We start from the raw sequence: 288358 nt of genomic DNA, 5'->3' as shown, positions 1-288358 counted from the left end.
GTATTTCATTTTCTTTTATCATCCTTAGTATGTTTAAATATTTTGAGTATTTAAATATTTCATTTTAAATTCCAATAGCTATTACCATTAAGCTGTTCAAAAGCATTACTCATTTTCAAAAAAGGTGAGGGCAGTTTAAGCTCAGTGTTGTCCACAGATAACCTGTGTGGGTTGCCCTTGGTTCTGTGCTTTATCCGCCAGTGATGGTTGGTTCCTGTTCTTCGTTCTATGGTTGAAAGGTGAATTGATGTTCAGAGCTTTCAATCGAGCTTCCAGTATTTCAGGCTTTACCAATATATCGTTGCCCTACTGAGAAGGCATTCTTTTCATCTGGTTTTATAATACTCTGAAGCACTAGAGTTTCATACTGGAGTGTGAAAAAGTCACAACTCCAAGAACGCTTCCATGGTTCTTGTCATCATCACCCAGCTATCCCTATTTCTGGAGACTTCCATCCCCCAGAATATCATAGACCATTGCCTGTCTTCTTAATGTTTTTGCTTTCAGATGTCCTAGTTTCTAACAATCAGTGGAGGAAGAAACATCGGTTGCAAACACAACTTCAGCAGCTCATAGGTCAACTACCCTATGGGAAGAGGAAGGGGCAGTTGTGGTGAGTTTACATATCTGCGGAGCTCAGAAGCCGGATGGCCCTTCCGAGTTGTCCAGAGTAGACGATGGGTCAAATGGCATTGGATGTGGGACTGCCCTGGGAAGGGCGCAGGATGCTGGGTGAGGCAGCTCTCTTTAGTTAAGGAACTCCATAAAAGGGTTTTCAGCTGAGGACTATGTTCTGGCAGAGTTCTCAGAGGTTGGAGAATGAGTTCTCCTGTCTTAAAGGAGGATCTGGATAACACACTACAGCATCTAGCTCATCATCCTCTCCTTATTCATGTAAGTTTTGTACATTTTCTGTCTCTTCCCTAGACTGTGAGCTTCACGAAAGCAGAAACTGTGTCTGTCTTGTTCAGTGTACATCCCTTGTTCCCAGCACAATTTCTAAGAGGCTTGTAGTATATACTAGCTGGATGGTTGATAAATGAATATATGACACATCTTTAGGTACGGGGGAAGGGCCCAGGATGAAAGGAGAGAAAGAATTATAAAGAGGAGAGAGGAATCCCCCATCTCATAGAAGAAAGGTGTTGTGAGATGTAGGAAAACTATTAAATGACCTTAAAATTCACAAAAAAAGGACAAATTAGTGACCATAGAGTAATTCCCCACATCCACTTGAGAACACAGCTGGAAATTGTGGGAAGAGAATTTATGACCTTCAAATTCAAAGAGGGACATTAAATAATTCTCTGGTGCAATGACTTCCCCCCTCCTGGGACCCCAGCTCACTATCGTGATTTCCTGACAGAGTCTGCATCCACATGTACCCTACTCACATTGTGTGCATGGCTGTTTGTTATAGTCAATTAAAATGTATTTGTGGTAGATAGATGGGTAGGTATATTCAATAGATGATAGATAGATAGATAGATAGATAGATAGATAGATAGATAGACAGATAGATTGATAGATCTCAGCATATCTCAATAATTTGTGCTATTGAAATATTTTGCAATGCCTTGGAGCATCTAGAAAATCAGACTCTGAGAGACTGTCCTAGAATTTTAACCAGACAAGTCCATGAAGGGACCCTGTCTGGCTTCACTGTCTTTTATTCCCTGTCTCTGGTATGTTCAGTTAGCGTTGGAACCTGGCTCCAGACACATTTCCTTCTTACTTGTTCTGCTCTCTGGCCTAGACCCTTCTCCCTGAAGACTAACTTGATGCACAAACCAGAAGGAGGCCATAAAACTGGTAAGGCAGCAAAAACTCAGGGAGATTCCCACCTCTCAAAGGGTGCCCTGGGCAGATTGTATATGCCTCACCAGCCGGGAGGCCTGAGCTGGGAAGTGCAGCCTCCCTCTCTGTCTGAGGCTCCTGAGGGTGGGAGAATTGCACTGTGTCCTCCCCACAGAGGGAAATGAATAAAATGGCTTTTCTTAACTAGAAACAGCCTCATCACAAGACTCTTTCTCAGGCACCTGTCTTCCCGGCTCCCTGTGAAAGTGCAGAGTCCCTGGGCATCCATCCCAAAGAGACCATCCTTGCTTGCGCTGCCCTGAGTCCACTGTATATTGAGATCACCCCTGGAAAGACACCATTGTATACCAAGTCTCTGGTTTAATATTTAATCTTCACATGGTCGGTATGTTTACCTCCGTTTTATGCACGAGGATGCTAAAATAAAGAGAGAATGCAATTTATCCAAAGCTATCAGCCAATAAGTGGCTGAGCTGGGATCTATTACTATTATTATTTGGTCATTTATTCAGCAACTCATTTTTGGACACCCACTTGCACCCAGCCAAGGTGCTCTGACATTCCTACAGTCTCTCTGCAGAACGTGCCATCAGCTAGGACATCACCACCTGCCTCCATCTGTTGGTATTGGCAGCAGGGACCCTTCAGCCTAAACCCTTTAACAGTGATCCATAGAAGCCCCTGAAACTTCTGGGGGGAGGGGAAGGTTGAAGGATGAGAAAGGTTGGCATTCTCAGAAGTCTCTGCAGCGCTGCAACTGAGTGTGGGCTGTCCTGCAGGCCCCAGGAAGACCCGGCACTGGCAGATCCCACAGTGTGTACCTGTGAGTGTGCGTGTGGAAGCACGGCTGAATCTGTGTGCACATGTGTGTGTGTGTGTACCTGTGTGTGTGTTGTGTTTGCCTACGATGCCACAGGGGCTCCCTAACATGGAAACGGAGCATCTTAATGGTCAAATTTATTTATTTAATTTATTTATTTTTAAAGATTTCATCTATTTATTTAAAGAGAGAGACAGAGAATGAGCAGTGGGGATAGGGGCAGAGGGAGAGGGAGAGGGAGAAGCAGATTCCCCCCCAAGCAGGAAGCCCGATGCGGGGCTCGATCCCAGGACCCGGAGACCATGACCTGAGCCGAAGGCAGACGTTTAACTGACTAAGCCACCCAGGTGCCCCATTAATGGTCAAATTTAAAAGCCTTCTGGGGGTGCCTGTGTGGCTCAGTTGGTTAAGCGTCCGTGACTCTCAGTTTTGGCCCAGGTCATGATCTCAGGGTCATGAGATCGAGCCCCAGGTTGGGCTTCATGCTCAGCGGGGAGTCTGCTTGAGATTCTCTCTCCCTCTGGCCCCTCCCCCCACCACATGCACACACACGCTCTTTCCTCTCTCTCTCTGTCTCAAATAAATAAATACATCTTAAAAAAAATAAAGTCTTCTGAGCAAGAAAAGCTTCTCAGGGCCCTACCACACCCTGACTCTAAGCCTTTAGAAATAAGAATCATAATAATACCCAACACACACTGACCACTTAGTCTTCCAAGTACTGCTCTAGGTAACTTTATGAATTGAGAACTTAACGCTTAATTCTTAGGTCAACACAATGAGGCTTGCACTTCTACTACTCCCTCTTTAGAGATGAGGACAGCCTGCCAGAGCCCGTGCTCAGGGGCCCTGTGTGTGTGGAAGCTAGGAAGCTGGGCTGGAATTCAGACCCTCCAGCCCCAGAGCTTGTTTTCCTAAGCTCGGCAGCAGCCTGCCCTCCCTGCCCTGCATGCGCCACAGAGCCACTGAAGATGTCTTCGTTCATATGTCACAACTCCAAGATGCAAGGTGATTGTGAGGGCTATAAGGGTGTTTCCCAGGCTTCATCTGCACAAGGTCAAAGGGGTCAGAGTAACTGTGGAAGGTTATTCTGGATGAGGGGTCCAATTAAAATTGCTAGGACTTCCTCTACCTGCTCTTTGGCTATCACCTGGGAAGACAGGTGATGTCAGCCCCAGTGGTGGGGCTGAAGCATCTACAGGACCTGGAGCGAGGAAACCAAGAGGCGAGATCAGAAGTGGGCAAGAACAGAATAATGGGAAGGCCAGGGGAGCCGAAGGCAAATGGAGACCTGATCCTCCACTGAGGCAAACCAAGTCAGGTGTCAGGGGCAGGATGGTAGTCAAGACAGGTTTCCATAGAACCAGGGCTTCTGAAGCCACCGCCTCTCCTCATGGTCCCACCTTCCTTCCCCTTATAGTAGATGGTTGCTTCTGGAAGCTTCTTTTTGTCAGTTTGTGGGGAAAATCAAGGATCAAGACAGGGCTTAGGATGTTAAGGGAATAAAAAGAGGAAAACGGAATGAAAATAACTATACTTTTATTTTAGAGAAAATCATACTGAGATTTAAAAGCTTTCTCGATTTTTTTTTTAATAAACATTTTACCAGCAGCTCTGCTTTATCCCCCTCACACCAGTAAACGGTGAACTGCAGAAAAAGCACCCCCAGCATTGCACAAGATCAGACCTGATCAGACGCAGGGACTCCAGAGCTAGCGGGTGGGGCTTGTCTTTCAGTCCCGCCCCCCCCCAAAGTGCCCTTGTACAAGGCACAGCCTGCGCAACCATCCACAGCGGCCCCTCACCGGGCGCTCGCTCTCCTGCCATCTGCACAGCAAGGGAAAACACACGTCCTGTGCGTGTGGATTTATTCATCTTCCCTCTATCAGTAAGAAGATGGAGCTATAGCACATTAAATATTTACAATTATCAGAGACAAGACAGCACACAGCACTGAACCAAGATAAGAATGCAGTTTTAAAATATTTACAATGAACACATCTTGCTCCTTCTGGTTCTTTTCTTTGGCCTGGCATTTTAGGTCTCTGATCTCCTTATTGTATTTTCTTTCCAGGCCCTCTGTAGTTTGAAATGTCTGACAGAGCCTCATAACTAAATCTTAAGAGGACTCTCATATATATGAGAGATATTGGGGAATTTTATTCATGTGCCTCCAAGCAAGGAGACCTTTCTCACCATCTTTTCAGCTGATGTGCGTGCCTCTTGCATATGCTACGTATGCCTGAGTCAGGTTTCTGGTAGTTCTGTCACATTCGAATGGTCCTACCTAGAACAGGGCTGGTAGAAGGAGCAGGCATGGCATCCCTGAGAACCCAAGTGCACTGGGTTGCCTGAAATTTTAAAGTGACTTTAGACACCAGAGTTAACAGTGTGTGGGGAATGGACTGATTTAAGATTCCTTTCATTAGTTCAATCCTAATATGTTACACACTATTATATTCAGAAGCACAACACCATCATGTTTGATTTAAACCTTGACTCTTTGAAAGATTTCACTCTTTCCTTTTAGATCTTCAGAAAACTGATGATCAGAAACAATAGAATTTTGGTGCGAAAGGGCTATATTAACAACCCCAGGGAGAAAAAAAACTTGTCAGAAAAACAAAGACAGGAAAGATAATTAGGCCCTTAGTTTAACTGTGAAGAATGTGAAAGAAGCTTCAACTGTGAAATATTTGGCTATCCAGAGAGATGAAAGATCTCCAGCATTGCGGATGGGGTGCCAGAGAATTATCAGGGATCACAGGCGTTTTATTGGATGGGTGCCATATTTGACCTTGAAGTGGTGAGGCTGACACTCCATCGTGTCCTGGGGATCTCCTGACGTCCTTGCGCCCTGGCGGTATCTGCCCCCAGGCTCCGAAGGCCTCGACTCTGCGTATGAGCCTGTGCACGTTTCTGGTGTGTATTTATATCGAGGTGGCTGTGTTGCCAAGGAGCTCTGAGAGAAAGCAGAGCGTAGATAACTTCTAATCCACCTTTCTGTGATAATGTGGCGCAAAGTGAAGAGACCCAGGGCTCCATCCCCCTGGTCTGGCATTGCCCTGGGAGGGGCAGGCCCGAGGGGTGTTTTTAGCAAACCCAGCAGACACTGGGGTGAGCTTTTGCATTGGAAATGCTCATGACCACACCAGAGTGTAAGTGAACTCTGTGCGGCAAATAGAAGAGACTAGGAAGGAAGAGAAGAAGAAAGCAACATTTAATTTGTAGGCAGCATGAAATGGATTGGACTGACCATTCCAGAGATTTGGACAGCCAGAGAATTAGAATCTGGGGACGTTAGAACTGGCGAGGAGCCCAGAGGGCACTGAGAATAGAGAGAGGAAGTCCTTTGCCCAAGATCACCAAGGGAGCTGGCGACAGACAGCGGGGCTGTGGAGCTCAGCTCAGGGCTCTGTGCACCACATCCCGCGTCCTCCTTGGCTCTGAGATCACAATGAGGTGCTTTCCCTGTCAACACAAAGCTGGCATAAGGGAGCTGTCTCCTAAGGATTCCCTCCCGGAGAGCCTATGGCTACCTCATCAGAGGATGGGTAGAAGAGTCTGGAGCCCCCCATAGGAATAAAATCAAAGAAGATGTGCAGGAGGACAGTCCATCGTATGCACATAGGTTGTATATTAAGATGGAATGAGGGAGGGTGGGCCCAACATAGCTGGCAACAGCCAGACTCGGCCTCGCATCCTCAGCTCCTGTAGCATGAGCTGGTGTGACCCAGCGAGGTTCATGGTGCCTCCATTTCCTTATCTTTAAAATGGGGATCAGCACACCCTCTTCACAGACCCATAAGGCTCACATAAGGAAAGGCATGAAAACCTTCTGTGATTAAAAAAAAAAAAATGTGATTTACAACAGAGAGTTTGGGCTCCTGAGGGCTTGGCCTTTAGGAACTCTTTTTCATTAATAAGCATCAGGTCTGGATAGCTGGCCATTCTTTATTCTTGCCATCCTTGTCTTTTTCTACTTCCTCCAGATGATTTCTCCATCTTGATCATAGCCTGAGCTGGGGAAAAGGGCATAGGCTGGAGGTTCATCAAAATGCCACAGGTGCTGGTTCATGAGCCATGCAGTGCTCCCAGACAGCACCTTCTAGAACAAGCCTTTCTTATTAGGGCCTAAGCAGGCTGCCCTCCATGGTGGAGTGGAGAAGAGCTAGAGAGGTCCCGGCCCTTTGCCTTAAATTTCTGATGCCTATATCACTTCATGGCACAAAACCCCTCTGGGACGGAATGGTCTTTTCACAAAGAATTTTAATAAAAAATAAGTGGAATAGGAAAAACAATACAGAAATGACTCACAGCATAAAAGGAACCACATTAACAAAGCATCCATGACTAACTGTAGAACTGAGCTCTTCGGGGTTCATGACCCCAGCATCTAAAGTTGTCTTTTTTACCAGCGTTAGGTTTATGAGGTGGTGGGTTGGGTTAATCACCCCGGTTAGCCCAGCCCAACAATCCAACATAATTCTTCACAGGCCCTGAAGGGGCTGTGTTTTGTTTTTCATGGAAGATATTCTCAGAGGTTCTGGCTACAACACACCCCTGGGTTCTAGAATTTGTAGGATTCCTCTGGATCATCTGGCTGATGGTCAGGGTCAGACTGTGGTACCAGTGGCAATGCTGTCCTGGTCTGTGGACATCAGCAGCGCCTTCCTGTGAGTGGACAAACTGAGGAGCCCATGATTGGGGTTCCCAAGTGCCCAGAGGCCCTGAAGAGTTGGCTGTGCACCTAGTGGGAAATAGGGGTCAAAACTTGGCCACGAGGAGGGCATCACGGGAGAGAAACTGTCATTCTCTGAACACAAACAACATGATCCTGGCTCTGAGCTTTCCTGTTTATGGAGAAGGCCTTCCCGTTTGTAGCCACTTGTCTAACTGCTCCCATGCTCAAGCCCAATCAACTTTCACCTTCCCTGTGAGCCCAATTCAGCTGATAAATATTTAATGAGTGTCTACTGTGTGCCTATAAGGCATTTTAACTCATGTTGACCTGTTTTGAAGCTGAGTAAAGGCCTGGGTCTGGGTTGGTTTCCATATTCAAGGGGAACACAGAAAGGGCCATAATGGTCCCTGGTCATTGGTCTACCAGGAACAGGACTTCATGCAGTGGCTGAGGGACAAGAGACACGGCATGTGATTCCCGACTCCTGGCCATCTGGAGAAGAACTGGTGAGGCCAAGCAACTCAGGGTGTCAGGGCCACAGCCAGGGTCTAGTGCAGGATTGCTGCATCAAAGGAGGGTTCGAGTGCAGGACAGGAAGCTGGGCAGGAGCTCTGCTATATGTATGGAGCATCTCTGAGGAACTCGAAGAAGGTGTGGTCAACAAATCAGTGTTCAGAGCATGAGATCCAGGCCTGAGGTGGCAGGACTGTTGCAGTTCCCACCGGGAGTGAGCTGGGAACAGGGCATAGCTGGGTGTGCTAGTAGAAGCATGGAGACCTTCATCCACAAGGGTCAACTTCGTCTCCACTCACAGCCTTGTTGGTTCCTATCCTCCTTCATGCCACAGCTCAAGACTACCTCCGCAAAACGAAGTTTCCTTGTTCTCTCCCAACCACTGGGACCTCTTCCTCTTCATATTTCCTAAAGAACTTTCCCTCTCTCTCTCTCACTTTGACCCAGAAGAATGTCCTGCCCTATTTCTTCTACGCTGGCCTCAGCTGAAGCTACTCAGAGGCAGTAAAACACTCATTAGACACATCTTGTACATCACACTTCACCCCGAGGTGACTTGTGTCAGATAAAGTACTTCCGAGCTCCTCACCACCAGCCACAACACAGTGTGGGCATCTGAGGTCCTAGCTGGCTCCAGACACTAGCTCAGTGGTTGCTCTGTGGCCGGGAGGCTCGTGGGTCCTCTCAGCCAGCCCAAGAGCAATGCTGGGCTGAGCTCTTCCTTGCAGTGGACTGGTGGGGGCTTTCCTTCTTTATCTGAGATGATACCTCTCAGTTGACTTATTTTTTAAAAAATGCCATTTGCTTAATGATTTTAGAAAGTCAGAAAAGGTGAGAAAGAGTTCAGAAGCAGGGGGGAAAAAGAGAGATTCTACTTGGGAATATTGCTTACAGTTGACATTTGCCTTTCCTCCAGACTGATTCTTGACTTTGCATCCTGTCCGCAGAGTGACACTCTGCCAACCAGACATTGTCACCTGCTGGGCGACTCACTCAGGGCTCCTTGGCTCTGTCTGGAAAATCTCTCCCTCTCTCTCCCATCTTTGTCTCCCATCCCCCTTCTCCCAGCTCGGAGCCTTTGTTGACGTTGACAGCTCATCCCTGGGCCATCATTCATCCTGCCCATGGCAAACTTTGGAGAAAATAAAAAACCCTGCTCCCCTAATCTCATTAGAAGGGCTGCAAATTGAATTTAGCCCCTCTCAGTGTCCCCTCAGCTGGCTGTCATTAGGAGCAGAGGCTGGGCCTTGGCTGAGACCCAAAGACCAGCTAACTGAATTTGAGATGCTGTGGTCTTGACAGGCCAAGGGAGGTAATTGAAGAGCCGTGGGGCTCCTGGTAACATTTCAGGCTGGAATTACACTGGGGATCCGAAGCCCCCATCTGCATTGGTGTCGGGGGCACTAAAGAGTCACCCGCTGGGCTTCCAGGGGTCGAATTATTGATAAAGAGATCATTCCCAGTGGAAGGTGGGGGGACAATGGGGAGGCTGCATTTGGTTATGATGCAAAGTGGGTGTTATAGGTGGGGGGAAAGGGATACCCTAGTCAGTAAGGGTGGGCAAATCACCCAAAGTTAGAAATAATTTGCAGAGAGTGTTGTCTAATGAAAAAAGAAAAAGGCAGTTTGGAGAGAATGACAGATAAACCTAGAGAATATGAGGAAAAGAAATAGTCTGAAATTGTGGGCATTATTTATGTGTTTGTCTGAATCTTAATATTTTTTTCTTCCTGAATCATTTTAGATTTATTTATTTATTTATTTATTTATTTATTTATTTATTTATTTTACCTCAACAGTAAGCCTAAAGCATAGGGGGACTTTTCTATAATTGAAAAATCGTATTTTTATAAAAAAGAAAGGTATAAAATCCCCGCATGCTCATAATTAGGCACCTAACAGAGGTTCAGGTGGATGTGACAGACACTATCTCTGACTCCTAGGGCCTCCTTAGTTCCCAGATCTATCACAGTGATTTCAATGTAGTTGAAAGTTCGCTGGAATCCTGTTTTAAAGAAAAGGAGACTGACGATCATTAGCCAGCTACTATGTGCCAGGCATGGTCTTCACAGCAACAGAACAAGACGGGCATGACTATGATTCATATCCCCACTTATTGATGAGGAGACTGAGTCTTGAAAAGATGAGTCAATCTCTTGCCCAGGGTCGGGGAGGTGATAAGTGCTGGGACAGATTTAAACCCAGACTGCCCGGCTCCCCGACTCCGGAGGCCTTCCTGGCTTAGCACAGTGCTAGTTTTTCTACCCTGTGTCACTTTCATGGAAGAAACCACAGTGGTGAGGGCTGTTACTCAGAGGCGAGGTTGGGAGCGCAGGCTAGGGGCCAGACAGGCTCATTCCACCATGTGCTAGTCATGTGACCTCGGGCATTTCCAAATCTCTCTGTGCCCTCTGGGAAAATGGGGACTTGCCTCTTTGGCTTATTATGAGGATTAAATGAGCTGCCCAGTGCCTGGCACATTGTATGTGCTCACACTGTGATAGTAAACTGTAATTGAAATTATGATTATTGTTGTAGTGGCACCATGAAGAATGTCTGTTCACTTGCATATCTATTGGCCATCACCCAAATATTAGGCCACAACATCATCAGACCCCTGTTTTCCCTGCCAGACATTCCCTGATTTAGGGTCAGGACACCTCACATTTACATTCATGGAACTTACCCAGAAGTGCAATTTTTGGTGAAGAGTAAAGAATGAACCCAAGGTTTTTCCTATGTTGATTATATCCATGGTTTTTTTTCTCCAGCCTGCACTCTTTAATGTTGGGTGAGGTAAGACTTCTAGCTGCTGGCTCTCCCATACCTGTTATTGTCAAGTCCTCGCTCCGCATGAAGCATTTTATACATTTTACCTCATTTGATACCCACTTTCATTCCTCTTACGGTATGTTTCATTTCCATTTTTCAGATGAGGGAAGTGCATTTACTTTATGTTTTCCATATTCCATCATGCCTACAGCATTAACTATAGCCTTTCGGCTGATCTAAAATGGCACAGACTACTAAAATATGGGTTTTACTACCTTTGACAAGACTTGTTTCAGTAACTAAAGCCCCCCCCCATCTGTCACTGTACATCCCAATGGCATTCAGGCTTCCGATTCAATGAACACTTGCAGTGTGCCTGGCTCTGGGTTGACAGGCTTTTCCATATTGTCTCATTTAAGTCACCATTAATTCTATGAAGAAAGGCCTATGACTCCTATTTAGGAGATAGAAAGGTGGTTTCAAAACACTTAGGAGGGTTTTCAAGGATCACGCAATTACTAAGTGGAGTATCAGGGAAGGAGGTCCGGGTAGCCTCTAGCTGTATCACTTCCAGCCCTTTGAGTCATCCTAACTGAGGCCGAGGCATTATGGAGCAGAGATAAGCCATCACCTCTGTGCCTTGCACAAATTCCTGACCCAGGGAATCATGAGCTATAATAACGATAAAGTGCATTTTCAGCCGCTAAGGTAGTTACACAGCGAGAGATCACCAGAACAGTGCCTCTCAGAGGGTTCTTGTGAGAAGTGTGAGTTGATACACCTAAAATGCTCAGAGTAGTGCCTGGCACAGTCGGCATTCAACAAAAGTGAGTTATTACTCGTTGCACAGACATGTATTAATCACCAAGCTGTTCTGTAGTCTGTTCTGGCTGGGAGGGACACAGAGTGACTGTGACCCAAGCAGTCGGGACCTCATGGAAATTACTAAGGATCAGCTAGAACCTGGTCACACACTGGTGGGATATATGAGGAATATACTTCCCTCCACTCTGGTCCCCCATGTCATTTCTGTCCCTGGGAGAAGTACAAGTCTCCAGCGTCTCACTGCCATGGGATGCCTGCCCGTGTCTGCACAGGCCTGGAGGGGTTAAGCCTGTGGGTGTTGTCCGTCGCTGGGGATGAAAATCTAGCTGCTCTTGATTCCTGGGAAGCACTGATGCCCTTCCCAGGTCGGAGGAGAAACCCAAACTGCGGTTGAGTAAATACAGTATTCTGTTCACTGCATCAATTAGGCTGACCCTAGGGGCTCTGGGAGCCCCCATGTCCCCCATTTGCAATGACAGCTGCCATGCTGATGAATCCACATTGACATGGTAATTAAACAATTACCCAGAGTGGGGCTTTCCTAGTGCGGCAGCTTTAGCAGGGGGAGCCAGGAGCCACGGGCTGGACGAGGCCTGGGGCTTGTTCCAGGGCCATGAGGTGACCTGCAGTGCCTGGGTCATTCCCAGACGTGCCCTCAGGGGCCACCGGCAGGGGCACTGCAGCTGCTACCCCTGGCACTGGTGGCAGGGGTGGGTTGGGGGGGGCCACAGGAAGGATTCTGCCCAAGTGTGCTCATGTGCGCTTGCTCTCTATCGCTCACTTTCCTTGGGAAATCCTCAATTGGGTGAAGCCTGAAAGGAATCCCCTGTCCCTTTATGGGGGGGATGGGGTACCTTGTCAACTCCAGACTGGCCTAGCCCTTCCTCTCTGGAAGACTCAGCAACATCCAAGGCAGTGTTGCGCAAATGGGGACAGCAAAGACCAGGGAGCCATGCCTTCCTGGCCTCAGAGGGAAGAGCAGAGAGATCATCCTCCTCAGCAGTCCTGGGGGAAAATGCTCTTTCTCTGAGCAGATCATCACAAATGAGAAAGCCCTGGCCTCTTGGTGCAACCACACAGTTTACCATGACTTGAATCAACCCTAACCGGCCACAGCCCCCTTTGCAAGAGTGTACACTTGTGGGTCAGGTGGGCTGGGCTCATGGTCTACTCTGCAACTTAACTGTGTAATCTTTGTAAGCCTGGGCAAATCAAAAGGTCCTTCTGAGCCTTCATTTCCTCCACTATAAAATGGGCTCATAATCACTGCCTTGCCCAACTGTACTTGAGATTAAATAAGATAGTCTATGTCGAAGGACTAAGAGCATTTCACATAACTAATAAATGAGAGAAGCTTACTAATGGTAAGATTCCCCATCAAGATGAGTTCCATCCACAAAAATGATCAAGTTGATTGAATGGCGTCTAGAAGACAGACGAAGACACACCTAGAAGTGCCTTGAGATGAAGAGAGTGCTACTCTTGGGGACCTCTTGCAAGTGAGGCTGTGTGTAGAGTGTGCTTGGCAGAAACAAAGGAAGAGAGAAGAATAGCAAATGACCTATTGGGGCATAGAAAGAGGCATAAGAGGAGTGTCCTGGCTCAGGACGATCAGGCATCACCCCATGAGAGGTAACAAATAAAACATTTATCCACTCATCCATCCATCCATCCTTCATACAAAGATAAACACATATATTATGGGGTTATGATACAGAGGTGAACATAGGCCAAACCAGTGCCTGGTCTTATAAATACCCGGTCAATAAATGAATGAATGAACGAGACAAAATCCCTGTCCTCATGACACTCTGCACAGTGGAGGGTGCTGCCTCTCTTACCTTATGCCTAAGGCAGTTCAGGCTGAACCATGATTTATAGGAGGTACAGAGACATCAGGTGTGCAGTTTTATAAGAAAACTACAAATCAGGTGTAACCTGGTAAGTACTTGCTCAGAGGGACATATTCAGGAGCATAAGAGCTCTCCAGTGGGCAGGTGAAGAAATTCCAGTGTTGGAGTCAAACCTTAGGATTCCAAAATCACAGCTAGATTTAGCAGGGAAAGTGCCATGATTGATTAGTAATGTCTGCCCTAGGCACAGGAATGGAGAGAGAGAACTCACTGTTCATGCTAGCTATTTGTCATCTCAGGTTTAGGCAAGGTCTAAGATATCTTGTAGTAATCGAATTTTGTGATTTTTTAAATAGGGTATTCACTGCATACTGTGAGCAACTAGTGTTACAGTTTGTTCCTGGAACCATGGTTTCGGTTCCATTCCTTTCCCTGCCAGTTACCTTAAGTAAAACCACTCAAGCTCACAAAACCTGAGCTGTCATGCAAAAGAAATGTGACTGCCTTAAGAAAATCCAATTTGACTAGCCCAAGTAGTTAAAGAAAAAAAGTCAAACTTTGTTAATTAATTCAACAAACTTTTACCAAACACCTACTAAGTTAAAAGCCTTGGGAATAAAGAATCCAGCTTCCTCGGGTGGTCAATGTCTACAGTGTGAGTTTGTTGGGGGTGCAGGAGGGTAGAAAGAGGCAGAAATGCCTACAGACACACTCTTAAGTTACTGATTTAGAAGAGACAGTAGTTAGTGAAGTTAAATTCCATAGGACTTCAGCATTCTTTGAGGGAAGCCCAAAAAGTGTTTTTATGGCTGCCGTCATCTATGCTGTGGGAGCTGACATGGTTCTGGGATCGTGCTAGAGGTTTGAAATTGAGCTCTTGGTATTACTAATCCCCCTTCAGCCTCTGCTGTCTGAAGGAGACTGCGCTGTGCCTGGGAGTGTCCAGGCAGAGGCCATAAGATGATCAGAGCAGGCAGGGATCAAAGCATCCCTTTGGACACACTACCCAAAGTGTGGTTCCTGGACCACCAGCAGCAGCAGCAGCAGCAGCAGCAGCAGCAGCACCTGGGAGCTTGTTGGAAGTACAGCATCTCAGGTCCAGCTGCAGACCTGCCAAAGCAGAATCTGACTTTTGACAAGATCCTTGGATAACTCCTGTGCACACTGCAGGTTGAGAACGCTGGTTGATGCAACAGGAATGCTGCTCATGGCCTCTGCCTCCTGGCTGGTCAGAGTAGGCTCTCTGACACCTCTTCTCTCGTTCGCTCTCTTTAAACATTCTTCAGTATTCTAATTAGGCCCTACACTTTGTTTCTAGGTTCGCATCCCTAGCTTTGCCCTCTTCCTGCTACTCTGTTTCTTTGGCATCAGGGAGGGCCCTCTGTTGCCACGATCAAGTCTGCAATGGCTCAGCAATAGGAGGGCACTGCATTTACCTGGCTGTGTTATCCACACCTAGTGGACGTCATCCCCTTCAACTCTCTCTGCAAGTTTTCTAGGAGAAAAGAGACAAATGCATTCTATCATGGGAAAGCGAGAGATGGGAGAGAGAGAGAGGAAGGGGCTGGGAAGGCCATGGTGGGAGGGGTGGGACAAGGTGAGGAAGCCAGGAAAGCCAGGAGAGAAGGGGTTGTGGGTCAGCTGGCTCTTAAAGAATAAGTCACAGGGGCGCCTGGGTGGCTCAGTCGTTAAGTGTCTGCCTTCAGCTCAGGTCATGATCCCAGGGTTCTGGGATCAAGCCCCGCATTGGGCTCCCTGCTCCGTGGGAAGCCTGCCTCTCCCTCTCCCACTCCCCCTTCTTGCGTTCCCTCTCTTGCTGTGTCTCTCTCCGTCAAATAAATAAAATCTTAAAAAAGAACCAAAAAAAAAAACAAAAAACAAAAACAAAAACAAACAAAAAAAGAGTAAGTCACAGTTACAAACAATGGGGGTCTCAGGTTGCCTGGCTGGCTCAGCTGGAAGAACATGTGATTCTTGATCTCTGGGTTGTGAATGTGAGCCCCACACTGGGAGTAGAGATTACTTAAAAATAAAATCTTAAAAAAGAAAGAAAGAAAAAAACAACGGCATTCTGGTTTTTCCCTCCCATTGTTTTTCTATTTTTTATCATTCATTCTTTGAGTCACTCATTCAGCAGATATTCACGGAGGTACCAGCTTTGTGGCAGGTTCTGTTTCCCGTGCTGAGGACACAGAGGTAGGTGAACCAAGCCTGAAGCATAAGCTGAGTGGAGAAGACCTTCCCTGATGAGCAGGCTACAGAGGCCCAAACCTCGCACTAGCCTGGTAGGGAGGCTTGCCGTATGCCATCACTGGACTGGGGCCTCCCTCCCCTCACTGCTGTGCTATCTGAATTCTAAGGCGACCTGAAGTATGAAAACACTCTCTATAAAGTAGATAAAGTGATGGAAGGGTCTTCTGCTTTACCAGATATTTTCCTTAGGATTAGTTTAATGAGGTGCATGCATTCCTGGAGGCTCTGCACACTATCTCATTTAACCATCACAGTCCTGTGAAATTGGTAGCAGGATGAGAAGAAAACTGGGCCTTGGAGAGCTGACAGCACGAAAACTGTGGAGTCAGCCCCCGAACCGAAATCTTTGCTGGCCAAGGCTGCATTCCTGACCACTTAGTGAGAAGACCCAAGGGCAGCCGGCAGCTAGAGGTACAGCGATTGGACACTTCTGCTTTGAGTTAAAATTTTGGAACTGGACTGAATTCATTTGAAGTGAAAATATTTCGCTGGCTTCTAAAGAGGAAGATCACCTGGACCCCTTCCTTCCTAGCAGTCACTCAACAAACATTGGCTGAAATGGATGGTGAGCCTGGAGATAGCCAGGATGGTAAAGGGATTCTCTAGGCCTGGGGGGCCCAGGAAGAGCAAAGTCCACCCTTGAGGCTGTCGGGAACACTCGGCCGGGGACTCGGCTTTATTGGTTCCTTCCCCTCTGTGCAATCCTGGGGACTGTCAAATAAATGACAAGACTCATTTTACAAGTCGACCAGAAGTCTGCAGTGGCGAGCCCGAGCTGACTGCCTATCTTATCTCGAGTCATCAGTCTCTCATTCAGGCTTCCACAAACAACTCTGTCCTGCACTTTGGGAGCAAGGGGCTGAGGGAGTGGGCATTTCCTAGGGCCCTGGTCGATCGTGAGTCCCCAAGAAGGGAACTTGGCCAAGCTGAGACTGTAGCCAAAGCGACAGGAAGGCTCAAGAGTTGAGATTCTGAGGGTGGGCTTCTTGGTTCTGAGAAATGATGGTGACATGACCACTATGACAATGGTGATGATAGGCGAGACACAACTTGGGCTTATCCTATGCTAAGTTCCACCTCTTGGGGGGCATAAAGAAACTGAGGTCTGGAGAGGCTAAGTAAATTTCCTGAGCTCACACATGGCTGTGTGGAAGAGATGAGACTTGAACCTCAGTGTGTTGGATTCTAGAGTTTCTTACCCTCTTGTTTGGGACAGGAAATCACCTTTCTTACAAAACCAAATCACAAAGGCTTCAAGGATTAACTCCAGAAGCCTTCCCTGCACCAGCGGAGGGGAACCCGGACCCACCCTCTGCCTCGGGCTCACCTTCCCCTTGAGATCCTCTCACCTGTTTCTTCCTGCCACCCCCACGCTGCTCACAGCAAAGACACTGGCTGGAACTTAAAACAAATGGAGGATAGCAGAACAGTATATAAGAAACAATGAATCAGCCAAGTCTCTATAGAACTGTACGATTTTTCTATCTTAGCAGAACTAGTTCCTCACTCCTAGGGAGCAAAGGGGTGTTAAGAGACAGGGCTCCAGGACCCAACTCCACTTAAATGAGACAGGTTTTACAGTACAGCAAAGATCCTAGGTTCTGGGGCCAGGAATTCCTGGGCTACAAACCTGACTCCATGACTTCCTGGCTCTCAGATGGTGAACAAAGAACCTCAACCTTCCATGGTGTTTTGCATATGAGAATATGTAAAACAGGAACTGGGGTAGTCCTCGCTTTGTGAATTTTTGGAGGATTAAATGAGACAATGTGCATGAAATGCTTTGTGGGGTGTCTGGCATAAATGTGTGCCTGATAAATGGATTCTGCGATCTGTTTGTGCAAAAAATACTAGCATCTATTTTATACATCGGGCCTCAGCTGAGATTCATTTTAACTATCTTTTCTTTTTAAAGGATTTATTTATTTATTTGAGATGGAGAGAGAGAGAGAGAAAGAGAGCTGGGGGAGGGAAGCACAGAGGGAGAGGGAGAGAACATCCCAAGCAGACCCCATGCTGAGCAAAGAGTTCAATGGGGGCTTGAACTCACGACCCTGAGATCACAACCTGAGCCAAAACCAAGCCTTGATGCTTAAGTGTGCCACCCAGGTACCCCCTAACCATCTTCTCTTAAGCTCCTGAGTAGTGTTCTGGTGTTCTTAGAAATCTTACACATTTCTTAGAAAGTTTGTTACTAGCTTCAGAAGTTTTGAGTTATTTTAAATTGGAGCTTTTCCATTATAACTCTTTTAAAGCTTTCTCAATTATGAAATATTTCAAATATACTGAAAAAACTTTCAAAAACAAGCATCTTAACTCAAACTAAATTGGTTCACTCCAGCCCTTTCTCCATGCAGGGACATCTGCTAGGCAAAAGGACCCCTCTGTCACCCCAAGGAAGTCATTCTCCCTTTGCGTTTGATTGAGGGGTAGCCCATCCACTTCCTTGTCTGGGAGATATGGCTACTCCCTACACGGTGCTGAGCAAAGTTGTTTTTCTCACCCTGAAGTTCTTCATCCTCAGTGAAGACCCGATCCTATACACACACAAACAGAGGCACCTACCTTAGGCATACAAGCTGGTAATGTACTGATTTCTGCCTTATATGCTTCTTTTTTAAAAATAGGAAAAAAATGTATTGGTAGCAATAAAGATCAATATTGAATAGTTTTCCATTCTAGGATGCACCAATATTTATTTAGATAAAAGTATACTAACACTTTTAAATTGTTTCTGATTTGTTTGCATTAATAACTAATCTTTGTAATTTCTCATTCCCGTTGCCCTAGATAAATATAATATCTTTTCATTATATTTATGGTGTATTTCTCCATACAAAAATGTTTTAATTTAATGCAGTGAAATTTATTAGACTCTAAAATATGGTTTCTGCTTTATTTTTATTTAAGAAATTCTTTCCTATAACTATGTCAAAATTTTTTCTTTGTTTTTTTTTCTAAATGGTTTACTTTTGGGGTGCCTGGGGGCTCATTTGGTTAAGCGTCCAACTCTTGGTTTCAGCTCAGGTCATGATCTCAGGGTCCTGAGATCCAGTCCTGTGTCAGGCTCCCCGCTCAGCAAGGAGTCTGCTTCCTCTCTCTCTCCCTCTGCTCCTCTCTCTGCTTGTGCACTCTCTCTCTCAAATATATAAATACATCTTTAAATGGTTTACTTTTTGCATTTGGTTCTTCAATTCACCTAGAATTTATTTTTGTGTATTATTTAAGTAAGGATCCAATTTCTTTTTATATGATAACCAATTGGCCCAGCAATATTCATTGAATAGAATATCTTTACTCCAGTGATTTATAAATGTCCCATCTTTAATAGACAATGTTCTAGGAATTTGTGGTGGTCTGTTTATGGCTTTCTAATATAATCCATACAAATTCCACATTGTCCTAATTGTGATGGCTTTATAATAAACCTTGATATCTCTTTAAGGAAAATTCCCAAACTTTCTTCTATTTCAAAAAAGCTTGGATATTCTAGGCCTGTGTTTTTTTATCACTTTTAGGCTCAGCTGGCATGTTATGGGGGGAAATATATGTATATGTGTGTGTGTGTGGTTTACTTGGAATTTCATTGCATTCATTGGTTAAACTGAGGGAGAATTTACATTTCTGTGATAACGATTCTTCTTGTCCATAAAAATGACATACCTCTCCGTTTACTGGAGTTATCTTTCATGCCATTCAATAATGTTTTATATTTCTTTATAGAAGACTTTTGTAACTTTTATTACACTTAATTCTAGCCAACTTGTAGGTTTTTTTGATACATTTTTCTAGTATATTTTCTAATTTGTTTCAGGTACATAAGGATATCGTTGATTGTTGTATATTGATCCTGCATCAAGTAATTTTGTTAAAAGTTTAGTTCTAATAGTTTATTTGTAATCCTCTTCTGTATTTTATTTAATCTACAAATAATGGTAATTTGTCTCTTTTATTTCCTAGATCTTTAATTTTTTTCCCTTGTCCTGTTTGCATTGGGTGCAACATTCAGTACATGGGGACTAGGAAAGGTAATAACAGGCCTCTTTGTTTGTGCCCAACTTTACAATGACTATGTCTAATGTTTCACCATAAAATATAATATTTGTCCTTGATTTTTGACAGGTTAAGGAAGTTCTCTTTAATTCATGGTTTGCTAAAGGTTTCATACTATGGCTGTTCAATTTTATCACGTGCTTTTCCTGTCTTAATAGAAGAATTATATGGTTTGCCCCCATTGATCAGAAGATTATCAATTTATATTAAAAAAAAAGAGTTATTTGTTCCTTGTAAGTTTTTGTAAAACTTTCTAGTAACACCATCTAATGCCCTTCTGGCCAAGGAGATTTTTGTCCATTCATTTAGTTTCTTTAAGAGTTCAGGTTACATTCAGATTTGCTATTTCTTTGTCAATTTTCTTAATTTGTATTTTCTAAAAAGTTGAAGACTTCATTTAACTTTCTCTTAAGATTTTCAAAGATTCTGAAAGTCTCTACTCTTTCTGTAGTTATGGCCCCCTTTTCCCTCCTACATTTATTTAGTTGTCCATTTACTGTTTAAACCTGTTGGAATTGGGTTTTATACAACTTGAAACTAAAGGTATCTAACTGACAGAAGGAAAGAAATGGGAAAATATAGTGTACATTGATACTGCTGCAGTTGACTCAGAACTTTTTTCCATGCCACCATGACTTCTTTCATGCTCCCCTTTGCTCTTTATCTATTGTCCTTCAAGATGCGACTAAGCAGTTAAATCCTCCAGGAAGGCTTCCTTGACGGTTGCCACCCCTGGTGAGCCTGGATGTTTTTCTTATGCTTTCCTCTGTAAAAGTATTAATCAATCTGAATAGAAATGATCACTTCTTTCATTAAAGTGAATGCTCATCCAGGGCAAGGAGATCATATTCATCACCATATCCTCAGAGGAAGGCAAGTGCGTGGCACGTAAGAAGCACTCAACAAATACTTTCTGATCAAAGTTATAAACAGAGCAGTATGGCATCCATCAGGAAGAGTAAACTGAGACCAGAGGTGCTCCAGAGAGAGCACTTTGCACCTCTAAGAAGAGATCTCTCTTAGAGATGAAAGTGTATGCTTTGCATGTGCTCTCAAAGAGAGAACTGTCATTCTCAAACTATAAAACTACAGCAGCCCCTCACCCGCTTAGCGAGGCAGGTTTCCCTTTGCCAGTCTCTTGCCTCCTCCTCTGTGACTCTCTGGCTGATGCTGGGAAGTGGCAGACTGCCTCATGGCAACAAGCCCTTGGCTGGCACAGCTGGGATGGCCTCTTCTTACTCCAGGTATTATCCCAACACACTCCCCTCCCCTTTCTCTTTCCTACTCCCATCTCTGCCAAGAGGCAAAGAAATAAGGGAAACAGTGGAAAGGGCTTTGGCTTTGGAGCCAAATAGCCTTCAGTTGAAGTCTTGCTTTTATCCCTTCTAGGCCATGCAATCTGGGGCAATTTGCTTCTCCTCTCTGCACCTTGGTTTCTTCCTTTGTAATAATAAGAGTCAGCTCCCAGATTTGTGAAATTCCTGCCTCATGGTAAATGCTCCACAACTTTACTATGCAACATCTCAAGGCCCTCTGATGTTCTAAACTAAAAGTATTTCCCCCTCTGTTCCCCATCTCCAGTCCCAAGATTTGGACATTTGAGTGCCTAGGAAGTTATGTGCACCCACTCCTGAGTCCCCTACAGTTGGCAACTGTATTCAGCAGTGGCATACTGATCTCTGTCACTTGGGGCCAATTGTTCATTCTGTTCTTCGAGCCACAATCTTATCTGCTGTTCTCTCCCTCTGTGTGTGTGTGTGTGTGTGTGTGTGTGTGTGTGTGTGTGTTTCATTTTCTCTCTCCTTTTCTCCCTTTCTCTTTTTCTTTTTACTTGGTGGAGGAGGTCCCTGGGTAGGAACGTCCCACACCAATTTCATGGTACACTTAATCCTTTCGTTGTTCTCTAGCCCTTACAGGGCAGAAAGCCAGGTGCTCCCCTTGCTCTTCATGGGTAACTTGATTATAAGAATTAAAAGGCTTTGATTACATTATTAATTTTGAAGCTGTGTGCCTCTCATCCAGTAAGGATCCAGGAGAGCCTCAGATGCAGATGGTCTGCAGACACCCTACCTCCGGGACAAGTCACATATCAGATAATCCGTAGAACTCCTCGCCTATCTGCCTGGCAGAGTGCGGGACCCTCATAGAACTCTCACGTTGACTTTTGCAACAATCCTGTGAAGCGAGAGGAGCAGGTTCCTTTTATGTTTCAGGTGCTTCCCAGGGCACTGGGATCTCAGGGGCTCAGTTACATAAGTGACTTGCCTGAGGCCACGGCCAGGTAGTTTAGTGGTTACAGCAGAAACTAGAACACAGCCCTGCAGACATTTAGGCTGTGTTCTTTTTTACTACACTATGCAGCATGAATAGCAGCCCATGTAAGGTGATTCTTGGTACACACCAGAGTGTTTTTATTTCTGCAATGAGCACAGACAGGTTGGTACTACACTCCATGGACATGCTTTCCAAAGATGGCTGCAACAATATTCCATCCCATATGCTCTTCTCTAATGTGACTTTGCTACTCCCCCACATCAAGCGGTTGACAACCCTCCCTTTGAGTCTGGGCTACACTTAGTGGCTTGCTTATAGTCAATAGAAGGTGGAAGAGTAATGCTTCATGACACTCGAGACTAGTCGGAATAGGTCATGTAACTTCCTTTGGGTTCTCTTCATTCAGTTGTTCTCCATATGCTCCCTCTTGGAATGTTCCTCTCCCTATCCAGCTGCCATGATGTGAGAATCCCAACCCACATGGAGTGTGGTACCAGTTGACAATCCCATGTGAACACAGCTTTCAAGTCTGCCTAGCCACCAGACATGCTAATGAAGAAGCCTCCAGATAATTCCAGTCCCCAGCTATGTGAGTCTTCTCAGCTAAGGCTCAAAACATTTTGGAATAGAAAAAAGCCACTGCCATATTGGGAGACTACGGGTCTCTTGCATTTCTGCATGTCTTGTAAGCAGAAACACAGACTGTCTTTGGTCCAGATTGTCTTTTATAAGATGCTTATATAGCAAAACAAAACACCCCAAATGAAACAAAAAACAAAAACAAAAACAAAAAAACAAAACACACACACACACACACACACACACACACACACAGAAAAATGAGATTGTGCCACTCTCGGAAGCAAAGGGCAGGTTTGCTTACAGCTTTGAAAAACAGAAAGTATCCTATATAATAGAGATAATGTCTTATGGCAGGCATGCTTACTTCCCATTTTAAAAGATTCAGGTTCCCTACACTTGGGGTTCCTCTCCTATAACGCAACCTATTGTGTGTGCTGGTGTCATCTCCCTCTTCCTCTCATGCTGTGGGAATTGTGCCTCAGGGAACTGACCAGAAGAATAATGATAATCAAACTACTGCTATAGCGGTGAATAATAAAGTTTTTTGTCTCTGCCCCAGGAGTCTCGTATTTTCTACCTGCACCCACGAAATGTGCCAAGCTGGCTTTCAGCTTGCAAGGAGAATAAAAACTCTTGAGCCTTCAGAGTTCCTGATGCCCTACTGTGCCTTATATGAATTCATGATCTCCAGAATCCATGAGCATAATAAAGTGATTTTGGGTTTACACTGCTAAGCTTGAGGTGGCTTGTCATGCACCAGTAGATAGACAGATGCAAGTGCAATCAAGACTTATGTTTTTTTTGGGGGGAAGGCTTCCCCGTCTACGAGGAAGAAGTGGACATATATATATAGAAACTATACACAGGACCACCACACACACGGCACTCAGACATTCTATCCAAGTATCCATTCATGTCCACTAATTCTTCATAGCAGCCAAGGAGATTTTAGAGAAAAAGATTATTGTGGTTTGACACATATAAACATGTCTGATGGGGTGCCTGGGTGGCTCAGTCAGTAAGCATCTGCCTTCAGCTCAGGTCATGATCCCAGGTTCCTGGGATCAAGCCCTGCATCGGGCTCCCTGCTCGGTGGGAAGCCTGCTTCTCCCTCTCCCACTCCCCCTGCTTGTGTTCCCTCTCTCGCTGTGTCTCTCTCTGTCAAATAAATGCATAAAATCTTAAAAAAAAAAACCATGTCTGATGAGTGGGGATGGCCCCAAAGGAGGCTGAAGACATGGGGACTTAGAACACGGCATGGAAGATGTGACCCAGCCAGCTTTACATCTGGAGGAAGGAGCTGTGTGTGTGTGTATCCAGAAAGCTTCATCTCTAAATGCTGGGATCCCTTGGTGTCCAAGAACCTTGGCTGGCTGGCCACACTTAACAGAAGGAAATGCAGGGACAGGGAGTATTGGTCTTGCTGATTGAGGTGAATCAGTACCGAAAGACAGTGGCACCAGGGGCTCAGGATCCCAGGGCTCAGTAAGAGCATGAACTGCGGAGTTGCCAGGACTGTGGCTGTAAATGATACCAGAGACATTGGTGGATTTCCAGCCCCACTGGTGGTGAAGAGGCAATTACAACGACCAATGCAGGGGACTTGCAGCATGGAGAAGCAGCTTGCTGGACAATCAGTCCCTGCAGGTTTAGCCTTGTGGCCAGTGTAAGAGCTTTGTCTCTCCATCAATCAGAATAGGCCGGTCTGTGTTTTGATCTCAAGGGACTGCAAAGTCATAGTGGCTTGAAACAACACGAATGCTCTTGTGGGTCAGTAGAGAGATGGGATGTTGGGGAAGGCTTTGCTGTATACAGTGGTCACTCAGGGACCCAGGCAGATGGAGGCTCTATCATCCTATCACATGCTGTCTCCACACGAGGTCCTAGGATTCACTGTAGCAGGGGAAGAGAGAGCACGCCCCAGCTCTTAAATGCTTCCACCGGGAGGTGGCACACATCATTTCTTCTCACATTTCACTGGGCAAAGCAAGTCAATAGCCATGGCTTATGTCGAAGTGTGAGGGGTGGAGTATCATCACCATCCCATGAGTCTGAAAGGAGAGGTGGGCTGGATATATGGTCATTAAATGCTACCATAGTATTACGTGGATGTTTTGGAGCTTGCGCCACCTTGCTGGGGTGGTCCCTCTTGAGTGGATAAAGATGGTGCCATCATCATCTCCCTTTACAAGATTAACATACAGATCACCTGAGCAGGGGTCAGCCCCTCTGCTCTGGGACTCTTTAAGCTTCTGAAGTCCAGCATTGCATCATGCTGTTTCATTTCAGCTTTGTGGTGTAGAAGAAAGAGCCGAAAAGTAGGCAACATGCGTTTCCTGACATGCAATGGTGAGTAAGGCATTTCCTGTTCTGTTCTCTTTCGATACTTCTGATTTTAAGCAGGAGGAAAATTATGAACTGAGGCAAAAAGGTCTCTAACATTTCTGGAACATTTGTTAACCTCTCTTTTTAACAAGGAGGAAACAGATCTGTGCCTCAGACTCACGTATTTTTTCCTCATGATATTTATTTTTATCATTACCTTGTATTTAAGATAACAAATATTGGTTTTCAACCTACCTTTTGACATGTTTCCTTTTTAGATATGCTTATTTGAATTTTCAAAAAGAGAGGTGGTTCACAAAAAGCTCTAAGAAAATAATATAGTGTTCGTTGAAAGAGAACTGGCCCGAAATTGCAAAAGTATTAAGAAAATGACTGAGGTTTGGCAAAAGGAGATCTAATAACACCTCCTCATCTTCCTAGGAGGAAAACCATAGCAGGGCAGGGCTTGAATTCAGGCAGCCTGGGTCCAGAATTTGTCTGCTAGGTGCTTAACACTTGCTGGCTGTGCAAACTTAAGCACAAATCATGTGAAGTTTCTGGGCCTTGGTTTTATTATTTATCAAGTGGGAATAATAATGGTGCTCATCTCCATCAGGCTTATGTGAAGATAAAATGCGTTAAAACCTACACCGGAGCTTGACCAGTAACATAGCACCCGTGATTGGCTATTGGTTATGAACGTTACCACTTTTGCTGTTCCCCCCCATGTGCACCTGGTCTGCTTCTCCCCAGCTGTCTTCCTTTTGCAGATAGGGCCAGCTACCCGACTTCACTGAAAGGAGGCATTTAAGTCTCGTGGTTTATCCTGTTTTTTATCGGAGACAAATGTTTTCCTTGAAAATTAACTAATTGAGTTAATGATCACCAAACTAGGCCAAACTGGGTCTGGCCTTCCCTCCAATCAATTATTCCGACAGCAGTTGGTGCTTATAAACAGGCAACTTGGCTGGTGGGCCCCCTTCCCTGCCCCCCAATTCTCTCTATTCATTTCTTTGTTCAATAATCTATTTTACTTGGTTCAGGTGGGAGTGGCAGGCTGCAACAGCTCCTCTCTGTTAACCTGGGGGGTGGGAAGGGTAAAGCACAAGATCTAAATGGCTGGGTCAAATGTGTGAGGTCCCAGGCCCCAGAGCAGTCCCCCTAGGAGCAGAGACAGATACAGGAAGCTGGTGCTGAGCATGTCAATCACAAGGGGATTGACAACCTGGAACAACAGGTCCCAGATGCTCCTGGCCCGTGGACCCTCTCCTCAGGATTGCAGCCCGAGATCAGACAGTCCCCCAGAGGCCAGGCCTCCCACTGTGTTTTCTGTGCAAAACCATGTACGAATTAAAAGAGCCTGGTTTCTGAGTCATCAACTGTGGTTTTGCGTTCCTGCTCATTCGCTGCGTGACCTTTAGCAAATGATCTGAGCCTCAATTTCTTCATCTGTAAAATGGGAATACTAATACCTATCTCACAGGTGTGTTATAGAAATTAAATGAGATCACTTACAGAATACAGACTAGGCCCTGATCCCATTTCATGATGCTTCACATTGAATGAAAGAATATGAAGTAGAAAATTGCAGTAATTTGGGGTGCCTGGGTGGCTCAGTCGTTAAGCGTCTGCCTTCGGCTCAGGTCATGATCCCAGGCTCCTGGGCTCGAGCCCCGCATCGGGCTCCCTGCTCCTCAGGAAGCCTGCTCCCTCTCCCTGTGCTTGTGTTCCCTCTCTGTCAAATAAATAAATAAAATCTTTAAAAAATTGCAGTAATTTAATGAGACAGTTTTCTATGCTTCCATCCATTCTCCTCTTGGTCAAACATACCTGCCCACATCAAATTGCCACTGATTGCTTGTTTTCCTTTACCTGAGTGCTTTCTTTTTTCTATTTTCCAATATTAATGCCCTGACAATAGCAGTGCTCTCTTTCACCTGAGGCTATTGATAAATAATTGTTTACCAGATCAATCTCTGTGTGTCTCTTTAAGCTGTTTTTAATACACAGAAGCATTTCTGGCTTTATCTAGCCTTATTCTGTGGCAGGATGTCTCAAACTGTTCCGCTCAACAGTAAATCCATGGGATATTAATAATTCTCACTCATACAAAAACATAAAAATTTGGGAAACACTGTTAAGCAGTTAAGTAGGTTTCTTTACTTTAGGACTTTCCCAAGCCTTTCATATGTTAATACATAAAGAGAATAGGATAGGATTCAGTGTTTCCCAAACATATTTGCCTGTAGAATCTTTTTGCCATAGTGGAGCATTTGAAAGGACTAGGGACTTATAGAACAGTGCTTCTCAAACTTCAGTGAGCGCATGAATCCGCTGGGGGGCTTGTGAAAATGCATATTCTGACTCAGGAGGTCTGGGGTGGGGCCTGGGTTTCTGTACTTGTGACAAGCTCCTAGTGGATGCTGATGTTACTGACTTTTTTTTTTTTTAAAGATTTTATTTATTTATTTGGCAGAGAGATACAGAGAGAGAACAAGTAGGCAGAGAGGCAGGCAGAAAGAGAGGGAGAAGCAGGCTCCCCGCCGAGCAGGGAGCCCAATGCGGGGCTCGATCCCAGGACCCTGGGATCATGACCTGAGCCGAAGGCAGCCGCTTAACCGACTGAGCCACCCAGGCGCCCCAATGTTACTGACTTTAGACCAGACTTGGAGAATCAAGACTTTCAGGGGCTGTCACATTCATGTTGGAGAATATTCTCTTTACTAGGGAACTCAGCAGACGAATGTGGTCTCAAATCAAACTATACTTTGGAGCAACAGAAAACATACCGACCCTCAGAGTATCCAGTTCTAGGTGAAACAGGAGAACTGGTCTCAGATGGTTGAACTTGGAGGTGGCATTTCATATTTTTCAGGTCTCTGATCTCTTACCTATAAAATGCACCCAACTTCCACTAGTCCCACAGGTTGCTGGGAGAACGAAATTCACTGTGCCAGAGCACTGTGTAAAATCGCCATCACAGACCATCACTGTCAGAAGGTTAAGGCACCTTCACATCTAAGCCAGGCCTTTGTGTTAGAGTCACACTTGTGGTCACCATGACCCCTTCCGTTCTCCATAAATGTATGGATAGGCTACACTGAGCCTGGACTCCCCTGCTTTCCCCCACCAGCCATTCCCTCCCTCAGGGTGACCAGCATGGCTCATCATGTATACTAACAGATCAACGGAGGCTGCCCCGAGGCCTCTGCTGAGAAGGACTCTCTCTGGGCTCTGCAGAAAATAGCTCCTTGGTCAATGAACGATTTCTGCTATGCGTGTTGGAGGAATAGCCATGTAACCCACTCTTGGCCCCAGGACTAGCTCTCCACTTTGCTTATAATCACACAGCCTTTATAAATTGATGGCGCCTTCCCTTCTCATGCCCAGCCATGGCTAGCAGCTCTTTTTTCACCAAAGCACAAAGCCAGCAGGTAGCTATGTGAGAAGCCAGAGTGGCCATAGACCCTGCCTTGCCCTCCCCACATTTGAGTCTGGTCTGGGGGCTCAGGCCTAGGTTCTGGGACCAAAGGGTCACTTTATTCTAGGAGTGCCCTAGAAGGTCCCCTAAGCCTCAGGATTTTCTTCACCTCACAGGTGCCTGATGGCCCCCAAACTGACCTCGTCTCTCTTCAGTTCACCTCAAACATGGGTGAAGTCATAGATAACATGCACAATGCTATCAATCCTCAGCTGTTTCTCTTCCAGCCCATGTTATTCTATATTCAAAATGTTCACATTTCAGTCCGTTGTAGGAGCCCTAACCTCTCATCTAAGGAAATGCTGCTACATGCTCTCGGTCACTCAGGCCAGGAGCCTCATTATCATCACTGATGATCCTTCTCCCTTGCGAACTCACCCCTGGCCAGGCCGCATTCCGTGGCACCAAGTTCTGAGAGGATGGATGCCCATTAGGCGAATGCACCTCACAGTTCCCCTTCCCAGAACCACAGAAGGGAACCTGGGGTACATGGGCTTCCAACCCTTCCCTCCTCCATAACTGATTGGCTCAGCCAGGCCAAACAGAGTCCCTTCCATGGGGATTTAGAAGGAGAAAAAGAGAGGGTCATCTAAATGCAGAAGACTTCCGTGGTCTTGTTTTCCTCCCTGGGACGTGGGAATGCAGAGGAAGCCAGTCTCTAGATATAAAAGGAGGATGAAGAACATGAGGGGGAGGAAAGAGGAGAGACAAAGAGTATTGGCTCTAAGCTCCCCTGCCTTGGATTCTGTCGGACATCACTGTACTCTGATACCAAAGCCCCCGTTTTGCTTAAATCAATACCTTGGAATTTCTCAGATAATTAAAAGAATTCTAAGAATTAAAAGAATTCTAACCACAGGGTCCTACCAATTCCAATCAAGTAACATGTCTCAAATCTGAGGGTTTATTTCCATCTTAATCAGCTACCCATTCGGGCTATCACCTCTCCACACTTAGGTGTTTGCCATAATCGCCAAGCTGGGATTCATCTAGATCGTCACTTTTATAAGATTATTGTTTTTGTAAAATAAATATAAAGACAACAAACATAAGACATTAAGGTCATTCTCCTACTCAAAGAGAGTCCTGATTCCTCATCGTTAAACTGAACTCTTTAGTCCAATATTCAAGGCTCTCGAAGGTTTCCAAAAAATGATCAACATTCACTACTTGATGCATAAGTTTCAAGTACCAGGAAACCCAACATAAACTGGCTTAAAAGTAACAAATAATACAGTAGAGGCTGCAAACTGGCTCACTCCATCCTTCTGATCCTCTTCTTGGATCTTCCGATATCAAAGAGGCTGGAAAGTCAAAGACCCCACTTCCCAGCCCTCCAAGCGCTGGGAAGGAAATGCCCGGCCATTCTGGAAGCACCTCAGTCCGTCCGTCTGGACCTCATGCCTCACATCTGTGGCCCAGCCTCCCCCCGCAAACATATCTACCTCGGGCATCATTTCTAAGGCCGCATGGCCAAGGCCATAAATCTGTGCCCTTGTTTAGTGTGGCATGTCCTCTCCCTCTAATCCAATCTCCCCTCCGTGTGTTCTCGGTGCTCGCTCATTCGGCTTGACAGCTATTTAATAAACCTATTTGCTTTCCTTTGACATGAGGCAGAAGTGGTGGGTGTTGAAGAGCTGTGAGGCCCTCGTGGACAATGAAACCCTTTCCCACTCAACACTCTTCCAGCTCAGCACAGATAAATTGTGGAGAACTTGAAATTAACCCAAGCTATCTTCTTTTCTTAAGGAAAAAAAACATCACCGGAGACCCAAGAAGCAGAGCAAGTGCAGTGAGTGAAAGGGATGGCAGGAGAAATCACATTTCCTGGCTCCAGGGGCAAGGGTGAGCCCGGATCAGGGGCCTGTGAGCCTTCCCTCAATCTAGCTTTTATCACTTCAAAGCAGGAGGTCTTAAAGGAATGCCCTTTATGACTGATTCTGTCTTCAAAAGCATGAAAGAAAAAGCATATTTTCTTAAGCCTCCTCGCCGGAAGCCAAGCGATTTATCCAAGGGGCTTGAACCACGAACCTCTGCAACCGGGATACAATTTGGTGTGACGGCCGTGGCGCTGGGGCCACAATCAGCCGGCCAGACCGGGATTCTCACTCCACTGCCTGGGAGATTTAGGACTTTGGGCCATTTATCTTTGCTCTCTGAGCCTCAGTTTCCTTCTCTGTAAAGTGAGCATGCAGTTCACCTCACAGGGTCGTCATTAGGATCAAATAAGAGAGCAAATGTGAATATTCTTGGTACGTGGTAGTTGCTAAATGAATTGCAAGCCAGTATTATTTACTTACTGGTTGTAATAATAAGCAAATCTGCTGTCCATCCCATCTCCAAATACCTGTGTATCCCCGCTTTTTATTGGTGTATTGTCTAGAATGTGTTTATTTGGTTTTCCCTTGCATTGGTGGGGCCCAGGAACCGTTTCCTCTATGTTGTCGGCCTTGATCTCAGGGTGCAATATCACTTCTTACATTCCACTATCTCTTTAAGCAAAGCTAGAAGATGTCCAGACCAGGCCTGGGTTTTCTCTGCATAGGGAGGTTGGACTATTGGGCTGCAAAGTGCGCAGTCTCCCCTGGGGCAGGTGAGTCCAGCTGGATGGGCCAGAGTCAAGGTTAGGCTCTCAGGTCCACAGCAGTTACTCAAAACAGCTAAGACTGGGAAGAGCTATGGGTTTGAGTCCAAGCTGGTCTTTATGGAGCAACAAAGATCCAAGCTTGGAAGTTGAAGTTTGGATGGCAACACCCAAGAATAGGGGTTATGCCAACTACCAACAATGATGACTCCAACTCTACATTCAGAGACTAGAGAAATAATACTGGCTGGTACCATGGGCCAGCGAGCCCACTGTTAGCTGGACTAGGTTCAGGGTTCCAGTTATCATCTGGACCCCATATGTTCCAATTCTAACAGGCAGGTTATAGTTGCTTTTGGGTTCTTGGGCATCAATGTCAATTCCCTAGGTCAAAACCCTAGGATGCCCAACAATTTCTGAAAAGTTTATGCCTATTCCTCTTTGCTCAATGCATGGTTATCTGAATAAATAGCCATAGGGAAGGACTGGAGAAATTACTACTGAGTATACAATGCTGTAGACTTGCAAAACTGTTCCTCCTGGGGGCTTGACCTATACTTCAGTCAATGGGTTCCAGGTCTGAGAACAGCCAGGAATCTTGAATTTTTCTGGGGCTGTTGTCCAAAGGCTCTGATCACTCATCCTGGATTTCGATTGTACAAATTAACAATGCTTCTGTTGGGTGCCCAGCTATCTCTGCCTGAGGAACAATGTATTCTATCAACCATCTCCATCTCTCTGTTGGTCCATCCTGCTTGGTCAAGTCTCTGCTCTGACCTTGCTGCTTGTTGTAATAATTGTGCCACCTGGCTTCTATTATTTGGGGATCCTATTACCTCCATTGTTTCAGAATCCCAGTTCTGTAGTGACATCTTTTGATGGAAGCCCTGGTCTATGAAGACAGCCACCACTGTGCTACTTAACAATTCTCGTGCACACTTACCAACCAGCACATTCTCTAGGCCCTTCTGCAAAACTTGTCAGTTGATGGATTTTCCGACCTTATGAAATATCTGCTCTAGCATGCCCATTGCTCAGAGTCTTTTGATGCTTTCCTCCTTGTCTGTCATGGCAGTTCTCCCATTTCTACTTCACTTAGTGGTGGCCATCATTTTTCTCATGTGTCCAATAGCTATTCTGGGAACATATTAGCCCCATCTCCAGGATCCTTGCCATGGTGTGAATTCTGGATCGCTGGAGAGTTCCTCATATTAACACACTCTCCTTGATCCAACTTTTTGTTCCTCTCTCTTGATCCTGTATGCTCAGGGCCCAGATGTTCCAAGATCTTCTAGTACTTATTAGCTAGATCCTGCAGCTCCTTGATGTGGTAGATACTTGGCAAATAGCTCCTCTCAGACTTTAGCAGGCTTAGCACCCCTGTGGGCAAACTGTTCTGGGCTTTGACCCTTGTTATTGGTCTTGTTGACAGTAAGGAGGATGGCAAGGGGAGGGAAAAGATCCTGGGTGGGGACAAACATTGTCTTGTAAGATACTTATTTCACTTGTGATTTCTCTATAAACTTCAAGCAAGTTGAGAGAGTGCTATTATTTAATAAGCAGGAGTGGGCTCCTTACAGCCCAGTGGGTTGAGGGCTATTTAGGAGTTCAGGATTCTCAGTAGTGTCTATTCAAGTCTCCCAGGCTCAATTCTCGGGGTTCCCTTCCTTCTAAACCAGACTTCTGGACTCTGTGAAGTCAGCCTTTGAATCTCCACTATTCTTGATTAAGCTCTGTATCTCATCCTTCACACTGCCCTCTCTCCTTTGGCTACAGGTTAAAGCTTCCTTCAGTGCTGCCCAGAAGGTCCTAGAACCTTCATATCTTGCCTTGAATTGGTGGTTAATCACCAGAAGCCAGTCATCACCTTTCTTTAATGAACCCATGCATCCGCAGACAGCCACTCAATTACACAATCTTTGTGGTAACTACTCCCCTCATTCCACTCAAGCTTACCGCCTAACGCACCCTCTTCCACTGATATCCCAACCATGCCCACCGCCAGTACAACTTTTAACAGTCACACCCTACAGCGTGCTCTTTGTGACCCACCTACCACTAGTAGGTTCTCCTTGCCGTCAATCTCTATCCCCTCACCTTGCTCCCACCTCCACCAAGAGAAAAGCATTGCTGTTTTTCTCACCACAAATTATTTTTGCGAGTTTATTTTGTGAGTCTTTATCACAAAGAAGATAGTCTGCAGTGTCTGGAGTCCATAATGGTTTTTAGATTCAATCACATTTTTGTATACCTCAGAAATTTTGTTATTGTTAAGTAGTATTCCATTATATGACCGCAAAGGGTACTGGGAACTTTCTGGGGGTGACGGAAATGTTTTCTATCTTAAGTGGGATGTTAGTTACATGATGTAGTAGAGACTATGGTGTGTCTGCCCAGATACCCTGTTTGGGACTCACATGCCCCAGCTGCTGCTGGGATAACCCACATCTGCATTTCTTACTGGGCACTGCCCTCAGGGAGCTGCCTTGCCCAGTTATCTCCCTTGCAGGAGGTTGCCCTAACTCATGTTTATACATTACCTATTGATAGACTTTTTTTTTTTTTTTCAGTTTCTTGCTGCTAAGAATAAAACTGTTATGAACATTCTTGAACAAGTCTGTGTGTGGACGTATGCTTTCATTTCTTTCAGATAAATACTTAGAAAGGAAATGATGGGTCGTGGGTAGGTGTATTAACAGTTAAAGAATAAGCACTAAACAATTGCCCAAAGTGGCTATAACATTGTGATCTTCTACCAGCAATATATGAGAGTCCCATTGTTCCTTCTCCAGCTGATATACTTTTGGTATTGTCAGTCTTTTAAATTATAGCCATTCAGGGGCACCTGGGTGGCTCAGTCATTAAGCGTCTACCTTCAGCTCAGGTCATGATCCCAGGGTCCTGGGATTGAGCCCTGCATCGGGCTCCCTGCTCAGCAGGAAGCCTGCTTCTCCCTCTCCCGCTCCCCCTGCTTGTGTTCCCTCTCTCACTGTGTCTCTCTCTGTGTCAAATAAATAAAATCTTTAAAAAATAAATAAATAAATTATAGCCATTCAAGCAAGTGGCTGTGAAGCGTTAATACCTTCTAGTTTCTAATTTGCGTTTTCCTGATGAGTAGTGATATTGAGCACTCTGCATATGTTTATAGACCATTTTTATATTTGGAAAGTGCCCAAGGCTTTAGCCTGTTTCTATTAGGTTATATTTTCATTACTGATTTGTAGGTGTGCTTTATTTATTCTAGATGTAAGTTGGATATACACATTGTGAATATTTCTCTTGGTCGTTGGCTTTTTATTTTCTTGATGGTGTCTTTTGATGAGCAGAAATTTTTAATTTTGATGAAGTCCAATTTATTTATGTTTTTATGGTTAGTGCTTCTTATATCTTGTGTCTAAGAAATCTTTTACCTATCCCCAAATGTGAAGGTATAAAGATATTCTTTATTTTCTTCCAAGAGCTTTCTTGCATTATTTTAAAAGTAAAGTCATTTTTGATGCCACCTTGTGCCATTAAAGCATAAGAAATCATTAGTGAATGTGAATAGTACAGGAAATGGGAAGGAGGTGGCAATGGAGTGGGAGCTGGGGCCAGCAGAAGCAAAGTGGATGCCCAAGCCAGACAAAGTCTCCAGAGTGCTGGGGGCCCCTCCGCCTCTCTAGCTGTAAGCTTCGAGCTGGTCTCCTCCATTAGAGCTAGGGAGGCCAGTTCCGCCTTTTAAAAAGGGGACCTGCAAATGGAATTCACACAGTACCATGACCCTTGGTGTGTAGTGTGGCGGGCTGCAGCCTGATTCGCATCCAAGTGCACGCAACACATTCACAGCTGAGAGCTTGCTTCTCCTGCCCTGTCACACCCACCTCTTCGCCACAATTCCGCAGCCTGCTCTCCCTGACGATGTTTTGCTAGGTCGGGCTGTGTCTACGAAGGCACAAGCTAACTTTTGGTTCCTGACCATGCTTTTCTGGTGTTTTCAAGGAGATCCGTTTCAATTCTCTGTGACTTTGGCTTCACCCCTTCTTACCTTTGAGGATTGGAAACAGGAGGAGGCTGGTACTTACTGTACATCTATGACCCCCCAGCCCCTTGAATCTTCACCCTGGCCTTTTATCTAAAGCCCTTTCAAAGTAAGATGAGGGAAGCGTATGTCCTGGAAACTGGGTCATTACAAGTCCTGCCCAAACCCTCTTCACAGCAAATCTGCCCAACCCTTAGCCCTTTACTGCCTGGGCCATGGTTTGTGTCCCTAATACTTGAGCTGCAACTGATTGGATCAAGTCAAGTCATATGACCCAGGGTCACATGACCCAGGAGCACCAAGGCTGGCCAGCAATCTTGCGGTGAGTGACCCCATGAAGAGATAAGATTCTCCTATGATCAGATTCTTTCTCTTGAGAATTTGAACTGGGACACATGGCAAGAATTTGCAAATATGCAGTCAGAGGTGAAGCACCACAGAGCAAGAAAAAGGTCAAGGGGTTTGAAGAGAGCCGTGTGTAAGACTGAGTGACAGAGGAGCCAAAACCCTGAACCGAGGAAGCTGCTGGGAGAGAACAGAGCACGAAGCAGTTGTTTAGACAGAACCAGAGGCACCAGGAAGGGACATCAGCCCTAGACACGCCTCTGTTCCGGATTCCACAAACAGATGCCTGCTCAGGAACCCTTTAGCCTACTCTCAACCCCATAGCTACAAGGGATCTTGTGAGGGTCTCTATTTTCATCACTAAACAAGTGAAAGGAAGAGGGGAGAGGTGAGTAAGTTAAAAAAATGAATCCAAGTAAGGAAAGTGGTCACAGTTCACCCTACAGTAGGAATATTTCCCACATTATGTTGTTTGGGGACATGTTAATGTTACCTCACTCCATTTCTGGTGACACCTTCCCATTCCACTGGCCTGTGAAATGCAGTGAGGGGATATGGGCTAGACCTGTGAGGAAGGTAAATGCATTTTTGATGAGCTGGAGAATCTGTGCCATTGAACAGCAGCTTCCACATTACCAGCTGGGTGCGTGTGTTTTAAGCCAAATCTTTAAAGTGCTTCTTAGTAGAAGTGTGGTAGGGCTGTGGGAGCTCAGAGGAGCTGAAAAGTGATGCTTGAAAATGGCCATCCTGCTGGGATTATGGACAGTCCTATAGCATCTTTGCAAAATTCTGCAGTGTCAATCCTGGCAGTAAAGTGCTTTTTATAAATACCACTTATTAAGGGAGTAACATTCTGATAAAGGCAGTGGTTATTTCTGTCCTCAGAGCAACAACTGCAGAGGATGGGTATTTTCCAGATTGTGCTAAGGGAGCACATGCATGCTCTGGATAGTCAGACTTCACACTCAGTTTTATATATAAGATGAGCACAAGGATTTGGTCAGTAAGGTTTACACACACACGTACACACACACACACACACACACACACACCTAAAATGGAGGAGATATCAGAGAGGCTCACTATCAATTGATTCATGGGAATTAGATCTTCAGAAGAAAGCTCACAACTCACTGGGGGGAGGGCAAATACCTCAACTGTTCAGTGGAAAAACCACAACAGCATATGCAAAGGAGTATTTTATCACTTTCCTTTATGTTGCAGAGAATCAGGCCATTTTTCTGCCCTTGGTTTAGGGCAAAACAAGGAGAAAGGCCTCAAGCTGAAGGCAAAAGTAAATACTAAGACTCCAGAGAGTCTTATGCCTGTGTGTGGGGAAAGCATCCCATACTCAAAGAAAGTTCAAGCTGGAGGAAATTTGAGCAACCCTAGCCTAAGTCCCTCGTTTAACAGGTGATGAAGATACAGCACAGATATCTTTATGCAAAACAGATTATTGGTTCTAAATTGTGGGGGCAAAGATCATGGATAATGGCATTCTAGCTGCAGCATCAAACAGATTAGGTCAAACCCTGTGATAAAAATCACAAATGTAGGTGAAGATCATGAGGAGTCCCTGATAAAGACTGAATGCTGGCCAGTGGCTCCCAGCAGAACACAATTAACATGTTTGTTTACTCTGCTTCTGCTGGAAAGTCTCTATCCCAAACTAGTTTTTGTGGGTTCAAAGTCTAGTACACCACCAACAACATTTATACCATAGGAAGTGTCTTAGAAATGCAGAATCTTGGACCCCAGCCTGGCAACCCACTCGCAGACCGACCTGCAACAGGGCCCCGGGATGGCGCATGCATACAGGATGGGGCAAGACCATGGGTCCTACATGTTGCCAGAGCGGCTCCTTTTCAAGAAAAGGAAGCATGAGTTCCACCAGCTAAGTTCAGCAGCAAAGGCCACTGCCATGCTGGTTTGTAGCGTTGGCATGTATTAGTTTTGTACGGCTGCTGTAACAAATGACCATAAATTTAATGGCTTAAACCAACAGGAATTTCTCCTCCTGTAGTTCTGGAGACCAAAAACCCAGAATCAAGAGCCAGAAGGCCTACGCTCCCTGTAAAGACTCAGGGAGAGAGCATCCTTCCTTGCCTTTCTTAGATCCTGGTGGTTTGGCAGTTCCTTGTGTCTGCGTCCCTCCAATCTCTGTCTCTGCCTTCACAAGGCCTACTCGGTGTCCCAACTCTCCCTCTGCCTTTCTCTAATTCAGACGCTTGTCATTGGATTTAGGACCCACCTGGATAATACAGGATGATCTTGTCTCAAGATCCTTAATTACATCTGCAAAGACCTTTTTTCCAGATAAAGTGGCATTCACAGGTTCTGGGTGGGCAAACATTTTGAAGGGCTACCATTCAACACACTACTGCATTTTGGGGAGTCAGTTAGGGGGATGATCTCTAGGACTTGAGGGCCTATTACAGGGTGAGAGGGAGGGCTGGATACCGCATTGTTGGAGATGACCTTCCACTGTCAGGGTCCCAATTTGGGTTAAATCATGCAGCAAGGATCCTCGTGGGCTTTGATTATGAGAGAGAAGCAGAAAGAGAGGGGAGAGAAAGACATTCTTTCATAGCTTCCCTGGGTCCTCACTGGAGAAAGAGCACGGAGGACACTAAATTAATTCAGGTTATCCTGAGAGCACTGCACTTTGGGAATGAGATTTAAACATTACTTGCATTAGAAGTCTGTCTAAAATGGATCTCTCTTCTGTCAGCAAAACTTTCCCCTCTTGCCCTATCTAGGGCCTCCCTCTTCCTTCCAGGCCCCGCCTCCAGCTGCTGGGTACCCAACCACTCCCCTGGACCCGCAGACAGCCGTCCTCTGGCTCCCTCCCCGTCTGGGCCTGTCAGGCCCTAGGGAGTCGGGAGGCTGTGCTAATTAGGAGCATTATCACTTTGCCAAGAAAGAACACGAATCCAGGAAAAAGCCTCAGTTAAATGTGCCGGACATCAGGGATCCTGACTGCAGGCAGCTGAACTCTGGTATCTGTTTAACAGAACTCAGAGCTAGGGAGCTGCCCCCCCCCCCCCCCCCCCCCCCCCGCTGTGGAGAGAGAACGAGAGTCTCGTCTTGGTCTCCCTTCTCTGTTCTGAATCCCCCGAACCACGGTCATGGAGGGCATGCACCCATATGACAAAGTTAGGGTTTTTTCCCTAATTGCTTTTAATTTTCAAAAATTTTTTAAAATTTAAAAACATTGAGCATATGCAAAATGTAAAAGATATTGTAACCATTTTCTTAAGCGTCCATTTCGGCAGCGAGAGTACATTCATGCTGCTGCGCAGCGTTTGCCACCATCCACCTCTTGTGAAACTAAAGCTCTGTGTCCTCTAACAACTCCCCGCACCCCCTCCATCCAGGCCGGACCACTCCCTACTTTCTGTCTTTATGGATCTAACCACTCTAGGAACCTCAGGTTAAGGGAAGTCATGCAGTATTTGTCTTTTTCTGTCCAGCTTATTTCCCTGAGCGTAATGTCCTCAAGATCCATTCATGTTGGAGCATGTGTCAGAATCTCCTTCTTTAAAAGCCCACTATTATTCCGTTGTGTGTAAATACCATCTTTTATTTATCCATTCACCTATTGATGGACATTTGGGTTGCTCAGGACACAGATTTTTTTTAAGTAAATATTTACTTTGATTCTGAAACAACTTCAGCAAGAAGAAGGAAAAACCTGAATAGCCTAAAACTGAGTACTGAACAAAATTAAGGCCATCTTTGATACCCACTGAAAGCAACTCAGCAAATTTGGTAAATGAAAGAAGAAATCGCCTTTCTTTTTTAATACATGCAAAAAGCCCCCAACTTTTCCGGAATGAGAGAAAGTAGGAGAGCTCCACGAACCTACTAGTAATGTTAACAACTGGCTGAGCTATGCCATTTGCACCAAAGAGCTAACTAATTCTCAGAGTCTAAGGGCACTAAAACTACAGTTGCCATTCCAATGAGAGTGAATGATTTAGAAGGAACTTTGAGAATTAGGAATCATGCCTCAAGGTTTTGGTACAGGTCTGCATATGTGAGAGGGGCAGGCTTTTTTCAGAATTTCGGAGTTCCTGAGATTTCAGGGAAGTGGAGTCCTTCCTGCAGGAGTCTCTGATACCTGATTGTCTCTGGGCACATACTTTTAACACTGATTTGTGTATTAAGTAGAAGGCATACTGGTCCTACTATTGCATTCTCTGAAAATTCCTTTAAAAAATATCCTAATGGAGGTGTGTTTATTATTTGTCTTACTTTTATTAAGACAACCAATATTTTGTGAATTTCCAGTTGATTAGATGATGGGTAAAAGGATGAATAAGAGAGATATCTTTCATTTCAAGAAAAATAAAATTACATGTTGTATTTATTTTTCCTGGATAATTTCTATTTTTTAATTTTACCAGTAAAAAATATGTGAAAAGGAAGACTCATAAATGCTGGGACATGCAGTAACTCAAGTAATGAGGATTCCCCAGGGGGCAATTTGCTACATTCCATCTTGGTGAGAGAAAGACCTCTGGGGTAATGTTGCACCATAAGCAAGGGAGGTGTGACATACACGTGGCCAGTGTTAGTGGTCAAGAGAGGGTATTGAGTCACAGACTGTTGGGCCCTGGGAATACTAAAACCAGCTCCTTAGTGTCCCCATGAGGCATACTACTCAGACTAGTGCACAAAGCTGGGAAATATGGCCCCTCCTGCTAGTCTATCATGCTGCGTTAAATGCACAACCAGACAAACCCCGGCAGTGTGCTCTCCAGAAATAAGCATCTTCCAAGATTTAGATTCCCAGAGCTCAATGTAAGCTTCTTTCTTCTACTTCCTTACCTATAAAATAGCCTACCACCCACCCTGTCCTGGCCTTGTTATTATTCTAAATAAACCCAGGCTTGCCAAAGTCTTGGCACCGTCCACAAACACCAAAGTTCCTAATAATAATTCTCCCAGCACTGTATTGAAAAAAAAATCATTTATCCTATGAAATGATTCTTCAGGCACTTTTAGTGGCCGAGTCTGTCCCCAGAATTCAAAGGGTAGAGAGTCACATGGGGTCTCTATGCAACACTGTAACCATTGGGCTGGATCCAAACTGTCCCTTTAGAAGAGAGCTGCCAGGGACCAGGCAGTATCCAGTGGGCAACAGCGCCAAAACCATGAGCCATGGCTGTTACCCACTTTGCTTCTTTGAGGTAAACCCAAGTTCCCATGTGGAATTTTACCTAGAGGGTGAGTAGTTGGTGGTCTTCGCTGGTGGTTGCCTTGAGTTATCAAATTCCAAAATAAAGAAAGCTGGGCAGGAAGGTCAATGTTAGGCTTGGGAGTCTCCTCTACAGACCATTAATTCGATCCTTCTTCCAAGGGGAACTAGGAAGGCATTTCCATCTATGTCTGTCTCCCCAGGGCTCAAGTTTCTTAGGACAAATAAAAACCAGAAAGAAGAGTGTGCAAGCTTTAGCCATGGAGGAATGGGACAGCGGCCCTGCCACCATAATAATTACAAAGTGGTCCCACAGGCTATGAACACCTTCTTTCTGTGACTGGTTGGGAGCCTGAAATGAAGTCCCATCATTTGTACTTTGTGTACGCATCTCTCTGCAGCAACGGACCCAGTCTGGTCTTGCTGTCACTGGAAACAATGACAGTTCTGGCTACCACTTGTTGTCCATTTCTGCAAGCCCATCCCTGTACCGTGGACAGTACAGACATCATCTCACCCAAGAACATGGGCTAGACCCAAATCGCCTGCCTGCTCTGCACCATAGTATCTGAGACGTGATGGCAAGATTATGATGTGAGTCAACAGTGGGACAAAAACATAACAGTGTGTTTAAAAGCACTACTAATAGTCTGGTTGTTATCACGTGGAAAACTTGAATCCAGAAAGGGAGCAATCTTTTGGATGGCATACTGTAAAATAGCTCTACTCCAGATCAGCCAACCTTACATTACTGCCACCCTCCGCTAGCCCCCCCTTCTCCGCCAACACACATACTATTGTATTCTTACCAAACCTCACGCTTTACTCCTAAATTGACCCTATGTGGGTACATTCTGTCTGGGTCTGCTCTTTGGGGGAATGACCAAAACAGAACTAACAGTTAAAAAAACTAAAGTAGCATGAAATGGAGGAAAGAGATAACTCACTCAAAGCACACTCTGCCCCTATGAGCTGTGTGACACTGGGAATCGGCTTCACTCCCTGCCTCTCAGCTCTGCATTGGAAAGGGATGATAAGAACAATTATATAAGACAATGCAATGGATAGGCATTTTACAAATAACTCAAAACACTACATTTTTTTTAAACTTATTTATTTATTTATTTATTCATGAGAGACAGAGAGAGAGAAAGAGAGAGGCAGAGGGAGAAGCAGGCTCCCAAGGAGCAGGGAGCCCAATGCGGGACTCACCTGGGACCATGACCTGAGCCGAAGGCAGACGCTTAACCATCTGAGCCACCCAGGTGCCCTCAAAACACTACATTTTAAAAATTGATTGTACTTCAGTTCTCTCTAAAGTCTAGAACACTTATTTAGTTGTCCAAACAGGAAACCAAGGTAATGTATTTTCTAAACACCACTTGAAACCCTCATTTAACTTTTTATGAATGCCGTAAATCATTCATGCACTCTATCACCCATCTCTCGCTCTTAAAAAGTGTCCAAAGAGAAGGTAGGTTTTCTGGGTCCCAGGAACACGAACCTCTCTTTTGCTTCCCAGCCAAGCATCGGCCAGTCCCTTTGTGCTTTCTTCTGGCCTTGTCCGAACACTTGGCAAGGAGGCGCTGTCAAGGGGTTGGTCTGTGGGCGATTCTAGAAACATATTTCCTGTAACCTGACTAGTCTGAGACACCGGGCTTCACACTGGGCTTTTCTGGGGCCGCCCCGCCACCCCTATCACCACAGCCTTCCTGCCTGGCAGCTGCAGACAGAACATTCCCCATAGTTAAGGCCCAGTAAAACTCACCTCGTTCACCAGGAGGCTCTGGGCCTACCCTGTCTGATTGCTTTGGAGCCGGCCACAGAGGGTTTGCGTGGCTGGCTGGGGAGGGATTTTTACAATTGAAAAGAAAAAGACTCAGTTGTCAAAGACAAAGCCTGTAGAGTCCTGAGGGATTCCCAAGGGTAGTTAATTGGAAAAACCATTTGCCCCCTTTAACGTCCCTCCACCCACTGCGGCCCCCAGCCTTATCCGAGAGCAGTCACCCTATCTGTAAATGGCGACCATGGAAAATGTACCCTGGTGACTTGGTGTGAAAGATAGGCAAGGCTCCTAAAAAATCTTCTCGGAGGCTTATCACCTTCTTCTGGCTCCACAGCGGGCTCGGGCTCTGGGGCTGGAGGAAACTGCCTGTCTGTGAGCCTAGACAGGGTCTCATCAACAACTGATAAGGGCCCTCTGTGAACAAGCAGGCGCTGGGGGGCTTTACTCGCCTTTCAAATGCCAGAGACAGTTGTAGGAGAAAATACAGGGTCCAGTGACCTCCGTGAAGGAGGCCGGGCAGGCCCGCAGGATCAGCCATGCATGAAGCAGGGTGGCCCTCCCCCGACCTGGGAAAGGAGAAAACCTAGGGGTCACTTCACAGGTACTGGGACAAGTATCTGATGGTCAGCAGGGACATCCAGGCACTGGCAATGCTGCTATGCTAGATGAATTAAGCCCAAATACCTCCCGTCTATTCAGATTCTAAATAACCTAAAAGCTCCTGTAATCCTAAATTCTGTAACCCCCCTATCAAGGCAATGAATATTAAAATGAGGGCCCCCTCATGTTGCAAGATCTTGAGGTTCCCTCCAAATTGAACCATTTAGTGCAACAAAAGATACAGCCTTAGGAAGGAAGAAATCAGATTTTATATTCCAACTCTGCCATCTGTCCATGTAACATTAGATAAATCAGTTTTTCCCAGGAAGATGCAAATATTGCTCAGACTAGCTCTCATCATGTGAAAGGGATTTATAAAGAAATGGTAGAGTGCTATATAAGTAAAGTAGTATTATTTAAAAATGCAATACTTGAACTATCTCCAGTGGTGAGAGTACTTATACCCTTTAATCCTTTGAAAATTGCTAACTCCTATTTAGCATGCTGAATGCAGTAGAGCAAATGCATACTGAGCTCCTTGCACAGAGGAAGCTAACAAGAAGACACAGCTCATTTAAAGAATTAATGGCAGGCATGTGCTGTAGTAAAGAAGCAAACTTTCGGTGATGGGGAAATCTGGCAGAAAGATTATGAAGAAGTCTGGGGGAGAAAGTATCATCTGAGCCTGGAGGCAGACAGTGAAGGAGAAAGCAACAGTGTGAGCTTAAACCACAAGAGGACGGACCAGGGCAGGAAGTAGTCTGGAGGGGCTGCACTGAAAGGGTGATGAAGATCATGGGGAGCATGGGGACCAGATGAAGGGACCTTGAACCCAGGCTGAGGCACTCAGACTGTATCATGTAGGCGTGGAGAGCGGCTGAAGATGGGTGCGGAGGAGAGCCGTGCTGCGGCAGCCACCTGCAGCAAAAGGCACAGAAGAGCCGGGAGGCTGGAAGAACCACAGGGAGCTGGATATGGACAAAGGCAGTGCGGGTGGAAAGGAAGTGGCTGCGTAAAGGAGGAGTTTGCTGTGTGTCGAGTCTCTGATAATTCAAATATGCACCATTGTCCTTCCTTTCTGATAAATGGCGGGGGTGGGGGGGGGTCACTATACTCAGCAGACATTTTTTGCCTGTGTACTTCCCTAGCCACAGTGTTAGGTCACTCCGCTGTTCCAGGGGCAACTGATTTCCCGTCCTCTGATTCTCCACCAAAGCTTCACACTGGACAGAGGGGGAAAGGGGTCAAAGACCGTAAAAGGAAAAGAAGAATAAAACAGAATGAAGAAACAACTTGTTATCAAACAAAAGGAAACAATTTACTCACTGAGCAAAATTTAGAAAACAAAACTAAGCCAAGTACAAAAATGAAAATCACAGGTATCTACCAAAGTAGATATCCTTCCAGTATTTTCTATGTGTGTATATGCACACGTATGTTGTATATGTTTCTTTATTTTTTACAAAGATTTTATTTATCTGAGAGAGAGAATGAGAGAGAGAGAGAGAGCATGAGAGGGAAGAGGGTCAGAGGGAGAAGCAGACTCCCCGCCGAGCAGGGAGCCCGATGCGGGACTCGATCCCAGGACCCCAGGATCATGACCTGAGCCGAAGGCAGTCGCTTAACCAACTGAGCCACCCAGGCGCCCGGTGGTATATGTTTCTATGTATATATTATTTCTGTGTGTATATTAAAGTAGGACAGGCACTGTTAAAGTACTATTTAGGTCCTATTTAGTTCCATTACTAATACTAATATGATTATACTGTCTAGTGCATGGCACATACAAGACTTAATAAATATTTATTAAAGTAATAAATGACCATAAATGACTGATGACATTGTTTCATAAACCGATTTTTCATTTATTACATTCTACATTGTAGACAACTTCCCATGTATTAAAACAATCTTTTAAATGATTACATGATATTATCAATATATGAATCATGCTTCACCAAACCTCATGTGATTGGCCCTTATTTTATTATTAAAGATTTTATTTTATTTATTTGAGAGAGAGCACAGGAGGGGGTAGGGTCAGAGGGAGAAGCAGACTCCCTGCTCTGAACAGGGAGCCCGATGTGGGACTCGATCCCGGGACTCTGGGATCATGACCTGAGCCAAAGGCAGTTGCTTAACCAACTGAGTCACCCAGGCAGAGCTCTGATAGGGGCGCCTGGGTGGCTCAGTCATTAAGCGTCTGCCTTCGGCTCATGTCATGATCCCAGGGTCCTGGAATCAAGCCCCGCCTCGGGCTCCCTGCTCTGCGGGAAGCCTGCTTCTCCCTCCCCCACTCCCCCTGCTTGTGTTCCCTCTCTCGCTGTGTCTCTCTCTGTCAAATAAATAAATAAAATCTTTAAAAATAAATAAATAGAGCTCTGATAAATATTCTTGTAGTTAAAGAGGTACATTCATGATAATATCCTTAGAAAAGAAATACCAGAAGGAGGTGTCCTGGATCAGAGGGGTGCACATTTTTAAGACTTTTGATATCTACCCCTGGCTTTTGATATCCCTATTGACATACCCTCCCAACACCTTTCAGTTCATGTCCCTGTCTGCAGTAGACGCTGACTCATTTTCCGAATAGGACAGTCTGACCGTGGATGTTATATTTCCCTTTATCTTTGCCTATTTGATGGGGGAAAAGTTATACTATTATAATTTTCATTTCCTTGATTTCTTAATGACTATGAATTTATCTTTTTTTTTTTTGCTTTTAGTTATACTTTGTGGGGGTGGATTTCTTGACATACCTTTTAATTGTTTTTCTATATTCTTATTTGTTAAAAATGATATATATTAGGAATATTAACCATTTGTCAAAAATATTACAAATGCAATTTGCAGTTTGTCACTTTGTGGGGTTTTTTTTTTTTTTTTGCTTATGTGGTTTAAAATTTTTATACAATGAATCCAGTGATCTTTCCTTTATGATTTTTGCCTATGGCATCATGCTTTAAAAGGCCTTCACTACCCCAAGATTAAATATTTATCTATGTTTTTCTGGTGTTTTACATCTCAAAGTCATCTGAAAATTACTTCGCTTAGAGGTTTTTTTGAGCTCCAATTTAATTTTTTCCAACTGGTTAGCCCTTTGCTCCCATGTTATTTACTGAATATTCTCTATCTAGTGATTTGAAATGCCATCTTTATCAAATCTCAGGAATTCCTTCTGGTGATTGGCATGTCTGTCTCTTTTGGGGCCAGTATTATGTTGCTGTGCTTATTGTAACTTTACAATGTGTCTTAACATCTGGCAAGGCAAGTCCTCCTTCATTATGCTTCCTTTTCTAAATTTTCTTTGTTATTCTCCCCTGTTTTTATTCCTCCAAATGAATTTTAAATAATTTTACGTGTTCTAAAAAATAATGCCAATGGAATTTTTATTGGAATTATATCACATTTATAAATTAAATAATCAATAGCTCTGCAATGCTGAGTTTCCATGAAAGAACATGGCTTATGGAAATATTTCCATTTCACCAAGTTTCCTTTTATGTTCCTGAGTAATGTGATGAAGTTTATTACACATAAGTACCACCTTGTTCTCACTGATGTTATTTCTGAGTGTTTTAGATTTTAGGGTTGCCAAGTGGGATTTTTCCTACTATATTTTCTAACTAATTATCACTGTTATATCAGAAAGTTATTATCTTGTTTCCCTGTTACCTACTAAATTATGTTATTAATTCAAATAACTTTGCAATAGATTCCTCCAGATTTCCTGAGTGTGGTGGTTTATACTGTGTCAAGTTGATGAAGTGGGAACTATGTTTTCCAGAATCCTCTTCCCTGTATTGTTCTGAGTGAGAGTTAACCAAAAGAGACATGCAGACAGTATTTGGAATCAGAAGTGAAGCAGCAACCATTATTCTCTGAAGATTTTCATGGTGAGGTGTGGTGCCAGGCAGACGCAGGGTCACCACGAGCCCCCAAATCCCACAGACACTTAGCAGGAGATGCGGAGAAGCGGTAGCTAATGTGGAGACACAGCTTCCCGCGAGCCTCCCTGTATTCAGGTGGCTGGAAGTGCTCAGCCTCTGAGACTGACAGGCTGGTTGGCGACTCTCTCTTTGATCCTTCAAAGTCCCTCTTGAATTTTCATTTCCCCAATTCTTTCCACAATTGTGTAAGGTCTAACGACTGTAATAAATCTCTTCTATAACTCCATGGATCTGCTTTCTCGGTTGAGCCCTGACTGATTCACTGCAAAAATCATCTTGGAATGTTAGTGCTAACAAGGATCTACTATAGGGTTCCCAGCCCGACTATGGGACTACCAGCGACGTGTGAATTTCAGAAAGAAGCCTGTTTCTCTCTGCCCCGCTCGGTGTTCAAGCCATGCTCTGTGGGCTCTTCATACAACAAAATGGCCCATCAACGCATTTCACAAAACAAAGACAGATTTTCCCCTGACAAATTCTTCTCCCAATTCTGAAATTCACCTTTCTTTCCAATCACACACATGCACCTGTATGTTTTCTGATACTTAATTCGATGAGGCAGTGGGTGGTACTGTAAGCACAACAGCACTGTGGGTTTAGCTTGGAAATAAACTTTCAAGAAACTCGTTTAGGCCAACTTTGTACTTTCGCCACTGAGCAGAGTAAGGGCAGTGCTGGTGGTAAGAACTAGAGAGTCTTAATTTTCACATCAACACCTCTTTTTAAAGGAGGCAGACAGAGGGGACTTGAACAAGCCTCAACTCCACTTCTGCTCTGGGGAAGCCAGGGGAGGAGCTGAGTGAATAACTTTTTTGTTTTTCTGAACTAGTCTTGTCACCTAAGAAAAAGTTGACAATCCCCTATTAGGGCCCCTTTATGTCATCACCAAATCACTCCTGCCTCCGTAAGAAAAACTTAAGCAGGACTCCAATCTGCTATACAGACATGACCTCACAGGGTCTCAGATAGAGGGCCTCATTTCATGTTACATGAATTTTTTTTCCCTTTTTTGTCTTGCCACATGAGAAATCTGCTTTTAGAATGCATGGAGAGGCCTGTCTGCTACTTCTTATTAGTGTAACTTCTGAGAGACCTGAGAAAACATGATTACAGCCATTGTTCAAACAAAGACAAACATCAGATCTAAAAACAGTAAATGCAATGGTTGAGACTATGTTCGCTGCTTTAAAAAATGTCAAAAGAGGGGGACGAGACTTGACTGCTAAGATGGCTGCTAAAGTATTTTAAATGAAAAATGAATCAGTACATACAGCCTATGGCTGCCTAGTTTTCTAATTCAGCATTTCCCTGCCTTTAGTTCTATAGCTGATGGAGTTTCCCTAGCTATGTCTTCTCAGTTCTGAAGGGATGGTGGAGGTCACTTGTGTAAATCAGGATTATTGTAGATGGTAAATCAGAAGTCGATGTGTTTTTCTGACATTCTGCAGTAATCTTTCTTGGGAGGAAAATACACATTTTTCTACAACTTGTTTATCAGTTTTTATTTTGAAAATAAATTCTTTGACATTAAAGAATTGCAAAAAAAAAATTCCTGTGGGACGAACCACAGGCTGGAAATAGCTTGTGCTGGACTTGGAACTAAGTAACACACTGTGAAAGATAGTGTAATAGGATACATAAGGGTTTGCTAATTGGACTGGAAATTCATGAGGGAGAGGAGCTGATAACTCTGAAGTGATTTGGGAGAGAGAAACATGTCAGCATTAGAATAAAATGAAAATATGAGTCAGCGTAAAATGATTTTGGAGATCATCCATTGTGAATATACTTGGATAGGATGCTACTTTTGGCAAGAGAGCCATTATTTTACTTTAATCAATATTTATAAATTGTTTTAAAAATCTTTTGTCAACTGTCTGGAGTGAGAGTACATTGTGGGTATTTAGTTTGGGCATATTTATGTATAAGAATGTGTAGAAGGAGGTGTATACGATAAGAAAAAATAGCAATGTGTCTTCATTCAAAATAAATGCCCTAGATTTTGGCTGGGTTTTAATATAAATTCTAATACCTTAAAATATACTACAAATGGAGTCCTAGCTCAAAAGGGTGTTAGCTAGTAGCTCTGTGCTTAATATCATCTAACTTCTCAATAAATTAAACAGGAATTTCATTTATATTAAAATTTAAATTAAATTTGTATTTAAACTGTTTTAATTTAAATTTAAAAAGATATGAACTATAGAACAAGACGGTGTTTTATACCACCAGTGTTTCCGAGACTCTGTACCACCCAGAAAATGGGGCATCAGTCTTTCCTTCAATGACTGAACAGAGCTGGACTACTGTTTCCATCTGCCTACAAACCACTCTGCTCTGTCCGACATCTTCCTACAGTCAAAGAACAAATGCCAGATGACAGTTGGGTAGAAAGTGTAGGTAAGAAACTTTCATTTCATTGTCCATGAGATAGGTAACCACCACAGGAAATCATTATAGATATGCACAGACATAGGAAGGAAGTTGACAGCTGGTTCGTGCATTTCATCAGTTGAGTACCAGACAGGTGGAATCAGACACAGGGACAGATATCAACTTAACTGAAGAGAGACACATCAGTTGAAAGCCTGGGAATTAGATTGGAAACTGTGTACACCAATTAGCCTGCAACTGTAGATCTGAAATTAGACGATTTCTTAAGCAGGGTAAAAGCAGAGCCAAGGGCGATTCACACACCCAATGTCTAGAAGGATTTCACTGTACTTACGATTTGTTTATGAAACAAATGTCCGTTGAAGCTCTATTGTATGCAAGGCCCTGTTTTAGGCAATGACTGAGTAAAGGGAAGAAAACCAACATTTTTTTTAAGTACTGCAATGCAAAGTAAAAAGAACAATGTAATGAAGACTCAGAAGAAAAGCATAAACCTATGAAATATCTACTATAAGACTCACAATAAAATTTCAGAAAACTAATTGATATATTCAGAGGAGTGCAAGGGGAAATAACCACAATAAATAGGAGCAAAAAAACCCTAGAATCAAGAGAATAAGAGATAAAAAAGTAACAAAATAAGATGGTATTATAGACTGCAGGAGAAAAAAGAAAAAACAATGAAAACCACTGAAAGTCAGAGATATATAGAATAGGGAATAGCAAATCACCATTTGGATAATAGTATTTAGAAGAAAGATGCTTGAATTATTAGATAACTAGAAATATTACATAAAGCAATAATCAAATATATTATCTAATTCAACTTTTATGAGATGAAGAAGGACCTGAAGAGTAAATGCACCCACTAAGTTCCAGCGAAAAATTATTGAAAATTTGCCTACACTTCTTGGCCAAAAAACTAATGATGTAATGTGTGGTAATTAACATAATAAAATAAAACTTAAAAAAATAAATTACAAAATTTCTATTAGCACGCAGGAAAATCAGTTTCCTATGATAGAACACAAATCAGGGTAGTTTCAAACCTGTCTCTATATAAATTCTAGATAACAATGAAACCACATCTATAGATTTTTGAAAGAAAATATGTTATAACCTCAGAATTTTATACCTAGCTTAGATGGCTTTCACATATGACCAACAGAAAGAAATTTTCAGGGAGGCAAATGTTCAAAAAATTATATGACACATGTATTATTTTTCTTGAAAATAATTGTTTGAAGACATATTACACCATTTAAGAATTGCAACAAAATTAACTGATTAAGTTTGAGATGTGATGGCATAACAATTAAAATAGAGATGCCAACTAGAGGAAAGGAAACAATAAAGACAAGAGCAGAATAAATGAAATTGAAAAGAGAAAAATAAAACATCAATAAAACCAAAAACTGATCTTCTGAAACACTTATTATATTGGCAAACCTACAGACAGGTTGACAAGGAAAAAAATAGAGAAGACACTAGTTACCAACATTAGAAATAAAAGAGGGGATATCAATATAGACACCATAGACATCAAAAAGACAATATGGTAATAGTCTAACAAGCCTGTGAATAAAAATTCAACAACTTAGATGAAATGGACCAACCCCTTAAAAGCCACAAACTACCAAAACTCATCCACAAGGAAATAATCTAACTAGTCCTATATCTCTTAAATTAAAAATTTAGTTTAAGCCCTCCCCAAGAAGGAAGCTTCAGGCCCACATCATTTCATTGGTAAAATCTAACCAACTGTTAAATAAGTAAAAGCAGAAATTTTACAGTATATTTTCCAGAAGATAGAAAGGGAGAAAATACTTCCTAAGTCCCTTCCCAAGCATTAACCTGGTACCAAACCAGACAAAGACAGTACAAGAAAACAAACAAACAAAAAACAGTTAAGAACATCCCTTAGGGAATACAGATGTAAAAATTCTTAAGAAAAGAGTATCAAGTCAATTCCAGCCATCTATAAAAGGACTTATGCATCACAAGAAGTGGGTTCTATTGCAGAAACACAATGTTGTTTCAACACTCAAAAATCAATCAATGTAATCTATCACATTAACTGACTAAAGAATAAAAACTACGTGATTATATATTAACCGCTACAGAAAAGTATTTGACAAAATTCAACAGAACAAAGATCCTAAGACTAAAACATGAGCTTAGTAAGATCACAGGATATAAGGTCAACATACAAAAATCAATTGCATTTCTATATATTAGCAGTCAACAATTGGAAACTGAAAAAAAATTTTTTTAAGATTTTATTTATTTATTCATGAGAGACAGAGAGAGAGAGAGAGAGACAGAGAGAGGCAAAGGGAGAAGCAGGCTCCCAAGGAGCAGGGAGCCCGATGTGGGACTTGATCCCGGGACTCCAGGATCATGACCTGAGCCGAAGGCAGATGCTTAACCATCTGAGCCACCCAGGCGCCCAACTGAAAAATTTTTTAAAATACCATTTAAATAGTTCAAAAAAAAAAAAAGCGAAATACTTAGGTATAAAACTAACAAAACATGTATATGATCCACACCTTGAGAACAAAATCCTGATGAAATATCAAGGAAGACCTAAATGAATGAAGATACCTACTGTGTTCATGAATTGGAATGCTCAACAGAGTTAAGGTGTAAGTCCTCCCCAAAATGATCTATAGGTTTAACTCAACTAGACTCAAAATCTTAGCAGAATTTTTGTAAATTTAGCAGGTTCAGGTTGACTCTAAAATTTACATGGAAAGGTCAATGAACAAGAATAGCCAAAACAATTTTGAAAAGAAAGAATAAAGTTAGAGGACTCAGAAATAGATCCACACATATATAGTCAATTTATTTTTGATAACTAAGTCTTTCCAACAAATGTTGTTGGAACAATTGAACATCTATATGCAAAAAATGAACCTCAAATTTACCTCACACCTTACACAAACATTAACTCATCAATCATAGATCTAATTGCAAAATATAAAACCATAAAACTTTTAGAAGAAAAGACAGGAAACAACTTTTGTGACCTGAGTTAATCAAAGAGTCTTTGGATATAACACCAACATGATAAAGACTTTTTTAAAAAAGATTTTATTTATTTGTCAGAGAGAGAGAGAGTGGGAGAGCACAAGCAGGGGGAGTGGCAGGCAGAGGGAAAGGCAGGCTCCTCACTGAGCAAGGAGCCAGATGTGGGACTTGATCCCTGAGCCGAAGGCAGACGCTTAACCGACTGAGCCACCCAGATGTCCAGATATAGACATTTTTAAAACTGACTAATTGCACTTCATTAAAATTAAAAGCTTCTCCTCTGAATAAAACACTGTTAATAGTATTAAAATATTTCCACATTGTATTTCTGACAAGGGAATGTAACCAGAATATATAAAGAACTCCAAAACTACACAATAAGAAAACAATTGAATTTTTTTAAATGAATCAAAGATTTGAAGACATTTCACCAAAGAAGGCACACAAATAGCAAATAAACACATGTTAAAATGCTTAATTAACATCATTATCCATTAGTAAAATGAAAATTAAAGCCACAATGAGATACTTATACACACTTATCAGAATGGCTAAATTAAAAACAAACAAACAAAACCAGACAATAACAAATGCTGACAGGGAGGTGAAATAACTGAAACTCAGTGGCAATGAAAAATGGTACAGCTCTTTGGAAGACAGATTAGCAGCTTTTTAAATAGAGTTAAACATACAGTAACTATATGAGTCAGCAATTGCATTCTTATTTACTCAAGAGAAACGAAAACTCTGTTCACACAAAAACCCAATTATAAACATTGATAACAGCTTTATGCATAATAGATAAAAACTGGAAACAATCCAAATGTCCTCAAAGAATAAATGAATAAACAAACTGGTACACCCATAAATTTGAACCCTACTCAGCAATGAAAAAGAATGAGATATGGATGCATGCAACAACTTGGAAAAATCTCAAAGGAATAACGCCGAGTTCAAGAAACCAGTCTTATCATACGATCTCACTGATACGAGGAATTTGAGAAACAAGACAGAGGATCATAGGCAAAGGGAGGGGAAGATGAAACAAGATGAAACTAGAGAGGGAGACAAACCATAAAAGACTCTTAATCTCAGGGAAACAAACTGAGGGTTGCTGGAGTGGGGGGGGGGGGGGGGGAGGGGGTGGCTGGGTGATGGACATTGGGGAGGGTATGTGCTATGGTGAGCGCTGTGAATTGTGCAAGACTGTTGAATCAGAGATCTGTACCTCTGAAACAAATAATACATTATATGTTAATAATATTAAAAAAAAACTAATGATGTACTGTATGGTGACTAACATAATAAAAAAAAAAAACATTAAAGAAAAAAAGAAAAGAAACCAGTTTCAAAGAAACCAGTCTCCAAAGGTTATATACTGAATGATTCTATTTATATGACAGCTGGAAAAGACAATACTATAGGAATGGAGAAAAGTCAGTGGATGCCAGGGAATAAGGGTATGGGGATAGGGTTGGACTACAAAGGGGAACATGAGGAAAGTTTTTTTTAGGTGATATAAGTATCCTGTATCCTGATAGTGATGATGGTTACATAAATCTGTATGTTAAAATTTAGAGGACTGTACTCCAAAAAAATAATTAATTTTATAGTATTATTGTTTTGTAAATGTTAAAAATGAAAAGACCAGCAAATACTATGCAAATAAACAAATAAAATTTACATATTATTACTCACGTTTAGTCTAGAATGCAAGAATGTTTCAGTGTTAAAACATCTCTAAATGGAGTCCATTATATTAGTACAAAAAGGTGGAAAATGCTCAAAATATATGATAAAATTTAAAACTTATTCCTAATAAAATTCATAATAAATATAATGCTTAAAACTAGGAACAGACTTCCTTAAAGCGATAAAGAATTACTGAAATCTATACCAAACATTTTATATAATAAACAAGAGACATTTCTCCCAGAGCTAGAAATCAGACAGTAGTGCTCATTATTGCCAATATTACTCATGTTGTATGCAAAATTATAACCCGTCAAAGGTCAAGTCCTCTTGAAGCAGATGCTGAGGCAGCACAGGTACAAGATATATCCAGGGGCCAATACCCATGAAGGTAGGGGGAGGAAGCGGGAATGTGCAGGGGAAGAAGTACAAGGCCATGCAGTTCAACAGTCAGACTGGCCTGGAGGTAGCTCCCAAGCAAATAGTGCCCATTGACTGTTCCTCGTGGGCTGAAATGGACCTTTATACCCCATCACGCTTGGTTGCCTATTATGAACTGTCCCAGAAGGGTTTTTCTCCTGATAAGCAGGTTCCCTGAAGCCAAGACCGGCCTTGGAGGAGCTGCCGGCTGGAGGCTCTTTACTGCCCACTCTGTGTGGCTGGGCAGGTTGTCCTTTCTTCCTTTGGGGTCTGAAAGGTGCATTTCAAAGTCTACAGAAGGTGTCATCAAACTTTTTCAGTAGAGGGCCAAATAGTAAACATTTTAGGCTTTGCTGGCCAGAAGGAACATGAAGGATATTATGTAGGTATTTATATAAAAACCATTTTGAAATGTAAAAATCATTCCGAACTTGTGGTCATCGGCGGTAGCCAGATTAGGACTGCGAGCCATAGTTTGTGAAACCCTATTCTACAACACAGCCAGTGCAATAAGAGAAAACAGAAGGAAAGAATAATCATGAAAACTAAAAGGAAGAAGAAAATTTATCATTATTTCTAATGTTATGATTGTCTTTCAGGAAAACCGAAGGAGCAAACTTTTAGAATTCAGGAATATGGATAATTTTAAAAGAACCACAAATTATAAAATACCACAAAACATGGACTAGATCCATTTAAATCCTGTGGTTCTCAAATTTTAACATACCTCTTCAGGGAGGATTTTTAAATGCAGATTCTGGGGTCCCCGGCCCAGATTTTTTAATTCAGGAGTTCTGGGTTGTGATCCAAGGATCTATATCAAAAACAAGCCCCCCCGTTGATCTTAACATAAGTGGTCTGCAGACCATAATTTTAAAAAATTCTGTTTTAATCTTTCATATTAATCTCCTCTAACATGATGTTTCTTTATCTTTGGGGGTGTTTTAAATACCTGTAAGAATTATGTGAAGTTATGAGCACTCCCCCGTCCAATCCCACCTGCCTATCAGGGGAGTGGAAGAAAAGCATCTCACTGCAATGGAATCTTTAAAAAATGGGTTTAGTGGGGCTTCACTAGAATAGGAGACTTGAGCTAAAATACTGGGTTACATTCGTTCCAATTTGGAAAGACAATTAGGAGAAATTCTGAAGGGCAGTGAAGTGTAAACAGAAGCTAGCCCACAGTGGTAGAAGTGAAGTCTTTTGTGTAGACGCATTTGGGTCCTCAGGAGGCAGCCTTTTCCACCTTTTCCCCCCAACAACCCTTCCCTCTGCCCCACCATTCACAGTTGCAACAATATCTCTGTCCCATCTGGAACCTTGCAATTATTTTTCCAAGCTTTCTGTTCCCAGAGGCACATTTATCATGTGAGCAGAAAGCCCAGGAGTAGAAGGAAGTGACAAATACAAAGGGAATCTTAGTTGGGGGACAGAAAGGGGAGAAACTTTGAACTTGATCCTAATAATAATGGGCAACATTTAAACGATGGGAGAGATTGGGAAGAGTAAAGGAGTTTTTATGTCAATATAATGTCTTTTTAAATGAGTGAAGGAACATTTGCATGTTTTTATGATTATTACTTGGGACTTCCTTCACATAATCTCACAGTTGACTGAACACTCCCCTCTGACCTCTCCCTCCTCGGGGACCAACTCAGGTTTAATTTAAGCTTTTGTTTCTATCTCTGCCTTTGACAGCAGAGAGATTAGCAGGGACTTGGCTAATTAGTATTTAACTGTTCGCTAATGTTCCAGTGGTTTTGTCGATCACAATCTAGTTTAAAATGGATTCAAAGTTTTCGAAATCTTGAAAAAGGATGATGTGTCAGAACTGATTCAATTTAAGGATTAAAGGATTAAAGCAAGAATCAGATCTACCTTTATCATCTTTTTAGTCACATTTCCCTCACAAAATGATATTTTGAGTTGGAAATATGCCCCAGTCCTCCTTAGACGCAGGGGCTATGGAATGGGAGTGAAGAGTGAATTGAAGGATCTCCATGGAGACATGCCTTTAACTGGTCTCTGTTTAAAGTAACGTTCCTGTGACAGGCTCCCATAGGCTTCCCAGGTAGCTTCGGAGACACACCAGGAGATAAGCTGCATTATGTGATGTTTAGCCCCTGAAGTTTACTAAGAGATACCATTCAACTTGATTGCCTTTTATTCATTCAGGGGCAGTCATTCAATAAATACCTTCTTTTCTTGTGCCAGGCAGTGAACTAGTGCTGAGAATACAGAATTAGAAGGATTTGGCCCCTAAAGAAGCTGACATTCTATAGGGGAGTCAGGCACGTAACCAATTACCATGCTAAACACCATACACAAAAATAAACTCAAAATGGATTAAAGACCTAAATGTGAGATCTGAAACAATAAAAATCCTAGAAGAGAACACAGGTGGTAATTTCTCTGACATTGGCCATAGCAACATTTTTCTAGATATGTCTGCTCAGGCAAGGGAAACAAAAGCAAAAATAAACTATCGGGACTTCATCAAAATGAAAAGCTTTTTTTTTTCATAGCAAGGGAAATCATCAACAAAACAAAACAACCAATTGAATAGGAGAAGATATGTGCAAATGATATATTGGATAAGGGATTAAATCCAAAATTGATAAAGAACTGATACAACTCCACACCCAAAAAAAAAATCCAATTAAAGAAGGGGTGGAGAACCCGAATAGACATTTTTCCACAGAAAACATACAGACGACCAACAGATACATGAAAAGATGCTCGACATCACTGATCTTCAGGGAAATGCAAATCAAAACCACAATGAGATATCATCTTACACCTGTCAGAATGGCTAAAATCAAAAAGACAAAAAATAAGTGTTGGCGGGGTATAGAAAAGGACACTTGTGCATGTTGGTGGGAATATAAAATGGGTGCAGCCACTATGGAAAACAGTATGGAGGTTCCTCAAAAAATTAAAAATAGAACTGCCATATGATCCAGTGATTCCTCCCCTGGGTATTTACCTGAAAGAAATAAAAACACTAACTCAAAAAAATATATGCACCCCTATGTTTATTGCAGCATTATTTATAATAGCCAAGATATGGAAGCAACCTAAGTGTCCATTGATAGACGAATAAGAAAAGATGTGGAGCACACACACACACAAACACAAATATTATGCAGTCATTAAAAAGGATGAGATAGTGCCATTTGCGACAACATGGATAAACCTAGAGCATATTATGCTAAATGAAATAAGTCAGACTGAGAAAGACAAATAGCATATATTCCATAAATACCATATGTGGAATCTATAAAAACCAAAAACAAATGAACAAACAAACAAAAAGCAGCATCAAGCCTATAAATACAAAGAACAAACCGAGGGTTGCCAGAAGGGAGTGGGGGTTGGGGGTGGGCAAAACAGACTTCCAGTCATGGGAATAAAAGTCACAGCAAAGGGAATATAGTATGGTGACAGGTGCTGGCTACACTTGTGGTGAGCAGAGAGCCTGAGTATAGAAAAGTTAAAACACTATGTTGTACATCTGAAACTAATGTAACATTGTGTGTCAACTATACTCAAAAAAGTTTTTTTAAACCAATTATTATGCTACATGTGACACAGTGTCTTAATAAGGCACAGCCTGGAGAGGTAGGAGCAGGGAAGGAAGACCTATTTCATGAGACAGCTGTTTAGGAAAACTTCAGAGGAGAAAGTACTTCCACTGGGTCTCAACGGATAAGTGGGAATTTCCCAGAGGAAAAGTACGGGCCGAGAATTCCAGGCAGAGGGAATAAATGGTTTCAAAAGCATAAAACAAAATATAAGACTCAAGAGATAAACAATAGATCGATCATGGGTGTTTTGTATGTCATGCTAAGGAATTTGGATTTTTATTCTGATAGAGCAATATGCTCTAAAGTCAAGACGTGCCACTGAAGTAGCTATGTGATCTTAAGTTAATTACCTAAACTTTCTGAAACTTAAGGCCTCATCTGAAATAGGAGCAACCAAATATCCGAGTGCCAGCATAATGTCTCATATGAGAGATGTTTCACATGGGACATATGGGAGATGCTTGAATCCTATTACATATAAAAGCTCAAACAAAATAGATGTAAACATAAAAGTCCAGAGGCCAGCATTTCAGAACTGATACTGCAGCCTTCGGGGACCCAGGCTCCACCACCCTAGGATATGGATTCTGTCTTCAGGACCTCCTTATGTTCAAGGTGGTTATCAGAGCTCACTTGTGTCGAGCAGCAAGAAGAAGAAGAGTAAAAAGAAGAACCTCCCAGTGAGGTCAACTTTAAGCAGTCTTTCTAGAAGCCCCATATGAGCCTTCCACCTTCATCATACAGCTTTCACGCAGCCATACCTCAATTCAGGAAGTCTACAATATGGAGACTTTGCAGGGGGCGGCGGGGAGACACATTTTCAACCCAAATAAAACCCAGGGTTTGCTACTTAGAAAGAAAGGGAGAATGGATGTTGGGTAGCCCCTAAAGGTCAATGCCATGGTGCTCGACAGGTCTTGGTTTGATTCCATCTTTGGCAAAAGTTTAGCACAGTTTAAAAGGAAAAAGTAAGTTTTGAAGTCAAACACACTTGGGTTCATACCCTAGATCTGCCACTCATTCACTGTATAAACTTGGGAAGTCACTTTCAACACTCTGGGCTTCATGTTTATCACCTATAAAATGAGGGCAGTAATGCTGACCTCCCAGGTTATAGAATACTGGACACATGCTGGGTACTCAGCAGATCAAGATTCTTTCCCTCCATTCCTCTCTTACAAACCTGACAGAAGTGTGGGGGTCACGCCAAAGTATAGCATTTCAGTCAGCTGTGCGCTTTCATCCTTGGGAGAGGGACACTGGAGCCAGGATCTTATGAGTGAGCCAAAACCAAAGTCAGATGGAGAGTCCAGGTTCAGGATCTGAAGGGGAAGGCAGAGAAGGAGGCTCAAGGTGAAAGTCAAAAGAATGCAAGCCAGAGAAACAAGAGCATAGTGAAAATGTATGGGAGACAGAATCTAGAGACATTCCTGCCAATGGAGAAGCAGGATGTGATATTCCATGGGGTGAGGAAACTCTAATTTTGAAATATTAAGGGACACTATTAAGTAATAGATTATATTACCTAAAGCCTGGACCCCTGCGTGAAATGGACCTGATAACAAATGTAATTCTTAGGCTCAGGATCTGTCCCTGGTAAGCTTCCAGGAGACGGCTGGGTGGCCCAAACACAAAAGCATGTAATAGGGGTATCTAGGGCCCAGTGACCCTGAAGAAGTCTGTAAACAGCATGGAAAATAAGCAATTAACTTCACGAATCTCTTAATTCCTGTTATTTGGTTGCAAGAAACAGAAGCCCACACAAAGTAATTCCAATAAAAGGAAAGTTTATGGAAAGAATACAACTGTCAATTTCATGGCCATCTAAAATCAGACTGGACTCGGATGGTCTCTTTGGGAACCCACGAGGCCTGGGCCTTATCAGCTAGGAAGGAGGCTACTGCTCTGTCTCTCATTTCCTGCCTCTCTCAGCACATTGCTCTTTCTGCTTACTTAGAATGTGTGAACTCTTTTTTAACCTTAACTGTGTACAGCATTGCCCTGCCATGGTGATTACTCAGGCTCTGACTCCACAAGTCTTTTCAGGTCAGCTGTCCACATCTCACAGCTACAATGTCCAAGTCTATTAAATTCTAGAGGTTGCAAGTCTTCTTAGTTCAATGGAGCCTAAGGATTGTTCCCCTGAGGCTGATGTCCACTTTGAGTCTGATCAACTGTGACTACAGGCTAGGTAGGGCAGGGTTGCGTAGCTCTGTGGACAACCAAGCCTTCTCCTGCCTCCTAAGTTCATGATATGTGTGAACGAGAGTAAGCTCACGACTTAAAGTTGTAGTTGCATGGGTTAGATGGGCCCCCCACTAGCACACCTGGTCACAGCCCCAGGATTGCCATCCCACCACCGCTCTTCCTCCCACCACCAGGACTCCCTTCAACACTACAACCACCCACCATGATCAGCACCACCCTTGCCACCACAGTCTCCACCACAATCATTGCCACAATTACCATCAGAACCACCACTACAACCCCCTACTATCATTTCCTCCATCATTAAAACCATCTGTAGCTTCACCACCCTCATCACACAACTGCTACCACCACCACTATTCCATTATCACCATGACTACTACCACTACCACCACCTCTATCACAACCACCAGTATCACCACCACAACCACCTCCACCACACTTATTACTATCACCATGACTACTACCACTACCACCACCTTCAACATCACCATCGCCACCACCACCATCATTATGATTCCTGCCACTACCTCCACCACTACCACCATCACCACCACTATCTCCATCATTATCACCACACTACCACCACTGCTGCCAACATCTGTAAAAACCTAGGCTGGAAAACAAGGATTCTACTGTGAGCAACCTACTCTTGGTGGAGAGAGGGGGTAAAAGTGTGATAGGTGCCTATGAATTTTCCAATTACATCAATGCCAATAATTCTCCATAATTAGCTAGTCCTGAAAACTTACTGATCTCCCATATCAAATGACCCCAAACTTATCTGATCCTCCATATTCAATCAGCCACTAAATACTATAGGTTCTTATTCCTAATCTGCCTATATCTCTTCCTACGTTTCCATTCCTGCGGCCATCATCCCTCATTTCACAAATGAGTAATTACTGCTATTTCTTAACTGGCCCTTTGCCTCCAATATATTTCCCTCCAAAGCACATTTCATGTCCTGCCAAATGAATCTTTCTAAAATATTGATTTCATTGTTTTTCTACTCTTTCAAAAGAGCCAAACTTTTCCATATAAAACTAAAAGCTCTCAATCCAGATTATTTTTCACATCTTCTATCCTGTGACTCTTCCCCTGAAACTCTGGGATCATTAGGCTGAGTTATTCATTATTCTTTAAACCTAACATAGTCATACCCATCTCCACTCTGCCACTCAAATGTGTCCTCTACATGGTCTGTCACAATCCTCTGTTTCTATACAAATCCTATTTACTTTTCAAAAGTGGGCTTAAATCAAATATCTTCCATGGAATTTAAGAGAGTCCTCTAACATTAAGGGATTTGGCTTCAAGATGACAGAGTAAATCCCCATGTTAAACTCTCCATCTTCTGAACCCTCAGAAGAATGACAGTAAAGCAACAAAAAGGCATAAACCTATCACAGCAAGTGACTAGAAGGTTACTCATCCACAGAAAAGAGATCATAACAAATTTCAAGAGGATAGAAAGTAGATGCAGAAGCATCATTGTCTTGAAGCAAAACAGGAAATAGCAGCCTTGAGGAAGCTATGGGATCCAAAAGCAGCAGAGCCATAGAACCTCTGGGCTCAGAGTGAACACATACTGGAGTGGAAATAAGATGCAGAGCTGACTGGGGCACCTGGGCGTGACCTCAGGTCATGATCTCTGGGTCCTGGGATGGAGCCCCATGTCAGGCTCCCTGCTCAACCCGGAGTCTGCTTCTCTCTCTTTCTCCCTTTGCCTCTCCCCCTGCTCATGCTCTCTCTGTCTCAGAGGTAGAAGCAGACTCCCCGCTAAGCCAGGAGTCAAATGTGGGACTCGATCCCAGGACCATGGGATCATGACCTGAGCCGAAGGCAGATGCTTAACCATCTGAGCCACCCAGGTGCCCCAAATCTTTTTTTTTTTTTTAAAGAAGCAGGTAGGAGAAGGAAGGGAAAAATGAAGGGGGGGGATCAGAGGGGGAGATGAACCATGAGAGACTATGGATTCCAAGAAACAAACTGAGGGTTTTAGAGGGAAGTGGGTAGGGGGATGGGTTAACCCGGTGATGGGTATTAAGGAGGGCATGTATTGCATGGAGCACTGGGTGTTATACACAAACAATGAATTATAGAACACTACATCAAAAACTAATGATGTACTGTATGGTGACTAACATAACATAATAAAAAAATTAAAAAAGAAGCAGGGTGGAAAACCAGGGAAAAAGTGAAAAGACTATAAACAAAATAGTAAATATCTCCATTCTTATACAAAGCTCCAGCAGGCAGGCATTTACCTCCAGCCAAAAAACAAGGACATTTTTCTGAAAGAGAAAGAAAGAGAGAGAAAGTGAGGGAAACGAAGAAGGGAGGAAGGGAGGGAAGAAAAAGAAAAGAAAGAAGTTACAATATACCTGAAGTGAAGTAAGGCAACTAACTACTGAAGGTGTTAGTTCCTAAAAGTAAAGCAACCTTCATACTGGCTTTTGGAGGGCCTTCAGAATAATAGCTCTCCACCTGTTCATGTTAAAGACATGCCTGCCAATAACAAGCCCACACCCATGTACAGAGAATTCCTGATTCATCTTCCTAGTCCACATTTTTAAAAATCAACAAACACTTGAAGTTATCAGCCATTTTAGGAAAAACAGCAGTTTGAAAGAGAAAGTCCAAGAGAAATCGAACATGAACATAATTCAAGTTCAGTGATTTTTTAAAAAATTCTAATCAATAGGCTCAATGAGATCTGAGGAACTGTTTAATCCACAAATCAGAAACAGGAAACTATGCAAATGAATGATCAGGGTACAAGAGAGTAGTTTGGGAAATTAAAAATATGATTGGTGAAATAAAAATTCAATGGAAGCATTGAAGGAGAAGTCTAGAAAACCTGTCAGAATATAAAAGAGTGGCAAAGGGATGAAAAATATGAGCAATAAAGATAAGAGACATAGAGGATCAAGCCAGGAGGTCCAATATCCACCTAAGAGAAGTGCAAAATAAAAGACAACAAATAAATGCAAAGGAAACAATTCTCAATGAAAAAAAAAACCCAAAAAACAAAAAATGAAACTTTCCAGAGCTAAAGATAGATGAGAATTTCAATTTGAAAAGGTCTACAAAATACAAAATGGAATGAATGAAAAAAAAACCCACCCCTAACATATCATTGTCAAAAATACATATTTTTATTTATAAAGCCAGATAGGAATATGTAAATTTTAAAATATATATAATATGTATAAATTTAGTATTTATAGTCATATATATCTTTAATTAAAATATAAAATATATTGATGGGAAAAGGAGTGGAGGTTTAATATAATATAATACTAATACTAATCATGCCTACAAATAACTCCATAGTGGTTATTTTGATATCTACTAAAGTCCTGTTTTGTTCTTCAAGACAGTTTTGGCTATCTTTAGCTCTTTGCATTTCTTTGTAAACCTTAGAATTAGCTTACAATTTCCACAAAGAGAAAATAAAAATTCTGGGATTTGCTTGGGATTTCACTGAATTTATAGATCATTTGGGTGGAGAAAGAACTCATATCTTCTAACAATAGTTTTCCAATCCATGAACATGGTACAACTTCATTTATTTAGGTCTTCTCTAATTTCTTTCCATAGTATTTTACAGTTTTCTGGATAATAGTTCTGTATATCTTATGTTAGACATAATTCTAGGTATCTGATGTTATTTTTATTCTATTGTAAATGATATATTTCTAAAATCTATACAAAGGATTTTTGTAATATTGTGTAATACTGACATTGTAAGTTGTATATCAACTTACTGATTAATCCATATCTATAGATTCTTTGGCATTTTCTATATACTGTAATACAACATCTGATAATAATGACAGGTTTTTTTTCTTCTTCAACATTTTTACTTAAATTCTAGTTAGTTAACATACAGTGTAATATTGGCTTCACGAGTAGAATTTAGTGATTCATCACTTACATATAACACACAGTGCCTCCTTAATACCCGTCATCCATTTAGCCCATCCCCCCCAAATCCCTCCATCAACCCTCAGTTTGTTCTCTATCATTAAAAATCTTTTACGGCTTGCTGCCCTCTTTTTTTCCCCCTCCCATATGTTCATCTGTTTTGTTTCCTAAATTTCACCTATGAGTGAAATCATATGGTATTTGTCTTCCTCTGACTGATGTATTTCGCTTAATATAATACACTCTAGCTGCATTCATGTCATTGCAAATGGCGAGATTTCATTCTTCATGATGGCTGAGTAATGTTTCATTGTATATATATATATATATATATATATACCACATCTTAATCCATTCATCGGTCGATGAACAGTTGAGATCTTTCCATAGTTTGGTATTGTTGATAATGCTGCTATAAATATCAGGGTACATCTACCCCTGTATTTTTGTATCCTTTGGATAAATATCTAGTAGTGTAATTGCTGGGTCATAGGGTAGTTCTATTTTTAACTTTTTGAGGAACCTCCATACTGTTTTCCAGGGTGGCTGCACCAGTTTGCATTCCCATTGACAGTGTAAGAGGGTTCCCCTTTCTCTGCATCCTCACCAACATCTGTTGTTTCCTGTGTTGTTAATTTTCACCATTCAGGTGTGAGGGGATATCTTATCATGGTTTGTTTTTTTTAAAGATTTATTTATTTATTTTGTGGGGGGAGGGGCAGAGGGGCAGAATCCTCAAACAGATGCTCCACTGAGTGTGGAGCCCAATGCAGGGCTCGATCTCACGACTCATGAAATCACAACCTGAGGTGAAACTAAGAGTTGAATGCTTAACTGACAGAGCCACCCAGGTGCCCCTCATTATGGTTTTTTTTTTTATTGTTATGTTAATCATCATACATTACATCATTAGTTTTTAATGTAGTGTTCCATGATTCATTGTTTGTGCATAATACCCAGTGCTCCATGCAGAACGTGCCCTCTTTCTTTTTTTTTTTTTTAAAGATTTTATTTATTTATTTGAGAGAGAGAGAATGAGAGATAGAGAGCACGAGAGGGAAGAGGGTCAGAGGGAGAAGCAGACTCCCCGCCAAGCAGGGAGCCCGACGCGGGACTCGATCCCGGGACTCCAGGATCATGACCTGAGCCGAAGGCAGTCGCTTAACCAACTGAGCCACCCAGGCTCCCAGAACGTGCCCTCTTTCATTCCCATCACCAGGCTAACCCATCCCCCCACCCCCTCATTATGTTTTTTTTTAATTTTTTATTTAAATTCAATTTAGTTAACATATAGTGTATTATTAGTGTCAGGGGTAGAATTTAGTGATTTATCAGTTGCATAGAACACCCAGTGCTCATTATTACATCAAGTGCCCTCCTTAATGCCCATTACCCAATTACCCCATCCCCCCACCCACCTCCCCACCAGCAACCCTGAGTTTGTTTGACTTGTATTTCCCTGATGGTGGGTGATGTTGAGCATCTTTTCATGTGTCCATTAGCCATCTGGATGTCTTCTTTGGAAAAATGTCTATTCATGTCTTCTGCCCATTTCTTAACTGGGTTATTTGTTTTTTGGATGTTGAGTTTGATAAGTTCTTTGTAGATTTTGGATATTAACCCTTTATTAGGGTTATTTTTATTAGATATGTCCTTTACAAATATCTTCTTCCATTCCATTTTAGTTTTGTTGATTGTTACATTTTGTTGTGTAGAAGCTTTTTATCTGGATGAAGTCCCAAGAGTTCGTTTTTGCTTTTGTTTCCCTTGCCTCCGGCAACAGGTTTAGTAAGAAGTTGCTGTGGCCAAGGTCAAAAAGTTTGCTGACTGTGTTCTCCTCTAGGATTTTGATGGATTCCTGTGTCACATTTAGGTCTTTCATCTTTCATTTTGAATTTGTTTTTGTGTATAGTGTAAGAAAGTGGTCCGGTTTCATTCTTCTGCATGTTGCTGCCTGGTTTTCCCAACACCATTTGTTGAAGAGACTTTTTTCCACTGGATATTCTTTCCTGCTTTGTCAAAGATTAGTTGACCATAGAGTTGTGGGTCTATTTCTGGGTTTTCTATTCTGTTCCGTTGATCTATGTATCTGCTTTTGTGCCACTCTCATACTGTCTTCATGGCTACACCTTTGTAGCATAGCTTGAGGTCCAGAATCGTGATGCCTCCAGCTTTGCTTTTATTTTTCAGGATTGCTTTGGCTATTTGGGGTCTTTTGTGGTTCCATACAAATTTTAAGATTGTTTGTTCCAGCTCTGTGAAAAATGCTGGTGGTATTTTGATAGGGATTGTATTAAACATGTAGATTTCTTTGGGTAGCATAGACATTTTTTTATTATTATGTTAATCACCATACCTTACATCATTAGTTTTTGATGTAGTGTTCCATGATTCATTGTTTGCATACAACACCCAATGCTCCATGCAGAATGTGCCCTCTTTAATACCCATCACCAGGCTAACCCATCCCCCCACACCCTCCCCTCTAGAACCCTCAGTTTGTTTCTCAGAGTCCATAGTCTCTCATGGTTCATCTCCCCCTCCGATTTCTCCCCCTTCATTTTTCCCCTCCTGCTATCTTCTTCTTCTTCTTCTTTTTTTTTTTAACATATAATGTATTATTTGTTTCAGAGGTACAGGTCTGTGATTCAACAGTCTTACACAATTCACAGCGCTCAGCATAGCACATACCCTCCCCAGTGTCTATCACCCAGGCACCCCATCCCTCCCACTCCCCACCACTCTAGCAACCCTCAGTTTGTTTCCTGAGATTAAGAATTCCTCATATCAGTGAGGTCATATTTAACACGTCTTTCTCTGATTGACTTATTTCGCTCAGCATAATACCCTCCAGTTCCATCCATGTCATTGCAAATGGCAAGATTTCATTCCTTTTGATGGCTGCATAATATTCCATTGTATATATATATCACATCTTCTTTATTCATTCATCTGTCGATGGACGTCTTGGCTCTTTCCACAGTTTGGCTATTGTGGACATTGCTGCTATAAATATCAGGGTGCACATATCCCTTTGGATTCCTATAGACATTTTAACAATGTTTGTTCTTCCAATCCATGAGCATGGAATTTTTCCCCATTTCTTTGTGTAATCTTCAATTTCTTTCATAAATATTCTATAGTTTTCAGAGTACAGATCTTTTACCTCTTTGGTTAGGTTTATTCCTCGGTATTTTATTGTTTTTGGTGCAGTTGCAAATGGGATTGATTTCTTTTTCTGCTGCTTCATTATTGGTATATGGAAATGCAACAGATTTCTGTACATTGATTTTATATCTTGCAACTTTGCTGAATTCATGTATTAGTTCCAGCAAATTTTTGATGGAGTCTTTTGGGTTTTCTACAAAGAGTATTGTGTCAGCTGTAAATAGTGAAAGTATGACTTCTTCCTTGCCAATTTGGATGCCTTTTATTTCTTTTTGTTTTCTGATTGCTGAGGCTAAGACTGCCAGTACTATGTTAAATAGGAATGGTGAGAGTGGACATCTTTGTCTTGTTCCTGAACATAGAGGAGAAGTTCTCAGTTTTTCCCCATTAAGGGAAAAAGCTGCAGGTCTTTTGTATATGGCTTTTATGATGTTGACTTATGTTCCATATATCCCTACTTTGTTGAGGGTTTTTGTGAAGAATAGATGCTATATTTTTTCAAATGCTTTTTCTGCATCTGTTGAGAATCGTACGGCTCTTATCCTTTCTTTTGTTAATGTGGTATATCACACTGAGTGATTTGTAAACATTGAACCACCCCTGAAGCCCAGGTGTAAATCCCACTTGATTGTGGTGAATAATTCTTTTAATATACTGTTGGAATCAATTTGTTAGTATCTTGTTGAGAATTTTTACATCCATGTTTATCAGAGATATTGGTCTGTAATCCTCCCTTTTTTGGGATTTTGTCTGGTTTTGGAATCAAGGTAATGCTGGCCTCATAGAATGATTTTGGAAGTTTTCCTTCCACTTCAATTTTTAGAAAAGTTTGAGAGGTATAGCTATTAATTCTTCTTTAAATATCTGGTAGAGTTCCCCTGGGAAGTCATCTGGCCCTGGACTTTTGTTTGTTGGGAGATTTTGGGGGGGTGGGGTGGATTTTTGATTACTGTTTCAATTTCTTTGCTGGTTATGGGTCTATTCAAAATTTCTATTTCTTCCTGTTTCAGTTTCGGTAGTTTGTATGTTTCTAGGAATTTGCCCATTTCTTCCAGATTGCCCAATTTTTTGGCATATAATTTTTCATGATATTCTCTTACAATTGTTTGTCTTTCTGTGGTGTTGGTTGTGATCTCTCCTCTTTCATTCATGATTTTATTTATTTGCATCCTTTCTCTTTTGGTAAGTCTGGTTAGGGGTTTATCAATTTTGTTAACTCTTTCAAAGAACCGGCTCTTAGTTCTGTTGATCTGTTCTACTGTTTTTGTTTGTTTGTTTGTTTGTTTGTTTCTATATCATTTATTTCTCCTCTAATCTTTATTTCCCTTCTTCTGCTGCTGGCTTTAGGCTTTATTTGCTGTTCCTTTTCTACGTCTTTAAGATAAAAGGTTAGGTTGTGTATTGAGGCTTTTCTTGCTTCTTCAGGTAGGCCTGTACTGTAATATACTTCCCTCTTTAGGACAGGCCTTTGCTACATCCCAAAGGTTTTGGACTGTCATGTTTTCATTTTCATTTGCTTCTTTGTACTTCTTTTATTTCTTCTTTAATTTCCTGGTTAACCCATTCGTTCTTTAGTAGGATGTTCTTTAACCTCCATGTATTTGTGGTCTTTCCAAATTTTTTCTTGTGGTTGACTTCAAGTTTCCTAGTGTTGTGGTCTGAAAATATGCATGGTAGGATCTCAGTCTTTTAATCTTTGTTTGTCTGGGAAACTCTTTATCTCTCCATTCTGAATGACAGCCTTGCTGGATAAAGTATTCTTGGCTGCATATTTTTTCCATTCAGCATGTTGAATATATCATGCCACTCTCTTCTGGCTTGTCAAGTTTCTGTAGATAGAGCTACTGCAAACCTGATCTGTCTTCCCTTGTAGGTTAAGGACCTTTTTTCCCTTACTGCTGTCAGGATTCTTTCCTTGTCTGTGTATTTTGTGAATTTAACTATGATATGTCTTGGTGATAGCCAGCTTTTGTTGAATTTAATGAGAGTTCTCTGGGCTTCTTGGATTTCAGTGTCTGTTTCTTTCCCCAGATTAGGGAAGTTTTCAGCTATAATCTGCTCAGATAAGCCTTCTGCTTCTTTTACTTTTTCTTCTTGTTCTGGGACTCCTATGATGTGAATGTTATTATACTTTAAGGAGTCACTGAGTTCCTTTAGTCTACATTCATGATCCAATACCTTTCTTTTCCTCTTTTTTTCAGCTTCATTATTTTCCATAATTTTATCTTCTATATCACTGATTCATTCCTCTGCTTTGTCCATCCTCTTTGTCACTGCATCCATTCAGTATTGCATCTCAGTTATAGCATTTTTTTTATTTTGGCCCGACTAGTTTTTAGTTCTTTTATCTCTGCAATAAGGGATTCTCTGGTGTCTTCTATGCTATTCTCAAGCCCAGTTAGTATCCTTATGGTTATTGTTTTACATTCTGGTTCAGACATCTTACTTGTATCTGGATTGATTAAATCCCTGGCCATGACTTCTTCCTGTTCTTTCTTTCGGGATGAATTCTTCCATCTTGTCATTTTGTCTGGGTCACTAGTTTTTGTGTGTGTGATTGTTAAGAAAGCCTGTTGTATTCCTGCTCCTAAGAGTAATGGCTATATTAAGAAGAGGTTCGCCACCACCATCACCACCAAAAAAGGAAGCTAGATCCTAGGTGTGCTTTGGTCTGCTTATTAAAAGAAGATAGATCAAGCAACAACACCACAAACACCAACAGCAACACCTAGATCCTATTACCCCTAGAGCTGAAGCTTTACTGCTCTCTAGGATCAGTAGACTTGGTGAGGGAGGAGTTTGTGCTCGTCTTCTGGGGGCTGGGCCTGCTGCCCTGCTTCTCAGGAAGACTTGCCCTGCAGGGTGCAGGGGGGTGGGGCTTGGTGTAAGTGGCTCCAGCCTCCCCTGGGTGGTGCTGTTTTGATCAGTCAAGTCAGTCAGTGCTGATGCGTGGGAGGAAATGGTGCCCTGCAGCTCTCTGGACCAGGAGAAGGGAGTTTGTGACCAACACTCTTCAGGAAGCCCTCACAGAAGAGGAAACAATCACCTTTCTTGTGTCCTCAGCTGCTGCCAAGATCCCTGCCTTTACCCTGCCTGTGTCTGAGCTGTCCACCTGCCAGGTGGCACAGTACTCCTGTGTTTTATCTCAGGCATGGGGCTGGGTTTCAAACTCCACGTTTTAGAGATCCCCGTGGCATGGACCTGCATTGATCCCCTAGGGGAAGGTCTCGCTGTGCTGTGGGCGGTGCTGGTTTGTCCTAGAATTTGGTTGCGTGACCACACCATGGTTTGGAGTTTATGGTAAGGTGCAGCAGACAGCTAGCCCAAGGTTTGCAGGCTTCAGGCGGTGTCTCTGTTCCTATGCCAGTGAATAGGGCAGCATGTTGGTGCCACCAGTTCTCTTGTCCCCAGAGAGGTCATGACACCATTCCCTAAGGCTCTCCAAGCAGAGGAACTGCTTCTCCCTATGAGACCTAGGGGATCCTCAGACCGCGTTGCCCGATTCCAGGTCTCTGCCCTCCTTCCCCACCACAGCACTGCCAAACCTGCCAGGCTCAATGCTGGCAATGGCTCAGATCTCCAAAGCTTCAGCCTATGCTCTGCTGCTTATAAAAACTTGTGGTAGTCAGTCTTTCTCCTTTTCCCAGTCAGTGGTTTTAGGGAAGAGTTTTTCTTGTACAATCCACTGTGAGTGATTTCACTCTCTCTCTTTTCTTTTTCACTCCTCTCTCCATAATCAGGGCTCCCTCCCCTCCCCAGCACCTGCAGCTCTTCTCTCCCTCAAATCAACTCTCCAAAGCTTCTACTTTCCATGAGGTGGTCATCTTTCTACCTGTAGATGTGTAGTTTTGTTATCTCAGTCCTCAAACAGATTTCTTGGGTGTTCAAAATGATTTGATATTTACCTAGATGTGTTTGAAGGACGACACAAGCTTAGGGTCCCCCTACTCCTCCACCATCTTATCTCCTCCTCAGTAATGGCAGTTTTAAATAATTTCACCTTTTATTTCCCTTTCTTGCTATTACACCAGCTTGAACCTCTAGACCAATGTTGTATAGAGGTGAGAATAGCAGCATTTTTTGTCTCCTTTCCAATCTCAAAGGAGAAAATTTTAACACCTTCCCATTAAGTATGATTTTGCTGCAATTTTTAGATACCATTTATCAGACTAAGGAAGATTCCCTCTATTCTTAGGTTGCTAAGAGGATTTACATGTGTGTTTTGTTGTTGTTTGTCATGAAAGGGTAGTGAACTTGTAAAATGCTTTTTTCCCTGTACTTGTTGAAATAATCATAAGGCTTTCCTCTTTTATTCTATTAATTGATTTTGGAATGATAAAATTATTTTGGCATTCCTGGAACAAATCCAATTTCATTGGAATGTATTATCCTTTATACTGGGTTCAGTTTGCTAATATTTAGTTAGCAGCTATTTTTAAATTTTACATCCATTTTCTAGAGTGAGATTGACCTATAATTTTCTTTTTTGTACTGTTTTGTCCGATTTGGTGTTGAGGTAATACTGGCCTCATAAAATGACTTGGAAAATGTTGCCTCTTTTTCTATTCACTGGAAATGTCTGCGTTGATTGGTCTTATTTTAAATATGTGATAAAATTCTTCAATTTTATTTTTGGAATATTTTAAATTATGGGTTCAATTTCCTTAGTGGTTATCAGATCTCTCAGTACTATTTCAGTTATCTTCAAAATGTTTAATCTTGTCTTTGACTTCCTTGAACATATTAGCTTATGTGTCTTAGACATAAATTCTATATCTGATAATTTTATTATCTGCATATCATGTGGCTTTGTTTCTATTATTATTTTTCTTAGTTTTCATTTGTAGTGTTCAGATATGCCCGGTTGTTTCTTATTGTATGATATGGACATTGTAAATGAAAAACTGTAAAGGCAATTTAGTCTAAAATGATGCTATCTTCCTCCAGAAAGCATATTTTGTTTGCTTCTGGTACTTGGCTGTGCCCTCCCCCCCAGCAATCATTTTCAGCCAATCAAGGATTGAGGTTGTTTGAACCTGGTCTGCTCTCTGTCATGCTCCTATGTATACTCCCTCCAGCTCTCATCTTAAAACTTTTTTGGTAGGTGCTAAACTCCAATTTTGTCCCCTTAGCCCTAAAACTCTGTCAAAAGTTTTAAGTTTGACAACTTTTAGCTACCTCTCTGGATCTGCAAAATACTTCTAGGGACCAGTCACCTCTCTGAGTTTCCTTCCTCCAGCATCTGGCTCTGTAATTCTCCACTGAAGCCTTCAAACTATTTTTTTTAACATTTGCCCAGTTTTTTTTCTAGCTGTCCTCAGTGATAGGGTCATTCTAAATCTAGACTGGTATTATTGCAAGCAGAACACCTCCATATTACTCAATTTTTAAACTGTATACTTCCATTATTTTTATTTAAATCAACCACAAACAAAATGAGGAATAGATTTACAGAATCAGAATCGCTGTGGACAAAAGCCTAGAAATTTACCTTTTTAAAACAAACATCCTAAGTGACCTTTGTATATAATAAAACTTGAGAAGCACTTTCCTAAACCATCATCATCCACCAGTAGCTAAACACTGTGTTTGTTTCTCAGATAAATGAGTTGGAAGTAGAACTCCAAAAATGGTTGGGGTCACAAGAGAGAGTTAGTTTGGGGGTGTGGTCAGGGACCTGGACTCTTGTCAGGAAAAATGAAGATGGGGTGGGGGTGAAGGGTTATGTTGAAAAGCCCTAGTCAGGAGGAAAGACCTGAGTGTCTAGCAAGTGTACTGATGTGTGTACTTGTGTGTAGAGAGATAGAAAGGGCTGTGCTTGTGGGGAGATGCCCCGAAAGACCCAAGTCATGGAATGAGGTCCTGTCCCTAGGGAAATGAAATCTGCTCCCTGCTGCACTTAATACAAAAATCTGTAAGGTGGTAGTTGGCACAGAAATCTACACTGAAAGGACAGATTAGTTCTCTCCAGTTAGCCATAACTCCTTCTGGATATATTTATTCAGTGGCTCCAATAAAATGTCCATGAGAAGTTAATACAAACGAGGCCCCAGTTAATGACAATAACTCATACTTCACAGATGGGACACTATAACAATGAGGTTTGGCAGGGAGTGGGAATTACCCCAAAACAAGACAAAAATAAGCCTACACCCATAATAAGTGTTGGATGCCTTAACGAACAGAACAGAGGGCATTTTTGTTCATAGCCCCCAAAACAAAGCTCAGGGCTACTGAGATAGAAATGGCTACTCATTCATGGCTTCCTGGGCCATGTGCCATATTTGCAGCTAGCCCATCAGACCCGTCCTTTCCTTGAAGAAATCAACACCATAAACAAAGAGTCCGGCTCTCTCTGCATGTTTGTTTTTGCTATGACTCTCTTGGAAACTGGCTGAGAAAAGCAGGACATTGTTGGATTATCACTCAGAAGCACACCATTTCTCTGACTTGGCTTATTCCTACCACCTGGGATGGGGGAGAAGAGGGACAAACCAGTTTTGGTGTTGCATATAACAGGAATTAGGCGCACTCACACTTGGCTTTGTTTTTTCTTTTCTTTTCCTTTTTTTTCACCAGGATTACATATAGGGAAGAGGTACCATCGTAAAAATGCTATTGAAATTTTTAACTTGTATTTTTCATCCATAGGCAAATGCATTCTCATGCTCAGAGTCTGAGAGAGAAGGAACTTGCTCTGTGTGCCACACAGTCACTGGCCTTCTCCAGCAGCTTACCTGCAGACTTATAGAGGCCTCGTGGGATAAAGAAGGTAATGGACACAAGACCCTACCTGATTTCACTAATATTCATGGTGCAAAATTCTGGGCTAAGGGTTGGAAATCTGAACTTTAATTAGTTAATTTACCTATTTTGCATACCTACAGAGAACTGTGGAAATAAACAGGATTACTATACTAAAGCAGTGTCTTAACCTCTATCAAAAGGCTGACTGAAAGAAACAGTATTTATGGACTACTGCATAAAGAATATGCACTGTGTTTATTCTTTTGGATATTTTTTAAGTTATCCTTGAATTAAGTCATCTCACTAAAGAAAGCATTTGAGCATTACTATATAGCTCCCTTGCCCCCACCTAACCCTATAGAACCACTCTTGTTGAAGCATCCTTTGTTGTGTGCAATGTCCCTGGCTCAGCCTATGAGGGGAGAGTAGCCAAAATGGTATCAGGTGTGGTGTGGTCTCTCCTTCAAGGATGATGTTCATTAAACAACACTGCATTCTCTTTCTGAAGAAGTTTTTTTCTGGTTTTAGTATCAGGAATACCTGATACTAAAATGTTTTATTGTTCTGTTACTAACATTGAATTAACTGATCTGGTTTCCATTTTCATGTTGATTATCAGAAAGCTTAGGTCTAAATTTGAGGTCCCACAGCATGGAGAATTTGTTTAAAAAGTGAGATTTTCTTCTAGTGTGCTCAGTGTTAGTCCTCGACTTTGGAAATTCCAAGGATCCAAAAGATTCAGAACTTTCCTTTCCTCACCAAAGAGATACATATAATGCAAGAACACTTTCAAGGGGCTAGAAACTCAAAGGTGATGTTATCAATTGCTATTTATGTTACAGTTTATGTAACTTTCATGTGACCGCTAATTTCTAATAACAGTAGATTAGCATTTTCCCAGGTTACTATAAGGACTTTGAAAAAAAAATTGGTATTAATGATATAATACTTCAGCAGGTGAATGTATTATATTTCCCTTAGTCATTGCCATGTTGTTAGTCATTGAAGCTTATTCAATGTTTTGCTGTCATCAATAATGCTGCAGCAGACATCTCTGTGCACAAAGCTCTTCCATAATCTAGATACTTTTCCACAGACCAGATTGCCTGAAGTAGAATTACTAGGATAAAACATGAATGCTTTCAAGCTCTTGATTCATTGTCAAGTTGTGCAAAGATCACTTGAAAAATATTTTTGGAAACATAAAGTGGTTTGGTGAAAGGGAAAGATGTGTTTTCATGTTTTTAAGGGGAAAACATTCCTATAGAGGTAGATTTACAGTGAAGATAATGAAGTGTGTCCTGCAGAGCTCCTCACTTGCACAGGCTTTCTCCCAGGCCTTGAACGATCACCAGTAACGTGCTCATATGGTCATATGTTGCTTGATTGCTTTGTAAGTGGCTAAAGTAAGACATTTTAACACATTTTGCAAGACTGTTGTCTCTCTCCACTCCATCTTCTACTTTATCACACCTCTCATCAGGTTGGTGGTTTTGAAATATCATGGTCATGTTGGGGATATGCCTGAGGGGAAGCTGAATACCTAATTTTGTTTTTATAATATTATATAATTTTTCTTAAAGAGGGCCCTTAAAAATTGTACCAGCTTTCAAGCCTCACAAAACCTGCATCTGACCCTGGATTTCTACTTAAGATAGGCAAGTTGAAAAGTGACAGTATCCATATACTAAACCCTATGGAATTCATATCAAGCAGAGTCGGTTTTGAGAAAAGCCAAGAGCTGTGCTCTGGGCCAACTCTTGGATGCAAGAGCAGGATAAAAGCTCTGAAAACTGTATTTGTTGAAAGCTGGCTTTCCTGGACAGATGGAAAAGAAGTCTGCCAGTGGCTGGGCCTTTGAGAGGAAGAAAAGTCTCCATCAGGATTCTTGCTCTGGATTCCAGGAACAGGATCTGAATTCCTTTCATCTGGGTAGTTGTGCTCACAGTCCTTGGCACTATTCCAAAGATGGGACAGAAGGCAGGGCTCACCAGGGCTCCATGCCGGGGCTAGGGCTTAGTGGCATCAAGAGTGCCAAAGGGAAATCAGGAACTGCCCTAGAAGTGGCTGGGATGGTTAAGACCCAAGATATGGTTGACTGGTACCCACCAACTCCATCCTTTAGGCCTTGATTAGGGAAAGGGAGTGAAGAAAACTTATATTCACACACATAACTCTATTCCCTATGCAGTCATTTGTTTTCCCTTTGCTTTTGTAGGACAATAGGTATAGGAATAAAGATAGATTGAGGAAGAAAAATGATGATGGGAGGGACATCTAAGGTCTCTTAGAACTGGAAGGCAGGGAAGACGTAGCTAAAGCTAGCCAAAGGGCTAGCATATGCCTTTGATTTGGGGGAACAGTCTCAATTCTTAATGTTCCTTCCTCTTGTCTTGATTTGGGGTTTGGAACTGATGGAACAGGTCTCTCTCTGCTTCTCAGAGCCCCATCTTTGCTACTGAAAGAAGGGTCAAAAAAAGAGAGAAGATAGGATCTGAGTTTGAGAAGAAAGGGTAGTAAGGGGACTAAGGAGGTTGAGAGCCTGGAAAAGGGATCACAGTCTCCACAGAGTGCAGTGACAAAGCCCCACATTCTGGTTTTTGAATTTTGATTCATACATTAAAGCAAAAAGAGACTTCAAGTCTTTTAAGTCAGAACTTTGCATATACAATAATAATCAATAAATAAATTAAAGCTTTCCAGGGACTGATTTCAAAACTCCATTGGAGACCAATCTCCCTTGTCTCCTGCAGCCTGCTCTGCCCATGCCCCCAGAAGCTGGACTACAACACTCCACCACCACATGTGAGGAAGAATCCAATCCAGACTTGAAGGATGCTAAATCTCTCCTAGTCCATGGAATGTAATTATCATTAAGGTTGAAAAACGAGGGCGATGAACAGTAGTGGCAGGTTTTTTCAAGTTTACATAAACACTGGCTGCAGGGAGATGGCTGGAACATTGGAATCAAAGCATCCTTGTCACATCAGTGCTTTAAATCTCCAAGCAACTCCTTGAAGATCATCTGGCCTCTGTGAACATAGCAGCTGATAAAAGGCCCCTCTAAGCTCACTTCTTATCTGCTCCCACAAGCACAGACTGCCCTAAAGTAGCATCCTGGGGAACCCAGCCACCCAATGGTGCATGGGAAATGCCTGCAAGCCACAAGACAGGGACAGGCTTCTGGGGCAGTTCCTGAAGGTGTACTGGGCTCAGGAAGGCTTCTGGACTGTAAAGTTGTCCCACAGTAAATCACGCTTCAATCCCCTCCGAGGCCACATTTATTACATTTCTTCAAATGAATTCCTAGGCTACCAACGAGAAGCAAGAGAGCTATGGCGTACTTGAGGAGAGTGAGGAGAAAGAGGAGGAATGTGTCTGTGTCCTTTGTCTTAAAGATCAGGAAATCTGTGACTTGAACAAAAGCAAAAACTAGGACTAAGATGTCTGCCCCAGGTCTTGTCCACCAGGGAATTCTCTGAACTCCTTTCATTTTTGAGCAGAATATTGATGTGAGCCCGCATCCTCTGTGGGCCTTGTTTGGTGGCTAAGCTCTCTGACACTGCTCTTGAATATGGTGTTAAATCATGAAGATAAACATGAAAGGGGAGGAGGGGCTTCTTAGCCTCAAATCAGCAAGCAACCAATGATCAGTAGCCATGTAGATAGTTCAACTGAGTGATTTCAGCCAGTGAATCCAATTTTCCCTCAATTAAAGGCCATTTCAGAAAAAAAAAAAAACAACCACCACTATAAATTGCCTAGTATAGTGCCAAGCATGTCATAGTCCATCAATAAATGTTGGCTCCCATTTAACACCTGCCCTGCATTTCTTCACTATGGATGGTTCGTGAATCATCTATGCTCAAAGGAAGGTCTGGCATATAGAAAAGCTGTGCCAAGATGCAAGGTTTTACTCCACTATTAAGATCAGTATCATTAGATCAGTTACGAAAATTCACCATGGGAAAATTTCTAAAAATGAGAGGAAGTAAAAACCAGAAGTAATTTCTTCACAATGGTATGCTGCCTATTATTTCTAATAAAAGAATGTGAAAATTTTCTGATGACACTAGCAAAGCAGAATAGAGATGGCACTAGATTTGTCCATGAATCTGAGATTACAACTTGACGGATTCTATTTTTGCACTGTGATATGAATCCTTGACTTTGAGATACTAAATCTGGGATCATGTAAGGAGCTTCACTTGGGCCATCTTCTTACCTTCTTTAAGAACTACATCAAAGCCATACCAATTGTGTGGGTTGCAAACTAGTTCAACCCACTAAGCTAATAAAAAAGCAATGATCATAAAAACAATTCTGAACTGATTTGTCTAGTCAAACAGGCAAACCTTGATTTATTGGTTCATCTACTGTTTTATTAATTTAATATGTTCTAGGAACTATTTTAGCTTTTGGACACAGAGATAAATAAGGCACAGTCTCTAACCTACTGTCTCCCACAACCACACACAAACACACACACATACATCTATAGGATTTGATAGTCAAAAGGGGAGACAATTCCTATAAAGAATGAATCACAATACCAATCTGTTAAAGAGCTTAGCAGAGATCACCCCAAAGTGCTCTAAGATCGCGGGAGAAAGGATTGTCAACCCATCCTTTCCAATCCTTCCCAATAAAGGAAGACTTTACCAAAGAGGTGAACTTTCTGCTGGTCCTTAAAGCAATCAGTCTAGTTTGCATGTCTAAACACCTACTCAGTTAGTCAACCAAACTAACCAAGACCTGATGTCCAGAGGGAAGCTTAATTCTTAATGTCATGCGAATATGATGACAAAAGGAGAGAAAGAAAAGGAGAGGAAGGGAAATCAGAGAAAATGTATTGTCATTTTAAAAGTACCTTCTAAGTTACACTGCTGACTGTACCTTCTTTGGAGACACATCAGGAAGAAAAGAAAACTTTATTGACGAATAGAGAATGGATAGATATGAGATAAAGCAAATAGGGTTAAATAAAATTGTCAAAACTAAGTGAGTACATGGTATTTGTTGTACAATTCTTTCAACTTCTCTCTGTGTTAAAATTTGTCATATTATAATGCTAGGGAAGTCACCTTGTGTAAATTTTCCTGAATGATCTGTGCAGTTTTAGATTTTGCTTATCTTTCATTGTTCGTCCACTGCTATTTTTTTTTAAAGATTTTATTTATTTATTTGAGAGAGAGAGAGAATGAGAGATACAAAGCACGAGTGGGAAGAGGGTCAGAGGGAGAAGCAGACTCCCTGCTGAGCAGGAAGCCCGATGTGGGACTCGATCCCGGGACTGTAGGATCATGACCTGAGCCGAAGGCAGTTGCTTAACCAACTGAGCCACCCAGGCACCCCTCGTCCACTGCTATTTTAAGTACTCCATGAAAAAATTTTTAAAGGGCTTTATTCTAGTTCTTTTTCCTGGAATCTCCTAGAGAGTGGATTAGAGATTTCATTTAGAAACTGAAAGATTATTTAAACTAGAGCCTACATACTGGCGGCAGCTTCCATTTGATTAGCCTGGAAAAATCTTAACTGTGAATCAAAAATAGGTAAAGACTTTTATTTTAATATGGCAAGCTAAGCACACACGTGTCTCCGTTCTCTGCCAAAATCTATTTTTAAATGACATGAAGTATGTAATATAAAAATAAATTTATAACAATCTGGGAAACTGGAAAGGACACCACCAGTAGACCATATATTTTGGAAAATTTCTAGAAATTAAAGAACTAATAAGATCGGAATGATAGAGAAACGAGAGTAGAATAAACTACAACACAAAACAGGGGAAAAGCCTGCTGCAGAGAAGAAAGCAGTTTTTCCCCAAAATGGCTCTTCAATCTTCAAACTCAGAGAATGTAAATACAGAACTAGAGGAGACCCCAGCCCCGGGGCAATTCTCAGGACAATTAAGTAAGGGACCGCCTGCTGAGCCCCTGGGTCTGTAGTCCCCATCCACCCCTCTCTATGAACTAGGAGGCTGGTCATAGTGTTTGCCTCCAGGACAAAGCCTTGAGAACACTTCCCCTGGTTGCAAGTCTTCCTTTTGGGGCTGGGAGGACAGGGTGTCCTAACATTTTTGCGTTTGGGAAAAAGAGAAAAGTAGAACAGAGCTCCAAGAAATTCCAGTCCTACATAACAGCCATGCAGGGAAAAGTGGGTAGGGAAAAAAGGCAGCTCTCCCAGAAATGAAAACACTAAAGTATTCTAGTACTAGAGTAAAGTCTTCCTCACCTTGGCAAGCTTATGGGACCCCACTGTGCCTCTGTCCTCCACTCTAAAGAGAAACATGCCCATCAGCAGGCCCAGTCTACAGTTAACCCTTTAGTTGGGGAGAAACCTATTATGGAAACGGATATACACAACAAAGGAAATCTATACCAACTTCAAACACACATCATCCAATATTTCATTTGTAAATATAAATGAGCAACTAAAGATCATCAAACATTTGAGAAAACCAAGAGTGATAAAGAGCAAAGACAAAAAGGCAGAATGACCAATTTTAAAGAAAATGGAATATGTGAAAAATGGAAGAGAAGTTTTAAAATTTGAATTAGCATCCTCTAAAACTTTCAGGAGGATTTGTGAAACAAGAACTAGAACTAGGTGTTATTTCTAAAGTAGAAGTCAAAAAATAAGAAGCAATTGCTCAAAAGAAATGCTAAAAATTGAAGCAATTAAAATTTGGCCATCCAAAGGCCAAACGAGAGATCTGGAAAATAAAGCAATGTCCCATAAAACAGAACAATAAACAAAGAAATGAAAAATGTGACACAAAAGACTTAGGGTATATATTTAGAAGATCCAGCAACTACTTAGTAGAAAAGAAAGAAAAACAGACTGGAGAAATGAGAAACAATAAAAGAAATAATCAAGGATAATTTTATTGAGATGAACAAAGATTTGGGACTTCACTATTGACCACTAAGCAAAAATAATTAATGAAGATGCTTATCTAGACATCCTAGAAAATCTGTTAAGTCATTATAAAATGAAAGTAAGGAATTACTTACAAAGAAACTGGCATTTGAGCAATATCCAACTTTATTTTTACAATACAGAATTCTAGAAGACAGTGACATTATCACTAATGTGTAAGGTAAAAAAAAAAAGCAAATATATCTTCAATTTTCAAAAAATTTATACAAGAAAATTCTTCAGCAAGACAAAAAGTAAAATGAGCAAAAAGGAAGGCTTGAAATCAAAAGCTTCGTGATAAGTAAAAATAATTTAAAATACAAGGCTAAAGGATTTTATTATGGTTATGATCTTGATACAATTGTTATAAAATATTGAGGCAAAATATTAAACAAAATTGAGCAGTCTTGAACTAAAATTAGATATAATTTCAACTAAACGGAAATTTGTGGTGACAGGGAAAGTAAAATAATGGTATTTGTATAGAAAACCCTGTGTGTATTCATTCGTCAATATATCTGAAAGTATAATATTTGTTAACAACTTTTCCGGGGTATGAATGGACTTTCACTTTTACTGTTTACAATTCATGCTAATGGAATTTTTATAGCAACTTTGTGTTGCTTTTATAATTTAAGAAAGTAATAAATACATTTCTAAAGATGGTCGCTAAAAATTTAAGAACAGTCACTGGAGTAATGAAATAATGCTCACCAAAGAAGATATGGAGATGACAAATAAGCATATGAAAAGATGTTCCATGTCATATACCATTAGGTAAATGCAAACTAAAACAATAATGAGATACCACCACACACCTATTTAAATGGCCAAAATCCAAAACACTGAAGTAACCAAATGCTGGCAAGGATGTAGAACATCAGGAACCCTCATTCACTGCTGATGGGAATGCAAAATAGTACAGTCACTTTGGAAAACAGTTTGGCAGTCTCTTACAAAACTAAATATACTAAATATACTCCCACTATATGATCATGCTCCCTGGCATATACCCAAAAGAGATGAAAACTGTTCACCCAAAAACTCACACATGGATGTTTATAGCAGCTTTATTCATAATTGCCAACACTTAGAAGCAACCAATATGTCTTCCAGTAGGTGAATGGGTAACTAAACTGTGGTACATCCAGACAATGGAATATTATTCAGTGCTAAAAAGAAATGAACTACTAAATCATGAAGACATTGAGGAAGCTTAAATGCATATTACTAAATAAAAGAAGCCAATCTGAAAATGCTTCATACTGTATGATTCCAACTACATAACATTCTGGAAAACGTAAAATTATGAAGACAGAAAAAAAGATCAGTGTTTGCCAGGAAAGAAGAAGGAAGAAGAAAACAAAATTGAAATTATAAGCTAGCAATAAGGGGTAATGAAAACACTACAGTTTGATATCTTTAAAATTTGACCAAAGAGTACTCAGAGAAAAATTAACAGCTTTAAAATAAATAAACCAAGCATTCAATGAATGAAGCTAAACAAACTAAGGAAGAGATTAATTAAAAATAAGAACATAAATTAATAAAATATAAATTATACAAGCCACCAGAGAGGAGTAGGTAATTATAAAATCAAAGGCTGTTATTTTAAAGGTCAATTAGAAAGTTAAAGTTCTCAGAGAAAGACAAATACTAAATGATTTCACTTATATATGGAACCTAAGAAACCCCAACTAAAGATACTGAGACAATTTAAAAAGTTAAAATTCTGATATATTTAGTCAGTAAGGAGAGAGAAAGAGAGAGAAAATATGTAAAATTTAGGAATGCATAGGAAGGTGGTTAAATTTATTAGTAAATACTATATGTGAATTTATAAAAATATAAATTACTAAAATTGATGCAGGTTTGATAGATAAGGCACAGATACAAGAACAACTAAAAAGTGTATTGATTTGGGACAGGGGAGAGACCAAAGTGGTTTTTTAAGCAGAAGTTATCATTGTCTACCTAGAATATACAAGAAACCAATTAAAAAATTATTAGAATTAAAAAAATTTTAAGTAGGTGGCTGGATATTAGAACAAAGTGGAAAAATTAATAGCTTTTCTATATACCAACTCAAAAATGTAATATTAAAAATGTTATTTCAATACTAGAATCACACAAAGACATGATGACCAACAACTCCCATGAACATGATGCAAAAATTTTCAAGAAAATATTAACAAATCAAATCTAGTAATACATAAACAGGATATACAGCATGACCAAGTGGGGTTCTTCCCAGGAATAGCAAGTCTTGGAAAACCAACTTTGGAAAACATTCAGTGTGATTCATTATATTAACAGATTAAATAAGAAAAACCATACGATCATATCGATAGAGGCCAAAAAAAGCATTGGACAAAATTCAACATTCATTTATAATAAAAACTCTCAGCAAACTAGAAACAGAAGATCCCAGATAAACAAAACCTGAGAGAGTCCCCTGCTATCACCAGCCCTACAAGAAATATTAGGGGGATGAAAAGAAGGGACACATGCACCCCAATGTTCATAGCAGCAATGTCCACAATAGCCAAACAGTGGAAGGAGCTGAGATGTCCTTCAACAGATGAAAGGATAAAGAAGATGTGGTTCATACATACAATGGAATATTACTCAGCCATCAGGAAGGATGAATACCTACCATTTGCATGGACATGGATGGAACTGGAGGGGATTATGCTAAGTGAAATAAGTCAAGCAGAGAAAGACAATTATCATGTGGCTTCATTCATATGTGGAACATAAGGAATAGCTCAGAGGACCACAGGGGAAGGGAGGGAAAACTGAATGGGAAGAAATCAGACAGGGAGACAAACCAAGAGAGACTCTGGACTCCAGGAACCAAACTGAGGGTTATGAAAGGGAGGGGGCGTGGGAAGACAGGGCAACCGGGTGATGGGTATTATGGAGGGCACGTGTTGTGATGAGCACTGCCTGTTATATGCAACTAATGAATTGTTGAACACTACATCAGAAACTGATGATGTACTATATGTTGGCTAACTGAACATAATAAAAAATAAATAAAAGATATTAGCAATTAAAAAGAAGGAAATATTAGGGGGAGTCCTTCAAGCTAAAAGGAAAACACAACAGAGTAACTCAATTCTCCATGGAGAAATAGTTACAAAAGTAAATATACAAGCAAGTATAAATGTATAAGTGCACAAAATGTATATGGAATAAATGTATATAAAAAAACTAGAAACAGAAGAGAATTTCCTCAACTTGATAGTCTACAAAAATCATACAACTAACAGTACAATGATGAAAACCTGAATGTTTTTTCCCAAAAATATGAAACAAAGCAGAATATCAGCTTTCACCATTCTTATTCAACATAATACTGGAAAGCTTAGCCAGCTTAATAAGGCAAGAAAAGGAAATAAAAGGCATAGAGTTTGGAAAGGAAGAAATAAAACTTTCCCTTATGTCATAACATGATTGCTTATGTAGAAAATCCCAAGGATTCTCTGGAAACAAACAAACAAAAATACTAGAACTAATTGATTTTTAACAAGGTTACACAGAATACAAGATCAAAAAAACAAAAACCAATCATATTTCTATAGCAGGTGAATGTATGAAAACTGAAATTAAAAGCACAATGTCATATACAATCACTCCAAAAATGAAATACTTAATATAAATCTTTAAAAAATGTAAGATACATATGCTGAAAATTACAGAGTTGATGAAAGAAGTAAAAAATCTAAATAAATAGATATACCATTTTCATGTATTGGAATACTTAATACAGTAAAGATGTCATTTCTCCCCAAACTGATTCATAGGTTTAATGCAATTCCTGCCAAAAATCCCAGCAAGATTTCTGTAGGTATATGCAAGCTTATTCTAAAATTTATATGAAAATATAAAGCAACTAAAACTATCTTGAAAAATTCCTCTTTATAGACTTACTACATAGCTACAGTAATCAATAGTATCTCCCTATTAAGGCTATTTTGAGGATTATAAAAGATAATATATATTAAGACATTAGGTAAGTATCTTGCACATAGTAAGTACCTAACAAAGTGAGCTATTACTCAAACATTTTACATCTGAGGAAGTGACATTTAAGTAAAGTAAAATGCCCACAGTCATACAGATAGTAAGTGTTGGAACAAGAATTTGAGCGAAGTCCCACTGACTCCAAGTCCCAGGTGACTTACCACCATATTATAAACATCACCAAAAAGAAATTACCTTACCATAGGCCACTCAAAACTTCCCACTCAAATCTTATTTGTCTACGGATGATAACACTCTTGAGATCTCTTCAGAGTATCCCAATTTACAAATATTAGAATCTTTTGTGGCCCCAACTGGTCTGCCTATTCAAGTCATTTTTTTTATATTAGTTTTTTTCCTTGCTAAGAAGTGAATCCCATGGTTATCCTTGACTCCTTCAGTAATGGGACTCTGATAGATATTTAAGGACCCAAAAGTCCCATTCTGTAAAACATAAAATCCCTTGTCCCCTTCCTATAAATGATTCATCACAAGTATTATCCCAACAAGCCTATGATCGATAGGAACATCTTCATTTCTGTGTAAATGACACCCGTCTTCTTGGGCCAGTGCTTTCTCTCACTCCTACACCTGCAGACACTAAAAGAGATTAAGTGGGTCTTCTCAATACATCCCATGAAATATTGATTAAAGGTCTAGTTAAATAAGTGTATTAATGTAGACTTAAAGCACTCAAGTGAGTAAGAACACCCCAGGGGGAAACATTTCTACAGAGCAAGTGAGACAAAAATTGGATACTTTGGAAATGGTGAGAATGTTCCTGGGCACACAGATCCTTTTTGCAATGTCACACAACAAAGTAGGACTTTTATCAAATGATCCCAGTGATAAAAGCCTGGCCCTTGGAGAAGAGCTAAGATGGGAGAGGGGAGGGGAAGTTAAAAATGAAACAAAGAGCAAGCAATGACATTATAAATTATTTCTCAGCAAATTCATTTAAAATCATGAAACTTTTTACTCTCTCTTTTTATTTAATCTCCTTCCCATTCCCCTCCCAACCCTGCAAAATAGAAATGAGCCATAATGCCCGCAATTCACTGCCTATGTTTCGTTTCTTTGGGGAAAATCATCTCAGACTTAGCTTTTTCCTATGATTTGGGGGTACACTTAGTCTCTTTTTTAGAATCCAGGGAGACCATTCACATTTCTTTTACTTAGTTTGGGTGGATATAAGAGCTGCAAGAGGTCTTATAGAACTTTTAATCCTTTACATTTTCAAACAAGGAAACTAAGATCTATAAAGGTAAGACTTATCTAGAGACTCACAGTTTGGTAGCACTGGAATCATGCCATCAGATTTTCCAATCTGGGATAGAGGGGGAAAAATGCTGTCATTCTTCAGAAGGAAAATCTCTTTAGATAAATACCAAAAGTAGAAATATTCCTCTCCCACATCACAGCTCCAACTGTGTACAGAAGGTTGAGAATCTGCACATGGCCACTTTGCTCCCAGTCACCAGGGATCAGAGAAGGAACGGAACACCCCTCAGGGCATCCTGGATATCAGGGCAATCAGCCCTGGCATTTGCTGTGTGTAAGGAACCAGGGTGGATGGGACTGAGCTGGCTGGCCAGGCACGTTGGCCCTGCCTCCCACCCCATGTGCTCCCTCAGATAACAGGACTCTGAGAAACAAAAAGGAATGCCTCAGAGGACCGTTTCTTATGACTTGTTTGGGTACCATCCAGAGACACAGAAAAGAGTTTCCCAGCCAGTGGCTACAAACAAGTCTTACTGTCTACAACCCCAAAGCCAAGCTGCTAAATTGGGTCTAAAAAATTTTTTTAAACAGATTTAGCCCTATTACACTATTATAATACCTCTCACTACATAAATGGATGAAGTACTCCAATTAATAGACAAAGATTTGGGTTTAAGAAGAAAAAAAACCCAGACTGAGTTTAAGAAAACAACAACAACTACAACAACAATATATGGCTTGTAAGATGAACACCTAAGATATAAGGAACAAAAAAGGTAGAAAGTAAAAAATAATTTTACATAGAACATAAATATTATTTTTATATAGTCTATGCAAACAACCACATGAAAGCTGGTGCGGCCATATTAATGTTAAACTAGGTAGACTTCAGGTCAAAAAAGTCACTACATATTAAAAATACACTATATAATGATAAAGGTTTGGTTCACCAACATGTATACAACTAAAAATAGGCCCTCAAAAAATCTAAAGAGAAATTTTGACAGAGCTAAAAGGAGAAATAGACAAATCTACAAGAATCTTCTGTATTCTTAGTGTCAGACAAGGAAGAACGTGGAAGAGAAGACATGAACAACACGATTATATATGCTAACCCACTGACATGTGTAGACAGGGCCAAATGCACATCTTTTATCTTTCAAACACAAGTCAAATGTAAAAAGAAGGGGGGGAGGCAACATATACTAGGTCATAAAGAAAGTCCCAACAAATTTCAAGTGATTGAAATCATGTGGAGAATGACCTCTGATCACAATGAAATAAACTTAAAAATTAGAAAATACCCATATGTTTGGAAATTAGAAAATACACTCCTCAATAATCTGTGGGTCAAAGAAGAAATCACACTGGAATGAGACATTAAGTTTGAATATAAAGCTAACAAAAAAAATCTACATTTTAAAAAAGTGTAGGCTGCAGCCAAAAGAGTTTTTAAGGAGGAAATTATAGCCTTAAAATGACTATATTAGAAAATAAGAGGGACCTCTCTTGTTTTTCTTGATCAATTCTGCCAACTGATTTTTTTTTTAAGTTTATTTATTTAAGTAATTTCTACACCCAACCCAGGGCTTGAAGTCATGAACCCGAGATCAAGAGTCGCATGCTCTACCAACTGAGCCAGCCAGGCGCCCCTGATTTCTTGATCAATTTTAATAGTCTTCAAAAAAACCAAACTTTTGGTTTTGTTGATCTGCTCTATTGAATCTGTGTTTTTTAATTAATTTCTGTTCTCAACTTTATTTCTTTTCTTCCACTTTATTTCAGTTTATTTTGCTGTTCTTTTTCTAACTTCTTCAAATAGATGTTTAGGTCAAATTGTTTCCTAGTTCCCCCTGAAAATTATACTGTAGCCTCCAAAGGAAGCCAATCTGAGAACCAGACAACATGTCAATTGGTCAACTCAAGTTGAAAGTGTTCATCAAGAATGTTATTCTTTCTAAAAATTTCTATTTTTCTAAGAAAGTTAAAAATAAGTGATATGAAAAGACTAAAAGTAAAGTACCTTCATCATAGTCTGAAAAATTTTTAAGTCCATCAGAAAGAAATAATAGGGACCAAAAAACCCCACAGAAATATCACTAAAAGGCTGAATATTCCAGGGGCACCTGGGTGGTTCAGTCAGTTAAGCATCTGACTCTCTTGGTTTCAGCTTAGGTCATGATCTCAGGGTCCTGGTATAAAGCCCTGAGTTGGGCTCCACGCTCCGCAGAGAGTCTGCTTCAGACTCTCTCTCTTCCTCTCCCTCCGCTCCCCCTACTCATGCTCACTCCCTCTCAGTCTCTCTCTCTCTCTCTCAAAGTGAATAAATAAATCTTCAAACGAGAAAAAATAATTGTAATATTCCCAAATAGGAAATATGAAACAGAATTTACCCTTTCTGGCACAGTGGGGTATATCCATGAGTCTACCACAGTGGCTAGAAGTAGCTACCACATTCACTCCACCTCCCAATAAGCATGAAAATAAGATGATTCTGGGGCTCATTTGTGAATTTGTGGAGACAGGCCATCCACAGCTTAATATGACTTCAACTTTCAATCAACTGGCCAGAGAATCAAGTGGAAAATTCCCCACCTATGGCCTTCTTAGTCATTTTCTAAGCTAATGATAAGAATAAGAGGAATCACTAAAAACAGATGAGACCATTTTCCCCAAGCAGATTGAGTCATATCCCTTGACTCCTGAGAAATTTCCAGAGGTGCCTAAACATTGCTAAGTTCCTCCACATCTTCTAAGCAACAAAAACACAGCTTATTGAACTTTGAACAATTGCTCAACCATCCCTCAACCGTATCTAAAAGAATAAAAATATACGCTACTGTGAGAGAAACTGAGAACTCTTAAGTGGGGCCACATCCACACCTGTCAGTTCAGCTTTGCAAAAGTTAAACTTCTTTTCTCTTATTCAACAATAAAAACATTCCTTGTGGTCTGGAGACAATTTCTGCCTAAAGGAGGATATGTAACTGAGAGCACAAACAGGGTACTAGAAATCCTGTGTTCAGCTTTGTCACCACCAAATTACACTGACAGTGTATTAGTCAGGATAACTTCACTAGCTTCTGTAACAAATAACTCCCAAGATAGTAGTAGTTTAATGCTGTAGTTTCACCCATGTCATGGTCCAATCAGGTGTCCAGTCTTCGATGTAATAGTTTAGGGATGCCAGTTCTTTTCATCTTGTTGTGTTTCCATTTTCTAGGATTTCCTGAGTCTCCCATAGTATCCTCTGCATTCACCTAGTGAGTGAGAGAAGAGGATTGTGCCCGGCTCAAAATAGCACATACCACTTATGCCCATATCTCATGGGTAGTAACATAACTCTAATCTAACCACAGGTTTAGTAAATGCAGTGAAAGTAATGAGATGGGTGAGCACCTGGGCAATCTGCCCTGGTGAGAAAGCACATCATTCAAGTACTCTGGCACTCACTTTAGAATGATACATAAAATGAGGTAGTGGAAAAATAGAATCTCTAAGTTCACACCCAGTTCTCGCATTCTGTGATTCTCAAATAGGAGAATATCCCTAGCTTGGGTTCACAGACATGGTCTGCACATAAGAGAAGGTGTTTTACCACTCTGCTATTATCTGAGACTTTCCTTCCACTTCTTGACACAACATTTGTCTTTAGCACTTCTAGTAATGTCCAAAAAAGTAAGGGAATGCATGTGATAAAGCTGACTGAGCCATCAACAGCAAATCAGGGGCCCTGCTAGCCCTAACGTTCCATAATCCATTGTGTCATGCTCCTCATTTAGCAAAAAAGTTGTCCAAGAATCTCTGGGACTGGAACAACCATATGGCTTCAGTAGCAGTTCTCTTATACAGGCTGAGCTTCATGGTTTATTGCTACGGTCATAAGAGAGATTAAGAGGCTAATGATGTTAGTTTTGGTTAGTTTGATGTTAGGGTTTTTCTGAAGATCTCCAAAGTCCGATTTTCTCCATGGTTGGGAAACATTGCTGACATGAGCATAAATGAACAATCTGTCATTGATATGTATCTGACTATTGCTATCAAGATTTGAATAAGCATTTAAATCAATAATAAATTTGAAACAAACTGGTTAACTACCAAATCAGCCCGATGTCATTTCCTTTGGTGTCTTATTTTCTTTGTTTTGTTTTACATTATGAGATGTAAAATGAGAGATAGAGAATATCAAGATGAGAGAGAGAATATCAGTCCTGATGATGTTTTCCACTTTATCATAACAAGTAGTCCAGCTTTGTTGTTTAAATATTCTAAAAGTCGGGGCACCTGGGTGGCTCAACTGGTTAAGTGACTGCCTTTGGCTCAGGTCAAAATCCCAAGGTCCTGGGATTGAGCCCTGCATCGGGCTCCCTGCTCAACAAGGGGCCTGCTTCTCCCTCTCCCTCTGCCACTCCCACTGCTTGTGCTCTCCTGCTCTCTCTCTGCCAAATAAATAAAATCTTAAAAAAAATTTTTTTAATTTAAAAAAATATTCTAAAAGTCGATTTGAAGAAAGGCTTAGATAAAATACCATATTTTTCAGTTAGGATCTTGTGATTAAAAAACAGGTAAGTGTATTTGTTAATAGAGATCAGATGTGGTGTTTTCACAGCTAGAACTGTAACTGAGTATCAGAAAAAGAATTTTATATATCAATATTTTATCAAGTGGGGTTATTAAAGGAGATCTTGCAAAAATAATTGCCAATTATCTTTTTTAAAATACTATTTTCATTGTCTTATTTTATAATTTGACCTTAAATAAACAACTCTTTCTATAATATTTGTTTTTGCTACAACAAATATATATAAAGTGAGATTTACACAATAGAATTTTCTTTAGAAGACCCTCTCTGTAGACTGGCCATGTTTCATCAAATTCTTTGCATGCATTACTGAGTATTCTTATAGGTTAACAGTTGCCTGATACCACCTTGGACCAGAGTTGGGCAATTTCATTATGTAAGGGAACTAAAGCACCCTGGTATAATTTGGTGAAATTTTCAATAGCACAAATCTATTTTGTTTTAAGTGTTTTTGTAATATATGCATCTAATTATAGTTGGCCAAAAGTCAGTAATTTAATTCAGCTGAAATTCTCAAATCAATCAATGTATCATGCTATATCATGACCAAGTTACCATTATCCTAAGAATGTAGGGGCAAATTTACCAATGAATAGCATTTATTAATAATCAAAGACTAAAAGATCATATGATTATCCTCATAGAAGTCAAAGAGGATCTTAAGAGTCAATAGCACTTTCTATTAATCTTTAAAAACTATAAATAAAAAGAAGATATTTCCTTAACATAGTAAGGATCAAATTAATAATGAAACACTACAATGTTTGCATTTAAGTCAAAAGCAAGCCAAGGATTCCCACTATCACTACTATTATTCAACACTGTACAGTGACTTTTTGCTAAAGAGATAGGACAAGAAAAAAAAAAAGAACTAAGTTTAAATATTAGAAATGAAGAGAAAATATCAAGCAGGAGCACATCAACCCAGTTAATGCCATCTCCTTTCCATTTATCCCTGGTGTTCCCTGGATCAGTGGTTTGTTTAAATCATAGGTCTAACCCCTCGTCCCTGAAGATTTTATACTTGGGGTTTTAACATTTTGGTTTTTTAAGTCACTAAGTATTGGAGTTGGGAAATAAACAGATGAGGTACTTGGGCCTGAGTTATCCAATGTGGATCTTTGGAGTACTAGGATTAATGAGTGTGATGTGGAAATGGAGTTTTGTGGCTAAATAAGGTAAGCGAATTCTAAATAAAACAGAACTTTTTCCCCTATGGGACTCCTCACAACTACCATGTGCAGCTTTGTGTTTTGAATATCCAGGAAGGCATATAGCATATAGTGTTCCCCAAAGTACCTGACCATGGAGACCCTCCTTGCTCTTTTCCTGAGAAGTGTCTCAGGGGACCAGGGTTCCATGGAACACATTTTGAGAAACAGTCTTCTAGGATTATCCCCTCATTTCACAGATAAGAAACCTAATGCCCAGAAGAAGAAGTGACTTGTTGAAGGTCATTCAAGGACTCCATAGCCAGGCAGGAATTAAAAGACTAAAAGCCATGTTTCCTCCCCTCACTCTCCCAACTCCTGCCTCTCTGGGATGCTCCTGTAACTGCTTTCTCGCCACACCCCACCCAGTATGATTAAGTGCTATACTAGTTTGGGGTTACTATAACAAAATACCACAGGCTGGGTGGCTTAAACAACAGAGATTTGTTTTCTCACAGTTCTGAAGCTAGAAGTCTGAGATCAAGGTGTCAGCAGGTTTGGTCTCTTCTGAGGCCTCTCTCCTTGTTTCTACTTCCACCCAGTTCACAAACCTAAGCCACTTGACATATGTGCATATGTCTGTGGAAAATCTCCTCTTCCTATAAGACACCAGTCATGTTGGATTAGGACCCTACTCTATGACCTCCTTTCACCTTAACTACCTCTTTAAAGGCCCTATCTCCAAATGCAGTCACATCTGAGTACTAAGTTAGGACTTCAACATATGACCTTGGGGAGGACACAATTCACCCATCACAGGTGCCATTTCTCAGGGTCTTGTAGTGTCCAGTGCTTCTCAGTCATAGTTGCATCTCGCTGAGTATAGACAAATATGGTATGTGTCTGGTATGGTATCTGTGGACAATTTGAGATAGGAACTGTGTTTGTATTACTGTCAAATGTTACAGCTCCCGGAATACTCTAGATCCTTAGTGAATGTTTGTTGTTGAGTATATGAATTACAGAGTCAGAGGACCTGACTCCAAGCCTGTGCTCTACCACTTACCAGCAGGACAACTGCTGAGACAAATGGTGATAATGAGAGCCTCCCATCGTTTTGGTGAGAATTCAATAAAATATGTACCTGGCAAAGTGCCCAGCATATGGAAGGAGCCCCACAAATGTTAATTGAATCTGAGGTTGTATCTTCTTCCCAGATCTCTATAAAAAACTAATTAATAACAGTGATTGCTAATGCTTAGTAATTAAATTGCTTTATAAAAACAATAATAATGAGGTGTGCCAATCTGGGCCACATAGACACATAAAGGATTTGACAACAATATTCCATAAATTTTGTCTCACAGGTCGAAGCCAATTTCACATCTAGGTAATTAAAGTCTTTTAGCCAAGGGCTATGTCTCCTCCCTGCAGGGTAGACACCATGTGACACCTTCTTGGGCAAAGTAATGAACAAAAAAGTGCCCTCTGGGGGTGGAATGTCAGGTCTGTTGCAGGACATTCTAGGTCTCGGTGATACCGTTGGCCAAGAACATTTTAAAACTTTGATGTTGTTCAAGAAAAAGATTCTCCTCTAGTTTGAGTCAAAGAGACACTTTTAGGGTAAAGACTGGTCAAGCTCAGGCCATAACAAAAATCTCCAGAGGCATGGAAACCTGTTTGCCCCATGTATGAGTAAGCTATTGTCCCAGTTCCACTGCATAACAAACTGGCCGATTCTGCTCAGACCTCCTGCTGTGGGGGAGGATAACCAAGTAAGAGCCCCAGCTGCTGCCCTTCTGGATCCACCTGGAAGGCAGTGAGGCCACACTTCCAGTGAGAAGCACATTAGGGGCACCAATGCAGACCCACTCCTTTCATAGTGGACTCAAGGACTCCCCATCAGACTGGCCAGAACTTCCTTAGCCCTGTGCTGCAACCTGGGACTCTACCTACTCACTCCTTCCTTCCCTCTTTCTTATACAGAGGCCAGACTTGTGTCTAAATCTGAAGGATCTCCCTACCTTCTCTGTCTCTCTCCTCTTTATCCTTCAACAGCATTTCATCCAATAAATCTCCTGGACATCTATTTCCAACTTGGCATCTGCTTCTCCGAGGATGTGGACTGACATATACCCCAAAGTTTAATCCCTTAAAACAATAAAGTTTTCTTTTTGCTCATAAGTTCACAGGTTGGTTGGGTGGTATTTCTGGCCCAGGTCATACGCGGTTGACCTCAGCTGGGCTTGCTCATGCTTCACAGTCAGGCGGTGAGTCAGCAAGGCATGGAATGATCTAGGATGTCCTCAACTGGGATGCTTTAGCCTTGTTTCACATGATCTCTCGTCTTTGCACTTGTGCACATGGCATTTTCTCAAGAGAAGACTGTAAGTGCTCAGGCCTCTTAAGATCCGGCGTTGGAACTAACATCAACTTACTTCCACTGCATTCAATTTGTCAACACAAGTCAAAAGGCCAGGCTAGATTGAAGGGTGGAGCAACAGACCCCACCTCTTGATAGGAGGAACATTCTAAAGGGCATGGCCATAGGGTGGGGTAAAGAATTGCAGCCATTCTTGCAATCAATCTCTCACACCCCATTTACCAGCATTATCCCCAAACACACTGCCATGTCTTTGCCAATAACTGCCTTGGCCTTTGGAGAACTGTCCGAGTAGACCTGGCCAATAAGTATCCCTGGTCTCCTCACTTGGGCTTAGCTGCCCATCACAGAGGCTGGCACTGTCCTGGGCAGAATTCCCAGCTAGAGGGAGCCATGTGAATTGATAAACACAGCTTCAGGAAGCTGCTCCTAGTGGTCCAGTCTTCCTAGTGGGGAACTTGAAAAGGTTAACTCTGAGTACAACAAGGAGTCTTTCCTGTCTGTTCCCTGTCACCCCGCATCAGTTTCAGGTCAGGAATGCTAAAAGAAAACAGGGCACATAAGCATTTGAACTCAACCTTACTTTCCTGAGGAGCAAACTGACAATTAGGACCAGGACCTGCATCAAAAAAGAGCAACCCAGCATGAAGTCCGTCTAATTAGTCATATGAACAGAGAGCTTCCCCTCCACTTCCTCTAGAACATACGCTTGTCAGATCTTATCAGGAAGGCTTTGCTCCCTGACATGCTATTGAAAGGGGATTGGGTACAGGTAGCTTCACATTAAAACCATGAGTGCCCCTCTCCAGGTCACAAAACATTCTTCTGAAAATTACTTTTAGATTTATTTTTGGCCTTGTGAGCTGCAAATTAATTTGTGAAGTGAGGCTTTTAATTATGCCTCGAAGATAGACCTATAAAGAAAACCAAGCACATGGTCTCTGGTTCAAAACCCCGACCTTTTTAATACCTTGTCTCGTGTTAATGGGAAACTGAGCAAGATGAAGAATTCAAGGTGAAGGCTGGACATGGTCTGCTAATCCTGGGAACTGGATTGTTTAGACTTCTGTACTTTATACTTTTTTTCTCCTTAAAAAGTTTTTGTGTGCCACTGAAGGTCACCAGGCCTGTCATCAGAAAAGATTAGAGAAGACGTACACATTGCACCTTGATCCAGGCATTGCAGAAATGACTTTCCTACTTTTGAGGGTTTGGCCAGACCCAGACCTCCAGGAAGACAAGGCCTGCCGGGGTATGAGATCTTGCTACTTCCTGCATTCGCACAGTGGGTTGGCCTGGCTTTCTGCCGTGTGTCTGTATTTTATTCAAGTGTTAGCTTTTTGGGCAAGTCACATCTCTTCTCTGCATGCAGCTCCTGGCCCAAGCACATTGTGACCACATGACTATTAATGTGATTTGAGTCATTTATTTTCTGTTTGGAGTTCATGCCCATATGTATAAAACTATTCTCTCTACTGGAGCCATGTGCATAGAAGCACGCTTTTATTTTCTCGTTAGACCATTGAATAGAGACGCATATGGCATGTCTAATGTATGGAGAATGAGAAGTGGAATATCAGCTCTGCTACCTTCACATTCCCAGCTCTCTTTCCCATCTGAGAAAAAAAAATCCTTTTATCAATTCTAGGGGGCTTTGTTATTTAGCTGGGTTGTAAACTCCTAGCTGCCCTTTCCAAGATCTTCTCTAGGAAGCCTTCCCGGGCAACGCTCCCACAACACTTGCCCCATGCCCCTGGTACTGATGACCTTGCTGGGACCATTCCCTTTCATGCCTGACTCACTTATGTCCTGGAAGACAGAGCCTCTGCTGAGCCTGCTGTTCAGCCCAGACACCTGGAGGCTCACTATACCTTTGCCCAAGGAAGGGAGAGAGGGAAACCACTACACATAAATGAGACTTAGTTATTGCTGCAGCAGAACGGAAGTCCTATATCCTGAAGCTTTTCCATAGCACTGCCCAATATTTGGTAAAAGGAGAGCTGCATGGACATGCCCAAAGAAGGTAAGTTACCCATGTCTGAAAGGCTTCTCCTAAGAAAGTAGCCTGGCTGCTGAGACCCCTCAAAATAGCATTAAAATGGAGGTCCCAGGCACTGGCACGGCTTTCTATGTTCTAATCGTGATGCTTCAGCAGTCCCAGAAGAATGATCCGTCTTGGGGAGGGAACTTCTCAAAGAGGTGGTTCACACCTGTTGATCCCATTTGCTGGCCACCCAGTCTCACACTCACCCTGCTCTGGCCTCAGCCCCAGCAACTTGCACAAATGATTCTCCCACAGGTCACCAATCACCAACCTGATCACCAAATCCAATAACTCTTTTCTTTGATGCATTGGCTGCTACAAGACCCTCTTTACTGCCTTGAAATGCTCTCATCTCATGAGTGTGTCCTTCTGATATCCCCCTCCCTCAGAGGGAGTGGCTCTGTGGTTTCAGCTTTTCTCTCTTTGGGACTGTCTCCTGTGCAGTCACTTTCTTTAAAATACTTCTGGGGGCGCCTGGGTGGCTCAGTCGTTAAGCGTCTGCCTTCGGCTCAGGTCATGATCCCAGGATCCTGGGATCGAGCCCCGCATCGGGCTCCCTGCTCCGCGGGAAGCCTGCTTCTCCCTCTCCCACTCCCCCTGCTTGTGCTCTCTCTTTCACTGTGTCTCTCTCTGTCAAATAAATAAATACAATCTTTAAAATAAAATAAAATACTTCTGTGTATGATGTGCATGTATGTGTGAGTTAAGCTCAGTCTACACCCTAGGCACTGGTTAGCTAGCAGGGGAAGAATCTACACCTTCCCCACCCCCACCCCGTGTGCCTGTGTAACAAGCAACTCTAACGTTGTTATTTACATCTTCATTAGAGGGAGTGTTATTTTGTGCAAGGGCTGTTAACAATCATTTTAAATCAGTGAAAAGGTGGCATACATGATACGTGGTTGGCTAGAGAGATTTTATGAACTCTGCCCTTATGGAAAGAGGTAGCGTAAGCTCTCTGGCTGACCCTCAGTTTACTACTGGGTTCACCCTGTGCCCATTCCCCCACCGCACACACACACACTTAATGGGTGACTCTGTTGCCTGATATGACCAAAAGATTGTTTGCTCCTGGCATCAGAATATCCTTGCATCCATTACATGAAGAATCTTTCAGGCGGGGTGCTTGTCAGAAGGCCTAAGACAGACCAGGGTTTCTCCAAGCTTGCAGGAACAGGTTGCTTCGCTGTTTGATATAAATGTTCATGAGTCTGTCTGAGGCCTCACTTGCATATAGAAGGTTGTGGGGAGGGGAGAAGGGAGAAATTTACCTACCACTAATGTCTAGAGGTTACTCCAAAACACTAACAACTGTTATCACAACTCCTATTTACATCACTTTGCTCCATTCCAACTCTGGCTGTGGGTCATCTGCACACGGTGTTCTGATAATCACAAACTCACAAACTCTGGAGCCAAACTCACCATCTATTCCCTGACTGTCATGTCTCTCTACATAGTAAAGTCATTCTTCCATCCAAGAAGATCTAAACACTGAGAATTTTCTGAGACTTCTACCTTTCCACCTTCCCTCTTCCTTCCAAATCTCACCCACTCTCCACAAAGACATCTTTGTAACCAATGGTTATCAAGGTCTGTTGGCCCTTCTTTAGAAACTTCTCTCTCCTCTGTCCCTTGTGTGGACCCGGGACCTTGCATCTAGACCACCAACCGCTACTGTGTGTCCCATCCACTATGTCTGCTCTGTCTCTCCCTCCCTTCACCACCATTGGGTTGTCATAAAGCCTGCAAGATTCCCAACTCTCCTTTCCTACAGAATACATCTCTATATGAAAGACCCTCCCTCCTCAATTTATCCTCAACCTGACTCTTTATCCTTGTAGTACTTATGTGATTCTTCTCTGGAATTTCTTTTCACCCATATAAATCCTATTCATCCATCATTTCCAACTGGATCCCACTTAGGACCTCCCAACCTCCTCCTCTGAACACCTGCAATTTAATCACATTCTAATCTGATACTGCTGGGTGTTCAATCATACATCCCCCAAGGGCAGGAGCCAAGTGCTACCCTTCTTTGCATCCTCAGGTGCCCAGCACATTCATAATTTATCGATTATTTACCCAGAAAACATGCTGGTACTTGAGATTTGGTTTTATATAATTCATGTAATTCCAGATTCATATAATTCATATTCATATTAATGTAATTCTTCAAAAATTGGCACTGTCCAATTCTGAATTATCTGGAGGGCATGTCTTAAAGAGTAACAATTTCCATACACTAAGGCTACTATCATTTTCCTCTCTTATTAATAAGTCACTGCTGTTCATCTGACAGAAAGAGATGGATGGAGCCATCTCACTGTGATGGGTGTCTTGTGGCCAGCCTGTCACCACGAACTCAAGAGACAAGCATTTGCAAGAGAACTTCCTTAGCACTAGTGAGCAGCATTTGTGGCACTGCACTGACTGTTCTAAATGAGCATTATCCTAGGGAATGTTAAATAAAGGGAAGGGAAAAATTGTGATGTCAGAAATTCATTCTGAAGCACAGCTAGCTGGCTTCAGAATAGATACTACTGATAGTATCTATAAAACCAAGATGGACAGTAACAAACTATTTTAGATAGTGGGAAAATATTATACATGAAATAAACAGCATAATCCAAAATTATCTTATGGATGATATTATAATATTTCTTATTATTAATGGTTACCGTGTATTGGGCATCTATTGGATGTATATATAACACATACTTTACATGTACTATATAATTTTACTCATCACCACAACTCTATGAGATGTGTTTTATTATCCTCATTATATAGGGGAGACAACTAAAGTTCAGAGAGGTTAAGTAACTTAGTCACAAAGGTTCCACGACTAGCAAGAAATGGAACCAGTTTCAAACTCCATTGTATCTGACATCATATTCTTTTGAATGTGTTGTTTATCATTGCTAATGATTGCATTTTTTCAATATAGTATGAAAGCACATTGAATGTGAAAGTGGTCTAGCTGGAGCATTTATTGCCCTATTGATTAATAAGGTTGATTCATACAGCAAATGACATTAGCACTCAACACAAATTTGTTTTACAAAATAACTTTCTTGACCACAAGAGTTGATTTATTTATTTACCATGACCATGAGTATGTTACTTATCACGACTATGATATTAAACAAAACATATCAGTTTGTCTTAGGTCATACAAAAATAATAGTTTATAAGTCATAAAAAATAATTATTTAAATAATTATATCTTTTTCAATTTATTCATACTTATTGTTGGTTATAGAGAGAGGTCTGGAACTAAGATGGTAGACTCTATTAGCAAGACTGGTCTTTGAATGATATTTTTAATGCTTTTTTGGAAATATACATATAGAGCATAAATCATATAGATATAGCTCAATTAACTCTACATGATTATATCCCCAAGTAATTGTTACCCAAATCAATACACAGAACATTTCTAGTACTTCAGAAGCATTTCTTGTCAATACACCCCCTCTCCCACCCAAGCACTCCTAGGCAGACTACTATTGCCACAAGAACAAGAGGAGACTTTTGCTTAACTTTTCATCAAAAACTACAGATACCAGAAGACAAGGAAATGACATCTTGAAAGAGATAAATGAAAAAACTAGTGAAAATAACATTAAAACAAACAAACAAACCCAAATGACCACTGTCAGAGCCACATTGAGACAGGTGAACTATGACTACGTGGAATGTGGGATCCCGGATGGGGTCCTAAACAGAAAAAGGACATTAGGTAAAAACTAAGGAGATCTGGATAAGATTTCAGTTCATAATAACGTATCAATAATCATGGTGATGATGCAACAATGTTCGTGAATTATTTGTAACAAATGTACCATACTAATATAAGATGTTGACAATATGGGCAACTTCGTGGGGTGTATTTGGGAACTCTATCCTATCCGTGTAGTATTTCTGTAAGTCTAAAAACTGTTCTGAACTAAAGTTAGGAAAATTAAATAAAGATGAAATAAAGACATTTCACACAACTAAAAGCTAAGAAAATTTTTTGTCAGCAGACCTGAGCTACAAAAAAATGCCAAAGCAAGGTCTTTAGACTAAAGGAAAGTAATCTCAGATGAAAGCATAGAACTTTAGGGAAGAATGAAAAGCACTGAAAAATGTAAACGTATGGGTAAACTTTTAAAATATTAATTGTTTAAAACAATAGCAATAACGATGTCTTGAGTCTATGAAATATGTAAAGTAAAATATAATAATGGCATAAAAGGTTGGAAAGGGGCAAATGGAATGAGATAGTTATGAAGTTTTTGCATTGTTCAGGAAGATCCCATAGCCACTAATGGAGTACTGATTACATGTGGCATGTGATGACATTCAGATTACTTTAGTTATTATGTGGGGTTGCCTAGCATGACTGCTGGTTGAAGGCAAGTCTTTAAGAGATCAAATGGCCACTGCATTGAGCCATCATAGTATAAATAAAATATAACAAAGACTGGAATGGGCTAGATATTTCTAATAGCCCTGGAGAAGTAACAGAAATAAAATTATAATTATGGTGATTTAACTCCCAACTCAAGACATGTTCAGAGAATCAGAGAGATTCTACAGCAACCTTAAAAAATATAATTTCTTATAATCACAGGGCAGACATAGCTAATGATCAGATTTGAACCTGCGCTGGGTTACTGAAAGTTGAATAATTGTTAGACCTTATATCATATAGGCTAATTTATCAAGGAGGATATACTTACCCAACTTTCTGAATTTAGTGTGCTAGCTTACCTGGCTGCAAATGGATCTAATATTTTGCTTGTTTAGATAGATGAAACTATAAGCGGACGATCTACATCCAATGAGATCAAGATGCCAGAACTTCTCTGGTATAACGTGGAAGAAGGAATCAAAAAGCTTAGGGAGATGTAAATATTGCAGTGAATTTATTATAGGCAACCTCCCTGTGTATCCTGGGAGGTGTCAGGACATAGTCCATCATGGAATTTAAAAATGCGCTGGGGAGGGAAGAACAAGCATCCTTGAAAAGCTCTGTGGTGGCTGTCCTCTATAGGCTGAAGATATTGCCACTAAAATAGGTGTGCTGTTTCAGTGGAAATGATGGGATTTCAGAGAAATAGTAGCCAAGTAGCAGCACAATGGGTGCAATTGCCATTAATGGGCAGCAGGGTTGGTTCAGCAGCAATTAGAGTGTTTAGACACATAGGGCTCTACGATGGTGGTTAACTGATCGTGGTGCCTCTAGGACTGAAATAGGCTGCCTAACAAAATATTACTTGATTTATAGTATCAGAAAAATTGTAGGTTTAGGAGCATAATTCTGACTTTGTGTTGCCACAAGAAGAGATAAAGACCATTCACCCAGTTCACAAACCTAAGCCACTTGACAGACCCAGAGCCTTTGATTTGAGGGAAAAGCAGGTCCCATTGCCATAAGTATGTACTGTAAATCTTTCTCCACACTTTCCCCAAAGGGACATATGACCATTTAATTAAGTGACAATATACCAGGAAGAGAAAAAAAAAAAACAGTAATACCAACTTTTCAGAAGTTATTACACTGACTTTGAGTTTACATTTCACTGTGATCTACTGGTCATAATAGGAGGTTTATGTATGCCTAATGTGGCAAATAGAGCTTGGGTTCTAGTCAGTCTCAGAATAGGCCTAGAGAGCCTGCTCCCCCATCCATGTGGTTATTTCCCAGGTGTTGCATTGTTGGAAAAAAACATTAATAGTAGAGAACTGGGAGAATATCTTCACTGGCTCCCTGACTTAATGTAAGGGTTTCTATGGGAGGAAGGGCCATGCTGAAAATCCCGGAACCATCACTTTTTACCAAAATAGTAAACCAAAAGTAATGTCACATATCTGGTTGAATTGCAAAGATTAATGCTAGCATCTAAGACTTGAAAGATGCAGGGGTGGTGATTCCTATTCTTCTCCATTTTAACCTACCTTTTTTTGGTCAGATAGAGAATGACTCCATTTACAGAATGACAGGAATTATTAAGTTAATGAAGTGGTATATTAATTGCAATTGATGTTTTAGATGTGGATATATTTACTGGAACAATGTAATAGAGTCCCTAGCACTTATTATGCAGCTAATGATTTCACAAATGCTTTTTCTTCTTTATCAATTAGCAAATTCAGTCAGAAGCAGTAGCTGATAAGAACAACAATACACCTTTAGCATCTTGCCTCAGGGTTATGTTACCCCTCTTGCTCTTTGTCAAGTATTATCCACCATGTCCCTGATCATTTGGACATTCCAGAGAACATCATCGTGGCCCACCACATTGATAACATCATCTTGACTGGACTTGGTGAGTAGTAAGAGTAGGTATCTTAGATGCCTTAGTAAGACATGTGCATTTTAGCAGGTAGAAGGTAAATCCCATAAAAATTCATGAGCCTGCTGCTTGGTTAAAGACAAGTGGAACCGTTTGGTGAAAATGAAAGATAATGTAGTTCTATTTTTGTATCCTTTGGGACTAGATATTCACCCAAAGGATACAAAAATAGAGATTTGAAGAGGTACATGCTCCCTGATGTTTACAGCAGCATTATCAACAATAGCCAAACTATAAAAATAGCTCAAATGTCCATCAACTGATGAATGGATAAAGAAGATGTGGTATACATATAATATATGTGTATATATACACATATATATTATATATATATAATGGAATATTACTCAGCCATCAAAAAGAATGAAATCTTGCCATTTGCAATGACATGGATGGAGCTAAAGTATATTATGCTAAGCAACATAAGTCAGTCAGAGAAAGACAAATACCATATGATTTCACTCATATGTGGAATTTAGTAAACAAAACAGATGAACATATGGGAAAGGGAAGAAGAAGAGAGAGGGAAACAAACAATAAAAGACTCTTAACAAGAGAGAACAAACTGAGGGTTGATGGAGGGAGCTGGGTGGAGGATGGGCTGGATGGGTGATAGGGATTAAGGAGGGTACTTGTGATGATGAGCACTGGGTATTGTATGTAAGTGATGAGTCACTGAATTCTACTCCTGAAACCAATATTGGACTACATGTTAACCAATTAAAATTTAAATAAAAAAGAAAGAAAATGAAAGATAAATTGATTCATGTTGCTTAGTGGGCCTCTTTACATTTTGAAAGCAATAGGCTCCTCATTGGAATTTGCTACTTCAAGTCTTTTATGGAGTTACCTGGAAGATTGCTAGTTTTTAGAGACCCTTTAATTTCTCCAAGCTGTGATACAAGCTGCTCTGTAACTCTCAGATCTTCTGACTTGGCAGATACGAAAGTGCTTGAAGTGTCTGTTGCAAATCGGGTTGCTATACGGGCCCAGTGGCAAGCCACAATAGAAAGATTCTACACAGACTCCTAAATTTTGGAACATACCATATCTCATTCTGCTGATATTTTTTTTTTCCTTTTGAGAACAACCTCTGGCTAACTACTAGGCCCTGAACTCTTAACTGCAGGACACCAAGTGACTATGCTACAGAATCACCCATATTAAACTTGGGTGTTCATTTGAGCCATCAAGCCATAAATTAGAGTGGTCACAAAAATGACCCATCATCCAATAGGAATGATATGTGTAAATTTGCAGGTCTGGAAAGCTCAAGAAAAATGCTTGAATATGTAGTTGACTTAGACTATCTGGGACCGTCTTCAGTGCATCACTACCTCGCCCTCGATCCATTCTATGGTCATATGAGGAGTTACCTATGACCAGTTGTTGAAGAAAGGAAATACTTGGGCTTTTTTACATATAAATCTACATGATAAGTCGGTTCCAACTGGAAATTTCAGCCAATAAAGTTCCATTCTAGGGTGGCTTTAAATACAAGAGAGAAGGGAAGCCTTCAAAAGGAAGTGAGAAAATCTTTAAGGGGTACATCAGGTTGTCCACTTGGCCTGGAAGGAGAGATGTCCTAACATACGAATCTATTTTTATTCATAGGCAGTGTCTAAGTCTCCCAGTTGATCGAAGGCTTGGAAAAAACGAGGCTGACTGCAAGAAAGTACATGAAATAGGTGGCTGACTTACCCAGAATGGATGCAGAGTGTGAAGATATTTGAGTCCCATGGGAATGCTCTGTAAAGGGACTTGACTACAGAGAAGACTCAATACTCAGTGGACAAGGTGGCCTGGTCCATGAATGAACGTTGTCCTCTTCCCTCCGTTACCCCAGTGCTTGCTTGCTCAGTGACCCATACGCAAAACTGCCATGGGTTCATGTACAAAAGAGCCAGGTGGCATAGGAAGAGACGATTCATGGCACTTACCTTCATCCAATGTGATAGGGATACTCCACGGATTCACCTTCTCTGCCCACAGTGCTTCTGCCAACACCACCACCTGTGGAATTACAAAATACTTAATTCACTATTACACTTCTAACCAAGGAACTCACTTCATAGTGAGAAAAATCTAGTAATGGAACCACCCTCATAGAACTTACTGATCTTACAATCTAACCAGCACTCAGAAGCATCTGGCCTGATAAAATGGTAGGATGGCTTACTACAGATTCAGCTACAACACTAACTGGGAGATAAACATCTTGTAAGACTAAAGTACTGTATTAGTTTTTTGTTGCTGCTGTAAAAAATCACCACAAACGTAATGGCTTCAACAATACAAACATGTCATCTCAAAGTTCTAGAAGTCAGAAGTCTGACACAGGTTTCACTGGTGTTATGTCTTGGGTCATCCTTTCCTCCCCCTCTAGGCTCTGGGTAGTATCAGTTCCCTTGCCTTTTTCCAGGTTTTAGAGGCTGTTTACATTTCTTGGCTCATGGTTCCTTTCCTTCTTATTCAAAGTTATTAAAAGAGTCCTTCTCACATATCATTACTCTGACCTTGCCTTTATCATCACATCTGTTCCTCTGATTCTCTTCCACACTCTCTTCTCCTTTTAAGGATTCTTTGGGTTACAGTGGGCCCACCTGAGTAATTCAGGATACTCTCCGTAATTTAAAATCAGCTTATTAGTAACTGTAATTCCATCTGTAATGTTAATTCTTCTTTGCTATGTAGGCTAACATATTATAGATTCCAGGGATTAAGACATGGGCATCTTTGGGAGGAGGGGTGGCATTATTCTACCTACCGCAGATGTTATCCGGCAGGATGTAATACATACTCCGAACCACAACCAATATATAGCGCTGTTTCTCCATAATACAGAGGTCCAGATATAAAGAAATGGAAACAGAAGGGGCCCCTTTACACTTATTGGCCCCCTTGAAGAATATTCACTTCCCAATCCCAAGATCTTGGGCTATGATTATTTGGAGGCCTTGGGTTCCCAGGGGATGAAGCTTCCACTAGGAGACACAATATTTCTACTGAATCTGCTTCTGAATCTGTGCTCCTCATGACAACGAACCAACAGGAAAAGGAGGTATGACGCTGGTTGAAGAGTCAGGTCCTAATTACCAAGAAGCTGAGTTGCTGCTACATAATCGGGTCATGGAGAACTCTTTAGAACTGAAATTCACTGGGACACCTCTTACTTATTCTATATATGTGTAATGGAAGACTACAGAAATTTAATAAAGGCAATAGCACTGAGACTTCAGGAACTTTAAGAGTGAAACTTTGGATCTTTCCACCAAATAAAAATCCCAGACTAGCTGAAATGCAAGCTGAGGACTAAAAGAACATGAAATAGTGGTAGAAGAAGAAAGTGAGAAATATTAACATGGCTTCCAGTTACAGAAATGAGGACTGTAGTTATAACGCACATTTTGTTACTCTATATATTCACAACATTATAATTAATATATCATAATAAATATAGTTGTACACACACACATACACACAATGATTTCTTTTCCTCCTCCTCCATTCCTCTATTATTTGAGCAGGGAATTTGGGGGCTCTTTATTTATCAATTACCAGACCATGAGGAGCCATACCTGATCCTAAAGGGGACAGTTGTATCACCTGGCGATTCCAGACCTTGAAATGGCAGATATGGACTTTGATATGACTGATGCAACTTTGTGTCTCCTCGTCATAGGAGGGTGAGAGTCTTCATCTGTAGGCATAATAGACATGTAAAGTTGATATTGCTTGGGAAATAAATATGGGTAGGAATGTGAGAACAGATACTGAGCAGCAAAAAAGGTGGACTGGGCCAGCTGTTTGACTGCTCTCAGATCCATTCCCCACCCTTCCGCTGCTCTGATTCACAAGGGGATGACTCTAGCAAATCGTATTTTCAAGATCTGTTTCTAAAAGGATTCTGGTTAGGCTAGCCCATGCTGGGACTGGCGGACAATGAAGGCCAGTGGAGGGGACAGAGCCACAGCATTTCTCTCAGTTTCTCTCCACTGAGGGTAGCAATTCCAGAAATGCCTGCTTCTTCTCCAGCCACGCTGCTTTCATTGTTGTTCTAGTCCCGGGCACATGACCCTGGTTTCTCCAGTCAGAGGGGCAATAGCAGCTTCTCAATATTGCTAATCTGAGTTGCCTGTGCCCCCCCCCCCATTTCCTGTTTGGCTTTTTAGCTCACTCAATCTCTGTGACTGGACCCACATCTTAAATTCCCTCTACTGAGCTATCCAGCATGGGCTGTTTTCCTGAGGAGAGCCTGACTAAACCCTCTTGCTTCTCAGAGGTTCCTCTTCTCTTCACACTGCCCAGTTGCCTCAACTGTGTGCTATGATTTGTCAAGGGCAACATCAAGACCAAAACACCCTTCATTAGATTAAATTACTATATATGGACATTTTGCCACATCCTTATCAAAGCTGAACTGAGAGGTAAGGAAATGTGTGCCCAATAGGCTTTCTTGGTCAAGTTCTCTGAAGTTAAAAGAATTCCGCATCAGCGCTCTGCTTCTTTACCTCCCTGTTAAAACCTGTATAAGTTATCTATTGCTGCCCTAATATAGCATCTTAAAATAATTAACATTTATTATTCCACACTGTGCCCATAGGTAGAGAAAGTGAGAGCAGCTTGCCTGGGTGGTTCTAACTCAGGATCTTTCACTGGGTTGCAATCAAGCTGTTGGGGGAAAAAATAAAATCATCTAGAAGCCGGACTTGGGGTGGAGAACCTGCTTCCAAGTTTAGTTGTTGGTGGGAGACTTTAAGTCCTAGCTCCATGGGCTTCTGTATGGGGCTACTCATAACATGTCAGCTTACTTATCCCAAAGAGAGAGAGAATAAGAGAGGAAAGCTTCACTATTTTATTACCTAATCTCAGAAGAGATATATAGTATTGGTCACAGAGGCCAACCCTGGTATAAGATATCACAAGGATGTGATATCAGGAGGTGGGTTCATTGAGGGCCATCTTGGAGGCTGGCTACCACAGACCCTATGATCAGTCATTAAGGAAGATCAGTATCCTTCTCTTCTGGATATTTTATATTTAATTTTTACTTCAAGAAAGCTGAGGCTAGCAGGGGGAGAAAAGAAAATGGAATGTTACAGTGTCAATAAACCTATCTCAACCTTCTGAAATATCTTTTATTAGGATTTATAATTTTCAAAGGGGAATTTTATAGCCTTTATTTCATTTGTGCCTCACAAAAGTGCCATGAACTTTACCACAATTAACTAAAAGAAAGAAAAATACTGTGAAGAATGTGGGGTTGACATTTTTCTCTACCTTTCATAGATGAAAAAGTCTGAGCCTCATGGGCCTGCTGAGGTTACTGGGAAGGAATCAGGAGAATTCAGTTTTCTGACTTCTAGTCTGGCAGGCTCTTTACTACACGTTGCTGCTTTATCTTTGAAATATAAACAGATTCCAAATTCATTTGGTTTTTGTTCTAAAACAACACCTTGTGAAGGACCCAGGTTGGTTATTTTTACTGATGTAAAATCACTAATGTAAAATTAGACTCATAATCGGGCCTCATAGATTCTCTTTCCAAAGCAATAGTTAAAGTGGTTATCTCCCTTTTAAGAGGGCCAGCCTGTGTACTTAGCAAATCCATATAATTTATTCTAAGAGGTCTGAGGGGATTTTCATTTTTTGGTTTCTTTTACTCTATAGCCTTTTAAGCTAGAAGACTAATCATTCTGCATTACAGTAAAAATCAAGTCAAGAATGGAAGGCTCTCTGTATCCACAGGCCCCAACATTGACAAGTTAATTGTGCGGGTTTGAGGGTTATTATTATTATTATTTTCCGGTAGGAGAATATTGCTTTTCTCTCTCACCTTGGCTTAGTTAAATAAGAGTTTAACTATTTAAGAACATTCAAGATAGCCCTTCCAAAAATCATCATTGTTAACTTTCATCTACTTGATTTTTTTTCCTATGAAATTCTGCTAATTTAAATAAAAATAAAAACACCCATCAGGATCCAATGTGAAACAACCAACACTTAAATTAGTAATAGATTAGTAATCTTTGCTTATTTATTTGACAGACAGAGAGACAGCGAGAGAGGGAACACAAGCAGGGGGATGGGCAGAGGAAAGGGAGAAGCAGGCTCCCTGCTGAGCGAGGAGCCCGAAGCAGGGCCTGATCCCAGGGGAGGATCCCAGGGGACACAGGGCTCCAGCCCAGGACCCTGGGATCATGACCTGAGCCGAAGGCAGACGCTTGACAACTGAGCCACCCAGGCGCCTCTTTTCTGCAGCCTTTAAAAAGCCAGGTTTGCTTCCACCCACCTCCTCATTTCCCATTGTCCTACCCCTCCCCAGGAAGAAGCAGGCAGTACTGACGGGCCTGGCTTGTATGGCCACATGCACAGATTGAATTATAAAACTGGCTTTGAGTCATTAGCAAGTATAAAACAGAAGAAAACAAGTAGTGCTTTTCCATTCACGTGACCCACAGTGTCATAAACGCTGTTTGAACAGTGCGTTTGACACATCACATATCACAACGCGGATCCCCCGCTCCGTTCGGGGCCAGAGTGTTCTATTTCCACAGCTGCTCAGTCTCCGTCCTTCAGAGCCCCCGGGGCCGGCTGCTCCTTGCTGTCTAGGACCAGAGATTGATTCACGTCCTGTAAACCCCAAATCCCATGGCTAGTAAAGTTCTCCATTCCTCTTTTCTTTCCCCATTCTAATATCATAGCTGCAGGGTTTGGGAAATTTAATCCTTCAGAAGTTAGTAAACTTGGAAATAAAACTAAAAATTCATGATGGACGGACGCTGAGGAAAGGGAAGAAGGAGGGAAGAAGGAAAGAGGTCAGTAAAGAAGGGGCTTAACGGGGTTTTACAGAAAACTGGCCTCACTACTTCCTACATGAAGAATAGAGGGAAACCCAATCCTTGCTCTTTAAACCTATCTGAACATTAACAGATCTGGCAGGTCATAAGTGCATACCTGAGATGGGAAAAATGGAAGGGGTCTGCTAACAATCAATATGCCTAAATCGCTGCTTTCGTGTGAAATCAAGATAGGCTAAGCAGTGTTTGCTCTCTGGAAATTAACCAACAAATAATCCTTATGCCAAAGTAATTAGATAATTAATGACATGTTTAAAATATAGTATTAATCCTCTGTTGAACAAAAAGCCACCAAAATCCCACCTGAGCTCTGAGGCCAGTTGTTTGGCTCATACCCAACCCTCAATGAATTTGTCATAGGATCTCTGTTAAAGCACCTGCACCAATGGTTCTCAAAAAGAATCACAGATTATGTGATCTGCTTATTTAATATGTAGATTCCCATCCCCCTGCAAAGAAACTTCGCATTCAACAAGTGGGGGAAGGTGAGAGAGGAGCTCCTCTCAGGTTTCTGATAAAGGATATCCTTAGAAGAATGACTGAAAAATCCTTCAAATGTGGTCTACCTCCGAACTTGTTGAAACGCAGAATCTCTGCATTGACCCAGACTTACAGGATCAGAATCTGCATTTTCCTAAGATCCCCAGGTGCTTTGTATGCAAATTAAAGCTGGAGAAGTACCACTCCAGAGTAAGGGTCAGCATATTTTTTTCTGTAAAGGACCAACTGGTAAATATTTTAGGCTTTGTAGGCCATGTGGTCTCTGTCACAACTACTCAGCTCTGCCACTACACTGCAAAAGCAGCCAATAAAACAGGGCTGCAAATTATGGCCCATGGGCCAAATCTAGCCAGTTACCTGTTTTTACACAGCCTGCTAGCCAAGAATGGTTTTTACATTTTAAAGTCGTTGAAAAAAAAATCAAAGGAAGAATAATATTTTTTGACATGTAAAAATTATATGAAATTCAAATTTCAGTGTCTATAAATAAAATTTTAATCAGAACACAGCCACATCCATATGTTTACATATTGCCTATGCTGCTATTATGTTACAATGACAGAGTTGAATAATTGTGACAGAGACCACATGGCCTGCAAACCTAAATGTTTACTATCTGGCCCTTTACAGAAAAAAGTTTGCCAACTCCAGCAATAAAACTTTATTCATGGACACTGAAATTTGAATTCATATAATTTTCACATGTCACAAAATACTGTTCTTCTTTTGCTTTTTCTTCCCAACCATTTGAAAATGTGAAAGCCATTCTTCATTCATGGGATGTGCAGAAACAGACAACATCTGAAACCACCTATGTTCTGCAAAGCTTCATTTGGGAAACACAATCCAGGTTTCCTGCAAAGAACAAAAATCTTCTCAAGCAAAGTTTCTGAAGCTCCAGTATGCAACGGTAATCCCATTTCTCCTTAATGAAGTCACCCCTTTGCTGGTCTCAGTTACATGGTTCCAGAGGACTTCCACTCTCCCCAAACTCCAGGGGTAGACCCCTGACTTGGTTAAGCCAATCCTTTGATCATGATTTTGAATTCAAGGCACATGATCCTAAGCCAGTGCCAATGAGTGTAAAGATATTGCCTGGACTCATTTCTCTATAGGTGCTACTGAAGGAGAGAGCCCCTAATGGGTGCATACAAGTCAAAATGTAGCCATGAGACCTGCTGATAGCTATCTTGTGACCCCAGGAGAAAGCCGGCCTAAAAATAGCACTAACAGCAAGAAGCCAGAGATGAGAAACGGAGATTTTCCTTTGAGCCTTGGATGGCACTTCACCAGAAGCTATAGCTAAACGATTTAAGTGGGTGGGGTAACAAAGTCCTCTTATTGTTTAAACTAGATTGATAAGGATTTCCCATTGTTGGAAACACAAATTCTTAATTGATGCACATATTATTTCAACCCCCTCTCCTAAAAATTTCAAAATTTCAAATACTCACATTCTATCTGGTCATATGTAAGTCTGCCCCCACCCCCTCAAAAAAGAGCAGATCAGTCCTGCAGGTCAGTCAACCTTAAAATCCAAAGATGACTGTTGTCTGTAATCCAGATAACAAGGAACTCTTCTGGAAGTCAAATCCTTATACCAAGGGCAAGACTCCCAAGTTTTCTTTCCTGCTCATGGCCAAATGAAGCCATGCTGTAGAATTCAGCTTCAAGTCTTAGAGAAGTTGTGTGGTCTTCATGATCATTCCCCAAAAGCCCAATATGTGTGGGCCACAACTCAGCGAGTGTAGTTGCATATATCAGGAAACCAATGATAGATAATGAGAAGGCTCTCCTACTCCTAAGGAGAGCTCCCAATAAAGGGGTCAGTATTAATTAAAAGTCAGCCAACCTGGGTTCAAAGATAATGACCAGCAATGTGACGTTGGGCATGTCACTTCCTGACTTAGCTTCCAATTTTCAATTTCCTCATCCATAAATAGGGAAAGAGGGGGATTTGAGTGACCCTGCTTGTCTTTTCAAACATTCTGAGATGTCTTGATCTGCTGTAGTAATCCAAGCGAAAGATCTCACCTCCAGCTCTGCCCTCTCTGTAAGGTGTGTGTGGTGGGGATGGGACTTGCTAGTGGCTTTTCTTTTCCCAGGTTGCACAGAGTCAGTCGTTCCAGTAGTCCAGTATTCGCCTTTGAAAGAAACAACAGACATATCAGAACCAGAAGTCACCCTTTCTGATTAAGAGTGTGGTGGGAAATTATAAAAGTTATAGATTTCAACTTGGGGCTTTTTGATTATTCATAGATGGCTTCTCAGAAGAGGTCAACAGTCCTTGTTTCTCTTTTGCTCTGGTCAAATCTAAAGCTAGATGTGGCCAATAGGAAGACTGGAATGCCATGAAGAGGAAGAGTTGTTCAGAAGCTTCTTGGGGTGCTTAGTTCAGAAGCATGTTCATCCCCCGTGCCTCACCCTGATAGGTACTGCGGGCCCTGAGTCCAGTCACTCTGGGTGGAGCCAAGAAATACACAAAATTCCTAAGTGCTTTGGATTCAGGTAAAATTTGAACCACATATTGAAAAGGATGTATTTTTTTTTCCAAAATGTTTAAAATCAACAATAGTTCTAATAAGCTCTTATTTTTTTAATACTTTCAAATAATTTGGCGAATTGGATCATCACAAAAGCCCTGTGAAGTAGACAGTATTTATTATAAAATAAAATTTATGAAATTTATTTTACAATGAAATGATGTACCTAAAAGCATCTACCACAGGCTTTGATACATTAGATCTCACTAAATGTTAGTTATATAACAGTTATACAATGTAAGAAGCATGTGATCATTTAATAAAAGAGTAATGGTGGCTCAAAGGAGAAGGGACTAAGGAGAAGTCATTCTGACTAGTAAAGGCCCTCAGGCCCCTACCAGGTATTGTATTCTCTACCCCTGGGTGCCTCCTTAGAAGCAGAGAACATCCTACGGTTTCCTTGTTTGTTCCTTTTCCTCTCGACTCACTGAGTTGCCATCTTCTTTGAAGTGTTTTTGGAGTTGTAGAAGAGTGGACACTAAAAGCGATAGGAGATGGGGACACAGAAGACTTGGAAAAAGACAGATAAGAATTCCAACCTATCATTAACTATCAGCAGTCTGATTGATATTAAGTTACAGAACCTCTCTGTGCCTTAGTTTCCTCATCTGTAAAATGGGGAGGATCAAATGAGATAGTACAGGTAAGGTATTTAGGATATTGCCAGGCACATACAAGCACTTGAAATAAGTTAATCATTATTATTATGAGCCATTTGTTTACATGCCAGAGGAAGAAAGTCAATCCAAAAGCAGGACGAGGCTTTGGGGAAAGCAAGAGAGCTGGGGCCAGCATTGGCTGAAGCTAAACACAGTCCTTAAGAACTGGGCTGTGTGCCCAAGCACATCTCACTTAAGAACCATTTACAAACATTCACTACTTAGAAGGTCACTTTAATAATTAGTCTTGCTTTGCTAATTACACTTTACTGATTATAAACTACCGCTGACAACACTGGGGTTGCTGCAAGTGCTAATTTTTTAGCAGCCATCTGAAAATAATAAGTGACTGATTTTGCTGTCCGCCTTTTATCTTAAATGGACAGTGTCAATGGGGTATTGTGGTGGGAATGCAAAGAGGAAACTCTGGAGGCTGAAAGACACTGTCCAGTGATTCACAGTCTCTTTCCCTGTCATTTTCAGCCTGATATTCAGCTCTGAACCTAAGTCTGCCACCTCCCCACTACCATCCCCCCATAAATATCCCTTAGGATCAGAAGACAGTTGCCTGTTCTCAGGGAGATTTAGAGGAAGGAAGGAAGGAAGGGAGGAAGGGAGGGAGGGAGGAAGGAAAAAAGAAAGGAAGGAAGGAAGGAAGGAAGGAAGGAAGGAAGACTGTGATTTGTAAAAATTTTGCTAATAACAACAAACAACCTGTGCTTGAGGAGCCTACTCCACGCTCAGCATTCTACATGCATCGTCTCATTTATGTGCACAACAGTACAGCAGTGCAGGTGCTAGCACTTCTTCCATTTCACAGCTAAGGCAAATGAGGCACCGAGAGATGAAAGGGAATGCCCAAAGTCATATCGGTCAGCCAGTGACATAGGTGAAACTGGAACCCAGTCAGTCGTGAATAAAACCAGCAAGTCTGTAAGCAATCTTGGACTTCTTTGAAACATTCGACCTCTGTCCCTCTTTCCCCCTCCTTTTTAATGAAACAAACAAACAAACAAACAAACGGGTGGGGGCTTTTTAAAAAGGCAGACACATTTCTAGTGTAATAATAGTAGTCACACCATTTGTGCACATAACACTTAAGATGTATCATCTTAGTTAATCTTGAGACAGTTAATCTTCAGACAACCTTGATTTAAGTATCTTTCCGAACCCATTTTACAGATGAGAGACCGAGGTTTAGGAAAGTGCAGTGATTCACCCCAACGTCACAGAGCTAGTACAGGTCGAGCTGGGAGCTGGGAAATAAAAACTGTCAGCCTGACAAGGGCTGGGTTGAGACTGGCCAAGCTGCTGCCAGACCCCGCTCCTCGGCCTTCCTCTAAGCGCCCCCAGAAGCCCTGCAGCTGCGGCCGGACAGCTTGCGATCTGGGGGCCCAGCCCCCACCCCGCCCTGCGCTAATGGGGGTAAAGCTCCGCCGGCGCCATCCTGCAAGCCGAGTCTGATAATAGCCCTGATTAAATGGCGGGGCAGCCAAGGGAAGGCCCCCGCCGCCGCCAGCGCCACCGTCACCGCGCCGACTGACCGGGGACCGGCAGCGGCGGGGGCTCTAACTTGGCCGTCTGTGTCCCAGCCTCGGGAACGACGGCTGCCGGAGCCGAGGGCGCCGTCTCTGGCCTCAAGTCCTGGCTGGGAACGGCGTGTGTGGGAGGATGGCCCGAGCGCCGCGAGCGGAGAAGCGGGTCCGGGTCAGCTGTTCGCAGGGACCCGACAGCGTCGCCCTAGGAGGAGTCTTTAGGAGCTAGAGTCCGCTTCTCGAGTCCCCAAGCGGTGGAACTAACTAAGTAGAACCGGGCGTACAGCGCTGTTGTCCCCTGTTCTCTGGTCTGCCTTGGCCTCTCCTAGGTGGGAGGTCTGGGACTGACGACCGCCGCAAAGGCTGGGATGGGTTGAAGGAAGAAAACCAGCAGATCCCGGCCCCGAGAAGCGGGAGTGAGCCTCGCCAAGCCCCTTCGCTAGGTGCGCCTCGGCGCTGCTCGGTTGTGGAAAGTAACCTGCTTCCTGCCATCGCAATACCTTAACTGGGGTCGCTGCACCCCGTGCGCTCAGCCGGCGCCTGGCACTGGGCGAACCTTTCTCTTCATAGATACGGAAACTAAGTCTCAGAGCAATCCAGATAGCTCAGATCACACCGCAGGCAAATGACAAACCCGGCTTCGAACCTCCAAACCTTGGCAGTCCGTCTCCAAAAGTTGGGGGTATGCGGGCGGTAAGCCTGTACAGACACCTGCCAAGCAGTGCGTGATCTCCCGGCCTGCCCCGCCACCCCGCCCACCGCCACCCCGCTGGCAACTCTGAGGTCTTCGCGGAACCTACAGATTACTCAGTAATTACCCCCCAGAAAAAGAAAATTACAAAGGCTGCCTGGTCCCGCGGTCCACGTGCGACACCGAAAGACCTTTACTTGGCTTGCCTTCCCCTTTGCGCGCCTTGAAGGTGGACCGTGGGCATGCTACTCACACCAGCCCACGTTTGAAGGAACCAAGTCCCCGGTCGCATCGGGCGGAGAACAAAGACATGCACGTGTTCCCGGGCCCTGGGGCTGCTATTTACAAACAGACCAAGAAAATTGAGCCCTCTCCTCCGAACTGCCTCAGCTTCCAGAACAGGAAACCTACGAAGTTAGTGATAGAATTCGATATGGGGTGGGGGTGAAGATCGGGGAGCAATCGGGTCACACAGTCCGGGGTCGCCTCCTGCTCTACCACGAAGTTACCCGTGTGCACTTGAACAAGTGAGCTAGCCTTCCGAGACTCATTTTCTGCAGCTTTAAAATGGACATGATAATGCCACCCGACTGATATTATCAACATTATATGTTTCTTGGGAAGCCTAGTGCAGCGCCTAGCACATATGAAGTGCACAATAGAAGCTCTTTGTAATGCATTGAAAAACTAGCTTCCAGGACTTGAAATGTATGCAAAATGCCTTCAAACTAGGTGAGTTAGTGGAAAAAAAAAATTCAGTGGAGAGGCCTCCTGTGGGCCTCCAGCCTTTCTAGCACTGGCTTCATAGCACGGAGGCTGAGTGTCTGAGCATCTGCAGGGAAGCTTTCCTCCTGGAGGCACATGGGTTTCTCTTCCACCATAGAACTGAGACCCAGAGCCTCTACAGACCCCATAGAGAAAGCTGTTTCTTACATTCTTTGAGTGCAGGGTGGAAATCGGGGCTCTTGAACACATTTCTTGATCAGATTTAATCTATATCATCCCTAAATCGAAATGGAGGCTTTTTCCAAGTTCCAGAGTTGGCCAGTAGTAATACCTATGAAGTCCTTTGCCCTCGCACCAATATTACACCATTTAATCTTCACAACAAACTCTCGATGTAGATGTTTCCATCAGTAACCACATTTTACAGAGGTGGAAAAGGAGTCAGCACAGCTTGCTCCAAACCAGCGTTTCTGATGCCAGACCTCAACACTTTTCTTCTGCCAGGATTTTTATTAAAGTTGTTTATTCTGCTTTATTTTATTAACATTAAGCCATTATGTCTCCTCATTCATAGAGCTCCGTGTTGAGGAGAATGTAATATATATTCTTCATGTTGGTGCTTTTTTATACATCTCTAGCTGGGCTTTGAAACCTGGAGGGACAGGGATTGTATGCAAATTGTCCAATGCTAATCTCACCCCACCAAGCCAGTGCCTGGTCCAGAATGAATGAATGCCCACAAAGAGATGGGACTAGCTCTCTTTGCTCCTTGTTTCCTGGAGTCTTTATCACAATTTCTATTTCTTGTGGTTTTTATATGCTTACTATTGGTGTCTCCCACCAGACTGTAAGTTGCCTGAGGCAGGAATATTAGGGTTCTGATTACTGGTCAATTCCTGGAACCTGGCACAGTATTCAGCCCAGAGTAAGTACCAGGTAATATTGGATGACTGAACAAATATTCTGCATTCTTTATCTTGTGTTAGATGCATACATCTTTGCTCCCTTACGTAATATAGGCTTCAAGTCTGTGGTACATACTCACATGGGGATAGGAACCCAGATCTTACTGGGTGTTTTTTCCCCTCCCCAAGGAATAAGAGGAGTTTCAGTGGAAGGTTTCTGGGGTGACTTGCAGTGGGAGCTGGTGGCGGAGACCTTGGAGGACTATTTCCTGCCTGTGTCTTCCCGCACCCTGGTCTCCCAAACCTCCTGACAAAGACACAGATAGATTGTCACTAAACAGCCAGCTCTGGTTCCTGAAGAGGGAAGGCAGGATGTGCCCCTGGAATCACCAGAGGGGACAGGGAGCAGTTGGCTGTTGGAAGACTGGATCATCTGAAATGTGGCGATTGCTTTAAGTTTAATTAGGTGACATCTTCAAAACTGATGCTACTTTGTGGGAGAGGAAGGGCGCTGGCAAGCTGTGGTTGCTCATCTGCGGAAGTTGTCTCATTTAATTTTGAGTTTGTCTTCAAACACCTAAGAAACTGAAGCTCAGGAAGCTTGCTGGGGCCACCTGTCTGGCTGTCCTCTCTGTGCGCATGAGTCTGTGCGGGCAGATGAGGACACCTGGCCAACAGGACCTTCATCCTGAAGCAAGGGACTGTCCTCTGTCCACGCTTTCCTCCTCCTAGTGGGAGTTCCTGCTTAATCAGTCCAGAGTGCACCATAACGGCAGGAGTGATGCTTTCCAAGCTAGAGACTGGCCTCAGAATCCCCGTTCTACCGCTTGAATCAGTGTAATTTGGATCAGATTCTTAACCTTCTTGACAGGTCTGGGAGTAGGGTGAAAGCCCCCAATTTAAGGGTCGACAAAAACCTCAGTAATCGAGAAACAATATTTTAATGCAGCAATTTAAGACATAAAAATTCATGCAAAAATTCATGGTGTACAAAATATTTTAGCTTTAAATAAAGACTGGATCCGCCAGCAGCCGGGCGGGTGGTTGGGTGCGGGAAGACCCGGTCTGCCCAGGAGGAGCATTGGCGAAGGAAGGCGGGAGCCCTCGTGGAGGAGGAGAAAGGAAGGTGGAGGGGCGAGGGAGAGTGGGTCTGGATTCCTCGCGCCCGCGGTATCAGGAGAAATCTTTCTGTACTGGTCTTAGGATCACTCTGCGAGTTTTGCACCCAACTCTAGTGCACGGGTTCTTCTCTGGTCAGGGGGAGATCTAGGGGGGCGCTAAGAGCCCGTCCCTGCAGTTGCGAGCTCCTGGGGGACGAGGATCCGGAGGGTCGAGGCCCTGAGGGAGCAGCCTGTGAGGAGTCTCTGAGGCCCCACGCCTGACCTCTGGCCCCAGGTTGGGGAGGGTCGAGGGGGGGGACCCGCTTGGTGAAAACCGGGGTGGGGGGAGGCCCGGGGTGGGCAAGAGCGGCGGGCACCCACAGCGGCAGGCCTCCACTAGCCGGGTCCGGCGGGGTAACGTCGCCGTACCACGGGCCGCAAGTGCCTTTCCCTTCACCACCTGAGGACACGGGCCCTGGAGATGGGCACGTCCTTCCCTAGGCGCACAAGACATCTCTTTTCTGGGTCCCAAGGGCGGGCGCGAGTGTGAAGTCCCGAACCAAAAGCGCGCACACCTGGGGCCAAACAGACGACAACCTCCCGCCTCACCCGTAGAGGAGCTGATCTTTGCCTTGCCCTTAAAGCCAGAACTGGGCGAGGGCGCCTCGAGCGCCAGGCCCACGGGCCTCCGGGGTGGGCCCGAAGGCCTGGACGCTCCAGGCCCGTTCTTGGGGCCTGGGCTGGAGGGGTGCTTCAAGGGGACCATTTGGGTTCAAGAAAACTTAACCCCGTCAGGGTGTGGGTCTGAGCTAAAGCCCGGACTTCTCCCAGGAAAGGCTCGGACTAGCAGCCCTCCAGCCAAGCGGTCGAAATCCCGGGCCTCGCCGCGCGCTCCCTTGCCGGCGCGGGGACGCGCGCTGCTTTCCCCTGGGACGTGCTGCGGCGGCCTCCGAGGGGCTGCGGTCGCCCTCCCCACGCTGCTTCGGGACTTTTCTGTTCTGTAAACCGAATTTAGGAATCCAAAGGCACCATTTCTGTCGCTTTTAAAGCATTTACCAGAAAGAGAGGAAAGGAGGATGAGGACGGGATCTCGGGCCAAGTTCGCGAGTAGCTGCCCTTGTGCCCTGAAGCAGGTCTCTTTTCTCACCTTCTCTCCCGCTGTCACCCTCAGGTGCACGGCGGCGCTCTGGGTCTGGAACCCGGTCCCGCAGCCCTGGCGTAGCTCTCGCTCCTGGTGTTGGCCGCCGGTGAGCGAGACCGGGCGCGGACGGGTCCCAGCCGCTGTCGGCGGAGGATTCTGCGTTAGCATTCGTTAAGCGAGGGATCATTGGCCAAAAGCGGGAAACCAGTTACTTCCTGGGCTGTTCTCTGCTACCACTAATTTTTGAGTTCCGGAGACTACAAATGGGAATTCGAAAGTGTGGAATGTATAGGGAGACGTCTTCCAGGTCTCCAAACTCCGTATAACCAAACTCAGACGTATAACCAAAATGTTTAATTCTTAGGCTCCAAAGTTTAACGGGATGTAAGGAACGGCTCATTATCACCATGTGACTCCACTCCTCTGCGCACATTCCAAAACTGTCTGTACAGTTAACTTGACAAGCGTGAGCGAGAGATACGTCTCTACGATCACGAAGTTGCCGTTCAAAATTTAAATATAACAAAATTCTGTACTTTATTTTACATACATTGGTGTTAAGGTTATGGTTTAGGGGTTTTACACGTTATCTCATGAATCCACAGAGCCAACTTCCAGGCCCTTTTTTAATGTAGATGGTGAAACTGAGGCTTTGAGAGGTTTAGATAACCTACACGAAGTCTTAGGGCTAAAGCGGTCTAAAGTCAAGATTCAAAGCCTTCTACAAGTCCGATTGCACGTTCCCGTATCCGAAAGCAGCACCCGCCCGCCTGTCGTCAGCCTGAGCAGGGCCTGGAGGGAAGTGTTAATGTGATTGCTTTGTTCCAACCCCTGTGGTGGCTTTACCTGTAACCCGCGCTAACACTGAGTTTTGAAGGGACCTCAGAACTTCAGCGCTCTCTGCTTCAGGACGGCTTCGAATTACCCTCCGACAGCATCTCTCTGCCAAGCCCCAGTTCCCCGTTTTCATAGCACCATATTGACTTGCAAAGGCAATAAATCTAACAGAAGGGATGGGGTGCCCCCCCCACATAATTATATTGTAGTATACATTTTACTGCCGCGGTTTCAACACCAACAAGATACATAGCTTGTTAGGGATCCCCAAACGGCTCACCTCTCGCGCCCGGATTTGTTTAAAGTGGCCTTTTCAATTCCTCTGGTTTGCCTCCTGCCTCCGCGCGCTCATTTAGCTTTTTGTGCTTTCTATTTTACCTTTAATACGATGAATAGTCGGAGTTCTGCCCACAAGAGACTCAGAACTGGGCTACCGCCGTGGCAATTGGAAAAGGAAGCGGAAACTGATTGGGGGCAAGTCAGCTTTCCCCTCGCTGGGCCAATTTTTCTAAAAATGTCCCTGTCATGAAATTATTCAAATTCCATTCTAAACCATTAGGATAATTACGAAAAGAAACGATGTTTCCTCTGTGTAGAAAAGTAATGGTAAGTTTTTAAAAATTGCGGTATAATTCCGTAAGTTTTTGAAAACTAAAACCAGCAAAAAGATCTTCACCACCCATTTGAAGCGTATGTTAAGCTCTGGACCAACTATGACATCACCCTCACTCCGATAAAAAGTTAAAAACAAAAAAACCCTCTTATCAGAAATCTCCCTTTCTGAGACAGGAAAGGAACCAGTATGTGCCTTACATTCAAGAGGGAAATGTCACTGTTGCATTGAGATGGGGTATGTGCTGGGGGACGAAGTGGTCTTCAACAACAACAATGGAGGGTCTGGGTTGTCCAAAAACAGCAAAAGACTTAAAGGCTCAAGAATGGAAATGGATCCTTAGGCACACCTGGTTGGCTTAGCCTCTGTTCTTCCTGAGGTTTAATCTGAGAGCCCTCTGCTCTCAGCCGGCGTTAGCTCTACTATCGATCTCCCGAGAACAGCCCAGGCACAGCTGCAGGGCCATCCTGTGACCGAGACAGTGGCCTGGAGTGCCGGTTCGGCACTAGAGGGTCTGCCTCTAGCCAGCTGGGTCCACTGGAAAGGAGATGTACCCCTGCCAAGCCTTACCTGGTGTTTCCTTCTCAAAAGCAAATGGAGATACGCTACAGAAACGTGGAAACCCCTTCCAGCAATAAAGTCTATGATTTTACGAATTTCCCCAAATATTTGCACATAGACACTTTGTACCTGGAAACTGATAGCAGAATGCGTTTTTTTTTGGCCCTGCATGCAGCACCTTGTTAGAAACTATTGATACACATTGGCAAAAGTGGCTTAAATCACGACTCTCCCAGATGTCATCACTTCACTTTCATAAAAGTTCTCAACTTTTTTTAGCTTTTCCCCCTAAGTTTATTTCAGGAGACTGGGGGGCAGGGGTGCAGGGAGGGGAGAAAAGGGCTGGTGGGAAATGCAAGCTGTTTTCTCTTTCTTTTAAATTTTAAGACCCACCAAGAGGCTCCTAATCGCCAGACCGACTGGCTGGAAAGGAGCGCAAATATTTACATGTACAACTTGAGTGTGTGTGTCAGCCTGAGTTTACACGGCTCCAAGTGAAGCGGATTACCCTGCGAATTCGGAGAATTTGAGTTATTCAAGCTGAACAGGGCCAACAGGACGACCCCCATAAGGCCGTGGGAAGTCCTGGTCGCAGCCCAGTTTGCGAAGGCAGAAGAGTCCTTGTCTACCAAGCTCAGGCGCTGTAAATCTCGCACTCCCCCACTGCGTGTCGCGTGGTCCCCGCAGGGTGCCGCGCCCCGCGGCACCGCGCCCGCCCCGAGCCTTCCCTTCGTGGGGGCCCCACTTTGCGGAGTCCCTTTCGGGAACAGGAACCCCGCATAAGTGGCGCACTGATGTGCAGCAGAAGCTGTGTCTCTCCAGTCCCCATGTCAAGCAGATTTTGGAGCCCAACGAATGAAGGGACCGGCCCTGGGAGCTGTCCCGCGAATAGGATCTGGCCCGTTAGGTGCTGGCTCTGTGGCGCCGGTTTCCGCTCCATTCAGAGATTACCAACTTTCTTTTGCAACTTTGAGCGCGGGGAAGAAAAAGAACGGAAGAAGCAGGAACTCCCCCAGGCTACCTCTGGTCTAGGTTCCCGCACTGGGGAATCTCCCAGAATCCCGCGTCCTAGCCGCTTCAAAAATACCCGCTCCCGACCGCGCGCACGTCCCTTCCGCCCTGGGACTTCGAGACCAGGCTAGGGGAGTCCGCGGCAGCTTGGTGGTGACACTTTTTTCCGAAAGGGCGCCAGGTCCGCGGCCGGTAGCGGCGCGAGGCCGTGCGGGCACCACGCCCGGGGCGCGCCCTCCCTGCCCGGCCCGCGGCCCCGCCCCCGGCGGCGGAATCAGGAAGCGGTGACGTGAGGCGGCGCTGACTGGCTGCGGGCCGCCGGGATCGCTGCCGCCAGCAAATTAAGGCGCAGGGCTGCGAGTGCCCGGGCGCAGTGTCCTCCGCGCCGCGCCTTGCTCGGCACGCCTGCGCTCGCGCTCCCCGGCGTCCGCCCCCTCGCAGCGGCGCCCCACCGGTCGCCACCTTTCTGCAGCTTGGGCCGCTCCGGCTGTTCCCCAGCGCGTGGAGGGAGGAAGGACGCAGAGGGGGTGCGGCAGGACCCCTGGGCTTTGCGCGTCCGATGCTCGTCTCCACCTTCCGGCCGCGCAGCCCGTGGTCCTGCGGAGCGCCCCAGTGTTCGCGCCCCCGGTTGAGCCCGCTGCTGGTCCTGTCCTGTCCTCTCCGGCTAGTTGGAAGTCTTTGGGGCTGGAGGGCTTTGCGGTGAGGGACAGAGGCCAGTGTGGAGCTCTTGGGAGTTTGGGGCTGACTCATCTGGAGTTGCCGACTCCGCTGAGACTGCACTTGGAAACTTTGCGCTCTGTGTCGGTTTTTGTCTCCCTTGGGGAAGCTGGACGGCAGTTCGGCAGGCCCCGTCCGTGGCCAGGACCGCGCGCTGGGGGCCATGGAGTTCACGGCGTCGCCGAAGCCACAGCTCTCCTCCCGGGCCAACGCCTTCTCCATCGCCGCGCTCATGTCGAGCGGCGGCTCCAAGGAGAAGGAGGCCACCGAGAACACCATCAAGCCTCTGGGTGAGTCCAGAATGTCTGCCGTGGGCAGGGGCGGGGCTGCCGCGTTTCCGTCTGGCCCTCCGTCCCCTGCCTGCGGGAGGCTCGAGAGGGTGGCTGCCTTTCCCTGCTGGTGGCGGCTTCTGATCCTCAGGCCAGGCGCCCGACGCTAGGGGTTGAAGACTCTTTCCTTTTCCGCCCAAATTTTCTTTGGGGACTTCACGGACAGCCGGTTTCGCGTCTCCTCTATGCGCTAGCCACTTTCCCTACCTTTTCGTCTAGAATCCCCATGTCAAGTCGTACGTATGAGAGTGTGTGTAACTTTTTTGGGATAAAAACAGTCAGGGATAAATAATAATTAACCCCTTTTAAGACTCAACAGAATTTACCAAGCGTGTACACCTGCGTGTGCATTTGAAACCAAGGAGACTAAGCGACTTCACAAGGAACTAGTTGAATTTTGTTTTTCCTCTGACTTCAATCGATTAAGCAGAACCAGCTCCTTAAAACCACCGTCAAGTGCTGTAGAATAAGCCAGTTCTCCCCACGTGAACCATTTTCTTCACGGAAGCTCCAGACTTATCAGTGAGACATCGTTTTATAGCTGCCATCATTTTCAGTGGAGGTTGGCAAAAACATTAGCCAGTAACCATTTTCCAAATTCCTCAACTTTTAGCTATACTATTTGTTTAACAACCTTTACCATTTATAGAAGACACAAGGCTCAGAGTAAAGGGAAAATAAGGATTATGTTCTCGGAGCACAAGTGAACTGTGTGGGAAAGAAACTGCTGGACTTGAGTGTTTCAAAGTTCCTTTATAATTGACAGAGAAAGAAGTGTTATCATCACCTCTTGGGTCCCTGGGAAATAATTATTCCACATCCTGATCATCTGATAGTCCTAAAATGGTGAGAAATGTCAAATAGCAAACTTAGGGTAATATTTCTTTTTTAATTCTCCCTAGTGTTTTCTTTTTTTTCTCTCTGTCCTTTCCAATACTTTAACATCTCACATCTGAAACAACAATCCTAGTATGAAAGACAAAGTGTTAGAGATGAAAAAGAAGAGGGCCGGGCAGAGAGAAAAGAAAGAGCTAAAATCCCCGGAGCAGCTTAGAACCAAGGAAAGGGAAACCGGAAGATCTCCAGAAAATATAATGTCAAAAATTCTCTCCTCCAAGGTTTTCACTCCCTTTTTCTGGTTCTTCCCACCTGCCCTCCTGTCGAAATCTAAGCCTGCCGGAAAAAATATGGTAACAACCAATGAAACAAAACCCCCAACTGTTTACAGAAATATTAGCCACCAATTTCAAAGTTATATTTGTGAAACTGCCCAACGTTATCCACTCCTATTTAGAGGGCCTCTGAATTCTTTATAAACACCCCCATCACAGTTTGGTAGCTAGCAGGAAAAGAGCGCTTGGGGTTAAAATTCCTGTCAGAATTACAGACAGCAGACTGAGAAACATGCCATTTCCAGCTCATTTCAGTATTGCTTTCTTTTCTGTTTCTTTTCCTGAGAATACCCACCTTCTATCTAAATTCTAAATTATAAAGCCATCCCCTCTCCCCCACCACAAACACACACAGTCTGTAAAATGAACATTCCCTCCCCTGGGCTTTTGAGACAGGCTCTGAAAGAAGCAGAAGGCATTCTTGTCCTTTCCACAGGCCAGTTCAACAGAGCATAATAAGCCAAGGACTCGCGCAAGAGAAACACCTAGAGGTTCTGTTAAGAGAGAATGTGGTACTTTGGAACAAGAGAGATGTTGAAGGAGCTGTGGGGTGGGGACTCAAAAGTGTCTTGTGCTTGCCCATCTAAACACACTAAATCTATTTAGAAGAACTGCCTTAGATCACTAGAACATTTCTAAAAAAAATTTTTTTTAATTGAGATACAATTGACATATAACATTGTGTTAGAGCAATTCTGTATCATTTTCTTCCTCCTTCACTTTCCAACCCTGACAGTCTTTAGTCTGGGGCTTAGGGACTTGCCTTTTTCAATTGTCAGAAAATAAGAAAATTTCTGAGGTTACTTGTTGATTCCCTATGAAGACCTTACGTGAATGTGTTTCTGAAAATACTCGTTGCAAATAAGATTGTGCTGTGGCATACTTCTCTTTCTTTGAATTTGAAAATGGAAGGCTAAGATAATTAATTTGGTCATCCTTAATTTAAAATGTTACAATGAGTTGGATTATTATTGTAAAAGAAGAAAAGGTAAAAATTCCGTTTCCTGCTTGCCTGCCCCAAGTCAAGGAGAAATATGGGAAATAAAATAGTTTATATGCTATACAGCATTTATATGTATATACCTACATTTAGAACTTGTTTCAATTCCTTGAGGGCACTCAGAACAGAGTTGTTTAGAGATCAGTTTCGCATTGCAGATTCAAGTAGTTTCTTTTTTAAGGGATGCAAGATAATTGGGACAATTACAAAAGTCCCCCTGTATTCCATCAAAGTGACTGGTGTAGTCCTGGGCCCTTATCAGCTGTGGAGGAGAATGTTTGGTTCATAGGCAGTGGTATTCCAGCTTGATGGTGGATGGCGTTCTTTCTACTTTAATACTCTGCTAGCCTGGGGTCGAGGTTGTTTTCCTTACTTCCAGGACTTTTTTGAGAGAAAAATACACACACTGCCCTCAAGCAGTTGTTTCACACTGGTTCCCAAAATGGCCTGGGGAGCTCACTTCTGTGATATGTTAGAGTCTTTCATAAGATCTCAGGCTGGGAGGGATATTGTAAAAATGCACTCATATCAAAGCCTAGAAAACGGAGAGCCAGGCAGAGAAGTAAAGTAACTTAATTTTTTTCTTTTAACCACATCCCCGCTTTTCTCCACTTCCCCTCCCCTTTTCATTTTTTTTTCTTATGGAGAGAAGGCTCCGGATGGAAGGGAGAGTTTCTGTCAAAGTAAGGAAGGTGCTGATCTCTTCATTCCCTTGGTCTCCCTGGAGAAAAATCTCGCCTGGTTGTCAGAGAGGCAGGACTGGCACCAGATCCCACAAGCAGTCTGGAACTTGAGAGGGATAACAAAAGGAATATTTGCTTTTCATCTTTCTTGTTCACCTCCTTTCCCTTTATCCACTCCTTATATTTTTTGTCCCCAAAGTGGCTTTCATAATGGTAGTAATAAGCTATTAGTTCTAGAACTCATTTGGTTTAGTATGTCACTCCAGGGAGATGTGTGTGTGTGTGTGTGTGTGTGTGTATCGAGGGAGATAATATATATATATTGTTGGGTTATCACTGCCTTCCTGGAGTTTCTGACCTTAACTGTTCCAAAGTCAAGTCCAGAACCTATTTCAGTTGTGTTGTTCTCCTTCCTGTGTCTTTGCTTCACAGTGTTAGCTGTCATCCTCCATTCTCTTTGCCCGCAGAACAATTTGTTGAGAAGTCATCGTGTGCCCAGCCCCTGGGCGAACTGACCAGCCTGGATGCTCACGGGGAGTTTGGTGGCGGGGGCAGCAGTAGCCCATCCTCCTCCTCTCTGTGTACTGAGCCGCTGATTCCCACTACCCCCATCATCCCCAGTGAGGAAATGGCCAAAATTGCCTGCAGCCTGGAGACCAAGGAGCTCTGGGACAAATTCCACGAGCTGGGAACAGAGATGATCATCACCAAGTCGGGCAGGTAGCGGGGGTCTTGGTGTGTGAGGAGTGGGGTGGTGAGAAGAGCGCCCTGGGTGGCCTAGGGTGTTCCCAGGAACTGGGTGAAACCCCACTAATCCAGAGCACTGAGAGAGCTTCGCTTAATGAAGCTTCGCTTAATGAGGGCTTCTTTCCCCTGACTTGCTTTTGGAGAGAACTGTTGAGACGTATAAGCATTCGCTTTCTCGCAATCTGGCCATGAAAAACCCAACTTGGCCTTGATGAGAGGGATGCAGGGACCAGTGATCTTGGGACGCTGCAATCTGAGAGGGCTTTGGGCTGCAGGGTTGGCATCTGGAGGGAAGAGGGAACTCATGCTGGGAGTGCAGGGCGGGCTGCTGGGTACTTGGAGGGAGGCAGGTAGCTTCCCTTTTATTGGTCTCAATTTGCAAAAGCCGCCAGCTCCCATTAAAAACCAAAACTAAAACCTGTGCAGAAGAATGAAATTTGAAACGACCACACTCTGTGTAGGACAGAGTGCTGGTGCTGCAGGCCCCCTGGTGCCGTGGGGCCGGAAGCCCCGGGGGGTGCAGGCGGCTCCCCAGGCCTGGGGCAAAGACTCTAAAGGTGGCCAATGGCAGCCCTGGTCACTCCAGCTCTCTGGACCCTGGGAAATACCCCCAGGGTCTCTGGAAACCCAGTCCTGCCCTAGATTTCTGTGGCTGGGGCAGAGTTTTCTCTCTGCCACCCTAGGGGTTGGGCGACTCGGTCTGCTCCAGAGACTTTGGTTTGGGAGCCTAACAGGCTTGATAATGTAACCTAAGGTTTTCCCTAATCACAGACCTTTGGGTATTAGAGAACAAAACAGAACTTTTCACCTAGCAATGAGGACTCCGGAAAAGGTGACGCCTAAAATTATTTCTGCTTGGGAGAAGGAAGATCTCCGAATTCACATCTCTGTGGAGACAAAAAAGGGCTTGGGGCCGGGTAGGGAGGGGAGTAGGACCTCCCTCTTTAATTCTGTGGGCTCCTCTGGCAGTATGAGCTGTGGCCGATTCTCTTTGTTTCCCTGTGTCAGGAGGATGTTTCCCACCATCCGAGTGTCATTTTCGGGTGTGGATCCTGAGGCCAAGTACATAGTCCTGATGGACATCGTACCCGTGGACAACAAGAGGTACCGCTACGCCTACCACCGGTCCTCCTGGCTGGTGGCTGGCAAGGCAGACCCGCCGCTGCCAGCCAGGTTTGTGCCTCCAGATTTTCGGGCAGAGCAAAATGCGTCTTAACCCTGAGAGCAGAATGTCTCTGGTTGGTTGCATTTTAAGCAGATCTGTTTGCACAGTGGTGGGCTCTGGTAGAAAGCATTCCAAGCCCAGATGCTCCAGGACTGACTCTACAAAATATCTGAGAAAGGCAGAGTTTGTAGAGACAGAATGTTGTCTTTAATTTTATCTTTCTCGTAATTCATTTCCATGCTTTCCTAATTTCAGTTAGAATATTCATTAGAAATCCGGACCCATTTCATAGGGCTCCCATCATTTCTAGTTGGCTACTTAATACCAGACTGAATACAGCTAATGCTGAAGTGGTTGCCCTAAAAATCCTTTTTAGAAGAGTGCATTTTAGTGAAGTGGTTGCTTATAGTAAATATTTTTAAGTAATATGGTTATATCTGCACACAATAAAGGTCATTTTGGTGAAATGTGGTTGTTTTTGACCAATAAAGGACTCAGACATTTTAAGTAAGAAAAGCTAACTTTTGGGCGCCTGGGTGGCTCAGTCATTAAAGCGTCTGCCTTTGGCTCAGGTCATGATCTCACGGTCCTGGGATCTAGTCCCACATCGGGCTTCCTGCTCAGCAGGAAGCCTGCTTCTCCCTCTCCCACTCCTCCTGCTTCTGTTCCCTCTCTTGCTGTGTCTCTCTCTGTCAAATAAATAAAATCTTAAAAAAAAAAAAGAAAAGCTAATTTTTTTCCCCCTTCTCCATAGTAAGTTCAGTAGATGCATGTAATTCAATATCAGGTTAATATTCTTTTACATGAAACATTACTCAGTATGTTAGGGATCATATATGTTTATTATTATGTTGTTCATTGGTAGTAATGTTTTTCAAGAAGAACCCTGTTTAAAAAATCACATGCTGTTTTTTATTGTTTCTGCTTTACCCAAATTAGCCTTCTAGGGGGACAAAAAAGCATGTATTAGTTTATGCAAAAAGTTGTAGCTGAAGTTATAGGAACCTAACTGCACACTTTAATACAAACAAAGGATATTAGTAGACTTTACATTTAGGGTTCTAAACCAAGACTTACTGTTTTTGAGTTGTTTTATGACTATCTAATTTTTCTAATTGGTTAGAAATTCATATCAGAATTCAGAATTTATTTACATGTACAGATTTAGGAATTTTGATGGCTGGTTCTTTGTAAGTATCTAGTCTGGAGTTTTAGTCAAGGCACAGAACCAACACAGACAATTTACACAAACTAGTTCAGATGGAATATTACGCTTACTTAGTCATTAATCACATTACTGAGCTTACAGTATGCTAAATACACTGGAGAAGAGATTAAAAAAACTCTCAGAGTTTTCCATTCCCACAAGAGACTAGGAAGGACATCTTCCCAACCCTTCCAAATCAGCATATTAAATAACAAATAACTGGAGTAAGAACTTTTTAAAAGATGTTATACCCTTTTTTTTTAAATTGAGCAAGATTCACCAGTTTCTAGTAGTTTATAATTAGTATTCTTTACTATTTATTATTAAATAGCTGATTCACATTACTCTCAAGCTTCCTTCCAAACTTTCCAAAATCTTTAAATGAGAGAGAGAGAGAGGTATTTTAGCAGATTCCTAACCATTTTTACAAGCACATCCTTTCCCCCCCCCTCAAAGTCTTTCCTTTAAGAAGTTAATCGCTCTTATTTAGCATATGTTTTCTTACTATCCGAAGGTTTGGGGAACTGGTGCCCGCCAGCAGGACTTTGGAAATATGAAATGCCTTGTTTATGTTACTAATCTGTTCTGGTTGGAGAAGGAAAGTGCGTACCAATACACTATCTTAACTGAAGCATGTTTAAGCTATTGCTGGAATTTTAAGTCCTGGGGGACTTGAGAGAGGAGGGGCTTCCTGTATGCGTTTTCATTCATCATACTTCAGTTTATTTATATTGATATTAGATAAAAATGTTTAGTGTGTTATAGGATAGAAATATGCTAGATAATTTAAGCAAATGTTCTTTATTATTATTAAAAAATAGCACTATATTTCATAGCTCCATAAGGAAAAGGTGAGGAATATGGGAGGTAATCATTTTTGTATTGATGGTGGAAATTCCTTGTGGTTCTTGTTGAAATATTTATTTCAGATGGAAGTTTACCAGTCAGTTGTTCCTAATCAGAAGAAATAATACTTGACAATATCATTTGATCTCAACAACGGGCAAGACATTATCTAAAATAATGTTGTGTTTTCATATAGGACATTTCGTTGTCTTTAAAGTAACTGATATTTAAATAAGTTAAACTTTATTAATGTGATTCCACATGTTGAATTGATAGAGAAGAACATTTCATGAGCTTCTAGGAGTTTAAATATTTTTAAACTTTTTTGGCGGAGTAGGTAGGATGTGCTGGTCAGTAAAACCATTGCACGTGTCAAGTTTTAGCCTCGGAGGGGTGTACTTGAAACAGTATTATGGTTGTGTCATCAAGGAATACTTGAATTGAAAGGCATTTTTGAGCAGTCCTCCAAAACAAATAGGCAGAAAAACCCACACCTAAAGCCTTTAAAGTTTTTCTATGGGTCTAGTGAGAATTTCTAGTGCCTTTTTTGTGCTCTGCTTCTGGTGGGCTTTAGCCTGTCAGCATGGGCACTTAGTCCTCTGTGTGACAAAGCATGGCACAGCCTTCTTGGTTTTTTTCCATAAGTACTGCAGGGAAAGTACTTGTGACTTTCTCCCCTGACTTTGCCCAAACCATAATATTTATGTTTAATTAAAATTATAAGGAACCTATATAAAATTGAGATATAAATAACCTGTTAAATGGATAAAAGGATTTGTCCTATTAAATCAGGGATATTTCCTTCTCTTTCACGAGTTCTGTAATCTCCCCTGACTTCAGAAAAGCTTATGTCGAGTGGATACTAGGATTAGAATTTACAAAGTGTTGTACTTTGTGTAAACCATCCCTGGTAGAACAGATGGCCAGCATTTAACTGTGAATGAGGAAGAAATTGCCTCGCATGTAGCAGCTGATCAATAAGTGATAAATACTTGATAAATACATTTTTCCCATCAAAGGTTCCCCCCCCAAAAAAAACTGGTTGTGAATAAATGCACTGAATAATTTGAGGTTTATCCAGCTTATTTTCACTGTCATTTAGTGGGCACTTAACTAGATGAAAGTAATAGTATTTAAGATAGTGGAAGGAGCAACAGACTGTGATCTGTGGACTATTAAGAGTTAGCCACATTGCTGTATTAAAATTACTTTGTCTTGTATTTATAAACTTCAAACTGAGTCATCCTCAAGTGTAAATGAATGAATTCTCTAAAATTGTTTCCTCTTCAGTTCTTTATGCCTTCATTGCTTTTTAGCAGTATTTATACTAGGAACTATACAATTAGTATAAACTAGTCTGTCTTTTGAATATACTACAACAGTAATAAAATTTTGTATTTTACTGAAGCAGACCAATAGTTGATTAGATGGATGGAAAAATATGCACCTTTTTAAAAATGGCTTGCTGAGCAGACAATAGAAAATTTACTAGGTATTACCCCTTTTAGATCATCGGTACATGAAGAAACATATTTAGATGTTTTAGAGTTATTTTGATACTGTTAGATTATTAAATTTGAGATTATCTGGGGCAAATAAAATTCACCATTTATATGAGGTTTTTGTGTTCCTTTAGAATCAGAATATTTTATAACCCACAGAGAACAGAGTTTTAAAAGATGTCTCAATAACATTCTCATAATTTTCTTAGGTTGTACGTACACCCAGACTCTCCTTTTACTGGTGAGCAGCTACTCAAACAGATGGTGTCTTTTGAAAAGGTGAAACTCACCAACAACGAACTGGATCAGCATGGCCATGTAAGTACAGCGCCTTGGATTATGTGGATTCCCTGGGATGGAATGGAGAAGTCACTCAGAACTTCCTCCCTCTCAATTTCTTCTTCCCCTCCCTTTCCCCATCCCATCTTCCATCTCTCAGTTATTCTGTGAGAACATTCATGTGTTGTTCAGGGAACCCTGACTGCTCTTCTTAAGAGGCCACTTACAGGGATGCTGTATGCCATTTCTATGCAAGAGGGTCTGGGACCTTCGACTTACAGGGATGCCATATGCCATTTCTATGCAAGAGGGTCTGGGACCTTCGTTCGGCACTACGAATTTCCCAAGACTGCAACTACTTTACTACCTGCACCAGCTAAACAAAGGGAATGTGCATTCTGGAGGCTATGATAGTTCTTAGGTGAAACATCTGATTTCTGTCAGTGTTATATTAGATAACACAGCGTAAAGGAAATGGGGCTGACATCTCCTATGGGGATTTCCCAAAGTGTGTTTTGTAGAGCCTGTTCATGTGAGATGCAATAGAACAAAAGGGTTTTGTGTCCAAATAAATTTGGGGAAGTGCTCTTTACTCATTATCTACCCCTATTGTAGAGAGTCTTATGAAGAGTAAAGCACAGAGAAGTCTTGAAATTAAAAACAAAACAGTTTGATTTTTTGTCATAAGGAGTTCATCAAAATATGGAAAAAGAGAAATTGGAATTCTGAGCCCATATCAATAATTAATAGCACAAATAGCCATTGACACAGGCCTTTACACATTTGATAAGACTGCTTTGTAAGGAACTATGATGTTATTCTGTGCTCTAAAAGAAAGATTTACATAAAAATTGTTTTAGATTTTTATACTAAGAAAACTTGAGACTTGCATACTTTTTGATAAGGAGAGGACTATTTCTTTTTTTGCCTCGATTTGCCAGGAAACACATTAGCAATTCATTGGTTGCTTCCCTTGGCTTAGATACTTTGATATAATTATTCTCTGTCTTACCCCTTTATTAAGACTCTTGTTACTTAAGGTTTTCATTCTTAATTGGATCTCTGCAATTTAGTAGTTTCCGAACTTTTCTCAAAAAGGATGGTTATAAGTAGATATAAGTTAGAGAGTTCTAGCCAATGGTTTCAAATGGTTTGAGTGAAATTGGAACCAAATAAATCACTTTAGGCATTGCTACCACCCATTTGCCCACCCATGACCAAATCAGAGTAACCAGGTTAACTCATGACTCTGCTGGTGGCACTGTTGCGATGTTGCAAATAGGTTAATAGGTTTCTGTTATTTTATGTATTGGAAAAGATAATTGACTTTTATCTTTAAGAATGTTGGGATAATTGTCTTTTTCTGCTTTTTTAAAGAGATGTTTTCATTGATAGATTTTTTTTTTTCAGATTAAAAATGATGAAGTATCTGGGAGACATTTTCTGCAGGCCAGATCATTCTTAATGTCATTCATATTAAAATTTCTTGACTCCACTGAAATCTTTGCAGGGAGAAATGAAATTTTTTATGGTTGTGATATTTTCCATATGTGAAGCTTTTATTCATTTATTTTTAATTTTATTATTTTTTAAATCATTGAGGAAAGTCTTGGAATAGTTGTGTTTTTTTATTTTATTTATTTGAGAGAGAGAGAGCAAGAGAGAGAGCACAAGCAGGGGGAATAGCAGAGGGGGAGAGAGAAGCAGACTCCCTGCTGATCAGGGAGCTGGACATGAGGCTCCATCCCAGGACCCTGAGATCATGACCCGAGCCGAAGGCAGATGCTTAATGGACTGAACCACCCAGGTGCCCTTATGTGAAGCTTTTAGAAGCACTATTTGGGAGTTTCCAGAAAGACTTGAGAATTCATTTTGAGATCAGCTGTCCAGAATTAATATGTTTTCCTTTTAATATCGACTTCATGGGTGGAAATAGCACCAAACTGTATTTTAGGAGCTCTGAGTTCTCATCTGATTATGCCAAGATTAGACCTTGGCAGATTATTTAGTCTTAGATGGTTGTTAATATCCATTTTAGCTTTAAAATTTTATTATTTAATATAACCTTTTGTCACCATAAATAATGTGTTCTGAAAACTACAAGAAAAAATTTTTAGATCCTGTGTCGTTCAGCCAAGTCCTTTGAATTAGTTTTGAAGAAGCCCTTCTTATAGATGCATTTTTCATTTTATAACAGGAAAATTCTTTACTTCAGGGAATTTATTTCTTCAGTGAAGCAAAGTTGACATTTCTATTAGTGTTCCTTAGACTTATGAGGTCTTGAGCAGAGAGTCAAGGAGCGCTGGGGGCTGAGATTCAGTCTGAGGTTTGAGTCTCTCTGGCACCCCTTCCTGAAGGAAATTGACCTTGGGATGGTGTAAGTAGGGGAGAAGGGATATTATTTAAAGCTTAGGGCTTTTTCCATTGTGTGTGTGTGTGTGTGTGTGTGTGTGTGTGTGTGTGAAAATTCTTTCTAACTTGTTAGTACAACATATAATGAATGCCCAGGTTTTTTCTTATATCATTGTTAGATATAAGATAGATCTAAGATATATAAATATATCTTAGATATAAGTTAGATATTGTCACTTTGAGTTTATTCCAGTTTTATGAGTGAGCATAAATATCTTGAACTCCCTGAAATAAACACATTATATAAAGAGATGACTTTTTTTTTTTTTAATCTATTTCAGCTCATTTGAAACTCATTTGTTTTAGTGATTCCTATTCAGGCTTGGGACCATAAAAGGATGGCATGTTCAAAATTCAGTACCAGCTAATGCCCTGTAACTTTAAGTTGGCTTACGTCTCAGCACAGGGAGGAACTGATTCTATATTAATCATCCCACAGTGACTAGTATTTAACTCTGTTAAAGTCAGCTAGCAAAAACGCTCATCTACCACACCCATGGTAGCCAAGAAAACAGGGGCGCCGTCAGTTGCAACAACACTACATGCCATTGACCCTGCTCCTGCCACAGTATGTATCACATGCCTCCCCCGAGAGCCAGGCTCTCTGCGAGGCCCTTGGGATGAAGGGCATACAGTGTGAGCCCAGGAAAGACACACCCAATTTGGTAGATTTAGGTAGCTGTCTGAGTGGCAGGGGGGAAGATGTGGAAAAACTTTCATATCTGAAAGTAAATCTTGTTGCTCAGATTTCATAATGGCAAATCAAAAGACACATGAAAAATACTGCCTTGTTAACCAAAGTAGGCTCATGATTTCTAAGTATTGGGCAACTTTTACTAGCTATAGAATGGAAGATGGTCATCACTCTCATTCATATTTGGTTTATAACTGGAAGCCAGGAATCAATGAAGCTGTCAGAAATAATAACAATAATAATGTTCATGTTTACTGAACACTTCCTATTTGCTATGTAATTTATAAGGGCTACATCATCTAATCCTTCCTACAACTCTGTGACGTATGTTTTTGCATTTGAGAAAACAAGGTTGGAGAGGTGAGATCAGTTGGCTCAAGATGAAGGAACTAGAGAGTAACAGGCTTAGCACTCTGAGGTCTAGTACCACACAGCCTTTCTTAATTCTTTGTATCCACCCCCCCAACCATAAATAGCAATCTGTCCTCCTAGAATGTATAAGTTCTTACTTTAGAAAATTTAGACCATACATCCTTTGATCTAACCAGACTAACAAAAAATATTTTAAAGACTTGATTTAAAAAACAAAAATCAACATCCTTCAGATGACTTTCCCTCCATCATTTTAGAAAGGACCCTTGAAACAACCTATATTGTGTACAGCTGTTTTGATAAAATGATTTCACAACCATGACTCTGCAATACTTATGAAAAGGATTTGCCTTGCGAATGGAAAGGGTATGTCCTGATCTTAAAACTTGAATTCGAAGCTGAGATCTTACGGTTCTTTCTTTGCCTCATTGAACTTTGGCCTGTTTAGCAATATGAATACTTAAAAATTAGTACTTCCCATCTCTTCATCATAGATCATTTTGAACTCAATGCACAAGTACCAGCCACGGGTGCACATCATTAAGAAGAAAGACCACACAGCCTCGTTGCTCAATCTGAAGTCAGAAGAATTCAGAACATTCATCTTCCCAGAGACCGTTTTCACAGCAGTCACTGCCTACCAGAATCAATTGGTGAGTTCAACACTGACCATTCATTTCCTACATAAGGGAAAGATTTAGGAGCTTCTTTCATTTTCTTGGAGAGAAGGGCTATCCCAGTACTCAAAATCAAAGTTCGCTTTGGTGAGTGCTATTGAATATCAGCCGCAGAACCTCTAAGCATGTTGAGTGACCATGGCTCAAGGTTATTAAGGTCTGTATTATACCATCTTTTCTAGAATCTTTATACTCTTGGTCAGTTGTTCATTGCCCACTCTCCCACCCAGATCTGCCCCATCTGACTTCTCCAATTTTTTTCTTGAGAAAATCACCTGCTTCTTTTTCCTCCTTTTGGTAGAGCCTCATGATGTATATAACCATACACTCATTGCTTCACAAAATTTAGAGATTCAGTTTTTCTGCGAAATTAACACACATATTCCAGCCAACTACCCAGACTGCTGGTACTTCAGAAATTTTGTGAAGCTTATTCACCTGTAATTTAAGGTAATTCTAGTAGAAGGATTTTTTAAATGTCTCTTTAGATAATAAACTATAGCATGTAAGCAGTGTATATTTAATCAACTTCAAGATATCTAATTTATAATATTGAGTTTTATAGTTTCTACTTTTTGATATATAGCACATTTCAAGTTTATGTATTTCTTCATCCATAAGGTTTAATCCAACTCAGTTAATAACTATCAAAGTCTTACTGAGGGCTGGGTGCTGGTCACTACTTCCCCATATATTTTATTCTTTCATGGTCAGCATAACCTTGAAGACTGGGGGTCATAGGAATATTCTGTAGTGAGGAAGCTGAAGCGAAGAGAGGATAGTAACTTTTCAGGGTCAGGAAGGACCAGAAATAGAATTCCTCTGATATACTTCAGTAAAAAGAACTCAATTCAGTTTACTTGACAAATTTGGTTGTTTGTGGCCTCTCTAGGTCTTTGTAGCTTGCCTTTATTTGGTTAGTTTTAAGGTAGCCAGGACTATTGCCCTCTTTTTGTTTTGACATTGTTATATTTTGGGTTCTGAATGAGTAATTGTAAGGTCATGCCTGATAGATGTTTCAGAGGCCGAGTGGGATAGGTCAGTCAGAGGAGATCTGGTGTTGTGTCTCTCGAGAAAAGTAAGAAGGTGAAGCTGAGAGCCCAGGTAGCCCTACACAAATGAGGAAATAGGAGCCCAGGGAAGGAATGTGAGCAAAAGGCAGGAGTGGATGTGTGTCTGTAAGGCATAAGCACCTATAATTTCTGTATGGCTTGGAGTAGGTTTTACTTCACCACTGCCATTTTCCTTACCTGTTAACTGGAGCTAAGAACTGCCCAGAACATCTTGGGAATTCCTGTGAGGATCAAATGTGGTGCTGTGTGGAAACTGTCAGGCATCCTATAAATAAGGCATATGGTGACTATCGGACTGTCTCTGGAGTGTTCAAAGTGACAAAACTGTCACTTTTTTGGATTTTAAAATGTTAGTGGCACATTTTTTTAATGAGCTAAATGAAGGCACAAATGTTATCATACTAATCTTAAAAGCAAAGTATTAAAACTTTTTGGTTGTCTCTAAGGCAACAACACAAGAGTAGAAACTTTCAGAGAATGACCAAGCTAAAAAGTTGGGTATAGATTGAAGCCTACAGGGGTATAAAACCCTAATACTGTTTCACTGAGAATCTGAAACATTGACATCAACTATCCCAGTTTTTATTCGAGGACACATGTAAAACAGATATAGATTCAGAGAACATTCCTAAAACATTCATTTTACATGAATTGAATTTATAGCTTTTATACTATAAGACATTAGATTTGTACCTTCTACAAGAAGTCTGCTGATGTTTGAGAATAAACCAGAAACGTGTCATGTGAAAATTTCATTGCTTTTATCAAAATTCTCTGTAAAGAAAACCAAAGCAAGAATAGGTAAATTGCTTTTTTTTTTTAAATGAAAATTATAGACTGAAGAAAATTGAAGGAAAGTTTCTAAGAAACTATAGATTTAGTTTGATAGGTGAAGGAGCAGTCCTGAATAAACCTTGGCAGGACCTCTCAGGTCATGGTACACTGGAATATGAGGTTTTATCTCCATAATTGTAACAATAGCTAATATTTGTGTACTTACTATGTGCTGGGAACCATTTAAAGTGAATTGTCTTATTTAATCTTCACAAGGATATTATAAAATAGGAACAAACAGTATTTGTTCGTTGTATTTACAGCTGGGAAAATTGAGGCATGGGGTTAAATAACTCAAGGTGACCTTCCTGGACTTCGCCTGCTCTATTTCTCTGTATATGTAGTTTTCTCCTTCCCTGAATCATTTGAAACTAAGTAGCATACATCATGATACTTTACCTGTCAATATTTCTACAAGTACATACTGACAATAAGAATATTATTTTTGTAAGCACAATGTCTTTTTCACAGCTAAGAAAATTAATAAGAGTTATTCCTTAATATCTTCTAAAATTCAGTTTCATATTAATATTTCCAGGAGGGACCAACAACCTTTCCCCCCTTTGTTTTTTTTTTTTTTTTTTAAAGATTTTATTTATTTATTTGACAGAGAGAGACACAGCGAGAGAGGGAACACAAGCAGGGGGAGTGGGAGAGGGAGAAGCAGGCCTCCCGCTGAGCAGAGAGCCTGATGTGGGGCCAGGACGCTGGGATCATGACCTGAGCCGAAGGCAGACGCCTAACAACTGAGCCACCCAGGCGCCCCATCCTTTCCCCCCTTTGAACTAGGATCCAACTAACATTCATGGCTTGGGTTTATTACTTTTAATTTAGAAAAAAACTATCTACATTTTTTCTGAATATCTCATTTAATTCTGACACTAGTCTCCCGAAGAAGGCCCTGGGAGCCCCGTTTTATAGATGAAAAAGCAGGTTCAGAGTGGTTAATACATTTGCCCAAGGTAACAAATCTGGTAAGTGACAGAACCATCTTCTGGGTCTTAATGCCTCCTTTGGCGACCTCATGGGAACTAGACTGCAGGCCCAAGGAAGTGACCACTGACAATGTCAAGGTTTCGAAAATGAATTTGAAAATGTTGCTAAATTAAAACAGACAAAGGTACTAATAAACACACATCCTAACATTAGTTGTTCTTCTTGCAAATGTTTATTTCTAATTGAGATTATAAATGGGCTCAAAATCTAGTTACCAGTTCCTAGCTCTCATTCACTGCATCATTAAGTATAAAGATTAATATGATTAGTATATCATTTCATTGCTAAATAATCCACAATAGAAGTGATTAGATTCAGAAGTAATTTTTCTCAATAGATCCTGCTGTGTCTGAATTTATTTCTTTACATCTACCTTTAAACCATAATTTCCATGCGTGTGTGTGTGTGTGTGTGTGTGTGTGTATATATATATATATATATATATATATATATATATATATATATATATTTGAAATTCAGGTAATAGTCAAAGATTTCATTTGGTATACTAATAAGCCAGTTTTTTATTTTATGGTTTAAAACCTCATAAGACCAATCGAAATTCATGTTCAATAAACATATGTGGGATGAATAAATCAGTTTGGGCGTTAGTATTTTCATTAGTCTTAAGCAATTTTCTAAACTTATCTTTGATTCTTTCTCAAGCCTCCCCACATCTACCACTTTTTCACAGCTGCACCCATGCTTGTGTACTATTTTCCTATACCAGATATAGAATAAAATAAATATATAGGAAGTAAACATGTACTTAGCATAAGGATTAGAATTTTTCCATGCACAAGAACAGAAAGAAAAGAGAGGAAGATTTAAAAGTTCACATTTAGGATCACTTTCATATCTCTTAAACTTTGGACAGGACTGTTATTTTTATATCTATTAAAAGCCAATTCAGTTTCCAACAGAATTTGTGAAAAACCTTCTCATTTATTGTGGGTGGTAGTTTTATTTGTAAGTAATGAAAATGGGGCATATTTTGCTATTTCTCTCTCTTTTTTTTTTGCAAGGAAATGATTGCATTTCTTTACATTATTAGATAAAACCTAAATACATTACACTTTCAACAAACTATCTTATAATTTCAGATTTAAAGGTCATGCATTGTTTTTGAGCGGGCCGACCATTGCTGTAGAGTTGAAGTGTAGGTCAGGTTTCATTTTTAAATGCCTTTGGAGAGATCTTTTCCTGATAATTGGAGAAATGGGCTCTGGGGACCAATTTCACCTTGTGGCTGGGCACCCCAGCTGGGTCCAGAGTTCAGCGGTATCACTTGGGATAACGACCACTGGGAGAGGTCCCCCCCCCCACCCTCATCGGTGCCACGGCAGTGTCAAAATCTGCTCTCTGGTTTTGCATACACTTGTGACCTATAGATAAAGGAGATGTTAAGAGTGAATTTTCTGGCTAAGAAATGCATTATGTCCTATATTATTGAGATAACAGATGAAAAAACAGTGGCTGTGTTTTGGCCTGAATTAGTCGGTGATTTGCATATACACAAAACTGCGGGATTTCTTAAGCATGCAGAGCTGCCCTGTAACGCTTTTTCCTCACAAAATGAAAAAAGTTACTACTTTTAAATGTTGCTTTTGAGTTACAAGCTGTACCTGTAGTTTCATATATATATATTTTTAAACATATTATATTTGGTAGTTGGCTACTTTGGGGATCCTTTTTGCAGTTTCACCGTTGACATGGATGATATTGTCGAACAGCGTTACACACAGGGGCAGGGATTCTGTATTAGGGTCCAGCTGAGATCACTGTCTGTAACTTGGGTCCTTTCTCTCGTCAATTCGCAGATGTAGAACTTTTTCAGTTATCCCAAATAGTATAAAGGGATATAAAACTGTATCTTCAGAAATGAATTTCTTTCTCTGTTACTACCAGTTTTCATTGAAATATCCATGGAATAAAATCTATGCCTGACCTTTTAAAAATGTATGATTACCTGGAATGTTAAAATCTTGCTATTTAAAAATTATTTTATTTTAAAATTAGAAAGCAAAATGAAATGTTATTTAGGTAAACTCAGGAAGTTTTGCTAGTCCATAACTGGTAAAAAGATGAAATCCTACTTCTCATTGCTTGTCCTTGAAGCAAACTTCAACAAACATTTCTGGGGGTGCTTACTGCTGACACCCCAGTAAACTCAGAGACTAGTGATAGCACAGTGAGCATGGTGGGTGCATTAAGAAGTTTAACTCACAGTCCTTGTGCTGCTACTTGGTACTCCATAAAACCTGTTCGAAATTGTAGTGTTACTCCGGGACCCCCCTACAATTTTAGTAATTAGACATCCATTCAGCTTTATTTCCTTTAACTTCCAAAAGCAGTTATTTTCCCTGGAATTAGATAAAATGGTCTATGGAGAAAGTCTCAAGCTCCATTTCTAGTTAGCACACTAACGTCAAATCATTGCTGTAACTGATTGGTGAATCTAGGTGTATGAGAGTACCTCATTCTATTCTTGAAACTTTGCTATAGTTTGAAGTTATATCAACATGTGAAGAAAAAGAAAAAAAGTTACCAGTGATCTGCCTGGGTATTATGAAAGAGGGACTAAAAAGATACTAGAAATAGAAAATTCCAATGAAGAAAGAAAATTCCAAAGACATCTGAAAACTTGCTGAATGTAATTCACTTTTTCAGAGTGATGGCAGTAATGGTATGTATGGTGACATACCGCTTGAACAACACACACTTGCTGAGAGTGTTTATTCTCTATGACAGTCGTCGTCATATCCTGAACCTATAGTCTTTACCTTTTGGAAATAATGAAGAAAAGCAAATACAATTTTCAAAATCCTTCACAGGGACCAAGCAGATCAAAAGTCCTTTAATCATTACAACAGAGAGATAATACTTTCTATTCTTTTAGTTTGTAAAGACTCAAACTAAATGATACAGTTCACGTCTTAGAGGAAGGGCTGTAAAAGGACTTCTTTCAAAATTACTTTTTCCATCAGATATCTGCCACTGTCTTTTTTTTTTAAGATTTTATTTATTTGACAGAGAGAGACACAGCGAGAGAGGGAACACAAGCAGGCGGAGTGGGAGAGGGAGAAGCAGGCTTCCCGCCGAGCAGGGAGCCCAATGCGGGGCTCAATCCCATGAGCTGAAGGCAGACGCTTAACAACTGAGCCACCCAGGCATCCCTCTGTCATTGTCTCCATGCAGTTTTATCTATTCACTTTTACATTTTATCTGTTCACTTTTACATTTTATTAATTAGCTGATAGGAATTGAGCTTGAAAGAAGACTTACTGTTCTACCTCACAGTTTCAGTTTGAAATTTTCATCTGGGTTTGCTTCACGCTTAAATCACTAACACTGCAGTGGATGTGGTGTCACCCTCTTTAGTGGCATGTAAATCACCTTCAGTTCTGGTAAGCTTTGTGTCCCTCTGCTTGTGCCTTGCAGTTTGAAGCTCCATTAGGGCAGGGCCCACGTGTTCTTTATCTCTGTACCATCCAACACTTGGCATAGTGCATGATAAGTAATCCATTCTCATTAAATATTTGTCAATGAATTAATTTGAAAGCACTTTCATGAACCATAAAGCACTTTAGAAATATACGGCATTTTAACCTTTAATTATTCAGTAGAAAGAGACGCAGCTCCTGACTGAGGATTTAAAAATCTAGTTGGTGTTTTATAATCTTAGGACGTACTAATTGCTTGTGCTTTAGAAGATACTTATGGTTTATTTGGGACAAATAAAAATTTTCTCCTGCATCCTGAAAATGGACCTGCAAAACTAAATTGTAGTCTGAAAGATGGCTGAAACAGACTTCGCCCTTGAGAAATCCATGGCTATGACCGTGGTAGCAGTGTGCTAGAGAAGGTTGTCTACAAACTCTGGATGGCTACACATTAGAGGCAACCTCTGACGTTCCTGTGTATTTCTTTATATGCAAATTTAAATTAGCTGCTGTTATTCACTAAGAACAGTTTTCTTCCTTCCTTCCTTGTTTATCATGTCCACTAACTAAGCTGAAAAGGAAATTAGTAATTTTTTTTTTTTGGCTGCACTAGAGTGAAAAGGCTAACAGTGAGCATTTGTGAGACACTGTCATGCACTCTTAGAAATTAATACTATCAAATAATCAATCTTATAACTAGTCAGTGTTCATGACAGAAAAGGGGGGTCTCTGGATAGGATAGTGTGGGAAGTTCTATTTTAAGTGAGGTGAGTAGCTTCTTTGCAACTTGTACATTGGTTAGCTCATATTTAGAAAATTCGAAAAGGGAAATAATGCCTTTCTTTTGTAATGAAAAAGGCAATTTTTAGGTGTTAATGATTTAAAATGAATAGCAGATACACTCTGATCAGAGAAAACGTTGTGTTTTGGTGAGAGAGTATTTCAGGCAATCTATAATTGTGTTTAGTGCTTATGAGGAGGACATGCCTCAACTTTATAAACTTTTCTCCAGGCTAAGACTATTTTGTGCATCTCTCTCTAAAGATTAGTGTGGGTTCTTGTTCTGATGCCAGTGAGCTAGGACTCTCTTTAAAGGTGTCTATGGTTCTAATTCAGAGAGTGACTAGCTGTGTCTTGGTCCTTCTGGGTTCCTTTTGGCTCTAATCAGGAATTTTATGAGTCTCGAGTATCTTTTATTCAGCGTTTATTTTTTGCTTCATAACCTAATGTCTGTTTCTTTGGAGGCACAGCGCATATGATTTAATGGATCTTTTTATATTAATACTGTGGGAATTATGGACTAGCACATCTTACTAAATACTTAATCCTTCAGACTGTGATTCTTATTAAGGAATACTTTTTTTTATATAAGCACAGAGTCTATAAATAGCATTGTATGGGAGGATAACAAAAGACTGGTTGATTTAATTTGGTCAGATGGAAGGGGAGCAGGGGTAAATCTATATTCTGAAAGCTTTATATCATGTATTTATGTCATGTATTTCAGTACAGTATTGAACATGAAGCTATTATTGGCCATTTTATCTTTTTCTCCATTATGTTATATATATATATACATATATATATATGTATATATATGTATATATATATGCACGCCTATAGGATTCACAAATGATGCTGCCAAGTCAGCAGGAGGCAGCATTTCTTCACCTTGCAGCCACACTGTTCACAAAAGGCCCCTTCCCTAATTGTCTCTATCCATTGACCTTCGGGCTATTTTCTAGGACCAGCCAGTCCTCAAATCCCTCATCTCTGAAGCCCTCCCTGACCAACTGTCCCACTGGGCTGTGAATCCTCCCTCCTGTGAACTTCTCTATCACTTTCCACCCTTCTCACGATCCTGAAAGACATTAAGTATTCTTGGGGCAGCATGGAAAATGAACAAACTCTTTATTTCTGATTTTGCTTCCTTGACCTCGGAAATGATATTGTTCTGTTACTCATTCATTCTTTTGCAGATAACCAAGCTGAAAATAGATAGCAACCCTTTTGCCAAAGGATTCCGGGACTCCTCCAGGCTCACTGACATTGAGAGGTAATGAGAATTTTCTGTTTACTTTTTTGTCCAGATAAGATAAAGAGAAGAGTGAGTTTGTAAGAACACACTCCTTTCAACGCCCAAGTGCCATAACCCTACTTAGATAGTCTCCGACCCCCACCAGCCCACCTTCCCTTCCACCTCGAAGCCCTGTAGACATGCAGCTGCTTAAGCACTGACAGCTGCTGCACCTGCATCTGTTCCACGCTCTTTCCGAGGAAGTGGTTTCTTTGGTCAGGACATTGACTCAACTGTAAAAAAAAATACGGTTTCTTCCTTATCAAAGATTCAGTCCTTTTGATGATATTAAGCTGTATCTCTTAGGTGGCAATCTGCAGAGAAATGGAATCTTGATAGCCTTAGCCTTCTGAAGTGGACATTTTTGCTAGCCTGAAGAATATGAGTAGTTTGGAACTCTGAAGCAAGGAGATGTCATTTAATTCAAGGCACATATTTTACGTATGGCATAGACTGCTCATATTTAATAGGAGAGACATCAGGTCTCAGGACCTTTAAGAAGACAAGTGACAATCACGGGCCTGTAACTTACTCCACTTTTTACTTAATTAAAATGGTTTACACAGTGTGAAATCATCTACATGGCGAGTAATGACTACGTTGAGATTCATAGCTTGCCCATAGGAATGTCAAAAAAATGATGTTTTTTTTAAGGAGAAGATTTTTCAACCTGATCATTTGTATCCCTTACATATACTATGGAACGTTCTGTACTTCTTTTTTGTGTGAGAACATTTAAGTTCTACTTTCTTGGCAGATTTCAATTATACAATAGTGTTATTAACTCTAGTCAGTATGTTATACATTAGATCTTTAGACCTTATTCGTCTTCTGTACTTCTTCTTTTATGTGGCCCAGAGTCTTTCTTTGACAGGTGGTGTACCCTAGCCACCAGAACTTCTGGTGTATTTTACTTCCAGGTCTTTGTGTGATTTCCTCCCCACCAACTGCTATACATTTCTGTCACACTCTTTGTTACCTAACACATGGTCACATCTCCTGAGCTCGGCACTTCTCTCCAACCTTCCTGGAAATGCAGATGAAGGGGTCATTGCATATTTTAGCAGTATCTATCTGATCCTTCCTTCAGCCCTCCCAAGTAGCAGAGCACAGCGGGTTTTGATTTGGAGGAAAAGATATAGAGGCTCAGTGAGGAGGCCAGCAGGAGAGGCTGAAAGTGGAGCAGGTGCTGTGGGATTCAAGTAGAAGAGAGAAATTAAGTCACTGGAGAGCTTGACAAGTGGTTGAGGGGGCTGAGATCAGGGAAGGAAACTTGAGCTTGTAGTTGGAAGTCGATTGCAGACTGCAGAGACACACCAGATGGATAGCTCTCCAATGTGGTGGGACATAGGCAAGCAGATAGGCCTTGAGACCCAAGTCAGTGAGAATGTGGCATCAGCAGTGTGGGTGACAAGTAAGTCCATTTACAAAGGCTGCTCTCATTCAGCCATGACCTTTTTCATCTCTTATTTCTGGAGAGCCAGAAGCAGTGACTCCAACTGGATGTATACAGGTGGGATTAGAAGTGAACTTCTTCATTTCAGTCAGGTAGCAGATAAGAATGAAGACAGTGGTTCAGTGGGACGGCAGTGGTGTGTTTTTATAGTGTGTACCTTATCTTCTATCTCAGATTAGGGGGTGAGCATGATATACTGGGAGACAAACTCATGGGTTAGAGTCCCAGCTCTGCCTTGTACTGGCTGAGTGATCCTGGAGAAGTCTCCCAGCCTCTGTTTCCTTATCGAGAAGATGGGAAAAACAACCCTGCTCCTTCAAAGGTTTATTATGAGAACCAAGTAAGGTGACATTTATGAAACACTTTATAAATCTAAAAATGTGAAATAATAATTATTTTTTGCCCCATCTAAGTGTACTTCTAATAGTCTTAATAAACTACTCCTAGAGTAAAAATAGCCCCTTATTTGCACGTGTGCTCACGAGATATGAGTCCCCAGGCTGACTGCCCTTTAGAACAGCAGATTTGATAATGCATGCAGGCACATTTTCCACTTACTGAATAAGCATCCTGATGTGGGGAGCACTCACACGTCCATGAAGCTGAGTAGCTTTCAATGGTCTGAGGGCGAAGAGAGCATCTTCTGTGACCAGCTGAAAGTTTGCAGGATGACCTAACTAGTGTGAAATTGGCGAAGGTTTTGGATTTCATTTCCAGGTATTTAAGTCTGAATTTTCCCTAAACAGCCTTTGGGGATGGGTCAAATCAGATCAATTGATCTTTAGAGACCTAAAGAAATTAAATTAGTCTGGAGTCAGTTACTGCACTAAACCATCTAGTAATTGAATTGCTCCTTGTAACTGATTGAAAACAGCCCTATCTGTAACAATATAGGGGACTTTCCTTATAAGAGATCTGAGACAAAAACACATCTTTTTATGACATGATGACAGAAAGTACACTTTTCTAACCTAATTGAATGTGATGTTATAAATATGTGACCTTAATGATTTCAAGTTTCCTGTTCTAGATTTACAACTTCGGTGTGGGACACCCAAACAAAAATGCTTTTGGGACTGGCTCTGTTACCTCCAGACTCATTGTTTTATTCTTCTACAATTGCACAAGCTTTTGGGATACTGTATAAGGCATTACAGTTTTCCTGCTCTCATTTTAATGGGTTCTGTTCAGACACTTGAATGTCTCCCATGCTCTGTGTGTAGCCTTACTCTTCAGTGACAGCATCTCCTTCATTTGTAAAAGGAAAACCATCTCATTAGCAAAAGTAGAAAGCATTTTCATTAGATGCTTTGCACATATACCTGTAATGGACAGCTTAGAAGCAAACCAAAAGCCCAAAGGAATTTCTTAATATCACCGAATTTTTAATTATTTAGTTCAGAGAAAGAATTATCTGCTGGTCTGTCAGATAATAATAAACAGACTGTCAGTTGGTGTTTTCTTTTTTTGGGGGGGGGAGGGAGGGCACTTTGTACAGTAAGGGAAAGTACAGTGTTACTTTTGAGAAAGGAAAAATAACTAGGAGGGTTTTTTAATGGTTTCTTCAAAATTAAGTTTCTTTTGTTAGGTTTTTTTGTTTGTTTGTTTTCCCAGAGAGAGTTCATGCTCATTGCAGAAAAATCTAACAAGTAAGAAAAAGAGCATAAATAAGTAACAAATCCCATTTACTCAGAGATAACCACTGGCAAAGACTTACATATTCTTCCAGGTACTTTCCTATGCATGTACGAACATTTACTTCTTTAAGGTTTACACACATACTATTTTTAATCATTTCCCCTTAATATCAATAGATATATGACTATAGTATACTTTTTAATGGCTGCCTAATTTTCTACTATGTCCGATCACTTATTTGACCAATCCTATATATTAGTTATTTAGGTTTCCCACTTTTTATTATTACAAACAGTGCTAGGAGGAAAATATATATCTTAACTCATGTTCTTCATTATTACCATAGGATAAATACTAACAAATAAAAATGCTGGGTCTAGGGATATACTTTTTTATTTTTATTTTATTTTATTTTTTTGGTGCAAAATGGTGGTTTCATTAAAGCATGGGGACAGGACCTGGGGGCAGAAAGGGATATACTTTTTTTATTCGTAATGTTGTTTTTATTGTTAAAAATTTGGGAAAGACCTAAATATTCACTAATAGAAAAATGGTTTAATAAATGTGTATGGCCATGCAATGGAATTTTAAAAAATCATGGTAACATACGCAACATAAAGTTTACCATTTTAATCATTTTTAAGTAAACAATTCAGTGGGGTTAAGTATATTCATAGTGCTGTGCAACCATCACCATTTTACATTTCCAGAATGTTTCCATCATCCTAAATAGAAAATTTGTACTCATTAAACAGTAACTCCTTACTCCTCCTCCCCCAGCCCCTGGTAATGTCTCTTCTACTTTCTGTCTCTATGAATTTGTCTAGTTTAGATACTTCATATAAAGGGAAAGATAATACATGTTTTTAAGGTTTTTTCATACAAACTGCCAAGTTTCCCTCAAGAATGATTGTCCATGGCATGGTCAAGAGTACCCATTTCTTGTATTCTTGTCAAACATAATCACCATCTTTTCATCTTTGCCAACTTGATAGGTGAAAATTTGTACTTTTTCTTTTGTAAATTGGCCTGTTTATGTCATTAGCTCTTGTTTTTTTTTCTTTTGGATTGTTTATCTTTTCTTTTATTGATCCATATAAGCTACTTATATATTATATTAGTATTTTTATTGTTTATATATATTGGAACCATTTTGTGAGTTTGAAATTAGCTTTTTATGTATGTTTTTGATAAATAGAATATTTTATCACCAAATCTGTTTTTCTCTTACTTTACGATTTCTATCTTAAGAAGAGGTTCCCTACTCCAAAACTCTATAAATATGAATATAAATATTCAAGTACAGATTTCTGTCACTTTACTACTTTCTAATTATTTATTTATTTATTTATTTATTTAATTTATTTATTTTTTAAAGATTTTATTTATTTGTTCATGAGAGACAGAGAGAGAGAGGGGGGCAGAGGGAGAAGCAGGCTCCCAAGGAGCAGGGAGCCCAATACGGAACTTGAAACCAGGACTCTGGGATCATGACCTGAGCTGAAGGTAGACGTTTAACCATCTGAGCCACTCAGGCACCTTTATTTAAAAACTCATACAGTATTTATTTTGGTATGAGATATAAAATAGACATGTCACTGTATATTTTTTTATTTTACATTTTTTAAATTTTATTATGTTATGTTAATCCCCATACATTACCTCCTTAGTTTTTGATGTAGTGTTCCATGATTCATTGTTTGTGCATAACACCCAGTGCTCCATGCAGAACGTGCCCTCTTTAATACCCATCACCAGACTAACCCATCCCCCCACCCCCCTCCCCTCTAGAACCCTCAGTTTGTTTCTCAGAGTCCACAGTCTCTCATGGTTCGTCTCCCCCTCCAATTTCCCCCCCTTCATTTTTCCTTTCCTACTATCTTCTTTTTTTTAACCTATAATGTATTATTTGTTTCAGAGTGATAGACATTGGGGAGGGTATGTGCTATGGTGAGCGCTGTGATTGTGTAAGACTGTTGAATCACAGACCTGTACCTCTGAAACTGTATATTTTTTATAAGTGGTTCCAATACCATCTACGTACTAGCATATTCCTTTCCTACTTATTTATAATTCCCCCTATCATATACTAAATTTTTGTCTGTGGTAGTTTTGTAGTCTCTTTATTGATCTTCCAGTATTGTATTAATTTTTACAAATTGATAAAATATATAAATATTTGATGATACTTAGATATCTGATATGGCAAACTCCAAACCTTTTTCTTGTTATTTTCAAATTTTCTTGATATTCTTTGACATTTATGCTTCCAGTCTTTGGAATCATTTTGTCAAGTCTTCCCAAAAAAGTCATTGAAATTTGGACTGGGCTTAGGTTCAATTTATACAGTAATTTGGGGGAGAAAATTGGTATCTTTATAGTTTTGGAACTTCCTTCTAGGAATATGTCATGTTTGTCCTTTTATTGCAGTGTCTTCTTATGTTCTTTAGAAGTTTTGATATTTTCTTAGGCTCATAGCTAAGTCTACCAGAGCTACACTGTCCAATTTATTCAATAGCCACTTCCCACAGGTGGCTAGTGAGCACCTGAAATGGGGCTTTTCTGCACTGAGATGTGCTGTAAGTACAAAAAAGCAAACCCCATGATTTTGAAGAATGAAAATATCTCAAGAATAGTTTTAAAATACTGTTAGATGTGAAAATAATATTTTGGACATATGTTGGGTTAAATATGTTAAAATTAATTTCACCTATTTTTTTTTAAAATGTGACATCTAGACTATTTAAAATTACATATATGGCTCACACTACCTTTGTATTGAATAGTACTGTACTAGAGAGTTTTTGGGAGGAGAGAGCTTGCTTTTGAAAGTAGAATTTTTAATTAGAAACCTACCTAGTTTAGTCTGTAAAAAGCTATTGATTTCTATACGTCTTTGGCATACTGCCATTTTACTGAACTTTAAAAAAATAGTTTTAGTAGTTTTTCCTTTTAGTCTCTTGAGTTTTTCAGTTAGATTGCTATATAATTTGCAAAAAATGATAATTTTATCTTTTTATTTCTAATAGCTATGCTTTTAAAAATGTCTTTTCCTTGTTTTATTACACTGACTTAAAATTTTTCAGGACGCTATTGAAATGTAATGATGATAGTTGGCATTTTTCTCTTGTTCTTGACTTACTTAACAATGCCTCTAATGTTTGGTCATCATATATGATTTTCACTGGTTATGGGTTTCAGGAGGATATTCTTTATCATATTGAGGCAATACCCTTCTATGCCTAAAGAGTTTTTTGTTATCCTGAATATTCTCAGTTGAATTTATATTTAATGCTCTTTTAACATCTGAGATGATTTTAATTATTTTTAATTATTTATTAAAATAAGATTATTTTAATTATTTTTCTACTTTAGAATAATAATATTAATTATACTTATAGTGTCTATGTTGAACTATCCATTTATTCCTGGAATAAATCCTGTCTGGATTTTATCTGGTTTTCTTATAATACATTGCTGGATTTAATTTACTTCTATTTTATTTAAGACTTTTTATCAATCTTTGTAACAGATTTGACGTTTCTTCTTTCCTTTTCTGTCAGTTTTTGGTATGAGGTTTCTGCTAGTTTGTTCAAATGAATTGAAATATGTTCCTTCTTTTTATTGTCTGGATCAGTTTAAATAGCAAGGAAGTGATTTTACAGTCTTGCCCATAAATTCATCTGGGTGCAGTACTCTTAATGGGGAAGACTTATTTAACTACTTAAGTTCCATAGTCTTTCAGTAAATATATATTAACTTCTATCCCATTTAATGCTTTTTGTCTTGGATTCTACTTTGCCTAGCCTTATATTGCTATGCATTTTCAATTCTTGATTTGCCTTTTAATTTTTAAAAATCCCTGTCACTACAGCAGTATACCCCTCTTCTCTTGCATCATCAAATATCCTGACATTTCTTTCATGAAGGAAAAAACAACCTTCCCTTGATCCCACTTGTCTCTTCAATTACTATTTCAGTTTTTCTGCTCCGTCTCAAAGTAAAGCTGCTTAAGAGTTGTGTGTATTCTCTTCCCTTTGTCTTTCCTACCCTGCCTTTCAGACTTTCACTCCCTTTGCCACCGTTCCACCCTTGTCCGGGTCACCGGTGACCTCTGCATTTCTAAACCCAACGGTCCGTCTCAGTCCTCGCCCTCCTTGGCCTGTCAGTCAGGTTTGACGCTGCTGTTTATTCTCTCCTAGTTTCTACCTGGCTTCCAAGACCTCTCACTCTTCTGGTTTTTATTCTACTCCATTGGCCGTTCTTTCCTCCCCTACGCTGGTTGGTTCTTTCTCTTGTCCTCCCTCTTTAGACGGTGCTGTGTTCTGGGCCTTGGTCCTGGGACCTCTTTTTCTCAGTCTGCACCTACTTCCCGGGTAATTTGACCCAGTTTCATGCCATTATATGCTGATCACTATCAGATTTACATCTCTGCTTCTGGCCTCAGAGTCAAAGATCTGACTGGCTATTTCATTTACTCTTCCCTCTCCCCTAGGGTACCTCAGATTTCACATATCTGGAACAGGGATGCCCAACCATACTCTTCCACGTCTGCTCTTCCCTCGCTCTTCCCATCTGTGCCGCGGACAGCTGCATCCTTCCCATTGCTCTGGCCAAAAGGCTGGCAGTCATCCTTGGCTCCTCTTTTTCTTTCCTTTTCCACATCCAAACAGTCAGCTAATCCTTCAAACTGTTCAGAGGAATCCAACTACTTCTTATGATCTCCACTGGTACCACCCTTATCTGCAATCCTGTCATCTCTTTCCTAGATTGTTACATTAATTTCCTAATTGATATTTCTACCTCTACTCTTACTGCCCTTAAATCCATTTCTAGGACACCAGTCAGAATGATCTTGTCAAAGAAAGGAAGTTGGACCGCATCACTCTTGCTCAGAGCTCTCAAATGACTTACCTTCTCAATTATGGTAAAATCCCAGTTCCGACATGGCTTGAAAGGACCTGTGGAATCTCACCCCAGCCTTCTCAGGTCTGTCTCTGAACTCTTTTTTTTTTTTTTTTTAAAAGATTTATTTGAGAGAGAGAGAGCACGTGTGAGAGCGCACAAGTGGGAGGAGGGGTAGAGGGAAAGGGAGAAGCAGACTTCCCCCCTGAGCAGGGAGCCAGATGTGGGCCTCCATCCCAGGACCCTGGGATCACGACTTGAGCCAAAGACAGACACTTAACCGACTGAGCCACCCAGGCGCCCTTTGTCTTTTGTTTCCTACTATATCCCTAGATCCTAGAATAGTGGCTGGTAAATAGTAAACACATTATTTGTTGAGTAAATAATGATGTGTATCTACAGAGTATCTTAAAAGCCATAGTTTTTTTTTTTTTTTTAAAGATTTTATTTCTTTATTAGACAGAGAGAGAGAGACAGCGAGAGAGGGAATACAAGCAGGGGGAGTGGGAGAGGGAGAAGCAGGCTTCCCACTGAGCCGGGAGCCTGATGCGGGGCTCGATCCCAGGACCCTGGGATCATGACCTGAGCTGAAGGCAGACGCTTAATGACTGAGCCACCCAGGTGCCCTTAAAACCCATAGTTTTAAAGATACTCTGTAATTACAGAGTATCTGTAGTTTTAAAAATTTTGTGTGACGGTCTTTGTGTTTTAGTAGAGAAGTGTAATCCATCTCCCAGTATTGTAATAACTGAACATTTGGTATTTCTGCTCTCTGTTTAATTCAGCTATTTACTTTACATTTTATTTTCTCTTCTTGTCTTTTGTTATATTTATCAAATTTTTGTCAGGCAGTGGGCTGTATGCTTTACACACTTGACTTTAGTCACTCTTTGAAATAATCCTATAATAAAGAACCATTATTGTCCCTATTTGGTAGAAGAGATAGCAAAGTTTAGAGGGACTGATACTTTATTCACACAATTTGTGTGCGAGCTGAGCCTCACACCCACTTTAGTTTGTCTGAAACCAAAGTCCTTTCTCTAATGTTGTATTTTTTTTTAATAATTATGCTTTCAAACTCTAAAAGACATAATTGTAAAATTGTTATCTCTGTTATTGTCAGAAACTATACACTTTCTTTTCTCGTAAAATAGGAGATATTTAGTATATGATTCTTCTTTCTACTACCCTTCCTTCAACCCTTAATTTTGGTTTAAATAATCTGGGATTTTAAATCCAGATTTTTATTCATGTATCTTCTTTATCTTTTTCAAAATTCTTTTGTAAGGATCACAGTACAAAAACTATAATCTTTTAAATTGAATTCTAGTCATTTCATTGTGTACTGCGCATTTCTCGAGTCTCTCCAATGTTTGGAATTGTGTTCTGACTTTACTCTCAGTTGTTGGTAAATGTTAAGTAATTGGCCAGGGGCTCTTTTTCTTGATGAATTCTTGCTTATCCAAGAGGATCTGCTGCCATTATGGTCACAGTCTTTTTCCCTCAGAACTCTTTCAACTGTCCTTCGCCATCTGGCTTTTAAATACTGTAGAATAGAAGCGGGTGCCACAGCCTTCCCTTTTTTGGAAACTTACCTTTTTTCTGCCTGGATAGAATGCTTTTAGAAAATTTTCTTTGAAATTGAGAAATTGTGCCAGTATCTGTCCAGTTGTAGATTTGTGAAAATTAGTATTGACTCTTTAATTAAATGCTTTAAATTGAAAACTCAAGTTGTTTTTCAGCTCAGGCAAATTTTCTTCTCATTCTTTATCTCTTACTCTTTTTGCTTCTAAGTGGTCTGCTCTAGTCAGACCTTCTAAAACTCCTATTATACATATATGACATCTCCTGAATCTATTCCCTGTTTCTCTTATCTATTTAATAATTTTCATTTCCTTTTTACTCTGGTTTTGGGAGAATTTCTTGTGTAAGACTTCTAACTTGTTGATTTTGTTTTCCTGTGGCATCCAGTGTTCTGGGGACTGAGTTCTTTTAGGATGTGGTGATTATTACTTTGTCATTTCTGAGTATACTTTCCCATCCAGATGGTTTCCTTTTCATGCCCGTTAGTTAGTGCCTGCTTTGTTAATACAGGGTATTAAATCTTGCTGCAAATTTGAAAATATAAATTAGAGACTTAAAATATCTCTCTCTGTTTCTTGAAACAAGTCTGTTTCCAAAGAGAACACTTTTTCTGCTTTTTAAAATTAGTTTTCTTCTGGGGTGCCTGGGTGGCTCAGTCGGTTAAGCGTCTGCCTTTGGCTCAGGTCCTGATCCTGGTGTCCTGGGATCGAGCCCCACGTCCAGCTCCCTGCTCAGCGGAGAGCCTGCTTCTCCCTCTCCCTCTGCCTGCCACTCTGCCTACTTGTGCTCGCTCTCTCTATCTCTCTGTCGAATAAATAAATAAAATCTTAAAAAATAAATAAATAAAATTAGTTTTCTTCTTTTGAATTGCTGAATGTTTTGTTAATGTCCAATTACTTCTCCCCAGGACATCTATAGAATGGGATGTCTTGTTTGCTTAGTGTTCGAAGTTGAGATTAATTTTGAATAACAGCATGTGGATCTTTGTTAAATCTTTCAGGTGCAGACCCAAGAATGGGGTGATAATTTAAATTTATTATAATTTGCCACTGTGGAAATATAATTACTCTGTTCGGGGTCGGGAGTTGTGGCAGGTGGGTGGACATAGCCTTGGAAAGGGAGTTTTCATTGTGCAGTGACCGACCTCATCTCTCAGTCTGCCTCAGCCGCTAGAAATCAGCTACACCACACTTCCTTCCAGCCAGGCAGAGCAGCCTTGCAGCCCTGCTCCAGAGCTAGCCATAGTCCTGGACCCACAGCCTTCAGTATACCATAACCACCCTGTGCTAGCTGAGAGCACTGTGGTGGGATTCCTTAGTCCTCGCCTCCAGCGGCGTGAGAATCTGCTCCCAGTCAGCTGCTCAGAGACCTGCCTTTATTATTAATCTCTGCTGCTCCAGAGTGGGGTTTAGGTAAAGCTCTGACGGAGGCCTTTTCATTTATTCCCTCCGCAGCTAGCTTTCTCCCTTGTACAGTGATGACTGGGCACGCTGCTTGATGCTTCCCTCACTCCTCTCCTGTTTGTGGCTAAAATATCTAAGTGTGCAGTTGGAATTCTACCTGATTTCCTGAGTTTCTCTTGTTTTCTCAGTCATGTCACTGGGACAGAGAATTCAATACATAGGCTTATCTCACCTTATTCATTCAGGATTTGTACTGAAAGTCTCAATAAAATAAGTTTAAAATCCCCTGGCATTGAATAAAACTTTCAAACACATGAAATTTGGACACAAGCCCAGTCGGAATCAGGTCTTTTTGCTCAGAGCTCAAAGCCATCTGTTAATTTAGATGAGGAAGGAAACTCCAGGAAAGTTGCAAATCTCATATTCTGGGAATTGATAGAAGTTTTATGTGCATCACGCCATGGAGCAGCAACTGTTTTGGCAACTTTGCTAAAGAGGTTCATAGTTTATGGATAATTTCTAGATCTTTCATGACGACGTACAGTGTTAAAAAGAAAGTAGTGTTTGGTTCTAACACCTCTTAGCTTGCTTGTGGAGTTTCTGAGACCATAAGGTGTTGGGGAGCAGCACAGGGCCAGTGGGGCCCATCTCTAATCAGGTAAGTAGCTTAGAGCAGGGGGTGGTAAACTGCTGTCTGCCGCCTGTTTGGTACAGTCCATGAGGTAAGAATGGTCTTTTACATTTTTAAATGGTTGACAAAAAATACAAAAGTACGCTTTGTGACATACAAAAATAATATGAAATTAAATTTTATTGTCTATAAATAAAGTTTTATTGGACGACAGGCACGTTTTTTCAGTTCATGTATTGCACGTGGCTGTTTTCCTGCTAGAGTGACAGAGCGGAGTGCGTCTGGAGGAGACCATAAAACATGTGACGCTTTAAACATTTACTGTCTGGCCTTTTTAGAAGAAGTTTGCTGATTCCTGGCTGAGAGCTTGAAGGGGCCGTGGAAATACTTACAGCAAGGAAAACTCCAACCCAGCAATTTTATGTCCACAGGATGATTTTTTTCCCCTTTCTGGGTTAAAATGAAGAAACTCAGAAATTCATTTTGAGCTTGTTGACAAAGCTGGGGAGAAGTGATCTCTGCCAACACCTTATCCTTCCTGTCTTTTCAGTGGTAGTTGAGGCATCCTCATAGGGTCATTTTAGCACCTGTAGTTCAAGCCAAAGAAGGATGACAGAGTAGGGCAACAAAGTAACAATCCAGACATGCATACAACCCAGACTGCAGGTCTCAATTATCTATGTTATTTTTATCCATTTTCTAATCTTGTACCTTAACTGTGATGAGTAATTGGAAAACACGCTGTAATTTTTTTTTTTTTTTTTCCTCTCTGAGCACTAGGAACTTTCAGGGTCTTCATAGAGCAGTATGAAAGGCTTTGGGGAAAGCAGGTGTTAGAAAGACTCCTAAAACATCATCTGGTTTATTGTGAGGGAATTAGAAAATACTTTTTCTAGTATTTTTCAGATTTGCATTTTAAAATGGCAAAGTAACGTACTTGAAATACCTAAGAAGCAGGTACTCAAATTTCAAATAAGTAAAATGTGAGCCACCACCTCTCCACCTAACCTTTCAGTTTGAAGGGGGTGTGCGTGTGCATGCGTACTTTGAAGATAAAAATTGGATTTTTATCCAACAGGAGTTCAAATGAACACTCTCCATTGAAATTCAGGGCGATCGGGCTTTTATGCAACCTCTTAGACCTTACAGCTGTTATCTCTTCTCTCATGCTGAGAATGGCAGCCCTCACTAATACAGGGAATGATAGACCGTTCTGTCATTACTCATTTGCTTTATCTCACAGTGCATAGATCCACAGCAATCTGACGATATGTGAATCACATACTCCCAACAATGTGGCAACTAAAAATAGCTGAAAATCTTTTTGTGGTTCTTTTCGTCCTTAGTGTAGATTCTACGAGGGTGTTCGTTTTTAGCTCATTTAGTTTCTTTTCCTTAGTTCATTACTAAAGTATTCTAAAGTCATTTGGAAGCATTTCTCTATGTAGTTATGTTTATTACCCAATGATACACATTTAGGTTCATTTGTTTTGTTTTTTGTTTTTTTTTACATTAAAAAATGTAATTTTCTTACATGATTGTTTAATAAGTTATTTACGTGGTTTCAAGACAGATGTACAGAACATGCCTTATTCAGAGATGTCAAGATTCTCTCCCAATCCCCTCCACCCTATTTCTTCCTTCTCCTATAAGTAACCATTTGAAAAAAAAGGACTGTTTATCCTTCCAGTATGTTTTTTAACATAAGCAGATACATATTTATATATTCTTTTCCATTTTTTCTTAAATGTTAACACACTCTATACATTTTCTACCTCATTTTTTTTCACATGACAGTGTACAGTAATATTATGTGTTGTACATATATACTACATAAGTATAAAATATATATAGTATATATGTAATGTACATAATATTTTTGAATTCAGTTCCATTTTATTGTTTTTTATATTTAAATAGATGAATAAGTCTTTTATGTAAATAATCTCTTACTATGTGGTCTGTTTTATTAGCAACCTTTTTTTGGCACTATTATTTTTTGGTATCTAGCAAGGCTTGTACTCTTACTCTGTTTTCCTTTACACTAATGTCTTTTAAAAACTCCTAGTCCCCCGTTTCTGATTTTCTGTAAGTCCCCTCCTATGAGCAGAATTGAAATTAACTAGTAACTTTTTTTCTTCCCCCCCACTTTTCCTGTTTTTAAGCATTTGAAGATATAACCCTTTAATCTCAGTTAATACAGATGACCGATAATCTTATTCTGCTTATCTTCCTCCCTCATCCTCCTCCCATTCTTGAGAATTTTACTTGATTTACCTTGTCAGAGTATAGACTCATCACACACGTACTCTCTCTTTTTTTTTTAAGATTTTATTTATTTATTTGACAGAGACAGCAAGAGACAGTGAGAGAGGGAACACAAGCAGGGGGAGTGGGAGAGGGAGCAGACTCTCTGCTGAGCAGGGAGCCCGATGCGGGGCTCGATCCCAGGACCCCAAGATGGTGACCTGAGCCGAAAGCAGACACTTAACCGACTGAACCACCCAGGCGCCCCCACATGTACTTTCTTATCACCATGGTTTAATCTTAGTTCTTCAAGTAAATAGAGATTTAATGGCCACTGATGCATCCTATGTCATTGTCTCCCTAGTCATTTTGGTTTTCTGAAGCTCATTTTCTGCTAGATGCCTCAAGAAAGATTGTGGGGCCGATATTCCTTGCCTTTTGCCTGAACATGACAGCCTGGGCTTTTATTTGCAAAAGTCAGTTTGACTTGATAGGCAATCCTTGTCTCACATTTTCTTTCCTTCCATATCTTAACTATGTTGTTATTGTGTCCTGATGTAAAACGTGGCTGTCACTCTCTGATGGCAATCTAATATTCTTCCCATTTAAGTGATGTAGTCTTTTTTCTGGAGTGACCAAAAGATTTCCTTGTTTTTCCTTTGTTCTTATTGTCCTTGATCAAAGGACCAAGGGCAACGCCTAGTTCCCAGAAGAGGATTACCTGGACTTGTTGTGTCCCTGTTTCCTTCACTCATAGGTGTCGTTAAGGGATGGAAAGAAGGTGGCATCAGTCCTCTAAAACGTTACTCATTTTCTCCCCTTGTACCTCATGCTTCCTTATAATGAGTAGTTGTTGGAGTATAAACTAAGTCTCTCCCTACACTAAATTGTAGTAAGCTTCCCAATAGAATCATTTTTGAATTAGCAAAAGCTCTGCCGATAACTTTAGAGGCAGAGAGGTGGAAATTCATGGGTGCAGTGGAATGTGAGGATTATGTGGATTTTCCTTCTCTACATCATGGGTCCCCTCCAGACACCTGGCACTTGCATCATTTTGATGGACTCTGTGGTAGAGCAGAAAGGATGGCATGCTCAATACTCTCTCCAGATGTCTGACAGTACAGGTATTTCTTTAAAAATTCTCCTTTACCTTTTTTTTTATATTAATATGTTCAATTAGGCAATATATAGTACATCATCAGTTTTTGATGTAGTGTTCAACGATTCATTAGTTGCATATAACACGTAGTGCTCATCACAACACATGCCCTCCATAATACCCATCACCCGGTTGCCCCGTCTTCCCACGCCCCCTCCCTTTCATAACCCACAGTTTGGTTCCTGGAGTCCAGAGTCTCTCATGGTTCGTCTCCCTGTCTGATTTCTTCCCATTCAGTTTTCCCTCCCTTCCCCTGTGGTCCTCCATGCAATTCCTTATGTTCCACATATGAGTGAAACCATATGATAATTGTCTTTCTCTGCTTGACTTATTTCACTTAGCATAATCCCCTCCAGTTCTATCCATGTCGATGCAAATGGTAGGTATTCATCCTTCCTGATGGCTGAGTAATATTCCATTGTATAAATGAACCACATCTTCTTTATCTGTTCGTCTGTTGAAGGACATCTCGTTGGACATAGTAGTTATCTTTTTCTTGAGGTTTGGTCTAGACTGAGACTTCTTTGTGCACTTAGCTCATCTTTCCTCTCCATCTTCACTTTCCCCTTCTCAGGGTATCTGCTGATATGTGGGCTTTCTTCTAAGCATTTGGGCTAGCTTTGGAAAAAAGAAAACTCTGACATTCAGGGCTCCCGAAGTCATGCATTTCGTGAAATAGTTAGTCTAGCCTAATAGTTGTTGCCCAGATAGCCAACAACATAAATTCTCATATCACTCGTACCTCCTATCTTTGGAGATAGGTATAACCAGCAGAATAGATTTAGGCAAAGGAGAGAAGTATGTATATTGGGAGGAGAAGACTATACTAGCTGAAAAAAATAAGTAGATTAAACTTCAGCCCAGTGAATAAATGGTAAATAGTTATGGGTCATAAAGTTTGCTAATTCCCTTAATGTTTCATGATTACAGTGATACTTGAGCATTACAGAGACTCTTACAAAGTAGATTATGCAGTGTCTGTAATGATGTAAAACTGAAATATAATTTCAATGAAGTCTGCTAAAACCAAACCAAACCAAACCAAACCAAACCAAACCAAACCAAACCAAACCAAACCAAACCAAAAACCCTTCCTTGGATATTAAAGGCAGTGACTATTTAAGAGGCAAACTACTTGCAAATACACATACTAAGGGTAGCAAATGGCAAAAGTTAATAACGACAGTCTCTGCCCTTTGGAGCTGCCCCTGCTCCCAGTGACCCACAATATTCCCCTGGGACCCACTTTCTGTGACAGGAGCCACAGAGCAGGCCAGGGCTTCTGCAATAGGGGAGGACAGAAGACCTCTGTATCACCTCTGCTTGGAGGGACATACCCCAGGAATGTGATGTTGCTCAGAATGAAGAGACAGGAATCAAAGTGTTAAAAACAATTTTATCTCTGAGATTATTGAGCAACATATGATACTCCAATCTTGTATAAATGAAGATGACTTTATTTTTAATTATTGGCATATAGTTCTTTCTTAAGTACAGATTAAAGCATGAGAAAAATATTTTAAATTATATTGTTCATACTGAAGTGTGCCTTGACATTTTGCAGTTAAACTTCCAAAAAAACACTGAAGCCAAGCTTTCTAGGAAGTATGTATTTTGAGGCTGGAATGATTTGGGGAGCCATCCAATTTATCTATCATTTATACCATTGAAGCAACGAGGACCCAGAGACTTCAAGTGATTTGCTCAGGTCACAGTTAGTAGATGTGGGGGTTAGAACCCAGGGTTCTTTACAAATAGTACTGGACTTTTTCAAAATAGCTATTTTTAATTTTTCCTTTTTATATATTTAAGGATTCATAAATCATTAGCACCGTATGAATCTTAAAGATTATCTAATCCAGCCCCCCAGCTGCCTACCACACCCTCATTTTATAGAAGAAATCAAAACCCAGATCCAGATAAGGAATCTGATCATACAGCTTCTTAGGAAAGAAACACTTTTTTAAATCATCTCCAAAGAAGAGACTTGGAGTAAGAGCCTGCATGCATAAAAGGAAAGCAATTTTGTTTAGTAACTGGATTAAAGTCTGCTTTTAAATAAAATCTATTAGTTGAATAAAGTAAAATAATCTGTTGACAACAATCTCAAAAAGGAAGGGGTGGCTTTTAACAGAATTAATTTTTTTTTTCAATTTACAGTCACTGCAATATTCCTTTAACTAGCAAGCTGTGTTTCTGCACTAAAAATGTTAACTCATTTACCCACAGTTTATAAGAGGAAGCATTTATTTTACAAAGTAGTGTTAAACAAACCAGTAAGTCAGGTAGTTAGAGTAGCAGAGTTATTCACAATTGGCTTATACTTGTAAATTGTGCTCCTTTTTTTTTTTTTTTTTCCTGCTTGTGTCTTTCTGTGTATGAAGGACATTTGTTCCCTACCTCACAATTTACTAAAGTTTATTTAGAGGCTGAGCGATCTGTACTTTGCTTGAGAGCTTTCTTCTAGTTGCCACAGCTGTAAGACTTAGAAACTAAACATAGTAGCTCCCTCCACCCCCAGTGGTCCAGTTTACTTTCTTAAGTTGCTAATGATAATAGAAAACCAGAAATACATATTACTACTGAAAAGAAGAACCAGTAGGATTAAGTGAAATAAATAAATAATAAACTGAAGTCTAAAAGCTTCTAAAAAAATCATTTTGCTTTTCCAAAATGGATTGTATTATATATTTCAGTTTTAAATTAAAATTAATGATTTATAATACATCTCAAGTTGTATTATCTAAAGTTTTCATTTATTAAGTACTTTGTGGAAGCTACACGTATTGATATATTGTCTTCCAGTAATTTATAACATTATCTGCATAAATCTTTGGGAAAATATTGTGACAAGGAGTTATTTACAAAGGCCCAGGAGGACGATGTAAACCTGAACAAATTGATGAGCAAGAACAACTTTAAATATTTTGTTTCTTATAAATTAGAATTGATTTTAGTGGATTTGACATTTTCTCCCTGAACAGTTTTTTTTCCAGGCCTGGAAAAATTGAAATCCTATTTAATTTTCTCCCTGTCATGCATAGTGTAGGATGGTTTAAATGAAGCATGGCAAGTTATAGTGACTGGAAGTCCTAATTTCATCTAAAATGGTCATGATTCTGTAACCAGCTTTAGGAACACATGATCTTGGTACTCAATGATAACAGCAAGAATTTAATTTTATCTATACACATTTATTGAATGCTTATTATATCCCAGGTACCAATATACGCTCTCCATGTATATTAATTCATTGAATCTTATTACCTTAAGAGCTAGACCATATTAATATTCTCATTTTACAGATGAGAAAACTGAGGCATGGAGAAGTGAAGTAATTTGCCCACAGGCACACAACTCTCAAGTGGCAGAGCTAGGCTTCAAGCTAAGCAGGTGCCAGCAAACACACTCGTAACCATGACACTAGGGCGGTGGTTCTCCAAGTGTGGTCTCTGTGTCAGCAGCATCAGCATGCCCTTGAAACACCCAGGAGGTCATGTTCTCAGGCCATACCTCAGAGCTACTGAATCAGAAACTCAAGGGTGGGGCTCCCCAGTCTATGTTTTGACAAGTCCACCATCAGGTAATTCTGACACATGCTGTCCTCGTCTGTTTGGGCTGCTTTAACAATAATACCACAGACTGAGTAGCTTAAACCATAGTCCTTTAATTGCTCACGGTTCTGGAAGCTGGCAGAGTCCATGTTTGATAAGGGCCTGCTTCCTGGCTCATCTCAGTGTGTCCTCACATGGATGGAAAGAAGAAGGCCAAAGCAAGCTCTCCCTGTCTCCTCTTATAAGTGCACTAATCCCATGTAGTAGCGCTCCACCCGCAAGACCTAATTGTCTACCAAAGGCCCTGCCTCCTGCTTCCGTCACATTGGGAGTTAAGATGTCAACATGTGAATTTGTGGGAGACACAGACATTCAGTCCATAACACACTAAAGCTTGAGAATCACTGCCTAGATTATTATCCTCTCCTTGTTCAAAGGCCAACAGCATAGTGGTAGAGACAGTCATGCCAACACATGATTGTGATCAATCTAGTAAGTACAGTGAAAGAGGAATGTATTAGGTATAGTGGTGGTGCAAAGGAAAAAGTGAGGAGAAAAGGAAGGTTTTGCTTTTTGAATGCTGAGAAATTTGCATTCTGGTTTCAGAGACAGATGACCGGTGATCAGTTCCAATACTGATAGAGTGTGTTGGTTTTGCTTATCTAGAGTTTGAACAGTGACTTCAAACAGGTCTGAACATTTTGGCAGGATCAACATAATCATTGTAGCTACTCTTTATATTGCTCACCTTCTGGCTTTGATAGTATCTCTTACGTGTATATTATTCTTGAAATTGATGGTTATATAGTAGTAAAAGAGATCTTTTAAAAATACCTAAGTATAATGTACTTTTTTTTTGCCTAGAAAAATAATTTAGTATTAGATATTTAGAAAGGCCAATAATGGTACTTCAGTAATGGTACCCATTTTATTTATCTGTTAAATCCAAAGGAAGCCTACTAAAGCTACAGTCTCTTGCTTTGGGGATATTAGAGAACTGAGCATTATAAGACACTGTCATTGCTTGTGATACCTAAATCACTTAACCCATTAGGTGAGTCACCCCTTATTTTTCAGGGTACAATATTTTAGAAGTCCTTGCAATAGGGCTTCTAGGCTAAGCAAATTCTTTGCACTTTTCATTCTGCTAGAAACAGGGATTAGACACAAAGTAAACAATGTGGGCTGTCTACTCTTCGCAACATCTTCAAAGAGATGGCCCTGATATTGCACCACTGTTTTCAATCACTTAAAAGGCAATAATTCAATTATGCCATCCTTTATATAAGAACTGCCATTGCTTTCAGTTCACTTTCAGGCCTGACACAAGTAAATCACTTCGATAAGATCCATTTTTTCTCCCTCTTAGAGACGAGAATAAGTAATGATACCAGTGATCTACCAAGGACAAAATGAATATAACGTACTTCTTACAGAAAAGCAAGATATTTCACAAGGCAGTGATTCATTCTGTTATTTGGGAAATGATTTATCTGGGTGTGTATGTGAAAGATGTTTAAGTGCTTTTATATAAGGGTACTTTTAGAGAAGCAAATACTACATTTTGGTTTTGAATTTAAATGCTTGGATTGAGTAGTTTATGTGCATAGGATTGGAAGAGGAATATACCTCAAAAATAGATCATCCAAAATGGGCTCATTGATGGCCATTCTTTTATAACTGTACAAAGAGAAAATGTTTCCTAGGGTATTTGAAGCAAGTTCCTTTCTCATGTGAAAATAACCATCTAAGTTCATTTTAAATATTAATAGTATGACACATGCTCAGACTAAAAAGGACATCAGATTGGTATGTTACACTTTTCATATTAGTAAAGGTTGCCAAGCTTTCTTGACTTTTTTCTTAAAGACCCGAGTTACCCACAAAGACAGTCACTCTCTTATATTGTAGTGAATTAAGTCCTTGAGGAAGTGACATCTGCTGTTAAGGCTGTGGGGATCCAACATCACCAGAGTGTAGGCATATAAAGGTTAAAAAATAGGGCAGTTGGTAAATTGATTAATTAGCATCCACATCATGCCAAATTATCCGTTCCATTAAGTTTTGCATTTTATATATTTACTGTGCCTCTTAGTATATGATAAACTATTTTCATTTCAACAAGTCTAAATCAAAGGATTCAACAAGTCTGTTCAGGAGATTTTTAAAAATAAGTTACACTTTTAAACAAGTGATATGGATTTGCTTAAGCTTAACATTTTATCTTTTTTTTTTTTTAAAGATTTTATTTATTTGACAGAGAGAGAGACAGCGAGAGAGGGAACACAAGCAGGGGGTGTGGGAGAGGGAGAAGCAGGCTTCCCGCTGAGCAGGGAGCCCAATGTGGGGCTCGATCCCAGGACCCTGGGATCATGACCTGAGCTGAAGGCAGACGCTTAATGACTGAGCCACCCAGGCGCCCCTTAACATTTTATCTTTTATGATAGGTATAATTTTATAGTAGAACTGCAAATAACACTGTAGTCAAGTTCTCTGCTGACTTTAGTATTCTATCACCAAGAGAAAACTTCCTGTTTAGATCTCATTATTCTGTATTAGGATTATTCAGATGGGTAGAATAAATTGGAGACAAATATAATCTAAGAGAATAAAATATTTTTACCTGCTTTAGATATACTTTTATAGGTTACTAAGTACCTCCTATGTGCCAGACTCTGTTTTGGCCAGTTCAAATGCCTTATCATAGTTAATCCTCAGAGTTACAGTTCTTATCACTAGTCCCTGCTTTATTTTTATTTTTCCATAGCACTATTGTCAGTCACATCTAATATGCTTCATATTTTTCTTAATGTCTCTCTCTTTTCCCTCTAGCCTACTCCCCTGTTAGGGATTTTTATGTTTTGTTTATTGCTATATCCACAATTCCTAGAATGGTGCCTTGTTCATAATAAGTACTCAGTAAATATTTTTGGATGAATTAATGGCCCTGTGAGGCTGCTATTACGCTCCTCAATGTATAGATGAAGAGAGATTAAGGAAGTAACAGAACTAGAATGTGAAAATGGTTCTAGATGGTCCACCTACTCATCTATACATTCATCCATTCGGTAAATGACTTTAAAGCCCATGATATTTCCAATATACCACTCTACCTTCAGTGCATTTACTATATAAAAAATTGGCATGATAATGACAATTTTTATCATTATAAGGAATAAGTATTGGTGTTAGTTCAGCTGTTTTTTTTTGTTAATTGGTAGGGTATTACTTTCATGACATTTTTATAGTTTCCATTTAATTTTGAATGAACAATATGTATGTTCAAAATTCAAAGGGTACGGGGAGTATATGGTGAAAAACATCCATCACATACCTCTCCTCTGTTCTTAAATTTGCATTCCCTTTGGAGTCACTTGGGGAGCTTTAACAATTACTGAAGCCTGTGTCTCACCCCCAGAGGTTGTGGTTTACTTGTTCTCTTGATGTGGCCTGGGATTTTTGAATCTTTAGAAGATCTCCAGGAGGGACTTTGCTTCAGGTAAAGGTAAAGTAGCAAGGACTAAGTATACTCTATTGCCTTAAATAATTAAGAAACACACGAAATATACAAAACAATTTTTTTTATTATATTGGACATTAGGCAACAAAAGACAGTAATCCCCAAGGGATGGGAATAAAATGAGGTGAGCCCTATGATGGCATCAGCATAAGTCTGAGAGCATATTTAGGCCATGGCACAAGAGCAGAGAATACAGGCAGAGCATGGCAACTTTCCTGAGTTTAATAATCCGAGCTAAGAGTCTGCTGAGACCAAAAGAGAATCCACAGGATAGACTGTAGGATAGGAGAACTCCAGAGATCTTTAGGGGATCCCTCTTGACTGTTCAGCAGAGATCCGATTAAATCATGCATCCAAGGAAACTACCAGAGGTTGGGGGGAGAACACACCTGAAAAGATTAGAGGAAACAGTCTCTAGTATTTATACAGAAGTGGGAATAGTGCCTGTTCTGACATCTAACAGATGGACTGGAAAACCTTGTGATTTGCAGGGCATTTGATAGAATTCTCAGAAGGTTTTTGCTTCAGTGGTGAGGAAAACTTAATCCTAGACTAAAGAGTGTTCCAATCTTCCCTCAGATATCTTGAAAGCAAGACCCAAAGGATCAAATTATTTCCAAGTAACTTAATTATATCCCAGAACAAAGCTCAAGAATATTTATAGGAATACAAACACATCCAGCACCCAACAAGATAAAATTCACAGTCTGGCATCTAATCAAAAATTAACAAGTACAAAGAGGTAGGAAAATATGACCAATAATGTGATAAATTTATCAACTGAAAATGAAATTGACACAAATATTATAATTACAGGACAAGGACATTAAAAACAATGATTATATCTATGTTATATATTCAAAAAATTAAATAGATGGAAGCTGTCCAAAAGATTCAAATCAAAATTCTAAAGATAAAAACTATAATGTATAAAATGAAAGATACACTGGATGGGGTTAATGGCAGAGTAGACATTGCAGATGAAAAGACTGGTAAACTCGAGACACACAATAGAAACTATCCAAAGTGAAATGCAGAGAACAAAGAAATTTTTAAAAATGAAGCATATTGGTGAGTTAAGAGAAAACTTTAAGCAGTCTAATATATGTGTAATTGGAGTCCCTGAAAGGTAGATGGGAAGTTGGGGGGGTGGGGTGGGAGAAGAATTATATTTAAGTAGTAATATCCAAAATTTTTCCTAATTTAATGTCAACTGAAAACAACACAATCCAAAGAGGCTCAAGAAGCTTGAAGAAATAACACCAGGGCACATCATAATCACATTGCTCAAAAGTATGATGAAGCGAAAATATTGAAAGCAACCAGGGAAGTAAAGACATCACATAAAAGGAACAAAAATAAGGATGCCAGCAGATTTCTTCTCAGAAACAAAGTAAATAGAAAAAAAAAAAAAGTAAATGAGACAGTGGAGCACCATTTTTGAAGTACAGAAAGAAAACATGTCTGTCAACTGGGAATCCTATACTCAGCCAAAATATCTTTAAAAAAATAAAAGTAAAATGAAGACATTTTTCAGATATATGAAAGCTGAAAGAATTCACCATCAACAAACTATACTACAAATATGTTAAAGGAAGTTCTTCAAGTAGAAAGAAGATTCGATGTCAATCTGGATCTACACGAAGGAATGAAGAGCAGTGGGAATGGTAACTACAAGGATAAGTAGATCAAATTTTTTCATATTATTTACATCTTTTAAAAAATAATTGTTTAAACAAAACAGCTACAATGTAATATCGGATTTATGTAAAAGTAAAATGACAAGAATAGCACAAAGGATGGAAGGGAGAAATGGAAATATATTATTGTAAGTCTTAAGTATACTTGAAGTGGTATCTTATCATTTGCCTAGTAAATTGTAGTAAGTTAAAAATATTTGCTGTAATAGTAAATCAACCACTAAAATAACAAGAGTAAGTTAATAGCCAATAAACCAACAAAGATAAAATGAAATAATAAAACAACCTAAAAGAAGGCAAAAAAAAGAAAAAGGCAAATAGCAGATGAGAAGGTAAGAAGCAAATATAGGGATGATAGACTTCAACCTGGCCATATTAATAATCACATTAAATATATATGCACTAAATACCCCAGTTAAAGGGGAGAGATTGTCAGTTTGGATTAAAAAGCACAATTCAAATATGTGCTGCCTTTTAAGAAATGCACTTTATATCTAAAGGCAGCAGGTTCAAAGTAAAGCAATGGAAAAAATATACCATATTTACACTAGTCAAAAGAAAAACTGGAATAGCTATATTAATATCACAGATTTCAGAGCAAAGAACTTACCATGGATAAAGTAGATCATTTCATACTGATGCAGGCATATTGCATTATATTGCACATCACTTTCTTGTGATTTGTAGTTACTGCATTTTTTACAAATTGAAGATTCAAGACTTCAGTGGAGGAAGTAACTGCAGATGTGGCAGAAATTGCAAGAGAACTAGTATTAGAAGTGGAGCCTGAAGATGTGATTGAATTGCTGTGAGCTCATGATAAAACTTGAATGGATGAGGAGGTGCTACTTATGGATGATCAAAGAAAGTGGTTTCTTGAGGTGGAATCTTCTCCTGGTGAAGATGCTGTGAAGATTGTTGAAGTGACAACAAAGGATTTAGAATATTCCATCAACTTACTTGATAAAGCAGCAGTCACGATTTGAGAGTATTGATTCCAATTTTGAAATAAGTTCTACTGTGGGTAAAATGCTATCAAATAGCATCACATGCCCCAGAGAAATCATTTGTGAAAGGAAGAGTCAATCTATGTGGCAGACTTCATTGTTGTCTTATTTTAAGAAATTGTCAGTCATCCCAGCCTTCAGCACCACCACCCTGATCAGTCAGCAGCCATCAACGAGGCAAGACCCTCTACCAGCAAAAAGATTACCACTTGCTGAAAGCTCAGATGGGGTTAGCATTTTTTAATGATGAAGTATTTTTTAATTAAGGTATATACATTGTTTTATTTAGACATAATACTATTGTACACTTAATAAACTACAGTGTAGTGTAGACATAACTTTTATATGAACCAGGAAACCAAAAAATTCATTTGACTTACTTTATGGCACTATTCATGTTACTTTGGTGGCCTGGAACTGAATCCACAATGTCTCTGAGGTATGCCCGTAAAGGGTTTAATTCATCAGGAGAACTTACAGTCCTACATATTTATGTGTCTAATAGACCTTCAAAGTACAGTGCATGAAGCAAAACTGACAGAACTGTAAGGAGAAATAGGAAAATAAACAATTATAGTTGGAGATTTCACTATTCCTCTCTTAAAAACTGATAGAACAAGTAGACAGAAAATGAGTAAAGATATAGAAGATTTAAGCAACTCTGTTAACCAACTTCACCCAATTGACATTTATAAAATGCTCTGTCCTACATCAGCAGAATATACTTTCTTCTCAAGTGCACACAGAACATTTACTAAGATAGACCATACCCTGTGCCAAAAAACAGGTCCCAATAAATTTAAAGGTGTTCAAGTCATACAGAGTATGTTCTCTGACCATAATGGAATTATGTTGGAAAGCAGTAGTAACAGGAAGATAACTGGAAAATTCCCAAACATTTGGAAAATAAATAACATGTCTGAATAACCCAAGGGTCATGGGAGATATCAAAAAGGAAATTAGAAAATATCTTGAACTGAATGAAATTGAAAATATAGCCCATAAAAACTTAAAACTTATAGGATGCTGCTAGAACATAGAGGAAATTTATAGGCTACATTCCCACTTTATTTTTATTTTTTTTAAAGATTTATTTATTTGAGAGAGAGAGTGAGCAGGGGGAGGGGCAGAGGGAGAGGGAGAATCTTAAGCAGACTCCCCACTGAGTGTGGAGCCCAATGCAGGACTTGATCCCCACAACACTGAGATCATGACCTGATCTGAAATCAAGAGTCAGATGCTTAACTGACTGAGCCACCCAGGCACCCCTACATTCCTACTTTAGAAGTGAACAAAGATCTCAAATCAATGACTTCAGCTTCATCTAAAGAACAAACTGAACCCAAAGTGAGTGGAAGAAAGGAAATAATAGACATCAGAATGGAAATAAGTGGAATAGAAAACAGGAAAATAATAGAGAAAATCAGTGGGACCAAAAGCAAAGAAGATTAATAAGATTGACAATCCCCTACCCAAACTGATTGGGAAAAAAGGGGACAAGACACAAATTACCATAGTCAGGAATAAGAGGAGTAATATCACTACAGATTCTACAGATACTGAAAGGAAGGATAATAAAGCAATATTATGAATGCTTAGCTTATAATTTCAACAATTTAGATGAAATGGACAAATTCCTTGAAGACAGACACAAACTACCAAAATCCACTCAAGAAGAAACAATCTGATGATAGGTTTTTTTTTTTAAGATTTTATTTATTTATTTGAGAGAGAGAGAATGAGAGACAGAGAGCATGAGAGGGAAGAGGGTCAGAGGGAGCAGCAGACCTCCTACTGAGCAGGGAGCCCGATGTGGGACTCGATCCCAGGACCCCAGGATCATGACCTGAGCCGAAGGCAGTCGCTTAACCAACTGAGCCACCCAGGCACCCCTGATGATAGTTTTGAATTTGTAACTAAAACCTTTCTGCAAAGAAAACAAGAGATATGAAAGCATATGTCCAATTTAAAAAAAAAGTATACCTGAATATGGGTAGCAGCTTCTGGTGTAACAGAAATTAGAAACAAGGCAAATGTTGATCAACAGGTGAATAGATAAACTATAGTACATATAGTACATACTATCATTTGGACAACAGTGCTACTCAGAGTAAGATTTAACTATTTGATATATGCTCCAACATGATGGATCTCAAAGTAATTATGCTGAGTGGAAAGAAGCCAGATTAAAAAAGAAAACATGAGAGAAAAACATAAGATAGGATTTCATTTTTGTATAATTTAAAAAAATGCAAACTGATCTGTAGGAACAGAAATCATATTAGTGATTTCCTTGGTCAAACTTGTTGGTGTGGGGACCAGGAAGCATGAGGAAACCTTTGTCAGGTATGTTTCTTTTCTCACTTGTGGTGGTGTCACTTGTCACATAAGCCCAAACTGGTCAAATTATACACTTTAAATATGTACTGTTTGTTGTATATTAATTATACCTCAATTTAGTTTTTCTTTGTTAAGAGCCCCAGGCGACTCAAGTGGATTTGGGACAAATTTGAGAGTCAAGACAAAGTTGGGAATCATTGCTCCAGTCCCTTAAATCCCTGGTTCCACCATACAGAGATGACCTATTCTAGGCAGTTTCCTGTTATGAAACTGGAACATTCCAGAAATATGCATATACAAACACATATATTCCTTGTTTTAAATCCACAAATGGTAGCACTTTATACCTATATATATCTTCTGTACTTTTTTCACTTACTATATCTTAGAGTTCTTTCCATATCAGTGAGTATGGAATGGTTTCACTTTTTAATCTAGCTGTATGTTAATCTTTTGGATATGGATCCTGATCATTTTGACTACATGAAGTTGGTACTGTATGCTTATTTTAAAACTCTCTTGGAATGGAGATGTAACTTGAGTTGTTGTTATAATTAATTTTTCTTTTAAGTTTACCCTTAAGTCCTCACTTGCAAGCTACATAATATGACAAAATGCTTTCATTTCTGTGAGTATACAAGTTTTCTAGAAGGCCAGATTCACTATGAGTTAGTATTTTTTTCACCAGTAAAGTCTATATATCTATGTGAAATGTTGACAAGTGTTACATTTTGAAAAGCTATTATGACATTTTGTTTTCCTTGTCCCTTCAATGTGAAATTTGGTGTTTGATTTGTTCTTCAACACACAGTTTTTTAAATTACTTATTTTTTTATCCTTTGGTGGTTAATTCAGTGTTAATCATTAGGCCACAGCTATTCTAGAGATGTATACTGTGTAAACCAACCTGCTATCAACATGTATTTTTGGCAAAGAATTCTTTGGCTAAACTCTTGCTGGCCTTTTTTTTTTTTTTTAAACAGCAGCTGGTCAAATGGGCCAATACCAAAATAGTTTTTTTTTTTTTAAGATTTTTTAAATTTTTTGACAGAGAGAGAGACAGCGAGAGAGGCAACACAAGCAGGGGGAGTGGGAGAGGGAGAAGCAGGCTTCCCGCGGAGCAGGGAGCCTGATAGGGGCTCAATCCCAGGACGCTGGGATCATGACCTGAGCCGAAGGCAGACACTCAGTGATTAAGCCACCCAGACACCCCAGTAATTCTTGTTTTTTAAAGTGAACTGCATTCTTTAGTTGTCAGAGTATGTTTCAACAGGAAGACTACCTTCAAAGTCAAGGAACCAATTTATATGGGGGCCTCAATTTCCTAATGGCCATTTTATGTGTCCTTCACAGGTTTTCTGTAATTTTCAGTCTTAATGCAACAGGAATCTCAAAGTGTACATTATCCAAACTACCCAAATTGTCATATACTCTGTGCACTTACTAGGTTTACTAGTGAACGTTGAGTCTTTTTATGACTAATGATATTCTGAACTTCTGGCCAGCATTTCATCAGCTGTTCAGTAAGTGCAGTTCGTATCAGTCAAGTATTTGTTCTATGTTCATTAGCTGATGAAGTCAGAAGAGTCACTGCAGCTCCTCAGGATTTTCACTCACTCATTTTTCAAATCATTAAATTCTGCATTCCTATAGTCTGGTTTCCCAGCTCCTTGTTCACCTCTTTGTCCTCCATGTTGTAGGATTTCCGGGGATTGTCCCTATCCTATCCAGTTGTGTTTGCTTGTATTTGCATGCCTGAGGTCATGTTTCTGAGGGGTCTATAGTGGCATAAATATACATGTTTTGAATGTCATCTTTCCCTGAAGTGAGGGGTCTTTGGGCTGAGAAAATGGTTTTACTGAGTAGTTATCCTTCAGACCCATCTCCATCTCCAAGTACTTTTTAGTTTATTCAGGATGTGTCCTTCTCTAACCTAGGGAAAGTGTGGAGAGCCTGATCCAGAAGCATTCCTATGCCCGCTCACCCATCCGTACCTATGGAGGAGAAGAGGATGTGCTGGGGGATGAGGTTCAGACAACACAGAATCGAGGTAAGACGGCTTCCGGGCTATGTAACTGCTGGGAGCAAGAGCACCCAGAACGAGAAAGAAAGGTAGGTGATGAAACTTGCAGTCCTCAGGGTGCACTCTGCCCCCAGAGTATTTCAGGAGTCTCTTGAGGAAAGGATAGCCCCTGAGGCTGATTTTCATACAGTTCATTATTTTGCTTCTGAGTCTTAAGTGATTATTCTGCCTGATGGTTTCCTGTGGTTTTCTAGTGAAAGGACATCAAGCCTCTGAGTCAGGGCTCAGGAGTTACTGGTCTGTGATCTACCACCAAAGACCTGTTGGACTCTGGGGGCAGTCCTTTAGTCTTTCTGAACCCTAATTTTATAATCTGAAAATCGGGAACTATATCTCTTCCTCTTATAAGATATTCTAGAAATATCTTATTAGGATCGATGACTAAAATGACTTTACTTTTTAAAAGATTTTATCTGAGAGAGTGCACACGCGCATGAGCGGGGCGTAGGGTGGGGTCGGGGAGGGACAGAGGGAGAGGGAGAAGCAGACTCCCCACTGAGCAGGGAGCCCAACATGGGGCTCAAACCAGGACTCTGTGATCATGACCTGAGCCGAAGGCAGATGCTTAACCTATTTAGCCACCCAGGCGCCCTGGAAAACACTTTTTTAAAAGAAGATTTTCTTAGTGAAGGGCATTACGTACAGGCAGTGGCCCCAGCGGTGACAGTAGGGGGATACTGAAAAATTCCTCTGTCCCAAAGACTCACAAAGGAGCACTTTGCACTTGGGAGTCCAGAGGGTGCCTAAACCTGGGCACAGGGATATTTGTGTGGGGAGAGAGCCCTCTGTCATAATTTTATGTCTCTTATATGGAATAGCATAATCTGTCAAAATATAGGACATCTCTTCAAACTAAATCCAAATGGACTACTAGTAATTAATTATACAGTTGGAAAATTCAGTGTCAACTTTTGTTTAAACTTGTGGATGCTGTGATATAAGAAAAACTTACTCTTGTAATTTGTCAAATATTTAATAAGGAATTATGGAATCTAGAAAAAGAAAAACATGCTTGTGGGTTTTCACAATGCCTTTAAGAACCCAGTAACTTTGTTGAGGCTCATATGTCCAGCCTTCCTTATAAGGATGTTGTAGAGGTCAGGACAGATAACAGCTATTTGGAGCTCCTTTAAAGGGAATCCAGTTATTACTTCCAGGCAGGGTTCTAGTGTTTTGGCCATTCTCTGGGAGCATGTAGGCCATCTAATGAGTTAAGTCTTTTTCTGTTTAGTAAATTCTCTCTTCCATATATGGTAGAAATGATATCTTACCTGGAAAGGTAGCTGTGACTTATGGTTGACATGCTTGTCTTTTTAAATTGCAGATCAATTATATTTTTTAAAAAATCAATCAATCCTTACAGATAATGTAATTCTTGATTCGCACACTGAAACAGAGTTTCTAGTCTAATGAGTTGTTTTTCCTTTCAGGGTCAGCCTTTACAACGTCTGATAATTTGTCTCTCAGCTCCTGGGTTTCATCTTCATCCAGTTTTCCTGGATTTCAGCACCCCCAGTCCCTTACTGCACTTGGCACCAGCACAGCATCCATAGCAACACCCATTCCTCACCCTATACAAGGTTCATTGCCACCATACAGCCGACTTGGGATGCCTCTGACACCATCAGCTATTGCCAGCTCGATGCAGGGGAGTGGCCCGACATTCCCCTCATTCCACATGCCCCGGTACCATCACTACTTTCAGCAGGGGCCCTATGCTGCTATCCAAGGACTGCGCCATTCCTCTGCGGTGATGACACCATTTGTATGACTCTTCTAAACCTTGGAGAATCCAGATCCAGGATGTGCAAATGGGTATGGAAATATGGGACAGAGTTGGGTGGGTGGGATGTGGGGTGTTAGAGCAGGAGCTCTCCAGGAGACATGGGACTTATTAAAGAGGAGAGCTGGACTCACAATAAAACCTACCACTGAGGGAGTGCACCACAGACCGGGAGTCATGTGTAGTTTGGGGACAGCTCTTGGGTTCGAGAGAGAATCAGTATAGACTTAGCCAGCCTAAATCCTGCAACCAATAGTATACTAACTTACCCAGGAAATTTCATAACACAGGTCAGATGAATTTTAAGGTGCATTATACCTAGCAGTTAAAAATGCTGTGTCAATGCAGTAATGTATAAAATCAATGTGTAGAGGTTTTCTTTCTGCTTTCCACAGGTCAAAAGAATCTTCCAAGAGGCAATATATATAACATACCAACCGTAATGCATAATGACTAACTTAAGTCCATTTCTCCCTGTAGAAAATGAGAGCCAATAGAGAAATATTTGTAGTGTTGTAGCTTAAGCATGTTTAGTTTTCCTTTGTATTAGTTTGCTTGGGAAGGGGCCGAGATAATGCTGAAGCATCCTATTTTGTGGATGAATAGGCGGTAATGACTTCACAAAGTTCTTTTTGTCATACTGAAGGGCCAGTACCTGACAAGCTCTTTTTCCCAGTCTTGGCTTCTTTCTTCCTAATTCTCTTTCTTGCAATTACTTGCCATTTATGTAGGAAAAACCTTCTATACACAATTTTGAAGCAAGAGGCTCTATGTGTTACATTGTAAAACTGAGGTTTTATTTTTCTGGGCTGCGTTCTAAGTGCACTACTGACTTACTCATTGAGGAACACTTCTAAAGCCTCTGTGCGATGACACCTGAGACTTTCTCTCAGTCTGCAATAACAGGACGGTTGCCCGGTTCTTAAGGGAATTTCTCTGCCATGGGTACCAAAGGCCCCTTCATTTTTACTTCAGCTTTGGGAGATCTTTTGGATGGTAAAATGGACTGGGCCAAATTCTCATTTTTGGTAAATTTGCTTTGTTATTAGATAGCTGTTAACCACTGATTGACAAGGATTTGTGAATGACCATTCTGTATGCCCATATAGCCACCATTTAAGCTATGCTTACAAGTTGTGTGTCCATATATCTGGTTTGTCCTTCTTTCTTACTGCTCTATTCAGTGACTCCTTTACCATTTTTCTAGTCCATTATATGAAATCGTATGTCAACTCAGTGACCCCCTGACTAAAACACTGGCAGTGCTTGTAAATCAGTGTAAAGCATTTATCCTCTTTATTTTGCATTCTTAATGTCTTCTTAAGCCTTCCTTTAGTGTTTAGTAATTAGTTATATTTTAGCTATCTATAATCATTATATTTGGGGGGCAACATATATCTAAGCATTTACAGTCAGGGGAGCATATTTGGCATTTTGCAACAGTTCGTTTCCCTAACAACAGAAATTGAGTAAAGTTTACAGTCCTTCAACTTTAGATTGCTATGAGATACAACCTGTCTTCTTTACAGTGTTCCCCAAAACTCTATATTAACCTAATTTAGATTTTGTATCTACTTTGTTCTGACTATAAAAGTACTGAATCTGTTAAAAGAGATGGGAAATATCACTGCTGAGAGTAGAGATGGGAGTAAATGCAATATACTTATCACATCAGACTGCATGGAATTCTATTTGGTTGTTCTATTAGGCTTTCCCATACCAAATGCTTCTCTGGGGCATTTCTAGTCTAGGAGACGCGGCATAATGGCAGAGCCTGTCTATGTGATGCCATTGTTGCTGGACTTTGCAATTGTTTTTCTCCACTGTGGCCCACAGTTCACTTATGGAGAAGCATGGGCTGTGCCAACCAAGCATCTCAGATTCCTACGGCAGACACCGCAGGCTAATTTCTAACTTCTTGCATGTTATGCTATAGTATCCACAGGTAGTTTGTTTTCAAACACAGCATAAATAATGCGTTTCTTTAAAAAAGCAGCTGTGACTAATGTTTAAGTATCCATAGAGCTTAGGATAGGGATTTGATACTTAATAGTTGGCCTGTTGCCAGTACTCTTTTTAATACACAGTACTGCTGCTTACAGCAGGAGTAATAAAACTAGATGCTATTTAACATGATGCTACTTGATACTCTGGTAAATTGCTGGTCTACTAAAGTGAATCTGTATCGGAATTTTCTTTTCGATGAGAATGAAAGGATCATTTTAATACTATTTAGACATTTTTCCCAGTTGACGTGTCTTAAAGTAGGTGTTTTATGTTTTTGTTAAATATGGTTTTACACCAGTATTTCCTGACTTCATAATTTGATTTTGTAATTAAGCAGAATAAGGCTAAAAATAAGTAGAGTGCTTCAAGGAAAGCAAAGACTAAGATACCAAAGCATGCTCTTCAGGAATAACACCTGAAATTCTAAATTGGATATATTCTTAAAGTATTTGGCATTATTTTAACCAGAAATAAAAAGCACAGGGTACATGGAGCTTAACTTGATCAAAGTCACCCTAGCCATGAGAACCAAGGGTAGAAATTTACTCCAACCTGGGTCTTTCTGAGCTATTCTGGTTGTTGATTCTTTCTTAACTCTTTGGGCATTTAAGATTTTAAAGTCTAAAGTCTATCCTACCAAAAGTAATTATTAGAACTAGATAGTGGAAAAGCCAATTGAATAATTAAGAGCATGAGTTACAGTGTATTTGGAATAAATTCAGGGTTTCCCCCCACAAGGTATAGTACAGTATCAAAATACATCGCTGATGTGCAGTGCTGCTAAAAAGAGGCCCTTTCAGAACTGCTTTATCTAACCTGAAGGGATTAATTCATATCTTAGTAGGTTCTGCAGACCTGATTTGTTTTTAAAACATTTATCAATAATGCTGAGTAAGTTCAGTTATTTCTTTTGCTTCTTTTTCAAGTCTTCCCCCTCCTCTGTCCACTCTTAGCAATATTATATAGGTAAAGTATATCCATCTTGTGTCTAATATATCACCAATTATTAGGTTACAAGTTCTATATTAATGAATTTAGGTTACACTGCTGGTCCTTTTGAGTTTATAACAAAGGTTTGTTGTTCTTCCTAGTAGATGGGCACAGAATGGGAGGTATTAAAAAGATACTAAGAAAAACCCTGTGTAGAGCTCTACTATAGGAGTTACATTAACTTCTGGGATATTCCAAGATCTTCCCTTCCTCACTCTCATCCACATCTCTGTTACAACACTTCTCCAGCCACAACATCCCCAGCCCCCCATTCAAAAAAAGAAAAAGGATGCCCTCCAAAAGCCCAAGAAAAAAGTATTTTTACTTTTTTTTTTTATGTCAGTCACCATACAGTACTTCATTAGTTTTTGATATAGTGTTCCATGATTCATTGTGTGTAACACCCAGTGCTCCTTGCAATACATGCCCTCCTTAAAAAAGTATTTTTAGAAGAAAGGGATTCCCCATTCCCATACTGCCTATGAATTTTTCAGACAGATGTTAGGATATTTAACCCATTTCTAAATTTCATGGCTTTTCAGGCTGTCTTGCTAATATTTAAGCTGAATTATACTGAGAAAAATGAGCTTCAGATACAATGGATAGAATGACTTTATCACCCCATTAAATATGCAGTCTTGCTTAGCCATGACTCAGCAACTAAAGTTCAAAAAACTCAGTTATGTAATGTGCAGGGTCACATATTATAAGACAAACAATATTTTAATTCAGTCTTCCATTGAGTAAGGAAACTATTTACATTATTAAACATGTATGGAATTGATAATTATTACAAACAAAACAATATTACACCCTAGTCTAGACAAGCAAGCAAGCACTGGACAGAAAAGATTTTCAGCTGGCTCCTTTAGACAGCTTGGTTGGAGGAATGGATTTTACATGTTTTTATATTATTTCAGAATGCAAGCATTTTATGTAAACGAAAGGTTAAAAATTCTTAAACCTTTAGAAAACCATAAAATAATTTCTTCACTAATATTCCATGCCAATTATAAAATATTCTAATATTTATCTTTCTTCAGCATGCTTAAATATGCAAAGTTTCATTTATAAATATTTGATAGGCAAATAATCCATAAGTATTTTTTGGCCCTTCTTTCTCTGTCCCTCCCTCAATTCTAATCCCCTCCCCTGATAATAAGAAAATAAAAACATTGGTAAAATAATACATCTAGACAAAAAATACAATTTGTTGTATTTTACTTCTGATACATTAAAATATGTATTGTTTTTTCCTTATTTTCAGAAACCTAAAAGAACGTCTTTTATTTCCTAAAGGATAAAATTGGATATACCCTCTTTAGTAGACTCTATCACAGTTCTATTGTTTGCTGTGTTCATTTGCTTAATGAATTGCGTGAGAACAGTCACTGTAATGAAGTGTGTGTGTTGGGGGTGGGGGGAAGGGCATGGGAAATGTTTTATGAAAAAGAAGTTATAAGCCTAATACTATGAAGTAACATCTAATGAAGTTCTTTTTAAGTGCAATATATTTATTTCTGCTAGAAATGTATTATCAACATTATGTAATATTTGAAGCATTACATGTTATTTGTAAACAGCTTAAAATTATATATTACCCAAAATTGTACAGTACAAATGTGTGATATTAATTTCTTTCATTAAAAATGGTGTGTTTTGATATATATGCACACATTTACACCTTTCATTATCTTACACACTTGCTTCATGACTTTTGGTACCTGTTTCCTCACTTGGAAAAAAAATGGATTAGGTAAGATTAGGGGTCATAGCTGGCCACTCCCAGACCAGACACAGCCAATGGGATTACTATACAGAGTTTGGGTGTTTTTTTTTTTTTTAAGATTTTATTTATTTATTTGACAGGGAGAAACACAATGAGAGAGGGAACACAAGCAGGGGGGTGTGGGAGAGGGAGAAGCAGGCTTCCAGCTGAGCAGGGAGGCTCGATCCCAGAACCCTGGGATCATGACTTGAGCTGAAGACAGACGCTTAACGACTGAGCCCCCCAGGTGCCCCTGGTTTTTGTTTTTAATTGTATTTGGAAGCCTATAGAGAAGTCATTGCTGTCAAGTCCCCACTGGTTCCCATTTTCCTACACCTAAATCCCCTTCATTCACTTACTCCACCTGATGAATTCTTAGAATCATGGGATTTTGCACCTCTCTGTATGGAAAGATACTGAAGACTCCATAAAGCTTAAAGCTTACCGCTCATTCCAGCCATGAGCTCTTCGATGTGCTGTAATGGTATTACACAAAGTAGGCTGATAAAAAATAAGATTAGCCAACTTCAGTCTTAATCCTTCCACATGACAGTCCTTCAGAATATTTGACGTTATCATACCTTCTGCTTTCAGAAGTCTGCTCTATTATCCTTAATTTTTTGTGCATGCCAAACACCAACCTTTTAAAAAATCTTTTATTTGGAATAATTCCAAGCTGACAGAAAAGTTGTAAGGATAGTATAAAGAACACTGTATACTCTTTACCCAGATTCACCCATTGTGAACTTTTTGCCCCATTTATCATTTGCATTCACACTGAGGTAGTGCATGTACTACCCCCTACACACACGTAATATATACAGATTGTTTTCCTCCATTTGAGAGTAAGCTTCACTTATCATGCCTCACTACCCTAAGTAATTCAAAGTGTACTTCCTAAAACCAAGATGATTCCATTAAATACCCACAGGACAGTCAGCAATTTGGGGACATTTAACAGTGGTAAAATGCTGTGATCTACCATCTGTATTCCAATTTTGTCAAATGACCCAGTGATGTCCTTTGTGGTATATTTCTTCCTTCAGTCTGGATCCAGTGCAGGAGCACATCTTGCATGTAGTTATCACGCTTCTTCAGTCCTTTAAACTGGTACAGTGCCTCGGCCTTTATGTCTCTTTCATGGCAAAATAATTCCTATTTTTCAATGTTTTATAATTTATTACCATTCTTAGTTATCCTAGTGCTCAAATCACCCCAGTATGGTCATCAGGAGCCCCTCAGGTTGGCTCCTGTGTCCTTTTGACATGCCCTAATTGACTTTTTTTTTTTTTTTTTGCACTCAGTTTCTGGCATAATACATTGTTTGAGGCTCATCTTGTACCCTTTCTGGAACCAGCCATTTCTCTAAGGAATCCAGATTCCTTTTAGTTGAGGAACTATATTAGAAACCAAAATCTGGGTGCCAGATGTGCTCACTGGGGTATGTTTGTGTCTAGGCCCTCTCAGACAAGAGAACTGGGAATATATATGTATATAAGCACACACATCTCTGTGTGTGTGTGTGTGTGTGTGTGTGTGTGTGTGTGTGTGTGTACAGGATGTATAAGACATCATGAGTTTATGCTGCTATCTCCAATTCCAGCGCACTCCCATAGGGGACTTCTTTGCCTTGCTTTGCCCCATTCCATATCTGTATGTGTCTTCTTCCACAGTGAGACTGGCTCCTGGCTCCCAACCTCAACATATTTACTCAATTCTACCATATGCCCCAAATAATTTCATATTGCTTCACTCATAAAACTGCAATAAACAAACCTTCTAAAAAGAGTTCAGATTTTGTTTGCAGTTGTTCCCTGCCGCCCCACCCCCGACTAAGGGAATACAGTCAAGTCACATGTTTAGCAGTTACTTAGTGTCTTTTTTATCCTACTGTATGGTTATGTCACTCATTCACAATACAACTGGGTTCATTTGTTCAGTTTCTTACAGTTTTTTTTAATTATTTATTTATTTATTTATTTAGTAAGCTCTACACCCAACATGGGGCTTGAACTCATGATCCCAAGATCAAGAGTCACATGCAATCAAGCCAGCCAGTTGCTTATAATTTTAAGGATTTTTTTCCTTTTCATTCTTACTGATTTTTAAATATGGAACATTAACATGCTTCCAACAAAAAACTCATAGGACTAATAAATTATATCAAGGTTGTGGGATGCAAGGTTAATATAAATAAATAAATATATTAATATAAATAAGTAAATTGCTTTCCCATATATCAGCAATGAACAATTAAAAATTTGAAATTAAAAACATAACACCATTTATATCAGCACCCCAAAAGGGAAAAGAAAATACTGAGGTATAATATGTATAAGATCTATATGAGGAAAACTATAAAACTCTGATGAAAGAAATCAAAGATCTAAATAAATGGAGAGATAGTCCATGTTTGCAGATAGGTAGACTCAATATTGTCAAGATGTCAGTTCTTTCCCACTTGGATCTATAGATTCAACATAATCCAATCAAAATCCCAGCAACTTTTGTAGCTATCAACAAACTGACTCTATATGGAAAGGCAAGAGACCCAGAATAGCCAACAAAATACTGAAGAAGAACAAAGTTGGAGATTGAAAATACCTGACTTAAGAACTTGCTCTAAGCTAAAGTAATAAAGATAGTATGGTATTGGTGAAATAACAGACAAGTAGATTAACAAACAATAGAGAGTCCAGAAAATAATCCTTGTGCCTTGATATTGGGAAAATGGTGCACTGCTTTGGAAAACAGTTCATCAACAGGTTAAACATAGAGTTAACATATGGCCCAGGAATTCCACTCGTAGTCTACACCTAGGAGAAATGAAAACATATGTCCACACAAAAACTTGTACATGAATATTCATGGCAGCATTTTTCATAATAGCCAAAAAGTGGAAACAACTCAAACATTCATCAACTGGTGAATGGATAAACTTTGGCATATCTATACAATGGAATATTTAGGTATAGAAAGAAATGAAGTACAGATAGATACTACAACATGGATGAACCTTGAAAACCAGGTAAAAGAAGCCAGACACAACCACGTATTGTGTGATTCCATTTGTATGACATAGCTAGCATCGGCATAGTCATAGTGACAGAAGGCAGATTAGTAGTTACCAGTGGCTGGGAAGGCAGGAGGAATGAGAATTACTGCCAGTGGGTGTAGGGGTCTCTTTTGGGGGGAGTGAAAAGATGGAACTAGTACTGATGATTACACAACCTTGTGAATATACTCAAGTCACTGAACTCTACAATTTAAAAGAATGTCTCCTATGGTATGTGAATTACAGATCACCGTTATTTTTAAACATAAGAGAAAAAGCCATGCAGCAAATCTTTTATTTCCATTTTTAGCGCCCAACTTGTCAACTTTGAGGACTTCCAGGGGAGTAAATCTTACATACTTGTGAGTTAAGAGTGGGCATTCTAGAATCTTCTCCCTGCCTCATTTTTTTTAATCTGTAAAAGAAAGATAATACTGCCAATTTGATAACACTGTATGGCCTTAAGCCCTCCATTTATATTAATTTATTTTTATCCCCTCCTGGTTTTTTTCCTAGAAAGAATTGTAGCTAGTTCTTTGAACTCCCTAGGTGGGAAAAAGATGATATAAATCATTCCCTCTCTACCCTGAGCCTTGATATGGCATTAATTGCTACCTTTTCTAGAACATTTGCTATAACTATGCACTTTATATACCTTATCTTATTTAATCTATGCAACAGCTCTCTGAGGTAGGAACTAGTATTATTTCCATTTGAGGTATGAAAAAGCTAAGGTGTAGAGAAAATTAGTGCTCAGAACCTACATCAGTGAGATAGCCAGGATTCAAATCCTGTCTGTACTCATAACTGAGATACTGTGCTAACCCCTCAAATATTTCTAAATTTTAAGAAATTTTTTGAAAGTCTACATTGCCTTTACTGAACCCATATAAACAACCTTAATCAAGAAACATAAAAGCTGCATAACCCTAACAAATTTTCTCTTAGATTACATAATTGTCACTGGTAAATGTCTCAAGAAGAGTTTTAGATTATGGCAAAGAACAGAAGGGAAATTATCTTTTGCGGATAGGTCAATATCCGTGGGGAAGCAGGACTCTGCTGCCCAAAGCAAGAGTCTGGTGGTCTTGATGTAAACACTTATTACTCATTTGGGGATACTTTTCCTTCTCCCTTATACTCCAGTTCCAACTTCGTTCTGCTAGAGCAAAGAAATAATTAGAAAATAGGAACAATGAAGCCCACTATACTAAAAGACTGGACAGCAAGTGGAATCAGGGAGGAATCAGAACAGAGACCAGGGATGAAGTGGAGGCCAGGTTGGGGCTGGGATGAACAGGTTCAAGAGCGATAGGCTTAGCTCATCTGGATTGACAGTAAAGTGTAGCACCTGGAGTACAAGATGGAGATAAACTGTGGGGTAGACTGCTGAGAGGAAGACCCTCAGGGTGGAATCCAAACGCAGCTGGATGCACACGAGGAGAGAAGGGAAGCAGTGCTAAGAAGAGAGCTGGGTACAGGGCACTGTATGACCCAAGAGCCATATTTTTCTTGCTACTTAAGTATATGCACAAATACTAATCAGAATCAGATAAAAGACTTGAATCAGGCCATATAGTCCAAAGTCTTTATATTCCATAGTCAGGGAAATAAAAGCTAGAGAAGTAAATTGCCCAAAACATACTGGGCCCAGTACAGTGATATTTCTAGACTACTATGTCATAATCAAAGTTAAATCAATCTAGGATATTATGGGATACAAAACAGCACACAGATGCCTTATATATCTTTGCTGTTTTGCTATGTTTTACATTTAATCTGCCCACACATATTCTACAATTCACTCTTTAATATAGTCTAAGACTTCTGTTCATTAATATTGAATGTAGTAATTCTTGTAATTGTTACTTTGGTGGTAAATAAAACTAATCTTGGTATTTTTGGGTTTGTACATGGAACTATCATCATTCATTTCATGGAAAAATAGATTTTGGGGAGGGTGGTATATATATTATATATATGTGTGTGTGTATATATGTACATATATATATATACACGTATGTGGTTGTGTATATATTGCTTAAGTCACTTAATGATTACTGAATACCTTTCTTCTCAAATCAGTGTGTACATACTATGCAATTAGGCAGTCTCCCCATGTGGTATGGGGGTGGGTGAAGGAATTTTCCCAATTAACTCGTGGATTACCCCCTTCCTTTGAATGAATTATGCCTATATAAATCTATCAAGGGCAAAGTGATCTCATTTCATCTAGTATAGGCTTGGTAACAACTGACCAGAGTATGGATGGTGGAAGGAGCTCCAGTTTTTAAAAGGAGAATAAGCCCCTTGTGGACACAGAAAGTAGACTAGAACTCCTAGACATTCCAACTTATCGTAGGTACCTTTCTCATGTGGATGAAAAGGCAGCCGCATGCAAAGCACTACATATGAAGTGTTGACGTTCAAGCTGTATGCTTCACCGCACCTGGTGACTTTCCATTTTCTCCTATGAAGAAGCACCTGCATCCAGCTAGAATTAAAGCAGGATCTATAAAGTAAACCAATAGTAGCAAACATACTATTTAAAAGTGAATCAATCCAAGGTGTGTAATGGTTTGACTGAAGTAGTTGTTTTATAAAATACACATGTGCAAAAACATTTCTTTTAGTGGAGACAACCTGCGAAAAGACCTTTTAACATATAAAACAAACCAATTAGAAAACACATAGTCACCAAGAAGCACATACCCATAGTTTATCCTGTTTTTTGGAGACAAAAACAGAGATACATGATTAAATAAAAAAGTTTTTTCATCTTTGCAAATTTATAGAAAGTCCTACAAAAATATAAAAAAAGAGTCCCATTTGGTTCACTCTTTTAAAACTTAACTGAAATGATGAAATCACTAAATAAAATGGCTCTAAAAGAATCTTGGATATGCAGTTCAATTACAGTTGACATAATTATGAGATCCTAAAAACTCTGCTACCATCTTTGGAACTATCTAATGGTGATAGGCTAGATACACACTTTGACACCAATTCCAACTCCTTGTACTGTCGAAGGGAAAAAAAAGTAATGTATAAGAATCTGTGAAACAACACAGATAAAAACCCATCTTTCATGCAGAAAAGTATCAATTAAAGTGAAATTAGTATGTTATCAAATTATAGAGGAAAATATAACCTTTTCAAAATGATGGTTCACTGAACTACCTCTCTTTTCTGATCCATATAACCAAGGTACATATAGATGTAACTTAGCTATCCACTTCAATTTATATCTATTTGCGTAAAGTTAAAATATTTAAATTTGATAAAAAAATTACTTGAATCCATTTAAGCAGTCATTATTATTTCAAAAACCAAATGTTGGCCATAAGTATCTTTAATAATTTGATATACGAAATATGTAACATAATTATTTTTATGTGGGATTAAATTTGGAGTTCCCCTACATTTCATATTTGGTAAACTGATTTATTACAAGGACAGTGATTTTTTTTTTAAACTACCTAAAAAAATTTTTTTAAATTTCTGATTTACAAGTCATTATTGCCATCTGCTGGTTATTTTGTTTCACTGCATTTTTGGGTAAAAATTACCAACTGCTTTCCTAAGAGACAAAGAGGAAACAGATGAGTTTTAGATACAGACGGAATTAGAAATCTCTATGGAAGAGAAACAATTTGCTAAATCACGAGGCATATTCACTTTAAATAGGATATAATATGCAAAAATATATTGTATTATACCAAATTATAATGTATTATTTTACTTGTCAGTTCATCATAGAATAAATATCAGGCATACTGGTTTAAGTTATTGTCATTAATAAGCATGTAGCTAAAATACAACTCAAATAACTGTCTGTTCAAAATAACTAAGTAGGGGTGCCTTGGTGGCTTAGTCAGTTAAACGTCTGTCTTCAGCTCAGGTCATGATCCCAAGGTCCTGGGCTACAGTCCTGCATTGGGATCCCTGCTCTGCAGGGAGTCTGCTTCTCCTTCTGCCTCTGCCTCTGCCTCCCTCTCTATCTCTCTCCGTCTCTCATGAGTAAATAAATAAAATCTTAAAAAAAAACCCAAAATAACTAAGTAAAATAAGTGACTGCTGTTGGAAGTTATAGAAAGATGAAAATGTGCCATGATTCTATTCAGCCATGTTTTCCTTCACATATACAAATCTATTCCTTTTTCTTTTTAAGAGAAACTAGTTTTATTTTATTTATTTACTTAAATTTTATTTTATTATGTTATGTTAATCACCATACATTACATCATTAGTTTTTGATGTAGTGTTCCATGATTATGGACTCTGAGAAACAAACTGAGGGTTCTAGAGGGTAGGGGGTGGGGAGATGGGTTAGCCTGGTGATGGGTTTTAAAGGGGGCATGTATTGAATGGAGGCACTGGGGGTTCTTAGTAAGAAAATGCATAATTATTTATGCAACTGTCTCTCAGTTTTTTTAAGTTAACTAATGAATCTAGCACTCACATTACTGTCTAATAATAGAACTATACAGAAATATAATTTAATGAAAAAGAATCCAGGTTAGCAAAATATTGTAATACTGACCAGTATACTTTTAATATGGTCAATCTAGAGCAAGATATAGGAACATTTTTTTAAATTAAGCATGTATTTTTTTTTAGGTGCTTTAGCATTTTTTCAGATGAGAAATTTTAGAGTGGCTAAGTTACTAGCTCAAGATCACACCATAGTAATCATCCACATATGAGTCCACTATGTAAAAGATTTAAAATGGAACCTGGCATATAGTTAATTATGTGTTGCTATATGCCTGAATCATATATATCCTGCTTCTTATACCTTAAACCCTATATCATGAGTATTTTTCCATATTATTAAATATTCAAATGACTTTAGTCAATTTAGGGATGCTTCATTGCATGAGTGTTCTATAATGTATTATTTGATGTGGAGGTTATTTCTAATTTTCACCAATAGAAATAATAATACATTGAACATTCTTATAAAAATTATATTTTAAATAGAAAAAATGACCAGATTAGTACTTTCAAGGGCTAAACCAAGGGTAAGAATGTTTTATTCTGTTAGTACATTGAGTGATCCAAGAGGCGACTGGAACTTCCAGAAAACAAATAAACAAACTGACCAAAAAGTGTTAACATAGGAAATAGGCAAAATAAACTGAAGGGTAGGAAACCAAAATCAGAAAGTTCAGTTCAGAACTGTACAGGAAAATGGCACTGAAAATGACATCTGGTCAACATTCCAGTAGCAGCCACTCCTTCCTTCCCACCCCTCATGAAAAAAACATAAAGTGTATAAAATCACTTGAATAATCTATTAACAAGGACCCTTAGAGTATCTTAAAAATATTCAACAACATACAGCTTAAAAGAAACACACCTATTAAAATCACAGAGAGTTGAGGGATAAACAGATTCATTGGGCAATTTCTAATTTTTTTTTTAAAAAAAGCACACATAGCCATATTAATCTCAGGTAGAGTAGGGTGTAGAATTCAGCCAACTTGAAATGTCTATGGGAAAACAGAAATTTCGCAAATAGACCACAGAAAAGGTAGACAATGTAAATAGACCAATAATCATGAAGGAAACTGAAAGATTAAAGAAAAAAAGGCTCCCAAACTAGATGTTCTAATGCAAAAAGGTGCAAATCTACCCAGTTCATTTTATGAATCTAATATAACTCTAATAAAAAATAATCATAGCCTTTCACTTACTGTTCTCAAAAATATTAAAATACATAAAAATAAGGTATTTTGAGTTTGCATATTTATTCAGTAACATATTTTTATCAACCACCCATAAATACCTTTCATTTTAAACTCAGTATTGGACAATTTTTAGCTGTCAAAACTTGGACAAATTACTATAGCCTTGATCCTCAATTTTCTAATTTGAACAAAGTGATTTTATGAATTAAATGAGAAAATATTTTAAGCACCAAACAGTGCCAGCACTGTAGAAATTCTCCCTGAAAAAAACTTAGGAAACAAATTAATAACAGTACTTACTGAATTTAAATAAGTGACAAGATGAATACTATGGTCAATAATTGCTTCAGACCTTTAGAGAAGGGGGAATTAATGTGGGCTGGGGCCTGGAAGGTGAAAGAACTCAGATGCTCAGGGAGAAATGGATAAAAGAGCTAGGGGACTAGGGAATAGCTTCCTGGTATGAGTAAAGGGATAGTTATGGAGTCTCATGCTTTGCACCTCACTCAAGATTACTGGAAGATCTGTGTCCAGAGAAGTGGAAAAGGCTGATTGGGGCAGATTATTGAAGGCACTGATGAGCAAGCCAAGGAGTTTACATTTCATTTGTGGGTTATGGGAACCATGAACATTTTTGAGGGATAGTGTATCAGGAAAATTAATCTGACCGTAATGAGCCATAGATTATCACATGGGGGAGGTGGGGATGAGGGAGTTCAAAACAGATGGGAAGTGAAGCGGTGTGGACTCCAGCGGTGCCAGAGGACATGGAAAACGTCAAGAACTCCGTCCAGTTTTGCTAGCTGCTGTGGCATGTTTGGCTATGTAGCCAATGTGAGGCCGGGTAGGTCTGGTTTAGGGAGGTGAGAGCACTGAGCACAATGATTCTATGCCCAAGGAATTCTATCTTAGCAACACTGTTGGAACACATACTTTCACTTGTGAAAATTAATAAAGAGAAACCTCATTTCAAATGGAGGCTATAGGCCAGAAGGGGGAGCTCCCTCACTGAGGTGAATTACAGACCACAACCGAAGACTGAACTGGAAAGGATCCTCCATGACAAGCCCTAACAGGAAGGGATATACATTTTATCTCCCACAAGAATTTTGCTAAGCCAGCAACTCCGCCAATGAGAAACCCTCATCACCCTGCACTCTGAATGTTTTCCAATGTATTTTTGTTCAAAATAACCCCTCCCAACTGTCTCCTTCTCATAAGTTCCTCTCCTTTGCTGTACTTGCCTATCGTTTTGCCCATAGCTTGCAAGTCCTGAATTGCATTTCTCTGCTATTCCTTAATAAACACATTTTTGCCTGATAAAATAACTTTCAATTTCAAGTGCCACATACTTCAAGAATGGATTTATAAATGCCGCCCTCCAAGGGGAAAGGCGGTATCAACTCTAGTGCCAACCCGAAGCCTTGAGGTTAGACTCACCTGGCTCAGCCTTCTCTGCCACATGTTGCCTATGGCCTTGGGCCAATCCCTCTATGTAGGAGACACTTAATGTCCATTGCAAGGTGTTCATAGGAGGGGAGAGAGATGTTCCCAAAGTGGGAGGCGCACCTCTTTCTTCCCTCGCTCTCTTTCTATGGTTCTTTCTTTCAACTAGGATTTCTTTCCCTTTTAATTACTTCCAGACGTGCAACCTTTTGGTAAAAATAACAAAGCTATGCCTGAACTCGAAAAAAAGAAGTAAATCAGAGAGAGCTCCTGCTTCCCCGCCAGCCAGACCGTGGAGCCCCACCCGGGAACAGGTCGGCTGGCCCGCGAGGGTGTGCGCAGGGATTTACGTGGGGCAGTGCGCCGGCGCCGCGCGGGGGACGACACGCCTGGGGGATGCACGTGACGCAGAGCGCTGGGGCCGTGCGCGTGGGCTGCGCGCCGAGGCGGTGCGCGGTGCGCGTGGAGGACGCACGAGCAGAGCAGGGAGGCCTGGATCTCACGCCCCGCCCTCCAGGTTTCCCGGTCGTCCTGACAACCAGGCGGCCCGCAACGGCGGCGGGGACGAGTCGTTGAGGCTGTGAGTCGAGTTAGGCCCCTGCGGACCTCGCCCGACTGGGCTGGGCCCTCGCCAGAGAGAGACCCACCTCCCTCCGAACAGGGACTATGAGAAAATGGTCGGGCAGACGAGGAGTAAGCTCAAAGAAGCGGCTTCAGAGCCGGTGCACTCCTCCCGCTCCATGCCGTCCAGGCGGCGGCGCCGGGCCACCGGAGCCGGGCAGCCGGAGATGGAGGAGTCGCAGGCGGAGATGGAAAAGCCACAGTCCCCTTTTCCCATAGGCGGGGGGAACCTGCCGGGGGGCGCCCGGGACTACTCGCCGCGTAGGACCCGAAATCTGAACGCGCAGAACTGCATGCAAATGGAGGTGGTCGCGAAGACCCTTCTCGGCCGCTTCCAGTTCCTCAGCTGTTTGCTGGAGCAGCTCCGGGACAAGGTGCAGCAGTTGCGGAGACGTCAGGTCAACAGCAGGACCTCTTTGGGCATAGGTGAGCAGAGGAGGCCGGGAGAAACCGTGGCAGGGCCGGAGGATGCCCTCTGACCCTCGGGTTTCAAGTGGTTTGGGTGAGTCCTAAAGATCAGCCTAACAAACAAGCTGGGCAGTCCTAATGACAAGGTCCAAGGTCGGGAAAATCGCCGACAAGAATTCCAGCTCCCTTTGTTCTTGTTTTAAAACATTTTCCAGGGTTTGGGGGCATAGTGATCACCCCTGTGTCACCAACAAAATGTCATTTTGGTCAGGGCAGCCATTTATCGCAGGTTGTAAATATGATAGGCTAGGCTAGTTCTTGGGGGCAGACATGTTCCTCTTGCACCTTAAAGCAAAATAAAGTGTTGGTTTAATTAGTTGAGAATCTTTAATAGTGGAAATAAGGTCAAATTAGACAATATATTGCCTCATGTCAGTACTCATTTACTTTCATTTTGCTGTGGAACTTCACTGCCTAGATTTGGGGAATTTTCTTCTAACTTAAGCACTTGAAAGATTTTTCTTTATTTACATTCTTCGTTTTCTGTTGCTTAAGAGTTAATTTAAATGTTGTTGTTTCATTAGAATAAAATTTGAGCCTAGCCCTTGGTCAGACTTGCTACTGATACACGTTGAAACGTAAAGAAATGTCTGCTAATGTAAGTTGTGATTTCTTTTCATCCTAAGTTGACTGCTGATGTTAAAGAACAATGAGTCTCCACATTTGGGGTGTTACAAGTACTAGAGGAATAATAGATGGGAATTCACACTTACATTTTATCAGATGTCTAATTTCGGCAACAGAAAACATCCCACATCCAGAATCAAAATGGTCTTGGATACTGGAGCCGTCTTGCCATCCCAAACACAAGCGCCTGAGCACCCATGTCTGGCACACCGAAGGCACTCAGTGAGTTCTGGGTGAAATAATGACTGAGTATATTAAGTGCTGAGGAGAGTTCAAGAAGAGCAAACTAATACTTTAGGATTGGAGGTGGGATATGAGATCAGAGAAGACTTTTAGGAAAAGGTGGGATTGGAATTGTGATATTAAGGCTAACATTTGGATGTGTAAGGCAGAAAACAAGTATTAGAGGCCAGTAAAATGGCATAATTGAAGTCAAAGAAGTGAGAAAACATAAAGGTAAAGTAAGGTGGAAAGGAAGGACACAAAAGGAAGAGGAAGTGGAAAGTCAAGTTCAGAAGGTTGGCTGGGACTGGCAGTGGAGAATCTAATTCAAAACTTGGTTTAAAGAATTTGAATTTCATTCTGTAGAAGGCACTGATTGATTCTTTAAGAAAAAAAATTTTTTAAAGGAGATGAAATACACATCATATAAAATTAACCATTTTAAAGTGAATAATTCTGTGGCATTTAGTACATTCACAATGTTAGCATTGAATAATTTTTAAATAGAGTGACATCATTAGTCTAACAGTGGTTTGCAAAATAGACTGGGGCTGGATGGAAAAAAGAAGCAGAAAAAAATAATTGAATACTGGAATCCAGGCAATAGTGGTTTTAGAGAGGGTGGCAACAACAGGAATGGAGAAGAGAGGACAGAGGTGAGCGTCAATGGAAGCATTTTGTGAGGGCTGGGTATGTGGTGCGGTGGAAGGACAGGGACAGAGAAAGTTTAGCAATGAGGACTGTAGATCTGGGAATTGTCCATGTAGAAGTGAATTGAAACTTTAAGATTAAGATTCCCAGTGAGAGAAAAGTGGGCAAAGCAGAGATATTTGGGAAAACCTCTTATACTTAGTTTTAAGAGGTGAAAGGAAAAGGAAAAGTCAGAAAAGCATATAAAAACAGAGTGGTCAGAAGCATGGAAGAACTGGAAGAGTTGGTAATAAAAGATGAAGAAATCCAAGAATCTGGTCAGATGCTACAGAGAGGTTTGAAAAACATAAGAGTTTAAAGAGGCCATTGATGTTGCTAACTAAAATGTCATTGGTCATTTTTTTTAAAAAAGTTATAAGAACTTAGAAGAAAGAAGCTGGCTAAGAATCTTGTCAGCAAATGGGGTTATGGGTTGGGTGGGGGAGAGAATATGTCATAGTTTGCAGGGCTTTTAGATCAACGGAAGTGTTTTGAGGCCTAGGAGAATTGAAGGCTGTAGAGAAAGGTCTTGGGGAGAGGGTGAGATTCAGGTTCCAAGAGAGGAAATAGTTGATGGAGCGAAGTCTTGGAATTTTGAGAAGGGTGGAATTAGAGGCACAAATTTGAGAAGCTAACTGGAAAAGAGAAGAGATACTTCCTTTGCTGAGATGGTAGGGAATAGAAAAATGAGGATTAATATGTAGAGAAATGTTAAAGTAGATATAAGAGAAGTTGGGAGTGCTTGCATCAGATGATCTCTGTTTCAGTGAACTATGAGGCTAGGTCACTTTCAGAGGTAAGATTGACAGGATATAGGGGTCATGAAACATGCTTTTTATCTCATCTTTGGAAGAGGCTTTGTGCATTTAGAATATTGGAATCATTACACTTTACCATTTTTTCAGGTGTGGAATGTGGGGTTGGGGAGGGAATGAAAGACACGAATATTTTGAGGATTTTGGGAAGGCTAGATGGGTTTAGTAGGGTATTTGATCTTTTCCCTTTCCTTAAACATCATTTTTAAGAGTTTTTTTTTTCTAGTACATGTAATTGTTAGAGACTAAGAAAGAATAGAAATATCGTTGAAATAGGATGGCGTATGTATCTTAAAGTTAATGAAGCCTGACAAGTTGAGAAAGAAGATACAGGTTTAATTTCAGAGGGGTTCAGAGTATATCACGTATTAGAAAGAGCTAACGTAGGTAGTGAGTATGTACTTTTTCTCCCATCCAAGTACTAACCAGGTCCGACCCCGCTTAGCTTCCAAGATCAGACGAGATTGAGCGCGTTCAGGGTGGTATGGCCGTAGATGAGTATGTACTTTTTCTATAAAGAGCCAGGTAGTAAATATTTTAGGCTTCACAGGTCACATATGGTCTCCATTGCTTATTCTTCTTCTTTCATATTTGTGTACCCTTTAAAAATGTGATAAGCATTTTTAGCTTGTGGACCGTACAGAATCAGATCATGGGCTGTAGTTTGCTGATCATGGTATAAAACAAGCAGTTCTTCTGAGAAGTACTGAAGAGTGGTAGGAATAAGCCCAGGATGGTTAGGAATGTGGAGAACAAGAGCTGGAGAAGCATGATTGGGAATTTTTTTTCAAAATTATAATTTGCTATTATTATTAATATATTGATTTACATTTATTTTGTTAGTCAAGGTAATTTCTTGAATTTTTAAGAGGCTAAAGTTGGTGGTTTGTTAAAATGACTTGCCGAGTATATCTGGGACAACCATAAGAAATATAATTTATTTATTTTATATTATAAAATTATATTTATAAAATAGTACTATTATAAAATAGGAGGGGAGGCAGGAGTTTAGGAATAGGGTATTCACTCCTCTGTAATAGTGACAAAAATACTTAGAAAATTGTCAGAATCAACTTTTCAAAACTTTATAAATTAACCAAAGGTTCACAACATCCTAAAGAGCATGTATTCAAAAACACTACTGCAGTTGTGTAAGACCAGTAGGGTTTGTGGCTTTTTAATTTGGCCTCATCCTGTGCCCCCTTCCCAGTTTTATGGTATCCTTGAAAACAAGCAGCATCCCAGCCACCAGCAGGGTCAGACAGTGTTTGCAGCTCCTCAGAAAGACCCATACGCACAGTAGTGTTCCTGTTTTACCTATCTCCACACCCTCTGATAAAGCCTCATGCATAGGGTGCAGACTGGGCGACTGTAGATGAATCTCCCAGGCCAGTAGTCTGGGGGCAATCAAAACTCCATAAATAGGGGTTTTCAGATGTGCTGCTGAGGAATCGACTTCCTGCATTTAACAATTTCTGACGAGCACAGGGAAGGTGGTTTAGAGTGGACCAGCTTGTAGGCTAGAGTCACTTCTGAAAGGATTGAGCTGAGCACAGTGTATATATGTGCTTGTTTTAAAAAATGTATGTAAAGAAATAGAGAATAAGAGGGAGAAGAGAGAATAAAGTGAAAATCCCCCCAAAGGTCAAAATCATTAATAATTTCATCACTTTTTTTGCAAGTTATGTAAATGAAACGTACACTTCCAAGTTTCCCTTTGCTCCTTGAATCCCGCCAGAGGTAAACACTATTCACAATTTGTTTTATGTCAGTTTGTAAATTTTTCCTATTTTATATAGAGAGAATTAGCTAGCCATCTTCCTTGTGTGTGCTCTTTCTTTAGGCATATAAGGGAATGCATTTGAAATAGTTGTTTTAAAGGTATATTATAATAAAGCAGCTTTTAATGACTTTTTGTTTTTGTTTTTCCAGCTGCATTTGTGGGAGTTTTGCACTGGTAAGATTTGTTTCGGTTTTAAATAAAAACATTTGGATTAAAAATTGACATTGCTGTTTGCATACAATAAAACAATAGCCACTTGCTATGTGTATAGAATGTGTTTGTGCACATTCTGTGTACATGTAATTTTTAAAAAAAACATGTGAAGCAGAATTTACAAAATGGATGTGTTAGAGGAATAGTATTTAGGAATTAAAATATTTTTGTGTTACCAAAGAATTCACTGCTTTATTTCTTTAATCTTTAGCTTTTCTAGTGTACTTTGCATATTTATTTCATCTTTAACTCTTATTTTATAGTAATTGTGGGTTCTTAGTGACATAAACTTAGAAATAAAGTTTTAATAACACCTGTCAATTAGAAATCAGGTAGAAATGAAAATAAAGCCTCAGCTGTAGGAATACAGATTAAATGAGCCTTTCAGCATGTGTGTACGTGTACTTTACACAAGTCATCTATTTGTAAAAATTAAAAGTAAAACAATATTTTTCCTCTGATGTATTTTCATTTCTACCTGAACTCAGGAATTTTTACTTTTGGGAAGAGTGGGATCAGATCCTTCTGGGACAGTGCTGCTCTGGCCATTTAGTCTCCGCTGCAGGGAGATTTTGACTTTAGAACTATGGCTATACTGGGAAGAAACATTTCCTATAGCTGTTGTTATCCAGACATATATCTCACATGTGAATCAAGGTGAGTGGAAGACAGGGTTGATACTTGGAATTTGGCTTTCTATTTATTTGGAAAGCATCTACGTGTAAATGAAGAGTAGCATAATTGCTGACTAATTTTACTTATCACTTATGTTCCCATTTTCACTGCCCAGAGCTGTTTTCTTGAGTTGCACTAATCAAATATCTTAAAGTACAGTTCTGTGTTCTTTGGTACTTGCAAGTTGATCCCTTACATGGTGTTCTATTTTTAAACTGCTTTAATCTAAAGTAATTTTATTTAAAATTATATTCCAAATGCTTTTCGACAGTCACAGAGGCATTTCTCAAAACTGTTACAATAGAATCACTTGTGAAACTTAAAAACTTGGTTTTTTAAGTTTTCTCTAAACTTTGATTTAGAGGCATGGAGTGGAAGGGGCAGAGATACCACAGGAGTTTTAGTAAACAATTATGATTAAGATCCAAGGAGTTAAGGAATTTCAGCTGTGTGCTACACTAAATCATGAATGCCTAAAAATATGCAAATTACTAAGCAAATTATAAAATTATCTCATTTATTCTTTTTCCTTTTATGATTTTTGTACTTTAATACTTAGTTAACTATTTTAGTACTGGTTTTGAAATGTTCTTATTCTTAGAATATGGTGCTTCATTTTTTTTCTAGGATACATTTAGTAACACTTTTTGAAAATGATCGTCATTTTTCCCACCTATCATCTTTAGAACGGGAGATGACTTTTCGAACTGAAATGGTTAGTTTCTTATAATAAATTAATTTGTAGTTTAAGAATAATAAGACTATAAGGTAGACATTTATTAGGAACTGAAATGAATTTTTGTTGAACTGCACTGTTTCTCAAGCTATAACCTAGGTTTATTATGTAAATAGAAAAGGTTTTAGGATTCTTTTACTTACCTCAGTACTCTACTTTTCTAATGCAGACTTCTTTTAAATATAAAAAAGATCAATTAGAATAGCTAGGGAAGAAGGAGAGAAAAGACAACATTTAAGAAGTGGTATAGGGGTACTGAATGTTATCAGAAATTGCTTGTCCTCACCACCATTCATCTCCAGAACTTTTTTATTTTCCCAAACAGAAACTATATCCATTAAACACCAACTCCCCCATGCCCCTGTCCCCAGCCCCTTGTAACCTCTGTTGTACTTTCTATCTCTGCAGATTTGTCTAATGGAGGTACCTCACCCACTGCTTTTTAAATCTCACCCTAATATCCCATTTAATCCTTTGAAAAAATGGGTACATTAACATTTGCATGGCATTTAAGTTTTTAGTATTTTATAGGTATTATTTCCGAAGAGAGGATATAAGATATTCTTAAGTATGGGCGCCTGGGTGGCTCAGTTGGTTAAGCGACTGCCTTCGGCTCAGGTCATGATCCTGGAGTCCCGGGATCGAGTCCCACATGGGGCTCCCTCCTCAGCAGGGAGTCTGCTTCTCCCTCTGACCCTCCTCCCTCTCATGTGCTCTCTCTCTCTCATTCTCTCTCTCAAATAAATAAATAAAGTCTTTAAAAAAAAAAGCTATTCTTAAGTAAATCGTGTAGCTGTGGCAGAGTCTGGGCTTTGATGACAAATAATTGGACTCAGATCGCAGGTCTGTGCTTCCTTGTGTGAGGGCTAGTCAGTTAACCTCTCTGATTCTCAGTAATCTCATCTGTTGTCTGGAAATAGTTCTAGCTTTACAGGATTTTATTGACTATGAAGGGAGATAATGAAGCACATTAACACAGTACCTGGCACAAAAAAGAGTAGATGTTATTAATAAAAGTGTATTTGTGTATTTCCTATTTCTCTAAATGTAGACTTCTACATATTAAATATCCTTTCGCTGTAGTATTGTCTTGTCCTTCTAAGCCGAAAGGAACAATCCTTATGTGCACTCATATTTACGAATCAAAAATATGAGGAAAAGCTCTTTCAGACATCAGCTAAAACAGAACTTCAGCTTAGTAGCCACTGGCATTGCTTCATCTGTTAAAACCAAGTCCTTGTAGAGGCATGAATGAGTGTAGAGCTAGAGATTGTTTCTAATGTTTTTGGGAGCATGTATTACAAACAGTGTGGCCCTTTATTTGCTTTTAGATTTTAGGAAGAAAAGCAGGAACTTGATGAAGAAAGTAATATGAAACCACATGCTTTTGTTAATCTCTGAATTTGAACTAAACAGCACTTTTGCTGGCCTAATAAAGTCATTATTTCCTGTGCTGGACTAATACACTAAGTTAATCCCTTTTTCAGGACTGCATAGGCATGCAAGGCATGAAGAACAGTAGTCAATTGATATTTATTTTGACATAACATTTGACATGTGCAGAGCTGTTAGATGGAGCTAGGAAGTAGGTTGCAAGCATTAAGTTCTGTCTTATTTTTGCTTATGATCATTGCATGTTATTTCTTAAGAGGTGGAAAAAAAGTAATTATCTATATACAAAGTTGCACAAGGACATGAAGGCATCTTTATTTATGCCAGAATTCAACAGATCTCAACTCTAGGCATCTCGTAATGTGGCAAAATCAGGCAAAATCAGGCGTGCTGGAATTAAAAATGTATTGTATTCATGTTTTAAGCCATGGTCAGAAAAACTCCTTAAAGGATTTAAGCACCCCTCCCACTCTTTTTCAAACATACAGAAAATATGAAAGTATAGCACAGTGATAACCTGAAAAGGCATGCCTTTTTTTGAGCCCAAGAATGCAATAGCAAGGAGAAATTAGGAAGTCTTATTATTGACCTTTTCCTTTTATTTGGAAGAAATTGTTCTAAAAATGTTCATATTTAATTACATCAACAATTTGTGCATTTTTAAGGGACTTTATTATTCCTACTTCAAGACCATTATTGAAGCACCTTCATTTTTGGAAGGACTGTGGATGATAATGAATGACAGGCTCACTGAATATCCCCTTGTAATTAATACAGTGAAACGCTTCCACCTTTATCCAGAGGTGAGTACCACTTGGGGAAAAATATTTCTAGAATGATCTGTTTGTGTCAGATAAAAATAGTAAGTACAATGATGTTACAAAAAGGAGGGAACCTTTAAGGTTTATTGATTGTATGTGTCCTTATAGTTGAGCAGAGTATCAAAAATTCCTCTCCTAAATTTTAAAGACCCCAGAAACTATGCTTACATAAAGTCAAAGAAACAAATCTTAGTGTGGAAGTAATGACCAGCATAATTAGAGGAGCCAAATGGGAACGAGCAAAATGTGTTCTAAATGGAGGTGGTCTGTTGGCTTTGGAGACCCTATGAATGGGCATACTGGTCTCATGAAGGAGCACTGAAAGTTATGAGCAGACCAGTGACCTTGGAGTTACATTAATAGAGCAAGATTTATTTAGTCACATAGTTAGAGGTCTATGAATATCTTCCATAGCTTAGCCTAAAAGAGTATGGATTTTATGGTAGTCTGCAGATTCTAGAAATTGGAACAATGACAAAAAATTAGTAAGTTCAGTTTTTGAACTGTTAAGATAAATGCTAATTTGATGTCATTGTATGCACTACTTTTAAGTTATCACAGAATCCAGCACATTTGTTAAAGATTAGTGCTTCTTAGACTTTTCTTATTTTATAGCTTTAAAAATTACTATATTTTTGATTTTGAAATGTTGAAAATTAGAAACTTTGAGAAAATAAGCAAAGGTGTGATCAACCACCTAGAATAAATAAATGCTACTCTATTCTAATTTTTGCTTCAGGTATCTTAAAGCATTGTAAATACAGTCAGTCATCTTTGTTTTGCTTCCCAGTTGAGTTTGCTCCTTTCCCATTCCCGCAAGTATCATCATCATGAATGTAATGTGTTTTCATTGTTCCTTATTTTTAAGGGTTGTTTTATGTGTTTTTGTAAATCTACATAAATGCTCTTATACTGAACAAAACACTCCATGACTTTTTCCTCAATGTTATATTTTTGAATGCTGTGTATATGTATATTTTTTCTTTAATTTTAACCATTTTATGAATTCCAAGATTATACATTTCCCTCCTCGTGGATATCGTTTCCAGGCTTTAAATATAAATAGTTCCAAAACATATGTTCTAGTACGTGTTTTCTAATTGTGTATATGTGCAAGATTTGTTGTAGGATATTCTAAAAGTAGAATTGTTGTGTTATAGAGTATATATTTTGCTGACTTTATCAGATAGTGCTAAATTGCTCTCTGAAGCAAATGTAGCCATTCACACTGCTGTGTAGGAGTATTTACTTTTCCTCATATCCTTATTAGTTTTCAGTTTATCAAAATTTCTGGTTTTGCTCTTCTAATGGGTGTGATATACTGTTTATTTTAATTTGTACTTCCCTTATTATTTGTGGAGCTAAGAATATTTTCATGTTTAATAGTCATTTGGATTTTTCTTCTATCAATAACCTGTATAAATCTTTATCACCACTTGGTAGTTGTTTTCTTACTGATTTGTTGGCAAAATTTATGTATTTTGTAGAGTAATCCTTAGTAATATGTGCTGAACATATCTTGTCTCTGGCTACTTTTTGTTTATTTAATTTTTGTTGAGGTATAACTTACATGCAATAAAATCCACCTGTTTTGAATGTACAGTTCGAGTTATACATTTGACACATGTGTAAAACTGTGTGCCACAATTGAGTTATACAACATTTTCATAATTCTAAGAAGTTTCCACGTGCTCCTTTGTGATAACTAGCCTGTCCCCTATTGAGTTGTCTCATCACAGGAGTGGTGAGATGGGACATCATTGCTCTGTTCCTGATCTTAGTGGGAAAGCTTCAAGTTTCTCATCATTAAGTGTGATTTTAGCCATGGGCTTTTGGTAGATATTCTTTATCAAGTTAAGGACGTTCCCTCTATTCATGGTTTACTGAGAGTTTTTTTAAGATCTTGAATAGGTGTTAAATTTTGTCAGTTGCTTTTTCTGGGTCTGTTGATCTTGTAGTTTTTTTTCTTTAGCCTGTTGATATGATGGATTATATTAATTGATTTTCAAATTTTGAACCAGCTTTACATACCTGCAGTAAATCCCACTTGGTCAGGTTGTATAATTTTTATACACTGTTGGATTTGATTTGCTAATTTTTTTTTTGAAGATCTGTGTTCATGAAAGGTATTGTGTGTAGTTTTCTTATAATACCTTTTTCTGGTTTGGTGTTAGCATAATGCCTCAACAAATGAGTTCGTAAGTGTTCCCTCTGCTGTATCTTTTGGCAGAGATTCTAGAGAACTGGTATATTTTCTTTGGTATAATTCACTGGTGACCCCATCTGGGCCTTGTGCTTTCTGATTTGGAAGATTATTAATTATCAATTAAATTTAATAGAGATAGTCCTATTCAGATTGTCTGTTTCTTTTTATGTGAGTTTTGGCAAGAGTGTGTCCTTCAAGGAATTGGTTCATCAAATTGTGAAATTTATGGGCAAAGGGTTTTTTATTATTCCTTTATTATCTGCTTAATGTCCATGGGATCTGTAGTGACATCCTCTTCTTTCATTTCAGATATTTGTAATTCATGTCCTCTCTTTTCCTCAGGCTGGCTAGAGATATATCAATTTTATTGATGCTCTCTTGTTAGATGCATGCATGCACATTAAGGATTATGTCGTGTAGAATGGACTCCTTTATTATTATGTAATACCACTCTCTACCCCTGATAACTTTTCTTATTGTAAAGTCTGCTCTGTTTGGAATTAGTATAGCTGCTCCCACTTTCTTTTAATTAGTTTTAGTGTAGACTATCTTACTCCATTCATTTACTTTTAATGTATAGGCGTATTCATTTTTAAGGTTGGTTTCTCTTAGATAACATGTGGTTGGGTCTTCTTTTCTGATCCACGTTGACAATTTCTATCTGTTGATTGGTACACTTATATCATTAACATTCAAAGTAATAATTGATAAAGTTGGATTGATATCTACTATATTTGTTACTATTTTCTATTTGTTGCCTTTGTTTTTTTTTAGTGTTTTTACTTCCATTCTTTCTATGCCTTTTGTGGTTTTAATTGAGCTTTTATATTACTGCATTTTCTCTCCTTTTTTAGGATATCAGTTATAATTCTTTTTTTTACACTTTTTGGTTGCCCTAGAGTTTATAATATACATTTATGACTAATCCAAGACCTCTTTCAAATAATATTAAGCCACTTCCTGGGTAGTGTCAGTACCTTATAATAACAAAATAATTGTAATTCCTCCCTCCCAACCCCTGAATCCTTTCTGTCATTCATGTCACCTATACACAAATATATACACATTCATAATTATACATAGTTGAATACATTGTTGCTATTACTATTTTGAACAAAGCTTATATGTTAGATCAGTTAAGAATAAGAAAAAGGAAAGTTTCTATTTTATCTTCACTTTTCTTTTTTTGATGCTCTTTTTTCTTTATGTAAATGCAAATTTCTGATCTCTATTTTTTTTGTCCCCTCTAAAGAACTTTTATACAAAGTCCCCCAATTTTTGTTTGAGAAAGTCTTTATTTCTCCTTCACTGTTAAAGGATAATTTCACATGATACAGAATTCTAAGTTCGTTTTTTCTCTCAGCACTTTAAATATAGCAGCCCAGTTTCTTCTTGTTTGAATGGTTTCTGAGGAAAAGTCAGATGTAATTCTTATCTTTACTCCCATATAAGTAATGTGTCTTTTTTTTTCTAGCTTTTTTCAGAATTTTTTCTTTATCTTTGATTTTCTGTAGTTGGAATACAACATTCCTTGGTGTCATTTTTTGGCATTTATCATGGTTGGTGTTCTCTGAGCTTCCTGGTTTGTGGTTTGGTATCTGACATCAATTTGAAGGACTCCTGAGTCATTTCAAATATTTCTTCTGTTCCTTTCTCCCTCCTCCTTCTGGTATTCCCATTATGTGTATAGTACACCTTTTATTGTCCCACGGTTCTTGAATATTCCAGGGTTTTTTTGTTGTTACTGTTTGTTTTTAAAGATTTTATTTATTTGAGAAAGAGCACGTGTGTGAGCATGAGTTGGGGGAGAGGCAGAGGGAGGGGGCTAAGCAGACTCCCCGCTGAGCAGGGAGCCAGAACCTGGGCTTGATCCTAGGACCCTGGGATCATGACCTGAGCTGAAGGCAGAGGCTTAACCGACTGAGCCACCCAAGCACCCTGTGTTGTTGTTTTTTTGTTTTGTCTTTTTTATTTTGGCTTTTCAGTTTTAGAGGTTTCTATTGAAATATACTCAGGCTCAGGGACTTTTCTTCAGCTATGTGCAGTCTACTAAAAAGTCAATCAAAGGCATTCTTGATTTCTGTTACAGTGTTTTTGATCTCTAGCAATTCTTTTTGGTACTTTTTAAGAATTTCTTTCTTTCTGCTTACATTACCTATCTGTTCTTACATGCTATTTACTTTATCCATTATAATTTTTTTTTAATTTTTTATTTTAATCACCATATATTACATCATTTGTTTTGGTGTAGTGTTCCATGATTCATTGTTTGTTCATAACACCCAGTGCTCCACGCAGAATGTGCCCTCTTTAATACCCATCACCAGGCTAACCCATTCCCCTACCCTCCTCCCCTCTAAAACCCTCAGTTTGTTTTTCAGAGTCCATCATCTCTCCTGGTTCGTCTCCCCCTCTGACTTACTCCCCTTCATTCTTCCTCTCCTGCTATCTATTATAATTTTTAACATATTAATCATAGTTGTTCTAAATTCCCAATTTGATAATTCCAACATCCCTGCCATGTCTGGTTTCTGATGCTTGTTCTATTTCTTCAGCTGTGTTTTTGGCTTTTAGTATGCCTTGTAATCGTTTCTTAATAGCTGGACCTGATGTCCTGAGTAATAAGAACTGCCGTATATAGGTTTTTAGTAGTGTGGTGTAAGTATTCTATAATCCTCTCACTAGGTGTCAGTCTTTTATGAACCTGTGCCTCTGGGCTGTGAACTTCACAAGTTCTTCTCAGGTTTTTTCTCCTGCTTAGGTGCAACAGGATGGCTAGAAGGGGCTGGAATTGGGTATTTCCCTGCTTCCCTCTCTGTTAGGTTCTGATAAAACCTTAGTAGATTAGGCTCTAGTAAAATAATTTCTCCTGAGGCAGGCTTTGTTAAGAAGAAGAGAGTGCTCTGGTGTATTTCAAAATGGTCTTTTTTCTACTACCCCTTGCCAAAAGCAGGAGATTTTTCTCTGATATTCGCTGTAAGAGCCTGGTGAGCTCCTAGAAGTAAAACTCATAAATGTGCTGGCATTTCCCCTATTGCTGGGTCTCCCTGGAATTTTCACTCTCAGACTTGTCTACCTTATGCCTCCAGCAATTTATCAATTATAGTTTAATTTTTTCCTACTCTCCAACTGCTTCCCGTGGGGGTTTTTGCTCATGGGTTTCTGTTCCACTAAGTTGTGATTCTCTCAATTTGCCTGTCAGTCTCCAATATGGGGAATAGGAGTTTGCCCTGTGACCTCACTATATTATGTATATTACCTATGCATAACTTACTACAGTCTACTTCTGCTATCATTTTACTAGTTCAAATGAGATGCTTACCTCTCTTTACATCTCTTTACCCTTCTCCCTTCATAACATCATCATCTTAAATATTTCTTCTACATCCATTTAAAACCACATCAGACAGTACTATGATGTTTCTTTTAGCCTTCAAACTTATTTTTTTAAAAAACTCGAGAAGTGAAGTTTATTTTATCCATTTTTAAAATTTCTTCCTTATGTTCTAAGATGCCTTCTTTTATAATTTCATTTCTGTTTAGAGAATTTTCTTTAGCCATTCTTTTAGGGTAAGTCTCCTAACAACATACTTTACTAGTTTTGTTTCATCCTTCATGTAAAACTCCCTTTAATTCTTGAAGACTATTTTTTTTTTTTTTCTGGATATAGGATTCTAGGTTGACAGTTTTTTTCTTTCAGCATTTGATAATTATGCTACTTTATTCTGGCCTTTCATGGTTTCTGATGAGAAATCTATTGTCAATTGAATTGTTTTTCTCCTTTAGATAAGATTTTTTTTCCTTCCTTGTTGCTATCTATCTGTCTATTATTTTTTTAGTTTTCACAAGTGTTCAGAGGTATGTTTAAAAGTTTTCAAAAGTGTAATGTGTCTTGGTGTGGATTTCTTTGGTTTTATCCTATTTTTGTTTTGCTCAGCTTTGGTTTCTTCTCTCTTTTCTCTTTCCAAGACTTCAGTGATAACAAATGTTTGATCTTTTCTTATAGTCCCAGAGGTCCCTAGGGAACCTTATTATTATTATTTTTTCCAAATCTGTTTTTTCTCTGTTGCCCAGATTGAGCAATTTCTATTGCTTTGTCTGTGAGTTCATGGATTATTTTCCTCTATCCCTTCATTCAGCTGTTAAGCCCATCCATTGAGTTTTAGTTTTGGTTATTGTATTTTTCAGTTCTGAAATTTTTGTTTGTTTCTTTCATATCTTCTATTTCTTTCCTGAGCCTTTCTGGGTTTTTGTTTCCAGCACATTCATAATTTCTCATTGGAGCAATTATTCTAATATTTTTGTCATCTCATTTTTGGAATCTCTTTTTTTTCCATTCAGTTTGAGATCCTTATGGTTCTTGATATGATGAGTGAGTTTCATTATATTGGACATCAATGTCCATTCGTTGATGGACATTTGAACATTATTTTATGAAACTGGATCTTATTTAAACCTTAGTTTTACCTGGCTTTCTTTGGCATCACTCCAGCAAAGGAAGGAGGATGTCTGCCATCTTGTTATTGCCAGTTGGGTATTGAAGTCCAGTTTTCTCTCCTGGCCTCTGTTGACCCCAGGGTAGAGGTATTCCTCATTACGTTTCAGTGGGATCAGAGTTCTGACCAACTCCGATCTCTGCAGACACCATGGTGTGGATAGCCTTGTTACCCCTGGGTGATAATGAAAGCCCTGACTCCTCACTAAGCCTCCTCTGACATTACCACACTGGGAAGGGAAAAGGATGACTTATTGCTGGTTGGGGTAGAAGTCCAGGCTCCTTACATGGTCTATACTGACACCATGGGGATAGAGAGCATCCTACTTGGCTTTGTCTTAACAACATCTTAGTGGGTGAGTTGAGATGAATTGTTAAAAGTTTAGAGAAGGTTGAAGTCTAGTTCCCAATTTGACCTTTATTGGTGGGACCATATGGGTTTTTGTTGTTGTTGTTGTTGTTTTCTGTGGTATTTGGGTGAGGGGAGAGATTATTGTTTATAAAATTTTTATGTATTCCTAGGCTGCCACTTTCCTGGTCCTTTAGCTAGAGAGAGCAGGCTTTTGTCAGTCTTTTTTTGTGTCTGAACCCATTGGTGTTTCTGGTTGTCAGGCTCTTTAACTACAAATCTGAGAAAATGAGGCAAAAGGAAAGTCCAGGAAACTCATCACCATGTTGTTCCTTGGGTCCTAAGATCCCTAGGTAGTTTGCCTTCTCTCTACCTTTCAGGGTCTTCTTATGTTTAATTTATATAATTCCCAGAAGAAATAGCAGAAAGTATGTCTACTCCATCTTCTCCAAAGCAGAAATTCGTATTATTTAACTATTTATATGTTGTTTTTCATTTTTGTTCTGTTCAAGTTATTTTCTAATTTCCCATTGATTTTTCTCTTTGATCTGTTGGATATTTGGTATTATGTTGTTTAATTTCCAAGTACTTGGGGGCTTCCCAGATTTCTTTTTTCCTTTTTTTTAGAGAGGGGGAAAAAAGAGGTGGGGGAGGGGTAAGGGGAGAGGGAGAGAGAAAATCTTAAGCAGCCTCCATGCCCAGTGTGGAACCTGACATGAGGCTCGATCTCACGACCTTGAGATCATGACCTGAGCCAAAATCAAAAGTCAGACACTTAAGCGACTAAGCCACCCAGGTGCCCCCCCTTTTTATAAAATTTCTGTAAGTATTTTTCAATGTAATTTTCAGTAGTAACAATTGTATAGTATAGACCTAAGTTCTAAGATGAAAGAAGCTGTTTTCTGCACCAGCTTTCTTTATATCCCAGCTTACCTTGAGACACTCTTCTGTTCTTATTTCCTCTGATGATTATCTGTATGACTCTAGTATAAGTGCAAAAATTTAAAAGACAACTGATTTCTCGAATCTTCAATTTTAGTTAATGTTGACTTATTCTGTGTGTATAAGATGAGGATTTAGCTTATTACACTAGTTTTAGGGTTATTTTTAGAACTTTAGTAAAATCGCTATTTCTTGTTGCGTTAATTTCTAACAGTATGTTCTCTTAAGACAGCTAATTTTTTCTTTTTACTTATTCAAAGATAGTGAATAATTAGCAGTTTTCAGTCTCCTTGATGTTATGAAAAAGTAATCATGATAACTTAAATAGTATCATAAAGGATGAGGCAACAAGGAATCATTCAGTCTTATTTCACATTGTGTAGATACAATATGGAGAAGATCTAGATATGCTTGCAACCTTATACGGTACTTCAATGTTGAAATGAATGTCCATACTTTTTGTGTTCATAAGGAGATTAATTTCTCACCCAAAGCTAAAAGTGTTAAGTTTGGAATAATGTATTTTGAAAAGGCAAAGCATTTAATGCTTAACTATATGCCAGCACGTAAGCTCTAATCCCCCATCACTCCTGCAAGATGGTTATTATTAACATCATTTTAGAGATGAAGTGGCCAACATTCAGAGGTTGAAGGATTTACTTCAGGATATCAAACCATAACTTGCAGAGTCAGAATTTGTGTTCAATTCTGACTTTAAAGCAGTGTTTTCTTATTCTATCAAGCTGTGTCTCAGAAAGGAATATAATTCTAGATTTAGCACATACATTTAATGTGGTAAGTTTTCGTACATGGACGATAAATACACAAGAATATATACTACAATTTTTTTGTATAAGGTCAGGTTTATAAGAGTAAGTGATAAAATAATAAATTTATACTTTTTGTATATGGAAAGATGTTTATGATGTTTGGTGATGTGTATTATCTTAGCATCTTACATAATATTATAGGATACTGGATCTAGCTAAGTGTTTTTATATACCAAGGGGGAGACTGGAAGGATGATCACCAAAATATTAAAAAATAGTTAGCTCTGGGTGGTTTTCACTTTCACTTTGAACTCTTTATTTTTTTATTCTTTTCCCAATGATGTTGTGTTATTTTTCCCAAATCTATAAATTATTTAAAAAAAAAAAAACTCCCAGGCATGAGCATTTTGTTTGTAGTTTTCTATGGTTGTTCTTTTCCCTTGTCTTTAAACTTCACAAAGTGGTTTGCAGAATGGGAAGAATTGGTTAATTAAACCTGCTTGGTCAAAGTTTTAATGGGCACAGGAGCTATTACTCCATATGCAGTTGGTTTTATATTTTTTAGACTGTGAAGCAAATAAATTCAATAAATGAAATGTTATGAAATATTCCTGTAAATCATTGTATTTTCCTATTAATCACCATCATAATTTAATTATGCTATTTACTTATTTTACAGCTACTGTTATTTATGTAGAATCGATCAAAGAATACTACAGAGATGGTGATCATAACAAATTTTTGCAGATGTGCACTAATCAGTAATATACAAATTTAGTTTATTGTATGTGTATATATATAACTTTAAAATGACTGTTTTCCAAGTGAAATGATTTAAATAAATTTGTCAAAGTTTATAATGTCAAAGGAAACCATCATAAAATAGTATTTTGGAAAAATTATTATTATGAAGATAGGATCTTTTCTTCCATCATCTCTTTTTGTTTTTGTCTTTGTAGGTGATTATAGCCTTCTGTTATCGCACATTTGTGGGAATAATGAATTTATTTGGACTAGAAGCTAAGACCTGCTGGAATGTCACCAGAGTAGAACCTTTAAATGAAGTTCAAAGTTGTGAAGGCATGTTTCTTTCTAAAATGTTGCTGTGTTGTCATTAATTGTATATATGTGCATATATGATATTCATTAAGCTGTCCCTGAGTGATAGGTTAGTATTTACTGTTGGGATCAAGATGACCCAGGTAGTCACGGACCTCACCCTCGCAGAGTTTACACATAAGAACGGCATTAGTAGTTACAGTCGCGATCGGTATTACAAATAAGAAAGTGAGGTTGCTAAGGTTAGGAGTAAGAGAGAAGTGTTTCAAGAATAGGAACCAGAATATTCAGAAGTCCCAAGGCGAGAGAAAACTGAAAGAATGCTAGACTTCTGGGTGCAGAGAGAGAAAGAGAGAAAAATGGTGTGAAATGATGCTGGGAATGTAAGCAAGGGTCAGAAAACAAAAGACCACTTGCTGGCTAAGGATTTTATACTTTACTCATTGAATAATTTTAGCAAGTTAACATTTTAAAAACATTATTTTGCCAGTTATATGGAAAAGATATTAGTAAAGGACAAAAGTGGGTTTAGTGTTGCCAGAGAGGAGACTGTTATTCTCTCAGCAGCTGACTGCAGGACAGATAACTGGAAAATGCAGATACTTGGGAGATTTTGGAAGCAGAAGTGACAAGATTTGGTAATGGATTGATGGGAGGGGGAAAGAGAGTGAAGTCATGTAACACCGGTTTCTGGCTTAAGTGATTGAGTTTCTCCGAATGGTAAAAACATTTTAAGAGTAGCAGGTTTGAATTGCTACAATAGTTTAAAGTACCTGGGAGACCGCAAAGTGGAGGTGTCAAGTGGCTACCTGCCTGGACATATATAGGAAGAAGAAAGTTCTGGTCTAATATAAACTTGGAGTCATCTGTATACAGATGATCATTGGAGCCTTGGAAGTATAAGAATTTCCTTAAGGATTCCTGTATGAGACCTAGCAATTTTGGGGTGGAGTCTTCTGGGTTTTCCACATAAAGGATCATGTCATCTGCGAAGAGAGAAAGTTTTACTTCTTCTTTGCCAATTTGGATGCCCTTTATTTCTTCTGTTGTCTGATTGCTAAGGCTAGGACTTTTCTAGTACTATTTTGAACAGCAGTGGTGAGAGTGGACATCCCTATTGTGTTCCTGACCTTAGAGGAAAAGCTCTGTTTTTCCCCATTGAGAATGATATTCTCTGTGGGAAGCTTTTCATATATGGCTTTAATGATATTGAGGTATGTTCCCTCTATCCCTACACTGTGGAGAGTGGCTAAAATTAACAAGTCAGGAAACAACAGATGTTGGTGAGGATGTGGAGAAAGGGGAACCCTCTTATGCTGCTGGTGAGAATGCAAGCTGGTACAGCCACTCTGGAAGACAGTATGGATGGTCCTCAAGAAGTTAAAAGTAGAGCTACCCTACAACCCAGCAATTGCACTACTAGGTATTTATCCAAAGGATACAAACATTGTGATCCAAAGGGGCACCTGCACCCCAATGTTTATAGTGGCAATGTCCACAATAGCCAAACTATGGAAAGAGCCCGGATGTCCATAAACAGATGAATGGATAAAGAAGATCTGATACACACACACACACACACACACACACACACACACACACACACACACACAATGGAATATTACCCAGCTACCAAAAAGGATGAAATCTTACCATTTACATCAACATGGATGAAACTGGAGGGTATTATGCTGAGCGAAATAAGTCAATCAGAGAAAGACAATTATCATATGGTTTCTCTCATATGTAGAATTTAAGATAAAAACAGAGGATCAGAGGGGAAGGGAGGGAAAAATAAAATAAGACAAAATCAGAGAAGGAGACAAAACAACCATAAGAGACTCATAACCATAGGAAACTGAGGGTTGCTGGAGGGGAGGTGGGAGGGATGGGGTACCTGGGTGATGGACATTAACGAGGGCACATGATGTAATAAACACTGGGTGTTATATGCAACTGATGAATTACTGAACTCTACATCTGAAACCAATGATACACTATGTGTTAACTAATTGAATTTATAAAATAAGTGAAAATATTAAAAAGAGAATTTCCTTAAGGAAAATATGCAGATTGAGAAAAGAAGAGGGCCTATGACAGAACCTAAGGTGATCCAACAGTGAAGAGGTGTGGTGTGTAATAGAGGAGGTTATTACAACAGCCTGAAAAGGAATGGTCAGAGAAGTAGAAGGAATCAGAAAAGCCAGCCTTCAGATCTTGGCTCCATCAGTTACACCTAAATACCTTTTGGCAAACTATTTAAGTTTTCTGTGTTCTGTTATCTCAGTCAGTAGTAAGAGTATTTTCTTGCTAACTAATCTCATAGATCCGTTCTGGGAATTCTGTGTGATGATTGTATAGCACCTAATAGGCTATATGTGTGCTTACACACACACACACACACACACACATTGTTTATATGTGGGATATATTAAGAATTAAGATTTTGTCTATACATAGTAATGGATCAAGTAAGTAGGTCATCTCATATGGACTAAAGGTGCTGCTTGAGTTCAGGGGCCATATCTTACTCATCCTAGAGCCTAGCAAAGGAAAAAATAATGCAGTGGGTTTTCTCCTGTAATGCATGCGGTGACTCTCCACAGACAGTTGTAGATAATGAACAAGAGCAGCATCATCTAAACAAAGTGAAGCACCAGCTAATCATTACAGTATAATAATACCTCAAGTAAAGGAAAGTACTTCTGTAACTATTAAATAGAGCAGCAATCTGAACAGTGAATGTTTTCAGCAAGTTCATGAACACTTGATTATAAGGCACTGAGATAATTATGCCCAATTGCTTTATAGTCATTTATTCATTAAATACTGAATAATCTGTGTCTTTTTAAAGGATTGGGAGACCCTGCTTGCTTTTATGTTGCTGTGATTTTTATTTTAAATGGAGTAATGATGGGATTGTTCTTCATATATGGTGCATACCTGAGGTAAGATTACTGTATTAAAAGATCTTTCAGTGGGCTTATAAGGACTGGCTGACATTTTCTGATTAAAAGGATGATTATGAGATGAATTGATTAATACAGAATTTTATAAATTTATTTTTTTCAGAAACGTAGCTAATATTGCACAACCAGAAACTGGAGCTGTCACTAAAATATCTTAAAGGCCAAAAAAATAAAAAATAAATAAAATATCTTAAAGGCCTCTCTTTTATCCTTGTGGGGATTTTTTTTAAACTAATTAAGATTCCTTGAAGTTTTTAACGAGAATACTTCTAGACAATATGTAAAATTACTATAACAGGAATCTTTGGTTGGCATTAGTGGCAGATTATTTCTAATCTTCGTGTCTGTAAATGTGAAATTAAGAAAGCAGTAAAAGAAAACGTGTATCACTGTAGCAGACACATTTGATAGCCTATCTTTCTTGTTAATAGTACCACAATTTGGTTTGGGGTAGCAGTGTGTCCAGTCTCAGGTGATAGGTTGAAGTTAATTACGACAATTATGTATTTTGCTTCCCACTCTCCATTGCTTCTTGGGATATCCATATGAGGTAGTTTTTTCAGTGAAAAATATGGTGAAATCAGTCTTGTTTACACCTAGGAAAGCAATTGTCTTTCTCATAAAAGGATAGATTTCAGCTGTCCCTTCCCTGTCTCCTGCTTTTAAACTTAAGTGTGATACCTGGAGCTGCTGCGGTCATCTTGTGACCCTGAGGGAAAGGCCATAAACATAGCATAAGTCTGCCCTAACGACCTTGTGCTGCTGAACCAATGCCAACACTTACCTTTCATTTTCTTGTTGAATGACATAATAAACATCCACGTTATTTAAGTCACTTCTGTTAGGTTTTGTTTCTTACAGCAGAATATATTCCTAACTGATCATCAGCTTTCTTTATAATGTTATTCTTGAACTGCACAACATTTAAAATTAAAAATCTAGATCTAATCTTTCGGTAAGTATTGAGTTCATATTGGGTTTTCATAGGGTTTATGTCTATGTAGAGATTAACATATATATACACTTCTTGTTTTAGGAAATTTTCAGCTTAAAAATACTAGCATAGTACCAATAAAAAATTGTGACATTTGCAACATTGTACCAGGTATCCTATCCAGCACAGTAAGTCAAGAAAAAGTAGTAGTAAGTATAAAGATTGGAAAACTTGGAAAAAAGAAACAAGTGTCTGTCCTTAAAAGCAGATCACAAGATTTTATGTAGAAAATCCAAAAGAATCTATGGATAAAGTATTAATAAGAAAATTTATGTTACTGAATACAAAAATTAATATGCAGACATTGTAAATCTATACTTTGTTTTTTTAAGTGAAATTTTAAAAGGATGCCATTTAGAAAAGCATTGAAAGCATGAAATTTTTGATAACTATCTGACAAGAAATATATATGACCTCTTTGGGAAAATTGTAGAACTTTTTTAGAGACTTTTGGGAAATCTAAATAAATGGATATCTAAATAAATATAAATAAATCATGGATTAGAAGACAAAATTAAAAAGTTGAGAGTTATTCCAATTGATTTATAGATTCAATACATTGCCAATTTTGTTTGCCTTGGTAAACTGATTTTAAAATTGTTCAGAAATGCAAAGGGCCTAAAATAGTGGAGACATTCTTGAGCAAGATAGGAGGACTTGCTTTAGTAATCATTTCTGTGTTATAAAGCCGATATAAATAAGGCAATGTGATTGTGGCATAGGGATAGGCAAGTAGATCTGTGAAATAAAGCAGGTCTCAAAAACACTTGTCCCATTTAAAGACACTTGATGTATGATAGAGTGGATCTTGTACATCAGTAGGTAAGGACCATTTTCTCAATAAATGGTGCTGGAATAATTGAAAGATCATAAGGAACAAAGAGAAGTTGGAACTATATGAAAATTAAATTCAAGTTAGATTACAAAATATGAGACAAAGTTATAAAATGCTTAAAATGTGATATAGAAGAATATCAGTAACTTGGGATAAGAAAAGATTTATTTTAAACTTAAGAAAAGTTTTGCCATGAAGAAGAAAACTAATAAATTTGATGGGAAGAATTTAAGTTCCTCAAGATATTATACAATAAAATGATAAGCCACAGACTGGGAAAAGATATTGCAAAGCATATACCCAACATAGTATCCAGACATTACAATCATTAATTTGGTGATTTAATTTACTGAATGCTTACTGTGACCAGAAGCAGTACTCTAGGTGCCAGGAATACAATCTCTGTCCTCATGGAATGTATATTCTAGAGGGTAGGCAAAGACTAAGAAGATAGACAGCCCAATAGAAAACTGCACAAAATATTCATGATCAAACATATACCAGAAGAATTCCAAATTACCCCCAATAAACATATGTAAAGTTGACCACCATCATTAGTTATCAGAAAAATACAAATTTAAACCATGACATACTATTTCATATCTACTAGATTGGCAAAAGAAACTTTTAACCATGGCAGATGGACATATAAATTAGTAAAACTATTTTGGAAAAACTGTGCATAATTTAGTAGAGTTGAAGGTGTAGATGTCTTCTAACTCCACAATTCCTATTTAAAGTATATACATACAGGGAACAAACTTGGTGGTTGCCACTGGGGAAGGGGGGTGGGGATACAGGCATCCAGTTATGGAATGAATAAGTCACAGGGTGGAAAGGTACAGCATAGGGAATATAGTCAATGGCATTGTAATAGCGTTGTGTGGTGACAGGTGGTAGCTACACTTGTGAGTATAGATGTTGAATCATTACGTCGTATACCTGAAGCTAATGTAACATTGTGTGCCAATTATACTAATATATATAAAAATATGTATGTATACATATGCCTAAGAAATTTTGTACATGTACATCAGGAAGTATGTACAAGAATATAACAGTATTGTTTGTAATAGCTGCAAACTGAAAACAACTCAAATATCTAACAACAGAGAAATGTACACATTACAGTTCATTAATACAGTGGAATACTATACACTATTGAGAATGAATGAGCTATAGCCACACACATCAGCATGGACAAATCCTACAAATATAGTGTTGAATGAATGAAGGTAAGCACAAACTTAAAAGATGCAGCTTCCATTTGTGTAAAGTTTAAGAACAGATTAAATCATACTGTCAATATGTGTATAGATGTGGTTATGTTAATAATCACAGAAATCAGGATAGTGGCTGTCTGAAGGAGTATCAAGTGGGGACTCAGAGTGTGATGATCAGTTTTCTATTCCAATGATATTATGCTTTTAGTTACAAGTATGTTCACATTATAATTGTTCAAGGAACTAGAAAATTTTATGTACTTTATTTATGCCTTATAGGAAAATATAAACTCATCAGTATTTTGAGGGAAAAGAATTACTTTTAGATTATGTTGGCAGGCTTTAAAATGTTCTATTTTTGAAATTAGCTCCTATTCTTTTTTAATATGGAAAATGTTACACAAGACTAAATTTTTTTTAAATCTGTATTTTTCATTGGGAGAGCTCCTCAGGAGGGGATGGTCTTCTCTAAACTGGTTACACAGTTCTGTAATATCAAATACATTATTAGGCTCCAGTCTTTGAGAAGGATATGTAGATATAAAAAATGTTGGCTATAAAAGTGTTGCCAAGAGATTGGAAGTGATGGCATATGAGAAACAAAAGAAATAGGAATTGGGGGTAGATTTTTTATTTCTTACCTTGGCCACTCTCCCCTGTTGGTGCTAACTTGGAAGGAAGAATAGAAATTTTCCATTTCTCTTCTTTTGGTGGTTAACGATAAAATGGTAACATGCATATCTGACTTTATCAAGTCCAAAATTAATTGAGATCTTTCCCCTTCTGATCAATACAAAGAATTTTGGGACACTTTGCTTCAAAACAGCCCCTCACATCTTATAATTATTATCATAGTTTAGTGCCTCTATTACCCCTCCACAGCAGGCAGTTATTGCTGTTTATATTGTCAAATCTTGCTTAGATTTATATCCACATGATCCTACGTTCTGTAGGCTGCATTTGTTCTGCTTCTCACACCTTCCTCCTCGCAATTTCTTTCTTTTCAAAGACATCCTTTGAATTTTCTTTAGTGAAAATCTGTTAATGGTAAATCACTTCCCATTAGCTTTGCTTGTTCTGAGCTCATTCCTTCTGTTCTTCCATCATTCATGTGATATTTATTGTCTTCCAAGTGTGAAGCTGTGGATACAGTGATGACAACTTACAAAGAAAAGTCAACTTTAAGAAATGGTTCTTAATCTTTGATGATCACTAGCCATTCAGGATCTGAGTTTTGTATTCTGCATGGTGGTTTCTTTGGGACTGAACCAAAGAATGTTTGCAGTAATTTAGACAGTTCAAAGTCACTGCTAAGTGAAACTGCTGGCCTCTTGTGTTTGTGTCTCAGTCACTGAAATCCAATTTCAAAAAAAAAACTGGCCTCCAGAAAATTCAGAGAATGCAATATGGACTTTGAAGTCCTGGCCTGCCTGTTAAAAATTTTTACGTTCACATCTTATATGTTTTATTTAGAAAATATTTTAAATACAACAAATTATGAAATTCAGATTACTTTGTGTGTATACTTCGTATACTTGTACATTCAAGATTAAAACATTACATGCATACTTTTGAAATTTTTGCATTATTTTGTATGGGGTTTAGTACTATAGCATTTTAAATATGACTTCAAATTCTAAGATAATTTTGTAAAAAACTCACTATATTTTTTATGAATTATTAATGTATACTCTTTTTTTTAAACAGTGGGACTCAACTTGGAGGTCTCATTACAGTATTATGCTACTTTTTCAACCATGGAGAGGTTTGTTTTCTAGAAAATAATTTTTAAGATAGAAGGGGCTGTATAGGAACAAGGAAATATATTCATCAAAACAATATATAATTTGCATGTTATTTAGGGCTTTGCAATATTTTATCATGTTAATATTCATATTTTAATCATGTCTATCCACATTTTACATAATTAGAATTTATGATGTGAAATATCTTGCCTGGTTTTTAGTGTACCTATATTTTGTAGAAAATCCAAATACTCTATTTTGTTGAAAAAGGAAATACTGTACTTATTGAGTTCAGGCACTTTATATAAACATTATCTCATTTACTCCCATAACACTTTTATGGAAGGTGGTTATTATCCTCACAGTAGAAGATATGAAATTGAAATTTATAGTTGTTATGTTACTTATACAAGATTCCACATTCAATAACTGGTGAAACTGAGCTTCCCATTTTCCATCTGTCTGGCTCCAAAACCTTGCTTCCTTCTATTACATCATGCTGCCTTTTCAATTACACAAAAAGCTGAATTCAAATTAGAAATTTACTAACTCAGTCCGATGGGATATAGTCCACCTACAAAGAGCTCATAGAAACTTACTTAGAATATGTTAGATTCATTCAACAATATACTGAGTATGTAACCTGTGCCAGTTTCTGTTCGACAGTGTGTTAGATTCATTCAACAGTATACTGAGTATGTAACCTGTGCCAGATTCTGTTCGATGCTGAGAGGTAGCATTGGAAAGTGAGAGAATATGACTGCTAGCTTTTGGAAACTATATAATATGTTGTGGCATGGGTTACATAGGGTTGGTTGAAGTTTTTATCCATTACGACTAGAAAAGGTAAATAATTGATGAATTTTAGAAAATCAGACAAAGGAATCATAAAAATTATACATAAATATATAAACTTAAACAAATGCATTCATTTACCAGTGTGTTCATGTAAAGACAAAACCTTTTCTTTGATTATGCCAGATGAATTGACTTTCTTATATATACCATAATCCATCTTTTAAAGTTTAGTTTTGGTCTCTTGGAAGAGGAGTAATAAGAGTTTATAAGAGTTTCAATTCTTTCTAGAATTTTAGAGTTCTTGATATAAAACTTTTATAATATTCTCACTCATGTCTTAAAAATAATTAGTTTTAAAGTCTATACAAAATGTCAGTACTTTCATTTATGTATCACATTAGTGATTTCCAAATACTTCCAGGTGTTTTTAGAAACTTAACAGTTAACTCTTTTGAAGGTGTATTTCACAAATTCAGAGACAATTTTAATTACTTGTAGTGTGTGCTTATACTCATTAAACTTGTTATGTTTAAACTCTCTTGGTGTTTGTGAATGCCCTAGGTGACACTTGGTTAGATTTTTTTCTGGGCATACATACATGCCAAAGCCCTGGGATGCCAGGGTCCTCACTGCAGAGCTAGAATGTGGATCTGGTTTTTCAGTTCCAAAATCCTCACCACTCCTATACCTACCATCTTGTTTGCCCTTTAGGTTTCTTATGTTTGGCATTTTTAGGTTTTACTTGCTTCTGGACTTGCTGGTTAATGGCTCTCTACCTAATGCCCGTATGCCCATTAAGAGAGCTCCAGAAACTGAGAAGCTATCCCAGGCATTCATAAATTAATGAGTCTAGTATTAAAATTATTAAAACCAACCTACTCATGATTTTTAGATTAATATTTATTGCGATGGAACATAAAGTGAAGTATTTTATTGATTTCAGGCTACCCGTGTAATGTGGACACCACCTCTCCGGGAAAGTTTTTCATATCCATTTCTTGTACTTCAGATGTGCATTTTAACTTTGATTCTCAGGTAATTTTTATTTATAAAATAAATCTAAATAAATTTTAACTTTCTTAAAATATACTTCAACATATTAAGTTATAATTATCAAATTTTGTTTTCCCTTTATTTTTAGTTACTTTAAAAATAGAGTATCCAGTTGAGAAAATAATCTAAAATTACTATGTAAAAAGTTGCTTTCTACTTAAGAGTCTAGACTACAGGTTTTAGGTAATCTAAATTCCTAGAAAGATGGTTTATTTTCCAATTTTTGGAAGTATTTTTATTCTAACTAGTCAGGGGTTTCATGGAATGAAATGTGTTAACCACAACATTTAGGACTGTAGCCTTGAGTACATATGCTATATACTCTGTAGCTTAGCCAGAAGTCACTTTTGTTTGGTAAATATAAGATAACAGAACATAATATATTTTGTGATAATATTACTATACAACATAAACATTTAAAATTTTGCTTTTGAAAATTTATATACCATAGTATAAGGATTTATCAAAATCTAATACAACTTTTATTATTTACACAAAATGTTTACAATTCTTTTTTCATATTCTAAAAGATACTAAAACCACCTGTGGTAAAAGGTGTTGGTTACTGATACATCTTTTAATTGTAGACTGGGCAGTTTAAACTTCAACATACAGTAGTTTATAACTGCATTCTAGAATTCTTTAGTCATTGTTTTAATTTTTTTCTTTAAAGTGTTCTCATAGTCGTTAATATTGCACCAACACTTATACTTTTCTTCATTGCTTTTTGAAACCTAAAAGCAGTGGTATGTAAAACTGCTATGGCTCATATAGGCTACATATTTTGAGATATTGAAGGGTCAGTTCACACTATTTTCTGACCATATTGCTGGAGTATTAAATTTCTAATATGCTTAGTGAAAGGAAAATAAACTTTTATGTTTAAAGTATTGTATTTACTGATAAATGAGATACAATATTTAAAGCTCTAATTAAGATTGTTTTATGCTAAGCATTTTTATAACCCAGGTATTTTCAGTTCTTTTTAATGGGCTTTTAAATTTAACTATATTTTGTTGCCTTACATCAAAGGTAAGGGGTCATTCGATTTCATCATTTTTCAGTTAGCTTTTCTGTTTAGTGTTGGCTACTTTTATGGTAAAACTTACTGGTATCAATTCTCTCTATTAAGGACCTCGATCAGTAATAGAAGGCATTTTATTGCACTCTGTCTTTCCAATGTTGCTTTTATGCTTCCCTGGCAGTTTGCTCAGTTTATACTTTTTACACAGGTAAGATGATTTTAAACTAATTTAAGTTCAATGCAAGATGTACTTGGTTGTTTTTATAGAAGTTTTATAATGTCATTATGTTTCTGACCTAATAGATTTTCAAAAATGTGGAATAATTATAAAGTTTACATATGTGTATGATTTTTAAAAAATTATGTAAATCTACATTCAGTTAATGGACTGGTTTAGTTAGGCAGATCTTAATGATCAACATGCAAAAGACTTTTTCCTATTTAATTTTTTTATTATTTTTTAAATTTTATTATGTTAATCACCATACATTACATCATTAGTTTTGATGTAGTGTTCCATGATTCATTGTTGGCGTATAACACCCAGTGCTCCATTCAATACGTGCTCTCTTTAATACCCATCACCAGGCTAACCCATCCCCCCACCCCCTCCCCTCTAGAACCCTCAGTTTGTTTTTCAGAGTCCATAGTCTCTCATGGATCGTCTCCCCCTCCAATTTCCCCCCCTTCATGTTTCCCTTCCTACTATCTTCTTTTTTTTAACATAAATTGTATTATTTGTTTCAGAAGTACAGGTCTGCGATTCAACAGTCTTACACAATTCACAGCACTCACCATAGAACATACCCTCCCCAATGTCTATCACCCAGCTACCCCATGCCTCCCACCCCCCCACCACTCCAGCAACCCTCAGTTTGTTTCCTGAGATTAAGAATTGTTCATATCAGTGAGATCATATGATACATATCTTTCTCTGATTGACTTATTTCGCTCAGCATAATACCCTCCAGGTCCATCCACATTGTTGCAAATGGCAAGATTTCATTCCTTTTGATGGCTGCATAATATTCCATTATATATATATATGTATATACACACACACACACACACACACACATATACACACACACACCACTTCTTTATCCATTCATCTGTCGTTGGACATCTAGGCTCTTTCCATAGTTTGGCTACTATGGACATTGCTGCTATAAACATGGGGTGCACATACCCCTTCGGATCCCTACATTTCTATCTTTGGGGTAAATACCCAGTAGTGAAATTGCTGGGTTGTACAGTACCTCTATTTTCAACTTTTTGAGGAACCGCCGTACTGTTTTCCAGAGTGGCTACACCAGCTTGCATTCCCACCAACAGTGTAGGAGGGCTCCCCTTTCTCTGCATCCCCGCCAACATCTGCATTTCCTGACTGGTTAATTTTAGCCATTCTGACTTATGAGAGGTGGTATCCCATTGAGGTTTTGATTTGGATTTCCCTGATGCCGAGTGATGTTAAACACTTTTTCACGTGTCTGTTGGCCATTTGGATGTCTTCTTTGGAAAAATATCTGTTCATGTCTTCTGCCCATTTCTTGATTGGATCATTTGTTCTTTGGGTGTTGAGTTTGATAAGTTCTTTATAGATTTTGGATACTAGCCCTTTATCTGATATGTCATTTGCAAATATCTTCTCTCGTTCTGTCGGTTGTCTTTTGGTTTTGTGGACTGTTTCTTTTGCTGTGCAAAAGCTTTTTATCTTGATGAAGTCCCAATAGTTCATTTTTTCCCTTGCTTCCTTTGCCTTTGGCGATGTGTTTACGAAGAAGTTGCTGCAGCTGAGGTCGAAGAGGTTGCTGCCTGTGTTCTCCTTTAGGATTTTGATGGACTCCTGTCTCACATTGAGGTCTTTCAACCATTTTGAGTCTATTTTTGTGTGTGGTGTAAGGAAATGGTCCAGTTTCATTCTTCTGCATGTGGCTGTCCAATTTACCCAACACCATTTGTTGAACAGACTGTCTTTTTTCCATTGGACAGTCTTTCCTGCTTTGTTGAAGATTAGTTGACCATAGAGTCGAGGGTCCATTTCTGGGCTCTCAATTCTGTTCCATTGATCTATGTGTCTGTTTTTGTGCCAATCATACTGTCTTGATGATGACAGCTTTGTAATAGAGCTTGAAGTCTGGAATTGTGATGCCACCAGCTTTGCTTTGCTTTTTCAACCTTCCTCTGGCTATTTGGGGTCTTTACTGGTTCCGTACAAATTTTAGGATTATTTGTTCCATTTCTTTGAAAAAAGTGGATGGTATTTTGATAGGGATTGCATTAAATGTGTAGATTGCTCTAGGTAGCATTGACATCTTCACAATATTTGTTCTTCCAGTCCATGAGCATGGAACATTTTTTCATTTCTTTGTGTCTTCCTCAATTTCTTTCACGAGTATTTTATAGTTTTCTGAGTACAGATTCTTTGCCTCTTTGCTTAGATTTATTCCTAGGTATCTTATGGTTTTGGGTGCAATTGTAAATAGGATCGACTCCTTAATTTCTCTTTCTTCTGTCTTGTTGTTGGTGTATAGGAATGCCACTTGATTTCTGTGCCTTGATTTTATATCCTGCCACTTGACTGAATTCCTGTATGACTTCTAGCAGTTTTGGGGTGGAGTCTTTTGGGTTTTCCACATACAGTATCATCTCATCTGCAAAGAGTGAGAGTTTGACTTCTTCTTTGCCGATTTGGATGCCTTTGATTTCTTTTTGTTGTCTGATTGCTGTGGCTAGGACTTCTAGTACTATGTTGAATAGCAGTGGTGATAGTGGACATCCCTGCCATGTTCCTGACCTTAGGGGGAAAGCTCTCAGTTTTTCCCTATTGAGAATGGTATTTGCTGTGGGTTTTTCATAGATGACTTTTATGATATTGAGATATGTACCCTCTATCTCTATAATCTGAAGATTTTGGTCAAGAAAGGATGCTGTACTTTGTCAAATGCTTTTTCTGCATCTATTGAGAGGATCATATGGTTCTTGTTCTTTCTTCTATTAATGTATTATATCACATTGATTGATTTGCTGATGTTGAACCAAGCTTGCAGCCCAGGAATAAATCCCACTTTGGTGGTGGTGCATAATCCTTTTAATGTACTGTTGGATCCTCTTGGCTAGTATTTTGGTGAGAATTTTTGCATTCATGTTCATCAAGGATATTGGTCTGTAATTCTCCTTTTTGATGGGGTATTTGGGCTTGGGATCAAGGTAATGGTGGCCTCATAAAACAAGTTTAGAAGTTTTCCTTCCATTACTATTTTTTGGAGCAGTTTCAGAAGAATGGGTATTAATTCTTTAAATGTTTGGTAGAATTCCCCTGGGAAGCCATCTGGCCCTGGGCTCTTGTTTCTTGGGAGATTTTTGATTAGTGCTTCAATTTCCTTAGTGGTTATAGGTCTGTTCAGGTTTTCTATTTCTTCCTGGTTCAGTTTTGGTAGTTGATACATCTCTAGGAATGCATCCATTTCTTCCAGATTATCTAATTTGCTGGCCTAGAGTTGCTTATAATATGTTCTTATAATTATTTGTATTTCTTTGGTGTTGGTTGTGATCTCTCCTCTTTCATTCATGATTTTATTTATTTGGGTCATTTCTCTTTTCTTTTTGATAAGTCTGGCCAGGGATTTATCAATCTTGTTCATTCTTTCAAAGAACCAGCTCCTAGTTTCGTTGATCTGTTCTACTGTTCTCTTGGTTTCTAGTTCATTGATTTCTGCTCTGATCTTTATTATTTCTCTTCTCCTGTTGGGTTTTAGGCTTTATTTGCTGTTCTTTCTCCAGCTCCTTTAGGTGTAGGGTTAGGTTGTGTATTTGAGACCTTTCTTGTTTCTTGAGAAAGGCTTGTATTGCTATATACTTTCCTCTTAGGACTGCCTTTGCTGCATCCCAAAGATTTTGAACAGCTGTGTGTTCATTTTCATGTTTCCATGAATTTTTTAAATTCTCCTTTAATTTCCTGGTTGAACCAGTCATTCTTTAGTCGGATGCTTTTTAGCCTCCATGTATTTGAGTTCTTTCTGACTTTCCTCTTGTGATTGAGTTCTAGTTTCAAAGCATTGTGGTCCGAAAATACGCAGGGAATGATCCCAATCTTTTGGCACTGGTTGAGACCTGATTTGTGACCTAGGATGTGATCAGTTCTGGAGAATGTTCAATGGGCACTAGAGAAGAATGTGTATTCTGTTGCTTTGGGATGGAATGTTCTGAATATGTCTGTAAAGTCCATTTGGTCCTGTGTGTCATTTAAAGTCTTTATTTCCTTGTTGATCTTTTGCTTAGATGATCTGTCCATTTCAGTCAGGGGGGTGATAAAGTCCCCTACTATTATTGTATTGCTGTCGATGTGTTTCTTTGCTTTTGTTATTAATTGGCTTATATAATTGGCTGCCCCCATGTGTAGGGGCATAGATATTTACAATTGTTAGATCTTCTTGTTAGATAGACCCTTTAAATAGGATATAGTGTCCTTCCTCATCTGTTACTATAGTCTTTGGTTTAAAATCTAATTTGTCTGATATAAGGATTGCCACCCCAGCTTTTTTTTGGTGTCCATTAGCATGGTAAATCGTTTTCCACTCCCTCACTTTCAATCTGGAGGTGTCTTTGGGTATAAAATGAGTCTCTTGCAGACAAAATATCAATGGGTCTTGTTTTTTAATCCAATCTGATAGCCTGTGTCTTTTGATGGCGGTGTTTAGCCCATTTACATTCAGGGTAACTATTGAAAGGTATGAATTTAGTGCCATTGTATTGCCTGTAAGCTGACTGTTACTGTATATTGTCTGTGTTCCTTTCTGGTCTCTTTACTTTAAGGCTCTCTCTTTGCTTAGAGGACCCCTTTCAATATTTCTTGTAGGGCTGGTTTCATGTTTGCAAATTCCTTTAGTTTTTGTTTGTCCTGGAAGCTTTTTATCTCTCCTTCTATTTTCAATGACAGCCTAGCTGGATATAGTATTCTTGGCTGCATATTTTTCTCATTTAGTGCTCTGAATATATAATGCCAGTCCTTTCTGGCCTGTCAGGTCTCTGTGGATAGGTGCATTGCCAATCTAATGTTTCTACCATTGTAGGTTACAGATCTCTCATCCCGAGCCGCTTTCAGGATTTTCTCTTTGTCGCTGAGACTCATAAGTTTTACTCTTAGATATCAGGGTGTTGATCTATTTTTATTGATTTTGAGAGGGGTTCTCTGTGCCTCCTGGATTTTGATGTCTGTTTCCTTCCCCAAATTAGGGAAGTTCTCTGCTATAATTTGCTCCAATATACCTACTGCCCCTCTCTCTCTTTCTTCTTCTTCTGGGATCCCAATTATTCTAATATTGTTTTGTCTTACCCTATCACTTATCTCTTGAATTCTGCCCTCGTGATCCGGTAGTTGTTTATCTCTCTTTTTCTCAGCTTCTTTATTTTCCATTATTTGATCTTCTATATCAGTAATTCTCTCTTCTGCCTCATTTATCCTAGCAGTTAGAACCCCCATTTTTTGATTGCACCTCATTAATAGCCTTTTGATTTCGACTTGGTTAGATTTTAGTTCTTTTATTTCTCCAGAGAGGGTTTCTCTAATATCTTGCATGCTTATTTCAAGCCCAGCTAGTATCTTTAAAATCGTCATTCTGAGCTCTAGTTCTGACATCTTACTAATGGCCGTATTGATTAGGTCCCTGGCAGTCGGTACTGCCTCTTGTTCTTTTTTATTTCAGGTGATTTTTTTCCATCTTGTCATTTTGTCCACAGGATAATAGATGAATGAGAGAACAAAATGCCAACATTTGGCATTTTGGTAACAACATCTCCAGAAAATATACACTAAACAAATCAGAAGAGACCTGAAACTGGGGGAAAAGAAAGGAAAAGAAAGAAAAATGAAAAAAAAAAAAGAAAAAGAAAAGAATATGATCAGGCTGGTGCACAGATGAGTGCTACACACTAGATTTTGGGTGTATTTTGATCTGTTAGAAGAAAGTGCCTCCCAATATTTTAAAGAAAGAAAAACTTATATATGTACAAAAATAAGGGTAAATATGAATGGATGGAATATGACTGTAAAGATGAAAAGTATAAAAGATTTTATTTTATTTTTTTTAAAGATTTTATTGATTTATTTGACAGAGAGATAGAGAGAGCACCGATAGGCAGAGTGGCAGGCAGAGGGAGAAGCAGGCTCTCCACTGAGCAGGGAGCCTGATGCGGGGCTCTGAGCCGAAGGCAGACACTTAACTGACTGAGCCACTCAGGCGCCCCATAAAATATTTTATAAAATGAATTGATAAGAAGTTGGTTGAAAAAAGAAAGAAGAGGATTTAAAAAAAGAAAGGAGAGAATGTGATCAGGCAGGAGACTAGAACAAAGCCATATAGTAGAGATTTAGGGTATATTTCGGTCTGTTAGAAGAAACTGTATCCCAAAATTTTAAAGAGAGAACAACTTATATATATATATACCAAAAGTAAGGTTAACTACTATGAAGGGATAGAATATGACTCTTCCAGAAAGTGGTCACTTTTCTGTTCAGAGAGTTGCTGCTATTCTTTTCTTTGATCTCCTGTTGAGTTCATAGGTGTTCAGAATGGTTTGATCCCTGGTGCTGAATTCCTGGGACCAGACGAAATTTAGGTCTCTTGCTCCTCCCCCTCCTATTACTTTAATTCACAGTTTTTCTTGTTTATATTTGAGATGATCTCTATAAATTTGCCTGTAGATTTTCCTTTTATCTTAGGAATCATTTTGGTTACCAAGTTACACAACATGGTAAGGGCCAATCCTACTCTTCATGGTAAAAGGGCTATCTGCTTCTAATCTAGCTGTTGGCTCTTTTGTCCGAAGGGCAGAATCTTACTGGACACCATTTCTCAGAGTTTCAATCATGACATTATTTGAGTGAATTTGGGGCCATATCCTGTTTCCCCAAACAACTAAGTAACTAATGGCAAGAGACTGAGCTGGGAAATTAGTTGAAGGTTAATTTTGTTGAAATTTCATGATAAGCCAAATTTTACATTAGAACTCCTTTCCACCTAACTAACCATCACTCATAATAATAATGTTCTCTATTGGCAGTGAGAAATTGTGCCAAGAAGGCTTCTGCTGCTAGTTATTTACAAAAATTAAATTATAACCTCAACTTAATTCGTGCTGCATGTTTAAAGTATTCTCTTTGCTTTACTTCCTTATAGTTGGCCCTTCCGGGTTGTAACACAGGAAGTCTGTGGTTTCCATTATTTGCACATGCCAACATAGATTTCTAATGTGCATCACTTCCTTGAAAGCACATTTATTAATCCATTGGTGCTGATGAATCTCTTTAAGTACCTGTTTGGGTAATTTTGATGTTGCTTTAATGATTTTCTCTCCATTCAAAAGATGTGTTAAGCTTTTAGTTTTCTTTTTTGTCTTTTTTTTTCATTATTGAGATATAATTGACAAGTAACATTTTGTAAGTTTAAGGTATATAATATGTTCTTTGATACATTATTATATTTCAATATGATTACCACCTTAGTGTTAAACATATCTATTAGGTCACATAATATTTCTTTGTTGTGGTGAGAGCATTTAAAATTTAGTCTCTAAGCAACTTTGAAGTATATAATATAGCATTGAATATTATCACTATGCTGTGTGTTAGATCTCTAGAACTTATCCATCTTCTAGTTGCAAATTGGACCCTCTGTCCAATGTCTCTCTTATTCCCCCATTCCTCAGCTCCTCATAACCACAATTCTACTCTTCGTTTCTACAAGTACGGCTTTTTTAGATTCCATATGTAAGTGATACCATAGTATTTGTCTTTCTCTGTCTGACTTACCTCACTTAGCATAATGCCTTCAAGGCCCATCTATGTTAAATTCTATGTATAAGTAACAAGAAGTCAAAAGTTTACAGAAGAGTTTTATGTTCAATTTCAATTTTTATGTTTTCAGTGCACAATGCAGTCATCTCTGATTTCAGGAACAAAATTGGTCCAAAGCCTGATCTGATTCAAAATTCTTTTTTGTTTCCTGGAAAAAAAATTTCACCCACCCTCAGACCTACTCACCTTGAGGCTAGTATCTGCAGGATCATGATGAAACCTTTATCTGGAGGGAAGAAGAAAAGAGTTTCACAGCATAATGTTGACTCTGTTGCTTGTATTTAAATGAGCGGGTTCTCTTTTCAACCAGCAAGTCAAATAACATTTCAGCATCTGAGCAGAATTTTCACCCATGAAGTGTTTCTCTTAGCCAAAGCTTATTTGTAATACTTAAGAAAGGTGGTCTAGACTTGGATATCCTAACAATATTGGTCTATGAGAGGAAAGAAAAGTAAACTTAACATATGCTAGACTTCAGTATTAGAGTTTATTTCATTTAATCCTCAAGGAGTCCAGTCAGATGGATATTACAGATAAAGACACAAAGGCTCAAAGATTAAATTAAAATCAAGTCTGTCCAATTGCAAAGCTCCAGCATTTTCCAGTTTATTTTTGTTGCATCTCTAAGGCCTTTGAACTCTTCTCTATTGAAGGTTATACACTTGGCTATATTATCTTACTTCCTTGCTAAAATGCCTTCAGCTTTCATGCAGCATTAATAAAATAAATATGCACTTGAAGGATATTTCTGTACCTTTTGTGAAACTATCATTAATTGAGTGTACTCTGTTATCTAATTGCTTTCCTATATAAATACCTATATGACACATTTTTCATAATTAGCATCAAGATTAATTTTCCTCTCCAAGTGAATTTATGAACTTCCTTCTGACAACTGTAACTATTCTATTAAATGAGGGGGATTCAACAGGAGACAGCAGAAAGCAACTGCATTTTTATCCTCCTAATCCCTCTTAAAACCTGTGTTCTAGACCCCCCAAATTTAGATGAAATCTCAGGAGGTTCCATACATATTCTTTTCCTTTTCATTTTGAAGAAGTTTTATTTCAGTAAAAAAAATTTCTTTGAGATCTTTAAAATTTTGCGTCTTCTGACCATTAAAATGATATATATCCTTGTATTTAGTTCTTGTTTGATTTCCTTCAATGTTACATAGATGTTTCATTAAATTTGTTCTCAGATGTTTCATTAGATTGTTTCCTTATATAGGAAAGCAATTAGATAACAGAGTATACTCAATTTTCTATTTTTGATGCATTTTAAAAGATTGGGTATTTTGTATTTGTTAGGTATATAGTCCTACATGTGTTAATTAGGCGAAGTCTGTTAATTGTGCTGTTCAAATTTTTTAGATATCTATTTTTGTTTATTTCAGTTACTAGAGGAGGAATGTCTTAAAATCTTCCACTTCAACAGTTGATTTGTTGATGTCTACTTTTAGTTCTGCAAATTCTTTCTTTAAATATTTTGATGCAATATTATGATGTGCACAATTGTTAAACATTCTTTTTATTATTATGTAATGTTCTTTAAAAAATGCATCTGTGTGTTTGTGTGTGTGTGTTTGTGTTTGTGGTAAGAACACTTAACATGAGACATCTCCTCCTCACAAACTTGTTAAGTACAGATAGAGTACAGTATTGTTATCTACAAGCACAGTGTTGTGCAGCTGACCTCTAGAGTGCATAAATGAAATTGTATATGCATTGATTAACAACTTCCCATTTCCTCCTCTCCACCCAGCCCCTGGCTATCGCTATTCTATTCTTTGCTTCTATGAGTTTGACTATTCTAGATATCTCATAAAGTGGAATCATGTGGTATTTGCCCTATGACTAGCTTATTTCACTTAGCATAATGCCTCATTCATATTGTTCCATATTGTAGGATTTCCCTCTTTTTTAAGGCTAATGATATGCCATTGTATGTGTATGACACATTTTTTAATCCATTTATTCATTGATTGTGATTTAGGTTATTTCCACACCTTGGATACATGAATAGTGCTACAGTGAACATAAGATGCTAATATCTCTTCAAGATTCTATTTTCAATTCTTAAATACCTAGAAATGTGCTGGATTATAGGATAGTTCTATTTTCAATTTTTTTTTAGAAAAATTTTTTAAAAGATTATTTATTTGGGAGAGAGAGAGAAAGAGATCACGAGCAGGGGGGAAGGGTAGAGGGAGAAGCAGACTCCCCGCTGAGCAGGGAGTCTGATGCAGGACTCTATCCCAGGACCATGGATCATGACTTGAGCCAAAGGAAGATGCTTCACCAAACTCACCCAGGTGCCCTGTTTTCAATTTTTTTGAGGAACCTTCATACTGTTTTCCATAGTGGCTGCACAATTTTACATATGCATCAAGTGTGTGAAAGAGTTCCCTTTCTTCCACATCTTCATTAATGCCTGATGCCTGTTTTTTGATAATAGTCCTCCTAATGGGTGTGAGATAACATTATCATTGTGGTTTTTGATTTGTATTTCACTGATAATTAGTGACATTGAGCATATCTATTAGCTATTTGCATATCTTTATTGGATAAATACATGTTCAAGTCCTTTGCCCATTTTTTAATAAAGTTGTCTTTTCCCAGAGTATTATGAATTCTTTATATATAGTTTGGATATTAACCTCTTATACCTCTTATCAGATATATGGTCTACAAATATTTTCTCCTATTCTATACATTGCCTTTTTACTCTGTTGATTGTTTCCTTTGCTGTGCAGAAGCTTTTTAATTTGATGCAATCTTATTTGTCTATGTATCTGATAAGGGATAATATCATCAAGAAGGTAAGAGATAATGAGTGTTGGAGAGGATGTAATGGGAAGGGAGTGAACACTTCTGCTCTGTTGGTGTGAATTTAAATTGCGCAGCCACTATGGAAAAGAGTATGGAGGCTCCTTATAAAATTAAAAATAGAACTATCATGTGATCTAGCAATTCCATTTCTAGGTATATATCCAAAAGAAATGAAAACAGAATATCAAAGAGATATTTGCACTTCCATGTTTATTACAGCATTACTCACCATAGCCAAGATATGGAAACAACTAAGTGTCAACAAATGAGTGCATAAAGATGGGATATATATATATATCTCTCACATACACATAAACACAATTGAATATTCTGCTATAAGAAAGAAGGAAATCCTGCCATTTGTTACAACATAGATGGACGTTGAGGGCCTTGTGCTAAGTGAAATAAGTCAGGCAGAAAAAGATAAATACTGTATCATGTCACTTATATGTGGAAACTTAAAAAGCCAAACTAGCAGAAACAGACTTGAATGATGGTTACCAGGGTGTGGGGGTGGGAAATAGGGAGCTATTGGTCAAAGAGTACACACTTGGAATTAGAAGATGAATGGGGGTGCCTGGGTAGCTCCATTGGTTAAGTGTCTTACTCTTGATCGGCTCAGGTCTTGATCTCACGGTCCTGAGTTCAAGCCCTGCTTTGAGCTCGACGCTGGGTGTGGAGCTTATTTAAAAAAGAAAAGAAAAAAGAAGATGAATAAGTTTTGGGGATCTAATGCACAGTGAAGTGATTATAGTTAACAATACTGTTTTATGTACTTGAAAGTTGCTAGGGGAGTAGATCTTAAATGTTCTTAGTGCTAAAATTAAATGGGAATTTTGTGAAATAATGGTTTTAGCTAACACTGTAGTGGTAATCACATTGTAATATATGTGTATCCAAACAACAGGTGTATACCTTCAACTCATACAATGTTACAAGTCAATTATATCTTAATAAATCTGGAAAAAAAGCAACAGGGGAGTCCTTGGTAGAGATTCTAACTATAATAAAAAGGGTAAAGTTTTAAGTCCAGTTAGGTTCTCATTATCCATTACCTGGAATATTACCTGGAACCACTTTAAACCTGTCTTATCTACTTTTGGGGGAGATGGTGGGTAGTGGGGAATTTATGCTGAGAGAACAAGAAATGACAGAGGGTTTGAGAGTAAGATTTTAGCCCCAAACTCCCAAATTCTGGGTAGTTGATCTATAGAACTTGTAATAATTTATGCATTCTCTGACTCTGAGATTTGATGGTAGCTTTTGCTGTGCTGAACTTGCTTTATGAGGCACTTGATAATGTGTTGAAGAGCGGTTTGCTGAGCTATTTGTCCTTGCCTATTTTTCCCTACCACCAGCAAGTCAGTTCTGTTGGGGTGGAGATAGCATTGGTACTCTAGTGTCCATTGAAGGGATTTGAATTTATAGCATTGTTTTTAAGAAAACTGTTTTAAGCTCCAAGTAACTAAGGTATAAGCAAAGCTCTGGGAAACTATAGTCAGGTAAATTGGTTATTACTTGAAAGTATTACCATGTTTAGCTGTTTAAAACAAACATCTGTTGGGGATTCTTGAGTGAATTATCCATTGTTTTTGTGCTTACAAATTTTTTAAATTGTACAGTGAACTACTAACCTCATTACTACTGAATGTTAAATTGTATGGGACTTTTCTCTCCAAAGGCCCAAACTAAAGAATTCCTGGGCCCAGTCATAATAATGACTGTGAATGCAGTCCTCTAAAATAAAAGAAATGGTAATACTGTAATTTGCAGTAGAGCTCTGTAATCTTTAATTTAATAAAACATAACCCAAATAAAATATTGGCTAGTTGGAATCATAGAGCATATTGCCTTTTTACCCTGGCTTCTTTCATTTAGCAATATGCATTTAAGGTTTCCCCATGTCTTTTCATGACTGGATAGCTCATTTTTTTATACTGCTGAATAATATTTCATTGTACGGATATAACACAGTTTGTTTATCCATTCACCTCTTGAAGGACATCATGGTGGCTTCCAGTCTTTGGTGATTCTGTAAACATTTGTTTGCAGGTTTTGCATGCACATAAGATTTTAACTCAATTGGGTAAATACCTAGGAGTATGATAGGTGGATTGTAGTGTAAGGCTGTGTTTAATTTTGTAAGAAATTGCCAATTTTATCAGGTTTTTGGATATCAGCCATTCTAATAGGTATGTAGAAGTATGTCCTTGTTGCTTTAATTTACAGTTGCCTAATGGAATATTACATTTACCATCTTTGCATGTAGTTATTTGCTATCTATATATTCTTTGTGTAAGGTATTTGTTCAGATCTTTTGCCCATTTTTTAAATTGGGTTGTTTTCTTATTTCTGAGTTTTAAGAGTTCTTAGTATATTTTGCATACCAGACCTTTATCAGATACGAGTTTTGCAAAAATTTTCTCAGTCTTTTAATTTTCTTAATAGTGTCTTTTGCAGAACTGAGGTTTTTGATTTTAAGAATGTTCAATTTATTAGTTTTTTTCATGGGTCATGCTTCTGATTTTCTATCTAAAAACTCATTATCAAATAAGGTCATCTAGGTTTTCTCCTTACATTTTAGAAGTTTTAGAATAAGTCTGCATTTTAAATTTAGGTCTAAGATTCATTTTTATTTAATTTTTCTTGGCAAGGTATAAGGTCTAGGTCTAGGTTCATCTTTTGTGGATGGATGTCCAAGTCTTCCAGCCCATTTCTTGAGAAGACTATCATTTCTCCATTGAATTACCTTTGCTCCTTTGTCAAAAGTTTAGTTGCTTGTAATTGTGTGGCTTTGTTTCCGGGCTTTCTGTTTTATTGCAGTGTTTAATTTGTCTATTATTTTTCCAATACTATGCTGTCTTGATTACTGCTGCTTTTTGGTAAGTCTTAAAGTCAGCTAGTGTCTAGCTTTTTTAGAGTTTTCTTTTTGTCTTTGGTTTCAAGCAGTTTTTACTATGATATGCCTAAGTGTGGTCAAGTTTTTGTTTGTTTTAATTTATCCCTTGTTGGGGATTTGTAATATTTTATGAATCAATGTTTTATTTCTTCTGTAAATGTTGGGAACTTCTCAGATATAATCTCTTTAAATATAGCTTTTATTTCATTCCTTCATCCCTTTCTGACATATACAGTATAATATATTAGACCTTTACACTGTATGTTCTGTATCTGTTATGTTCTTTCACATATTTTTCATCTCTTTAACATTTTATAGTTTTTTCTAAATGTTTTCTTCTGACCTATCTTCCAATTTATCATTTCTTTGGTTGGTTGTATTTAACTTGCTTTTAAATCCATCTTTGACTTCTCAATAGTGATTATTGTAATATTTAGTTATACATTTCACTTTCTATTACGGCTTCCAATACTCTTCTGGAATTTTCAGTATTATATGTTATTTCCTTGCACATATCAAAAGGAAAGTCTATGTCTGATGTGCCAAACATGTTTTTCAGTAGTTTGCAAGCAAAGATTGGTTTTTACATTCTTAAAGTGTTTAAAAAAATAGAAGAAGAATATACAACAGAGATTGTATGTGGCCCACAGAGCATAACACATTTACTATCTTTTTACTTAAAAAATCTACTGACCCATGAAGTAGATTCTATATGGATCTGTTTCTATTGTCATAGTGATAATGTCTTATCTCCTGTATCTGGTTAGTTTTGATGTGGTGTTGGATATTGTACATGAACAATTACAGAGTTAATTTGGGACTGTGTTGATATTAACTTCTTCCAGAGAAGATTAAAAGTTGCTTCTGGTAGGCAAATAAAGATACTAACAATCTTGAATCACCCACATTCAGCAAGAGAATGAGCTAATGCAGAGGTGGTCTTTAGTCTCTCTGAGGGCTGCTTAATTTCTGGTTCTCTCATATTATAGCCCAAACCAAAGCTTGGGGACTTAGCAGAGATCACATTCTTGGTGTGCCCTGAGTAAGGAGTCCATCGAAATCTCTCAACTACCTCTATTAGAATCTGCTTCTATTGGAATTGGCAGATGCTTCTGGCATAAAAGCAACTTAAATGTCACGCTCATCACTGTAGATTTTCATCTCTTCTCTGGTTTTAACTTCCTAATTCTTTTTTGCTTTGTTAGTAATCTGTGGCTTTCATACAGGCTTTGAAATATTTTTTCTGGCTATTCTAGTTCTTAATGATAAGGTTGGTTCAAATTATTTTGATTGTTATTATTGGAAATAAATTCCACTCTTATATTTACTTATGAATAGTGAAGTGTTTGCTTTTGACTTTTTTTCATGTTTGCTTTTTTAATATTTTTATTTCAGATAGCTTCATTATTTCCCATGTATGTTGTGGGGTACATTGAGCCAAACAAATTTCAGAAGATCATTTATATGAACATGGTAACATTTTTAATATTCATAAGTTAAATATTAAAACAAGATTTCACGATTTAGAAAACAGAACTGACTCTTTTTTGGGGTACCTACTTGCAAGTAGTATTTAATTAATATATATGATGTTGATATTATCCAGAAGGAAAGATTACATTATTATATATCTATATCTGTAATATTCAGATCTATAATAGATGTTTTATGTTCTGTGAAACTTTTAAAAATTTTATGTTTTATTTATTGTCACTACTTTTGAAATTGCTTTTTCTCCCCAAGACCTGAGACTTTTAGCACTTTGCATTAATGTGACACTGTAAATTTTGTGCTTTTGAATTTTTTAAATCTTGGTTTCCAAACACATACATAGACTTTAGATAAGAAAACAAAGCTTCGTTAGTGATGGAACTCTTCAAGTAGTCCAACAAAATAAGATTAGAAAATTAATACTTATGACTAAGTCTTTCTTATTATTACTGAATCAATAGAAACAATAGTGCTTTTTTTCTGTTTTCTTTATATCAAGTATCAGAGAAATAAGATTAAATTCTGCTGTATATAAGTTATGGTGTTGAAAAACTTCGAACTTAACTGTGTATTGAAATTCTATTATCATTTGGCCAGGATCTATTTATTAATCTTATTTATGCATATGAAGTTTATATTAGAAATGACTATGCCTGTAGACAAAGTATGCATTATGCTATATATCTAATAACAGTAAAACGTGTTTCCTTTCTTCACTTTGCAGGTTTCAGTTCTCCTTTGTTTTGTGTTGATGTTTGGAAATCCAATGTATTTATCTTCTTATTATTCTTCATCTTTGTTAATGACTTTGGTAAGTGTTTGCTAAGCTCATGAAGATTTTTTTTTTACCTGTCAAATAGTAGGTTTACCCATGTAATATAAGTTTAGGAGAATAAATGGTGCCCTTCCCTGATAATTGCTCATGTGAAAAACTTTCCCCAAATAATGCTTTTTTTTCTCTCTCATTCTTGAAAAATGAATACAATACAAAGTTTATCTCTTTAAAGTAATGTCCAGGTAAATATTTTAAAAAACAATCATAAGGTAATAAGACTTACTTTAAAACTATGCCATAATTAATAATAAAAATTATTTATTTCCTTCTACATCACTTCAGTACACTAAATAGTTATTGCAATGACATTACCATTTTCCAAAACATTTTTGGAATGTCTCTGAAATGCTTTCACAGACTGTGGCACATTTTTTGAATATCCTCATTGGTGGCAAATCTTCATCTTTCAAGGGTGGATTTAATTTTTGGAAATGACCAAAGACTTGTGAACAAGGTGGGTGATTAGATCTTGGGTGATCTAGATCTTGATCAAAATACGGTATGACAATAATTAGATTGATTTTCTTGACCATAACTAAATTATCTCTCAAGGCAGTTTGGAAAGAGGAGTTTCAAACTGTTCTGAGCAATGGCAACATGATTAGAGAATAATGTATAGTCTCCTCATGTGACTTTCATGGGATAACACTCATTTGGATATGTATTTGGAATGGTGGCTCAGTAAAATTGTTTTATTACTTTATAGTCACACTTCTAATATTCACAAGCCAGAACATGGAGTGTTTTCCTCCACTGGAATGTTTCTGGGATATTCTCTTTCCACAATGATCAGAGATGATATGAACCACAGTAATACCAAAATATGGCACTTTTTCATGTATGGTACATTGATCGACTCTTAAAATTATCCCTATATTTTAACATTTTTCTCCCCAAACTTTTCTCTTTGGCCTCATAGTAAGTAATCCCTCCTTTTTCTTTTTCCCCCAAAACATTTTCAGCATTTTATCAGACTTTGTTAGCAAAGTAGAGGACTTGCAATCATCTACCTCTTTTTATGAAAACATTTTATTTTGAAATATAGCACACATATAGAACACTGCACAAAACAAATGTTTTGTATACTTAGTACCCTATTACTAGTAAGTACTGATAAATGAACTGTTATTTGACATACATTCTTAAACTACCATCAAGTCAAAATGAGAACTTTTCTAACCATTCTAGAAGCCCTCTATGTGCCCTGCCGTAATTATAAATCCCCTGCACTGGCATAAAGCAGAAATAACTATCTGGACTATGGTAATTTCTCCTAGCTTTCCTTTATAGTTTCATCACTTAAGTTTCTATTTTTATCTACAGATTTCCCATATATCTTCCTGGTGTTATTTCCAAGAAATTTATTTTTTAAGAATTCAGGTCATTGAACATGTGAGGGTTCTGTGTTCTAGATTTTGCTCTTTGAATCCTCATGGTGTAGCTTTATGTCTTCCTTTGCATTCTTTATTTATAATACAATTGATCTTTGAACAGTACAGGGAGGGGGTTAGGGACATTACACTCCCATGCTGTTGAAAATCCACTTATAATTTTTGATTGCCCTAAAACTTCTGATAACTAACATTGACAGAAGCCTTGTTGATAACACAAAAATTGACTAACAGTGTATTTTGCATATTATATGTATTATGTACTGTATTCTTAAAGTAACCACTAGAGGAAAGAGAATGTTATTAAGGAATTCATAAGGAAGAGAAAATACATTTCCAGTACTGTATTTATCAAAAAAAAAGTCCATGTATAAGTTGATCTATGCAGTTCAAACCCATGTTGTTCAAGGGTCAACTGTGTATTAATAATTGGACCTAAAACTTATACAGGTTTGATCCCTTTGGCAAGTCTATAGTATTGTTCTTTCATCAGGAGGCACATAATATCTGGTGCCTCTCTTTTTATGATGGCAGCCATCAGTGCTTAGTGCCAGATCCATTCATTAAATAGGAATTACAAAATGGTGATATATCAATCCTTCACTTACAATTCATATAGGAAAATAAAGTACATGTCTAAATAAAGAAGTTGGGAGGAGGTAGAAAAATATTTGAAGAAATGATGGCCAAAAATTTTCCAAATTTGATGAAAATTATTAACCAAGATATGAAGACTTTTATTGAATTCCAGTACAAGAAACTAAGAGAAAGCTATAATAAGGCACATTATGATCAAATTGCTCAAAATTAGTGATAAAGAGAAAATCCTAAGAACAACCAGAGAAATAAGACATATTAAATATCGAACAGAGGGTAAGGTAAGGATTTTTCATAAGAAAAAATGCAAGCAATAATACAGTCAAACAACATCTTTATAAAATAGGGGCGCCTGGGTGGCTCAGTCATTAAGCGTCTGCCTTCAGCTCAGGTCATGATCCCAGGGTCCTGGGATCGAGCCCCACATCGGGCTCCCTGCTCAGTGGGAAGCTGCTTCTCCCTCTCCCACTCCCCCTACTTGTGTTCCCTCTCTCACTGTGTCTCTCTCTGTCAAATAAATAAATGAATCTTTTAAAAAAGAAAAAATATGGTGTATCTACAGTTCTATACCCAGCAAACATATCTTTCAAAAATGAAGGCAAAATTAAGACTTTATGACCAGCACATTTTCATTAAAATAAATGTTAAAGGAGGTCCTTCAGATGGAAGGAATAAAATATTAGATGTCATTCTGGTTCTACACAAGTGAAGGGCACTGAAAATGAAAGATAAAGGTAAATATGTAAGGTTTTCCTGCCATTTTTAACAACATGGATGGCCCTTGAGGGCATCATGCTATGTAAAATAAGAAAGACAAATACTATCTTTCCATTTGTGTCTTTAGTTTCTTTCAGCAGTGTTTGGTAGTTCATTGTATTACGTCTTTCACCTCTTCAGCTAAATTTATTCTTAATACTTTATTCTTTTTGAGGCTATTCTAAATGGGAGTGTTTTCTTAATTTCCTTTTCAGAGTGTTAGTGTGTAGAAATGCAGCATATTTTTGTATGTTGATTTTGTATCCTGTTACTTTACAGAATTTTTAAATTCTGTGTGTGTGTAATCTTTAGTGTTTTTACATAGAAGATCACATTATCTGCAAACAAATAATTTCACATCTTTCTTTACATTTTTTATGCCTTTTATTTATTTTTCTTGCTTAATTGCTGTAGCTAGGACTTCTAGTGCTATATGAATAGAAATCATGAAAGTTGGCATCCTTGCCTTGTCCCTCATCTTAGAGTAAAGACTTACACTTTTTCACCATTTAGTATGATGTTAACTGTGGGATTTTCAAATATTACCCTTAATATGTTAAGGTAATTTCCCTCTATTCCTACTTTGTTGAGAGTTTTTATCATGATAGGATGTTGAATTTTATCAAATGCTTTCCTGCATCTATTGAGATGATCTTGTGATTTTCAATTCCTCATTCTGTTAATGTAGCATGTTACATTAATTGATTTGCATATGTTGAACCATCCTAGTTGTGAGATAAATCTCACTTAATCATGGTGTATGATCCTTTTAATGTGTGCTGTTAAATCTGGTTTGCTTGTATTTTGTTAAGAATTTTTACATTTATGTTCATCAGGGCTATAGTCTATAGGTTAGTTTTCTTGTAGTATCCTTCTCTGGCTTTGGTATCAGGGTCATGCTGGCCTCATGAAATATGTTTGGAAATGTTCTCTCCTCCTAAGTTTTTTGGAACACTTTGAGAAGGGGCGACATTAATTTTTCTTTAAATGTCTGGTAGAGTTCACCAGCAAAGCCATCTGGTCCTGGTCTTCTCTTTGTTGGGAGTTTTTTTGATGATTTGTTCAATCTCCTTACTAGTTATAGGTATGGTCAGAGTATCTGTTTCTTTATGATTCTGTCTTGGTAGGTTGTATGCTTCTCGGAGTCTGTCTTCTATGTAATCCAGTTTTTAGCATCTAGTTATTCGTAATAGTCTTTTATAATCTATTTTGTTTGGGTTTAGTTGTTTCAGATGGGAGAGTATGTGTGGTTCCTGTTATATTAACTTGACCAGAAGCAGAAATTCCATTCTGATTGATTTTAATAATTTATTTTTGAGGTGAAATATTATGTTTCTAAGAATAAGAAATATACAAAAAGTTATATTTAGAAAATGTTACTCTCTCCCATTTCTTCTTACTCCATTCTCTCTATCCTTCTTTTTACCTTGCTACATTTCTTGTAAGATATCTCATTGGTTTTCTGGTTTGCCCATTTAGTTGTTTTTTTTTTTTTGCACTAATAAGTATTGCATATTTTTAAAATTATATCTCCTCTTATTTACATGAAAGGTAGCATACTATAGGTAGTTTTCTGCACTTTGGTTTTTCTTTTTTTTTTTTTAAGATTTTATTTATTTATTTATTTGACAGAGAGAGAGAGAGCACAAGCAGGTGGAGTGGCAGGTAGAGGGAGAAGGAGAAACAGGCTCCCCGCTGAGCAAGGAGCCCAATGTGGGGCTCGATCCCAGCATCCTGGGATCATGACCTGAGCCGAAGGCAGTTGCTTAACCAACTGAGCCACCCAGGTGGCCCTGCACTTTGGTTTATCAGCCTATTGTAGATACCTTGTAACAACCTATCCTGGATATCATTCCATATAATTTCATAGAGATCTTCTTCATTCTTTTTATAGTTTCATAACACTGCACTGTGCATTTTCCATAGGTAATTCAACTACTGTCCAATGTCTGGGCATCTAGGTTGTTTCTATATTTTGTATTTACAGTGTTGCTGTGTATAATCTGGTACATTTATATTTTCCTGTTGCTGGAATTTCAGGAATCCTGGCTCACCTTGCACTAACTAATGTTGCAAAATTCCACTCAAAATCTAAGTAATACACAGACCTAAGATTTCAGTTTCTCATAGGAAGCTTTTTTTTTTTTTTTACCCCAAACTTGAGAACAAACAAATACCTTACCACCTTCTAGTAATGGTAGGAGGAGTATTCCTAGTAATTGAGTGTCTGTCAGTTCAGGCTGCTATAGTAAAAATACTATAGACTGGATAGCTTACACAGAAATTTATTTTTCACAATTCTAGAGGCTGGGAAGTCCATGATCAGGGTGCCAGCCAATTTGGTTCTTGGTGAGGGCTCTTTTCTTGATTTGCAGACAGTTACCTTCACTATATCCTTACATAGTGAAGAGAGAGACAGCTCTCCCATATCTCTTCTTATAACAGCACAAGTCCCATTGATGAGGGCTCCACCCTCATGGTTTAATTACCTCCCAAAGGTTTCACCTTCCCCTATGTCACATTGAGGATTAGAGTTTCAACACATATGTTTGGTGGGGAACATAAACATTTAGTTGATAGCACTGAAGGGTATGGTTTTGGAGGACCCCAGCTTTATGCCTATCTCAAGTCCACTTTCTTACCTTCCATAGTCCCAAGCCCTTTTCTACTTTTGATGCAAGCCCATAGTTAAAACTTTATTCTGTAGTTCTCCCTTAAGACTGCCCTAGATTCTCTCCTAATTGTTTCAGTTTTTTAAAGTCATCTGCTTTTCTCTGGCACCTGGAAAATTCATTTTCTTTCTTATAAGTTCACTTAGACATATTTTAAACATTTTTAAATATTTTATTTAGGGATTCAGAGAGGAAGGGTTTTCATGTTAATTTAGACCACTGATTTTGCTGGGTGACTTACATATACCCTTGCATGCACACACCTCCCACATACCATCCACACCCTCAGAGGAGTGGCCTGCACTAGACATCCCAAGTAACTCAGTGAGGAATTAACTTGATTCTAGAAGCAACTTTTTGGCACACAAAGCATTTAGCTCTCACTACAAGGAAATTTGCCAGGTCCAAATTTTGAAAAATCAACAATTAAGAAGGAAAATGGGTGGTTACAGCCAAGATGGAAGTGGGTGACAGTGTAATTTTTGAAGTGTATCATTCATATAAAATGTCAATTTTATTTAATTGTTTCATTTTATATCATGTGCATTTTAGGTGATAATTCTAAAGAGAAATAAAATTCAAAGATTGGGAGTGTCTGAACTCAACTTTTGGGTAAGTTTCAACATTTTTAACCATTTCTTCAAACTCTTTATTTCTATAAACTGAATACAGACAATATACTTTAAAAATTGAATGACTTATGGTCAATGAATCTTATCAATACCTACTCACATAGGGTGAGAAATAGCCCTTAGCAACATCTACAAGTCATTACCAAGAAATGAGTTCATTTATTTCAGCACTCTGCTCACAACTCTCTTTACTTCTCATCTTGCTGTACCCTTACTGCCTTGCTTTCTAAATTTTGAGTTTCTCTCTTTGGATTTACTAACCTTCTCCTCAAAATAACTCAGTCTGTAGTCCTGACCCCACTTTCCCTTTTTCTTTTCTCTACATCTGTCATCTATCTGTTCTTATGCTTCCCACTTTAGACTATTATTTTTGTCTCTGTACCATTTCCCTGTGGTTTCCCAGCCCCTTATTTCATCTCAGCCACTACGTAATCTATTTGACGTCTTCCCAAATATGCAAACGGATGGCCCATGTTACCTCTATATTTGTGTGTTTTGTTTCCAAGTTAAATAAGTATATTATTAGATAGGCACTGCAATTACTAATTCTCATAATATTGGATAGATGACATTCCTTGTTTTTCTCTTGGTCTTTAATGTAGATGTATACCTGTTAAAAAATAAAACCTATATTGAAGAGCTATGTGATTACATATGATATATTAATAGGGTAAAACTGAGAAGTTATGGTAAGATCAGGTAGATTTCTATTCAGAATGCAAAAGAAGGAAATGGACAGAATTGCCGGTTACTCACTGCTGGAGGCTTTTTCCCATCCCTAATGATGAAAATATAGGGATATTTGGGTACTTGAATTATTAGATGACATGCCCTTCTAATACATGATCTATTTACTTCAGAAAAATTGGCAATTTTTAAAAGATTAAACCAAGAAATCAATGGAGAATTCAAAAATCTTCATTTAATAACTGAACTCAAAAGAAAGTCAAAATTTCCATTATAAACTATTGAAAAATGGAAACAAATAGAACAGTGTCCATGGACATTTAGGGAGTTGTGTCAGAGCTGCACTAAGAAGATGTATTAAGTATTGTCTTAAGTATTTACAATTCAGACTGGAAAGAGTAAAAAAATCAAGCTTTCAACTCAAGAATTTCAGAGAAACAAAAATCCAAGGAGAAAAAAGTTGTGATATAATTAATGTTCCGCTTACATTTATATTTTGAAGTTGATATAATTGATATTGTCAGTCTTGTGCAAAAGGGAGAAACAAATCATGTTAGTCATCTAGACAATGCAAAGGATATTTTGCCTTTTTATGGCTTTTTTTTTCATAAAAGAAAGGAAAAGCAAAGATGTTTTGTGAGCTAACACTTTTTTTATAACCCCCTCCCCCAAACCTTTTTTAATCCAAGTAATTCTTTCATGTCTGTGGAATAAAAATTATATTGCATTTCTTACTCTGTATGGTATTTAGAAACCAAAGATCTGAGTGCTGAGTGTTCTCATTGCTACCACAGTGTCCTTGCTTCTAGACCCATACATATAGATACATATACACACATACATCTAAATATTTGTCTCATTGAAAGTCCACAAGGAGAGGTAAAAGAGAGTGGGGCTGAAAAAATGTTGAATAAGTAATGGCTGAAGACTTCCCAAATTTGGTAAAAGACATAAATCTACAGAGTCAAGAAACTGAGTGAATCCCAAGTAGGATAAACCCAACAAAATCCATGCCAGGACACATCATAAATAAATTTCTGAAAACTACAAACAAAAAAAAAAAATCTTAAAATCAGGCAGAGAGAAATAATGTGTTACCTATAAGGCAAAACTGATTTGGATTATGGTAACCTTCTCATCTGAAACTGTGGAGCCAGAAGAAGATTGCATCACGTTTGTCAAATGCTGAAAGAATTGTCAACCACAAATTACACGTCCAGTGAAAGTGTCTTTTAGGAGTGTAGGGGAAATAAAAGACATTCTCAGATGAAAGAAAACTAAAAAAATTTGTTGCTAGCAGAGCAACCCTTAAAGAATAGTTAATGGAAGTTCTTGAGCAGAAGGTAGATGACCAGAAGAAATCTTAGAACATTAGGAAGAAATAAAAAACAAAATAAAGGTTACATAAAGAAGTAAATATAATAAACTCTTCTTGAGTATTTCCTTTCATGTGTTTTCTCTTGGTTTATTTTGTTACTCTGTAGCTAGATGTTTGAATCAAATTTTAACTTATTTTTTCTCTCATTTTTATTGATATGAGTTCTTAAGGCCATGGATTTTCTTCTGATCATTGTTTAAATGACTTTCTTCATTTCTAATATGTACTTTTCATTATCATATTTTAAAAAACTTTGTTTCTCTTTCACTTAAGACTTGTTTAATAGAAACTTTAGGGCTTCTAATTTCCAAGAGGAAGGGCTTTTTGGTTTTCTGACTTTGTTATTCATTTCTAGTTTTATTACCTCATGATGACAGAGGATTGTTTGTAATATTTTTAGTTTATGTAACTCCTAGATGCTTTCTCTCTGACCTAATGATCATTTTTTTCGGTGAGTATTTTATGTTTGCTTGAGATGAAAGTGTATCCTTTATTAATGGGACATGTTTTGATAAATTTATCAACAAGATTTATTTTCAACTGTTCTGGTCTTTTATAGCTATATGTATTATTTGCCCACTGACCTATCTTGTATTGAAAAAGTATATTTAAGTCTTTAGGTATTAGTGTGTTTCTATTTCTCCTTGTATGTCTAGTAACTTCTGCTTTATAAAGATGGTTGCAGTGCATAGATGTTCATACTTACTATATTTTCTTCATGAATTGTATCTCTTAATGTCAAAATATATTTAATATCTAATGTTTATTGGTGTGAACCTTAGTGATGACAGGATTATAAACTATGACTCCTTATTTGCTTTGGTCACTCTTGTCTTTGTCACCTTTTTGAATCTGTTTCAGTACCTCTTCTCTGCACAGCACATGGCAGGTCTTGCTTTGTGAGAATTTAAAGACTTTTATTAATGTCATAAATGTTACGTATATTTTTATTGTATTTACTCTTTCTCTACATATTTCATTACATGGTTCTCTTTTATTTTTAACTTTCTTTCTATATTCAGGAAGGTTGTTTCCTCAATTATTTCATGCTTGAAACTGGTTTTCTATAATCTTTATACCTGAATGACAGATGGGCTAGATCTAAAGTTCCTGGTTCCCACTTTCTCGAGTGTCTTGAAAATTCTTCTACACCGTTGATGTGCTTTTATGTTTCTTTTAACATGTATGGTACAAACCAGGTTCTCTTGCCCTTCTAAATTATGTGGCCTTTGTGCCTAGAATTGTTAAGGAATTTTTCTTCATTTTTAAGTTTTACTAGGCTATGTCTTGAGGTAATTTACCATACTGGTCAGTTTCCTCAGTACATGGTAAGTCCTTTCCAAATGTAAATTCAGGTCTTTTATGTCTAGGAAGTTTTCTTGGATTGTAGTTTTTCTTTTTCAGGCACTCTAATTATAAATATGTTGCCTGTCTTCTGTTTCTACCACTTTCTCTGATTCTTTAACTACCTTCTTTAATCTCATTTTTATTCTTCTGGGGTTTTTGTTGTTGTTGTTTCTGTCTTCAGTGCTCTTTTGAATTTTTATTTGAATTTCTTCTCCTTTAGTTACCTTGAGATTATCTTCATTTTTCAATGGTTTTCTCCTTTTCTTTAATTTATTTTCTGTACTTAACAAGCACTCTCAATTTTTTTTCTGGTTTTGTCCATTTCTGGTCTTAGTTTTAATTTTTTTTTGGTGTTTTTTAATCTCTGAATGCTTATTTGAGCTTACTTAATTCAACTTTTACTTCTGCATTGTAGGTTTTTTCTGCTTTGTGAGATTTTTATTCATTAGAGCAGAGATCATCAGCCAAAATGTTTGACTCATTTATTTTAACTTATAGAAGGTATATTGTAGGTATTATAGACATCTTTCATCTAATTATTTTGTGGTTAGAGCAGATGTTTTCTAATCCAGATGCAACCTCTTTTGTCAATGTAACAAGATGTGGTTTTATCAATTAATAATAATTTCCTTCATTCATCTTTCGGTGACAGTAAGTAGTAATTGTTTGTTTTTTGTTTGGTCCTCATTTATTTTTCTGGATACTTAATTTTTCTTTCTTGCTTATTTCCTTTTCCACACATTCTCCTAGAGAGTTTCTCTCTTTTTTCTTTTCTCTTCCTCTCTTTCCAGAAGTAATACCTTTGGGGGATCAGAATTTTTTATACTGAACCCTTGAAGTCCCTGCTCTATAGCCCATTCTCCAGTCTTCTCACACATAAGGTGGACTTTCTTTTTCTAGAGTTATTTCAGCTCAGTTTGGGACCCCTCATTTCCCTCTCCCCTCTTCCACATGGTTTTGAGACTCCCCACATTCTCTACAAAGGCTTAGATCAGGACTTGAGGTTTAACTTTGCTGTATGTGTTGTTTCTTTCTATTTACAGGTAACTTGAAGTTTGTACTGTTACCTTTTTTTTATATTTGTGGTTGCATTGTTCTACTTGTTGGATAAGTATGGAGAGATTTGGATTTAGGCCACTATAATTTTCCTCAGGTTATCTAGAAGTCCACATTTGTGTTCTTTCTAATCAAGGTTAACCAAAAAAGAAATAAAAGACAAACAGAAACCCCCATGTAAGTTTTAGTTTCTATTTCTCTCTTTAAAATGAAAGCTTAAGTTTTCAATTTTCCTTTCTTGAAGAGGGATTTATATAATTTTATTTCCAAAAGAATGGTAGAAGAATTTTTTATGATTTAATTCTACTTTTTGATAAAAGGACTTTTCAGCTAGGAAATAATATTTGGAAACAAGCATATAGCTCCTTTTTTCACAGAAATTGAAAAAGAAATAACTTCTAAAAAATTCCTTTAAAATTTGTAGAACTCTAGTGTTATATATTTTATAACAGTGTCATCTCTTTCAGTTCTTTGCCTTTAAACAAAATTTTCTGAAGGAATATCCTTTTTTAGACTTCATCATTAATATTCTTTACATGATTAAAATTTTCCTGTACCATTTGTTGATATAATTGAATATTTTAACTGGGTAATTTTTAATTTTTATATTATAATTTTATTTTCTAGCTGATTCAAGTTTGTGCTTGGTTGTGTGGAACAATTATTTTGAAATTTCTGACATCTAAAATCTTAGGTGTTTCAGATCATGTAAGTACTTTCTAGTTAAAGCATAAAAATTCCTGCAAATATGTAGCTAGATGAAAACTTTGAAACCATCTATTTTTTAGAGATTAATTGCCTTCTTCAAAGTCCTAAGGGGTAATTATTGGCTGAGTCAATAATAAAACTGTGCAGTTCAATGATCTTTTCAATCCACTAAGAAAAAACTATCAATGAATGCTGACTTAGCCATCCAGGAAAAATACTAATAATATCTTAAGTAGTTATATGTTTGTATTTCAGTTAAAATACAAATAGGGGCATCTGGTTGGCTCAGTCAGTAGAGTGTGTGACTCTTTTTGGGGTTGTGGGTTCAAGCCTCATGTTGGGTGTGTAAATTACTTTAAAATCTTAAAAAATATTTGTTTAAAATAATAAGTTATTTATTTATTGCAAGTGTTAATATATAAGCAGGCTGTGCTCAGCTTTGAAGTATAAAACTCACAATCTCAATGTAGTTTTATATATGTATAATTACAGACTAAAATTAAGATGTGACTTGATATTTTTAAAACTTGTAAAAGGGAAATGGGAGATGTTAAAAGTTCTCTATCTTTTCATCTTCTGGAAAATATATGGACCTATCCCTCATGTGTGGTCTGTGTTTGTTTTAAAGCCAATGTCTTACCAAATAGCCTTTGTCTAAGCAGAAGTCCCTACTTAGCTAATCAGTTCAGGGGAATAGAAAAAAGTGCAGGAATTTATTTTTGATTTTTGACACTTACTGTTTGGATAGAAGTGCACATGAATGTATCATACAATAACCTACTCTGAAATGTACTTCATGTAGGACTATCCAATTGGGACCCTGTCTAATGCTGAAATTTCTTCACCTTTAACAAGGGATTATGATACTCTCTGAAAGGTCAAGTGCTTTCACTCTCCAGGAGAATTGAGCTTACATACATGTGGAGGTTAAATAAAATTACAAAATGTAAGGATTTATTCACCATTTATTGCTAGCTCTGCATGGTGATTCCTTAGGTTTATTTGTTGCTGCTGTTCTCTGGTATGTCTGACACATTTTCCTTTTTTCTTTCCCTTTTTGTTCTTAACTTTGCATTCTGTAGGGGCTGTACATTTTACGGTAAACTTTATTGAAGTCTTCTAAGTCATTTATTTATCTGTTAATTTGGTCTGTGCTTTTCTTTTCTGCCTTGCTTCATATTGTCACCCTATTGATTACAAATCTTACACACACACACACACACACACACACACACACATCCCTTTGATGTACTCTTAAGTGACTTCCTATATGTAACAGTTATGAGAAAGACTTGAAATGAAAGTGGTTTGGTTAAATTATTATCAATCATCAGGCCTCGTCCAAATTAGAAAAATAAAGTCTAAATTATCCTTGCTACTGGTAGATAAGGGGAACCGTAAATAAATGAAAACCACAGACAGTTGTTAGGTTTGATATAAAATAATTTTTGTTCCTGCAAAATAATTTGAATTAAGGTTTACATACCAAATATTTTCTTTTTTTGGCCTTCTGAGAATGCAGTGGAAAAATAACTATCTCACTGACATTAGGTAGTAAATATTCAGTAGAAAATAAGTGTTCTACATTGAGTTTTGTTGGTGCTACTTATTTCAAAGGCCTTGGAGATCAAGTAACTAAACCAAAGTAGTGTGCGTAGTTGTAATTCTTATGATGAGTAGCTCTTATGTTTAATGGCTTGAATGTATGTCTGAAAAATTCAACAAGCAACAAAAATTGGAATCTGTGCATGAGGCTTTGTGAAAATGACAACATATAGAAAATTTATTCATGATTTGCAATGTGTAATGAAAGGGTTAACATGAGACTGTTTCCTTCTTAATAAATGATGATTATAAAATCTCATGATTAACTGCATGGTGGTTTCTGCCCAGTGAGTGTTGATTTTAGTTCACTCTTTATATTATCATCTTTATTTTTTCTGACCTCTTTCTTCTTTTCTTTTGATATTTCTCTTTGTTTTCAGTTTTCTTCATAATTCAGTGAATAGCAATGTATAGCTCACTGATTTTTCTTTAAATTTTCTTTGAGGGGCATCTATGTACCTTGGATTATCTCCTTTGTAGACTTTACTAATATAACCAATTATTATTAACCATAATTCTTAGTGTAATTTTAATTTGTTTTACTTTATTGTCTTCCCAGATTCGCCTGAGTGACCTTATAGCAGCCAGAATCCTAAGGTATACAGATTTTGATACCTTAATTTACACCTGTGCTCCTGAATTTGACTTCATGGAAAAAGCGGTATGAATTTTTTTTTATTTTTTTGTTCTCTACAGGTATGATGGTTTTTTGGTCTTGAGTTTTCCTTTTAATCTGAAACTCACAATTTTTGTTCAGAGACCCCCAACTTTATCATTTTTTTTACTATAACTTTTATTAGTCATACAGCATTCCTCACCTGTTTTTTTATGTGTAAAATCAATAAACAGTGACCTCTATCTTAAAGAGTTATTGATGATGATTAAATGAGATAATCCAGGAACAGTGCTGAAAATACTATTTGATCCACAGTGAATTACGGTTATTACAATTCAATTACTTTTATTTTTTTTAAAAGATTTTTTAATTTATTCATTTGAGAGAACAGAGCGAGCCAGAGCATGCGCAGGGGGCAGGTCAGAGGGAGAGGGAGAAACAGACTCTCACTGAGCGTGGAGCCCATGTGGGGCTTGATCCCAGGACTCTGGGATCATGACTGGAGCTGAAGGCAGACGCTTAACTAACTGAACCACCCAGGTGCCCCATACAGTTCAATTACTTTTAATAATCTAGGTATGGGACTGCTCAGGAAAAATAAATCCAAATTCTTGTTTTGGTTTTCAGAAACTTTAGTTTTATTTCACTTAACACTCCAAATGTTGTAAAAAATTTTAACAAGATGTTGCCAAGAAAGGTATACTACTACTAAGCATACGTTATTCTCTTATTTATCCAACCAGTCATACGTTCACTCAAAAACTATTATGACTACTATTTATTTATCTGTGAGGCAGTTTGCTGTAGGACTGGCTACAAAGAGGAAAATGTCTCTGTTCCTGCCTTCAGAAGTACTTAATTTAGTGACATGCTAAATCACTCCAACCACAATAATGGGTCTTGAGAATTATTTAGCTGCTGATGCCGTTTTATTGCTTACTCATATTTACAGTAATTACATTGACTGGGTTTCTTCCTTGTTTTTTCTAGTTTCACCAAGGAAAATAATGGAATTTTGCAGCCCAGGAAATGATAATGTAGGGCCTGGGGTTCAGTAAACATAAAATTTAAGAATTAATACTATGTAAATAACAGAAAGATAAAACCAAAAGAAAGGAAAAAATAATAAACATAGCTTATTTTTGGTTTAATGGCTTTTACTGTTAAAATCTTTGGTACATGTGTATAACTTTTTATAATTTTCATTCTTGTATTAGAAGATGAAGGTTGATAAATATATATAATCTTAATGACAAAAACATTTTTACCTTTAAGAAATTTCATTGTGATAGTCAATTTGACATAGATTTTTACTCATTTAATGTAAAATTTAATAATAAATGGCTATTGAAATAATTTGCTTTATTTCAGACTCCATTGAGATACACGAAGACATTATTGCTTCCAGTTGTTATGATGATTACTTATTTTATCTTTAAAAAGGTATTTTAAAAATATTTTATCATTTGCTTTTGGGTTCAAGATGAGGACTAAAGTGGATTAATGCTAATAGCTCGGAATTCCATTTTATTTTTAGGATGATCCCATACCCCCTAAAAAAAATTTCTTATTCAGATCTCTCTTTATTTAGTATTATATGGGTTTTTTAGAAAGCCTCAGCAGAAAGGATATTCTTTATTCTTTCCAAAGAAATTTATCAGTTACCCGCTATGTACCATGAACTACATTCACAGTGTTAGTCCACTGGGGCAAATAAAACAGGCCTGCTCCTATCTTGGAACTTATAGTCTCAGTGTGTGTGCACGGGCATTAAGCAAATAATCACACAAACGACTAAAGAATTAAAATTGTCATAGGTGTTGTGAAAGGAAAACAACAGTTCGATATCTTCTAAATATAAAGGACATTCGAGGAAGTCTTGATCCATTTTAAGACATGCACAGGAGAAATCTGTATAGATATTCTTTAAAACATTGTCTATATATTCACTATTTTCTCAATGAAAGAAAGTATTATTATGAGAGAAAGAATAACGTTCTAAAATACCTCTGGCAGGTTTTCTTGGTCTGGGAGTGGTGTATCTGAAAGCCTAGCTAAAGAAACTGGGTCTTAGTTTTTAGCATTTTTGAACCATCTTTATATTGTTTAAGTCAGTATGTATTTATTTTATACCTTCAAGTAGATAACAATAACATTTCTCTACTACTCTACCAGGTGTGATCCTGTTGAAACTAGTTTTCTTTATTTAAAGTCAAGTTGCATATCTTCTCTGTACAGTTCCAGCTCCCACATTTCTCATTCCTGTGTTTGCACATAAAATGTGAAAAATTTATGAGTGAGGAAGGCATCTGCCTCTACATCTCTGTGGTTTTCCCCTTGATCCAGTTCCCTAGGGACCACTTGGAAAGAGGATAGAGGTAGTAAGAAGGAATGGGTCAACTACACCCAGTGTCCCCTAGGCTCCACCTAGCTCTCCACTAGCCTCTTTCTGTTCTATCATGACAAAACGTGTTATTCTTTAGGGCTCCACTTAGAGGAGCTAATGCAGGAATTAACTCTTCAGTGGGGAGATAGTGAACATGGGAGAAGATGATAGCTAGATCTACTATTACTATTTTTTTTAATTAAGATCCACGACTCATAAACATAGTACTAGCCCCCAAACACACCACAGCTCAAACCATGCATATGCATTAACAGGCATTTTTGTGCATTTGCTGCGTGTGTACACACATGCGTGCACACAGACATGTCCCCATCCCTGCAGCTATTAAAGCTTAACACCTTTCCGTCTCTATATAAACCCCTTCTCTTTATTTGTCCCATTGTGGCTTATTTTTTTTTACCTCAAGAATACTTCTGATGTTCATTTACTTTTTCACTTGTGTGAAATCGCTTCTGGGAAGAAAGAAGAAAAGCATATTGAATGATTTTTCTGTGAAATTACTGAATCTTAAACTCCTATAAGCGCATATATTCTATTAACTAAACCCCTAAATAGGCTTTTTGCTTGCCTAAGTGATCAGAATCTCATGTGTGTCACTTGAAACATTCATCCATAAAAAATGCTCTTGAATGAATGAGAGAAATTAAAAATTCTTTTTTTTGAGAAATTAAAAATTCTAAACTTAGATTTCATTTTAAAATTCAAGTTTCACTATGTATTTTTCATTGTTTATCTCTAAGTTATAAACCACATATTGTGCACAGTATAAAACTTGAAGTTCGCTATAAATGTTTTACTGTACCTTCAAGTTGCCTAGGATTGAAGGTAAAGACTCTTTGGCCCAGTTAAGCCCCCACATTCCCCTTCACTCCTCCCTTTGTCCCTCTCTCACCATCATGTGGTACATTGTGGTAAGTGCTCTTTGGCCTTCTGTAGGGGTTATTTCTGGCTGAGATAGATCAGAGAAGAAGTTATGCCAGAGCTAATTTTATAATAATCAGAAACTTCAGTGAAGCAGGAATATAAATGGCGTGGGTGGGAGGAGGGGGTGGGTGGGGCGCGGGAGAGTTGGGGGGAAGGAGAGAGAGATTACTACTTTGCTTGGAAGGTTAAGATAAAATAGTCTCTGAAAGTACATGGAAGAAGCTGCCTCCTTGGTGGAAACCAATTCCCCACTTTCAGCCCACTTCCCTCCCAGTAAAATATAAACTTCAACTCTAATAAGGAGTTGCCCACATGTAAGAGCTTAGAATTTTAGAATTGAAATGGACCTTAAAGATTAAAGAGGGCACATATTGAATGAAGCACTGGTATTATATGCAAACAATGAATCATGGAACACTACATCAAAAACTAATAATGTAATATATGGTGATTAACATAACAAAATAAAAAAATTATACAAAAAAAAAGATTTACCCCAATACCCTTTTCTTTCTTTCTTTCTTTCTTTTCCTCTTTCTTTCTTTCTTTCTTTCTTTCTTTCTTTCTTTCTTTCTTTCTTCTTTCTTTTTCTTTTTTTTTTTTAATAAAAGGAATTTAGAACTTCAAGAAAATATTTGCCTGAGGCAGAGATGGGATTAAACTGTTACTGAGGACTCACTTTAACAATAAAAACATTTCTGGGCGCCTGGGTGGCTCAGTTGGTTAAGCAACTGCCTTCGGCTCAGGTCATGATCCTGGAGTCCCGGGATCGAGTCCCACATTGGCTCCCTGCTGAGCAGGGAGTCTGCTTCTCCCTCTGACCCTCTTCCCTCTCATGCTCTCTATCTCTCATTCTCTCTCTCTCAAATAAATAAATAAAATCTTAAAAAGAATCCATAAACTTAAAAAAAAACAATAAAAACATTTCTTTCTAGTGAGGGTGTTTTATGTTAATGAATCAGAGCATGTTAAATGTCACATAATTCCTTAGAAAAGCTTAATTTATTCTATTCACAGGTTTATCGTGATATTTTATGTGTCTTATCTGCAAACACTTATCTAAGGTAATTATATCATAATTGTTTTTAAATCATACTGTATTCAGTTATTAAATAACTACTGTAATAGCAAATGAATGTATATTAAACCAGCATTTTGATTAAGAAAGACATGAACCAATCTTAGATGTTCTCTTTAAAAAAAAAGAATGTATTATTCTTAGATATCTCTTTTATGTTTTTGGACTTGTTTTGGAGATATTTCTATTTGACTTAACTCAAAGTTCAAGTGAATTTAGTTTAATTTTAATATATGACTAGAATTTAAAGTCCATAAACAGAAGTAAGCTAAAGTTTTGCTTTGGCAATTCTTTTTTTCAACTTTCAAAGAAAATAAAATTTTTCTGTGTATTCATGATACAGTTTTTCTGCCGTTTTTGTTAAAACCATTTGCTGTATCACCTTTTTTGGTGGTTTAAGTGAAGTCACTAACTTCACTGGCACAAATTATGTGAGAAAAACATAAATCACACATTGCTACAGGACTTGAGAGATTGTGAAGAAAACTTCCTTATGAGGAAAATCTTAAATTACATTTTATACTTGTAGATATATGATTAAATTTGATGTATTAATGAAGTTTATTTTTTAGGACAGTTTCAGATTTACAGAATAATTGTGAAGATAGTACAGAGAGATTCCATGAGCCCCGTACTCCATGCTTGTATTTTCAGTAAACAGTTTCATATGGTTGTCAGAGGGACTTAATAGAACTTTATGGTTGAAATGGTTAAATCTTATTTGTTGAAATCCAAATCAAAGGGCTTAATAGACCCACTCTACTTTGTTCTGGTCAGATGGAGCCCAGAGGAAAATGCCTTGACATTGTAAAAAGAGTGTTTTAGAGCTCTGAGAACTATTCACATAAGGAATGCACGAAGGCACCTGGGATATTTAACTGAATAATAGAAGATTGAGAAGTACATGACAGCTGTCTTCAAATATTTGAGAGGGTACAGTGTAGAAGAGGACAGACTCAAGGGGACCAAAGGGTGGAAGATATTTAGCTCAAAATAAGGAGGTGATTACATTCCTAAAAGTGATAGCCTTGTGTGTGTGTGTGTGTGTGTGTGTAGAGCAGTTTTTTAAATTACAAAATAATACATGCATATAGTAATGCATACAGATGAAATAATATTTCAAGAAAAGAGGGAGTGTTTCTGTCCCTTAGATCTACTCCTCACTGGTGCTGATTGTAAATGGTTTGTATGTATCGTTCTAGAAAACATTTCCAAAAACACAATATTTTTATAAAAAAAATAGAATCAGTATTATTATGTAACTTTTTATTCTTATTTAATAGCGTATCTTGGGTGTCTGCCTAGATCTTCCTCATACTTTGTAGTGGTCTCCACATTTTATTGTTCATCATAATGAGTGATTACCAAGTACTTAGCCATTCCCACAGCAATGGGTGTTAAGATTATATTTATCTTTTTGTCATAACAGCCAGTGCTAAGAGTAATGAACATATCTGTACATATTTCTTTGCATACTTATTTTAATGTTCAGAATATATGAAATGGGACTGCTAGGTCCTAATATGAATATTTATAATTTGATAAATACTGAGAACTTATGCTGAGTGTGTGAACACCAGTATTATCAAACTTTTAACATTTTCTTTCTGACAGATTAAAAAAAAGGAACTCATTTTATCAGTCTTGACCAGTGAAGTTTTACATCTTCCAAATGTGTGTGACATATTTACATTTCTTGACCATTTGAAAATTGATGTGTGGGATATTTTAAATTCTGGACAGTAACCTTTTGCCTATTACATGTATATAACATTTCTTCTAGGATATCAGTTTATAGTTTATTAATGGTTTTTGCTTTATAGAAGTTTAAAATTTCTATACAGTCACAACTATACATTTTCTGTGTTAATTTATTGCTTAGAAACACCCACATCAAAATCATTAAATTATTTCCAAATATTTTCTTTCATATTTTTCATTTTTTGCCAAATAAGAATATATTTAAAGCATACAACACAATGATTTGATATATATATTTAAACACATTATGAAATGATTACCACAATCAAGTCAATTAACACATCTAACACATCCATCACCTCAAAGTTACCTTTCTGTGTTTGAGAACGCTTAAGATCCACAGTCTTAGCAAACTTTATATAATATGGTATTATTAGCTGTAGTCACTATGCTGTACATTAGTTTCTCAGAACTTTATCTTATAACTAAAAGTTTGTACCCTTTGATGAACATCACCCCTGTTAGCCCCCATTACGTAGCCACAGCAACCATAATTCTATTGTTTCTGAGTGTGACTTTTTTCTCTTTTATAGATTCCACATATAAGTGATACATAAAGTATTTGTCTTTCTTTGGCCTATTTCACATAGCATAATGCCCTCCAGGTTTATCCATGTTATCACAAATGGCAGGATTTCCTTCTTTTTTATGACTGAATAATATTCCATTGCTTATATGTATATACCACATAGTCTATGCATTTGTCCATCAGCAGACACTTATGTTGTTTCTGTATCTTGGCTATTGTGAATAATGTGTCAATGAACATGGAAGTGCAGATATCACTTCAAAATAGGGATTTTGATTTTTTTGGATATATTCCCAAGAGTAGGTTAGCTGGATCATATGGTAGTTCTATTTTTAATTTTTTGAGGAACCTCCGTACTATTTTCCATAATGGCTGTACCAGTTTACATTTCCTACCAACTATGCACAAGGGTTCCCTTTTCTCTACATCCTCATCAACATTTGTTTTTTGTCTTTTTGATAATAGCCATTCTAAAAGGAGTGAGGTGATATCTCATTGTGGTTTTGAATTGCATTTCTTTATTAGTGATATTGAGTACATTTGCATTTTTCCTGTTCTTCTTTGGATAAATGTCTCTTCAAGTCCTTTGCCCATTTTTAAAATCAGATTATTTATTATTTTTGCCATTGAGTTGTATGAGTTCCTTATTTACTTCAGATATTAACCCCTTATCAGATACAGAGTTTGCACATATTTTCTCCCATTCCGTAGGTTGCCTTTTCATTTTGTTGATTGTTTCCTTTGCTGTGCAGAAACTTTTTAGGTGATGTCATCCCACTTGTTTATTTTTGCTTTTGTTGCTGGTGCTTTTGGTGTCAGATTCAAGAAATCATTGCTAAGACCCCTGTCAAAGAACTTTTCCCCTGGTTTTTTTTTTGTTTTTGTTTTTGTTTTTTCTCATTGGAGCTTTAAGGTTTGAGGTATTGCTTTTAAGCCTTTTAACCACTTCAGCTTAATCTTTGTGACTGGTGTAAGATAGGAGTTTAATTTCATGGTTTTGCATGTGAATATCCAGTTTTTCAACCATCATTTATTGAAAAAACTATCCTTTACCCATTGTGTGTTGGTGCCCCTATCAAAGATGAATTGACCATATATATATATACATGGGTTTATTGTTGTGTTCTCTATTCTGTTCCATTGTTCCATGTGTCCATTTTTATTCTTGTACCATACTGTTTTGATTATTGTAACTTTGTGATACAGTTTGAAATCAGGAAGTGTAATACCTGTAGCTTTGTTCTGCTTTCCCAAGATTTTCTTGGAACTGCAGGGTCTTTTGTGGTTCCATATGAATTTTAGGATTGTTCTTTTTATATCTGTGAAAAATGTCATTGGAATTTTGATAGAGATTGCATCTGAATCTCTAGATTGCTTTGGGTAGTGTGGATATTTTAACATAATGTCTTCCAAACCAAGAACATAGAATATCTTTCTATTTATTTGTGTTGTTTTCAGTTTCTTTCATCAGTGTCTCACAGTTTTCAGTGTAGAGGTCCATCTTCTCCTTGGTGAAATGTATTCCTAACTGCTTTATTGTTTTTGATGCTATTATAAATGAGATTGCTTTCTAAATTATCTGTTCAGATAGTTCACTGTGACTGTGTAGAAATGCAACTGATTTTTGTGTGTTGATTTTGTATTCTACAACTTTATTCATTTATTAGTCTTAACAGTTTTTTGGTGGAGTCTTTAGGGTTTTCTGCATATAAGATCATGTCATATGCAAACACAGATAGTTTTACTTCTACCTTTATTATTTTTTAAATTTCTTTTTCTTGCCTAATTGAATGGATTATGACTTCCAGTATGATGCTGGAGAGAAATAGTAAGAGTGGGCATCCTTGTCTTGTTCCTGATCTTATAATAACTTTGAGATTTTTCAACATTGAGTATGAGGTTAACTTTGGGCTTGTCATATATGCCTTTATTATGTTGAGGTACATTCCTTTTGTACCTAATTTGTTAAAAGTTCTTATCATAGAGGGGTTTTGAATTTTGTCACATGCTTTTTCTATGTCTACTGAGATGATCATATGGTTTTTATCCTTCATTCTTTTAATGTGGCATATCACATTTATTGATTTGTGTATATTGAACTAGCCTAGCATTACAAAGATAAAAATCCCACCTGCTCATGTTACACGATCCTTTTAAGGCAAATCATGTTGAATTTGGTTTCTAGTATTTGTTGAGGTTTTTTGCATCTATGTTCATCAGGAGTATTGGCCTACAATATTCTTTTCTTTTATCATCCTCTTCTTACTTCAGTATGAGGGTAATGCTAGCCTTGTAAAATGAGATAGAATATGTCCTTTCCTCTTAAATCTGTTGGAAAAATCTGTGAAAGATTAGCATTAATTCTTGTTTAAATGTTTGGTAGAATTCTCTAGTGAAGCCATCTGGTCTTCCACTTTTTTTTTTTTTTTGAAATTTTTGATTACTGATTCAATCTTCTTACTAGTTTTTCTAAGATTTTATTTATTTTTGAGAGAGAGAGACAGAGAGAGTGGGCGTGGCAGGGGGTGAGGAGCAGAGGGAGAGGGACAAGCTGACCTCACACTGAATGCAGAGCCTGATGCGGGGCTCAATTCCACGACCTGAAATCTTGACCTGAGCTGAAATCAGGAGTCGGACACTTAACCCACTGAGCCACCAGGTGCACCTCCTTACTAGTTTTAAGTCTATTCAGATTATCTATTTCTTCGTGATTCAGTCTTGGTAGGTTGTATGTTTCTAGGAATATGTCCTTTCTTCAGGGTATCCAGTTGGTGTATAATTTTCATAGAAGTCTCTTATGACCCTTTGTATTTTTGTGGTATCAGTTTTAATGTTCCCTCTTTCATTTATGATTTTATTTATTTAAATCTTTTTTTCTTAGTCTAACTAAAGGCTTATCAATTTTGTTCATCTTTTCCAAAAAACCAGCTCTTAGTTTCATTTATAAATGTTTTCTATTGTTTCTTGTCTCTGTTTCTTTTATTTATCTTACGATCTTTGTTTCTTCTTTCCTTTTACTAATGTTGGGCTTGGTTTGTTGTTCTTCCAGTTCCTTGAAGTGTATAGTTGTTTCTTTGAAATCTTTTTTTCTTAATGTAAGCATTTATCTCATAAAATCCCCTTTTGGAACTTTTGCTGCATCCTGTAAGTTTTGGTATGTTGTGTTTTTATTTTCATTTGTTTCAAGGTGTTTTTTATTTTCTTTTGATTTCTTTGACCCATCAATTGTTGGGGATTAGATTGTTTAATTTCCATGTATTTGTGAATTTTCTCTCTTTCCTACTATTATTGATTTCTAATGTCATACTGTTGTGGTTAGAAAAGATACTTGATATGATTTCAGTCTTAAATTTGTTGACTTGTTTTGTGACCTAACATAGGATCTATTGTAGAGAATGTTCTGTGTGCACTTGAGGAGAATGTGTATTCTCCTGCTGTTGGATGGAATGCTGTGTATTGCATTTTTCATTTTCATTCATTGTATTCTTTACCTCTGGATGTTTCTGGTTCTTTTTTTAATAACTTCTAGCTCACTGTTAAACTTGTTTTATTCATGGATTGTTTTCCTGATTTTACTGTATTGTCTGTATTCTCTGTAGTTCACCGATCTTAAAACAATTATTTTGAATCTTTGGCAATTCACAGATCTCTATTTCCGTGGGGTCAGTTACTGGAAAATTATTGTGTTCCTTTGATTGTGTCATACTTCCTTGATTTTTCATGTTTCTTATAGCCTTTCATTGATGTCTTCACATTTGATGGAGCAATCACCTCTTTCAGACTTTAGGGACTAGTTTTGGTGAGGAAAGACCTTCACCTGCAGGTGGGTGTAAAGAGCCAGCTGGGTAAGGTGTGCTGTTTCCATTCCTGGGGAAAGCTCAGCAGTATAGTGCCTGTGCAACTTTATCAGCTGAGGTTAGCATCAATGAAGACTGCAGGGCTCCTCAATGACCAAGGCTGTGGATATCTGTAACGGTGGTGATCTGTTAGGATCTGCAGTGGTGAAGCTGCTGGGGACCACCTGATCTTCTCCCCATGGAGCATGTCATGGCCAAGGGGAATATGGATGCCCTGGTTGTAGTGGTGACAGTGTTGTTTGATACGTGGGTGCCCATGGAGCAACTATGGGGATTGGAATTCATATGCTTGCAGAGCAGTGGCAGCTCTGGGGTCCAGCAGCTCTGGCTAGCCCACAGTAGTGGTGGACCTGGGTCCTGAGATGAGAGCATACATGGAGCGGCCACGGATTCAGGGACTGCGGCCCAGGCACTCATGGAGCAGCAATGGCTTTAGGGTGTGGGCCCCTGGCTAGCCCACAGTGATGACAGTTTGTGGGACATGGGTATGCATCAGGTGGCCACAAAGCTGGGAGTCTGGGGTGCAGGCACTCAGAAAGTAACAGCGGGCTTGGGGTTCTGGCTATCTTGCAGCATTAGTTTCACACCTAAGGCACTGGTGTGTGGGGAAGGAAATGCTGGCATACGCAGAGCAGCCGTGTCTCTCTAGCTGACCTGCACGGGGCTTGTGCCCAGGGTTGTTGGGGATGGGCAGCCCAGGTTCCAGAGTGGTGCCCCAGCAGCTCCTATTGGGCGGTAGTGCCGCAGTGTCTCCCTCCCAAGGGTTGCTGGGTGCTTTTTTATGTGAAAAACACCTTTACTTTGCCTTCACATTAAGTTGATGGTTTGGTTAATAGGTATTTCTGGGTTTTTTTTCAGCATTTTTTAGGTAATTATTGTTTTCTAGCATTGAACATTATAGATGAGAACTTTTATATAAAGTTTTGCTCTCTGGAAATTTATGGAGTTTGAGATACGCATGTGCATATGTACACATGAGTGTGTGTATTTTGTATGTTTATTAATTCATGGGACATTTTAATCTGAACATTCACATCTTCCTTTATCTCAGAGAATTGTTGGTTCTCTTAATCTTTTGCTTTAGCCTCTCTTTTTTGAACATCTGTTATTGCTCTTTATCAATTTATCTGTTTCATTTGTATGTTTGCAGATTTGGTTGTGCATTCATATTTTAAATTAGCTACTAGATTTATTTGCATCAGCAGTTATTGTCAGGGCCTGTCCTCCCTTGCACACAGCAGCTCACCACAGGGTCCTGTTGTGACCAGTAGATTTCAGGACAGGTAAGAAGCCCCCCGCCCCACCCCCTCCATTGGGCAAGTCAGGGTCAAGCTGCAATGGAGACAGAGTAATTTGGTGATTGTACTGCTTTCCTGACAGGCTCTCCCCTGACCAGCCTTTAAAAAAAAAAATTCTCTGGATCTGTGTGTGCCCTTGAACTTCCTTACCTCTTAGTGTCTTACCTGAACTGTGTTACTTTTCTCTCCAACCCCAAAATCCATAGTAGAAGAAAGCCTCTGCATATAAAACGAAAGTCTTCCATCTTCTTGATGGAACGATGAACCAGGCAGCCCATACCTCCTGTACGAGTCCAACTTGCAGGCTAAGAGGAGAACTACATCGACACTATTCAGGCTGTGTTCACTGCACAGTGCCTAGAGCTCAGTAGGTTCTTTAGACATATACTTTTGTAGAACTAAAAATATTTATATGCTTTACCCAGTCACTTTTCTTCTAGAAATTTATCCTGAAGAAACACTCAAGGATGCTCAGAGTTTTATGTACAAAGATGTTCATGGTACTTATAGTTGTAAAAAATAAAAGCAACTCAGAAGTCCAGCAGTACTTATATCTAAAGCAGTGTATATACTCTGCGTGGCTGAATATTTCATAGAAATTATTTTTCTTTAAATCCTTCTAGAGGTACAATCTCCAGCAATCAGTAAAACCTATTTTATCTTAACCAGAGCATGGCTTTTTTTATATACTTTACATAATCCTATATAAATCATGTAATCATGCCTTTCAAATTGCTATAATTTTCAGTGATATTATCTAATATTTTTTATGTTACTGAGTAGTTTAGAGAGAATCAAATTTTTTAAACTTAACAAATAAATGAAGTTTATATATATGTAATCATAATGGACATTCAGTAAATAGAGAATGTTTTTTATTTCAGAAAACAGCTCCTTGAACATGGTGAGGTAAAACTTTCATTTTAATCTCTGCTGCATTTGTGTATTAAATTCTAGTTCAAGGATAATTTACAAAGGTATTGCCTTGCTGCAGATGCACTGTCAACAGTGGTTCAGTGGTTCAGCACTGGTAATAAATGCTGATCCTTCCCATGTGTTCATCTTTTTTGAATAGTAGTAAGGATTTCTGAAAAACAGAAGGCTCATTTATGACCACAGAGCATAATTAAATTACTTTTATTTATTCATTTATTCGTTCAACAATAAAAGTGTTAATTCCTAACCCACTGAGCTAGTCAGCTTCAGCCCATCAGGGCGGACATCTGTGGCCTTGTGACTGGTGGCCTTTGGCCACACCCAGACTTGATGGGCAATCTGTTACAATCTTAGAGTGTTACAGGATACAGAAGATGGTATAGCAGTGTTTCTGCCCTCAGATAATTTTTCAACAGAGACATGAAACAAATAAGACAACATTTTATATGGTGCTAAATTATTTTGTGGCATATGAAGAGAAAGCCCAGCAGGGGCTGGAAATATGATTTCCTAAGTAAAAAAGCACTTTGAGTTTTAAGGGAAAGGCCAAATTTACAAGAGAGGGCAACTGAATTTGGACCTAATAAAAACAGCCTATAATGATAACAAATATTTTTTAGTAGTTACTATGTGCAATGTACTGTGCTGTTTTAATTCTCGTAATATTATTCCCATTTTGCAAATCAGAAAATTATGTTAATTAGAAGAAAGTAGCTGTTAACAGAGACAAACACTAATATTTCAATGACTTAACTCAGTAAGTTTGATTCTTTGCTCACATAAAGTTGAAACCAGGAGTTCCTGGTTAGTGGGTGGCCCTACCAACAAGCAGTGATTGAGGAACCCAGACTCCTTCCATTTATAGCTCGGCCATCTGCAGTGTGAGGCTTCTGAGGTCGATGTGCTTGTCTGCGTCACGTCAGCAAAGGAGAAAGAACAGGGAAGACGCTGCCCTGGAGGATTGATGTGCTTGTCTACATCAAGGCAGCAAGGGAGAAAGAACAGGGAAGATAATGCACTAGAACTTTTGTAAGGGCTGGGCCTGGAAATGGAAATGTAAGCTTCCTGCCCTCAGCCAGACCTCAGGCACACGGCCACACCTGACTGCAGGGAGCTGGGAAATGGAGTCTAGCTACATGTCTAAGATGAAAAGCAAAGAGGTCTTGGCCACGGAATAGAGACCTACGGAAATTAAATAACTTTCCTCAAGTCTGCCACTAATTTGTGGTAAAGCTTGCATTTGAACACTAACAGCCCACTTCCAGTGCCTTCAAAGTAGTAGTCAGAACTTACAGCTTCCTATGTGCAGGGCTTTTGGGGAAGTGATTTACATACAGTTATAATTTCATTCACACAACAACCCGTTGAGGTAAGAACAGTTATTCTGTATATTTTACAGGTGAAAGAAAACTATGGCATGGAGAAGTTGAGTAACTTAGGGTCACAAAGCTGAAGGGACCTTAGCTCTGTGGAACCAAGGCCTATGAACCTAGGCCATGTGGCAGCAGAGTCCCTGCTGTTAATCGTTCTCCACATGCTACCACCTAATGTGAACTGTACTTACGCACATCAGTCCTGTCACATTGCCCAGTTTTACTTAACAGTGCACATTCAGACTTTATATTTTATCATATGGTATTTAAAACCCATTCCTTTTTATTTTTTTAAACCCACTGCTTTTTTTTCTCATTTAACTTTATTTATTTATTTAAAAAAATTTTTATTATGTTAATCACCATGCAGTACATCATTAGTTTTTCATGTAGTGTTCCATGATTCATTGTTTGCGTGTAACACCCAGTGTTCCCACTGCTTTTTAGAAACACAGTATTCCTTAATTTTCTGCCTTCTTTTCTCACATTAATTTTGCTTTCTTATTGTCTTTCATTTCTCCATTTATCCTTATTTTGCCCATCTTAATCTTTTATGTTAATTCTGCATACTAATCAGTTCAGTCTTTATTATGTTCTTATTATACACCAGGTCCCTGCTTTTGTGGAATTTAATGTGTAGTGGAGGAAGACAAAGTGAACAGATAATTATATGTACCTTGACAAAGGAAATAGGTAGAAAAGTAGTACAGAAAAAATAATTAAATTTGTGTGAAGGAGATGGGGTAGTTAGGGACAGATTTTCTTTTTTAATGACCTTAAAGGAGGAATTTACCAAGGTCAAAGCATGTGCATGTACAAAGAAGGCATAAGGTAGTACGTTATGTTCAGAGCTACAGACAAATCAGGATTGCTGATGCATAGAAAATGCAAGAAGTAGCAGAAAATGACACAGGTTCAGACTACGATGACTTTGTATGCAAAGAAGCTGAACACTATCCTGGACTTTGTTGTTAAGCAAGAGATTAGGTATAATCAGATCTGAGTTGTAGACATATATTTGTCCTGTTGGCCGTAAAGAGGATGGCTTTTTAAAAGGTAATCAGAATTTGGGGGAAGAGTTACTTCTTTTAAAAAATGGATTGAGTGATACATGTTGGGGTGTCTGTACACTTCTATGTTCTCAGACTAATAGAACCATGTGGTTGAATACTTTATTGTCTGGAGAGGAAGCATAGTGTAGTAGTTAAAGAAGCAGACTTGGGAGTTGGCTGGCCCCAGATCCCTGTTCTTCCACTTACTGGCCGTGTGATCATAGCCAAGTTACATTACATCTTTTTGGCAACAACCAAAACAACAGTAATAACAATAGTTATCTCATATGGTGGCTGTGGGATTAAATGGGTTATATGTAAGAGAGTTACAATACTGCCTAATGTTAAGTTAATCACTGTGTACATGCCCACTTTTAAACTCGGGTACCTTCTGGACCAAGACCTCTGGGGCTCCAGTTAATACTCTGCCTTCTGTTAACTGTGCCAGTGAAGGGTATCTCTGCCATGTTTTCAAGACACCTCCACAACTGTCGTGGAAGATAGTTTTGACAGGGACAGTCTGCCATTTGGACTGGCCTTCTCATTTAGTCTTTGTTTTCTTTATGCTTGGGAGCTGCTACCTCACACTTTACCCAGTTGGGCTCACTTATATCAAGGATGGATAGTGAATAAGTTTCCTGAGCTTCTCTTCTTTCCTTGCTTCCAGCCTCTAAAAGATATTGTGAGGATTTTCTTAGTAATTTTTATGTGGAAAGAGGTACTAACAAATTGAGGGTAGGGTAGTAAAGGATTTTGGACTGTGCTTTTTGACTGTAGCCCTCTGTCTTCTACTTAGTAGTTAAAAAGAAAACTATTTGATAGAATAGGAGATAAAATAACTATGGCAAGAGAGGTCCATGGAAAGTCAGTAGCCTGTGAGTAGAGTGGTTAGAGCATGTGGATAACAATAGAAAACAAACATAAGTGGTGCCATTTGGAATGGTCGTTCTGTGTCATTCCTGCACACACACACAAAAAAATGCAGGGAAGATAAGGAAATGGTGGGGATCTTTCAGATATGAAAACAGTCTTTTCAGCCTTTAGATAATAGAGGAAAGTCAAGAAGAATTACTCCTTTGGATTTAATTCTCGTCATATGAGCAGTTGGTGCTAAAGTAGAAGTGATGGAAAAAGAGTACAAGTGATTGGATTTCAGAGAGATGATGATAGTCTCATCGTGTGGCTCAAGATAACCCAAGGAAGGCATGTTGGGATAAGTCAGATGTACACTTTCATAAATTAGAACCACATCTATGGTAATCTGTTTCTAGATGCCACATTTTAACAAAACATGGGCAATCTGTACCATGTCCAGAGCAAGGCATCCAGAATTATGACACCACAGAACTAATGATCCAAGTTTCTGAATATTTAGCTTAAAAATAGAAAGCTTTCTAAGGGTGAAGGTGGGATTAGTGCAAAGTCATGAGTACAGCATTTGGATAATAGAGAACTGTCATGTGCAAATGGGTTAGACTAATTTTGTGCAGTTGCAGAGGTGTGGAAATTATGGGGAGACATTGGTTCAGTCTTAGGGAAGATTTTCTAACATTTACAGCTATCCATAATTATAATAGGCACTTCTATGGCATATTCTTTTTCAGGAATTAGTGAATAACCAGTTCATAGATTTACAGAAGAGATCCCTGCTTTGGATAGATGATTAAAGAAGATGGCCCATGTAATCTACCAGTCTGTGATTTAATGGTCCTAACCAAAAAGACCTATTTAGGTGTGAAGTGTGTTGTTTTTTTGTTCCCTCCACAACATGTCCCCGACTTTGTCCAAGGAGGAGTTTGACTAAAGAAAAATGAAGGATTGATTTTGAAATAAATCTTCCACATCCCAACTTTGGATTCAAGAATTATGAAAAAATTAAATTCCATTTTCAAACATATTTACTTAAAAAGGAAAAACACAGCTTTGCATTCTGTTTTAAACATAAATCAGATATTTCTAATTCTAAAATAACATGTGTGTAAAAAGTGTTAGAAAATTCAGGAAAATCACCATTCAGGAAATAACCTCTATTAACTTTTTAGGTACATATTTTTGTAGCCTTCTCCACCCCACACATGCATGTATATATACACATAGATGGTTTTCACAAAATTGATATTTTTGTATGTACATAATTATACACATTGAAAACTTTCCATGCCATTAAATAATCTAACATGTAATCTTTTAATGGCTGTATGCATGTGGGAAATGTGGTAATTTACTTATTCCTCTATATTGGTCACATAGGTTGTTACTATTTTTGCTGCTAAAAATTCACTTCAGTGATCATCTTTGTACAGGCATTTTTTTGGTCTTGATTATTCCCTTAAATTAGAATGGAAATTTAAGTCAAAAGAGTTGGCTCTTTTGTAGCATCTTGATAAATAAAGCTAAATTACAGAAATGTACCAATTATTTTAGTGTATGTTTCAAGGCATCTTCTCTAACATTCAGTATTAATATTTGTCCATTTTATAGATGAAAATATCTTATTATCTTTAATGTTTGAGTATTAGCAAGTTAGAACATATTTAGTTAATATGTATTAAATTTTGGTTGCATTAATTCTTTGTCTATTTTTCTTGTGAAGAATTGGTTGATATTTTATGAATATGTCTGTTAGAAAAGTTTTGTCTGAAACCTTTGCTCGGTGGAACCCCATCTTAATAAAATGGGTGTCCTACTCATCAGTACAAATATTTATATATATAATTCCATTACTTTAAAAATAATCTAGATTATGTTTTTCTACAATTTTTATTGCTGACTGAATGATATGCAAATTTGTGAAGCACTCCATATTTGTATGTCTCTGTGGCTCACTTCCTCACCTTGTGAGGGTCCTGTTCAAATGCCACCTCTTCATTGAGGCTCTCCCTGATTGTCCTACTTGCAATTGCAACTTCTCCCGCCTGGAACCTCATACCACACCCTGCACTCTCAGGCCCCTTTCCCTGTTCCACTTTCTTCACTGCCTTTACCACTTTCTAAGAGACTATATAATGGATTCATTTACTTGCCATGACTATTTTTGTCTTTCCTTACTAAATGTTCTAAAATGTAAGCTTCACAAGGGCAGAAATTGCTAACTGTTGTTTTGTTCACTCTTGTATCCAAAGTCCCCAGAACAGTAGGTGGCATATAATACACATTTGCTAAATCTTTGTTGAATGAATGAGTAAATATTACCAGACTTATTACTAAATTAAAAGATCCTTGTCCTAATGAATGGTAATAGTTTTAATATATATTATTAATTTGAAAATATAATTTTGTTTTGTTTTTACAGCTGATTTTTCACACATTGCAACTGTTAGCATTCACTGTCCTTGCCGTTTTAATCATGAGGCTGAAGTTGTTTTTAACACCTCACATGTGTGTTATGGCTTCCTTGATATGCTCTCGACGGGTAATGTATTCATTTTTGTGTCACTACACTAGTAACTATAGCAACAGCACTGTAGTTACCATGGCTTTGCTGAGTAATCCAAAATATACAAACACTTGGTTTAAATGATTTAAAAGGTTATTTCATGATCAATTATGAATAATAAAAGCAATTTCCAGTAGCTTTGAAAATTATTCCTAGGTTTTAACTGATACTCTTATGATAAGTGAGAAGGTACACTTTCCCCTATGTTAGTATTCTATCCACAGACATAGGCCTTTGGAGTTGAGGTCTGGGCAAGAATTTCTTGGCCCACCCCAACGATCCTCAAGTGTTCTTCTAATGCTAGAGTAGATGCAGGGTAATTGCTCTAGTATTGTCCTGTTTGGCTCAGAGAACCCCTAGGAAAAGTTGTCAGTTCTGGCATTCTCTTACCGTTGATATACAAAAGAGCTAGACAAAGAAGCTAGAATTTGGGGACCAGTGTACTTCTAGAAACATCTTACTTAGTTTTGATGAAAAGAGTCTTGTGTTAGAATATCATAATGTTCATTTTCCTGATAGGAGTATATGTGTTACTGCTAGTGGGGTTTCCATAGTTATTTTAGATGTCCATTAAAGCCAGATATTACAGGATTTAGCTCTAGGATGTTTCTCATTTTTGTGATTTGCTAACCTTAATCCTTGGTAGTAAATCAGTACTAGAAGGATGAGGTGTGCTTCTTCCTTTAGTCTTTTGAGGATAAAGAAAGTTCCATTTTTACTAGGCCCTATAATTCCAAAATATGTACTATTTTTAAACAATAGGTGACCACAGTTAGATTATATTATTAGTGCATTGATAGTATCAAATGATAATCCACCTTGGTTTAAGTAGCAAGGTAAGAGTTTATTATTGGCCTTATAGCACTCTTGATATAAGAATTAAAAATAAATGGTTTCTTTCATTTCAGCTCTTTGGATGGCTTTTTTGCAGAGTTCACTTTGAGAATGTTATCTTTGGCATTCTAACAGTGATGTCAATACAAGGTTGTGCAAACCTCCATAATCAATGGAGCATAATAGGAGACTTTAATAATTTGCCTCAGGAAGAACTGATACAATGGATCAAATATAATACCAGACCAGGTATGTAGCTCTTTAGTTCTGTGTATAGCTAGGTATTTATAGAAATGTAGAAACAGACACATGCAGTCATTTATTCACTCACAGATTTTGAGCATGCTAATTGCAGTGTCCACCGAGTCAAACCTTTTCAAAAAACAATTTTGTGCCCTCTTTAGATGCCTCCTAGATAATTGTCAAGAATTTTAATTAACATGAGGAATTAATGATTGTTCATAGTTATGTACTGTAATGCTGAGATCATTATCGTATTTTAACCCTAACAATGACAAATCTTCAATAACAAAATTTCACACCTGTGAACAGACCACTGGAGAAGATACTTTTGACCATGGGGAGGTCAACAATGCCCTTTCTATAAGTTCAGTCAGTGCTCTCTCATCCGACTCTGTAAAACCATTTGCACACAAGACGAGTTAAAACCTCAGATACTCTATTTTCTTCACTAAATCATTTCAAAGAGATGAGTATAAATTCTACTTGTAAATACTCCAAAATATCATTTTAGCTTACCTTTTTTTCTTCCTGTCTTTATCCAAAACCACTTGAAGCAGATATTTATTTCATTTTTTAAAAAATCTTTCCAGAGAATAAGTATATTCTACAGTATTTTCTATAAGTAATCCATAATCTTGTCCAAGACTATTTTTGAAATTTAGTAATTTTCTGTGGCACAAGTTCTTCACTGTGGCTTATTTAAATTTTTCCTGTGACTCCTTGGGGGTGATTTCCTCATTTGCTTATTTGATAGTCACCATTTTATTAATTAGCCATTGTTAAGGTAAACTTTTATAAGCCTCAACTCAGATATCAGGTTTTCAGAAGTGACAATTCCTCATCACTTACAGCTGCCAGACCAGTTTAATCAGAATTTTAAAATTAATCCTCTGGTGAATTTTTCCCTGTAGGAGTATAAGGCGTGGGTGCTCCCTTTACTCTCCCTTACCCCTTACCAGTTATTTTTTCCAAACTTTATGAGGTACCTACTTTTAGAATCTTTTCTTGCTTCTGTCTTTGTTCCAGTGTGTTTGTCTTGGGTTCCTGGCAGAGAGGGCCTACATTTGGCAACTTATCCTAAGACAACTCCCACAAACTCCTCCTACTTCAGTTTTAGCCACCTCTTCTTCGATTTTCTTATAAATCTTTTTCATCCTTCTATTATGACTTCCCTCGTGGTTACCACATGTTTATTAAAAGCGGCATGATGGGGTCTGGTGGCTCAGTTGGTTAAGTGTCTGTCTTCCGCTCAGGTCATGATCCCAGGGTCCTGGGATTGAGTCCCATGTTGGGCTCCCGGCTCTACGGGGAGCCTGCTTCTCCCTCTGCTCCTGCCCCTACTTGTGTGCGCTCTCTCTCTCTCTCTCTCTCAAAAATAAAATAAATTTAATTAAAAAAAATAAAAGCAGCATGATGTTCTGTAGTATGGGTGAGACTAATGCTTGTGTTTAGGTCCCCCATGTAGGGTTGTATAGTTTGTGTACTGCATAAGGGTGCTCAGTTGAGAGGACAAGGGGAAACTGAAATCCAGCCCATGGTCTACTTACCAAGTCATGTATTAGTGAGGCTCTGTCAAGTCAAAAGGATCTACATTTTCTAATACATTTGGTAGAGTGTATGTGGAGACTTCAGTAAACATAGGAAAGTATCCTATTCTTTCCCCGTCTTGTTCATATTTATCTCACCATCAAGAGTGAAGACTGTGCAGAGTATTTCTCCCCTTCTCTCTGCCATAGATGGTTTCTCTTCAGTGAGTCCTGCTTTTGCTGGACAGACCCACATACTTTCTTCCTGATAACTGTGTCCCTGGGCTTTGGGTCCCTCTAACCCACATTTTCTCAGCCTTGGCACTATTGACATTTAGGGACTAGCCTGTGCATTGAAGAATATTTAGCAGCATCCCTTCCCTCAACCCACAAGTTGCCAACAGCTCCTCTCTCCCCCACAGTGTGCCAATCAAAAATGTCTCCAGAAATTGACCATATATATCCCTAGGAAATAAAATCACGTCTGGTTGAGAACCACTGCACTAGCCTAAGAGCTTTTCATCATTAATTACTGAACCTTGTGATAGTAAATACATATTTCTATACTGATTGGCTTACATATCTTCAAATTTCAATCATATGTAAAGATTTTCATTTGAAGTTACATTTAGAATACTTAATTTGCAAGTAGACATTCAGTTATTTATGGTAGATCTGAATGACATGCCTTGTTCTTATTTGTAATTTTCCTGTGCTGACTAAAAATGATAATGACCTGGGTGTCTGGGTGGCTCAGATGTTTGGGCATCTGCCTTCGGCTCAGGTCATGATCCCAGGCTTCTGGGATCGAGTCCCCCATCGGGCTCCCTGCTCCTTGGGAGCCTGCTTTTCTCTCTCTCTCTCTGTCTCTCATGAATAAATAAATAAAATCTTTTAAAAAATGATAATGACCTTCAAAACTATATAATAATTTATTATAGAGAAGTGCCAGAGGGTAAGTAAACATTTTTGTCTTCCAAGATACTACACAGTTTCACCATAAAAGATGTAGCATTAGACTTGCCCTTTGTAACAGTCTCTCAGTTCTTGGCATTTTAAATTATTAGAACAAGATATGAAGTTTTATAATTCTTTCTGGTCATATATGTGTTTTTGTAGTATTGTCTTTTACATTGAGCTTGAACATGGCAGGAAGTTGTACTGAAGTGGCTGAGGGTTGGTTCTGGTGCCGCCTAGGTGTGTAGTCTTGGACAAGTCACTTACTTTGTTGGCTCTCAGTTTCCTTATTTACAAAGTAAGAGTAACATAGAACCCACTTCATAAAGCTGTGCAAATTAAATTGTTTAATCCTAGTATACTTATTTAACACAGTTCCTGGCACAGAGATAACAGAAGCCAGCTGTCATAGTAGACAATATTGAACAAAGAAAAAGAATAATGCCAATGGTGGTTATTTAAATGTATTTCGTCTTTCTTAATTTGAGTTCAAATATTATAGATAAGTAATGATCTTTGGTTTTCTTTAAAATATGTCACTAAGGAATATATCCTTGTTTTTCAGATGCTGTTTTTGCAGGTGCCATGCCTACGATGGCCAGTGTCAAGCTGTCTACTCTTCACCCCATTGTGAATCACCCACATTACGAGGATGCAGACTTGAGGTTGGCAACTGATCGAATGTTTCAACCAGACATGCTTACAACTTATATTGACTCCTAAGAATAGCGAAAAATTTACATATGCACACACACACTCTCATCTTCATATTCATGCTGGAAGTTTTAAAAATATATAATAACCTTCCAGAAATCGTAATTTGTACCTTTCGACTCTAAAGGAAGCTTAATAAACCTCTGAAAAATGAAAAAAAAAGAGCTAGTTTTTCTCAAAGTGCAAAGGTCACGTATTTATGATGAAGCTTTGTATGTCTGTTTGTTCCAGTAGAACTGCTGAGTACTAGTACTAGGAGATGGGATGGATCTGGCCCAGGGCCATAGTTGGCCGGCCCCTGCTCTGAACCCCACAAGCCCCTCCCCTGATTTAAGAAACCATTCTCTCTCTTACTTGTGGCCTATAACTAACATTTTCTAACAGAAAAAGTACATGACATTAGCTATATTACATGCTTTTATGAAAATTTAGGGTGTGTTTTGCTAGCTAGTTATGAGAACTCTGGTTTTCATTGAGGTATGCAAGCTTTGTTTTCTTTAAATACCTTTAAAAATTATTTTAATCATTTTAGTCATTGTCAGGGTAATCTTTTCCTGTTAATGCATCTTTGGCCTATTATTAGAGGTAAAATTTTAAATCATTTAAAGCTTTATATCTGGTTTTGGACATTGAACATCTTATATGTTTGAAATTTTAAGAAATGGCCAATGCTGGGTGGGGGATAGGGGCACTGGGTGACGGACGTTAAGGAGGGCACGTGATGTACTGAGCACTGGGTGTTATATGCAGCGGATGAATAACGGAACTCTACATCTGAAACAAATGATACACTATATGTTAACTAATTGAACTTAAATAAAATAAGTTAAAGAAAAGAAATATCCAATGCATAAATGGTAATTATTCAGGATTTCATAAAAACTCGTATTTAGGACCAACTTGTCAGCTGTACTGTACTTTGGTGACTAATCCTGTTTGTCAAGCTTCCTGACTGCTACACTAGATGCCCTCTGTCTGAATGTATGATTTGCTACATTTCAACTTCAATTCATATGCTTTTTGGGTAATTTCAATAGGTGAAATTATCTACCAAAATCTGTTTTCACTCTGTTCACCTTTATCTGAATGTGTTCTGTGAGCAGATTAATTTTATGCATATGCAAAGCAAATTTATATCCTGAACTATTATCCTGCTACCCAGGTCTAGAGTCTAAACCAGTTTATGTCTGTCTGTTCTGGTAAACACTAACAAGCAGTACATATAAAATTCAAACCACTGTAAGTTTTAGCACATGCCAAGTATAAGTAGGAAGGTGGAAACTTCTCTCCAAAAATAATCTGTGCTATCCCCCAAACAATTCATGCTGCTTGAGGTCATATATATGAATGCTCCATCCAGTGCTCCATCCAGTGAGTGTTGAGATTTTAATTTACTAGCAAAATTTCTTTAGTCCATTCTATTATGACTTATTAAAAAAATTTTTAACTTGTGTTTTGAATGTAAAGGGCCCGGACAAAAATAGTTTATTCCACATATAGTCGAAAATCTGCAAAAGAAGTGAGAGATAAATTGTTGGAGTTACATGTGAATTATTACATTTTAGAAGAGGCATGGTGTGTTGTGAGAACTAAGTGAGTATGAGCCCTATGCTATATGATATGGAATATCTTTAAGCAACAACTGTTTTACTTTATTACAATAGTTGTGATTCTTTAAGAATTTTTATTCTAAATAAATTCCATTAAAATATTATCCTAGTATTTTATTTAAAATTATTTCATGTAGGAAAGTATCATTTAAGTAGAATCTAATTTCAAGAAACTATAGTGTATTTTAGCTCCCAGATTTTTTCATTTTAATTTAACAAATAATGTTGCTTTCCTTCATACTTTTTCAAATTCTTATGATAATTTGTATTAGATGTATGAAATACAGATTTGAATTTACAGCAGTGTGAAACATTAGCATTTTTTTTACTACAACTGGATAACATTGAAGTTACAAGATTTATGAGAAAAGTTTCAGGTAACTCAAGAAGTCAAAGTAATTTAAACATTCCTAACTATAATTTTTAATTTCTGAAAAATCACAAAATTCTAAAATGGTTAATGGATATCTTGAGGCCTTTTTTTTAGACTCCTTGACCTAAGAGGTTCTTAGTTGTATTAAGTCGAACATTAAGAATTTTCATTTCTCATATGGATAGTTAGGAATTAGATCATAAAACATTTTGGAAAAGTGATGTTCATAAGTTCTAGTGGCTAATTTTAATATGTAATTTTAATACCTAATATATCTAGGAAGAAATGGCATCTTGTAAAAGAAGAAACAGGAACATCATAATGTTGATGTGTGTGTACATTATATTATTTTAAAATTTATTAAGACAAAGTAGACTTCAAATCAAGGTGTATTACCACAAATAAAGATGGACATTTTATAATGACAAAAGGATTAATTCATCAAAAATATATAACAGTTCTAAAATGTGCATATCTAAACAGAGCTTCAAAGTGCACAAAGTAAAAATGTGCAGAATATAAAGAAAAAATAAGCAAATTTTCAGTGATAGTTGGGAGTGTTAACTTTCCTTTTATTACTGAGAAAATTAGATAAAAAGAGTGTAAGGATTAAAAGATAGAAACATCAAACAGTATCAAATAGCCTGACCTAATTACTCTTATAGAACAGTACAGAAAAATACATTCTGCAGCATATATATTTTTTTAAAGGGTACATGGAATTTTCACCAAGGGAAAACATACGCTGGGCCATAAAAATAGCTTCAGTATGCTTAAAAGATTTGAAGTCATACAGAATTAAATTAAAAATTAATAATTAGACATCTAAATATCTGGTAAATCCATACATACTTGGAAATTAGGCAATAAACTTATGGATAACTTATGGGTCAAAGAAAAAAAACCACAAAGGAAATTAAAAAATAATTTTTTTTTTTTACCTGAGTGCAAAAAGAGGTGTTTTCAACAATGTTGCTGATCTAACTGGATATCTGTACAGAAGAAAAAGTGAACCATGACTCATACTACACCATACACAAAAATTAACTCGACATGGATTACAGAACTAAATGTAAAAGCTAAAATTAAAAGATTTCTTGGAACACAGAACACTAACCATTAAAAAAAAATCAATAAATCATACATATCAAAATTGAAATCTTTTCCTCAAAAGATGTTAAGAAAATGAAAAGGGAATCTACAGACTGGAAGAAAATGTTTGTAAAGTGTGTGTCTGATAGAGATATATATTTTACATGAAGAAATTTTACAAATTAATAATAAATTGACAATACAATTGAAAATGGACAAAAACTTGGGAAGATATACTTCATGAAAGAAAATATGTGATGACTAGTAAATACATGAAAAGATGCTTCATATTATCAGTGTCCAGGGATATGCAAATTAAAACCGTGATGGGATACTCTAACATATACTCTAGAACAGATGAAATCTTAAAAACTGAAATGCCAGATATTGTCAAGGATGCAGATTAACTAGAAATCTCTTACATTGCTAATGGGAATAAAAATGATACAACCACTTTGGAGCAGTATTTGGAGGCTTCTTATAAAAATTTAAGTATATATTTGCCCTATTACTCAGCAATTGTACTCCTTGTGGAATTTAAACAAGAGATATAAAAATATCTGTCCATCGAGGATGTTCATAATATCTCAAACTGGAAACATCCAATGATCAAGAGAAAACTGAATAAACAAATTATAGTATATTCATACAATGGAATGCTGCTAGGCAATAAAAAGGAACAAAATACTGATGTGTGAAGAAAGGATGAATCACAAAAATATGCTGAATGAAAGAAGCCAAACACAGAAGAGTACATACTATGTGATTCCATTCTATGATGTTCAAAATATGCAAAACTAATGGGAACAGAAATCAGAATAGTGGTTGGCTGTGGTGGAACCAGGGGGTAGAGGTGGTGGTGGAAAGACCCTCTGGAATGGGATTGAAGAACTTTTTTTCTTAATGATAGTGTTCACTATCTTGATTGGCATGTTTTTTATATGAGATCTGTGTGTTTTTACTTCTGTAATTGTACTCTAATAAAAAGTTACCCTAAATATACAAATAAATATTTATGCAAAGAAGAATTCTTCTAAAATTCTGGGACTTAGAAAATCATTCTACAGCTATCACTAATAGCCTTCTGAGACACCAGGAATAAGTTCTAAAGAAGGAATAGCAAATTGTCTCTCAAGGCAATTCTTTTTACAATATTGGCTTCTTCCACTTTTCTCTACAACTCTGTTCTATTAAGTATTACATACTCCTTACCTAACTGCCTAAGGCTGTGTTAAAGAAAATAATGAAAAGTGCTAATTGGATTTTATAGTTTGGACAAACTGATTTTAGGAGTTATTGGTCTGTCGAAGGCCCAAAGAATTTGAACATAGGACCCATAAGAAACAGTTTTGGAGGGAGTTCAGTTAATATTGGCAAGAAGAGTTTGACTTATTGCTCCCAGAGATTACAGTTATAAGAACTGGGTGAAAACACAGGCACTCTTCACTTTGTGTGGTACTATATTAACTGAAACTTGAGCATGTCAAAATTATGTTGTGCTTTGCATGGTTCCATGGAACTCAGTGTCATGTTAATTGAGACTTACGTGAATTGGAACTGGAATTAAGAATTACCGTGGCACTACTTAAAGCAAGGACATAGTTCCAAATGCATATACTTCAATTAACAGGATGCATCCAAAGTTAGGTTTAATGGTATTAAAAACAACCACTTGAAGTCTCTGGGAAATGACATAAAAGCAGGGAGAAACTTAGAAACATTTGCTCTTGAAGGACTTCTCTGAATTTGTGAACTTGCCTGAGAGCACTTCCTAAACCATCCCCTCCCTTCTTCTATTATAGCAGAAAATCACAGCCCACTGGCTTGAGGGGACAGATGGTGACAGATGAGCTGTGAGTAGCAAAGCAGCTGGATATTTGAAGGGGACATTTTAGAAGCAAGAGCACTACAGAAAGACCAAAATCTAAAATCTGAATATAGATTCTGCCTAAAACCTATTCTGCACATGCCTGTGGGAAACCTCTGGGAACTTGGGAAAAGGGCAGGTGGAAACTAGGGCAAGATATCTATCCTTTTTATTTATTTTATTTATTTTTATTTTTTTAAAGATTTTATTTATGTATTTTAGAGCATGAGCAGGGGTAGGAACAGAAGGGGAGGGAGAGGGAGAGAATCTCAAACAGACTCTGCACTGAGCACAGAGCCCAACATAGGGTTCGATCTCACCACCCTGAGATCTTGACCTGAGCTGAAACCAAGAGTCAGGTGCTTAACCAACTGAGCCATGCAGGTGCCCCAAGATATCTATCCTTGAAAGAGAACTTCTGGTGAGATTTGCAAATTCCCTGTGCTTTTCACCATGTGCATTTCCCAACTTGCACACACCCTAGGAAGCAGAAAGCAGAGTCATTACTGGTTCAAGGTGTCAGGGCAGAAATAAGGGATAACAAAGCAACTACACATTCTGAGGAAAACCCCCAAAGCAAGGGAAGTATGGAGAAGATGGATTTCCAAATATAACTCTGCCCAAATCCTTGGCTGATAAAAACTCAATGAAAATCCCAGGGCTAAAAGAAAGAAGTAGCTGGAATCTGAAAAAACTGAGCAGAGATAGCTGCTGCACAAGACAGGAGATCCAGACAAGTTAATTTTCTACCAGAACAGAAACAAGAAAGTAACAGTCATCAGAAGAACAAAACAGATTCCAGACTCACTGCCAGGTATTTTCTCCAGTGTTTAGTTTCCAACTCAAAATCACCAGACCTGCAAAAAAATGGGACAGTCTGACCAATACTCAAGAAAAAAGTTAGTAGAAACTGATTCAAATAGGTTGAGATGTAGGATTGAGCAGGGAAAGACTGCAGAGCTGCTGTTATGATTATATTCAAGGAATTAAGGAAAATATGTTCAAAGAACTAAAGGAAGACATATCAATAAAGGACAAGATATGATTCTCAATAGTGAAATCAGTGCATCCTCCCTGGAAAAAACGGGAATTCTAGAACTGAAAAGTATAATAAATGAAGGAAAATTCTTTAAAATTCTCAAGAGATTTGAAATGACAACAGAAAAAAATCAATGACTTGAAGGTAAGTCAAGAAAAAGCAGCCAATCCAAAGAACAGGGATCAAAAAGATTGAAGAAGAATAGCAAAAGCCACAGAGACCTGTGTGTTATTAAGTAGTTCAACACATGGGTAATATAGTACCAGAAGAATGAAAGAAAAGAAAAATGGCAGAAAAAAAATACCTGAAGAAATGTTGGCTAAAAATTTCTTGTTCACTGAAAGCCATTAACTTAGAGATCCAATTAAGGTTAACAAACGCAGCTAGGTTAACCCAAGGAAATCCATGCAATGGTACATCATAGTCAAACTGGTGAAAAACAAGGAGAAGAGAGAAAATCTTGAAAAAAGCAAGAGAAGAATGATATGATAAACATCTGACTTCTTTTCATAAAGAAGTCAACTGACATTGAAATGATAATTCAAAATTCAGATACACAGGATAGGCTAAAATGCACTGGAAATGGTAAAAATGTGGATAAATATTAATCACTATATGTACATATATATTTATTCTCTGAAAATCTTTTAAAACCCTGTGACTAGTTAAAGCAAAGATGATACATTATATTTTTGAGTTTATAAGTCATATATATATGAGACAGCAATAGCACAAGCAAGGGAATAAATGAAAATAAAATGTATGATTGTCTAGAAATAATCTGAGTTTAATGTTAAGTAAATTGTGATATATTGAAGATGCCTGTTTTAATATCTAGAGCAACACAAAAAAAGGCAAAAAAAATGCATAAGCCAATAAATGAAATAGATGATATAGTAAAACTTTTTGCTTGACATAAAAGAAGTCAAGAAAGAGAAACAATCAAAAAAGAGGAAACAAACAGAAAAAAGGGGAAAAAGCCTAAATCAAACAATATCAGTAATCAAAAATGTGAATAGGGACAAAACACTCCAATCAAAAGGCAAAGATTGGTAGACTGAATACAAAAGCAAAATCCAACTGTGTCCGCTGTAAGACATGCATTTTAAATACAAATACATGTATAGATTGAAGGAAAAGGGATGATATTGTTATCATGTAACATATGAAAGCTGCAGTGAGTATAAACATCTGGAATATTCTAGATAAGGCAAAACTATATTGCGGAAAGATCAGTGTTTGCCTGGGCTAAGCTGGAGCGAGGGGACCAACTGCAGAAGGGCTCAAGGGGACTTGTTTCAGTGCTGGGAATTTTCTGTATTACGGTTATGGTGGTACTCACACTCACACTCCATAGACATTTCCCTGTATTTATCAAACTTTACTCATAAATGGGTGCATTTTATTGTACATAAATGATTCCTCAATATAGCTGTTAAAAATAATAGCCAATTTCGCCTGACTTCTTCCCTTTACTGCCTCTAATGCAAGGATATTCCCTAGTGAGAACTAGTATACCAGTCAGTCCAATCATATAGCCACCCAAAATAGGAAAGGGTGGAGGAGAACAAATCTGTCAAACAAGAGCTTTCCTTCCTTGCCTTGGACTATATGTTTTCATGCTAATTTAAGTTAGGTGAAGCCCCCAAATGTGAAATTCATCAGGAATTAGAGTAGCTTTCCTTCAGTTTGTCTCCTACTACTCATGGGCCTTATGTCTGGATGGTGTTACCACCTAGAAAATGTATTTATGTATATTTCATTTTGAAAATAAATTTTTAAATATGTATTTCTGAATGTATATTGGACCTTTACTGTTAAGTTTAATGCTATATTGGTTATTTGGTTAAGTGGAACATGAAAATGCAACATATACTTAATTTCATTTTTATCCTTAAGTGTTGAACTTATATTTTTTGAAATGATACTTTAAAATCTTTATTAAGGGGAGCCTGGGTGGCTCAGTTGTTAAGCGTCTGCCTTTGGCTCAGGTCATGATCCCAGGGTCCTGGGATTGAGCCCCGCATCAGACTCCCCGCTCCAAGGGAAGCCTGCTTCTCCCTTTCCCACTCCCCCTGCTTGTGTTCCCTCTCTCTCTGTGTCTGTCTCTGTCAAATAAATAAATAAAATCTTTAAAAAAAATAAAATAAAATCTTTATTAAATAAATTAGTCTCAGGACGCCTGGGTGGCCCAGTCAGTTAAGCATCTGCCTTCAGCTCAGGTCATGATCTCTGGGTCCTGGGATGGAGCCCTGCATCGGGCTCCCTGCTCAGCGGGGAGCCTGCTTCTCCCTCTCCTCCCCACTCATTACTCTCTCTTGCTATCTCTTTCTCTCTCTCTCTCACTCTCAAATAAATAAAATCTTTAAAAAAAGTCTCTAAAAATCTTAGAGCTACTTTATAATTTATATATTCTCTTCGTATATGAATGCATTTTTAATATGGATATATATGTGCCCTTTTTTTTTTTTAGGCCTGGTTGCAGTATGCTGGAAATTTGGGATGTGGAAGACCCTTCCAATACAGCTAATCCTCCCTTATGTAGCGTCTTGCTCAAGGACGGGAGGCCTTACTTCACCACAGTATTTCAAAATAGTATGTACAGAGTACTAAAGGTTAACTGAAAACAAGATAACCCATCACACTGTGTGTAGAAAGCAATCACTTTGCCTTATTTACATTAATAAAAATCACAAGCTTTAATAAGGGACCCATAAAAAGAAGATAATAAAAATGGTTTCAAGTTATTCTGATTATTAAAAGGTAAATTATTTCATTGTTTTCCATTGAATGTCAGCCTTATTAAGCTTGTTCTTTAAATGATTAAATCATTTCATACTGCATAAACCAAATGTCCATCTTAAAAGTTCTAAAGAAAAAATATATGTAAAAGAACAATGAAATTCAATAAATGAAAGGTATTATTTAAGTCCTTTTGTATTCAACTGGGTGCTTCAGATTTTTCTAGTGCCAGTATGTACCAGCTCAAACTCTTTAAATCACTTAGAATAGACTAATGCAGTTTCTGAAAAGATACTTCCTTAAAATCCTGATACTAATCACAACTTCTTTACCTCTGTGAGGAAATTTGTGTGTAACCATGTGTCTATTAAGGTTGTGTTTGCTTTTATTAGCCCTCGGGAAAGATCTTCAATAGCTTTTAATATTTATTTTATCATTTCAAGTTAAATATTTTCAAAAACAACTTACTTTGTAATGTTTTGAATCTCTTGAAACTTACTTACCCAACCAGATAAGTATTTTCTATTGATTAATTCCCAACCGAAGTTCAACAGGTTATTAATCTGTCTTTGTAATCCAGTGGGTTTTCTTTTAACATCCAGGCAAAATAAAAATTGCTATGGTACATGACCAAATTTGGGGGTTAAAACATAATCAGCAAAGAAAATCCAGCTAAATTTATCATATGAGATTTTTAGATCCTAGATCCTGAATGAAGCAAAGGCATTTTTCATCTTGATAGCCCTGTACTCACTGGACATAGTCTTTCTTTCTGATTACCATCTTTCTAATCATCATCTTTCATTAATAACATATTTCTGAATCCTCATTTACCTTTGGTTTTGGATGAGGAAACTGATGTTTTATAAATCTCCTCCTCCAATATAAAACCTATGCAACAATAATGCTTTGAAAGTGGGAAATAGTTATCTTGAAGATGTTGCCAAATGCAAAGATAAACACTCTTTCTCTGCTTGAGAGACAGTGAATATGCTACTATTTTAATATCTGTCTACTTTAAATTAATCATCTCGGAGTTTTTGTGATTCCCTTATGTTCTTGGTCCTCCACATTTGGGAAAACAAAATGACTTAATTCTATAGGTTAGTTTGTGTATAGTAGGTAGGAGAGTATATTCAAGAAAACCAATAAAATTACTTTTCAACTTTTATAATTGTAAAATATTTTAATACAGGATACAAAACATCTAAGAAAGCATGCCCCATTTCATCAGTATTTTCAAGTAATTTGTTTGGGCCTAGGTATGGGGCAAAGAAGGAAAGGAGACTTAACATCTAACATTCATAAAAATTAAAATTCTGGATGATGTTTTCATAGGAAATATTTTAAAGAAGTTGGTAGAATTTTTTTAAAAGAAGAGCTGTATTAGCTAATAAAATATTTTATAAAAGTGTACTTATGTGGATTTACACATAGGAAAACAATTAAAATTATTTTCAACTTTTATAGTTGTAAAATATTTTAACAGGATGCAAAGCTGCTAAGAAAGCGTGCCATGTTTTACTTATTTTAACATTTTCAAATAATTTGTTTTGGTATGTGGGGCAAAGACGGAAAAAAGATATAAAACCTAACATTCATAAAATTAACACATTTTCCATGGTGTCATAAAAAATAGTTTTTGAAGAAGTTGGTAGAATTCAACAACAAAAAGGGAAGAATAGTATTAACTAGTTAAGTATTCCATACAGATAAAATGTATTAATATGGATTGTGTTACTTTCATGTACTATGTATATCTGAAAATTAAAAAAACCCTTGAAGATCCTCTGTGTGTTTTCTATCTTTTCTCATCCTTTCCCAAGCATACATTTGGACATTGAAATAATTCTGATGTGAAGGTAGAAATCACAAGTCCCTGAATTTATTAACTGTGTTTACATCGGCAATAAATCTTTCTTAACCATTTTAAAATAATTCTGCATCATCTCACACAGAAGGCAGTGTACTGTGATGGAAATAGTGTGGGCTTTGTAACCAGATGGGTCTAATTTTAAATCCTGGCACTTCTATTTACTGGGCGTATTACCTACCATCCATTCAAAAGGTATTTATTGAGTACTTACTGTATGCCAGGCACTGTGCTAATTAAGCTTCGTCATGTTGCATGACTGTGAGCTTCAGTCTCTTCACCTGGAAATTAGAACTCACACTACCTACTTGGCAGTGTCATGATGAGGATTAGTAAGATAGTGTGTTAAAGTGTTCGGCACATGTAGCTATTCACTCAACAAACGTTAGTTCCATATGCTCATTCTCCCTGCCCGCTAAATAACCAGTTTAGTAATATCAAGTTACATGGTAGGTTGTTTCATCTCAGAATTTCAAACAGTCCTACGTTCCAATTTTAGTATATGTGCTGCTGAAGCGAGCACTCAAACAGTTCTACGTTCATTCTGTGTCAATAAATAGGAATACCGGGCTACCGCTTTTGCTTTGGTACAAATAATGCTATTGGCTTCTTCCCTGCATTTCTTTTATTGTTTACTTTTTTGAAATGTGAAGACTATGAGTGAACACTGTGGGTTGGGTGATGGGTAGATTTTCCTCAGTGCAATGAAGAGTTTTCCTTAGTTTCCTATGATCATATTTATGCACATCTATTTGAAACTATAGCTAGAAGTGAGTTGCACACAAGCTAGAACCATCCCCCCATCTTCTACTTGTCAGAAGCTGATGTATAGCTTCGGTGAATGATACGTGTCTTCTACTTTTTTGCTGCTAATAGACACCACATCAAAAAACATTGAGTACTTTTCATGTAAATTTTAATTTTTTAAAAAAATTGTATTAGAGAGAACCTGAGTGGGGGAGGGGCGGGGCAGAGGGAGAGAGAGAAGCAGACTCCGCACTAGGCAGGGAGCCCGAGGTGGGTCTCGATCCCAGGACCCTGAGATCATGACCGGAGCTGAAGGCAGACGCTTAACCAACTGAGCCACCCAGCGCCTCTCATGCTGATTTTAATAATAAAATTATATTTCATTTGGTATGTGTCTATTATACAAGCAATAGGAACTCATGGAATTTTTGTTTTGAAAAAAATTTGAAAGAAGGAAAAATATTCAAACAAGCACAGTTACTGTCTTACTGTTTTCTTCCAACTTGTAGTCATATTTTGCTTGTTTTCTTTTAACATAATTCAAACAGTCTTAGGTTTTGTTCTTTATACAGACAGCAGATATGGAAATGTTTTACAGAGACTATTTTTAATGGCTACCTAATATCCCATCGTGTGTGTGTGGCCAGAGATGATGTATCTAAACCACTGTTGAGCTATTTCCATTTTTGCTACTGCATGTATGTGTATGTAGAACAACACTACAATGAATATTTTAGTGCAGTAAGATTTTTTGATTTTCAGATTATTTCCTTAGGATCGATTCCATAAAGTTAAATTTCATTTAAAAAATGTGGATACCCTTAAAGCCTACAATGCAGGTTGCCTCAAATTACCTTCGCAAAAGAATTATATACACCACCCGAAGTCAATGTACGACAACGCTCATTTCACAACACCCTCACTGACATTGGTCAGGCTTATTAAAATTATTTCTTGCTAATTTGTGACACTCAGAATTATTATTTTTTTAATTTACATTTGTTCCATGGCTTCTGAGGTTGGGTACCTATTCATGTTTGTTAAAAGACTGCATTTCCTTTTGTCTATTGCCTCTTTACATTCACCCACGTTTATGTGGGCCTAGCCCAGCACTGAGATTGTCTGTGTTACAGGTACTGATTTTTAGTGTCTGTCTTGTCATTGAGCGCTTAGTAATGTTGATGAAGATGCCATGTGAGTTAGTATATTCTTACTACTCTGTAGGCTGGAGATTATGCTTCAGCTGTCTAAAATAGTTTATAATTTGTACCATATTCAATATGTCATGTTTTATATTAAATACCAAGTTTCAAAATCTCAGTGCCTCACCTGTTTAAAGATTCAGTGATCATAATTTCATGGTTGGATACTGTCAACTTTTTAAGTTACGTTTATGTATGAAATTTCTTAAACAGTTATTACTCTAACCTGAGTTTCTCTTAATAGGACATAGAAAGCAAGATTAGTAAATTTTCAACAGTTTTTGGCCTCATGTGAAGCAGTGGAGTTTTATGTCCAGTAATAACTCCCTATATTCTTAATCTTTAGAAATTATATTCTCTGTAGCTCTGTTCATATTCTTTGATAAATCCATTGACTATTCTCAAAAGAGGTAGGGTTAGAGATAACGGGAAGAAAAAAATCTCTTTTTGAAAATTCTTTTTTTAACCATGAGAAACAAAAGGAAAATCTGAAAAGAATAGGTATATAACTTCATGTATAAAAATAAAATTTAGATGGGTCAAGAACTTAGAAAGGCAGAACTTTAAAACTTTTAGAAGAAAATGAGGAAATGTAAATTAAAACCACATGACAAAATGTACAAGTCTGATACTAATTGGTGAGAGCAGGGAGCAACAAGAAATCTCATGAAATTGTAGTAGGAGGACAAATTGGTACAGCTGTCTTGGAAAATAATTTGTTATTACCTAATAATTTTAAAAGCATGTAGTCCCTGCAACCAACAATTTTACCCTAAAGAAATGCTTGTACAAATATGCAAGGGAAAACAATTACAAGAATACTTATGGAAACGGGGTGCCTGGGTGGCTCAGTTGATTAAGCATCCAACTCTTGATTTTGGCTCAGGTCATGATCTCAGGGTTGTGGGATCAAGCCCCGTGTTGGGGTCCATGCTCAGCACAAATTCTGCTTGTCCCTCTCCATCTGCTCCTCCCCACCGTTCATGCTCCTTCTCTCCCTCTCTCAAATAAGTAAAATTTTTAAATCTTTACAAAAGAATATTTATGGAGGGGCACCTGGGTGGCTCAGTCGTTGAGCGTCTGCCTTCGGCTCAGGTCATCGTCCCGGGGTCCTGGGATCGAGCCCCGCATCGGGTTCCTGCTTGGCAGGAGGCCTGCTTCTCCCTCTCCCATTCCCCCTGCTTGTGTTCCCTCTCTCGCTGTGTCTCTGTCAAATAAATAAAATCTTCAAAAAAAAAAAAAAAGAATATTTATGGAAGCATTATTTGTACCTGGAGAGAAAAAAAGCTGAAAACAGTCTAAAGGGCCACCAATAGACCAAATAAAATGGAATATTGTACAGGAGTGAAAATGATCTATTCATGTATCAGGAGGACTGAATCTCAAATATAATGTTAAGAATAGAAAACTAAGTTATCAAGGGTGGGGCATGTGTGTTAAGTATGTATGCCACTTATATATAGCCTAAAAGCAAAGAACACAATATTGTTAGGAGATCGATGTGTGGCAAAACAATAAAAACGCAGGCATGACTAATGCAGAGCTTAGGCTGGTGATCACTTCTAGGAGAGAACGCAATCTAGGAGGGACCGTGGGGTGCTTCAGCAATCCTGTTCTGGTTCTTGACTGGGTGTTAAGTATGTAAGTGTTCATTTTATAGTTCTTTAAGATCTACATATACTTTCTAATGTTTAATATATTCTACACCCTTCAAAGTAGGGCTTTGATATCACATCAGTGGTTCTTAAGCATCAGATCTCTTTGAGTAGCCCTCATGTGCTTAAACGAGCATCAGGAGTTGTTCTGATGACTGAGGTCTAGGTAGCCAAACAAATTGTCAGACTGTAGATTTCAATGAGCTTCCACTCGTGTGCTTTATTAGATTCTTGAAATGGCAGATGATGTGACCATGCGTTTATGGAATAGCACAAACTTAATAGAAATTTTGATAGAAATTTGATTATTTTAAAGTTTTTTGTATGAAAGTAATTCACATGCATTAAGGGAAAGTTGGAAAATCCTGAATAGTAGTGAAAAGAAAATATAAGATTTTCTAGTACAGCTTTTTAAAAATTGCCACATTATATGGTTCATTGGACTTTGAAGAAAGACATCATTCATAGAAACTGTATTACAATTTATAATTCTTTTTTGTTGTCAAGATGAGCAATATAATGGCTTTGTCATGGCCTTAAAATAGCCTCCATAGGATGAGAACTCTGTTTTTGCAGCCCAGCACAGTCTGTTTGATGGCCTTTGTCTATTAAACAAACACCCATGTTCTATAATATATAGGAAAATTACAAATTGAATTTGTTTTTATTTTTTTAAATGTCAAGATTTTTATTATCCAACTTTAGTATGTTGATTTGGACCTCAAATTAGGCTCCATGTTTCTCTTGAATTGTGTTAAATTATTTTTTCGTCTCTTCTGGTAGTTAACTACCAAAATTAGAAAAAATACAAAATGTACCTACTTAATAACACATCCATAAAGAGATGTTTTTTTCCAAAAGAGAAAAACTTCTAGCCTGGGTTTCAGCAATATTGAACAGGAGACATTGCTTTTCTTTGAAATGAGGTCTAATCCAGCATTCAGTTTTGGTACCCCGCCTACGGTACGGATGCAGTGTGCAAGTCTGTCCACACGCACTGTAACGGGATTCTCTAGCTTCAAAGAGCTTAGACGCTAGTGGGTGATAACCACCTGTGACCAACACCCTGGCACGACAGAAGGGCCACTTGAGCAGAACACATCACTTCACAGAAGACTTTTCTCCTACAGGTACTGCTTGATCTGTATCTTGGAGGTAGGAAGTAACCAACTAAACGGGAGGGGGGAAGGCACCTTTCCAGGTAGGGTAGCAGCATGTGCAACAGCCCAGAACCACTGAGGCCGGTGGCTCGGTCCCGGACATGCATTTTGGTTCAGTGAAAGCACGGGCATGTTGAAGTACCTCCTGTAAACAGGAGAGAGACCGGCAGGTCATGCAAGTAGCAGGGTTTGAAGGAAGATACGCCTCTGCTGTGGGCAGACGGTACACCCGCCCTTACTCCACAGTCTGGTGACTCTGGGGCTCTGTTTCTTTGTAAACTGTCATACCTTCCTCACAGAATCGTGACGATCCAACAAGATACTCCACGCGGAAGTGCGTTATAAAGTATCATACATGGGATCCATTTTAATACTCCTAAAGACATGATGGAGTCCACTTTGAATTGGACATTAACAAAAGGAGGCTCTGAAAGGTATTAGTCATCCAAAAGAGCAAATAACAAGATCAGTTTTATTTGGCTTTGAATTATGTTAGAGAAGCTTCTGCAGATACTGACTCTCTTACTAAGCTTGGCTGAGATTAAAATTCATTTGTATCCTTTGAACACATACAGACAATGGCCCTTTTAAAAATTCCACAGAACACCTACAGCTAACTCACTGATAAGATATTGAGATTAATCAAATGAAGCTGCAAAGCCCCTTTATGGAATATCCTGAATTGAACCATGACCCAAGGGCGTAGAAACTGACAT

General features: G+C 38.7%; 2 protein-coding genes and 1 long non-coding RNA gene across 7 annotated transcripts; 2 read left to right on the top strand and 1 right to left on the bottom strand.

Annotated features, from left to right (window-relative positions):
- The first annotated feature begins 122673 nt into the window (after window positions 1–122673).
- TBX20 (T-box transcription factor 20) lies at window positions 122674–180160 on the top strand. Of its 2 annotated transcripts, XM_025873320.2 has the most exons (8): window positions 122674–123289; window positions 126651–126903; window positions 127939–128103; window positions 131860–131968; window positions 135902–136060; window positions 144410–144486; window positions 173589–173701; window positions 175165–180160. In XM_025873320.2, exons 1-8 carry the CDS (start codon window positions 123163–123165, stop codon window positions 175503–175505), a joined length of 1344 nt encoding a protein of 447 aa, XP_025729105.1. In that variant the 5' UTR covers window positions 122674–123162; the 3' UTR covers window positions 175506–180160. The 2 variants fall into 2 exon arrangements, with proteins under 2 accessions (XP_025729105.1, XP_073755159.1); XM_073899058.1 differs by lacking the exon at window positions 127939–128103.
- A 2296-nt stretch (window positions 180161–182456) lies between these two features.
- LOC112825283 (uncharacterized) lies at window positions 182457–190809 on the bottom strand. The gene is made up of 3 exons (XR_003208641.2): window positions 190471–190809; window positions 185704–185849; window positions 182457–183098 (listed from the first exon to the last, which is right to left on the bottom strand). It is a non-coding gene; the product is annotated as an uncharacterized lncRNA (long non-coding RNA).
- A 211-nt stretch (window positions 190810–191020) lies between these two features.
- Window positions 191021–282793, top strand: DPY19L2 (dpy-19 like 2). 4 transcript variants are annotated; one of them, XM_025873136.2, is made up of 22 exons: window positions 191021–191523; window positions 195852–195876; window positions 197218–197305; window positions 199384–199521; window positions 209261–209381; window positions 212215–212308; window positions 217089–217146; window positions 218868–218959; window positions 220110–220209; window positions 234982–235059; window positions 235802–235888; window positions 241881–241940; window positions 247056–247136; window positions 249301–249402; window positions 250729–250800; window positions 253706–253752; window positions 262096–262120; window positions 267865–267984; window positions 268917–269091; window positions 272134–272233; window positions 273750–273875; window positions 280737–282793. In XM_025873136.2, the coding sequence occupies exons 1-22, from the start codon at window positions 191151–191153 to the stop codon at window positions 280885–280887; spliced, it is 2313 nt and encodes a 770-aa protein (XP_025728921.1). In that variant the 5' UTR covers window positions 191021–191150; the 3' UTR covers window positions 280888–282793. The 4 variants fall into 4 exon arrangements, with proteins under 4 accessions (XP_025728921.1, XP_025728923.1, XP_025728922.1 ...); XM_025873138.2 differs by lacking the exon at window positions 273750–273875; XM_073899052.1 differs by lacking the exon at window positions 197218–197305 and having other exon boundaries at window positions 191429–191523.
- Window positions 282794–288358: the final 5565 nt, after the last annotated feature.

The sequence above is a fragment of the Callorhinus ursinus genome, unplaced genomic scaffold (assembly GCF_003265705.2).
Source record: "Callorhinus ursinus isolate GAN/ISIS: 27379988/994484 unplaced genomic scaffold, GSC_fseal_2.0 scaffold12, whole genome shotgun sequence".
Taxonomy (NCBI): domain Eukaryota; kingdom Metazoa; phylum Chordata; class Mammalia; order Carnivora; family Otariidae; genus Callorhinus; species Callorhinus ursinus.
This window is presented reverse-complemented; position numbering and strand designations above follow the sequence as displayed.

Excerpts from the sequence above, each read along its gene's own strand:
- TBX20 (XM_025873320.2), top strand. The coding sequence starts at position 123,163 with ATGGAGTTCACGGCGTCGCCGAAGCCACAGCTCTCCTCCCGGGCCAAC. Across the intron at positions 131,969-135,901 it reads AACTGGATCAGCATGGCCAT|ATCATTTTGAACTCAATGCA; the intron begins GTAAGTACAGCG and ends TCTTCATCATAG. Across the intron at positions 136,061-144,409 it reads CTGCCTACCAGAATCAATTG|ATAACCAAGCTGAAAATAGA; the intron begins GTGAGTTCAACA and ends ATTCTTTTGCAG.
- DPY19L2 (XM_025873136.2), top strand. The coding sequence starts at position 191,151 with ATGGTCGGGCAGACGAGGAGTAAGCTCAAAGAAGCGGCTTCAGAGCCG. Across the intron at positions 220,210-234,981 it reads AGTTTATACTTTTTACACAG|ATAGCTTCATTATTTCCCAT; the intron begins GTAAGATGATTT and ends TTTTTATTTCAG. Across the intron at positions 273,876-280,736 it reads TGGTGTGTTGTGAGAACTAA|GCCTGGTTGCAGTATGCTGG; the intron begins GTGAGTATGAGC and ends TTTTTTTTTTAG.